The following is a 285,690-nucleotide window of genomic DNA, read 5'->3' on the forward strand; positions in this document are numbered from 1 at the left end:
TCAGTCAGCTTGGGGCTCTACAGCCAAGTCTTCCTGGCCACATGCACCCAACATGGCAAATCTACAAGGTAACTAGTTCATTGAATTCTGTCTAGGGCTCAGAGTCAAGTCTGCTCCAGGCACAGCAGATCAGCTATCAATATCTTGGTGGCATCAAGTTTCATAGCTTATGTACTACTTCTGAAACATTGCCCATCAAATCTCTTTCATCAACTGAATTTTTTCCTTGGTCATGATTGAAGAATTGCCCTTTTATCTTCTAAATCTACTCAGAATTTAGAAATACAACGTCCCCTCAGAATAGTATTTTTACCTACATGCAGTTTTGAACAGTACATGGTAACTCAAGCTGATATATCAATCCAGCTCAAAGTAACTTGTTGAGTATATTCTGTAAACATTATCTGAAAGAGCAGTGAGTTCAGCATGACTGAGAAGAAGTACATACTCAGTACAGATAAAGCTGAAACACAAATACCTATCAAAGCACTGTCTTAAAATAGTGACATTATATTTTTATTTTGAAGAACAGCTAGCTTTAATTAAACAAATGCCAGCTAAATATTTTCCAGTTTTCTCAGCAATTATTTACAGTACAACAGAAGCTAAAATGCCAGTACTGAATAACACCTACTCCTCCCTCCATTGCTACAGACTAAATCTTTCTCATGAAGATTTTTTTTTCCCAAAAGTAAGAAAATGTTTTGTTCCACAAAGCATTTTAAGTGCTCTGTAGCCTTGTGGTTTCTGATTTTCACACAGAATTTACACAGAGAACAACAGCTATAGCAACAGCTCTAAGTGTTAGACTCTTTTTCCTGCTGGAATTTTCTCAATGGGAATAATATTCAAGTTCTGAGGTCTCCCATATAACTATGTATCTTTAGCTACCCTATTTCAGTCTTATTTAGCTCATCATCTTTAACACTTGTGACCAGAACCATTCACCAATTTGTACCTGACACCTCAAGACACACAGATATGCTAACTCTTAGCAACACAGCTGCCCTTTCAAAGGCACTCCACACTGACAGCTCACACTCACTCACTGACTAAACTAAGGTGGTTAGGTATTTCCCACCTCCTTGGCTATTTTTCACTGCTAAGGTCCCAGGCTATATGACTGAAATTTGTTTCAAACCCCACCAAGTGAAAAATGTGTCACACCCAAAGCATCCTATATTTACAGCACCTTTATTTTTACACTCACCTCATTCCTACTGTTTTGCCATTGTTCTTTATGCTGTATTTAACAAGATCAGTCAAAAACCTGAACTTTGAACAACATCCTCAGACCTTCCCAGCTTCTGTTAAAAAAAAGCCCCTTTCCTCCAATCCTCTACGTATTTGCACTTTCTGTACTACCTACTTTTTAGTAATCTCATTTGGAAGCTAAACTTCCAAATGACATAAATCAGCAGTTCATTTACTAATTTTTACTACAGCTATGTCTATGCAGGTCCATTTTTTATCACTGATTGTTAGTGCTCATGCACAGTTTTTCTGAAAGCATGATATATTTAAATCTTATTTCCAGTTGGCCTGTCTTTACTATGATTCTTAAAAGTGAAACAATCTGGACAGTTGCAAGTGTTGTTATTTTCTCCTTCCTTTTTCTAAGTGTAGGAGATTTATAAACAGATGTTTCAGCTATGTACCACGGACTTACAGTATTTATTGACAATACCAGATCTTATATTTTACGTACCTATTTCCTCACTAATTTGATGGGAGTCTTCTTACTACCCTGAACTGAGAACATTCAGTTTTACTTTCAGATTTCCTTCTACCTTGTGAATTATTTTCTTCTTCAATCCATATTCTTATCTTACCTTTCTCAAAATCCAAATGTTATGACCAGTGTCCCCAATAAAAACTGAGGGAACAAAGTTCTTTTGAAACATTGTTTGTAACATACATGAGTTTTTTTCCTTCAACTTCAGCCCTGATTCCTCCTTTTTGTTCTCTTCAAGATTTCTAAGTCTTCATGTATGCTTTCATGTCTTTTATAGAGTCAAACTTAATCTCAGTCTTGGTAGGTAATTCTCATTTTATCTATTTCCTGAACTGATAACATTGTTTTCTTTATTATCAGTCCTTTTCCTTTTTTCCTATTCTTCACAGTCTCTGTGCTAATTCTTTATTTCTTTTGAAGTACTTAATCACCCAGTTCAGCATGTAGCCCATTTCTAAAAGGGCCATTTCTTCTTTCTGTGGAATACAGATTCAATATAGCATTGGCAGTAAGGAACTGCAGAAACTCTTTATGTATTGTCTGTTCCTACACCCCAAGTTTCTTAGACCAGTTGACTTGATTTTCTTACTTCTTCAACCATCACTTTTGAAGTCAGAAGCCTTAGTTACAGACCTGATTATCCTTCCATTTAAGATTGAGCAACTCATGATCACTCAGTCAATGGTCATTTCTATTCTCATCCATAACATCTTCATTACTTACCAAAATGAGTTTAAAATAGCATCCCTTCTTCATGAGTCAGTGAGTGTTTGATGAAGAAATTTGTCGGATATCACATCCAGGAATATCTGGGCCCCACCATTATTACTAGCAAATCTTCTCCAATCTGTATCAGGGAAGTTAAAGTCTCCCATAATGACATAATTCCTGGTAGTAATTTTCTCTAACAAGAGTAAAGAGATCTTTAATCCATAACCAAATCTCACTTTGGGGATAGGTCATGACTCTATGGTAGCAAAAAGCTTTATCCTTTTCCAAAGTTACTCAAATTGTACATGTCTGCATTATTCCTTTTGTACTATACAAGCGGAATACACAATAATACTCCTACCACTTTCATTTCTACAATCGCTAAATATGCACATTCTTCAAAAACCTGTCTTCAGCCTTGCAATTTACTCCTCCACAGAACTCCAGTTATGTTGCCTCATACTGATTCAGTGCTATTCTAACAGTTTAGATGTCTTAAGGGTATTTTTGGCACCCCACTGGCTAGATTTCTTTACCTTGTTTCAGATATGGCAGAGAGGACAGGATTGCTGTTTTGTTGTTTTTTGTTTTTTTTTGTTATTGTTTAAAAACATTTCTCTCCTTTCTCACCAACTACACTTTTTTTCAAGTAAGACTGTCACAACACTGTCACCTACATTAAAGGTGATCTTCTTTTACTGTTGTTTACCTTTCTTCTCCTTCTGTACTAGTTATTATTCTTTCTTGCCACCATGTCTTATTCATCTCCTTCTCTGATAGACTTTTTCCTCAATCCACATTTCTTTAACTAGCCAGTTCCTTTTCCTTCCACAATTCTGTCTAGGGGTACATCTTACTATTTTTTTTCCCACAACTATCTACAGTTACATGTGTAGAATCTTCTTAACATTACACCTGAACTTCAGTAACACGATTCAGGTGTAGATTAAGTCTGAATCACTTCTGTCACAAACTGCTGGAAGACAAGAAAACCCTATGTATATACACTTTGTTGATTTCTTGACATTTCTTGCACATTCCAGCATCTAGTTGTGACATTCCTCCTCTTTTCTACTGCTATGAAATTTGCCACCCATTGTTCTCATACTAGTTTAAAAAAAAAAATCCATTCTGAATTCCCAATGTCCTATAGAAGTTACCTGAAGCCTTCTTGAACATTTTATTTAGGCCAGCTATAAACTAGCAGCAGCAGCAATCATATCCTTACCCTCATACTCACTCTTCCTCAAAATAGATTACAGTAAGATCTCAGTAACACTTCCAACACGCCCGCTAGCGGAGTACACAAGCTATAGCCAATCTCCCAAGCAACACAAAGATACCCTGATGTACAGCGTCTACCTCACCAGGACAAGTATCATATAGTCTTGCACCTCTCCTATGAAGAAAAGCTGTGAGAGCTGTGACAGTTCAGCCTGAAGACAAGGCTCCAGGGAGACTTCACTGCAGCTTTTCAATACTTAAAGCAGGCTTATAAAATAGATGGAGAGCGACTTTTTTTTCTTGGGCAGGGGGAATGTTTTTAAACTAGAAGAGGGGAGATTCAGATTAGAGGTTAGGAGGAAATTCTTCACTCAGAGGGTGGTGAGGCACTCAAACAGGTGGTCCAGAGAGATTGTGGATGCTCCATCCCTGGAGGTGTTTAAGACCAGGCTGGACAAGGCCCTGGGCAATGTGGTCTAGTGGGTGGCATCCCTGCCCATGGCAGTGGGGTTGGAACTGGATAGTCTTTAAGGTCTCTTCCAACCCAAGTTATTCTGTGATTCTATTAACCATAACTACTGTAACATTCCTCCATGAAGTCCCACTAACCTTCCTGCCCCTGGCACAGTTCTGTTTCTTCAGAAGGGACTCTGCAGAGGGTCAATCCCCTTACAATTATGAGTCTGACAGTGTTAACAGTCAATATTTACACTGCAGTAGAACTGTGAATAGTAAAGAAAGAGATGAAGGCTTGGGGTGAATTAAATGAACTAGAATAGATTTGCCAGAAGTAACATAAAATAAAGCATACCCATCAAAGCTGTTATACACTGTTTATATGCTCATGGATTTGAGAACTTCCACAATTTGTAAAACATGCTGTGGTATCTATGTTTCCATCTTAAGAGATCAGAAGATGGATTTTGGTACCTCATCTCAAAGTTATAATTAAATATTTTAGAAAAATAAATAGGCGATTATTTCTTACCTGCCACAGCTCCAAATGCCAATGATCCACTCATCTGCAGAGCCTGCTGTGCAGCTGGGGGAATCTGCAAACCAGTACCTGAAAAGGGCACAAGAACACACACCTTGTAGCAAGCACTTTTTGCTCAGTCATGGATGCAGTAACTGAAGTATCAAAAATTACTATTTTCAAAAATTACTATTGCTTACAAATTGTTACATGAAGAATATTTGGTGGGATGCATTAATCTAAATTCTGCAAAACTATATTTTCATGCATTTCTTACTTATCCCTATACATACCCTCTGCAAGCCTTGCCATCAACTGAAGGCGACCAGTTGTTCCCAAGTCAATTCCAGTCCGTTCCAACTCATCACTGTCCAAAAATGAGCTAGCACTGGAAGCATCAGTGCGCTCAGTTACATGCCCAACTTTCATTGGCCTACCAGCCAGCTCAAATCCATTGAGTTGTTCCAAAGCTTTTTTGGCACACTCAGAGTCTGAGAACTGTAGATTGGAAAAATATAAATTTAGTAATATTACCTGCACTACTCAGCAGCACTTTTGTTACATTTGAGATCCAGTTACATAAACATGAAAAACATTACATTTAAAATAACAATAGCTACAAGCTACCATAGATGTGCTCCATATTTTCAGTTTTAACCAAACACAGATGAGGTTGGGTATATACACAACATTGTTGTTGAAGCTAGAATATCTAGATACTGCTGTCAACAGAAGTCATGGCTGCAGTTGTCTTTTAACACTTTCCAAGGACAGTCACTTCTTTCATAATTTTGTAACTGCTATGCATTTACTGACTACTCCTAGCAGATGTTCTGCATCAGGAATTAAAAATGTAAGTATGTTGTCAGCATTAAAAGCAGCAAGTATCAGTTATGAAGTCAGGCCTGATTTATTTGTCTCCAAGTGCCAAAGGTCCCAGGCAGAGACATTTCTTTCATCAGAAACTGTCAGGTCAGTTAACACACCTAAGTTCAGAAAATTAAGTATCAAGCGCAAAGGGGAAAGGAAAGATGTTTTCAACCTAAAGTTTTAGACTCCGGAATTTGATTTCCCTATAAAAACTTGAATTCAATCACTTTCACAATACTGTGAGAAATATTTCTTTTGCCAGTATTCTTGCCTGCAAAAATGGAATTGCTTTACAGGCACCGATCATCAAATCTGCTATTCCATTCTAAATATGTACACTGTTCAATCATAAAACCCATAAAGAACTGTCAAAAAGAAAGAAAGGCAGGCCACTGTTGCATGTCACACAACAAGAAATTTCTAAGATGAGACTTAAGTGAGATTTAACCAAGCTACACTTGCTACATGAAAAGGTTATATTCAAGTTCTCTATAAAGTTTGATAATTCTAGTCATACCGTAATAAATCCATATCCTTTTGAACGTCCAGTTTCACTATCCATCATCAGCTGAATGCTTTCGATCTAAAAGTAAGAATAAGACTATTCATTATCAAACATTTTGGAACAAAACCTGTAGACAGTCTGCCAAATATACATACATTAATGTGAAACCACTTTTTTTTTTTAAATCAGTTCCTCATTCATTCCTCTAATCAAACTTAGTATAGAGGCAGCTAGATATGTACTTTGACACACAAACAGGAACAGGCAAACATAAGGTTGGTATACAACTTGTTATTTAAAGGAACTCCAGCTGCAGGCAGAGGCTTGGTCTTATGCGGCATTCTAGCAGACAACGAGCACAGACAGCATCAAGGATATCAATTTGTTAGAATGGGTCCAGATGAGGTCCATGAAGATGATCAAGGGGCCAGAGCACCTCTCCTACAAAGGCTGAGAGCGCTGGGGCTGTCTAGCCTGGAGAAGGCTCCAGAGTGACCTCATTGTGGCTTCTCAATACTTAAAGGGGGCTTATAAAAACAATGACTGACTCTGTGCAATTGGATAATGACAAGACAAGGGGGAACTAAAAGAGGAGAGATTTAGATCAGAGGTTAGGAGGAAATTCTTCATTCAGAGGGTGGTGAGGCATGGAAACAGGTGGCCCGGAGAGGTTGTGGAGTTGTGGATGCCCCATCCCTGGAGGTGTTCGAGGCCAGGTTAGATGAGGTCCTGAGCAATGTGGTCTAGTGGGTGGCATCCCTATGGCAGGAGGGTTGGAACTAGATAATCTTTCAGGTCCCTTTCAAACCAAGCCGCTCTATGATTCTATGAAATACTAACTGAAACAATATAGTCATGGCACCTCATGTGCCAAGGAACTCCATTTGACAAAGAAATGCATGCCTGTTTTGAATAATTATTGCTATACGGTAACTCTTAAAAATTTACAGTTACTTGTGTGTTTTAAATTCAAAAAGTCATCCTAGAGCCATGAAAACAGTGCTGGAAAGAGACAGCAACACAGAAGTGAGAGGAAGAACCGAGCTTAAGACCAGAGTACATGGAATTAAGAGAAGGAAAAAGCCTTCACAGCTCTTTATTTGAACCTCCTAATCTACATTAATCCTACTGCCAGACCTTGAGAGAAAAAAACATGAGAACAGCCATGTGAATTACAATTTAATGAACTGCTGTAATTTTCTAGGCTTTCGTGCAACTGAATTAAAGAGATACACATACTCAATCTCAGCAAAGCATCTGAAAATTACTGTTATGATATTTATGAAGCACTGTTAATACCTTAAGAGTATGAAAAATATGAATGGGATTGACAAAAAATATTTAAGCAGTGTACTGCATATATTACCTTTACTTTATCTAATAATGATATACCCAGGATGCCTTAGTTAGCACAGTGCTGTACTAGTATTTGTTAGGTCTCCAATGGAAAGTTCAGATTCAATCTGCTCACTTTCATAAACTGGGACTCACTGATCGAGTGTAAAGAAAGGGAAGAGAGCAGGAAGGGACACACTGCAAAGGTTAACAATGTGAGTCAAAAATTAAGACAGAACCCTTCAGAAACTGATTGAACTACTACAAAATTACAGTGAACAAGACTTGATTCCAAGCAATTTTAGATACTTGTTGGATTCTCAGCTTTCCATCATATAAGGCCATCAGGTCAAAAATCACTAGACCACCTCACATATCGTGGTTCTCATTTGCTCTCAAATACTAACTCAGTATTGAAAGGCTTGTGGACATATAGGTACAGAATAGTTGAGAATGTGAAGCTAGCATTTTGCAGTTGCTAATTATTTCCAGAAGATATTTGAGTGCTCTACATCTAATGTAGGTTTTTCAGATAAACACCACCAGTGCCAAATCAAAACTTACCCTGCCAAATGGCTCAAAAATTCCTCGAAGCATATCTTCAGTTATGTTGAAGTGTAACGATCCTACGTAGAGCCTCATAGGACCAGCGCTGCCCTTCTGCAAATTATTTGCCATTGCTGCTGCTCTGTTTTTCTCTGCCTATAGGAAAAAAAAAAGAAAAATTATGTAAAATAATAATAATAATTTCAATTATCTGCATACTGCCTACCTGACTAATTTAAAATACAAAAGCCAAAACCATGACAAAGTATAGAGATACAAGTCTCAAGCCTTCAAACTGGACAACTTCGTGCAAAATTCTGGCTTGTGCCTAGTAAATTGTCACTTTGCTTTTTTATATACACACACATACTGTATACTATGATTTTGTAACACTATCACAATTTTGTTATTATTGTTTTCTTAGCATCATTAGTTTCAAAATGCATCTGTTATCAGTTTGAGTTGCTTTAATTTGTCTGTCAGCTACTGTAACCCAAAGTCCATTTATAAATAAATTATTTAACCATTCTTGTTATGGTTTTCCAAGTGTTCAGTGACAATCAAATTTTCAAATATTAACTTTACTAGCAACATAACAGAATAACCATTCAACATGATTAAAAAGTTAGGTTTATCAAGTCCTTACCTGTGATGCTTGTACTATAATTGGTACACCCAAGACTCTCTGTCCAGTTAGTCCTATTGCCAGAGGTACTGAACTAACATCAACAAATTCTACATAAGCAATTCCCTTTGAACGCCTGGAATTTCTATCAGAAATCATTCGCACATCACGAACCTAAAAGACAAGTACAGACACGATGTTATAGATAGAGTTACACCAGGAAAAGAGCCAATACAGTCCAACTCCCAGAGAGATATTAAAAAACAATTACTTGCAAAGACAACAGCTTTGTAATCATGCTGCAAATCTAGAATAGCATCTAACTATCCTAACAAACACATCCCAGAAAGCTAGCATTAAAAGCTATGATTCAAAGTTTAATGTAGTTGAATGCCACAGGAAAAGGGTTGATAGAACACCTGCAGCACTATAATGCTTTATACCAGAACCTTACAGCTGATGGAATAGATATTATTTTTCAAAATTAGAAGTTAAGCTAAAATTAATACTATACTGCAGCTGGCAGGCCCATCTGCAAAAGACCAGAAGTTCTGAAAACTTAAGTTGTTTGAAACAGAAATGCATCCCTGGTAAGTTACTTTCCTGTACTAGAATCTCCAGAAAGCCACTAGCTTACCATTCTGTAGAATATCAACCCTGAACTAGGATAACTTGAGGAAGTATTCAGAATCACTTTAACTTCTCTATAATTACCTTCCCTACTGTAGAGAAAAATTCTTCCAAATCTCTTGGTCGAATTCTCGCAGCTAGCTGCATGCAGAATACTGTTCGAGCATCCCTCTCTTCAGGGGTAAGATTATCAATAGGTTCTCTGAAAAGCAGAAAGGTACATTAAAAAATAACCTAAGATAACTCATTTAAACTTTTAGCCATGCAGGGGTATCAGTGTTTTGAAGTCTGGTGGTAAAAAACCACCTGCGATATTAAAAAAGGACAAGAATTGAAAACCTAACACTAATGTAACATTTCTTTAATGTGAATAAACGTTGTCTAAACATTAAGCATGACTGGAAAAGCATGACTGTAAGCATTAAGTGTGACTGGGAAACAGTATTTTAAGTTCAGAAGCCCCACCTAAGCAGAGACTGTCAATTTGCTACTCTCTTGAACAGGTAAGAGTACCACTAAGGAGTATGCAGTTAAGAAGATGAGATGAAAGGACAGGAAAACAAAGAAAACAGGATTAATTACCACAGACCAGCCATCTAAACCTTCAGACAAGCAGTATTTTCTCTTTTTACTGGCTTTGTAAACTGTAGCGTTATATACAGCCAGTCACTTCAGTCAGAGCATGAACACTGACATCTACACAAACAGAACCCCCAGTCCTCACCTTTTTATAGTTTTAGCTTGTTAACCCAGAAAAAAAGCATGAATAGTGAATAATTACTGTCAGCCCAGACACTAGAAGAGATCAGTGTTCTATTTTAATACTGAACACCAGCTGAAATCAGTCAGATGCATCACTTTTAAACTGTTGAAGATTCAATGCTAAAAAAAAAAAAAAGAAGACTTGCACTTAAGTACAGGATAGAATATGCCAGATCCTGGATTGAGTTTTCAGTAGTGTAATTCTTTATACTTATATGTATCTATGTTAAAAAAACACTGAGAATACACAAGAAAATTTTAAATTATCTAAGTAAGACTTTACTAGTAAAGTGAAAAAACGTGCAGGATTGTTTAAATTTAACTGTATTAATTTAGCAAATAATCTTACTAGCAGCTATCTAAATCAAAGCCCCTTACTTGAAAAGCTTAAGAATGAATAAGCACTTTCTGGATTTCAAAGTTACCTGGCTTCTCTACAAATAACATCAATAGTGATTAGAAAAAAAAAAGGCATTTTCACAGTACTTTTTAATTCTCTATTTAGTATTAGTAAGATTCAACAGAAAAGCTACTTAACATTAATTAGAATTAACTTGTAAGAGCTTGGAAATACATGAATATGACAAGCAAAGCAAGACATGTTTTGCAAATTGATATTATTTGCAATTGTACACTGATAATTGGAGGGGAGGTGGCAGTTTGTAACACAGGGAGGGAGAAAACAACCTATTTTTAATGCTCTCCTTTCATGGGCTTTCTGAATGAGTAATTCCATCATTACTTGTGACTGTATGTCAGAAAGCAAGTAGTCATGCATTATTTCACCATTACTTTTCCAGCTTCACTTGAGGATGGGTAAAAAAAAGTAAACATGCAAAAATAACTACCTAACAGGACTCTTGTCTTTTCTGAAAGGACTTTTGCTTCTGGATCTTCGTCTGCTGTAAAGAGATTAACCAAAAGATTACCAAAAAACTTCAAATATACTGGTCTTACTATAAAGAAAACATATTAATGATGCAGTAAAAAGTAGAGAAAACTCAGAACCTTAATTTGATGCTGTGAGGCAGACCAATCTTCCCTCTGATGGCACTGTTGAATTTTGGACCAGAACTACGGCAAAAGCAAAGACAGACATTACTTACCAGAGTAACTGAATTCAAGATTTCCTGCTTGTACTCACAATACGTTAACAGCATTCACCCACCCTTCCAGTTGAACTTGTAAACATTTTCATTAGCATTGCCCATAGCATGCATAAGCTATGCATAACACTCTAAACCACCACACGTACAATATGCTTCCTGCTCAGGTTCATATGCATCACAAAAAAAAACTCAGAATATGCAGGATTCCAAGAAAGAACTGAAGCCAGAGCCACACAGCATTTACGTATGCAGAGTACTCTGAACTACAGTTATTGTTGTGGTCTTATTTATACATTTGTCCACATGCATTCCAATGATGACAGCAAAGCAGTGCCTTTAGCGCCTGGAACTCAGCCTCAATTTTGAGCGAAGTAGTGCTGGCAGAACTACTCACTCAGGTATAACATCTTAAAACTGAAAGCTTCATGAGGTTTAAGATGCAAGTGGAAACCCAATTCTTGGAAATTCACTAGTCTTTGACTCAACTGCAACCACTACCAAGTGCTACATATATATAAATGAAGCTTCCTTTAAGTAAAGTTCTTAACGGACATCAAAGCACAGAACCATTTAAGCCAGTAAACCTTATGTAGTTATGCCACTACAATAGGAATTCAATCTCTTGGCTGATTTTAATTTTAGTTCATCAGGCCTCAGAGAGGCTATTACAACAGATGGTCATCTGACCATTCCCTCCACACTGAGGCAGTCCTCTCGCTAGTTATCACGACTGAGAGTAACAAACTGTGACGCAAGTAGTAAGATTCCTCCTACATGTATCGTGTTCTCCCTGAACTTGATCTCCTTGTAGATCCAAAGCAAAGACCACCACCTGTTAACATTCTTCTTGCATATCAACTGAGCAGCAGGGGCACTACTGCACAAACTGAATGCTGGGGGGTGGAGGGGGGTTCAGCCTTTTCATCTGCACAGAACTAATTCTTTCTTCTGAGGCTATAAGTTGATATGGAGACACCCTGAAAGATACAGTGGTCTAAAGACATTCATTAGTCTTTCACTTAATCCATGTAGCCAGGGGTTACAGTCAGTCTACAGCACTCCTCAGTCACTCTGTTCCTGCTCCAGCGTGGGGTCCCTCCCACAGGACGCCGTCCTTCCCGAACTAATCCTACGTGGGCTTCCCACAGGCAGCAGCTCCAGCCAGGTCACCTGCTCCTGCGTGGTCCCCTCTCCACAGGCTGCAGCTCCAGCATGGAACCTGCTCTTGTGGTGGTTCTCCACAGGCCGCAGCCTCCTCCAGGCCACATCCACTGGCTCCACTGTGGTCTCTTCCAAAGGTGCAGTGTGGAGATCTGCTCCACCATGGTACTCCATAGGATGCGGGGGGACGGCCTGCTTCACCATGGCCTTGCCAGAGGAGAACTTCTCCAGCACCTGGAGCAACTCCTGCCCTTCTTCTTCACTGACCCTGGTGTCTGTAGAGCTTTTTTCTCACTCCTCACTCTTCTCCCAGCTGCTGTTCCTCAGCAGTTGCTTTTTTTTTTTTTTTAATCTATCTTAAATATGCTCTCACAGAGGCACAAACAACATCGCTTATTGGCCCTGGCCAGTGGTGGGGCCCTTATCTAATGTGGGGCAGCTTCTGGATTCTTCTCACAGAAGCCACCCCTATGGCCCCCCACTACCAAAACTTTGCCAAGTAAACCTACTAAAATACTCAAATGAAATCCAACCACAATTTTGAAGAGTTACAATGTTTTATGACTATATCACACTTTAAGACAACAAATTCAACATCCTCAAGTTCTCCATGCCACACTGTTCTCCTTTTCCTTCACCATTATCTACACTAGACAGACATCCACCCTCCAGCATTGCAGAGATGCGTGACCACTGGCAGCGAGAAGATCTTGCAGTTTAAAGATCAGAGGATTAAGAGTGAGCAAAGAACACAACCAGGAAGTATTCTGAACTAGATGCAGCAGCCAACACCACCTGCAGTAACGCCAACTCAGAACTGTCTGAACAGCCCTACAAGGTGAGACTCCAGATATGAACTCTCCATCCAGCAGGTGATACTTTAACTTCATTAGGCAGTCTGCTTGTCACTTATCAAACGTGGATCTAATTACACTGCTAATAGAGAATCTTTCCTCACATGGAAGCATCATTTTTGGTAGATTCAAAGGTAGATGAAGATAGGAGGCTCGTGATGCCGGAGACTTCCCCTCCAGAACTAATGACTTCCCAAAGGTCAGCATCCACTGTACAGAACTTCAATGCAGAGCCTTTTTTTTTTGTTGTTCCAAAGGAGGTCCTTCTCTTTTGCATCTTCTGAACAAACCCTAGAATTTTAATGTCATCTCCACACATCTATCATATCAGAAGCATCATCCATGAGCTGCAGAGGAACTACAGCTAACTGCTGGCCACCCAACAATCACTGCCAATGCCTCTGAGATGCAGGCAGTTAGTTGCCCTATACCTCTCTTACACTAAGTTGATTTAAAAGCTGAATTCTACTTGGTTATTGAAGTAAAGAATGCAACGTTGCCAAACCAATAAGTAATCTAGTAGCCTCCCCCTAGGGGATACTAGAATATCTGGTCTTTTTGTTCACTATCTTTCAATAGCAGAGAAATTGCTCAGAACAGCTAGGGAGAAATACCATAAGAATGCAGAAATCCTCTCATAGTTGTATACCTTCCTTGTACAACACACCTGGATGCATCAAAATAGGCATGGGTTATTGTAGTAACATGCATACTTTCAGCTTCTACCTAAGGGAATATATTTTGGATGACAAGGATGCTGAAGCTCCTGAATTTCTCCAGGTGGAAAACTTGCACCCAGTGATGACAGGAAAAACAAAGAAAACCCTTCCACCACAAACAGAAGGCACTGACTCCCAGCTAACTCATCAGAAGAGCAGCATTCTCCTTCATACACCACCACATCAGAAATAAGAGGACTGGCAGGCCCCAACAGAAAGGAGGGCAAGAGATCTTGACTGGGGCTCCTCTGTTCATAAGGCAGCCTGGAGCCTCAACAGCGCCACACTCCAGGTTGCTCCTGTAATTCTGCAGGTGCCAAAAAGCTACAGAACACAAGCTAACTGGGCATTGCTGCTATCTTTGGAGCTGAAGCCCAGAGCTCCAGAAGTCCTCATACCAAAAAGACATACCAGGTTGAAACACAAGGCAGGGCTGATCAGTACACAGGACTGATGACAGCACAGGAAATGCCACGCACAGCCTGCAGATGCAGCATATTTGCAGTATGAAAACACCAACATGTAGGTGGCTTCATGCCAAATGAGACCCTGAGACCTCCAGCATTTTTGTCTGCATTCCCAGAGTTCTGACAGGAATACTGCATTTAGATAAAAAGGAAAACTAGTAAGAGGAATGAGGTATGTCACTGTCCTCCTCTTTTTTTCCCCCATATTTATTGAACCATCTTCAGCCTTAACCTCTCACTCCCTTCCTTGAGGCAATTAGCAACCAATATAGAAAGACCGTGAGACTTTAAGCTCTCACATAGTACACTAAGGAAATACACAAGCAATTTGACATAAGTAACCTACTAGGGACTTCTATAGCGGCCTCTGAATCTGCGGTCTCTACTTCTAGAACGGCTGCGTCTGCGTTCTTTGCTTCTGCTCCGCTTCCTTTCCCGGCTTCTGCTCTTTTTTCTTTCCCGGTCTCGGCTCCGCTTGCGTTCCTTGCTTCTGCTCCTCTTTCTGTCATGACTTCGACTTCGGCTCTTGCTCTTTTTTCTCCTGAGAAGGGAAGGGAAAAGCAACTCTTGTTACAAACACAGCTCAGTATCATCAGTTCCATTATTTATACACATTCTACAGCTCTTCTAACAGAACACTAGAGACATTAATATGAAAAAGTTGCTACTTCTTGCTATTTGTATCAATCTTTTAGTTAAATGGGTGGTTAAGAGCATCAGAAACCTTTTAAAATTCATCATGAGCAAGATAAAGTGCTCTGAAGCACTTTTGTTCAATTTATTTTTGTAATCAAAGCATGCTTACAGTTAGAGTAACAGGACTGAAAAATTATTTAGTGCATTAGAACTAGTGTGTACTAAATGCAGTAGTTCATGTGTCATCTCTCAAAGATTTTAAATATACCACGACAAAGCTAAGAATAACTCGCTATTTTTATAGCAAAGTACAACAAAACACCAAAAAAAAGTGAGGAAAAGGAAGGCTGTTTCTGCTGATAGTCTGTCACCAGTTTTAGCATGTTGCCTAAGAGTTTCGCTTCTACTTTAAGATTCCTACTTGCTACTCCACTCCTTGCTAAGCCACTTGCTTTTCTACATCTGTGGCTCTTACAGGTTTGGTGCATACCTTTAAGTCAACTGTATCTCATATTTGAGAATTAACGAGCCACTGTCTCATGTCTGCATACTACATTTGGATTATCCGTGGATTTTTTTTTTCCCTATCTCAGTCTCAGCCTGCAAAAATTTTCCATCTCCCAGTTTTTAAGATATTTACATATGCATACTACACTTCAAACAGATGATCAAGTAATTACTTTAGACCATCCAACTAAGCTTTGGGAATACTCAAATTTGCTGCAACCCTTTTGAAATTCAAAATGTTTTTTTTGCTACTTATTTTACCCCCTCCTTTTATACCTTCTGTTTACATACAAAATCTTTTTTTCTAAAGTGGTCAGTCATGCACCTAAAACCTTTGTATGTACCCCCCTCCTCCTTCTTCAAAATAGAGTTCTTTGCTATTACTTTCTACTGCCATCTATAAACTAAGATTCCTGGTTAGGTTCAGTTACTACAGTAAAGATCTCTCAGTTCCACATATAACTGAGCCTTATCATCATTAGCAGCTTTTGCTCTCTGATCTCTACCTAGAAAGCCCCGTTACAACTATCTTAGTAATTATCCCTCAAGAGAAACTTTGAGATTTGGTCATTTGGCTTTAAGAACTAGATGACCATAATGAAGTTAAATATTCAGGTGTTTCAACACTTGTTGACTCCTTTACAATAACCTAATAGTTTCTCTATTACTTTTGTACAGAGAAACTGCAGCATCAAAACCCAGTACTGGGAATCCTTTTCACACCACCCCAACCATTGGAATGATCTGCATCACTGGCACCTGACCACACTTCCTACTGTAATACAATATAGGACAGTGTTAGAGGTGTAGTCTCCCCTAGGATCCACAACTTACCACTATCTCCTTAAATCACAGAATGGCTTGGGTTGAAGGGACCTTAAAGTACATCTAGCTCCAACCCGCCTGCTATAGACAGGAACACCACCCACTAGATCAGGTTGCCCAGGGCCTCATCTAATCTGGCCTTGAACACCTCCAGGGATGGGGCATCCACAATTTCTCTGAGCAACCTGTTTCAGTGCCTCACCAACCTCTGAGCGAAGTTGTTCGATCACCTACTCTCATATCATCATAGTTCCCCAAAACACCATCTGGAGCTCAAGGTACTCCATCTGTAGCTCAATATATCGAGCAACAAGGTAACTAGTAATTACAGATAGACTTCAGCAAGAAGTTACCAGCCATTCACTATCCCACTGTGAGCTGAACCCTGTTTGCATACTAGGATCCCAACAGTCAAGATTCTCAAGAAGATCTGTGTTCCACCTTCCAAACATAATTAAATTGGATAGATAGTACATACACATAGTAAAATTGTAGAGAAACTAAAGAGATTAAGAACCTAACACAAATGTAGCATTATTTGATCACTATTGCTGTAAGATGAAATTAACGTTCATTTTTAGCTGTTGATGTTTGGCATTTACAAAGTGGTGTTATTTTTTCAAGATTTAAGTGAAAAACAGCATCATAAAAATCTCAACTCCGGGACAAAAAGCTCCACACTATCACAAAACTGCAATACAGTAAGTTAGTAATTACTCCAAAACTGAAACAAGGGTACACCACAGGATCAACATTTTTGAACATGCACATGGGTACTATCAGGAAAGCTGAAAGAGGTGAAACTACACACAAAACAGACTGCAAGACTAACGGTATCAAAACACCTGAACTTTCTTCTGTTTCAGAATGATGTAACCTTTTTTTTTTTTCTGAACTTAATTTACTCTGTCTCAATTAAAAATAAACTCAGAGTGCACAGGACCAAGCTGAAAATGGGACTGTGAGCAAAAAGAAAAATGCCATCACTTTAAAATCTGAGAGGCTACAAGCTGAAATACATTCTAGTATTCAACTCATCTTCCACAAACCCAGGTGAGAACCAGTTCCAAAATTGGGGAAACACTATTTTTCTTTTGATCTCACTTTATATTTTGGGGCTAGTCATTCAAACTAAAGCAGGCTTTTATATGTCAGCTATTTACGTATTCTGAAAAGATAAAAATTCCAAACAAAAATAGTGGTAGGAGCTGATTTTGACAGGGTTTCAGGGGGTCTCAGTATTCAACATGAGAATGGTGTTCACAGTGTAAGTCTGATGTTGGTATTCCAACCCTGGAATTAAGTCACTGAGCAGTTAAAAATGGCACACTTCAGCAATGCTTCCTAAGGAATGTGTGCTTATAATATGGTTCTTTAAAAAAGGTCTAGTGTGATTTTTTTTTTTTTTTAAAAAAAAAGGATTACAAATAAACACTTAAAACAGCTGTTACACAAATTAATAAATCAAGGACTAAAATACTCAATTGGGAACGTGAACAGTAGTGAGAATACAGGGGAGGGAACACGTCTGAAACAATGCAGCAAGTTTGCTGATTACACTGAACTGGGAGGAGTGGCTGACACGCCGGAAGGCTGTGCTGCCATCCAGCAGGACCTGGACAGGTTGGAGAGTTGGGTGGGAAGAAACTTCATGAAATATAAAGAGGGCAAGTACAGAGTCCTGCATCTGGGCAAGAACAACCCCAGACACCAGTATAAGCTGGGGACTGCCCTGCTGGAGAGCAGTGAAGGGGAGAGGGACCTGGGGGTCCTGGTAACAGCTGGATGACCATGAGCCAGCACCGTGCCCCTGTGGCCAAGAAGGCCGGAGGCATCCTGGGGTGTATCAGGGCTGTGGTTAGTAGGGCGAGAGAGGTTCTCTTTCTCCTCTACTCCGCCCTAGTGAGACCACATTCAGAATACTGCATCCAGTTCTGGGCCCCTCAGTTCAAGGACAGGGAACTGCTTGAGAGAGCCCAGCGCAGAGCCACAACGATGATTAAGGGAGTGAAACATCTCCCTTATGGGGAGAGGCTGAGGGAGCTGGGTCTCTTTAGCTTGGAAGAGACTGAGGGGTGACCTCATTAATGTTTATAAATATGTAAAGGGTGAGTGTCAGGAGGGTGGAGGCAGGCTCTTCTCGGTGACATCCAATGATACAGTGGGGCAATGGGTGCAAGCTGGAATATAGGAGGTTCCACTTAAATAAGAGACAAAACTTCTTCACACTGATGGTAACAGAGCACTGGGACAGGCTGCCTGCACATGTTCCTGTGTGACCTGATCTAGGTGTTCCTGCTCTGGCAGAGGGATTGGACTAGATGATCTTTCAAGATCCTCTCCAATCCTTAATATTCTGTGATTCTGCGACTAAACCTTTCAAGAAAGCAACTGCATCTTTAAATGGTTTGAACTGTTCTAAATTGCTTAAAATTTCATACCAAATAATTTTTAAAGTGCAAACTTTACTGCACTGCTAAAACAAACAAAAAAACAAGAGATGAAATCATGCTGAACCTACCAAGTCTGTATTTTTATCTGATGTTAAAACAATAAGTGTTTCCACAGATTTGATGACATCACTGACAAGGGTGTAACTATATTTGTGAAAGAAGAAAATTTCATAGTTTCTGCAACTGCAGTAAATGCAAGTATCAAGCTATCCAAATTTATTTCCTTGGACATTAATGACATGCATTCAAGTTTTTTTTTTTCTTTTGTTTTTTAAAGAAAAAATAGCCCCCTCCCTCAAAAACAAAATATGGGAGAATACTTACTTCTTGCTGCGTTCTTCGTGGCCATTGGCACTGCTCAATTTGTTCTCATCCTAAGCAGGGTTGATAGAAGAACATCGTGAGGACGAAGCGGAAACATTTCAAGTGGTCAAAGGGTAATGGGAATAGGAATAAGAAAATACAAAACAAAAATTTTAATACTAAATTACTTGTTTACAGTTTAATGTGGAAAGATTTAGATAATTTAGTTAGCCATGTTTAACCACTTTGCTGCTTAATTTTAAGTCATACGATTATAAAATGCAAAACTTACATCATTTAAAAGTGTATATTAAATTGTAGATACTTCCTTACATGGTTTAGAGGCTAAATTATCCTGTAGAATTCAGCATTCAAGTGGTTAAGTTATTTCTATAAAATGTAAGAGGAAGTTTAAGGTTTGCGTGCCCCTTGGATCAGCACCAAGGCTATTATCTCTGCCTAAGCCCCAGTGGCTATGCTAGCAGCCAGCCACTATCGATTTCCTGTGACCGATGCCATTCCCGAGATCTTCACTCATTTTCGTTGAAGGGTTGTAAGAGCTTGATGCCACCTCTGTCACACATCTCGCCCTGAAGCAAACAGGGATTCACACTGCTTTAGTAACGTCGACTCCCAAGAAAGTCATCAATAATCCACCAGTCCAGCCTAAACATTCCCTATTTCCATACCTGTTTACATGGAAAATATCCATGTTAAACCAGGACACAAGAATTTTAACATAACAATTTACAAATTACTCTTCAAGATTTTATGTAACTACTAAATATTACATAAACTATACCATTTAAAACTTACAAATGCTCATCCAAAATTCATGAGATGGTTGTAAGAAACACTGCAGAATAGGCTAACAATAGCTTCTATATAGTTTATATACTTGCTTTACAATTTAATCACAATGGTTACATCAGAAGAACAATTACTAAATGACTTAAACTTTATATACATTACTTGTGAAACCAGTGCTAAAGCATGCATGATGTTAACACTTTACCACCATTTGGTGAAAAACAAAAAAGACAGTATTCATTCACTGCTGGTTTGGGTAAGAGAAGTCACTACACTAATCAATAAAAAAATTTGCATCAAAATTGACATTTCCTAATTGAACAACTAGGACAGAAGAATACAAGAGCTTTTTTTTTTTTAAATGACACTGCAGACTGTGATACTGTCTTTTACTTGCTAAGAATGTTCTATTCAGGGATCCAAGAATTTAGGTAATTCGTCCACTCAGCAATTGATTTCCACCTGCTCTGTTAAAAGATTAACCATCACCAGTCTTCTGCATTAAAAGCAAGTCTCACTCTTCTTGCACTGAGCAGACCGTTCAAATATTTACTTGCCATGGGACTGGTGAAAAGGTTATTCTTGGAACCCTGCTGTTTTCCCAAACCACTGCATTCACCTTGTTGCTATACCAAACTGGACCTGGCAATTTTAGGAGAGGTTTTTGGTTTGTTTTTTTTTTTGTTTGTTTGTTTGGGTTTTTTGTTTTTGGGTTGGTTGTTTTTTGTTGTTGGTTGGTTTTTGTTTTGTTTTTAAACCTAGGGGACCACGGTACAGCGATACGTCACTCAATTACTACCTTATGATTGACAGTTCACACTGGAATCAAAGGTGAATTCATGGGAGTAGAGGTGAGATATCGTTAGGCAAGTCTACAAAGAGAGATAGATGGGCATTTATTCATCACGCTGAAGTGAAACTACTGCACAATATAATTACATTAACAGCATATATTTACTTGCAAGTTACATGTAATGCATCTCCAGTAAGATAAATCACGAGGGCTCCAGGGATGTTAGTTTACAGTTCAGCAGTAGTTTCATGTATAATGCTAAATTAAGGTAAGCAGGACCTCAATGGCACATTTTTCTCACCTTCTTGTAAGGAGCTTCAAGCATTGCTTCAATATCAATATCATCAGCCATTTTTCAGGACACCTGAAAGAAAAAGTAAAATCCAGCTAAGAGGGTAAACACCTTTGCGCTTTATATTGCAAAAGCCTCTGCTTAACAGGCCATCATTGCACCAGCACAAATTCACAGCATTGTCTCAAAAGACACTTCCAACAGCAACTAGAATGAAGCTCGCCCAGTGAGATGTTAAAGAATGTGACACAAAGCACCAACCAATTACAGCTGTGAACAACAAAAATGCTACCGAACACAATTAGCAAATAGAAACCCCTGAGGTATTCCACCTGTTCCTTCCAAAACAAAGAGCAGGGATAATTTACGATGCGGAAACATGAGTCTAGTCGCCATCTTAAGACATTCCAGTGCCTGACCAAAGGACTACCCAAGAGAGACAAATGAAGAACAAACGAAGAACAAACGTTCAGGCAAACCTGTTTGCCGTTTCCTTACACTTGCTACCATCAAACTTACTAGTCTGAAGACTTAGATTTCCTTTATTAAATCTGACCTCCTGCACAGTGCAGGCCACAGAAGAAACCTGTGATTCAAGCATTAACAAAAGCACACATGAGATCCATCCAATCTGGAATTTCATGTTTAAAAAAAAACATGCCTGTAATAGCTACTTTTCAACTTCAACTTCCTAATATCATTTTGTGTTTATTATACTCTGAATCCTATTGACATTTGATTTTCTTTCCCTGTGCAGGTACACTATTAAAAGCCTCCCGTAGATCTCTGTAGAAAAGTAGAGACTCAACATCCTCTCACCTCCTACTAGAACAGCTTCATTCTTTTCCTTTCTAAAACTAAATAAGGTCAGGCCTCCAGATCTGAGTCAGACAACCAAAGATTGAGGATTTTCTTCCATGTGTGCCATATTTTTTTTTTTCCAAACTGGGTTAATTTTCCTGCACCTTGGTTACACATACTGCTGGTAAGAACCGTGCTTGCAAGACACTTGCCCAGTATAATGAAATGGCTCCAGATTTCCAAGATACTTTTAACTGTTCTCCCATAACCTCAGAACTGAGGTTATAATACCAGAGCTGTGCTACATTTAAGGATGAAGTTACTCTTCCCCATTAGTACATCAAAGAATAAAACACAGTCCTTTAGCGATATCAGAGCACTGAAGTTCATACTCAATTGCTTAACTAATAAGGCACACTAACCTCATTTTCAAGTTATTACCTCTTGGGCTGTAGTGCAACCACTTATTAGTAGTATGGCTATCTTTGTTTCCATGTAACAGCTCTGTATCACTTTTTACCAGTATATTTACATGTAGCTTTTCAAATCCCGTAGATATACACATATGGATAAATTCACTACTACTCTGCCAATATTTGGTATGAACAAGTACATTAGTATGCTTTAGGAGCACCAAGAAGCACCAGGCCAAACCCTGGTTTCTACAACAAAACAATCCTCACCAGTGGCAACTCCCACCCGTAACTACTTTTCCATATGTGCTAGCATAACCAGCTGTACCTGGGATGTAATTCCTCATCCTAAAGGGGAATGACCACGGGGAGCGTGGGGGACAAAATAGGGAGAGCCAAATCACGAATAGCACAAAAACGTGAATCAGGAATGACTCTTATTGCGCTCACCCAAATAAGAGTGAGTGAACTATCATCTGGGTGAGTTCAAAACAAAAGTCCTCATTCACAAGGAATTCAGCCATGGAACTCACTGTCCCAGAGTGCTGTAGTTGAAAAAAAAAACAAAAAAAAAAAAAGAAAAGAAAAAAACACACAGCCTTCAAAACAAACCACCACCAAAAAAACATACACAGAAGTTTACAGAAAAGGCTTTTCATTAAACAAAGACCCTCCTTGTGACCTTGAGACACAACTAGCTGATGACTAAGTAATACTTCTCTCTATGATTGTCCTTTGTTTCTATTCTTTCTTGGCCACTTGCTGTTAGCCCCTATCACAGACAAGATACCAGATTAGGTAGACCTTTGCTCTCATCCCAAGCAATCTATATACTCTGTACTCAACACACTTTTGTTGGTAATAACACTAAACTTTCATCAAGGCATCAATTCTGTTTATGTGACAGACCTATCGACTCTGCAATTCTAGCTAAAAATCACGATGTGCACAGTTTTCCGTTAAAAGTCACAAATAAAGAGTCCATGCATTTGAAATGAGTAAAAAAATCGTAATTTGCAAATATCTTTCATTAAATACTGAAGAAGCTCAAAATCGTTCTTAAAAAGCCTTTCCTCTTCCTCCAGAACAACACACCTTTATATGCTTGACATCTCTGCAGAAAAGAAACCAGCAAACAAGGAATGAATTATACTTGAATCTTTCTGGGTTAACAGAAAGCGTAAACAGACATGAAATTTGCTCCTACTGATCTGTATTTCACATCGAGATTACATCCTATTTGAAGTTCTTGTTATGTACCGACACAGCTAAAAATGACAACTCTACTCCTGTTTTGCAAAGAGCGTTCTGGAAAAGATCGGGAGGTTACAAAGAACTTCAGCTGTACGGGTGACAGCACAGCTTTCGGCTCCAGACACACACCTCTACCCGACACGTTCCCACCCCGGAATTCTCTCCCTGCTTCCTACGAGACCAAACCCAAACGAAACCAAGTTCGGGTTCTCAGCTACATCCACCCCACTCCGATAGCTCCACCGTACGGGGGACCAGCCGGAGACCTTTGCTCCCCTGCCGCCCAGCCCAAGCCTCCTCCGGCGGTCCGTTCCTGTCCCCCGGCACCGCGCCCGCTCCCCACGCCTGAGGGGCCCCGGGCCCGCTCCGCTCCTCCCCGCCCCGCTCCGCCGAGGGCTCCAGCAACGGCACGGCCGGAGCCCCTGGCGGGCCGGGTCCGGTCACTCCGCACAGCGCCATCGTGGGGGGACTCGGGGAGGGACAAGGCGGCGGCGGGGCCAGCCGGATCCGCCCGCTACGTGGCCGTAGGAACAGCCAAACCCCGCACGACCAGGCCGCGGGGCTCGGGACGGGGGCAGGCCGGGCGCCGCCCGCTCCAGCTCCACACGAAGGCACGGGGCGGCCACGAGCAGGGGACGCGGCGGCAGCCCCCGGGGCCGCCCGGCCGGGGCGAGGCGCCCACAGCGGCGGGAGGGGCCCGGGCCTCCCGGCCGCCCGCGGGCCTGGGCCGCGCCGTTCCCCCAACCCCATCATCCCCGGGCCAGGCCGCGACTCCTCCAGCGCCATGGCCCGGCCCCGGCCCGGCAGTTACCTGCGGCGCGGGCAGATGCGGTCCTGGTTCGGGCGTCCGGGGCCCGGCGGCGGCGGCTCCCGGTTCCGGCGCTGGCTGCGTTGACGGTGGGGGATGGGCCCGAGCGATCGGGAGCCCTCTCCGGGCGGCCGAGGGGCAAGCGGGAGGCGCCGCTCAGCCAGCCGCGGGGCGGCAGGCGGCGAGGGGGCGGCGCGACCGTGGCGGGCAGTCCCCAGACCCGGGCTGGGCCCCGGCTCCGGCCGCGGCGGCTGCTCCCTGAAATGGCGCCCGCCGCGTCTCGCTGCTCGTAGGCTCCGCGAGCGGCACGGGGGCGCCCAGCGCCCGGCGCAGGGGCTCTCGCGAGACCCAGAGGCCGGGCCAGGCCCCGCGGCCGCCGCGCCTCGCGAGACAGCGCAGGCGGAAGACGTCACGCAGGCGCTCGCGAGGCCTGGGCAGAGGGGGGGATTCGCTCGCCCCTTCCCCTCCTCCTGGTTCTCGCGAGAGCTCCGCGCCCGCCCCGGGAGGTCGGGGGTGGCCCGCGGGCGCTCAGCGCCCCGCCGCCATTTTGCCTCTCACCCTCAGGCGCCTCAGGGCCCCTGTCCCCCGGGTGCTCCTCGGCTCTCCGAGCTCTAGAAGGGCTGGAGTTGCTGCTGCACGCAGCCCTAGCAGTTTGTATAGAGGCTTTGTTTATTCACCAGTACATATGCAGGCCTGGTGCTGCGTACTGTGGGCTTGCAGTTCCAGCTTCTTTTTGGGGCTGTGGTTCAGGAGCACCCGTGCCCTTAATCCTGTAGGGCACTCTTGGGAGGTCCGGTACTGAGCTCCCTGTGAGATGGTGTACTGGGTCTGGCTGGAATGTTAACTTTACCGGCAGCAGCCCATACATACAGTGGTAAAACGACCACAGAGGGCTCCTGTCACAGTCCTTCATCTTGTACATTAGTGGCAACTGCTGCTTCCCCTGGGTTTTCATCTGTCATATCACCTCTCTCCTTGCCAGCACCATTTGTAAATAAAGTTTTATTACTGTAGGAGTCTTGCCGCTGTGCCTGTGTAGTTTTTCCTCCCACATCATTTGTGTGTGTGTGTGAATTGTGCAGAAGCACAACGGCTTCTGCCAGTTACATGACAGTGCCTGCTGAGCTACCGGGTTTTAGAACAGATTTCAGTGTTTCTTCTGGTCCCTTTTGATTTCAGGTTATTGACAAGCTTTCTTATAGGGCTTTTAGCTAAAGTATCCAAAAAGGAAAGCTTAGTAAGATGGGGAGAAGAGAAGGGAACTGGACAAACTAAAATGGGCCGAGGAGAGGGGAAACAAACAGGGTGCTTGTAAGGCCAGCTTGGGCTGTGAGAGAACAATTTTAGCCAGTAAGGCACTGGTAGGTCTCATCATCCATCCACCAGAGAAGAAACTGACCAGTGATCAATGCACAGCTTTGGTGACCTCTCACTTTGGAGTCTGAATCAACAGAACGTGTGGCTGTTGTCAGCTGGCAGAGGCTTTCTTGGCATTGTTGCAGAAACTGTAGAAATTGTCTAAATTTCTACCCCCATCTTACATCAAACACCTTTACAATTGCTGTAAAAGAAAGCTAACACCTTTCTTAAGATCCTCAGGGTAAAAGTCCCAGTAACAAGTGAGAATGTTGCTAAGGGTGTTAGGCCAGGGGAAGAAGGTTTGTTGCCCTTTCAACAAGTGAAAATAATTGATCTGTGGTGACAAACACACAACATGTAAGCTGTGTTCAGCTCAGGAAGCCCCTGAGCTGTGGGTGTTGGAGCCTGGGAGCACAGGAGGATGTCTGTGCTTACATTGGTGACATTGTTTCTTCTTGACTCTGATGAAGTAAGCCATGGTTAGGGCTACTGCTAAAGAGCAGATGTTTCAAGCTTGTTGTTTGTTGTAGTAAACTAGGTCACCTTTGGGGCAGGAAGTTGAGGTGGTCTGCATTCTTCTCATAGCTGCCTCTTCTGGTGGAGCAACTTCTGGAAGCTCTGGGATGCCGGTGTCTGAGGGCCTTGTAGCTGCTACAGACCCACGTGCAACTTGAATCAGCAGTGACCTGGGCTGCTGTGGCAGCACTCGGCCCAAGCCCCTGCTGTTGCCGGGTACAGTTTGCAAGCACCTTCGAACTCAGTGGTTTAACTTGAAAAGTACTCGAGAAATAAAACCTGCTTGCCTCAGTAACAGTGTTTTGTTTCATCTTGAGCCCACAAAACAGTTCATTTGTATTTAAACTTAGTTTAATAATATGCACTAAGTTTGGGCCAATTTTTCAACATGGAAAAGATAAAATTGAATGGGTTTCCTACTGAAGTCAGCACGAGATAAGCAATAATGGTTGGATTTTTTTTTTTGTCCTATGAATATGAAACAAAAAAGTTTTAAATTCTGTCTCCTGAAAATCTAATTTTTCTATAGTGCACAGACCTACGAAAACCAATTAAGAGGTAAGAACTTAAACCCATAGATTCCAAATCAAAATGTGTTTTATCAAGGTGGTGGCCGAATTCTGCAGGGTGCTGGGCATGGTTACTGTGACCCTATGGTGGTTCACCTCCAGAGCTGACAGAAAGTCACAGGGAAGCTTTCAGCGAGATATTTCATAGCAGAAATGTTTCTGGTTAAGGGACAGGGCTTGACCCGTAGGAGAGGCTTGCTCTCATTCCAGTGCAGGGTGTTGCAGGACAGGCTGTGCTGGCATCACCATCCCAAGGGTTTCCTCATCTTTCACACTGCTACAGACAACGGGGTGCTACCGACACTGCCGTGAGAGCCTGCGGAGGGTTCAGAGTGGGAGTGGAAGTCGTTCGTTTTGTCCCGTGGCGTGGACGGTGAGCCCTACCTCGCAGATTTAAAAATAAATAAATAAATAATGAAATAAACGGAGACGGGATAAAAAGATTTGCGCCTTCCCACACCGGGAGTCGAACCCGGGCCGCCTGGGTGAAAACCAGGAATCCTAACCGCTAGACCATGTGGGACTGCATGCTTGCTGCTGCTGCCGCCGCGCCCCGTCCCTGCGCTGCACCGCCGCCCGCCCGCGGCGCCCCCTGGCGGCCGCTGGTGGAACTGCGGCCGGCCCGGCCCAGCCACTAGAGCCCCGCGCCCCAGTCCAAGGCAGAGGTGGAAGGTGGCAAAACCCAGAAACTGGGTGAGGAGCACAAAGGTGTGCCTGGTTCCGTGCAAATTAGAGCAACGCTCGGCTCTCTCGTCTCATCGGAACAGGATCGTGCAAGTCCCCCAGATGTGGTGTGGAGCAGATGTGGTGGGTTGACCCTGGGTGCTGGGTAAGCCCCCTTGCTCACTGCCACCCACACAGCAGGATGAGAGAGGGAATCAGAAGGGCAAAAGCCGGAAAAATTAATAGGCTGAGATAAAGACAGTTTAGTAAGCGAAGCAAAGCTAGACGTGTGAGTAAAGCAAAATAAGGAATTCATTCACTGCTTCCCATGGCAGGTGGATATTCAGCCATTGCCTGGGAAGCAGGTTCTCAGCACGCATAACAGGTACTCAAGAAGACAAACACTATAAGCACAAAGCCCTTCCTCCCAGCCTTTGCTGCTGATCATGACATGGTCAGGGTCTGTGTGGGTCAGCTGTCCTGACTGTGTCCCCTCCCAGCTGTATGCCCACCCCTGCCTGCTTGCTGAGGTGGCAGGCTAGGAAACAGAAATGGCCTTGGTGCTGTGCAAACACTGCTCAGCAGTAGCTAAAACATCAGGGTGTTATCAACACTGCTTTAGTTGCAGAGCCAAAACACAGCACGACATGGGCTGCTAGGAGAGAATTAACTCCATCCCTGCCAGACCCAGTGCAGCAGAGAAGACAAAACGAACACAGGCACGGCAGGAGGTCACAACAGCTCGTGTTACTTCTGGTGGCAGCTGTGTGGGCTTCCCTGTTGTGTCAGCACCACACACCCCCAGCCTTGCTGTCAAGCAGTCATCCTTATCACCAGGAAGGGCTTCGGTGCTACAGGTCAGATTAAAAAACAAGGTGGCTTTACTGCTGCAGCACTGCCTGCCTCATCCTTGCACAGCTGCAAGTCACAGTGGGCTTGGCTGTGTGTCAAGGATATTTTGCAGCTGGTGCAAGGCCCATAACCCTCAGAGCTCTTGTGGTATCACTAGTTATGCCCGTTCCTGGCTGCCCTGCTCATGAAGACCTTTGCAGGCATCCAGAACTATGGCCAGGCAAATTTACCAACATAAGCAAGAGATTAAATAAGGTTCTACAGAAGCAAAAAGGCAGGCAGAATCAGGAATACCAAAAGCTGGCCTATCCATCCTCTTTCTTCCAGTTTCTCTATTTCCTCTATGTGGCTTCTTCCTCAGCTAAGCACACGAGGAGGATATAGCACATGCCAACGATGAAGTTTGGCTTCTGTTCGTGTGTGTCCCAGACCCATGCAGTCAGTGCTATGGTTGTTTCAAGATTCCAGAAGCCCACTGTATGAAGGAGCAGCTTTTCTGCTGCATGTGGTAGTCACACTGCCCTCTAGCAGCCCAGAGGTGCCCGATGGATGTGGGGAACCAGGGTCAAAGAGCAAAGCACCATTTCTTGAGGGCTGGAGTGCCCTGAGGCTGGTCATGGCAGTTGCAAAGAGACTCTGCAACCTCTCGGCACAGACTGAGAGTTCATAACTTGTCTTGCTACAGCTTGGATGCCCACCTGCATTCACAGGTGGCCTGCAGGCACATACCAATGACATGTTCTTGCTGGTGCAAGCCCCAGAGACCTGGCAGCTGACACAGTGGCAGCCTGTCCACTGAGCAACCACACAGTGAGGAGCAGCAGGAGATACTCAGAAGGCCCCAGACAAACCAGGTAGGACTCCTGGGGTGAATTCCAGGTTGTCACCAGACAGCCAGGCAGGTGTCAGAGCCACCAGAACCCCACGTGGCTGGAGCACCCTGAGGAGCTGCTCAGCACCTCTGGAGACAGCATGGTCTTGAAGGCCATTTAGTACCAGGGATAAAAGGGACAACCCCGCCTGCCCTCAGCATGTAGGATGTGTTCTAGGATGTGGATTGCTTTGTGCAGCCTCATGGAGGGTAAATAGCCAGGTGGCAGTGCTTCTGCCGAACATGCCCCGTCTGCTCTAAGAGGCCCTGTGATGTATGCAGCTGGGATACAAGCTGCTTGATACTGCCTGGCCAAGGTGTAGGTGCTCTCCAGATGTCTGCTAAAGACAACACAGCTGTAGCACATGCTCAATGGTGTAGGCTCCTCATTCCTTGCTTTTGCTAGCTGCCCTCAACCCTTAGTCACAAAATCAGCATTTTCTTACACACACAAAACTTATCAAAATGGTAAATGGAAGGGATCACTGCTCTTACCACAGCACTTCTCAGGGACCTTCCTTGGGGAATGGAAGGGTCACCACTGCCAGCTTCTCCACCCCGAAGCCAGGTAGCAGTTTGTTCGTGTGTGACTCCAGCATGCGCTGCTCCAGGAGCAGATGAATGTGAAATAACACAGAATCACAGAATGGGTGGGGTTGGAAGGGACCTCTGAAGATCATCTAGTCCAATCCCCCTGCCGAGCAGGATCACCCAGAGCACATTACACAGGATGGCATCCACGTGGGTTTTGAGTATCTCCAGAGAAGGAGACTCCACAACGTCTCAGTGCAACCCATCCCAGTGCTCTCTCACCCTCCCAGTAAAGAAGTGCCCCCTCATACTCAGGCAGAACCTCCTGTGCTTCAGTTTGTGCCCATTGCCTCTCATCCTGTCACTGGGCACAACGGAAAAGAGACCAGCTCCATCCTCTCGACACCCTCTCCTCAGATATTTATATACACATTGGTGAGAGGTCTCCCCTCAGTCTTCTCTTTTCCAGGCTGAACAGGCCCAGTTCTCTCAGTCTATCCTCATAAGCCATGTGATGCAGTCTCCTAATCATCTTCTTGGCCCTCCTCTGAACTCACTCCAGTACTTCTATGTCCCTCTGGTACTGGGGAGCCCAGGACTGGGCACAATATTCCACGTGTGGCCTCATCAGGGCTGAGTAGAGGGGGAGGATCACCTCCCTTGACCTACTGGCAACACTCTTTTGAATGCACCTCAGAAATTGCACATCCATTAATCTGCAGACTCCTGTCGGTTAAGCACAGATGGAAGAATGAGACATCGCAGTACCTTCCAATGTTTAAATTTCTCAAACGTGGAACACTTTAATTCCTTTTGGTATGATTCAGCTACATGAAACCAAGCCCTGGTTCTGGTGGAGAAGCTGGGAGTGCCATGTGTCCAGGGGGTGCTGCACTGTTGTCTCCAGCAAATCTGTTTTTTTAGAACCTGTGACATATCCCATGAGATCCCACATCAAGTGACATTCCCCTGGGGACAACGTGCAGTTTATGCTGTAGTGAGTAAGCCTGTGCCCATGTCGATGTCCATGCCCAGCCCTGGGTCTCTCCACTGACTGACTGCCTGGTCTGACCTCAGCTCTGTCTTGTCACTGCGCCCAGTCACCACGGGGCTGTGTCTGAGCCCGGTCTCCATCACTGGGCTCAGCCCTCATCAGTCTCATCCCTGTGAGCTGCCAGACAGCTTGGGCTCTGGGCTGCCCTTTGGGACTGCTGCAGCCTGCTGGGGCTGAGCATGGCCTCCTACAGATGTGCTGTCACGGGGAATTACCCGGAGTGTGCGTCAGGTGTTCCTCTGAGCAGTATCTCAGAGGAAGCCCAGATGTTTCCTCTGACAACAGCAAAGGACAGCCATGGAGATATTTGGACAGAAACACATACGTTCAATTTGTCAGCACACAGCCTTTGTGCACAGCAGAGAAATGAAAATACAAAAACTTGTTTGTTGAATTGATCCACTCAGTAGATATCCAAGATATTTAGAAAACTATCAAGGAGCAGCTTCCAAAGTGGTTTGCCTAAAGCTGCTTACCTGGGAACTCAGAGGAGCTAAGTGTGCCTGACAAAGTCATTGCAGCAAATGCAAACAGGGAAGTTTGGCATTGCAGCACTGGCAACCACTGGTTTGGAAACAACTTCTTGTGGATACAAGGTAGAGCAGAGAACTTGCTGCCATTCCCGTCAGCTTCAGCAGAACCATGGTTAGTCCTCAAAGCCTTAAGTGTATGAGATAAGATAAAAGAAAAAGCAGTAAACCACTTCTCACACAGTATGGGAAATTTTGTTATCAATATGTATTAGTAAACAGGCAGTGAGCAAGCAGAAGTCAAGATATTATCTGAGGGCAAAACGGCTTAATTTTAATTAAAAACAAAACAAAACAAAAAACAGTATTATTTCACCAAAAGGTTATGGTAAGAAATAGCAACCTACAGGTACGTCAGTGAGGGACATCTGTAAACAACAAAATGCAGCAAATTTGTCTGTGTTTGTGAAGAACATGAATAATGGAATAAAACTGAGAAAATGTAGGCAGATTATAATGCAATTCCCCTGACAGGAACTCTGAAGCTTGAATGATGTTCCCAGGAGACAAGGCCAGCAAGAGCCCCTGCACTGGTGACCTTGTGAATCCCCTTTCTTCCTCATCTCTGGAGTTATGACTGTGGGACTTTCTGTGCAGGTTTCTCACAGAAATGGGGATTCAATTCAGACTGCATGATTAGCTGTAGGAATTACAGGTTCTGTTTGCGGCTAAAAAAATAGCTCAGTTCTTGGCACATACCTACATTACATTGTCTGGCATGAATATCAGCCACAGCAAACCCAGATGGCTCCACCAGCCTGTGTAACCTGGTGGGAGAGGGAACAGTGAGCTGAAGTGTGTTGGGACACCTGTGTCACCACTGCTCACATTGTTGCTTGGGTCCAAAGTTTCAGTCTTGTACCGTCAGTCTCACCCGCTCGTCTCTGGTCAGTGTCCTCTGCCCAGAGCAGCTTTCGCCCAGCCCAAGGCAGCCAGTGGAGGACTCATGCTGCTGACCTGTGCACACAGCATCATGTTTTACAGCTCATGACGTCTCCTGAGTGGGAGAGAGCACCACAGCCCAACTTGTGCATTTGGACTGCTGGGTGAACTCTCTTCCCATGTCTGCCTAGCTCTGGGCAAGGACTACCAAGGACAGCAGGGTCAATCCCATAGTTCACAAGGGGCATTCCCACCTCCACCTTCCTCCCCAGCTATTCTCTGCCTTCACTCACAGTTCTGTTGTGTGGCTTTCCTCCTTCTACTTGTCCCATTAGTGGCCTGATCATCCAGTTCAGGTTCCTAGCCTGGCAAACCACCACTCACCTCTGCTCACCACCAGTTTAATGACCTGATGTGGTTTACCCAGGCTCAGCTGAACACCAGAACCAAGCCACAGAATGGCAGGAGGAACAGGACTCAATGCACTGGGGGCCCTCAGCTCAGTTCAGCTATCTCACTCGACTTCATTACGAATCCCCTCCAGGGTCCTGTAATCATTGTCTCAGATGTCCTTCCCCTCTTCCCAGTCCCCTCTAAAAAGGCAGAGCTCTCCCATGCCATGGGGAGCTGTAACCCCTGCCAGAGCTCAGTCCACAGCTTTGCAGGCAACCAGGGAGCCACAGCAGCAGGAAAGATGGCAGAAACCTCTCCTCTGTGTTTTCAGTCACAATCTGTTTTAGAAAGCAGGAGAGGAAACAAAGAGCATTTGCTCCTCCATCTGTTTCCGTGTCCCATGCTGCTAAGGTTGGGTTACAGCCAGCTGCTGCCGTTGCCAATCAGTAACGTGATAGTGTGACTGCTTACTTTGCAAGGGAGCGAAAGATGGTAAGATGGAAAAATTTGGGACAGGATGATTTTTAAAAAGCCCCATTGCAGAACATCTGGCTTGTTATATAAATTTACTTCATGCCCACTATAAACAAACAAATAAACAAACAAACAAACTAACTAACTAACTAACTAACTAACTAACTAAACCACTGTTGATTGCTTCTTAAAAACGGATATTTTGTACAAATGGCCATATATTTCCAACTAGCTCTTTCCAGATGATGGTCCTGGGCTATTTGATATCTTCAGTCAGCTTCAAAACACAGACAAGGTTAATTAAGAACAGGGATGTTTTTTATTTGCCTCATACATGCTAAGACCATTTGCTGGAGAAGAATCTAACTGTGTGCAATCCAGAGAACCTCAGCCAGCAGCTCACACATGGAGGTCAGCAGGGTCACATTCAGTAAGGGATATGAGGTATTTTATAGATGTCTGTGCTCTGAAACAATGGAGAATTCACCACAATGGCTTGTCCAGCTTGAACCTCAAGCCTCTTGACATAGAATTGCAGAATTGCAAATGTGTTGATCAGAAGGGACCTTTGGAAGTCATTAGCCCAGAACCTTGAAGTGAGAGCATCACCAATGCTAGCTCAGGTCAGCCATGGCTCTGTGTAGCCAGGCCTTGAAAATCTCTGGGGATGGAGAGCCAATCACCTATGCGCGAATTACCTACAAGAGGGACATAGAAGTACTGGAGTGAGTTCAGAGGAGGGCCAAGAAGATGATTAGGGGACTGCATCCCATGGCATATGAGGACAGGCTGAGAGAACTGGGCCTGTTCAGCCTGGAAAAGAGAAGACTGAGGGGAGACCTCTCACCAATGTGTATATAAATATCTGAGGAGAGGGTGTCGAGAGGATGGAAATGGGCTCTTTTCCATTGTGCCCAGTGACAGGATGAGAGGCAATGGGCACAAACTGAAGCACAGGAGGTTCTGGCTGAGTATGAGGGGGCACTTCTTTACTGGGAGGGTGACAGAGCACTGGGACGGGTTGTACTGAGAGGTTGTGGAGTCTCCTTCTCTGGAGATACTCAAACCCCACCTGGATGCCATCCTGTGTAACATGCTCTGGGTGATCCTTCTTGGTAAGGGGGTTGGACTAGATGATCTTCAGAGGTCCCTTCCAACCTCAGCCATTCTGTGATTCTGTGTGGGTAAGCTGTACCCCCTGGTGAACCTAACATTTTATCATGTCTACTGGAACAACAAAGAGCTGCCCACTGTGAGAAATCTCTCCCACATGTAGGTACTTGTAGTAGCTTGGAAGTACTTTGAATAGTTTCTAGTAGTATTGGCTCCTTCTGTACAGAACTGCACAGAGCTGGGACTTGCTGCAGCTACCATGAAATGGAAGGGGAGTGAAGGGAATGGGAGGCAGAGCTGCCACTGCTGAGATGGCATAACCCACCCCCTGGGTTATGCACTTGAGCATCCAAGGCGCTGCAGCTTCCTGGAGCCTGGAAAGCTGTTGGGGCTGTGGCAGGAGCAGGCTGCTCTTTTTCCTGCTCCTGCTCCCCCTCCCAGCTGTGGGAGCTCATGGTGCAGGGGAGCAGTAGGAAAGGACGGGTGAGGTGACAACACGGCAGTGCTGTACCTGGTGGCGCAGTCCCACCCTGCAAGAGGAGCAGAGCAGGTCCTGTGGTGGTAACCCACACCAGTGATTGCTGATGAGTCCACAGTGATGAGGCAGGCCCAAGGTGACGACGGTGGGTCGGGACAGCAAGATGCCAGGGCTGGAACAGGCTTTGCTGCAGCCTGATTCCAGCAGGTGCTGAGGATGAGAACCCTCCTGAGCTGAGCAGGGAGACCTTTGTGAGACATCCCTCAGCTCAGCCTCCCACCAGCACTGGTGCCCTGGCAGGCTTATCTCAGGTTGGAGCCACACCAGGTCAGAGCTGGCCATAAGCCCAGGCACCCAAACTTTGGCATCATCTCCCAGTATCACCAGTCTCTCCTTCACACCTGACTGGAGCTCCTAGTCCCCCCATTGATGTACGTGGAGACGCTCACCGTGGGGCTGGTAGTGACCTGGACAGGTTCTGGGCTGAGCAGTCTTGTTTGTTAGAAGAGGCAGAGCCAGGGCAGTACCCATGGGCCCAAACCTCTGGGACAGCATTCTGGGTCAGCTTGCAGCTGTGGCACTTCTGCCTGGGTACTGCCCCATCTCCCCAGCCCTGCAAATGTGGGCAGGGCAGCAGCTGTCCAACAGCAAGCCGTCCTTTAGCATCACTGATTCTTCCAAACCCACAGGTGAGGAAGACCCCTCATGTGAGGTCCTCCCACTGCACTTTCCTGAAATGCAGTGTGTGCACATGTTCATCAGCTGAGCAGCTTCATGAAAAGAGGGCTGTGTGTATGACTCCAGACACAGTTTCTTCCACCCAGGAGGAGCATCTGAAGGAACAATTTGAGCGTGATCTCAGGCACCTGGCTCTCTTTGCAGTTCTTCAGTGCTAGTTGTGGGAAATATCCTTCAGCCATGAACAGACAGCAGGGGGATACTTTGGCCTGGAAACATTTGTCATACATCTCTTAATTCATCTTGCAGTGATCTAGTGTTCACAGCCTCACAATTCATGAAGGTTGTTTCTTCCAACGCCTTACAGACAATGTGGTTCCATTACTAGCGAGAGCCAGGGGTTTATGACCTTCTGTTCTTGGAGATGCTTTGATGTCTTTGCCATGCTCTCAAAGACTATTACAGACACTGCACATTTCCCTCCTGCTGCTGTCTTTGGTGTATTAATGGCAGGCACCATGGCTGGTTGCCTTGATCTCCCATCTATGTGTCACAGTGTTACTCACCCACTGAAGGAGGATCTCTGAATGCTATTGCACCAGGCAGAAGTATTCTTCTGCCCATGAAGCCTGCACAGTGAAAGCCTCTGAGAAAGTCACTGCAGAGGTCCTACAAATGAGGCATTTCCCCTTAGCTGCTCCTCCCCTCCATGATCTCTCTCCTCCTCCCTGAGTAACTGCACACATGCAGTTCACTTCCACCTGGCTCTCCCAAAGAGAATGACCTTGGTCTGACGGCTCTGCACACATGTGCAAGCCACAGCCTCACAAACCCAGCTATAGTGTCTGGTAGTTAATCTGTTTTCACTCAGCCATCATCTACCAGTGGTGGAGTTGTGTCCTTGGTGCCAGCAGGTACATGACCGTCTTCTGGTGGGAGGTTCTGCCTTCATATTTGTTTCCTTGATCTTTATTTGCATGATTTTGTGTAAAACACCTGCTAGCCCATGAGTTGGGCTGGTCTGAAGGTGTCATCTCAGTGTATCTCCTACAACCCTGAGTACCTCCAGGAATCTGCTGTGGCCTCGAGAGAGAAGACTTCTCCCATCACATGAACTGGGGGTGCTGTGCACGCTGGTGCCACCTTCCCCTGGGAGAGGCAACTGGAACATGCAGTGAAGGGAAGCTGTGCTCCCACAGCTCTGCTTGCAGCTAGTCTCAGAGAGGAGGTCTCAGAGCACAGCTCCACAGCAAGGAGGCAGCAAATGGCTAGGGGAGCGGGACCAAGTGACCATGGCAGGGCGTAGAGCACTGTGTGCAGAAGCACATCCCGAGAGTTTCAGCCACAATGCCCCAGCAGCTCAGTAATGGAGTTACTAGTGCTCTTCCTGAAGCCTGTTAGGGGGGTAGGTTGGAAATAGCCTGCACATTATCATTGCATAGTGAAATATATGTATGCAAAATAAAATGACAACATCACAGAAAAAAATGAATTCTTATCTGGTCCCTCCTGCAGCCAACCCCCTGTGCACTTCATTGGGTCACTTCTTTATGGGGTCCCTGAAACTGGGGCTCTTGTGACCTCCCATGTCCCCAGCTGCTATTTGCAGTCTGCCTAAGGGCTCTTGCCAGCACAGCAAAGTCAAACAGAGTGTTAACATTTTTACACACTGAGTCTAAATCTACAACAGCCCTTGAACAGAGGCCGTCAGGCTGCTGTAAGCATTTTCACAGATTTGCTGTGTTCCTCAGAGGACAGGTACAGCCTTTATTGGCAAAGGCGTATAGCATCTGCATCTCCGCAAGGAACGCTGCCAGTTTAACCACATTTTAGAGCTACACCAGCAAACTTCCATTTCCAGTGCAGACCTACTTTAACTCCTGTTTTTCTCCTCTGCCTGTTTATACCCTGATCCTCAAGTTTTACCGCCTGCAGCACTCAGCCTCTCCCCAGCCCCTGTCCTGTGCTGCCACCAGCCACCTCCTCACTGCACCCTGCTGGGGGCTTTGCTGCTGCGGGGCCCCGCTCTCCCGTCCCTGACATGTGTCCAGCCCATAAGCACCGTGGCCATGATCTCACTGTCTCTCTATTTGTTATTTACAAGTACAGGGGGACTTCGCATGAGTGTCTTTGGATTAAGTTACTCCAAAGTTATTCAGCAGTGCCAAAACGGCGTCTGTGAGAGAGCACTGCAAGGGCTGGATCCCTCTGTGTGGAGCCTCCGCCGGCCAACTTGCCTGGGGTCTGCCGTGATTAACAAGCTGCGCGGACACATTTCTGGCTGTATCAGAAATTTGCCATGCTGTGTGACAGAGCCCCAAACTCACGTTGCTAGTGACAAAATCCACCTGGTATCTGCCAAGTCTCACACCCACAGTGAGAGGGGCCTGAAGTTCCCTCGCGAACCCCCTGAGGAGGGTTTCTCCTCGTTTGTAAGAACAAGACCCTGTCCAAAATGCATTGGGAGCGCTGCAGCAGCCCCTGTGATGTGGGCTCTGCTGTGTCACCGTGCCAGGTGACATTGTCCGAATGGGTGGCTGACAGAAGGCTGAGCTGACTGAGCAGGGCTGTCCTTCAGTGCACGGCTCATTTCTTCGGACTACTCACGTCGAAGGCTTTTGGGGGTATCTTTTGGGCTCTGCCTCTTCCCAGTGCGGGGACATGCCTGGTGTTTCTGCACAGCCTCATCCAGACCGCACTGTGCTCAGGACACTGATAGACACAGAAAGTCCTCATCTTAACAGATGTAAGCATTTGAGCTGCTTTATCCTGACTTCAGACACCTTTTGCTGTTCCCGCCAATGTGTTTCTTTAAAGAAACACTTGGAAAAATGCAGGAGTTAAATCCTCACATGCATCCTGCCACCACAAAGGCCACCGAGGCAGCATGGCTGCACTCCTGACCTCCCCATCCTCACGCCGCCTGTGCTGGACGGTGCTCAGGGGAGCAGAATTTCCCTCTGGGGCCAACGCGTGCCTCAGCCCTGCACACTTCAGCCGTTTCCCACAGGGGATTCGTGTGTCCTGGTGGAAAAGGCGAATTGGGTTAACTGCGGAGCTTCGTTTTGAAGCACACCCGGGGGCGGCGGGTCCCGTAGCTCATTGGCAAACCCTCGGCCCGGGCGCCCAGGGGCCGAGCCGAGCCGGGCCGGGCCGCGGAGCGCCCTGAGCCGCCGCCAGGGGCTCCCCTCGGCCCGCGGGCCCCGCACCGCCCCGCCGCACCCCGGCCCGGCCCGGTTGGGTCCCGCAGCCCCCAGCAGAGGGACCCGGGGAGCGGCCGGGGGTCCGGGCGGGGCGGGGCGCGGGCTCGGGTTTCACGCCCTGCCCCGTGCGGGCAGAGCCGGGCGGTGCTGGCGCGGCCGCGGGGGCCATGGCGGAGAGGTGAGTGCGGCGGCGGCGGCTCCACCTGTTGAGGGACGGGGCCGCGAGGGACCCCGGCCGGGAGCCGGCAGCCGGGAGGAGCAGCGGGCGAGGCCGGGCGGCGCCGGGCACCGGGATCCCGCCGGGAGACGGGCGGGCCCCGGGATCGCGGCTCGGGCCCGGCCGCCGGCTCCGGGCGCGTTCCGTGGCTCTTGAGGACCGATCGCGGCTTGGCTCGGCGGAGAGCTCCCGGCCGGGGCAGCACCTGGAGGCCGGGCGCTGCCGAGCCGGCGGCCCCGCTCGGTGCCAGCCCCCGCCTGAAGTCCGGCTCCTTTGGGGAGGACGGTGTGGGGCTGGGCAGACGCGCTGCCTTCCCAGCAGCTGGTGCCGGTTGCTTTTTGCACCGATTTTTCGTCTTCCTAGCTGAAAAGCTCGGAGCGGTTTCACCTTCCTGGGAGCTCGGCTCTCCCCCGGGGCACCGGCGCTCGGCTGGCTCCTCGCGTTCCCTTTGTCTGGGGGGAGAGCTGTGCTGGCCTCCTGCCCGGTGGCCTGGTGACGGTGCGAGGTGTTTGGGAGGATTTGTGTTTCTCGGGAGTTTTGAAGCTTTTTCTGCCTCTTTCCTGCCCCCCTCAAGTGGAATGCGGCTGGAGTTAGTCCGCAAGAAAGAGCATCTGGGGAAGGAAGTGCGCGTCCCTGGGAGAGAGGGGAAGCAGGACGGCAGAATTTATCCAGAGCAAAGCGATAAGCGCGGCGCCAAGCCCTGTGCTCACCAGCAGCAGCGGCAACTCCTCACTGCTGCCGTGTCTGCGCGCTGGTGACAGCGAAGGGCAGCAAGGTTGCAGGCTGCTCGCTTTGGGGCATAAACCTGACAAAGCTGCGCAGATTTGGGAGCATCCTTGCACCAGCCGGCACAGAAGGGCACAGGGTTTCTCGTGCTGCATTTTCCTTTCCTGAGCAGCCTTTTCTCGCTGTCCTTTTGGTGCTTTTCGAGTTTGTTTTTTTTTTTTACCAGTTTGATGAGGTAGCTCTTTCCTATCGGTTGGATCAAGGCTACATGGAGCGATGCTGAGATCGCAGCGGATTATAGGAATGCAGATTTTGAAGCCAGGTTTTTGGTTGGATAGTTCACATGCCTTCAGTATTCACAACAGGTTTGCTTAGCTGAAACAGATGTCCCGGCCTTAGCTGGAAGCACATAAGCTGGAGGGAAATCCAAGTGTGCTGGCCTGGTGCATTTTTTAACCAAGAGAAATTTATGGCCCTCCTTGTGATGTAAAAGGCTGCTTTCAGCCCGACAGTCACTGGATCTGCAGCTGAAAACCTTGCATAAGACTTGCACATTTAATGTGCCAGCCACAGTGCAGAATCAGGTTCGCTTAATGCTGCCCTACTTCAGGGAAATGGGAAGTGAATGCATCCCATTCATCTCATTTACCTGATCACCAGGAAAATGTAACTCTGTGCTCTGGTGCAAAGGTGAAAAGGAGAGACTGAGATTCCTGTGGTGAACAGCTGAGTGGGTAAGAAAATCTTACAAATTTCAGTATACTTGTGTCTGAGCTTTAAGGCATCTTTTAATCTGTCCCGATGTTCCTCTGGGTTCACCTTTATAGGGCTATGGCAAACTGGTAAAGTTTTGTTCACTGGAGAGCAGTTTTTTTCCCCCTGTAGAGCCATGGAGAAGGAGCTAATAGCACCATCGAGGGACTGTGGGAAGGACTGTAAGATTTGAATCAGCTCTAATGGAATTGCTTCTGTAATTAAAGATAAGGAAGCATAAACTGCTCTAGGATTCTGTCTCTTTGACCCACGAGGCTTTTTTTTTTTTCTTTTTCCTCCCAGCAGAGCAGTTTAATAAATATTCATGTTCATGAACCATTCCTTTGAAGTCACAAAAGGATTCATCATATATGTATTTGATAGGTAAATGTGTTAGTAAGAATGCTGCTTGGGTGCTGTTTTATTTATGGATAAACAAACTTTTCAGTTTGGAGTTGTCATTTTATTACCATGTTTTTGGCTGTTTGGATTAAACAGCCTTGGGAAGCGAGTGGGGGGAGATGCTGCAGCCTGTGCCAGGGGTGCTGGGGATTACTGAAGCCTGTGAGGTGGGGAGAGGGGTTATGTTTGGGCGGTACTGGGTGCACTGGTTTAGTGGGAAGCCTGCTGGTCTGGCTGCCCTTTTAATCTGAGTAATGCAAAATAAAAAGGATTCCTGTGCTTTATGTTCTGATTACAACGGCACTGAAAATAAGACTTAAGTTTGTTGTTGAATCTTCATATCCTGAGTAATGAGTTTGTTGCAGATAATTAATTCAGACTCGGGTTTTAATAAGTCTTTGACTACTAGACTAGTTTCTGTGTGACCCGTTTCCCTCCCCTCCCCCGGAGCTTTAATTTATGAGTGAGTGAAAGCGTCCGCGGTTCATCAGCCTGCCCCGAAGCTGCTGGCTGACTCCCTGTGTCTGCGCTCAGTTGTGGCTTTGCGGTAATGGGCTCTTCTGGTTTTGATGGTGCATCTGAATCTCCTGCTGGTGCTCAGCACAGGTCCCTGTGCACATCCTCTGACTGGGTCCGTGCTCCCTGTTCTGCTTTATCCTGGTTTTAGCTGCCTTACATAAGGCTGTGGATAAATAAATGTCTTCTCTGTAGCGAGCTGTGACTGCAGGAGAAGCTCTGACTCCCTGATGCTTATCCCACTCTCATCTGCTGGATGAGCCTATTCCTGGCTGAGCATTATGGTGTTTCATTTAGCATGAAATGAGCCAGCTTTAAAGGTCTCTGTTTGCTTCTCAGAGGTCAGGCACCCGTGGAGATAAGTGCAGGTGTGGGAGGTTATCAGCGGTCTGACCTCTGCCCCACTGAATGCTGTTGGTGAGAGTGCTGATGCGATTTACCTGGGATGAGATGGTTTAGGGGAGGAAGGGCTGGCTGGCTCCAAGTGGAACCAGGAGCGTGGTTTTAGTTCTTTTTAGTTCTTTTTAGTTCTTTTTAGTTCTTTTTAGTTCTTTTAGTTCTGCTGGCAGCCTGAGGAGGTGGAAGAGGTGATAAGCTGTGCAGGACAAGGTGGTTGTCTTATCCACGGAGACTGCTGTATACTTTTAAAGCGGTTCTTAGCAGCAGCCTTGGAGCTAGCTCCAGAAGTGGGTCTGTGCCTGTAGCTCATGTGTGACTACGCAGATGAAGCCTGGTCTTTGGGAAGCATCTTCAGACACACCAGATTCTTCTGATGGAAACTAATCAGAAGTTCAAAGGAAAGAAGCTGCATTTCCTCCTTCTCTGTGGTCTCCTTTCCTAATGCCTCCGTTCCTGTTGTACTACCCAAATGGCTTCTTGGGTGGATGATGCAATTAGGAGGAGATGCTAGCAAGCTTTCATCAAATAAATACGTCAGAATTTGAAATGTTCCATTTAGGTTCCATCAATCCTTTCCAGGTAGAGCACAATTATTTGTGACTTGCTGTGACATGCATATGTGCGTGTTTCTTTAAAAAGCCCTCCAGGCAGTTTGCATAGTTAGTGAAGTACCTCTTGTTTGTAATAAAAATAAATTCCAGAGCAGACATTGGGATTTGGCTTTAGCTGGATACCTAGAGGGTTTCTGAGCTTTGCTGTCATGATTTACATATTGGATGTTAATTCCTCTCTTTGTCCAGGTGAGCAGAAAGGCAGTTCACTTGTAGGAAATGGCTTTAATGATCATGCATTCCTGTAGTTTTTAGTAGCTCAGGCATGAATGTCTGCTGAAGCAAGCTCTCTGTTTGATATATGTATATATTTTGCACACATTTCCTGGGAAGAGTAGTCTTCTGCTTTGTGCAACTTCTTAAAACAGTTAATACATTCCCGCCTCTCCAAAAGTTCACTTAAACAGCAGGCATGAGGTCCATCTGGCTCATACATCTGGAGCTAGACATTGTAGGTCAAGAGGAATTTTTTTTCCTTGGTGTTTTTCCTGCAGTTGGTCTTTCGCTCATGGGAAAATGGAAAAAAATATTGTTATTTGGGATATATTCTCTCATCCTAATTACTGTTTGAAGTGCTTGAGGTTACTGATATAAGGAATAAGAGAGTTTTATTTTTCCAGTTGAATATTGACCAGCAGATTCCAGTGTAGCTGGTAACAGTCTCCCAGGTACTCTCCCAAGCCTTTTTCATTGTGTCTTGTCAGCTGGCATTTTTTTTTTGCTTATGCAATAACACGGAACCAAAAGAGGTTTGGGAAGCTTTTAATGACGATGCTGAAGATCCAGCTCCCTTGTTGGTGACGAGGCATGGAGCTGGTCAGGACAGGGCAGTCCTGCACAGGGTGCTGGTCCAGCTGGCGTGGCCACAACGAGGAGTTGGGTTTGTCTGGTGTCTGGTCGGGAGAAGGGACTGGCATTGGATGATCGTAGACCTTGACATGCTCAGATTTGGAAAATGCCTGAAAAATCTTGAGGGTTGGCAGGGGAGAAATGCTGGAATAAATGAAGCATTGAGAATTGTAAGATTCTTTTTTCAGGTGTTTTCTTCTTGTTGGACTTAAGGTCTTGGATTAAATGTATGGAATTAAGCCTTATATGAAATCTTACTGTGGACTTAGTGCTGTGGAGCGCTGGAGAATTTCTAAAATAGTGGTCTAAATAAAATAACTCACTGGCATCTTTGTCAGGCACTGGAGGCAAATAGAAGGCTGATTCTACACAGAGGATCCCTGAGCCAAGCTCTTGCTGTACTTTGCCTTCCTTGAAGGAAAGTGCCCTGACGTGAGATGAATCAATGACCACAGCGAGCACCCGTGCTCCCCGTACGTGCTGTTCCAGCCTGGAGCCGAGCGGTCCTGGGCCCCTGTACACCAACCTTTTGCTTAGCCACAGGGTTTATGATCTACCAAGATCAAACAAACCAAGGGCGGAGCTGGGGGGAGCTCAAACCTGTGCTGGACTCCTTTTGTGTAACTTGGCAGATGTGGGACGCTGCCATAAGGCACTTTGTTTTGGCAGATGAGGCTGTTTCCTACCTGGGCAAACAAGGTTGCTGCTTTCTGGCTGGAAACCCACTTCAGGAGCAGAAAAGATTCAGTGTAGTGGGATTTTGTGTTGTCTTGGAGATTATGAGGTGTTGGTCTGGGGCCAATTGCTCTGTAGCAAGGGTAACTTCTTTTTCTGTAGGTCTTTTTTTTTCCTGTTTGGTTTTGTTTCCATGTGTGTGTTTGTTTGTTTTCCTACCCCACTGAAAAATGGCTTACTCTCCATCACCAGAGTTACAAGGAGAAGCCCAATGCTGTTTGCATTGGGGACAAGCTCAACAAATCCACATTTTTTTGTCAGGCATTACCAGGCATTGCATGTGGCTTTTCATGGGTAGCAGCAGCCAGGGCTCCCTTTAAGAGAAGGATGGGTTGTCGTGAAATACATTCAGTAACGAAATGAAGCCAAAGACATGTGTTTAAACAGCAATTCACCTTCCGGCTTTTAGTTTCCATACGTTTGGTTTGTCATAAAACTGTAAATGACGTATTTGATCCTCTTCAGGTCCAACAGCTGCTTTCTCCTGGTAGATACCATGGTTATTGGGTTGTCCTTTGATAGCTACAATAATCCATCTGTGCATCAGCCACGTTTGCTCCCTAGCTATAATAGATCTCATTCTTTGCTCCCAGCTACAATAACTAGGTTTGGGATTTATTTTTTAATAGGCTCTCCATTTCTGTAAGCTATGGTGACCAGAGAAGCTCCAAGTGTTCTGTGAATTCTTGGTGATGAATCAACAGTAAGAGAAGCAAAGGGATGCAAGGGTGCCGAGCCTGGAGTTAGCTGGGTTAGCTGGGTGCATGTCCAGCATGAGGAGTGCTCAATGCATGCCTAAGGGCAGGTGCTGAGTATGTCGTGATGTGGTGGCGTGTTCTCTTAGCGTTTTGTACTGCCCTAACACAACAGAGCATCTTGCTGTGACGTGACTAGTGGTGGTTTGGAGGAGAAGCGTGGAGGACGTGGCACTGAGGGTGGGCTGCAGCTCCATGCTTGGGTCACCGCAGAGCCCAGCCGAGCGCTGGAGTCCAAACCGCAGTGGGTTGTGATTTGGACTTGGAAACTCTTGCCACTGATATAAAGGCAAAATTTAATTTTCACAAAGTTGGTTTTCCTGAATTTGATAAAGCTGTAACTTAAAATAAGTCTAAAACTTGGGTTTGAAGTTCTGGAGACTGAAGCCTTCTACAAACCAGAAGTCTCTTTTGGGATGGCAATAAGAAAAAAGAAAAAAAAAAAAGTGATGTTTGGGGGCTGAAGCAATGTGCTGCAATGCTCGTTCATTCAGGCCCTGGGCCCCTTCACCAAAATGACTGAGATTGCTAAAGCAAAGGGAAAACAGCAATTTCCTTAGTTCGCAAGCTAAGTTAGCTCGGCGCAGGGTTTGGGGAGCACTGGTGTCCTTGTGCTGGGGACACATGGTGAGGAAGGAGCATGGGGGAGCAGTGAGGGAAGATGGGGTTAAAGTTGCTGTTGAAGCCAGAGCTGAGAGCTCTTCTCTGCATGTGTCGTGACATGATCATCCCGGTCCCTATCTTGAGGTCCATCAGGCCAACGCTGTGAGACCGAGGTGACTTTGGGTACCTTGCGGGAACCTTGGCCTCGGATGGCCAAACTCTGCTGGAATAGCACCGCTGTGGGGCAAAGCTACCTTTGGCAGGGTCTCTTCTTGGGGTTGCTGTCATTGCTGAAGGGAGCAGGGCCGGAGGAGTGCAGCAAAGGGGGAAATGTGGCTTTGGTCTCTCTGGCTCCCATATCTCCTACCTGGGCCCACCATGAGCAGCCTCTCGGGGTGCAGTGCAGTCTGTCAGCACTGCCTGCAATGGCTGAGCTTGTGAACTGGTGATGTTCTCCCTGCTGCGCTTGTGTGCTTGAACTTTATTTGGTCTTGGAGGGATGACATCACTAGCTTTTGTCTCTGTTTGGATAAGGAAAAGCTTCTTCTCAGCTGTGTGAGCTGTTTGTAGGGGGAGGAGAAGAATTTGCAATGGCAGGAGCTTTTGGTAACCCTGTGTGGCTGGTGCAGGGCAAGCTTGCTGCAGGGCCAGTGGGAGACTTTTTCTTTCTCTGAAACATAATGTGAAGACCAAAAACGGTTGAGAGCTCGTTGACTGTCAAGTAGCACAGTGCAAGAGCCTGGGGTTCAACTCAGAGCGTGAAAGTGGGTCATATTCAGCGTTGGAAGCACTCGTCCCTGCCTGCCCTGGAAGACTTTGGCAGTGTGCTGAGCTGCTGTGGTTCTGGGTTTCCTCTTGCTCTGGAGGTGCTCTGGGGGAAAGCACAGTTTCCTATCTGAGCGCATCTCCTGATACCACATACATCTTGTACTCTGGGTGCTGAAATAAAATACCCCCACAGCTAGTGGCACTGCGTCCTTCCCTTGCTCCGGTGCTGCTGGTGCCTGCTCAGGGCAGAACCTGGGTCCCAGAAATGGCAGCCAGCCCCTTGGTGGTGGCAGGGGAGGGCATGCATTTAATTCAGACCTCTGCTATTTGCAGCAGGAGACATTTCTTCGTGTCTGTGGGATGGGCAGCGCGTGGGTTTGCGAGCATTGTGGTGAGGCCTTTGCTGGGGCAGCCAGCACTGGGCTTCCCCCCCCACAGCTCTGCACCTGCTGAACTGTGACAGGAGGTGCCAAGAGGAGCAACGAGCAGCTGGGAAATGCAGACCCCCACTTATTTATTCTTAGGCAAAGAATAAATACATTGATCGGTGCAAAAATTGATGGGTGACTTTTAAATTCAAACCTGTTGCTGCCTAAAGCTGCTCTGCAGCCTGCTGGCAGCCGGGCTGGCCCCTTATCTCCCACAGGGCCCTGGCAGGAACACCGCGGGCCTCGGCCTTGGCTGCGGCTCTGTGTGTGCAGCGATGCCAGGAGTGAGGGAAGGGCTGGGCTGGGGCTGCTCCGTGCCATGGCCCAGCTTTAAGACTCACTTTGGGCATCTGGAAACTGGAGACGTGCAGGTGCTGTTGAAAACTCAGTACATCCGTGTCCAGGAGCAGTCAGCGTGACTCCAAGCCTGTGGATGTGATGGGCAGCATTAGTAAAATGAATGAGACTTGTGTCTGCCCTACCTCAGAGCTGGCATTTACCCCTGAGCCTGCTAAAAAGGGGCTTCCTGTTGTGTCAGCCTTTTAAGAGCCCTGATATTTGCTTGCCTTGTGTGGCTGTCCTGCTGATAAGGAGAAGCTGATAGCAGCGGAGGTGGTATGGAAGTTATTTGGTGATGGCATTGGCAGCTCAGAAGAAATGGATACTTCCACTGAGAAAAGGTCAAATACTTTTTTTTTTCTTTGACAGAAAGACAGAAAATAAAAGTAAAATAAAAGTAAATAAAATAAAAGTAAAATAAAAGTAAATTGGCAGGGAAGGAAGGCTGATGGAGTGAGAAGGATGTTGGTCAATCTAGAAGACAAAAAGGAAGGTGTATTTTCCAGCATATTACATGTAAAAACAAAATAAGGCAGGCCAAAATACGACTTTTGAAGAATAAACTTAGTGATTCACATTTGTTCAAATGCATCAGAAACCTTTTGGAGAGATCACAGCAGCAGTTCATGGGAGGCACAGAAGATTTTCTGCATCCATTGCAGAAATCTAAACCATTTTTTGGTGATCTAGACTCCTGTGGAGGAGCTTTGTAGTTTTGCAGCTTTGCAAACTAGAAACTCACTGTAAAAGAGCTGTCTGAGAAGTTGTCTCATCTTGAATGTCAATAGAAATAGCTCTAAAGCAAACAGAGGAACTGATAAGAAACTAAGGAATAGTTATCATTCACTCGAGTGCTGTGGGATCTTAAATATAAAATTGTTGGGATGCTTTTGTGCGTGTGCTGCTGCTTAAGTGCCCTTGGTATTGCAGATATTGATGCTGGCAGATTTGATGGCAGTTCTTGAAAGGAGTGGACCTTGGAGAAGTCTGGGAGGTGGGCATCAAGCGGCTCAACATCTGCCCAGGTGACTGCCAGAGGAGGGCTGCAGAGGATCCTGGGGACCCCCGAGCACTGTGCCTGGGTGATAAGGAACAAGTCACTGAAAGCAGGGCTGTGCCTGCGTGATGCCGAACCTGGAAGAGGTGCTTTTAGCTCAGAGAGCATCCCAGAGTTGCCCTGGGCACTTCTCTGCAATCATCAGCAGAGCCACTGAATGTTGGTCTCCATCCTCAGGGGAGATGATAACAAACCAGGGGCGTCTTTCTGACCCTCTGTAACGCCTCGGTGCCCCCGTATCTTGGGGGCTGCGTGCTGGAGAGGCTGCAGAGGAAGACGACTGAAATGACTGAAGGATGGAGTGCTGCCTTATGAAAAGAGGGGCTCCTGGGTTTGAATTGGAGAAGGTGAGGGCTCACAGATGGTCAAGGTATGCAAAATCTTGAAGGCAATGCTTACGTTGGATTTCTATCGACCAAGCCTTGCAGCACTGGAACCAGAGGTGCTTGATGAAACTTAGAGGAGAGATTGGTTTCTGAATTCGTTGTCCCAGGAAGCTGTGGAGAAAAAAGGCACCAGCAAGTTCAAAAAGGATTTGGGTGAGCAACCGGTCTGAGCCAGGTGCTGGAGAGATCAGCCAGTGAGGCACCCGTAGCATCCATAACACAAGTGTGGATTCTGGGGGGATAAAGAAGGAAATGGAGAGAGGGTGAGAAGGGGTTGATGTGCTCTGCTGCTATCCTGGTTGTAGGCAGGATGGATGGATAGCTGGTCTCACCCAGGGCACGTTTCTTACATTCTTGAATGGTTCCAGGAAACAACATCAAGTAGGAACGTAGATGTGATATGCCGGGGAAGAGGCAGCTTGGCTTTGTATACCAAAATTCCAGCCCTGTGAATTCATCAGCACTTGGAAGGCATTCATGAGCACACAGTGAGGGTGATCCAGTGGAACGGTCTGGTGAGACTTTCCAAAAAGGCTTCAGCGAGATCCTGCCCTCAGAATCTCCAAGAAATGTCCCTCATGGAACATGTGGATGAATTAATGCTTAAAAGAGGTTGCAGAGATCAGGAGTAGGACGTCAGCTTCGACAATGGAGGGAAGTCGCTCAGGGAGCCCGGCTGGGATCTCCACTGCTCCGTGTTTGTTCATTACCTACAACGGGACAGGAGTGATGGGCAGGGAGAGCATGCCGTGGATCCTGTGCACTGCGATGGGCTCTCAGCAAATGAGGCAAGGGATCTGCTGAGGTGTGAGATCCAGGTAACGCGTGGTGCTGTGGAAGCACTGGAGGAAGGAAATAGGGTGTTGTGAGGAACTGAGGGGGGAGCAGAGAACACAGCAATGAAGGCATGGCACGGCTGCAGCTTGCTGTCCTGTGAAAGTTAAGCATGTGCCAGGCTATCCTGTCTCTGAAAAGTCCTTGCCCCAAGCTGCCGGGAGCAGGAAACCCCCCCCATGCTTTTTCACCCTGAATTTTTCTGTCTGTGGCCTTTGTACTGGAGGCAAATGGGCTGCTGTGGTGGGCAGGAGGCAAAGAGATGTTGGATGTGCCCCAGTCCATGGGCTGCACAGCAGGAGGAGGACAGAGGGAGCCCTGCCGCCTTTGACACTTCCTGTGGCAGTTTGCTGAATTTGCCCCTTTTCTGCTGCTTTCCTTAATGCTGCTGAAAGTGAAAAGCACAGTTTTGGACTGAGCACAGACTAATAAATGTCTTTTTTTTCTTTTTTTTTTTTTTTGTGTGTGTGAGAAAACAAAAGGAGCTTGTTTTGGGCACCAAATGAAAAAGTAAATTGTTCTCACACCACCGTTCGGTTACCATGTATAGCAGTTACTGCAATGGCAACAGATATTTTCAAGATCCAGCCAAGATCTTCCAGGGCTGCAACATGACTTCTGATACTTGTGATGCTATTAATAACTATTTTCCCCCCTCATAGCCAGGAAGTTTCTTCTTCCTCATGTACCAAGTGTGAGGGATAAGCTCATTTTAAATCAATTGTGGGGAGAAGCGACACTGGGGATTTCCTGCGTTTTTTGTTGTTGTTGTGGAGATCCTGTATAGTGCTGCCAGCTTTGCAGCTACCTCCCGAGCTGAGCTGGACTGTGCCTATTGTGCTATTTAGAAAAAAGCCCAGTCGGATTTTTTTTTCTCTCTTTTTTTTTCAAACCAGGACAAATAGATGACTTGTATTTACTCTTCCAGCTAAGCACAGAAGCTTAAGTGTTTATTTCAGGCTAACTTAGTTCAGGGGAGAACCTGTGGCCAATTAAATGCGATCTGGGCCAGGCTCTGGTCTGCACTATTTCTTTCCCTATCTCCAGCCATGTAAGCAAGATAATCTGCACCATGGTTCATCATGTGGTTCAACAGTTCTTCTGAGTTTAACTTGGTTCAAAATCGCCACGTGCATACCCTCCTCTCCCCAGCTGCCCGAGTTACCTGCCGGCATCTCCTGGAGCTGGAAGTGTGGCAGAGCCACCAGGGGCCCTTGGCACCTGATTAAGGAGCTGCAGCAGAGGTGGGACTTGGCCCTCTGCTTGTTCTGGGGGCTTCTGTCCTGCTGGGGCAGCCGTGGTGAGTGTGAGCAGGGTTGTGAGCCTGCTGCTGGCTCCGGTTCTGCCTGCGCACACGTGAGCTTGCAGTGCAGCTGTCCCTTTTCAGCCCTGCAGAGGAATGAGATGTTCCACTGGCCCAGCCTCTTCACCCCGTGAGAGCAGCAGTTTGGCTGTGGCTGTGAAAGTTTCCTTGCCCCCTTTCTTCACAAACTGCAGAGCCAAGGGGAGCTCTCAGCACTCTGGTTTCCCCTATTTTGCGGAGCTCTCTGGTTCTGCAGTTTCTTCTGATGTCACTGCCTTTGATGTCCACCCTTCCCCAAACAGTGACATCCCCAGCTGCTGGATCGACAGCCTGCTGTTAAAACTGAGAGAAAAGTGCTTAGTATTAGGGAAAATGTGGAATCTTTTTATCTTACCAGCCCTCCTGGAGAAGATGAAGAAATGAGCATCGCTATGCAAAAGGTTGGTGAAATGCAAGAAGTAATTCAGTCTTGTCTGCAGGAAGCAACTGCTTTTTAATTTTGTTTCCTCCCCTGCTGTTGTACCTTTTTCCCAGGAGGGCCTGGTGGAGGTGCTGCAGGGCTCTGCGCTCCCCCATCGAGGCAGCACATGATGCGGAGCTCAGGCTGGGAGGTTGCAGCCCGCGCAGCCCAGATATTTTTTTCTGGACATCCACAAGAAACATCTGTGCACCTTTTGGGCTGGGGACTGACACGGGGCTGGTTTTCTGGCTTCTTGCTGACTCTCAGGAAGATTAATCCCACCTTTGTTTCTGCAGCAGGGTGAGAGCAAATGCAGGTTTTGAGCTCGAACACTAATCAAACTTTGTTCAGACACGTGAGATTGCAGAGATGTTCAGTTTTTAAAAAGGCTGTGAATGCATTTTGTGGCAAGATTGAGTTATGCAGTCTTTGTTTCTCATTAAATCAAGCCTGATCTTGTCAGTGACAAAGTACCAGCACTATACATAAGTAGCATTTTTGTTTATTTGAAGTTCAAAGATGTTAATATAGCCAATGCTAGTCTTACTAGCACAGATGTGTAGCGCACAGCTCATGGGATGTGACTCCTACCCAGTGCGTGACGTTTTGGAGATGATCAGGAAAAGAGACCACATTCAGGGCAACACTTCCACATGCCTTTCCTTTTGGAGGAAGTTTCATTTTTTTTTTTCATGGTTTATTACGTCAGAATTTTAAAACAATGGGAAAAAATCAAGCACAAGCTGGATTTTTTATCCCCAGCTACCAATTCACTCCTCAGTAGGTGAGCTTTTTCAGAGGTTGCTTTCATTCCCAGCATCTCTGCTCTGTCCTGACTGATGCACTTCCCTTGCAGCACTTTCTGTAGGCAAAACAAATGTATTGAAATCAATTTCTCATGGAAAGAGGTTTTCTGCTTATTGTTTTATGAAGGGTTTATGAACTCTGTGGCTGAGATTTTGGCTATTTATTTACCACTTCTCTTCCCTTGCCAGAGGAAATTAGTGTGCTTGGCCTGGGGAAAATGATGCTGACGCTGAAGCAGCTCCTCCACATGCAGCACTTCAGGGATGAGTTTCCTCATGGCTATGGGAGCAGAGGAGAGTTATTCATTTGCAGGCTCTGCATTTCCTGTTGCTTTTGACTTGCTGCCAAACTCCTCTGACGTCCCAGCACTGCAGTGGTTAACGTGAGTCACGCTTAACAAGCTGGGACAGCCAAGCCTTTCAAAAGCTCCTCTCCATTTGTTCCTGCTTAGTTTTTTCAGCAGAGTCGGCAGAGACAGCTGCAGCTGGAGAGATTTGCTGAAGAATGAAGTGGCCTAAAAAAGTGGCGATGAAACACTGTTATCTTTGTTTTATGCTTTTAGCCACCAGTGTCTTGTGGGCTCTGCCAGCTGAGAAGTAACCTGGTCCCTCGCATACGGCGTCAGTGTTTTGCATGAGTTTTCAAGGGGCTCTGTGTTTCAGCTAATAAAGGACTGGCAGCCCTTTAAATGAAGAGAGACAGAGGGCTATTATTTTACTAATGCTGTGCGTTTAGGAATGTTGCTACTTCAGATATGTAGCCTTGCAAACTGCCGCTTGAAAGCCATATGGAAAGATGGTCTGCAGTCCAGCTGCTTGTACGGAGTAAACAGCCAGGCACCCTTGTAACAGGGCCGCCTGTGCGTGGCCGTGGCTTGCAGGTGCCCCACCTTGTAATTAGACCTCTGCACCTTCTTTAGCAGAGCCGGAGCTGCAGTGGGTGTTTTATGGTCTGGCAGAATTATTTTAGGAAGCTGTCGCAAGGGGCCCTTTCAGCCTTCATCACTGCCCACTCTATTTAGGCGTCTGCTTGGCCCCGAGTTACGGGCTGAGGGTTTTCCATTTTCTGCTTTCATGGGTTTCTTTTTTTAACCCTCCCTGTCTTCCCCAGCCTCTGCTAACCTATGGCATCCAGCAACCTTGGTCAGTGTTTTCACTTTGCTGCTGAGTGTTCCCCTGTGTATCTCGCAGGCGCTGCTGGACCTAGCACAAATGAGCCACTGCCCTGTGGCTGTTTGCTTGGCTCAGCCACGGCTGCTGTATGCTCTCTCTTCCCTGTAGTGAAGATGGTGCAAAAACTCCTGTTTTCTCCTTCTATATGGAAAATTGCATCATGGAGCTGCTTTTGCCTGCACCCGTGGCCATGGCAGCTGCTGTGGGATACCTGTCTTCATGGCAGGGCTGGGAGGGATCCCTGGAATGGGCACCAGTGATACAGGGGACTGTAAAGAGTCAATCTCAGTCCTGAAGCAGCTGGACAGCAAGCTAGCTTCATCGGGACTTTTGTCAGTAATTCCTGGAGTGACAGAGAGGGCAGCAAGTGCTGCCATGTCCTTGAGATAGCAGAAATACCATGTGCGACGTTACTGGGTCTGGCACAGGGAGAGTGCTCAGCGCCGGCTGTTCCACCAGGGCTGTTGCCCTTCAGCCTGTTGGCAGTCGCAGCTCAGTGCCCCAGTCCCTGCCACGCGCAGTGGGGTTGGGAAACGTGAGGAAATGTAGCCCTGCTCGGGCTGATCTACCCCCATAAACACAGTGTGGTCAGCTTTTGAGTCATTGACCCTGGTCTGAAGTGGCTGCCCCGTGTCTGGGGGTTAAGGTGGAGTGCAGGAGGCGCCTCCTCCTGCGGGTCCCTGCTCCATCCCTGCCTCTCGCTGCGTGTCTGTCCCTTCGATAGATGGGGGCAGCTCAGTCCTCGCCTGGAGAGCTGATGGCTGCAGGGCTGTGTCTTGTGTGTGTGGCTGCTGCTGCCCTCGGTGAGCCCACATGCCAGCAGGATGGTCACATTTACACTCACCAAGACCAGCCTGTGGCAAATGTGCCTGTACTGAAACATCCTTCCTGAAGCTGGGGCTGAACAAAGAGGGCAGAAGCCAGAAGGTGTTTCCCTGTTTAAATCCCATTTGGGGGGGATGATGGAGCCTGGTGGCAGGTTTGCCTGGATGAGGATGCGGTCACCACCAAAGCACGGTAGCTGGTGCTGCTCCAAGGCCATCAGCAGGCCTGGCCATGTGTCCTGGGCTTGGTCCGTGTGTGATGCTGTGGGTGGGAGGACAGCACCAAGCTGCACCAGGTTGTGGCACCCACATCCACTGGGCAGGGACCAGCTGGCCCCCGGCATCCCCTGCAGCTTCCTTCCCTCCAGTAGCCGGGGTTTGGATGGAGCCACGGAGCCATGCGGCACGTTTTGGATGGAGAGAGAGGGGATGAAAAGTGCCAGTACATTTTTCTGAAACTCATTCTCAAATACTCAGCCCTTAAAAGGAAAAACGTCTCTGCTGCAGCCCTTGCTGGGCTTAGGAGGTGCCGCGGTGTCTGGGGCAGAGCAGAGCTTTTGGAGGCCATTTAGCAATGGGGGATTTTGTCTGTGATCTGAAGCACAAAATGAAAACTCCCATCATGGTGGTGGGAGAGATGCAGAGGATGCCCTGGTAACTCGAAGGCCAGACAGGTCAGTAGGGCATGTCCTGTAGCCCTAAAACCTAGTTCGCTGCTCTGTAGGGGTTTGGGCTCTGCAAGGGACTTTGTGCCCCCGGACCAGCTATCACAGCCACCCAGGATGGGTTTTCGGCTGGGCACATTGACCCCAGGCAGCCTGGAGACCCTGTAAGAGCAGAGGGCAGCAGCGCCTGTACATTTTTGACACTGGATGCTTTTTGACCCTCTGCCCAGGCTGCGGGAGCTGCTGTTGGTCCCTGGTCAGGATGGATTTGTTGTCTGGCCTTGTAGAGTGACTCGGTGTGGAGTCTGCTCTCCCCAGGGGATGGTTCACTTCTGTCCCCCTGTCTGCTTGTAGGGAGCCCAGGAGATCTTGGCTCCCGTGTGATGAGCTGCCCACTGCCCTCAGTAGATCGCGGCTCTGGCAGCAGCCAGGTGGGAGCCTGCAGGGCTGGTGTGAGGGCTGGAGGGAAATCTGGGAACACCCACATGGTCATGGGGGGAGCTGGGGCTGGGGCTGGTGTAAGAAGCAGCAGTGGCTGGGCAAGCAAGAGACTGACACGTTTCTCATCTGCATCTCCATCTTTGAAGACACCACCCAGCAGAAGGATTGGGGCTTTTTTTTCTTTTCTTTTTAATTACAATCTCCAAAGTAAAGAGCTGCTTTGTGTACTAGGACCTTTTCCAGGCCAAACAGGCTCTCTGCGACCTCTAACCCACCCACATCAGGGTGCTGTGCTCTTTTTTCCCCTCTGTAACGTGCCGTTGGTGTGAAAGTGGCTCTGGCATGCTGGATTCTGCTTTCAGAAGGATGTTCTGCTCATGCGTGAGCTGAGCATCCGTGCTCAGGCTTTGAGCAATTGCAGCCATTTGTGCACTATTTTTACAGTCTGGTGTGTCTCCTGCTAAGCAGAGGTTGGTTAGTTTGCAAGATGCTTATTTTTGGAAGCAGGAGAGTCTTTTAGGAACAGGCTGACGTTATATTTATTTTAGTCCTTCTATAATTTCTGTTAGAAGGATGCGTGTGTGTTCAGAATAGGTTCAGAGATTATATATGAGGGAGGTGAGGGACAGGGTTGTTTTGGGTATTTTTTTATTTTTTTTTTTTTGTCCCCTAAGACTTAAATTACAGCTTTTCTTGGCTTGGCTGTGAGTAAAGAATAAATTGACCGAGTCAGCTGGTGGAGCATTGCGGTGAGGTGCTGTCGTTGGAGACCTTGGAGGCTCTCTGCAGCTCCAGGGTGCAGATGAGTTTTACAGCCTTGTCCTGGCTTCAGCGTGTAGATCTGAGCGACTTGGATTCGCCCAGGGGTTGCACTTCCCTGCAGCGAGCGAGGTTTTTATAAGCAGAGTCTGCCCAGCAGCATGCTCGGGTGCTCCAGGTGGCTTCACCTGTTGCAGAAGGCGAGGGGATGGGTGCAGGGCTGCTGCTGCTGGGAGCACCGTGCTGAGGCCGGCTGCTCTTCAGCACATGGGGCACCCGCAGGCAGTTTCTGGGGACTCTCTGGGGGTTGCAGGCACCACTTTGCTCCTTCTCCTGGGTCCTCGTCGCATGCTGCACCAGCAGCAAACTGAGGTGATCTGAACTCCCTGGCTCCTGTGGACAAATGACTTCTGATGCTGCCACCAGAGCTGCGAGGCGCATCCAGCCCAGGCTGCAGTGAGCTGCCCTGGGTGCCCTGCGCCACATTCCTGCCCCCGTTGGCTCTGGCTGGCATCCCAGCATGGGCTGGTGGGGTCACGCTGTGCCACGGGCTTCTGATCTGCCTGCTCCTAGGGTTTTGCCACCATCTCCAGCTTCTCAGGGACTTGGGCAGCCCTGGCGTGGAGCTGCATTTCTTTGCACAAGGGCTGGGCTCGGCACCTGCACTGAGTTGCGGCGGAAGCAGGCAGAGGGAAGGCTTCAAGCAGAGGACTAAATGTTGCTTGGGTAATGGTGGCAAGAAAATCAATTGCCCTGCGGATTAGTGGCTGTTTTGTTTCTTGGGGCTTCTTGTGTATTCATTCAGACTATTTTTCCCCTCCTGTGTTTGCTCACTTCCATTTCCAGTCCCTTCCGTTTACTTGAAACACTTTTATTCTTTCCTAGACTCACACCAGTGTCTTAGTCGTTGTGAGAAGACCTAATGGGGAGACATTAGCAGGAAGCAGGATGCCCAGTGCTGCTGTCACGTGGCTTTTTGTTGCTCCTAGCTGCTCCTTTCACATGCTCGGAGCAACTTCTCATCCCTGCATGAATCAGTCCCAGGGGTACACCCCGAGCCTTGCCACGCCTGTTCCTGGAGCGGGGAGCTGTGTCCTGATAACTGCACGACAGACGGACAGGCACAAGCGGGATGCCCAGGGCTAACACCTGCTGCACTGCTTCTGTGGCTTGTGGGTGGGTCAAGCTCAGTTCCTTGCCCGGGGCAGAGGGCCTCTTCTCTGCACAGCTGGCGTGTCCAGCATCCCTGGGTGCTTCAGGACAGGCATGGAGCACGTTATGCACCTACAGTCCCATATGCACTGCAGCCATGCGGGCTGGGGTATAGGAGCCATACTGTGGTCTTTCAGGCTGAAATATCCTTTATTATTATTATTATTGTTATTTATTACCTATCTTATTTCTTGGCTTTGCCAGCCAGGGTCCCTGCGGCAGGCAGGATGGACCCACGTTTAGCTCTTAGTTTCCGAAAGAGCAAAGTTTGCAAATGTAAATCACACCTGTCCCAGAGGCTGGCAGGACAGAGACGCACCTTGGACTTTTACCTGTTCTGTTTATACAGTGCCTCAGAAAAAACAAAGTCTGCGAGGCGCTGGCTGAGCCTTCAGGTGAACGCAAACCTGTTTGCCCACGTGCAGCGCTATCGTTGCACACAAAAAGCTTCCTCCTGCTCTTTGCATGCCTGGCGTCTGCACGGCTGGCAGGGCACTTCCCTCAGCACCAGCACAGCGCCAGGGGACCCTATGGCAGCCCCATGGACCCCCAGCAGATCAGGGGTGTCTGGAGCTGTGGTCTGTCTGCAAGCTAGGAGGCTTGGAAGGTGTTTGTGTACCGACTTAGAGAAAGGAAGCTTTCAAAACCCCTCAGACAATAAAGGAGGATGTACACTGGGAAATGTGGTTTTGCTTTTGGAAGCAAGTGGGGATTTTGTCGCAGTTCCTCTCTGCTCAGGTTCGCTCACTGGTGAGGGGGCTGGTGCTCCAGTTTCGTTCAATGCCCTGGGGTACGGGCTACATCTAGGTTTGCAAGCTGGGTCTGCGGGAATCCTGCAGCCAAAGACATTCAGGCCCAACAGAAAGGAGATGGACTGAAACCACCACGGTACTCCTGGTGCTGTGACGGCGGTGGCACTGTGTGCAGTGGCAATGGGGAGCTGGGAGGGGGGCACGCGGGGTCCAAATCTGCCCCTTTGTCCAGGGCTCAGCACAGGGAGGACAGGGAAAAGGCGTTATTCAAACTGTTCCCAGGAAACTGCTTCTTTAACCCTGTTAAGGGGTGTTTGAATTCATTTTTTTATGTCCAAGTTACGGCCTTATCTCTCTCCAATCCTGTGTTTATCACGTCTTTCCAGAGTTCCTGATGTTATGTTCCAGACTTGTGTGTGGCAGCCCGGTGCTGGCCCTGCTCCAGGAATGTGCTCCTTGCTTTTCCTTCTCTTTCTTTACATGTGAATGTGATTGTAGCAAACTTTCTGTTATTTTCAATGTGTTCTGTGTGGATTTTTGCCTTGTTAAACTCCAGCTTGGTAATCCTCAGACTCAGATTTAAGGGGAGCAAAGAGGTCACCAACCCAAGGCGTCTACTTACATGCCTTTGCACGCAAAGATAAATGTGGGCTTGTTAAAACGGAAGACTATAGTTAGCAACACACACTCAGTCGTGGCTGAGTGCCATGAGAAGAATTCGTTATTTTCAATAGCTTGCACTTAACATAAAATAGCTGACCTCTCCTCTCTCCCAAGAAGCACCCGCGCTGGTGGAGCTGGTCGGTGTCTCAGATCTTTGCTACTCCGGTTGCTGGCAAAACAGATCAAAACCATCGTGCTCTCGAATGTTACAGTTTGATGGCTCAGCTTGAGGGGTGTTTTTTGTTCTGCCAAGTAAACACTGTGTAACGGCCTCCCTGCTCTCACCCCTCTGCCCGAGCGAGTGTTTCTGTGTGGCTGTGGTGTGTGGTGTCACGCCGTGCCTGATTTCCTCTCCCAGCCTCACACAGGCAGCATGCTGTGCCCAGCGCCGGCCACGGCTCTCCCCACCAGAAATGCTCAGAAGCGTGGGTCTGAGTCCCCTTTTAGTCCACCTCTAGTCGTGCCCATTTTCCAGTTGATCTCTGTCATCGTGTGAGGGTTTCTGGTGCTCTCAGAGGTCACCGTGCTGTCTGTACCCCCCCTGAGCTCCTCTGGCTGTCCATCAGAGCCACTTTTCCAGTTCTTATCTGGACTTCCTTGCTGCTGTATCCTGGGAAGTCTCCTCCCAGCACTGCTAGGCTCTTCTGCTGCCATCATTTTCCTCTTTTATGTCATTTTTGTGGATGACGCCCCTTTGCAGCTCACGGTGTCCTCGATAAGAGCAGTGACCTACTGCTTCGTTCCTTCTGTGCCTCTAGGCTGGTGTTACGGTGGTTTAGAAATAACCAGCCTCATGCTGTGCTTCCCACCCCTGAGCCATGGCATGAGGGGCTGGTACACCTTAAATCAAATGGGAACACATCTAGTTCTGACTAGAGGATGGAGTGAGGGGGAGCTGCCAGTTCTGCCAGGGTGGGTTTTGTAGGGCCAGCCGAGTGTTTACAGGATGTGAATGGCATCAGAGTTAATATCGCTAACATTTCACTTCGCTGCCTGCTTGTCCACCCTTACATGTCCCTGTTGTACCCAATGGCACCACTGCCGGCATGGATCAGGACCACACGGCCCAGCACCTCCATCACCACAATGCCAACGTGCTGCTCGCCTCGCTACCCCGCGGGGCAGCTCTGTAGGGTGCATCGGAGGGCTTGGTCTGACCCTGCCAGGCTCTCTCAGCCCCATGCCTGGGGCCAGGGGTGGTACCGGGGTGGGAGCAAGCAGGGAGCTGAGTGAATGGGTTTTAGGACCACCCCTGTGACACACTTACAATTTTTACCCCATGTTTATCACTTGGGCTCCTATGTTTGCACCAGTGCTTGGTTTGATTTACCAGTGCCTCAGTGAGTGATGCTCCCTGTCCCAGCTTAGTGAGGGGGCAAGGCTCCCGGACACCCCCCGCACCCCTATCCTGCACTAACCCAGCTCTTATTCCCCCGCAGCTCGGACTGGGTGGAGATCATCGAGCCCCGCTCCCAGGAGCGGATGTACGTCAACCTGGCCACCGGTGAATGCGGCTGGGAGCCCCCTCCCAACCTGAAGGTGCGCCAGTCGGACCAGAAGCAGTGGTGGGAGCTCTTCGATCACAACAACAACCGCTTCTACTACTACAATGCCATCACGCGGCAGACGGTGTGGCACCGGCCCCAGGGCTGCGACATCGTGCCCCTGGCACAGCTCCAGGCTATGAAGCGCTCTCAGCCCGACTGCCAGGGCCGGCAGCACCGGGGCAGCGGCGGCAGCGACAGCAGGAGCACCCCGGTCCCTGTAGCCCTGCTGCAGGAAATGGAGAGGGCCAAAGGGGACTGCGCCGCCGAGAAGAGGCTGGACACGGGCAGGTAGAGAGAGTTTTGGTTTATATTTACAGGCACCGACACACGGGGCTGGGAAAGCTGCACAAGGCCAGGTGGGTGTAGTGTTGGTAGGCCCGTGGTCACCACCACATGCTGTCCTCATCCTGCACCAGGAAAAGCTGTCACCTTTCACCACTACAGTACCACTTGAGCATCCTCATTTGTGTAGGATGCCATACACACACAGATGAAAATGTGATTGCCACAGACCCCTTTGCGCTCAGTGGGAGGAGAGGGGATGGGCAGGGCTGCTCGCTGCTTCGATGAAAGCTCTGCTGGACACCAGTGGTGGGCACATGGCATGGTTTGCCAGGGTGGCCAAGCTGACCTGCAAGAACATGGGTGAGCCTGGCTGCTCTGGCTCTTTCCTTCCCCACAGCTCAGCCAGGACAGAGGAGGGCTGTAGGGGACAGAGCACAGCCACTTGCTTGCATCTACCCTGCAAGGAAAGAACAATAACGGGATGCTATTTTGTTTGGCTGAGAGATTTTCTTGCACTCAAACCAGTCTAACAATTGAACTGCTTTCGTATTGAAACTTTGCCAACTTGAGCTGCATAAAAGCATCCCCTCCCTGGTCCGTGCCCCTTGCTGCCTTTGGCTGCCCTCCCTGCCTCCTCTGTGCCCTGTCTGGGCATCATCCTGCCACAGGGAACAGGGTGCAAATGGCCGGGGAGGCTGTGCAATGAGTGCTGCTGAGTCACGCTAAGGAGAAGTGATTCACCCCAGGGCTAGAGTAGTGCTAGGGCGAGTCTGGTGCTCCCACAACCCCTGAAAATTCTCGGTTCCTGGTTCCTTCCTGCAGCATTTGGAGAGGGTGAATACATGTACAGCAGGCTAGGTGTCTTTCACACCTTGCGTTTGGGATCAAGGTCACATCACTGTGTGCATGGTGCTGGTGGGGAGAGATGAAAAAACCTTGTAGGATGGCAATTCTGGAAAATGTCTGCTCTAGAGAGCTGTAAGCCGAGGTTTACACTGCCCCATGGAAGGTTTCTGTATGTTCACTTAAAATCTGGTGATGTACCAGAAGCAGCCTGGAGCTTTGCTGGTGCCTGTGACACCTCCAGTGCCTCCTGCCCTGTGAGCAGCCCGTCTGAGTTTCAGACCTGGCAAGAGGGTGATCCCAGAGTGGTCAGGAGAAGATAGTACAGTGAGGGACGCCTTGGGCTGAACCATGGTAGCTCCCAACACCCAGTTCCCTTCAGTCGCACCCTGTGGTCATGGACGAGTGGGCTTAGCATTCCCGAAGGGTCCCCTGACTTCCCTGCCTGATCCCAGGCTGTATCAGCAACCTTGGGACATCTTCAGCCTGTGACAAAATGCTGCAGGGCAGGCGCTGGGAAAGGCGTGTGTGTCACCTAAGCCGCTTCTGGGACCTAACACACTGCTCAGTCTTGTGTTGCTTTTCCAGATCTCCATACCAGTAAGCCAGTGGCATTTGCTTACAGAAGATGTTTTCCTGCAAGGATGTCAAGTGCTGTTTTTTTGCACATCCATCACACGTAGTCTCAGCCATTTGTGAGCAGTTGTTAGCACGTCTGGTTTTGGTGCAGAGAACACTTGCTCTACCCGAGTCTGACACTCTAGGAGAGATTTATTGCCTTTTTCTAGCTCATAAAATGGTGAGTGAGGAGCTGAGCCCAAAGCAAGGGTTCCCAGGTGGGATCTAAGACCCTTGCAAGGGTGTCTGGTCTAGTAACAGCGACAGCTTCTCAGCTCTTTTGTCTGCATTTTTCTCCAAAGACAAACTTAAGCATGTCCTTTTTTCCTCGGCAGGGTTACAGCTGTATAAACAGAAGGCAAATACGTTGAGTGCTGTCGGTAGCATTTGACATCTTTATAGGTACCTGCACTTGAGACTGTTTCATTTTTGTCTCTATCAGCAGCACGGACAATTTGTTTTTCTTCCCTTTATGCTTGTTGTCTCACAGTAGATGGAGAGGACAGAGGAGATCAGCATGATCCCCAGGAGTGGCCTCCTGCTAGCACATGCTACACGGAGCCGGGAGAAGGAATTTCGTCCTCTTTTTCAGCAATACTTTGCAGTTGATTTTTTTCTTATTCTTTTAGCAGCCTGTTGTGTCCCACACTTCCTCTCTTGTGCATCAGCACTGCTAGATTTGGGTGCTGCTCTTGACATCCTCAAGCACGCTGCACTCGTGCCCTCCTACGTGCTGATCGCGTCCTCCCCCTCACCGCCCCGCTGCTCGCTGCTGCTTTTTCTGCTCTCTCGATCACACAAGCTCGGAGCAGCCTCTCTGGAGACCGGCCCTTTGCTGCACAGGCAGCACTGGGAGGCTGACCTCCCTGTGGAAATGGCAGCTGCTTTCACTTGCTGCTGTTGGTGTGGGAAAATGTCTCCTCGCGTCTGGAAACGGGTGCTGCTGCTCCTGGGAAACTGAATTTGTTGGGAGATCCTGGAGAGTCAGTGTGAGCCCAGGAACCTCATTCTGGAGCAACGGGAGGGCGGTTGGGTTGGTGTCTCGGCTCCCAATCCGCCTTTGTTAGCTGTCTTTGTTATTTGAGCTCCGGAAACGCTGGATGTGTTCCTTGGGGAACATGAGACTGACGTGGGGCTGAGGACGGTGTCCTGGAAGTATCCTGTGAGCCCCCTGCCATCTGCTGGAGCTCAGGGGACCTCGGGTGAGAGGGCTGGGGCTGGGGACGGGGTGATGGGGCCCGCTGAGGACAGCCTTGCCCCCGTGCTGCTCTGCAGTGATCGTGCACTTCGCAGCTCGGGGCTGCAGGTGGGCTCTGCCTTTCCCAGCCTTGCTGTGCCAGCTCTCTTCTCCTCCCATGGTTCTCCCAGCGCCACTTTCTTTGGAAGGGGTTTCCAGGGTTCCCCCTTGCAATAATGCAGCATCTCAAAGTCCTCGGGGTGGAAAAGCACTGTTCTTAGGAATGTCCCGTTCCCCCAGGACAGGACAGGCCCAGGTCCCTGCTGCGTGGGCTGCAGATGGGGTTGTGCTGCTGTCCCCTCATAGCCCACCCTTGCCACAGCTCAGCGTTGTGGGCTGGGACAGAGAAGGCGATTTTGTAGGCAGTGGGGAAAGGCACGGCTTGGTCTTACCATGCCAGCAGGGTGTGCTGGAAGGAGTGTCAGAGGGGACGTGTGACACAGAGGTGAATGGAGCCTGTGAAGGTACCTCAGCCTCTTCTCGACTCTCCTCAACCTTGTCAGGGGCTTACAGCTCCTGAAAATAACGCCACAGTTAGGGTCCTGGTGTAATGCCAATATTAAGTTATTCGTAATTGGACAAGAAACACTAATACAGGCTTGTTTCCTTCCACATTCATGCCACTGGCTGTGGGGCAGGACCCACGTGCAGGCCTTCACACGTGCCCACAGAGCTCTTCTTGGGTCCTGCAGACCCAAATTTGGGTGGCTCGCCTCTGCAGCCCGTGGTGGGCTCCACTCCCATGTCCAGCGTGGACACCCCAGGCAGTAGTGGCCATGCCACTGAAATAAAACAGCCCTGAAATACAAGCACCAGGAAAACGACTGCTGGAAAGGGCAGAGCTGAGGTGTGGGGGCCTTTTCTGCAAGCTGCTGGGAGGGAAGAGGAAACAATGGGGAGTGCAGAAGCAGTAACTGGAGCCTGGTGAGAGCTGCTGGAGTTGGGTGCGGGCTGGGAAAGCCAGTGCTGGGCTGTAGTGTTTATACTGGAGCTACTTGAAAGCATTCCTCGAAAGAAGCCTCTCAGGGGACTCAGCTGGGTCTCTTCTGCTGGTGGCTTAAGAGCACAGCAGAGAGGCTGTGCTAGAACGTTTCACCACTGCTAGCTCCACTTTCTGTCAAGGTTTTTACTGCTCAGAAGGAGGCTGAGCCTTTCTCCATGCTGGGAAGTCAAGAAGTCCCAGTTCCCTCTGCTTGCTCTTTTCCCCATCCAGGGATGGGGTTGAAGAAAGTAGGATGCAGAACCAAGAGCTTGTTCATGATTGTGGAAATGGCCTTTTTAGAAAAGCCTCGTTCTTTCCACTCTTACTGCTGACATCCAGCTGGCAGAGAGGCTGGAGATAGCATGCTGTGCTTGAGATCAGGCCGGCACCCTCGGATACAGTAAGTGTTTAGGGACTGCACTTCTCCATCAGTGGTAGCAGGGTGATCCTGAAGGTCTCTTCCAACCTTTCTGATTCTGTGATTCCATGATTCTGTGATTCCATCACCTTACAAAGCTGCTGGGCATGGTGGCCATGGCCTGGCTGGAGCAGCACGGCTCTGCTGTTCCCTCAGGGACACCCTGTGGGTGCTGCTGGGGAGCAAGGGGAAATGCTCATGGATCTGATCTGGTTCTAACACCCAAATGGTGGCCGCAGCCGGCTGGGGAGCAGCAGCAGTGCAGTGGCTTTGCTCACCTCCTGCCTCTGAGGCTGGGCAGCGTCCCAGCCCTCCCTGCCCGGCCACACTGCTCAGCTGTAACACAAAAGGGCCTGGTAAGTCATCCCTTTTTAGCTGACGGGAGTGGAAGGGGCAGATTAATGCTGGGCTATGCCAGCTCTGGAGGTTTCGTAGGTGTCAACACCCAAAGAAATGACAAAGACAGAGAAAGCGGCTGTGCAGGGGGTTCTTCTCCAGGCCGTTGTGTCCAGGTGTAGCTCTCTGAGGCAACCCATCTCCTTTTGTTTTGAATGTGAGAAATAGCTTAACAGCAGACAAAGCAATCACAGAATTTTGTGAAGTTGAGTTTTATGTGCAAATTCCTCTCTGAAGGGAGGACCGGACAAGGGGTGGAATGGCTGCTCTCAGGCCCTGGGAAGGACACAGGGCAGCAGGGAGCTGTCATCTGGGTCAGGTCTCACGCAGGGAGCTCTTCCTCCCAAGGAAGCGCAGCACCTGCATTTTTCCCACTCAGATCCCTCATTGCTATTCCAAGGGCATACAGGGCCAAGTCAAGGGCTTCACTCTTCTTCACGCATCTTGCAGAAAAATGTGACAGAGCAGGGTCCTTCAGATGGCATTGCAGCCCTGCAGCACCCAAGGAGACCATCTATGGTGGTCAGGGCTCCTTGCCACCGTCCCGGGGAGAGCAAGAGGGACCCTGCAGAGGAGTGGTGCTGGTCCAGACATGAATGCTGCTTTGGGCTGGCAGAGAGCAGACAGCTGAGTCACATCGGTCACTACCAACCTACTGGTGAACATCTCAGCCGTACAGGTTTGCTCTGTGACTCTGATGTTGAGCTCCATGGCAGCCCTTCAGCCAAGCAACAGATCTGTTGTGCTTGTCCTTAGCATGGCTCCTTGCCAGGCTCACCTCCCTGCCAGCTGCTGGTACAGCCAAGCAGAGGGGTGGGTGTCAAAAAGGCTCATTTAAAAGCATACCAAATGTTGCTGCTCTGGTTCTTCAGGTTGGTTCAGGAGCTCTTCTAGGAACAGCCGGGTTTTCAGCAGTGCCCCTGCTTGGCCGTGTGCAGGATGAAAGTGCTCAGGCGGGGTCTGGTGCATGCAGCCCCCAGGCAGGGACCCATGAAAGCCACCCCAGAGAATGCTGACCCCCTCCTGCTGTTACCCTGCCTGGTCCCTGCATGTCTCTGAGAAACTGTGCTGAGTGAGGGCCGGGACCCAGCAGAGGAAGGTCTGTGGAGAGCAGGTGCAGAGCAGCAGAGGGTTGGGATGTCATGATAAACCCCACGGGGCTCGAGGAGGATGACACAGGCAGGCACTGGCATCTCCAGGTGGCCAAGAGGCAGCCCTGGACATGCAGGGCTGGGTGGGTCTCACCACCTTCACAGAGGCCACAGGGATGGGAGCCAGTGGCAAGGCTCAAATAGGGAAAAATGGCTTTGAAGGTGCCATAGGAGCACCTTCTGTTCCAGCCAGGGACACGCAGTGCACCCTTGCGTCTTACCTGGTGATGCCTGATAGTGGATGCATGGAGAGAGTGCAAGAAAACAGGCCAAATTCAAGGGGACTTTTCCTGGGGACAGTGGTGACTTTTAAGACCTGAAATCTCAGGCTGGTTCAACAGCCTTTTCTTTCCTTTTTTCTCAGAGCCCACAAATGAAGGCTGTAGGTGCTGCCTGTGGGGGGGTCATTATTATGCTGCAGAACGCGCCTGTGGGACTGGGAGGTTGCAGTGAGCATGCGGGGTTGTGGTGGATGCTGAGCACCGTCACCAGGCAGGGAATACCCCTAGCAGAAGAGGATTTCAAGGCCGTGAGAGCTGAGTGGAGCCAGGAAGTTTGGCCAAGGGAACCAGATTGGAGGGCATCTGTACCAGACTGAAAGCATGCTCTATACAGATGTACCACACCCCAGGAGCTGAGGACATACACCCCTTTGCACCTCCTGTATACCTCATAGGTTTTGCTGTAACATAGATTGAGAAAATCTCTGCTCTGCTGTTGTAATTTGACAGTCCAAAGACAGACACTTGGGATTATTTTTCAGCTCACTGCTTGAGTAGTTCGGAACAGCTTGCTGGTCTTCAGCTGGTCGTGCTGTCTGATGAGACTTGGGAAGAGGAGGTTGTCTCCTGTCGTGGTGCTCCTGATACCGGACAGCTTGTAGTAGGACAAGTATGAACTTGTTTCATATTGTTGTGCTGCTGTTCATAACTCAGAGGTCTCACGTGCATAGCAACAATCTGTTTCAGGAAGGGGGATCTCCAGGAAAAAAAAACAATGAGGAGCTGATATAACTGCGTAGGGAATCTCCAGGCGCTTTGAGACTAACAGTCCGGTATTTGGGCAGACATAGAGGATTAAGTTAACATAGACGTAGGGCTAAGTTAACATAATTCTTAAATAACTCTATATTTGTGTCTTTTTTTTCCTTTAGGGACACTCCTACCCACTGGCAGCCTGTGCCAGGAACGAAAGCAGCCATGTTGGTCAAAGTGAACAGTTTAAAGCAGGTACAGGGCTCTTCAAGCAGTTCCCTTCAGCTGCAGAGTGCTCCAGAGGCCAACAGCCAAAAATCTCTTCCAAAAGCAGCCATATATGCTCAGCCTCAGTCTATGTCCCAGAGTCCTGGAGCCGCCAAGCAAATGCCTGCAGGAGAAGCAAAGCAGTCTATGCAGATCAAAAAGACAGAGAATGGTGGGTTTTGCCTTGTGCTGATGAATGGTCCAACTTCTCCAACACCTCCAAGGAGCCAGGCAGGAACTCCCCAGCCTGCATCCCCCAAGTATGCCTCCCCTGCACCTATATACGATGAGCCATCTTTAGAGTCTCCCATTTACGATGAGCCACCAGTAGATATGGACACTGAAAGCATGAGTATGAGTGGGATGTCTCCACCACGGTCACCGAGCAATAGCTTAAAGAAGCAGCTGCAACCAACCAAACTATTACAGCATCCAAGTATACAACAGCAGCAGGGTGCAAAGAAGCATGCCAGAAATCCTTCTTCCACTGAATACAGTCCGGCTGGCAAAGAATACATAAAACACATGGTCAACATTGATCAGTCTTCCAAACTCTCCCACTCTGCTGCTGCAACTGCTGATGCTTCTACTAAGCTGCCTGGTCAGCTTGCTTCAAAGGACAGCTTCAAGCAGTCTTGGAGGATCTTGGAAGCCAATGTCCTCAAGAGCATAGAAGCCCACCACAGTCGACAGAGCAGCCTGCAAACTCAAGAGTACCAAACTGGTATAAGCCATCAGGACTCTGGTTACTCGACTGGCCCTTCTCCAAGTTTGAGAAAAAGGAAAGGAAGGAGGCATGGGACAGGTCAGGGAAGACCTGGCTCTGTGGGCAGCAGCAGTGAGCTCACGGCTTTGAATGATAAGCTGATTGCTGAGATGCGTGCTGTGGTGGGCAGGTCAGCAGCTTGCCGGGGAAGCAAAGCCAGCCTTGATGCTCAAAGTCTGGAGGGTGGCATCCCAGCAGAGAGCAGCAAAGTCAGATTCCAGTCAGACCACTTGAAAAAATGCATCAACCGGAGCTCAAGGGATGACGTCTCGGCTAGTAATAGGTCTCTGTACAGACCGGGAATGGAGAGCAGGGGCAGCTTTCCCAATGATGTGGCTGCTCCACAGGACACGGTGAGGCAGAAGAGGACTTTTGAGAAAATAGATTCTTTAGAAAAGAATGTGACCAGCCAGACAAGTTTGTCTTCATCAGGTGCTATGCGTCGTTCTTCCCAGGTACCTCCCAACCTGCATCGGGTTAATTCATATGTCTGTGCTGGACTGTGTGATGCTGAGCCTGGTCCTCTCATGGGTGGATTTAGCAGATGTGCTGTGCACAGAATGGTGTGCCTGCAGAACAGCAATGGCTTACAGAACTTCAGAGCTCCACAGGTGGAGACCCCAGTGGTGTGAGAGGAGCGTGTGGATGGGGGAGGGCGTTGTATGCCTGTCCAGCAAGCCCTCAGCACTGCTGTGTTATTTGTGTTATGGCAAGTTATTTGTCTTGTGCTTAAGCTCTGTCCAAACAGAGCAAAACACCCTTTCTCTGAGAGTGTAAAGACAGACGCCAGGACATAAGAGCTCAGAAGGATGCAGATGGGTCAGGTCAGGTGTCCAACATGCCCAGGGTGATCAGAAAAAAATGAGGGGAAACAAGCACAGCGAGGTGGCAGCTCTGCTTCTCCTGTCACGTCCTGCCAGCATGCCACAGCACAGAGCCAAGCCAGAGCTTGCATCTGAAACTGTGTGGGTTTAGTAATCCCTGATGAGCTTTTCTGCCATGGCTTGATGGCTTGGGCTGGCTGCCTTTTGGAGCCTCCTCACTTTGAGTCCCCACAGCACCTCATGGCAGAGAGTTCAGTGGTAGAATTATACCTGCTGTTAAAAGGCATTCATTTGGTCATTGTAAATCTGCTGTCTGGTTGGTCATTTTAGTGGTGCTTGTTTATCCTTTGGTAGCCCTCCCATGTCCTCTTTGAGCTGCAATGGTCAGAACCAGTGGTAAACAGGATACAGGCGTCAGGATCTGTATGGTAACATGGCAGCACCTTCTCTTGTTCGCTGTTGTTATTCTAATAGTACCTTATGTTCTGTTCTCCCTTCTGATCCCCACTGAGCATTGAATTGAAATATTCAGAAAGCTGTTGATGATGTCCCCAGCAGATTCTTGGTGAAAATACCTATTTTAGAGCCCCTAAGCGTGACTGCACAATGAACCCATTTTTTCCCTACCTTACTCTTACTGCTACCTTACTTTTCTCTACTAAATCCTGCACTTCTTCAGGATTTAGTTTGCCATCTTTTCTCCTGTTTGGATTTGGAGGAACTTCATGCTGTATGGTTTTAGTTCAGATTTAGCTTATGATAAGTAATATTATACCCCGTGCAGGCTTTGTCTTTTTCTCTTTGCTTACTTTTCCAGTTATTTCACCACTACTGCACAGCCCAGGTCTCTGCATCTCTTCTGTAGGATGCAGCTGATAACAGCCCTCCAGCATTGGAAGTGACTGGTTATTTTTAACCCTTTGTTCTCTCTTTTCTCCTATTTATCAGTCCCTGACCTTTCGTGAAGAAACTTAGCAAAGCTCCCTGACCATTCTGGATTGCTCCAGTAGATGAGTGAGGTGTAACTGCTCTCTAAGAGCCAGGCAGACACGTCCCTGCTGTATCAGATTTCAGTGTGCGTTCCCTTTATTATCATTTCTGATTGGTAGTGCCTGGGTTTCACCTGAAAACCTTTTTAAAACTGACGTCACCTTTCCTCCGTTTTCCATTTTTCAGGCACGGGGTAGTTTGAGCTTGCACATGACTCATGTTGCAGATAGTTCAGCGGTTTCATTTCATAGCCTCTAGACTTGCTGGAAGGCTGCTATCCCGTCTTCAGGATGTGTTACACCTCATCACAGTGACAGGGCAGAGCTGAGTCTTGATGATGCACAGGAGATGGGTTGGGCATAGACTCTAAATAACCTTGAAAATGAAGAATACTTCCTATGTGGGTAGGACAAAGAAGGAGAATAAAGTGGAAGATGTGAGGAGATGGATGATGCGGTAAAGATGAGTCCCTAAACAATCTGTATTCAGAAATGTTCTGAGATACAATTGCTGCCTACCGTGAAAATGGCAGTGCAGAGATTGAGTCACTAGCAATATCCTACACTGGACCTGTGTGGCAGGGATGAGAATTGGGAGAAGAGGAAATTAATTATCTCAGGAAGGTGGGCAGAAGTTTTAGGACAGGCTGAGCAGAGGTGAATGTGTGTTGTCAGCACAACTGTAATAGCTGAGTAGTTGAGTGAGCTGATTTTAGAGATAAACTCTACAGAGTGAAGAGGAGAGAAGCAAGAGCCTGCTTGAACCTCTGGAGAGCATGAGGAGGTGGATCCTCAGAAACGACACGCTGAAGGAGTAAATAGAGTGGTAGGAGGAAAAGCAGCCCTGGGCATGGAAGGTGGACTGAGGATGCAGATGGCAGGGAGAACTGCAGGCAGTGACTTTTAGACAGCACAGAGATGGTGTGGAGATGGAGGGGTAACTCAAGGGATAAAAAAGAAGCAGAATGAAGCAGAAAACCAAAAATGATTGTGCCACAGGCTGGCAGTAAGAGATGGAGTGTGATGTGTGCTGATACTGTCATCCACATGTAGGTACATGTTGGGTGTAAGATAGGGAAGGGTTGGATCACACAAGCCTCTGTCATGAGTTCAGCAGTTCCTCCTTACTAAAAAGGAGATTACTGACTTGCTCTGGATGTTTAAGAAGTAGCGTGTCTTTTGGGGTTGATTGTGGGCCAGGTCTGGAATCCAGAGTGGCATGCAAGTTAAAGGTAATCTGCAATGACAGGAAAACATACGTTCTGTTTCATTTTCGTTTTGCCATGAAAAAAAGCTTACAGGACTTTTGTTTTCCTTTAAAAACCAAAAATGTCAATGTTATCTTGTTTGGCTTTTTCCTTCTTGCTGAGATCTCCTTGGAGAACACAGAGCGAAATGTGGGCTGTTCAGCACTTAGTTGCCGTATGTGGGATTTTCAAGTCTAACAAAAAAGTCTGTTTCTTATAACAACTTGTTGGGTGCTGGAGTTCAGTACATGTCCCAGGCTGCCACTTCCATCCAAAATAGAGAATTTGAGACAAGCAAAATGAGTGTCTTTTCCTCACAAGTAGTTATTACCCATAATTTTCTTGGGATCAGTGATGCCAAAGCTCTAATTATCTAGTTATCCTTAGAGATGGCTGGGGAAGAAGAATGGACAAGTGCTGCATGTAAAAACTGCCCACGGAGTCTGGGAGGAAAGACGGCCTCTGTCTCTGCTGCTGGTGTCTGTACCCTTGTGATCAGAGGGCTTGTACCTGGAGCAGATAAGTTGGGTTGGTAGAGTGTATGTGTGGAGAGCTACTGTCTGTGCTCCTCTGAGGAAGAGAAAAACGAAAACAGTACTTTTGAACAATTCTAATTTGATTTGGAGAAGTAGGGATCCATTGCAGAGGTGTCCCTGAGTCCTGTGCAGTGGCACTTGCAGGAGCGCCAGGTCTGTGTCTGCAGCCTGGATCTTCTCTGAGGATGCTGCGGGGCTGGGCGTGTTCATCAGGAGGTCGTGCTGCTTCTGTAGGGTACAGTAAGAGCCAGCCCCAGTGGTGGGAGAAGCTGGCTCATGCAGGTATCCCAACTCTCTCACTTCACAAACTCAAACACACCTGAAATTGTGTGATTTGAGCTTGTAATTGAGCACGGTGTAGATGGCAGCCCCTGGGCACCCATCTAACTGTTGCTGTAGGTGTAGTTGTGTACACCTGGTCCTTGCCCAGTGTCCTGGGACACCCAGATCCGTGAATCCCCATCAAGCCTTCAGATCTCAGTGGTAGCCTCAGCAGTTGCTTTTACAGAGCTTGATGCAGCACTGGATGTGAGGGTGTTCGTCCCAGGGTTGTGACTACATCAGACTTGTTGCCTGCCCCCAGAATTACCATTCTTTCCTCCCAAAATACCTCCTTGGTTTGTAGGATTATCCTACCTGGGCATCAGTCTTGCCATCAAAGTAGCTGTGCTCGTGCTCTGCAGTGCATCTGTCAGCTTTTCCTACCCAGTTTGTGTGCCTGGCCAGTATTTGCATTAGGAAAGTCCTGGTGGACCTGACATGCACGTTCTGAATGCCTGGATGCAGAGGCTTTGCAGGCACAGGCTGCCAAAGCTCAGAAGCTCCTGACGGCAGTTAGAAACAATGATTTTGTTTTGTCTTTTCTTACTAGAATTGGGAAAAATATTAAAGGCAGGAAGCAGCTATGGGATTGTAGCAGCCACAAAGGGTGGAGGCAAGAAAGTAGGAGTGCCTGGCTGCCTAGTCTGCCACCTCCTGGTGTTCCCTACCCTCCTCCTGGGCTCCCCTGGCTCCAGGGAAACCAGGAGGTGAAGAGCAGGGAGACACTTGGAGCCTTGGTGTGGCCACATCGCTGCATGGCTCCTTTAGGAGTCAGCCCAGCTCCTGCCTGGGCTGTCTCCAGGTGCCCTGGAACAACTTGGATAATCAGCCCCGTTATCCCACATCCCAGAGATTCCCTTGAGGACAGTGTCAAGTGTGTGACTGTGCCAGCCAGGCTCTTGCAGAACTACAGTTGTCAGTAACATACTCTGCAAAAACCCTTGTTTTGTACAGATTCACTGTTTTGCAGTTGCTGGTAGCCTCATGTCTCACTGTTGTTAATTTTCTTGTCAGGATAAGGAGTCAGCTAAGCTGTTTTTTTTTTTTTTTTTTAACACATCTGTTCTCCTTTGCAGCCTGGGACAATAGAGGTGGACCCCAAGCAGGAGAACAGTGGCCAGCCCGGTGGCTGCACAGGATATCATTTCCCTTACAATACTCTACGGAAGCCCATCTCCCAGAGCAGCATGGCAGACTGGGCTTCTAAAAACCTGAACATGCACACTCAGGGCATCTTCCGCCGAAGGATTTCCATCTCCAACATGCTGTCATGGAACGGCAGCTCTATCAAAAAGCCAATGCTCATCACTAGCAACCGTGCCATCAAAAAAGAGGCATGTGAGATGTTCAAACTGGTGCAGAGCTACATGGGAGATCGCCAGACACGCATGGACCGCAATCACGTGGCATTGGTCACGGTCACCAAGTGCTGGAGCATGCAAGGTTTACGGGACGAGCTCTACATCCAACTGATCCGTCAGACAACAGATAATACATGCTACCGAAGCCTGGCATGGGGCTGGGAACTGATGGCCATCAGTCTGGCCTTTTTCTCCCCATCACCCAAATTCCAGTCTTACCTGGAAGGTTATATCTATCGCCACCTTGACAGCGATGAAAACAGTAAGTGCTTCATGCATAACATTCTGTCCCCAGCAGCACTCTGGTGGGTTTTGACATTTATTCAGAGGCTTATTTAAATAATAAACAACAAACAGGTAGTCACCAGCCAGTGCTGTGGTTTCCGTCCCTGAGAGCACCATGCACTGCATGAGTCCATCCTTCCTCAGCAGGATGAAACAGCCACCAGCTCATCTTCCCCCTACAATTCCCACTTGCGGCTGGCAAAAAAAATGCCAGCCCTAGACTGTGCTCATCTTAAAGAGCATCATGGCAATATCAGTGCTGAAAAGAGCCACTTCGGCCCCTGCCATGGACAGAGTTAACTTGGGTTTCTGGAGATGTGATTGATGTCTTTGAAGTTCTTTGAAGAAGGGGAAAAAAAAATAAATTATGTTAGTACAAACCTTTTTAGGGAGCCATTGTTAATGCTATAAATGGGCCTTAGCATGGCAAGTAGTCAGGGACCCTGAAGAATAATGGCTTGGTTATGAATAGATGCCTTTTAGAAATCTTGGGTACCAGCCCAGCATTACCTGGAAAGGCAGGTGTTCCTACCTAACCCATATATCTGGTTATTGCTCCAATTTTAAATTGTTATACTATCCTGTTTAAAGAAAAAAAAAAAAAAAAAGAGAGAGAGAAAAGCCAAGTTCCAACCTGGAGGGTATTTATTGGCTGATTTGTGACTATTTTAGCAGTGCTTGTTGTGGCTCGTCTAGTCTCAAGCAAGAAACCAGAATGCCTATGTCCCCCTGAGGCTTCAAACACAAGTTGAAGCCTCCCACAAATCCTCGGAGCAGGTGCAGAAATTGTCACAGAATCATTTAGGTTGGAAGAGACCCCCAAGATCACCTGGTCCAACCTCTGACTTAACACTAACAAGTGCTCCACTAAACCATATCATTGAGCTCCACATCTAAACGTCTTTTAAAGACCTCCAGGGATGGTGACTCCACCACTTCCCTGGGCAGCCCACTCCAGTGCCTAACAACCCTTTCAGTAAAGAAGTTCTTCCTAAAATCCAACCTAAAACTCCCCTGGTGCAACTTTAGCCCATTCCCCCTGGTCCTGTCACCAGGCACGTGGGAGAACAGGCCAACCCCCACCTCGCTACAGCCTCCTTTGAGGTACCTGTAGAGAGCAATACGGTCACCCCTGAGCCTCCTCTTCTCCAGGCTGAACAAGCCCAGCTCCCTCAGCCGCTCCTCGTAGGACTTGTTCTCCAGGCCCCTCACCAGCTTCGTCGCCCTTCTCTGGACTCACTCAAGCACCTCCATGTCCTTCCTGTAGTGAGGGGCCCAAAACTGAGCACAGCACTCGAGGTGCGGCCTCACCAGAGCCGAGTACAGGGGGACGATCACCTCCCTAGCCCTGCTGGTGACACTGCTTCTGATACAAGCCAGGATGCCGTTGGCCTTCTTGGCCACCTGAGCACACTGCTGGCTCATATTCAGCCAACTATCAACCAATACTCCCAGGCCCTTCTCTGCCAGGCAGCTTTCCAACCACTCATCTCCCAGCCTGTAGCTCTGCTTGGGGTTATTGCGCCCCAGGTGCAGGACCCGGCACTTGGCCTTGTTGAACTTCATACAGTTGACCTCAGCCCATGGGTCCAGCCTATCCAGATCCTGCTGCAGAGCCTTCCTACTCTCAAGCAGATCAATGCAGGCACCTAACTTTGTGTTGTCTGCAAACTTACTGAGGGTGCACTCGATCCCCTCATCCAGATCACTGATAAAGATATTGAAGAGAACATGCACATCTGGGTCCTGGGGGCAGCAGTGGTGCAATGCAAACCCTTGCCTTCTGGTCTCACTGGATGTGCAGTATTGGTTAGGGTTTTCATGAGGATTCTTCCCCAGATCCTTTTCCTCCAGCTACACTTGTCCCAGGATTGTAATGTCACCCTGCTGGCACCAGGATCCAGGCAGCAAGGAGGAGTAATCTGAACTATTTGAGTGGGTTATACCTTCTGCTGGTATTTGGGCAATAAGTTTATTTAGGCCTAAGTTTGCTGCCTGGAGCCCCTCCTTAACTATTCAGCTATTCAGAGAAGTTGAATGATGTCCTGGGCCCCTCACACATTGTGTTTGGAGCTGGCTGTGGTACAGGACCCCAAGCAGACCTCCCCTTGCTGGAGCTAGGCTGGCTGGTTTCATTCCTGTCTCTGTGCAGTGCTGGGCTTTGGTGTTTTAACATTCCATATTATTAATCCAGAAGCTCTTTCTGCCACAGTGAAGGGGAGGAGGACAGGGAACATTTGGTCCCCTTCAATGCTCACTTAATGGTGCTTTGAATTTTCAGTTGCCCAGCGCATCAAGGAGCTTGTGGATCTGAAAAACAAGAAGAACTCAAAATCCAGGAAAAAGAGGAAACAAAACACCGAAGAGGAAGGTAAAAGCGGGCACAGCATACAGGGAGCCAAGAGGGCATTAACCTCAGACAGGCTGGGCTGCTGAGCTCTGCTGAAAATCAGACCATTTCTTTAAGTGCATAGACTTAGATACAGGAAACTTCACTGCAGGTGCCCAGTGAGAGGGTTTTGGCCAGAGCGTGGGTTGGGAGCAGTGCGGGTGGCCGCTGGCAGTGCACAGGGCCCCGGTAGCAGTGTGGTGGTAGGTGGGAACCCTTTCACTGACAGGTGATTGAGAAAATGGGACCTTAAGTTGGATGCAGACCTGGGGCAGTAATTCAACCAGTCTGTGCAAGCTGCAGACTTCTGTATAGTACATGTCAGTGTTAAAGGCTGTGCGAGCCAGCACTGTGGAAAGAACCTGTCTTCAGCTGTAGCTATGGACTTTGTTAGCCACCACCCAACCTGAGGACCTTCAGGGCATCAATATCTGGCAAAGAGCTCTGCCTTTCTCTTTCAAGTACTGGTTTCTCCTTGTCCATGTTTCCTGGGCTTGCCAGGTCCATTGGTCTTGTGGTCTTGTGGTCCAGGGCCCGAATAACATCTCTACTGAATGGACAAAACTATTGCTCCTTTTTTTTTCTTTTTTCTTTTTTTTTTTTATAGTAGCATTACTCCAGTTTTTACTGCTGGCTGAAGGAGGACAGATAATACTTTTTCTGGCCTAAAATATTCGTGGACTAAAGTCTATTCAAGTTTTTATATTGTTTCTAGGAAACTTGAGTCAAGCCTATGAATTCCTATTAGGCATCAGTTTGTCTCATAACCTCGGTGTCTTTCCTTGTGGAGAGCTGGAGTCCAGCTTCCTGCGTCGTTGAGCCCTGGCTCACTGCAGCATGCAGATGCATGAAACGTGGAAATCGCAGTTGCACTCCAGTGGTGATTGCCCTGAGTCACTGCTGCTCAGTGGCACCTGCAGGTGTGGCAAGTGGCTGAGGAGGCTCCTTGGTCACAGCCCCTGCTGTGAGCTTCTGTCCTTCGCTCTCTCACTAGCCTGTCTCCTGTGGGATTAAGTGCAGAGACCTGAAATCACATGGGGGAATACACATGTTGTAGGAATATGTCTTTTTCCTCTCCTGTTCAGGCCCTGAAGAGCTCAGCCTACTCTGAGCCTTTGAAAAGTCATCTTGCTTGTATTAGAGGGATTTTGATATCTTTGTGGGACAACTCCCTGATCTGCTCTACGCAGGGTGTGCTCAGCCTGTGTGGGCTGAGCAGTTCTGCTGCGTGATTCCCTGTCTGTGTTGTGTGTGCTGGAGGTGGGTTTAGGAAGATAGAGATAGTTTTTACTTGTATATATACGTGTATATATGTGTGTGTATATATATACATGTGATACTGTGTTCAAAAGAACACCAGGAGAGCTTTTATGAAGTTTCCAGAAAGAAGCACTTGAAAGTCAGAAATGCTTTTGTGACTTAGCTGGGTATCTGATGACAGGCCACATGCTGCTCCCTTCACAGGACCCTGCGCACTTCATTGCACAGGAAAGACCCACTCTGGGAACAGAACGGAACGGGGCTTTGGAATAACTGAGCTTGCCTGTAGGGCTCCTGCCAGCTTGCTGGAAAGATTGCAAGGTGCAGCAAGGGGGGCACAGAGCAGCAGGGAGAGAGGGCTGGTGATGAGGGTTTTTTTCTGGAGTCTGACCCCGAGAGTCCAGGGGAGCTGCAGCTGCATCCAGTGCAATCCTGCTGGAATGTGCCAGGTGCTATCTGCTGCTGGCTGAAAGGGCCAGGTTTTTCCTCGGGGTACTTACAGTTGCTCCACCAGGCATGTCTGCTTTCCTTGTGTCGCGTGGGTGTGATGCAGTTCCCTGAAGTTGCAGGGTTGTTTCAAGGAGTTCATTAGTAGCTGTGAGATGCTTTCCTGCTACTGCATCTGTATGCATCTGTTTTACAGAGAAATCCAAACGGAAATGAAATATACTGTCTTCAAATAGACTTTAATAGTATATATGTAGGCATGTATGTCTTTCAGTGAAAAATGGAGTTAAAGCAGTGATTAACACCCAAAAAATATTTTTAAGTTTCCCACGCTTACTTCTGCAATCTTCATCTTGCAGTATAATTTTCTGTGAGTAAATGAAGTACGAAGGTGGTGCAAGATCCTTTCATGGATCAGTAACCCATTGAAAATCAGAAGAATAACAAGAAGAAATGAATGATCTGCTTTCACAAGAAGGATTGTCTGCTGATCCTTCAGGAATGTATGCTGGGCTTTGGTCTGAGTCTGTACAGGGAGGATAATAACGAGCTGACAGCTTGGTGTTGGTACAGAATTATGCAGGGCTGTAAAAACTAAAGGTGCAGAGGGACCTCACGAGGGTAACTAAGTGATCAAGCAGCAGAGGAAATTGGGTCAGCAAAGGAAAGTATTGTATATGGGGGAGATGTCCTTAACTGCACATGCAGGGGGAGGCTCTTTCAAGTGGGAAAAGACATTTTGCAGCCTGTATATGGATTTCTGAAAACTGTGCTGGGAAGCAGCCAGAAAACCGACAGAAAATGGGGAGCTTTTAGAAAAGGGGCAGAGAGCAAAACAATGTTCAGCCATGGTCGTGCCTGTGCCCACTCCACGTGCCCTGGCACTGGGGTCCCCAGGGGGAAGAAAACTTCTCATTGTTTGTCACAGGAGAAGGATTGGAAGCCACCCAGCTTTGTTGTTGGGCAGCAGGTTTAGGAGTACTCTGTCTGGAAGCACAAAATGAAGTTATACAAGTCTGCAAAGCAGGGTGTCATGCAAACAGGTTTAGGAAGAAATGGGACAAATTCAAAGAAGGGAGGTTTGTCAGTTAATGGTTAATGGTCCAGGTGCACCGCTGCCGCAGGGTATCTCCCACATGCTGTTAGCAGGAGATCTTAGCAGGGGAATACTCATTTTTCATGCATCCTGTGTCTGTTTCTCTTTCTTCTGGCAGTTGATGCAGGCTGCAGACTCACGTGGGCCTTTGGGCTGATGAAGTCTGGCAGTCCACATGTAGGGAATGGTGATGGAGCAGCATTACCAGGATGCAGAGGAACATGCTGGTGGTGTAAGGAAGGGGGAGGATGGGCTAAGGCACTGTTGTGGATGGAACTGCTTGTTTAGATCCAAACCAGGAGCACAGCACCAGCTCAAGGCCTGGGAGGCTCCTACCCTGCTGCTGGAGAGCAGGGCAGGCAGCTGGGGGCCTGGGAGCCTGTCTGCACCAAGGGCTTCAGGCCAGATTGAGGTCTGTGAGACGCAGTGGTAGAGCGCAGAAATATTGAGACAACAGCTTCTGCTGTGCTAAAATATGTGTCCTGTGGCTGGGTTCTGAATCCACATTGTTTGCTGCATTTTTAAGACATTTTTTGGCAGGAAGGCGTTCGAGTCTGTTCCAGAAGGTATGCTCCCGCATGTGCATTGCCTGGATTTCAACTTGTTATAAAAGGAGAGGCTCTTCAGGAAGCTCTTTGCATGTGTTTTTAGGCCAGCACATGGAAAAATATTTTCCTTTGCAAACTGTTTTTCACTGTGTGGGTTGTGAGGAGTCTTCTGTTCCTGAGCTCCTGGGGCTACTGTGGTACCACAGGAAATAACAGATCAGCTTGGATTTTACAGGCTCATCATGTGCTCAGAGAAGTGCAGTTACCTTGTGTTAGCCTGTCCTTGTCCGTACAGTCTAAAGCTACTTGTCCCCGCACCACGGGGCTCAGCTGGGGAGAGGAGGCAGTACCTGGCCGCCCTGCTGCGTACAGCCCGACTGCATCATGCGTTTTGTGCTGCGGGCAGGTCCCTAGCTGGGCGTTTTGAGAGCTGCCAGATGGTCAAGTTGGGCCAATGGCTGCAAAAAGCAGTGGCTAATGATGAATCCTCCTCATTTCCCTTGCCTTTCTTTCCTGTCCAGCTCACCACTAGCTTCTGGGCCTTTCTGACTCTCCTCCACACTCCGTAGCAGGGCTGACCTCGGGCGCCCCACAGGAGCGCGTGCTGCTCCTGCAAGGCACGGCTCCCTGATGGAGCTGCCATGTGTTCTGTGCCAGTGGCAGCAGCAAGCCCATCACCTCGTGCCTCAAGGCTCCATCTGCTTTTTTGGCCGTGCAGCTCCATGGGCAGTAGCAGGTCCAGCCCCTTGTGCAGGGGGCGAGTTTAGTTTTCAGTTTATTTGCGCAAAATTCCAGAGCCCGCCTTGGGTTAGAGGCCGCAGCTTGAGCATCACTGGGAGCAGGATGTCTCGCTGCACACAGCACAGGATGTAGGATTTACGCCTTTCCCAGGGTATTTTCTGGGAAAACAGGCTTCTCCCAGGCACGGCCTGGTGCTGCCCACGTGTCAGCAGCGCAGGCTCTCTGAAGTAACCAGTTCCTTTGCAAACCTTGTTAAAGTCTTAGGGTGATGGTGGGTTTTATGGTCTAATTACATTGTGAAAAAGTATTTCCTATAATTAGTTTTGAAGGCGTTGCCGCACATGTAATTGTTCAGTTATATAGACACAGTGCAGTCTTTTTCCCATTCACTCCTCTGTAATCTGGAGGACCCTTCACTTTGGGTCTGTAATTTTTAACAACAGAAGCAGTAACCCAATGTACCGAAACATCACAAAGCAGTTCACTGTGTTTGTTTTCTTTAATTCTTAGACATTCCCAGTATAAATCATGTCTGGAATTAGCAGGATTTTTGCATACAGAGAGTAGTTTGCTTTAGATATTCCCCAGAGAAATTCTTAAAATTGACTTTCCTTTTGCCTGTGGGATGCTGTTGTACCTCCTTTGGCATTTCTCCAGTGTAGCAGGGAGGCTGCACTCCAGACGTTAAAGTCGACCAGATTCATTGAGGCAGGGTGTGCTTGTTTCATCTAGGGGAGCCAAGGGCTGTGGTTTGTCTGCTGGCTGAGAAAAGCACAGCTTTTCTGGAGGAAAGCACAGCTCTCCCCTTCGTGACTTGTCATTTTGCTTGGGGAGAGCTTGTCTTCTCTCTACATTGAGAGGATTTGAGGAACTCCAGGATCCTGACCAGCTTACCTAAGCTACAGAGTGCTTGAAAGGCTGATCTGAAATAAGCACCATCTGACCAGAATGTAGATCTTAAAAGCCACAAGTATTTTGAACTCTGCTGCAAGCTTTGAGCCTGGCAAGGAATCAAATAGGGCAGATCTATTCACTGCTTTCAGCAAGCAATTTGGGCTTGATTTGAAAAAGAACAAAAGGCCAACGGTTTTGGAAAAACTCTCCCAGCAATCAGTGCTCTGTCAGTGCAAATATTTCCCTTGGTGTCATGGGGGGATTAGCTCTGTGAATCCTGGCTCCACTCACCCTCAAAGTTCACTGAACCAAGCACAACAAGAGCAGCCGTTCCTGCAGAGGGCTGCAGCTCTCGCAGCGAAACTCCTGAGCTTTGGTGTGCCAGGTTTGCCATGCATCACAGAGCACACGTGAGCTTTTTGTTAAAAGGTAGTGCTGGAGGAGGTTGCTGCCAGGAAAGCGCGAGGAAAGCCCTGCTTCCTGCAGGGCTTTGGGAAGATGGTCTCCATTTTTTTGTGCCTCCCCTTGGAGTCGTGAAGTTAGGCTCAGTGCTCTCCAGCCCTGGCACGTTGCTGCCTCTCTCACTATCCCAGCTCTTGAATCATAAACAATTTGTTCAAAGCACTTGAAATCTTTCCTGGCAAGAGACTGCCTCTGCATGCTCTTTGGTTGAGATCGAGCAGTATTTAAATACCCAGTCCTGTGTGTGTGAGTCCCACAACTCTGGCTCTGCAGCAGGGAACGAGGACTCATGCTCACATGCGTGCCCAGGCTGTGAACGCCGAGCACTGAGTCAGGACGGGGTCAGACTGTGTGTGTGCAGGGCTGTGATCCGCACAAGCAGGGGTGGGAGGTGCAGAGTGCCAGCCTTGAGTCAGAAGTCAAATCCCTCCAAGGCCAAGCAACAACTCGCACTGACACTGCCTTTCTCTGGGGCCACGATGCATCGGCATGCTCCACGGGAGGTTTCGGCAGCCTCTGCCCTGCCTGCAGAACAGGCTGTGCAAAATGGGGGCGGGCGTTTGTACCAGTGCAAAGTGCTGTGCTGGTGCTTTGCAAAGAGCTGTGGCATGGCGGGTGCACAGTGTTGTGGGCTGACGTCTTGTTTATCCTTCCTGCCAGGTCTGCCCATCAGCACATACGCCAAATACTGCTACCGCAAACTCCAGAAAGTAGCCGTCACCGGAGGCAAAAAGGTGAGTTGCTGCCCCAGTGCTGGGGGCTCAGGCTGTCTGCATGGCACTCGGCTTTCCAGGTCCCAGAGAAATCCGTCCTGTGGTGCTTGGAGGCCACTGCTGATTCAGTGATGGAAAATGGAGATACAGAGAGTGGAGGAGGTTTGGTCATGGCTCCTCTCCCCGTGGATGTGTGGGACGAGGCTGCTGCCTGTCTCCTGCTGTGCTCCTGCTGTGCTCCTGCTGGAGAGCAGTGCCTGCTGTGCTGCTGGCCACAGAACTGAGTGCTTGCTTTGGGGACATGGAGGACAAAGCTGATGGTTGCCTGTCTCCAAGGCAGTAGGAGCTGTCTGTGCAAGGGATGCCCATCTCTGGAGAGCTTGCCTGGGCTTGGTCTTGCAGCTGGCTTACTGTAGAGTTGCCCATTTCCAAAGTCATGCAGTGGAGATGCTTGGTACAGGCATCCCCCTCCTCCCTTTCCTCCACACGGAGCTGTGAACGCTGGCATGCAGCCCCAACCTGTCCATCCTAAGTCTCTGAGCCAGATCCGGTTGTCTTTTCTTTCTGCAAATCCCTCCAGGGCCTCCCTGCCATCTGGACTCCATGTACAATAAGCGAATAGCTGAAATACCTCGGGAGGGGAGGGGAGGGTGTCCCTGTTGGGGCAGAGCAGGAGACGTCCAGGCATGCATCACACGCCACCACAGCCCCTGCCTGCTGCTGCCCACCGAGGGGTCAGCAGAGCCCACGGGAAAAGCACTCATCCCATCCTGTGCTCTGTGCTGTCACTTGCCAGGCTATCTTAAAAGCCTCTTCCAAAGCATCTGTCAGAAGAAACATGTTCTGGATGCTCCCTCGGTGCCTGCTTCTCAGAGAGCTTTAGCAGCTCTGAGGGTGAAGCTTTCCCTGATCTAAAGCCAGGCCCTGGGCTTCAACATGCCTGGGATTCTCTTTTCCCAGGGCTGTTTTTCAGCTGTCCCGTGGCCAAGTGTTTGCCTGGCGCCAGGGCTGCTGTACACGTGCCCTGTGCCTTCCTCTGCCACACCAGCACAACTGAGCTGCCTCAGACCTGTGCTGCTGGAGTTGTTACCGCATACAAATCCCTGCAGAAACACCTCAAACTCTCCAAAGCTGCCTCCTGCCAGCAGGCAGTGGCTTCTGTGCTCCTTTGGAGATGAATGAGCTGAGCCCTCCTGATTTTGGCACGTGCAGAGCCAGAGCTGTGCTGCTGCAAGGGGCTCCCAGGGGGACATCGAGGTGGCACACACACGAGCAGCCCTCTCAGCCCACAGCTGCACTGAGCTCTCCTCTGTCCCCAGGGCCTCCGTAAACCAACAGTAGAAGAGATAACGCACGCCAGAAATGCCATCGTGACACCGTCACTCTTTGGCAGTTCTCTGGAGGAAATTATGCTGCGGCAGCAGGACATGTATCCAGGTCACAAGCTGCCGTGGGTGCAGACGCAGCTGTCGCAGCAGGTCCTGGCACTGGGAGGAGAACAGACAGAAGGGATTTTCAGGTGAGCTTCTGTGACTCTGTGTTGCTTTTGATCCACCCACGCTATCAGCCCTTAAAGCTAAGAAATCAAGATTGACCTCTGTGTGATTCCCCTTCCCTGAGAACAGCAGCCTGTCACAGATCACAAGAAAAAACAAACAACCTCTCCAGGTTCAGGAATCATCAGTCCATTTGTATGCATTAGCACAGAGGGGACAGTGTAGTTGTGATGAGCACTTGTGGCAGCACATACCCAGGCACAGCACTGAACTTCTATCATAGAATTATTAAAGTTGGGAAAGACCTTCATGGTCATCTGGTTCAACCATCCCCCTACCACTGCTGTCACCCACTAAACCGTGTCCCTAAGCACCGTGTCCAACCTTTAACACAACTTAAACAGTAGTTGCCAGTACAGGGAAGGGCCAAGCTTTTGGGTTCCTGGTGGAGCCTGCGGCTACAGCTGTGGTGTGTGAGTTTCTCACACCTCTTCTGGAGGAAGCCTGTGTGTCCTTGTTTCTGTGGTGGGGGGATGCTGCTGCCGAGAAGTGCAGGGATGGCCCAGTAGGTGGAAAGCTGAATTGAACTGGGAGTGACTGGCACCAAACAGGGACTAAAGCACAGCACTGTACTGCCGTGACTTGCAGTGTCCCTTGCAGAAGGCAGGCTGTAGAGGAGGGAGCTTTTCTACGAGTAGCTTGCAATGACCTCACTACAGTGCCCTGTTTGTAGCTTTGCTGCTTTTCTCCTGCTTTCGATGGGTAATTAACACTGGAGGAGAAGTTACAGATAATTATCACACGTGGGATCTCCCTGAACATATCATGCTGAAAGGCAGACTGGTGCCAATCAGAACTCTCTCCAGTGACTGAAAGCAATTATAAGGGATGACAGAATCTATCGGATAAAAGCAGTTCATCAAATGCAACACTTCAGCCTTGGTGATGTGCAAGACTCAGGGTATTTTGCTCCTGGGTGAACATGTGAGGATTCAAGGGAGACAGAGAATCTGTATGATGAACACAGGGGTTCAGGGGTTGGTTTGGTTGTGTGTTGTTTTTTTTTTTCATTGTTATTTGTTTTAAGACTTTAATTAGTTTTTCAGTTATTAAATGTAATTTAAGATAGCTAGCAGAACACTCAACTTTGCCCTGCATTAGTTTCTAATATCTTGGCTTATTTAGCCAGAGGTGCTTCTTTGGTCTGGCCTGAATGTGCTGCAGGGAGGCCCAGTTACAGGAAATAACTGCTTCTGAGGACAAAATGACAGTGGATGTCTGAGTTAGTGGGAAGGAGACATGTGTTTCTTCCACACCCATCTTAAAACTGTGTCTAAAAGCAGACAAGCTATTCTTTCTGACAAACTGCTTCTGTAGGTACTGCTGCTGTGTGCTCCCTTCTTCCCAGGGTCTCAGAAGCAGTTTTGGAGCCACCGTTTGCTGGCCTGCTGTGTGCCACACCGTGTGCTCTCTGAAGCATCCTTGCTGTGCTTCTGTTTGCAGGATACCTGGTGACATAGATGAAGTCAACGCATTGAAGTTGCAGGTGGATCAGTGGAGAATCCCAAGTGGCCTCAGTGACCCCAACATCCCAGGTAGGGGAATGCTGCATGTGTGCACGGTGCAGCCTTAGCCATGGTACAGTGCAGAGGGGAAGGTACAGGAGCAGCCCAGGATGCATGCTGCTGTCTGGGGACATGTACACAGTGCTGTACTCTGCGAGCTGTCTTCACCAACTGGCTTTTTATTCTATGCCTTTCTGCTGCTTTTCCAAATGCTGTCCATGGGAAAGCACTGGGGGTGGTGGAGGGTCCGTCAGAGTGAGGCTGTATGAGCCCAGCAGCCTGCAGGGCAGCTGGGAGTCATTCAGGAGCAGCACTCTTGTTCCCAGCAACTCTGACTTGATCTCTAAGGTGAAATGGGACAACTGCAGAATCCTTCCTCTGTCCTCCGGATCCTGAGGCATTCAGTCTCTCTGCCAAATTTGTATCTGAACATGACGGGGAGGTAACCAGAGCTGTTCTCATGCCTTCTGCTTTCTGCCCAGCCTCTCTCCTCAAGCTGTGGTATCGGGAGCTGGAGGAGCCTGTGATCCCCCAGCAGTTCTACAAAGAGTGTATCAGTAACTACGAGAACCCTGACGCTGCCGTGGCTGTGGTGCATCTTTTGCCAGAGCTCAACAGACTGGTGCTGTGTTACCTCATACACTTTCTGCAGGTAGGCAGCCCCAACCATCCTTGCCTCTGATGCCAGCCAGGAGCATAGAGCACAAGGGGGGTCATCTGTAGTGCGCCATCAGCTGGCATTTAGGATCTCCCATTTGTATTTAAGGTGGGATTAGTGGAGGGAGGTTTTCTGGCCTTGTCCCTTGTTGGAGCAATAAACTATATTCTTGATCTTGCGGAGTATGGGGCAGGTCCCACAGGGAAGGGTTGAGATCTGCAGGATGTTCCCTGTCTGCTGAGACTCCCACACCATCAGCCAAGTCAGAGCATGGTGGTCTTCCCCTGTGAATGTGTGGCTGTTGGGGCACTGTCCTTCAAGGAGGCCACATCTCTGCTGTCCTTGCTTCTCTTCTTAGGCCGTGTTTGGAGTTCTTGCCCTTTTCTACTGCTACAGCTCAACTTTTCCTTATTACCTGCAGATCTTTGCTCAGCCATCAAATGTGGGCAGAACGAAGATGGACGTGAACAACCTGGCCATGGTGATGGCCCCTAACTGTCTGCGCTGTCAGTCTGATGACCCTCGCATTATCTTTGAGAACACACGCAAGGAAATGTCCTTCCTTCGCATGCTGATAGTACACTTGGACACCAGCTTCATCAAAGGGCTGGTTTGAGGCACTGGCCCTGGGGTCCAGGACATTGCCCTGGGGAGTCATTGGGTGCCTGAAGTCTTCTCCTCTCTGCTTAGATTTCTTCTGTTGTCCTTGCTGCTTTCACACCCCAGGTTAGCCCCTGAACGTCTCCCAACATGTCCCTTCAAGGACAAGGACTAGACATTCTTGAAAGGCTTGGGCATTTCAGCAGCAGGACCTGGAAGTCCTTGGACATGCCAGGCCTCTGTGTGTCAGAGGTGGGAAGGTTTCCTCCTTGGAGCCACAGAACTGGCTGCATTTTGAAAGGGCTGTGACACCCATGAGACAGCTGCCTGAGGCAGTGAGATTCTCCATCTCCTTTCTGGAGGAAGAGTTGGCTTCAGGTAGGAGGACATCGCTCCTGTATTGTGGCACAAGCTGGTCCTGGGGGACATAACTGCCTCACAGGGATGGCACCCACTGCTATGGAGCCAGCCTGCTTTACCTCTGCAGACTGTTGGTTGGAGGCGTGAGGGTGTTTCTGGCACCCCATGGTGCTGCTGGTAGGTAGATGTGAAGATGCAGGGGGTTGGCTGAGGCAGAGGGATTCCTGGGACTGCCCTGATGAGTGGAAACGTATTGCAACCCAAGGAGAGATGTCTGAGCCTCTGCTGCTGGACGGCCAGACAGACAGACATCCTGTGCCTGGGAGCTCAGGCAGGCCAGCTCAGCACAGCATCCACCTCACCCTCTCCTTTAGGCGGTTTCAGAGCTGCACAGCAGTGTGGTCGGCCTGTGGGACCATCCCTGTGTGGAGCTAAACCAGCACCACCCACACCATGGGGCCTAGGGACAAGAGGAAGGCTGTGCACCTGGATGCCTACAGATGCAACAGTCTTGGCATCCTCCTAATGTGGGCCATATCCTCGAGGGGTAACCCCACCAGCTTCGTAGCTCCTTTCTGCCAGGTTGCATGTGCCACATGAGCTGACACCAGTTTTCCTGAAGAACAGCTGAGAAAGTGCCAGTGGTGCTCAGAGCGGCCTCCGCGGCTCCAGCAACCCCATTTCCTGGCACCAGGTCCTTCACAGACAGCTCTGCCCACCCTCTGGTCCAGCCCTGGTCCAAAGAAAACAGGGAAGACCACCAGTGGGAAGAAGTGCCCCTGTGCTGAGGTGTGCCCTTCCAGGCAGGGCAGCTGCATTGCCTCTTGCCTGGAGTCAGCTGTGGCACCCGCGCTCTTCCCACCAAATTCTCACTGGATCTGCAGAGGGTGTAGGAAAGGAAGGGAAGAGGCAGATCCAAACAGCTGAGGTGCAGTGGAGCATGCTAGGGTACTGTCAGGCTGGCAGCTCAGTGTCCTCTCTTTTGCTTTTAAACCCCAGCAGCTTTCCATGTGCCACCAAGAAGTGAGGTACAGCAAGGGGCAGCACGTAGATTTCCCTGCAGCCTCCAGATACCGTTGCATGTTCCTTAGCAAGCAGCAATCTCTAATTCTGTGGCATCCTGGCATTATTCTTTTCATCTGAAGTGTTTTCTGTGCTGGAGGCAGATCTGCAGCAAAAAGCTGCATGCTGGGATCATTCATGCAATGCTAAGTCTACTGGTAGCGTCCAAGGTTGCATTTGCATTTCTGCACCCCCTCCCTTTCAAGTGGGGACCTGGAGTCGCCCTCTTTGGATTGCAGGAGCCGAGTGGGGAGCCAAGGAGTGAGGTTTCAAGCTGATGTCTGAACCTGAACCAAAGACATGGACACAACGTGCCATGTGCAGAGGGTGCCCCGTGTCTGAATCTCTCTCTGTGAGTGGGGTTTCCAGGGTACAACTTTGCTCAGAGAGCTCCACAGTGCAAATCCATTTTGTGGCCAAATGAGCCAAGAGTCGTGGTCCCCCTTGTTACACCAGATGCTTCTGCGGTCCAGGAAACCTTGCTTCTTTGTCAGGATTAGCTGTGTCAAACATGCCAAAAAATGTGCAAGGATCTGCTTCACACACTCATCCTATCCAAGTGCTTCCAAGGAGTTCAGCTCTGTTTCGCCTTCCAAAGTGCTGAGCACCTCGTGCTTCAGATTTGGGGCCACATTCACAGAAACAGAGACAGGCAGGCGGTTACCAGCTTTGCCATGTTTTGCCAAAATTTGAACCATTGAACAGGTTCAGGGTGCCACATCCTGGCCCCACGAGGGCTGGAGCAGCCATGTGCTTGCCCCCTTCTTTGGGCTGCAGCTGCATGTGTCTGCAGCCAGCCACCAGACTGGTGATCCATGTTATTCCTTGCACTTAGCTGTAGCAGGCAATCAAACCATAGGCATTTGCTGCTATTACAAATGAATGCTTCTTGCCAGGGCTGTAAAATAGGCTAATAAATTACACTGGATATTACTTTCTTTGCCAACAGATTTGTAAATACAGATCAGTAAAGCAGCCTCTCTTCTGTTATAATAATAAATACAGTCTCCATAGTTGTCCCTGGTTCTTTTTGTGAATTTGATGTGTGATTGTGCCTGCCTGGAGCTGCAGGTTTCAGCCTGAATGTCAGTGTTCATGAATAATATTTGGGAACCAGCATGACATCAGCACTTGGGAAGCAAGCTGTGGGCTACTTCTGTTGTTTGTAATTCTCAGGGAGCTACTGTGGGGCACTCAGTGAAACTGGGAAGAGATCAGGGAGGAGCAGATAAAGGAGAATACTTTATACAGGAGCAGTTATCTTCTGCAGCCCTTCAGGGTCAGAAGGGATTTAGGCAAGTTTATGGGCTATATAGCTCCACAAATGGGTAGTCAGAGGATAAGACATGGATGTACTGCTAATGTCCCTAATCCAGCCACTGTGGGTGCCGCAGGCATGTGCTTCCTCTGCATAATCTGTTCTGTTGCTGGAGATGTGGTTAGACAGGCTGCAGGGCTGACCCAGCTGGGGCATTTTTATGTTCAGATTGGAGGAGTTTCTGGATCTTTCCTCCCCACCCCAAGAAGGAGCTAGCAGCCATCTGTATTGGTGCTCCAGACTCACACCAGTCACATCCCATGGTGGAGCTGCAGCACAAGTGCTACCTTTGCCACTTCAGTTGGGTGGTGACAAGTTACTGTCCTGAGTCTCACCAGGGCTGCCGACGCTCTGGAGCTGATCATATGCTGGTGGCACTTCCTTTCAAAGAGGGGGGCACCATTTCAAGACGCTGCCCAGTCCAGGAAGGTTTGAACCTACAGCTCCCAGGGGCTTCTCCTGCTGCAGCCTCCACCCAGAGCTTCCTCCTCCTCACCATCAAAGCCATTCTGCTTTGTCTGAAGTGTTTGGTGTTTGCTGATATGGTAAAGGGAGCCTGAGTCCCTTCCTTGGTGGATTGCCTTCATCACTGCTGTCTGAAGGAGGAATATGGAGATGTGAAAACACGAGGTTGAATATGAAGTCTTTCTGCGAAAATGCAAGCAGAGAGAGCCCAAAGGTCTGGTTGCTGGTGTTGAGGGGCCCCAGGGAGGAGGGCAGGAGGGCTCAGGTGTTCACAGGCACATCGGAGTTTCAAATTGAGGTTTCTTGGTATCCTAGTGCCTGCTTCACCTGCTGTTATTGGAGAGGAGGTGTCTCCTTGGGCCACCAGCCCTTGGGTGCAGCCAGCAGCTGCCATGTGCTGTTTGGCTTCTCACAGAGCGCAGGTGTGAGCTGGAGCCCAGTGCTGGGCCAAACTGCTGGTCAGAAAGAGAAACACAAGGGGCTGGGACCTCAGCTGCCAGCCTTGGGAACTGGCAGGATTCAGGGCCCAAGCCCATGAAGCCATTTAGAAGCACAAGACAAAGGTTGTTCCCACAAGATGCTGCTTCCCCAGAGAAGAACTAATGGCCTATGTCTACTCATCTCCACTCACAGCCCCATTTCCTCCATCCTTGTGCCAGCTCTGGTGCTTCATTCAGATCACAAGCAACAGTGGTGACCACATGGGCTGCAGGGGAAATGTGGAGAGCAGGGGAACAGAGGAGGAGTGGGGCCCCTCTCTTTTGAGGCCACTGAGCTATTAAACTGTTCCAGCATGTGGTACAACCTCCCCTGAAATGACCCAGCCTTGGTTCCTGCTGGGGAAGACAAAGGTGTTGCAACTGTAAACAGTACCCAGATACCGGGCTTGGGTGTCCCTGCAGTGTGCTACCTCCTCACTCTCAGGCAGACCCCATGGCTCCAGGAGCCCAAAGAGGATGAGGAGATGGAAGGGGCTACAGCCTCCCCCTGCTCCCAGTTGAATCAGCATGGGGGTGCCTAGGTGCCCTGACGTGCCTGCACGTCTCTGCCACACTGATCCACGAATGGGGCTGTGCTGGCCCTGTGCAGGCTGAGGGCAGACATCCTACCTGGAGATCCACAGCCAGCTCCCAGCCTCTCTGGTTGCTCTGGCTGACAGAGAAGGGATGACAAAATGGCCCAAGCTATAAACTGCCCAGGCGTGGAGTGCTGCTGTGCGGCAGAGGCACTGACTTGGGGAGTGAGCCTCTGCCCCTACATGTGCCTCAGGGCCTTGCCCAGAGGTCAGCCAGACATGGGGGGGGGCCTCCAGAAATGTTCTGACATGAGCCACTACGAGCAGGGCTGGACACAAAGCTCATCCTCAGACTGATCTTTGGTGTTGAGGGCACGGCCTGCGGCTGTAAACTCCCCTGAGCCGTGCTGTGCTGGCCCTCGTCTAATCCCCACCCGGCTCTGCAAAGCCCATGCTTGGGGCAGCCTCAGCACACCACCTCTGCTGGCGGCTGAGCCACGCCATGCTCGGGCAGGCTGGGAGCCTGCGGCCTCCCTGCGCTGTGGCGCTGCTTTAGTGCGGGCTGCAGTGACCCCGCGTGGGCTGCACGGCACGCAGCTGCAGGCTCCCCTGCCTCTCGCTGGCTGGGCCCTTGTGCAGGAGAAGATAAACTTCCACGGGCGCAGAGACACCCTTTGCATCTGCCACACTGGCCCCTTGGGTGGCTGGTCAGGGAGGAGGGGGGAGTCTTCTGCAGGGGATTTCTCTGACCAAATGCAGAGGCTGGCCTCACGGGTGGCATCGCTTTGCAGCTTGTTCAGTTTCTTTTTTTAGTCAATGCAAGAGGCGCTTTCTGATCATGGATCCTCTTGTGCTGAAGTGGAGGCAGGAGGCTGGCTGGATGCATTGCCCTTGCCACATGCCTGATTTTCTCTGTTGAGGTATGGGGAAACTGGTCAGCAAGCCTGGCTCGCCGACAGGCAAGGGAAGTGCCAGAGCCTGGAGCACGCTCCTCAGCAGTTCAGCTGCTTGTGCTCAAAGCCAGCTTGGTGAGAGCACAGTTGTAGAGCTGACCTTGAAGAGAAAGAGGTGGCAAAGGAAAACACCTCACTGGGAACTTCCTCCTTCTTCTTTGGGAATGTCACCTAATCACAAAGCATCACCCTTGGTCTCTGCCTGAGCCAGGTCAGCTACTCCTGTGCCTGGCCGTGGACTTCCCTGACCCCAAAACATGGACTGACTTACTTTCTCCCTTGACCTTCTTGCCTCATCGCTATGGGATTTCGTGCTGGACTCTTATCACTGTCACTGGATCTGTTCTGCTCCCTTTTCACCACTGGACTGCACAGTGTTGGGTGGGGCACTGCCCTCATGTTCTGTTGCCACCCCTGCTCTAGCTCGCCTGTCCTGGCACAGCACCCCACTCCTGCTCTGCTCCCTGACAGTGACTCACAAGGTTCATGGCAGCCCTCATGCTGAATGTGGTAGGTACTCTGCAGGTGAGAAGAGCATCACTTTCCAGAGTGGACAGACAAACCCTCCTGGACTGCAAAGCCCACTTTGCCCACAGTTGCATTCATTGGTTTCTCTGATGTGTGAGACAGTGGATCCCAACTGATCCAGCTGAACTCCTGAGGGGGGCTGGCACCTGTCCCAGACAGGTGAGTACCGTGGTCACGCTCCTCTTCTGCTTACACTAGGCTGGGACAAGCTGGAGGCAGGCACAGCATTGCTGTTTGCTGTGGGTGTCAATGCAGGGGGAGGCTGTGTTCTCCAGGAAAGGCCGTTGTTCTGCAGACTGTGGAGACAGGCTGGATATCTAACATCTGAGGTTTTACAATAAATGTCAACCAAGAACACTGACATCAGACACTGAATCTGAAGTCTTGGACTACCCACAAGGAAAAAGACATCACAAATTGGTATATACATGTACACTTCCATAGATTGCCAGAAGTAGTTTGCTCTTGTGGGAAAGAAGCAGGCATGAGGGAGATAAAGGGAGAATAAGACATTATTTCTCCCAACTCATAAACAATGGGATTTAGAAAGACCCATTTCTGTGGAGAAGGAAATGGTTTCTGACACCTGCTTTCTCATGACAGATGTTCTAAGGCTCAGTGCTTTTTAAGTGGTCAAAACTTTAATAAAATATAGTGCTCTCAAAACAAAATGAAACAAAACCATAAACACTACAATTACATTTTAGTGAAAGTATAAAAACAAAAAAAGGAAATTATTTTCCTCAAAACTTTGGAGTGGTTTTGTTTAGCTGCTTTTTATTTTAATTCATTCTGCAATCTTTTTTTCTTGTCTCTAGAAACCTGCAATGTTAAAACCACATGTGAGATTCCCAGGTTAAAAATAGTCCAAGCTGATAACTACATTTTCTGCCACATTTTTTTTTTCTCCTGTTATGGCATTTTTAGCAAGTCATCCTGCTTCCACAAATTCACAGTACACTGCTCACAAGCTGCAAGAAACATTAACATACAAGAACATCAGAGAAACATTAACACAGAAGGTGCTTTGCACCAGCCTTTGTGCTTGTTGGGTCCAGTGCTGTTCATGGCACTGGGGTGAGGCTGATGTCATTGGATTTGTGCAGCGCCAGCAGTTTCTGTGGGTATTTGGCAGGACGAAGATGAGAGAAAAGTGCTTAGACCCGGAGCTATGGGTTGCCCACTCACCTTGTTGCATGCAGCTGTACACGCTGCTGACACACGTGGGGTATACCGAGTACCCTGCAAACTGGGGAAAAAAAAAAAAAAAAGCAACTCCTTAGTGACTAAAAATTGTTTCAGCTTTTCTCAATGAAATGATCATTTGAAATTGAAGTGATTATAAATTAAACTGGCACTACCTGCAGCACGAGCCCCGCAGGCACCTTGGCCCCAACAGCTCCCCTTTCGTCCCTCAAACCTGGTGGGTGACCATCATTCACCTGTCTGCGGCCTCCGGGCAGAAAATGCTGGATTGTCTCAGGCAAACCCCCTGAACCAGGAGGGTTTATCACCTACAGCGACAAATCCTGCAATATTTGAAGTTAAGAACTTCAATCTGCAGAGATTTTTGCTGTTCTGCACCAGCATGCTCTTGGCTTTAAGTTACCATAAAACTGAGAAGCGTTTTGATTTTCAGGAGGCTGAACGGCTCCATCCAGGGGCCGGCAGCACGGGGCCCGGAGCAGGGGGAGCTGCCTGGGGGCCGCAGAGGAGACAGACACAGCCCCTCCGGGCAGCGGGCACGCGGTGTTTGGTGTTTTTTGGGTTTATTTCACCCTTTTTCAGAGCCCTGGTGGACACAGAAACCTCTTGCCGCGCCCCAGCCTGGGGGCAGCGCCTGTCGGGAGGCCGCTCACCGGCAGGGCCGGGGCCGTCCTCCCACCCCTCACCCACAGCGCCCCGGCCGCGAGGCGCCGCCGCCGCCGTTCCTTGGGGACCGGGACCGGGACCGGGACCCGCGGGGCCGCGCAGTGAGCGCGCTGCGCGCCCCCGCGGCCCGGCAGCGAGCGGGAGGGGCCCGGCCCGAGCCCGCCCCCTCCGGCGGCGGGTGGCGGCGCCGCAGCGAGGCGGCCATTTTGTGGCGCTGCGCGGTCGGTGGCGCTGGGCTCGGCGCGCAGCGGGGCCCGGGGGCGGTTTGGCTCCGCTCTCCGCCTTTGTCCCGTGCAGAGCCCTCGGTAAGAGCGCGGCGGCGCCCGGGCGGGCCGGGCCCGCGCCTCCCGCCCGCCCCGCGTTGCGCTGCGCTGCGGGCCCGCGGCGTGGCGAGGCGAGGCGAGGCGAGGGGAGGGAGGCCGGGCGCGGCGCGGCTGGCACGCGGCCCCGCGCACAAAGGGCCGGGCCGGGCCGGGCCGGGGGCGCCGAGCGGGCGCCGCTGCCGCCTGGCCGGGGCCGGGGGGCCCGGGCCGCGCCCCCGCCGCCCCCGCCCCCGCTCCCTGTCCTCTCCTCTCCCCTCGCCTCCGCCCGCGGCCCAGGTGAGTAGGAGCGCGCCGAGCGCCGGCGCCGCGGGGCCCGGCCGTTGGGGGCGGCCGAGTGACCTTGCGGCGGCGCCGGGGCCGCGGGGCCCGGGAGAGAGGCGCCGAACGGGCCCGGGGGAGCGGCGGGGCCGGGGCCCGGCGGGGGCTGCGGCGGGAGGTGCGCGGCCGGGGAGGGGCCGGCGGCGGAGCCCGGCCCCGGCGGCCTCAGGAAGCGGCGCGGGGCCGCTCCCGGCGGGGGCTCTGCGGGGCGGGGGGCGGCTCCGCGCCCGGCCCCGGGGACGGAGCCTCGCGTGGGGCCAGCGCCCGGAGGCGGTCCCGGCGGCCGAGGGCCTCGGAGCGCTTCTGCTCCCTGCTGTTGCTTGTCTCCCTGAGGCGTCTTTAGGGAAGCGAGATCCAGATCGCTCCCTGCGCGCAGCTGGGAGCCGCTTCGCATCGTGTGCGTGTGATACCCAGAGCTGGGAGGCACCGTGTTTGTTCCCGACACACCTGGGTTCCCGATGGCTTGCTGCCTCCAGCACGGGCTGTCGGTCCGCTTGGCTCGGAGCGCACGTGCAGGCTGTAGCTGTAGCAGCACTCGGTTGATCAAGGAGGTTCTCAGTGCAGTTTTGGGGAACAGTTACATCTCTGCTGCTTTTTCAGTATCCTGCTCGTATCTCAAACGTTTTTGTGACTCCATGCTATTGCTTCTGGCATAAACACTTGGACATAGACAAGGAGGGATGTTTGAGTGTCCAGGAGTCCAAACGGGATGAAATAAACTGATTTTTACAGCGTACAGAATTCAGTGTTGTATAGTGTAGTCAAATGAAATGTAACTTTTAAAAACAGTGCTGATAACTTGAAGTAACCTTATGTAGGTCTCTGTACAGGAGCTTGTAGCTGAGCATCTGTACAAGAGAAATGCTTTTGGCGTGGACTTGTTTAACTTCCTACTACGAGCGAGGACCAGTTTCCAAAAAAAGCTCAATGAGAAGACTTGTAGCAAAGATCATTTGTAGTACAATTCTTTATTTTCTTTTGGTGTGACTTCTAGTAGTTGAGGAATTGAAGGTGGTTTAGGTAAATACTGATTGTTTGACCTAAGCCAGTTTATGGGAGAGTTCAGTTTACATTCTACTGATAACTTTGTTGGTGTGTCCTGAATGGAAATAATATTTTACTTGAGCAGTCTGAGAGTAAAATCTGCTTTCCTGTAATCCAGAGTACCTAATTAAGGTCAAGTTGGGAATGAGACTAGAATAGTAGCTGCTCATAACAGTGCTGCCTTGATTGAAATGTAAGAAGCATATAATTAATTCTTACCTTTAATTGGATAAGTTCTCTGAAGCTCTTTTTCTTGCTCTTATGGTTCCTGGTTAACCTAAGCCATGATATTGGCCTAAATTCTCCCCCTTGGCCAGGGAAGGAGGGTGCAATCCCTAATTTAATTGTAGGGGATATTAAATTCTCTGTCACTGCATCTTTTATTTATATCCGTGTTGCTGGCCGCTCAGTATTGTCTGTGGCTGTAATTTGTCAAACCTTGACAGAAGCTGCCACTGTTGCTGCACTGCTGCCACTTGTCTTCCCTTGCTGCCCATATGGCGCTGTCCTGTGCAGATGTGAGCTGGGCTAAAGAATATACATGGGGGGAGGATTTACTGTTGAGCCCCGTAAGTGCTTGCCTCAGTATTTAAACTGCATTCTTGATGGTCGCCTAATTGTGTAGATGTAGAAGGTTTTGTTGTTGTTTTTTCTTTTTAAGAATAATTGCAGATACCTTGCACGTAGTGGCACATCACATTGAGAAGTCTTGTGAAGTGTTCGTAACACGTCTGTTCTTTTTATTTTTAATTATTTATTCCTTATCATCTTCAAAGTTTTCTCCCTTGCTTGCTTACAGGTTTTTGTTGAATTCTTGTGCCTCCTGTAGGAAAAGACTGTTTTCAGGTAAGAAATAGTAACTTACACCTTTCAGTTTGTCTTTACTGTCAAAATGCCAGTAGCTATATGACGTCTGTTGTTCAAAAACCTGTTGGGTCTGGTGCATTTTAAGGCATTGTTCTTATGAAAGTGTTTTTTTTTTGTGTGTGTGCAAGCACCATGTTTAAGTGGTATTGTAAGTGCAGGTGCATAGCATGTCCAGTGCTTATTGATGTGTGTCACAGAAAATAACGCCGGTTAGAATGCAGTATTTACAGCTTTTTGAGACTGCTTGCTAATTTCTTGACGTGCCTTTGTGTGGTTTCACTGGGTTTGAGAACTTTCGGCAAGCCTTGTCTGGATTTAGCCAGCTGCAATCTGCCTAGTCTTTTCGTGAACTATGTTTCAGGTAGGTTTCTGAAATAGGTTGGAAAGAAATGTACCTGTGTCAGTCTGTATCTCTACGTACCATGTTTTTTTTTGGGGGTGGGAAGCTACTGGTTAGTGGGTTGGGTTTTGTTCTGTTATATTTTGTTTTGTTGTTTGTTTTTTTTTTTTTAGTATGAAGTTGGCATGGAAGAGCCTTTCTGGTCTTGTTGTTGAGATTAATATACTAGTTTAAAATCAGGCTTATTCTTTTGCTATTTATACTCAGAACTTCTCTACCAGAGAAATGGAGAATATCCTCTGGTTCTGCATAATGTTTTAGTGAAGGCACTACCTTGAATGTCTTGTGTTCCAGCTTTAAAATTGGATGTTTTTAGGACACGAATGGCAGTGCCATTGATAGGGCTTGAGTTAGGGTTTCCTTTAGTTTTAAATCTGAAACCTAAAAAGCTTCAGTAATGTAGCAGAGCTCACAAAAAGCACCAGACTTGAGTTGCTGCTTGACTCTACTGAAAGTTGCTCATGGCTTCTGCATGACACAATCCCCTGTATTTATATAGGTCCTCTGCCTAGGTTACGGCTCCATCTTCTCAGTATTGCTGTTACTGGTATTGTGAAAACATGCACTGACTTTTTTTTTCCCTGATGCCCTTTCATCTCTGAGCTGGGGGATGAGTCTGCAAGCAGCTTTTAAGAGCACCTCTTTCCTTTTGTCTTGTAATGAAGCTGTGAAGTTGCATCTTCCTTACAGTGTGACGCATACACAGATACGTGTCCATAATGTATTATTGTGAATGAAAATGTAGTTTGCTTCATCAAATCTCAAGCCAGTGTAATTTGCAGGTTCACTTTCATTGGCTGTGGTGAATATATCCTGTTCTTTAACAGGGAGGGTAGGTTTGGTCCTGCCCAGTGAAGAAGCAGACTGCTTGAAAATACTGAAACCGGGACTGCCATGTCTAAGTGTCAGAACACTGAGTACTGGCTTGTTGTAAAAGTGGCATAAAGGATTTTCAGTGGTTGGTGGTGCAGGTGGTGTAGATTCAATGGAAAATGTTTTTTTTTTTTTTATGAATTCTTTTTAGGTTGACTTCTTCAAAGAAGCAGAAGTCCAGGTCTAGTTGCTGCTGCAGGTACTGTTATGTTACCAGATCATTTCTGTGTTTTTCTTTTTATTCCATCTACTTCCAGTTGTTGCCTCTTACTCTGATAGCTGCAATACATGTTGATGCTCATTGATAAGAAAAATCTTAGGTTCAACAATAACCTGTAAATATATAGGATATCACTGGAACACCCAGAGTGACCTCAAAGCCAGGGGCTGGACATCAGGTCACAAATAAGGAGTTGGTCAATTTACTACCTGAAGTTGTAAGTACCACCTTAAGTATTTTCTCTCTCAAATGTGGATTCTTCTTGAATACCAAGATAGTGCTTTTAGAAGTGATGTAGATGGTAATACTTCAATGCCACCTTAGCACTTAAAAGTTGGCAACTGTTTCCCTCAGAGTATGAAATAGTATTGGACTCAGTACTCTGGAGGTCATGTAAGCAAGCAGAAAATACATAGGCAAATTGAAGTCATGTCCTTTAGCCCTGCTGTTATTTTTTTTAAAGGTATATTCTTTTTAAGAAGAAATCTGCTGTCTTTGCACAATAACGAGTTTGCCACATGAGTTTTTGAGCCCAAGTGTTGTTCCTTTCCTCATCTGCATCTCAAGGAAGCTCGGCAAGCAGTTGGCACCTTTTCCAGGGATCTGAAGGATGCACAGGGAACTTTGTGTGTTGTGGTTGTTTTTCTATTGCTTTTGAGGGAGTATAGAATGGGAATAAGAGATGGTCTACTTCTTTTATATACCTTTCTTGATTGGCAAAGGCTCTGTAAGCCCACAGTTAGCCATTAGGCAGGGCAAAAATATTTTCTTGGAGATGGTTATATACTCAGTGCATTCAGCATCATGAAGTGGTGTTATGCAACCTCAGGTAGATAAACAGGAGAAATTGTGTTGAGGTGCCCAATCTGCAGACTAAATTAGAACAATTTAGGTTGCTGTAGCTTGTTTCTACCAAACTCTTGCTCTTTGGAGAAGCTTTGCAAATACTGACTTGGAGAAGATTTGTAGATGAAGAAAATGTTCTTGGAGAATCTCTTTGTTTACTTTGCACATGACCAAAATGCACATCCGTATGCCATGTGATGGATGTGATTTATTCGACAGAGGATGTCTGTTAAAGGAAGAGGACTGCATTTGGTCATCTTAGCTTGAGTTTGTTTACTTAGCTATACATGCGTGGCATGCTCATTGCAGCATGGATTGATGTGATGAACTTTGTGGTGATTTAGAGAAGTTTTTCATAAGAAATGATTCAGCTTGCTTGAGCAGTCTGCAGGTCTTTTAGTTTTTAAACATTTGAACTCGGGAGAGTTCTTGCTGTTTGATAGGTTAACTTACACCTTAAAATATCCTTCACACTGAACTTAATCTTTCTTAACTAAGATCTAAAAGCAGAGAGATTTTAAGAATCTTAAGTTGCTAGATTTATTCAATGACAGAATTGTTTCACATCAGTCTTTTTTCTTTCCTTGATTTTTTTAGGCTGCTTTTTTGAAGTAGTAGTCAAAATTTCTTCTAAATAATTGTTTTTGTGTGTGTATACACACACACACACAGACACACACACACACATATCTGTATATATATGTGTGTGTGTGTATACACATATATATATACACACACACCTGAAATATTAAGAAAACACAAGTCTTATGCTATATCTGAAAAGCCATGCTTATTATAGTATGTTCTTTGAACTAGTTGAAGGCTTTTATTGCGGATAGGATTTTGATTGTTTTTCAAATTACCCGTACTAAAAGATCACTTCTTAAGAAATTCTAAGAAACAAAGTTTTGCAGCAGAAATCCACCAGTATGAGTATAAATTGTATTACATCAGACATAATGACTTTTATGAATCCCAGTTTGCTCTAATTATTTGGTAAAAGAATTTTGATGTGCTTCCAAATTGAGAGTGCTCAGGCATGTTGACCCTTTGACTCAGATCTGGCAGTCTTGGCTTTGTTTGTTGCCTGCTTCTCATATTTGGACATCTCAGAATTGAAGCTTTTTTTATGCTTCCTTACTCAGAGTTAAAGAAAGTTTAGGCAATAAGAATATAATTGGTACAGTGACATTTCTGGGCTTCTCTCAATAGCAGTTGTCATTGAACTCATGGGAAGAAAAGAGGGATTTGGGGTAGGGTAGTTGTACTCAAGTCTCTGAATGCTTCAGATACACTTGTTTTAAAATCTTACCTGCCAAATAGTGATTAGCTGGAAAAGTGGCACTTAAAATTTTTTGTAAATGAGATAAAAGGAAGAAAACCACCAGTAGGAACTTGTTTTGTATTTATCAGTCTTTTGGAAGAGATGGTGAGCACAGATTGTGATCCTCTCTGCTGGACATTTAGCCTGGTGTTTTGTGTAGGGCTGTACATTCTCAATGTGCGTGATAAAACTGAAGGTATCCTGTAATTTTCTTTAAGTGCAGTTCTGACTACATGGTAGGTTTCAATTGTTAATAATTTATTCAAACATATGCAACTTGAATGTTAAGTTAGTTGCACATACAAAATTTTATATACTGTCTACTCGCTTACTTTATGGAGTTATTCTGAAATACCTGGTGCAGAAAGAAGCAATAACAGTGAAGTTACTGGTGGCTTCTAGTTCTTGAAGGATAAATGATGGAGAAATTTGATCAGGATACTCGGGGGGGAGAGGGGAGTGGAATGTCTGTAAGGACCTTATAGCTCATCTATAATTTGGATCACAGCAACCTGGTGACCCTCTGTATTGTAGTATTTTCAGATTAAGTTGATATTCCAGAGGTAATACTGTATGATTCTCTGTAGAGGAAATATTTTTTTGAACTCTGAAGTACTGTTTGTCTCAGAATTCATGAGTATTTTTTTTCACTTTCTATAGTTACACAGCAGTGTTTGGAATGTTCGTGGCCAAATAAGCAACGTGTTTCTTCTTGGTGAGTATAATAATGGATTTCCAATTTTCTTAAATGTAGCTTCTCTTTCTTTAATCTTTTACAGTTTTGTTTTAAATTCATGTTTTTCTTAATTCTTGCAAAGGCACTGTTGATCATATTCCTATAAATCTAACTATGGTACTCTTAAAACAGGCATTGCAGACTTTCAGATGAAGGAAAAAACAGCAGTTTGGTTAAAGTAGTTCTTCTTAAATGCAGTTTGTTTTATTTAGGAAAAATTTGCTTTATTTCATGTGGCTTAAGCCCTTTTCCAAAATCTTTTTGCTTGTTTGGTGTGCGTGTGTTTCTTTTATCATTAGTGTGTTACAAGGAGGAAAAAAAAAAAGAAGAAACCAGAATAGTTAAGTGGGAGATAAAAATGACTGAAAACACTCTTTTCAGTATTGAATACTTATTTCTTTAATTGCACTTGGTAATCTAAATAGGCTTCATTACAGAAAAAAATGTTTTCCTCTTTTTTTTTTTTTGAGGTGCCTGTGTTCATAATACCTGCTTTCATGTTGGTCTCATCACCAATTTGAATCGGCAGCGTAGTTGTATGTGATACTGTTGATAGGATGAAAATGGCATTCTTGCTGTCTTAGGGAGAACATAAGGATCTTGACCCAGGAAGGGTAGTTTGTTTGCTAACATCCCTTCACTTTTGTCGCTGAGTACTTTGAGTAAATCTTGGCTTCTCTGTGTAGAAGAGGGTAAATGTAGGTTTTCTACTGGAGTCAGTTTGTTAGTTTACATTTGTAAACTAGAAGTATGTCTGAAATAAAATACTAAGTTTTATGCTTTGAGTGAATGTTTGCAGTGTTAAGGAGTTAGCTATACAGTATTACTCTTACAGAAGTTGCATGTGTCAGTTCAGGATCCTGTTGTGTTGCAGTTTATTTTCTGTGTTGTTGATTGAGTCTGGCAAACTTCTAAAGCAAGAAGTAAATATTGGTTAAGATCTAGCTGAAAATACTGCAAGGTGTACCGCAGTACAGCTACTTGTAGTTCGGTGTCTTGTTTGGAGTGTCTTTGGGATAGAAGAACTGAGATGTTAGTGTTCTTGGAAGTTTGTTGCAGTGTGTAATAGTCTTCATGTTTAGTTCAGATTTTTTCCTGGTTTTGCTCCTATTGCATTAAAAGAACAGAAGAAACTAAAAAAGAACTTGATTGAATATCTGCAGCATTGCGTTTGAAAAAAACAGTGATAAGCATCTCTCCTGTAACTTATGGTTTTGTCCTGAAACTTTCTCATCTTGTTGTGAACTGGTGTGTACAAACAAAATATGAAGCAGAACCAGAGGATTCCTTAGATTAATACCTGGTACAGGAACAGTTTTTTAAGTGTAGGATAAAATACAGTGAGGCATACTTTACAGTAGCACTGGAGCTCTAGGCAAAACTTGTTAGGCATGGCACAGGCAAAGAAAAAAAGTCTGTTGTAATCAGCCTACCCAGTCAGTGCCAAAATAGTTCTCAAAAATGGTGGTTAAACGTTAGTGAGATTCTTATGCTTAGTCTCCATAAGATGCCATTGGTATTGTATAATATAAATGGTGTCTGTAAGTACTGTCTTGCAGTCTGATATGGCCATTACCTTTTCTCATCTGCAGGTTTGTGGTTTCAGCACAGCATGGCTGTGGTCATCCACTTGCAAGGTCTTCGATTGTGGTGGGGACCATGGACTTCTCTGGATTGACCATCCCTGATGGGGGCATGCATATTGTAGGGGGTGAACTGGGTGAGGCTTCCCTTGTTTTACCACTGATGCAAGGGCTGGTGTGATGTATGCAGATGGTATAAATAAGAGGTCAAAAGTAATTCTTGCTGAGCAGTAAAAACCTTATATGCAAAATGTGGTTGGACTTGGTCCTTGGCAGTTTCAGAATGTGCATTTAGATGTGCTAGCAGTGTTGTTATGCTGTCTAGCACTGGAGTGAATGGCAGAGTCAGCTTATGCTTTGTGGAATCCACTCTTATCCTGTCTTAGCATAGAAACTGCTTACACTGCTATATGTAAAGGAAGCAAAATACATTTGGGTTTTCTGTTGCTTGTATAGGACCTATATTTCAAGTCTTGGGGCTAGGTTTAGAAGTCCAGCTTTGAGTTATGCTTGTACTGCATCTCCAGAGAACACAGGACAACCTCTTGTTGGTTCCTTTCACTCCCCAGTTTCTCAAGTGCTTTTTGTTAAACTGATACCTTTTCTACCTACCCTGCCTCCTCTTTTCTGTAGTCCTATGGAACCACAGGTATTGTAGAATGCCTGTTGGAATTGGACAGCAAGCTTACCACTCCAAATAAAACTTAATACTGTTTTTTACTGAGTGTTTAAGTATTACTGTTTTAATGCAATCTGGCAAAGCTAACCACGCTCCTTTATGAAGCCAGAGAAGTATGGTTATTCATCAAGTTCCTCGTTTTTTGTGAATTGGGCTGTGCTAGGAGGGTAGAAGGAGATCCCTGGTTTGGCACTGTTAAAGTACAAAGACAATAAGGCTGAACTGTGGGAGCGAATTTGCCTTCTAAGCTGCTGATGAAATACTGAAGTAATACTCAGTTTAGAAGTGGAAGTGGTTTAAAGGCAGGGTTGTGTTTTGGTGTGATTGTAGGGAATGTTTCGGTCATAGTCACGAGTGATTTGGAAGACATTGTTTGCAAAGGTAGCTAAGGTTTTGGAAAAGACTGCAGTGATTCTGCAGTTTTCAGAGAGAAAATAAGAGGCTGGTATTAGTGACTCTGCCATAACTGCTCAGTTACATTTTACATGACAATATGAAACAATTTCTAGAGGAACCTTCTTCTGTCAAAACTAACTGATGCTCCAGATTTGGGGCTAAGCACTCATGGGAGCTTAAAACTGAAGAGAGTAGGAAATGCTACAGCTGAGAGTATGCAGGACCTGTTTAGTGGAGCAGAAGACTTGTTCTGAAAGACAAAAAAAAAAAAATCATGATTCCCAAAGGGATCTATTAATTTAAGTGTATTCTTCTCTGCGTTGTTCTTACATATAAATGTACCTTCCTAATTGGTACCTGTAAGTATTTGAATAGTCTTTTAAATCTAAATTGCTTCGCCCTGACTCGTACGGGGAAGGTAAGGATCTCTCTTCTAAACATCAGAAGTGTGTGCTTCTACTCACACAGATTTGGAAATGCGTTCTGTTGAAACTAGCAACTTGTCCAAGTTCTAGAGTAGCGGTTTCTGAAATGCTCCTGATTTTCATAGTGGAATAAGAAGGTTTAGAGAGAAGCCTTTCAGCTTTGGGGGTAGATGTAGTAACCACCGCTTGCTTTTCTTGTGGTCTCGAACACTTGAGGAAGATGGATTCCTGGAGTTACCAAAGTGAAAGGCCTGCCCATGTCTTGTTTTAGTTGCCAAGTCAGTATAAATTAATTTTCTGCTAGAGACTGTCTGGAGTTGTTTTTAATAATCTGTTCTGGTATAGTTTAAAGTTTTTTAGGTAGTTATTGCAGAATTGGACAGAGAATCTAAGATATGAACCATGAAGCGGAGGAAAAACACTGAGCAGTGTTGTCTCTCTGAGCAGTGTGGTACTCCAGAAGGTCAAGGTCATGCTGGTGCAACGTGGAGGGGTTTGGGTTTGCCTGATGGCCCTGTTCACAAAGAGTTATGTGATGGCTCCCAGTGAAAGTTTTATCATCTGCTTTCAGTCTTTCTGTAGGGCTGTACATTTAAGCGTAGGACTGTTGAGCTCCTCTGCTAACTTAGCTGTGTTTTGTAATGTTCTGCCGAGTGTCTATCTGCTGGAGGAAGCAGTTCCTGAAACGAGCTGCAAGTGAAGAAGACAGCCTGGTTTGCAGGGCATGTGAGCATAGGGACTGCTGGATTGAGATAACAGGATCAGAGGGATGCGAGAACTCGAAGGACCCCAAATTTCACAATGTGGAAGGAGAGAAGAAGAAAGAACGTGGGGAAGGGGTGGTGATGTGGGTGGTATTTTCCCTAAATTTTCTGCTCTTGTTTAACTTCCTGATCAGTTGCCTTGTAACAGGCTTGGCTGAGGGGTAGGAAGTGTGTGCTCTAACAAATGGTGGTGTTCAGCTGACCAGCTGTGAGGAGGAAAGTTCAGTTTTAGAGGACCTGCAGCCCCTCTAAGTAAAATTAAATGACTTCTGCTGTTTTTTTTTCAGATTTCCCTCTTGTTGTGATGCTCTTTAATTCTTTTTATTTTGATATTTAACTGAAACCTTCCTTGACAAAGTTGCTGACGTTTATGTGTAGAAGCCCTATTGTACCAGATACTGCTACTGAAGTCGCGAGGCTGGTATGCTCCTCTTGCAGGAGAACTGGAATGAGTGCCTTGCAGCTTTTCCTGAGGGGGGGTCCCCTGTAGAGCTTCATCAGTGTACTTGTGGCATTAGGAGTACTTGGTCTTTGCGTGTCCCTATCAGTGAGATGGAAAGCAAGTTTACTTGGACAAGAGTCAACTTGCAGCCCCAAGTTCTCCTGTGTTACAAGCATTAAGCAACACGTGTGTCTACTTTGTGTTGGGAGGCATCGAATTCTGTTGCTAATGCCAGAAAGTGATATTTCATTGATGTAGATCTGTGGAGGAAGTACAGGATGTTTGTTTTGAGGTGTAGGTGGATAAGCTGTTTAAAAAAAAAAAAAAAATTTCAGTTACTTCTTAGATTTTCAGAATAGCATTAGTTGTTGGTGGGATTTTTTTTATATTCTTAGTATTTTTTCTTCAGAATGTAACCCCCCAGTTTTCTTTAATTTCCTTTCCCCTTCCCTTTTCTAATTAAAAGCTATGGAGCTGGAAGGTAACACCCACACCCCCAAATGTAAGACAGCACTGGTTCTGGTTCCTGGACTGATTCAGAGCCATGCTGAGCTAGTCAGCTGTTTATTAGATACTCAAGAGAAGTAACTTGCAGTGATTCTCAGTTCCTAGGTGGCTGAAATACCTTGCAGGTAGTGTCAATGAATCACTGTGTAGTGAATTGAGCGTGCTGCCAATAGCAGTTTTTTTTTTTCCCTATACCATTGCATGTTGTTTTAATAGTAGAGAAGGTAGGTATAAAGCTGTGCTTCAGAGGAAGAGAACAGGTAATCTTTTGGTAGAGCAGTTTCTTTGTAATGTGCTTGTGTTGCTTGAGGTTGTGGGGGTGCCTATATGGCCCTCCTGTGACAAATGGCCTGGTATAGAAAGTATGTCAGTGGAATAGCTTTTCTCTGCAATGGAAGCTTTATGACTTTCTTAAAGATTTTTGGTTTCCAAACCACATTTGAACTTTGAGTAGTTCTTCATAAAATAATGTTAATCTTTTTAGAGGTGCAGCTCAGCAGATGCCATTGCTGTTAATCTATTCTGTGAAAGAAAGTGCTACTGCTTACTTCAGTTGCCTGTGCATGTCTACTCATTCTTGTAGCATGACAGTTGTTGTTTTTTTTTTTTTTTTAATTTAGTTTGCATCCATTTTATGCACCTTTATTTGAATCCTCAAGATACAGGAGGAGATTCTTCCCTCTGAGGGTGGTTTAGGTTTGCCTGATGGCCCTGTCCAGGTTGCCCAGAGGAGCTGTGGCTGCCCCATCCCTGGCAGTGCCCAAGGCCAGGCTGGATGGGGCCGGGGGTGGGCTGGGGGCAGGGGCCCCTGCCCATGGCAAGGGTTGGGGCTGGGTGGGCTTTAGGGCTCCTTCCAACCCAAACCAGTCTGTGATATTCTGTAATGGCTTCTTACTGTAAGCTACAAAGCATACTCCAATTTTTGGATCTTGTGAGCTTAAAGACTACAGGAATGGATCATAATTTGTATCTAATTGTGGGAAGTGACTGACAAAAATTCGGGAGAAGTAGCTCCTGATCAGGCTTTATTCAAAATGTACCTTTGGCAAGATTTCTTAAAATGTTTATCTGTTGGAAACATGTGTTAAGAGACTTTTTATTTTCTGGTTAAAATGGTGAAGAGGGAAGAAAACACAAATATGGTTACAGTTTAGGCAGTTTCTAAAGTTGGTTAAAGTATCTGTGTGATTCTTTAAACTCCTGCATTTGTAGTGATGAGGTAAGGTAGCATTTGAGAGTGTTTTACTAACAGTAGATTTTGAAAGATTGTTACTACGTATGTTTTTGCCCACTTCCTATTTACTGGATTCCTTGTTTTCCTTAAAACCAGGAAGGGGAGGGGGGAAATAATATGAAACTTTTCTCTCAGTCTTGAATAAACATTGGGTTGCAGAGTTCTTAATTGACTGACAGACAAAGCTTGAGCTTCAATCTTTCCTTGTCTGGTAGCTATCCTTTTGAACACATTTCTTGAATGATTCTGCACACTATCGCTTGGGAACTCCTGTTTAAGAGGTAATTGTCCCCACTGGTTCCTGTGAACAAGAAATACCAGGGTCCCTTAACATCTAGCTTTTGGGGGTTATGGTGCATAAGTTTATTTTGTATGTGTCTTGATTAGTGATTGATATTTAATTGCATTTTTCAGGGGAATAAAATCAGCAGTGTTGATTTTACAAAATGACAAAACATCCTCCGAATAGAAGAGGGATCAACTTTGAGGTGGGAGCCCAGTTGGAAGCCCGTGACAGATTAAAAAACTGGTATATTTTTAAAAACATTCATATTATATTAACTCTAAGTCTTTAATATATTAAACATTTTATATTGATACCGTATTTAGAGTCCTGGTCGTTTGTTTTTAGGAAAGTAGTTAATTTCTAGCAGTTTATATACCAGTGCTTAAAATGGGCAATACATGCTGATCTGTTGTGCTGGCCTTTTAAAACGTGTACTAGTGCTGTATGTCTGGGAAATAGGACTACACAGACCTAGCAGGGCTTCAGACTGGTACTCTGCAATTCACGTTTTGACTCTGTGCTATACACAGAGTAGTCATTGTGAAGAGATAAATCCTTTGAAGAATAGAGTACCCCAGGTAGATCCTCAGTGCTTTCTTTCCCGTTGCTGTTAAGAAGTTGTAGGATTTAAAGTCTGAAATTGTTATAGCCCGAGGGTGGTCAGCCACCAAATTAATGAACTGGATGGGGAAATGCTATTAAGTTTGGAATGCTATAGAGCTTGTCTTGCAGACTCGAGTTGTGAGGAAGATTTAGCAACTGCAGCAGGAGGGGAAAAAAGCCCTAAAAGTTAACTTGGGGTAACTGAGCCAATTTAGGCTAAGTTTGAGTCAACTTCAAACCTTCTGTTTAGGTGATGTTAAATGTAGCTCTTTATGGAAAGAATATGAAACACAAATATTAAGTTATATTTTATGTTGCCTTTGCTGTGTGACTGAGAGTTGCATAGGTAAGGCTTCAGCCTGAATCTGCATGTATCTTTTGTATTCTTGAGCTTTGTTTATGCGAGAAGTAATTGTCAAGCCTACAAAAAAGGTTTCTTAGCCTGTCTGTAGTGTAGGCTTACTAGAGGTACAGTGTAATATAGATCACATTTGAGTAAGACTGAAAATTCTGGTTAGCAACTACCTATCTGATGTGTTTGGAGAACAACAGTGGCTCAGAGTATGAGTATGTAGCGCTTACATGGGAAAGGTTGGCAGGCTGGGATGGAATTCAACACCCAATACTTTCCACGTATCCCTTGACTTAAATTGGAATTTTGTATATACTAAGTGTCCAAAACCAAACACTTACTTTTTAAAAGCTCTTAATTTTAATTGACCTGCATGTTCTGCATGTTCTGCAACTTAGTTTTGATTTTTTTTTCTTTGCTTGCTGAGTTTTGGAAACCTGGGTCAGGAAGTCCATGTTTCCTTGACTGGTAATCTCCATATATTTCTGTATTAAGGGGTTATGAACCAAAACCTTTAAAAACTGAGGGCTTATTTTCTCTTAGCAGCATTAGCAGCGACAGACTGGGGATACCTGTCCAATCTCTTTCATAGAAGGTATGGAATGTAGAGGACAGCAGACTATTTTCCTGTGATACTTTCACCTGCTCCTGCATGAACAGGACCACTCTCTGATATGGCTACAATGTACTCCTTTTACGTGGATCTAAAATTTTCTGTTTCCAGATGCTATCTCTTCTCCTTCCAGATCTTCAGAGGTCCAAGCTTTTTGTTTTGTTGCTATCTTGGTACTTAAACATAGGCAGAGGTCTCCTCTTTGAACAGAGGGCTGCCTTTGATTTCTGTGCTCAATACCAAACACACTAGTCAATTAGTGGGCCGGTATCGCTTCTCAAATTGCAGTAGTGCTTTGGGAAGTGTTTCATATCAGAGCCTCATTTACCTGCCTTTCATGGCAGCAACTCTTACCCTGGAATGCTAGTTCAGGACTTCCACGGTGTTTGGATATGATGCCAGCCTCCCAGCCCTATTGAATAGAAAAAGTTTGCACATGCCAGCAGAGGAGTCAGTGTAACAGCTGCTCCTTGCCAGACTGCAAAGTGAATGTTGTGTCACTTAGATCGCATCTCAAAGGTTGCTTTGGTGTATCTTAATGATCACAGTGTATTGAATGTGTGCTTAAATTCCTGATGGTGGTTGTCTGGGTAACCTTCTAGGCTTGAACTCCAGAGAGTAGAGTGAGTACTTTGGTGCTTGCCTTATTTTAAAGGCTTGGCTGAGCTGTTATAATGGTTATAATGAAACTTTTGATTCTAGTTGAGGTTCTTGAGTATTGAGATCAAGATTACTTTTACTAGGGTAATTTTACTGCCCTGTTATGGTAAAGATTGTTTAATTGTACATGCTGTCAGAATTTTGTTCCACTACTGAAAGGATGGAAGCTCATAGCTGTTGTCCCTGTAGACATGTCTGTTCTTCTTTGTGTTGTCTTGACTACAGTAAGCTCCTCCTTTCCTAGCTCCAAGAAAAAAGGGGTGTTACAGCACTTGCAATTAAGTATATAGGAATGGGATACAAATTATTCCAAGGGAAGGGATACAAATTATTCCAAGGAAAGGGATACAAATTATTCCAGTGCTGAGAGAAGGGAAGTATTTCTAGTCAGCACTGTGATTTTAAATTTCCAAATACTCCTACAAAGAAAATGGGAGGGCTTTACACTTGTCCGTACAAGAAACTTATTTTCATATTGTTTGCTGTGCTCTGACAGCTGTAGTCTGAAGTTGCCAGTCACTGCTAATCCCTGTCTGATAAAGAGTTAAGCGGTTTTGAGATTTTGAGTGTTGCTTGGGTGTTCTTATCAAAACTTATTCCCATAGTTTGTGATTCTTGGTGGTTTTCCCTTGCTTTCTGTTTAGCTAGCTCATTAGGCATAAGACCTTGAAAGATACAAGCTCATGGTTCCTTTTGAATTGATCTGGAAGGCCATCTGTTTCAGTCTCCTGATAAATCATAGGAAGTCGTCTGATTGCAGCTTGTTTTTCACAGGTTGTTGGGTAAATACTCAAATCAGTCTCTGCTGGTGATTTCTTGCCCCAAATCAGTTAGTTGCTCTGAAAGCCCATGGAGCCATGCTTCCTTTGTGGTTTGGGAGAGGACAGCCCATACCTGGATGCCTGGCAGTCTGATCTTTTCATGCCTTGTAGTCCAGACTTCAGCTGTTGGCTTTTCACTTTGCGTATCCTTCCATAGTGTGTTTTCCTGATTAAACAAGTTCCTTAAGTTACATCTGTCCCATGGTAAGTTCACAGGCTTTTTGGATATCCCTACAATGTTCATAAAAGGCATGTGCTGTATTGTTTCTACCACTTCTGTGCATATCTGTGTGGACTTCAGGAGGCACAACACTTTGAAGGCTAGGGGATAAATGCTGGAGGAAGAAAGCTTGCAGTGTCCATGTGTAGTGCTCAGAGCTGTTGAGAACCTGTGAACTTTTTTACTTCACTTTAAAGTTTCCAGGCACAAGGCATTGCCATGGTGCTTCGTAGCTGAAAGGAAGGTTGTGTTGGGGAGCGCCGTTGAAGTTTCTAGCTAGATGTAGCAGAGCTTCTAATAGATCCTGTGTTCCAGTTGAGCACTGAATGTTGTTCACTGATGGGGGTTGCCTGAAAAAGGGAGGATGTTCAGCCTTCCCTGTATGTTATCCAGGAACTGCAGTTCCTGGATAACATACAAAGAAGTCCCAAAGAAGGGCTCTCAGCCAGGCTAAAAATTGAGGCTTGCTGTCAAGTATGTTTTTGCTGCTATTGTTGCTAGATCAGTGTCTCCCCCCCTATCAGGGGGTCTTTAGAAGGTGAGATGGAATAGGTGCGTATGGTACTGGTGTGCAGTTCCCAGATGGCAGTTCTTGTGGTGAAGGATCCTGTTCTTCCCTTCCCTGTATGAAGAAGGGAATAGTCTTGGACTGTATAGTTCATTGAGTCCTGTCATGTGGGCACGTCTCCCCTGCAGGAGAAAATTAGTGGATTGCGTGGGTTTATCAGAGATGGATGTCTTTGTAGAACAGATCATTAGTTTAAGTCTGTTCTTGATCATTCTTTATCAGTATCCCTCTTTATCTTTGAGGATCTGGATGAGCTTCAGGCAAGAACTTCCTTCTGCTGGTCTCTCATTGAGAGGACCTGGAAATTCCTGTCTTCATTTTTGCTGTACTGTGCAGGGAACTGGATAATGCTTTTTGTAGTTACCTCTACTGAGTGTTTTGTAGTTGCTGAGATATGTAAGAGAAAGCTACCTTTAACAGAACTTTCTTATATGTGGAAGGATTTGAATCTTTCTTCCTTATCAACCTGGGCAGTTCTGGGTTTATCTGGACCGATGGGCTGAGGCCAACTGTATCAAGTTCAACAAGGCCAAGTGCCGAGTCCTGCACCTGGGGCACAACCCCAAGCAGAGCTACAGACTGGGAGAGGAGTGTTTGGAAAGCTGCCTGGCAGAGAAGGACCTGGGAGTATTGGTGGATAGTCAGCTGAATATGAGCCAGCAGTGTGCTCAGGTGGCCAAGAAGGCCAACGGCATCCTGGCTTGTATAAGAAGTAGTGTGGCCAGCAGGGCTAGGGAAGTGATCGTCCCCCTGTACTCAGCTCTGGTGAGGCCGCACCTCGAGTACTGTGTTCAGTTTTGGGCCCCTCGCTACAAGAAGGACATCGAGGTGCTTGAGTGAGTCCAAAGAAGGGCGGCGAAGCTGGTGAGGGGCCTGGAGAACAAGTCCTACGAGGGGCGGCTGAGGGAGCTGGGCTTGTTCAGCCTGGAGAAAAGGAGGCTCAGGGGCGACCTTATCGCTCTCTACAGGTACCTTAAAGGAGGCTATAGTGAGGTGGGGGTTGGCCTGTTCTCCCACGTGCCTGGTGACAGGACGAGGGGGAATGGGCTAACATTGCACCAGGGGAGTTTTAGGTTGGATATTAGGAAGAACTTTACCGAAAGGGTTGTTAGGCACTGGAATGGGCTGCACAGGGAGGTGGTGGAGTCACCATCCCTGGAGGTCTTTAAAAGACGTTTAGATGTGGAGCTCAATGATATGGTTTAGTGGAGGACTTGTTAGTGTTAGGTCAGAGGTTGGACCAGGTGATCTTGGGGGTCTCTTCCAACCTAGATGATTCTGTGATTCTTTAAATGCGATATCTCTTGGCCATCACCAGAAAAGGCAAGTTACTTCGTAGGAAGGAAGGGGTAAAGGTATCCCTACCCTAAGTATCTCCTGTCCTATTTTCTTTCTCCTCCATAGCCTTTGCTGCATGTGTTCTGATAATATACAGGAACAGACTAATGGCAAAGCTTGAGGTGAGGTATGTGGTTTTAGGCAGGGCCTTAGGTTGTGGCTGCAGTGCAAGTCTCTGGTGTGGGATATTTGTAGCTCTCTTTGAAGAAGTTATGAACATCTCATATCTGCTGAAGGATTTCAGTTGTAGGTAACCATTCTTTTGGTCCGTATGTGATTGTAAAATAATACTCTGTATTGTATTTTAAGTCTCAATTCATTCTTTTTTTAGTTTTATTTTTAGTGTTAAGCTTAATCCTTTTGAAATGCCACTTTTTTATGCTCCTACCCCTTATTCTGTCTTCTTAAGCGTGATCTATAAGTGTGATTTATTAGGTAAAGAATACTTCTGGGTTTGAGTTTTTTTTGGTTTTGTTTTCCTTTAGGCCTTTGTTCCAGAATTTAGTGGGGTCTTGTTTTCAGTTATCTGGAATAAAAACATTGACGAGTAAAGGTTTTTTCCTGGTGCTATTACTGCAGAGGGAAAATTTCAATATTTGGGATGCTATTTTCAGTTGGGATAGTGAAATGTGCTGTGGTTCTGAAATACGTACTTAAGTTGCAAATTACCAATGCAATTAAAGAAATGCATAGACTGAGGTCTTCCTGATTAGAAATCACTGTGCGCCCTCTCGCTGATTCCTGTGCTTTCAGTATACCAAGAGCCTTGTTTGAAATTCCTAGGACTTTGAAAATGGAATTTAACTTTAAGAACCCAGAACTTAAATTGGGTGTAGTGTCTACATTAGACTTATGCAGTTAAACTGAAGAGGCAATTTATGACACATGTTGATGGGTATCTCTGGGAGAAGTTACTGTATTGACCTTCAGATATTGTTAAGAGGGAGCTGAATCTATCAATTTTGTGTACATGTAAAATTTCTAGGTATGGGGAAGGCTTTCTTGACTTACTGATAACTAGCTATGTTTTCCACCCCAGACTAGAAACTCCTCAGTTGTCTTCTCTTTCTGTAACCAGTGTTTGCTTTTATGTTGTTCAGTTTTGGGATTCATTCTGTACTGAGCTCCAAGTCATCTGTAGCATTTTTACTGCTTATATAAGCAATAAGTGAAATAATACTGAGAACTTAGAAACTAAAGGTTGTTAGGTACAGTAACATGGATCCCCACCACACCTGGTCAAGCAGTCTTCATCTGTTTTGCTTTTGATCATGCAGAAAGCAATCTGCACGTGACGTTTATGCTGTAGTTAGAGTAAGCATATGGGACATCTTTGTTCTTAACTGAAATATTTTAATCTCTGTTCTGTCCAGGTATCCAGCTCATATTGAAGAAATTGATTATGAAGAAGGAAAAGTGCTTATCCATTTCAAACGCTGGAACCATAGATATGATGAATGGTTTTGTTGGGACAGTCCTTATTTGCGTCCCTTAGAGAAAATACAGTTAAGGAAAGAAGGATTACATGAGGAAGAAGGGTGTGCAGTAAGTAGAAAATAAAGGATATTTGAGAATGTGAAACCGATGTGCTGTTGTTTCATTGCCTGCTGTATAAGCTTTAGGGCTTATTTTAAATACAGGAAAGCTAATTGCTCTGATGTTTTAATAAAGGTGTATATTTCTGTATTTCTAAGATGAAAACACTTTTAAATACTGTCTTGTAGGGTTTTCATATAAATGATCAGGTGTTGGCATGCTGGTCTGACTGTCGCTTCTATCCAGCCAAAGTTACTTCAGTTAACAAAGATGGTAAGGACTCACTTATGTTTTTGTCATGCTTTTTAGTAGTACATTTATAGTTATGTGCCTTTTTGGTTAAGAGGAGAGAGTACAGAAACAGAAAGCAACTGGGACTTTTTTTTTAATTACATATCTTAATCTGTCATCAACTCTTACTGTAGCCTTTTGTCCTTCTTATGAACGAAGAACCTTCTGGGTTATCTAGTCAGTAATTGCTTTGAGTGTATATTTGGAGAAAGTTGTTTCTGCCTAAATTTATAATCTAAGGGGTGTGTGTAATTACAGTAAAACTGATGTCATAGCTGCAGAAACTCTTTACAAAGAGACTTACAAGCATAGTCATGCTTCTTTTTGAGTATCAATTAGTATAGACTTGTTTTTGTGCTGTGCTTTCTTTCCATTGACTGTACCTTGTAAGATCAAGGAGAAAAAGTGTCCAGCTTCATTATTGGAGCTGTTAGTAGATATTCTGTTAAATAACTTCTGATCTTTAATACTGTCTGCTTTGTTTTCAAATTTTAGGTACATACACTGTGAAATTTTATGATGGTGTAGTTCAGACTGTCAAAAACATTCATGTCAAAGCTTTTTCCAAAGATCAGGTAAGTAGTGTGTTCATTCTAATATTCTAAAACAGTTGATGCAAGTAACTAGGTTTGAACTATAAAGTACGAAATGAATGAAACTTCTCTATTGCTAAAATACACCGCATTTGAAATGAAATCCATTAAACTGGAAAGGGTATGTAGATTTTCACGGCATGTTCTACAAACTCTCGGGCTCATGTTCTCATGAATACGCTTCTTGAACTAAAGAAGTCGGTCTCTAGACAAAAATTTGTCTAAAAATCCTTAGCAGATTAAGAATTTACATATTAAAACTAGTGGCGGGATACTGGAACACAGTTTGAGATGACTTTTGTGATTATATATACTTTCCCAAGGGATGGGAACTTTGAAGTGAAGGGAGATTATTTATTCCCAGAGTAACTACTAGATTATCTTGGGACCTTTAAGGAAGTTGTCGAGTAGTTTTTCATTCACAGCTTTCAAAAGATGTTTTTCCTAACCACATTCTTCTTCTGAGGCTTGGCTGTTCTACTATCCCGTCACCTGCTCTGTTCTGTGGGTTCAACCTTCAGCTAGCAATGGAAAGTATTAGTGGGCTATTTTAAAGATCTTGTCCTGCTCATGGTGAGAAGAAAGAAGTTGTTCCTATTCAGTTTTCATGTGGATACTTTGTAGGAAAGGGTGACAAATTCTGCTCCTGTTTAACTAAGTTAAAACTTCTAAGTGTGTACCTCAGAATAACCTGTATCAAAAAAATGGTTTTGTGATCCTGCCACACGTTTCTGTGGTGTAGTTGTAGCCTGTGTTTTTAGTCATGTCCTTTCCTTTTTTTTTTTTGGGGCTCTCAAGTTTGAACAAAGAAATTGCATCTCTCCCTCAACACATACCCTAAATGCAGATTCCAATAATGAACTACTAATAAGCAGAATTTAAGTCTGTCACTACTCTGAAGAGACATGCTGCTGCTTTGGTGACATGAGGGTCTGTCTGTTCTCCCAGGCAACAAGCAATAGAATGAAAGGAAATGGCCTTAAGTTGCACCGGGGGAGGTTTAGGTGTTGGATATTAGGAAAAACATCTTCACTGAAAGGGTTGTGAAGCATTGGAACAGGCTGCCCAGGGATGTCATTGAGTCACCATCCCTGATGGTATTTAAAAGACGTGTAGATGTGGTGCCTAGGGACGTGGTCTAGTGGTAGACTTGGCGATGCTAGATAAATGATTTTAGAGGTGTTTTCCAACCTACATAATTCTGTGATTCTGTTCCTTGGTCTGTTGATTTGTATATCTGCCAGACTGGGAAAAAATATTTCAGACTTGCCACAAAGTGCTCTTTAGGCTTTCAAATGCTAATAATTACGCCTGATTCAGGGTTGACTCATACTCACAAGGGAACTACCTTCATGGCCATGAGAAATATTTCTGCCATATTTAACCTTAAATACATGAAGATGAATGATCTGAAGAGAGATTCTTCATAAAAAGGACAAAATATTTTGTCTCTTATCTCCTGTAGGTGGTTTCTTGTGTTTCTATATGGCTGTAGATAGGTTTTGCAAGGAATAAGTTTGCTTCTTTTAACCACTGTCTGGGAAGCTTTCTTTTAACTTGAGAGATAAGTTATACCAGAACATTTTGTTCTGTCCTTTAGCGTAACAAAGCATAGAAAGATTTACTTCTGATCGTGTAAACAGAGCTCTAATAAAGTCCTTAAACAGTTGATCTGCTGGAGAGCTCAGGACTCAGTTGTGAATGTGAGTTCCCTGAGGTGTGGATTCAGATGCAGCACTAATGCAGCAGCATGCTGCCAGTGGAATGGAGTGGTCTCGATCTACAGAGGGAAAGGCTGTAGCCATGAAGATGCAAGGAGCTCATGTCTTAGCTGTTCTTAAACAAACAAAAAAAGCCCACCTGGTTTCTGAAGGAAGTTGCATGAACTGGCCTTCTTTTCTATAATAACTACCTTTGTTTCTTTAATTCCCTCTGAAGAAGGAATAACATGTTCCATGAACAGCGATAGTGAAATACTTATAACTTGCACAGAGCGATAGTATTCATGCAAGGACAGACAGCTTTTAAGAATTCAGTAAAACTGAGCTAATTCAAGAGACAACCATAAACACAGTAAGTTTAAGAACAGTTTAAGATAGTTTGTGTTGTGGTACCTCTTTTTATTCATATCAGATGGTTCTGTGAGTAACACAACTAATGAAACCTAATGTCTGAGGGTTATTTTTTGAGTGAGGTATTTTTTTTTTGTTTGCTTCGGAGCTTTTGTTTTTAAACTGATATGTGAGGTTTCCATTGAAGCTTCTCCTACATTTGTGGTATTCAAGGAATATGCAAGAAATTAAAGCAGTGGTTAAAGCAGTGCTCAGGCACTAGTGCTTTTTCTTCATGAGATGATGACAGAATTTCTTCTTTTTGTCTAGCTGTTGTTCTGATATGCACAGCAATTTGTTTTCATGTTATAAAAAAAATAATAAAATAAAATAACCAAACTGTTTATCACCTCCGCTGAGTATGATTGAAATCATGTCATAGATGGTGGAACAGATGTTTATGTTCACCATTTTATTGTATCAGAATTGTTTCTTAGGACTGTGATCTGGAAATGGCAATCTTAAAAGGCACCAGTTCATGTAATCCACGTACCGATAGGAAGATAGGGGTGGGAAGAGGCAAGCTGTATTATCGTACAAGGAATTACTGAAACTTAAGTGTATTCTCAGAATTTTGTGTAATTCAAAATAGCTGTTCCACTTTCTTTTTCCCAAGTGGTATTCAACCTTTTGTTTGAATCAGCCTTCAGTTTTTTCTAGTCTTCTCTTCCTGACCTCGTGCCTTGCTGTGCTATGGCTGGAAAGGAGTCTGGTTTCTTGCTAATGCTTCAAGATACTAGGTAACATGAAGAGGGAAGTTAAACTAAAAGCAGTGTTGACATGTGATCAGATGTAAATTACTGATCAAGGCTCAAAATTAGAAAGCTTCTGTTGATCAGAGCAGAAGTGTTCGGGGATGGCCTGTAGCAGGAGCATTGGAAGGAGGTAACCAGCATCCACCCACCATTTGGTGTTGGGATGAAACCCAATTGCATCATGCAAAGGGTGTTCAGTAACAGTGAACTGTTGATACAGGGGTGTTCTTTCTGAGTTTGTGCTGCTATATCACAGTTATGGAACAATGAAAAGTGCAAATGAATGAATTGAATGTTATCAGTAGCTTATACTGGACGGGGACTAATAAAGCTTTTGAAGTTTAAAGTCCTTAGTGTTTTTTGATTGTTTCATTTTTAAATACAAGCATGTAGAACTTAACATCATGCAGATGTTGAAGTTGGTGATGTCAGTTGCTTTTTAGATGACTCTACCTAACGCATTTCATAGCAGTGATGATGGCAACCTAAATACTGTTTTATTTTGAGACACTTTTGTTAAAATATGATGACAGGTCTTGTATCCAGGTGATTGAAATGTTTGTCCTTGTCTGTGCTCTTGACTCCCACTCCTCCCTTGGTGTCCTAGGTAAAGTTTAAGTAGCACTGCACAAGCTGGCATACAACTATGGAGTTGATTACTGGCCCTAACCTGCATATGAGAACCAAGACAGAGAGAGCCTCAGATTAATTCCTTTGACAGTTCAACAGCATAAGTTATACTGTCCTGTTAAAGCAGTGTGTCCATGCTCTGTTGGTTTTTGAACAGTTCAACTACCTTTTAAGTTTTTAATCTGTGGGTTACAACAGAACATATGCCTTTATTATTTGAAAAGCTGGAAAAAGTGCAAGTCTGCTAAATACAAAGGTGGGGGGAGGACTTTCAGGCTGCAGCAAGTTAATTTTTATATTTCACTCTTTATTATAGAATATTGTGGGTAATGCTAAGCCTAAAGAAAGAGGTAATGAAATTCCATCATCTCCTGAAAAGCGGGAGAAATTTAAAGAACAGAGGAAAGCAACAGGTAATGCAAAGAAAGACAAGAATGAAAAGACATTAAAGACTGAGAAGAGGGTTAAGCAATCTGATAAAGAAGGAAAACTGATAGTCATCTCAGAAAAAGGCAAGGTCTCAGAGAAGAATATATCTAAGAATGGAAAAGAAGATAAAGAGAATATATCAGAGAATGATATGGAATATTCAGTAGATACACAAATTGAGAAGAAGCCTGAGAATGACAATGTAAAGAGTACCCAGGAAAATGTGAAAGAAACTAAACGAAAACGTGGAAGACCACCAATAACACCTCCAACAGGTATGTAGTTGAACGTAAATGTATATGCCATGTATCAGAAACCCTTGTAAACTCACTTACAAAGAAAACAATCTAATTCTGTCCACAACCTAAGTATCTAGAAGTCTTCAATTTTCTAAAAATTCAGCTTTGGTTTAGGGCAGCTGAGAGCATACTTGTTACTCACATTTGGAGTTCTAACGGTTTGGTTGGCGATTATGAATATTACTTGCCTAAATCTGTGTTAATAAAATATGCCTGTAGTAGGATAAATGCTTGTATGTAGACTGAAAGCCACGGGATACTATTTATGTAGGTCTAGTATTTTAAATTGCAAGACTTGTGAATTTATGTTTTAAAGTTTCCCAGCTTTCCATCTAGTCAACTTCTGTTCTCTGTCTAAATATGTAGAACCAAGCTCTCAGACACTGCAGCCAATAACTTTGGAGTTGAGACGTCGGAAAATACCTAAAGGAGGTGAAGTTCCTTCAAAGCGTCCTAGGGTTGAAAGAAACTTGTGTGAGTGTTTTTTTGTTTTGAACTCTTGCAGTATTTGTACGTATAAGCTGAAGTGGAGAAAGAAAGTCTGTGGTATTAATCTTTAACTGTGATATCTGAAATAGAAAAACAGGTGCTGCATTTCCTCTTAAATTGGCTGTTCACGTATAACATCGTTATGCTGAAATTAGCTCCTAAGTCTTGAAAGTTTGGTTTGGATAGAGAAACCACAAGCTGTCATTCTTGACGGATTTCACAGATGTAAGGGAGGTAATAGTTATATTGGCTCTAATACTTAAAAGGTTACAGAAACCCTTCTCTAGGTGGAGAAACTATTCTCATGGAATCAGAGAACTAGAGAATAGCTCAAGTTGGAAGGGACCCCCAAGGATCATTGAGTCCTCCTCCTGGTACCACACAGGACCACTAAAAATTAGACCGCATGGCTGAGGGCGTTGTCGAAACACTTCTTGAACTCTGGCAGGCCCACTGGAGCCTGTTCCAGTGCCTGACCAGCCTTTTGGTGGAGAACCTTTCCCTAACCCCCAGCCCAACCCTCCCCTGTCCCAGCTCCAAGCCGTTCCCTTGGGTCCTGTCGCTGTCCCCAGAGAGCAGAGCTCAGCGCCTGCCCCTCTGCTCCCCTCGTGAGGGAGCTGCAGGCTGCTATAAGGCTTCCCCTTGGCCTCCTTTTTCTGGGCTGATCAAACCAAGGGACCTCAGCCGTTCCTCCTATGTCTTGCCCTCCAGACCCTTCACCATCTTTGTAGCCTTTGGACACTTCGTTTGGATGTTTTTAGTTACTAGATGGAGAATTTAACACATTGCTTCGCAAAGCGACTTTAATCTTAGATAAAAATTCAGATCATTGCAGTCTGATAGCTTCTACTTTTAATATTGTATAATGACATTTAAGGAACTTGAATGTGTTGTTGAGAAAGAATATTACTATAGAAGATGTAATTGTCTGAACAAGGAGATGAAGATCTGAGGAAGTCACTCTTTCCCTTCCTTAAGACCAGAAGGCATTAAAACTTGAGTGCATGCACGCTACCACTTTAGGATCACAGTTGTTTGTGTCTGAATTGTCACATCTAACTTCTGGTATTACTTACATTTGTGGGATGGTTGCTTTTTAAAGCAATGTTTTATCAGTAAGATAGTGATTGTTATCTTAAATTTGTTAATAAAAGAAAATATTAAGAGATGTACAAAACAGGCTTTTCTCTGGATTCTATACTTTTTTTTCTATAACTGTTGACATAATCATAGCTTTTGTGGAGAGGCCTAATCACTAGGGCTATTTGGCTTTTGCTGTTAAACTGAATCATTAAAAACAATTAAAAACCCTCACTGGGAGGAAAATGATCTTTCAAGTTGGCTACTGAGCTATTCAGTAGTCCTATGCCTTCATAGTACCATCAGATTTCTCTGTTCTAGCTCAGGAAAAATTGAAGAACTCTTCAGATAACCATGAAAAAGACCAGATCAGGAGGCGGTCTTCAAGACTCTCATCTAGTGTTAGCCATGAGATTTTAAATACAGATCAGGTCACAACTTCAACAGAAATTCAGCCTTTGAAAGATGCAATATCTAACCCAAAGGAGCCTGAGAAGGGTAAGCAGCTTCCTGGTATACTCTGGATTTGGTATAGAAGTCTTCTAGTTGCAAGCACTGTATTTACACTTGCATAACCTGTAATCTGCATTTAAAACCCAATTTGAGTAGCAGTGCAGAGTAAACTCAAGGAAAGCATATTTTAATCTCTACTGCCTTCGTTGTTTTTTGTTTCTGATTCCCTGTCCATCAGTAACTCTAGCACTTACCTTGCGTGTAGGGTGCTTTTCCAGCAGAGAGATAACTGGCTGGATCCTTGGCTGCCTTGAGAGGGAGAGCTCCACAGGTTGACAAAAGACTTACAGGAAAAGTTCTGAAGAGATGCAGGTTTTGCTTGCAAAAGTGAAGTAATTACAAAGTTTTAACATTCTTTTGATCGGAGAAGTAATTAAATTGCTAAACTTAAAATTTAATCCTCTTGAACACTAAAAACACCAACCAAGATGCTTTTATTTTTGGACTGGTTAGAAGTAACGCTTTATTTTTCTATCTTGTCCTTTACTGCCTTTCCCTTTCAGGGAAAGTTCTGACAATGGTATGAGTAGACCTATCCCACCTCTCTGTAATGAGCTAGTAGTCTGTTTTTAAGCAGCTTTTGAATTCAGAGGGTAGATGCAAGTGGTTGTGTTGTAAAAGCTTAATTTTGTGTTAATAAAACAGCAGTATGATCATGGGTGGTTGTTTCTCTACTGTAATATGACGAACACACATTGTTTCAGAATATGCTTTTGTGTGCATTTTACTCAGTTTCCTCTCTTTTTTTCCCCTCCCTTATAGTCCAGTTAGATGTTCCCGTTGAATCTGACCAAAGTTTCAGTGAACAAGCATCCCCTGGAAACACATCGCATAGCACGGTACTCAGTACGGATGCCAGTTTGCAAGAAGAAAAAGCGGAAGACACTGAGTCTTCCTCTGCTGCTGTCGGAACTCAAGAACCTTCTGCTACAGGTTCAAATTCTGATTTTTTTGTTATAATATTAATGCTTTTCTTAAGTCAACTAAGGGCAGGTCCTTCATGCTCTTGAGTGTGACTAACAAATAATACATTTGTGTAATGCTAACTATGGGGGGAAAATTTGTAATTTTACTCCTTATGCACTCAATTTTAATCTCTTGTGAAAGCTTTGGAGGTTGACAGGTTTGGAGGTTTCCAAAAAGCAGAAACCATACTTTTTAAGTGATGGGATGTAATATTTCTAACATGTGAATGGTGACATTAGTTGGGTTGTTATTTATGTGCTGCAGTGTGTCAGAGTGCTGACGTGGGGGAACCTCAGTTGTGCAATTCTATGCACTCGTGTTTTGGCCTCTGTTACACTTAAACCCTAGAATATTCAAAATTTTTAGTGCAAATGTGTGAAGTAGTTCAAACACTTCAGTCTTTCTCAATGTGCAAATCCTGTTATTTTACCTTAGAAGTGTAGTTATCTTTCTTTTTCAAATTGAAAGTTCCTATATAGGCAGTAAACTACGTCCAAATATAATGCTGTCCTATGATTATTTCCTGGAGCTTAAATATTCTTATCCCCAGCTAATTGGGAAAACTTCAACTACAAATTCACTAGTTTACACTCTATCAAGAAAGCTTTAAATTAAATGGACCAGAGCATTTAGAGGAATTCAGAGTTGCTTAGCATTGCTAGAATAACCTCTGTGCTAGCTTTCATCCTGTTTGTTCTTCCAAACTTCCTCTCCTGCTTGCACATCCTCTTTTACCCACCCTGTACAAATGTGTACAGCTGAAACTGTACTAATGAAATTCCCTCTGTTTGCCACTGATAACAATAGCATGTGCATGGGAAGTACATGGGTTGTCTACTAATATTTAAGTCTTAAAGTTCTTTTGATCTTTGTTCTCTTAAACAGTCTGATGATACATACACCTGTTTTCTATGGTATATCCAGCATCTTTTCAGTTGGTATGTGTTGGGCATGATCATTTTGCTTCGTGCCATAATGTGTAATCACAGAGCTATGGGGTTAGTGGTCAAATATTACTTCAAAAAAAAAAAAATTGCCTCTTGGAAGGGCTTCTGTTTTTTAACTTCAGTACTCATATAGCTTTTCAAGGAGTTTCCCAGTATCTTAGCTTCAAATGTCTACAAAGTCAACGTAGTATTAAAATTTGTACTAGTGTACATGAACTGGGCTGTTGCTGTAGCTGTATGCTTGTTTTCAGGGATTGCTTTTTAAGGAAAAAAAAAAAGGTTTTGGGATCTGTAATTCATCAGTATGTCAGGTTACAGCAAACAAAATACATCTAGTAAGTGTGAAAGAACAAATAGACCAAGACTTCGTACTAAAATATTCTGTGTGTATTCAGTGCTGATCGGGGAATCTCTTCCTGTGGAACAAACTTTAAGGAATTGATTGACAGACTTAAGGACTCCAGGAAAAAACTGCTGGTGTTTTAGTTTGACTTTCATACATGTTCAGCTTGAAATCACAGGTGCAGTTTATGTTCATCTTAATATATATTTCTGCTTGAACTTGCATACTATATGTTGAGGTGAGATGCTGTATTTTGTTGGGGAGAAAGTGGGGAAAATAACTATTTGTACATTTGAAACGTAGTGATACTTTTCGGTTTTAGCTTTTGGGGAGCTTAACTCTGGCCCCAGATAAATGGGGTAAGACTTCAGGATAATGCTGATGTGCAACTGAACCATTGATAATTCAAGAAACTGTGGTCCCTTTGGTTATCTTTTGCAGTTACTACTTTAGTTTTCCCTTTGGTTTTGTATTGTGTATATTACTGAGCACTTTGTCTTAAATGGATGAGAATATCAGCTGAATGCATAATGCTTCAGTGTAATTCACACTGATGTGATTCATGAGATGTGGGCATCTCCTGAGCTAACTTACTTGGATACAAGGAATAAAGCTGGGGTAACAACTTCTAGTTTGCTTCAGTACCCAGAGCCTCCAGTATTGCACTCTTGACGTTCACATTTCTGTAAGTACTTGAACTAACTTGAATCCAGCTCACTCAAGAATGTGCTTGCATTGAATTGTTGCCTGAAGTTCAGGAGTGGTGATGGTGTCTGAAAATCCACGTTTCTGAACATGGGTTTTGTTTCATTTAATTAAAGCCACCTCACTAAACATTAGAAGCTCCAGATGTGTGTGGGTAGACATCCAGATATGGCAATCAAGAGTTGTTATTGGAGAAACTTCTTAGGGATGTGGAGCGAGAATTGCATAGGGTGCATTTGAGTAAAAACTGTGAGTTGTCATAAAAGAAAAATTCATAGGTTTCTATATTTAACTAACATTAAAAATGTTACTAGAGTGAGTGGTTTGTTAATCAGTAATTTTAAAATCCGTAGATCCTATCAGGGCAAATCTGTTGTTACAGATTAGAATTGTGTTATCGTGTACATATTACAGGCTTACTTTTGGCATTGTGTTTATATACTCCACTGTAGATGACAAGCATGATAGGGAACAGTAGTGCTCCAAACACTAATAATTGAACGTCAAGCAGTTTATGTTCTCATACTTGCGGGTGTATTCAAGAGTTTTGGGGTTTGGAAAGAAGTGTTCTGTCAGAACAACTGATACAGGTGGAAAAAACGGGCATTTCTTACATGCAGGGTTCTCCTAAAAAAAAAAAAAAAAAAAAACACATATAGGAGTTAAGGTGAAAGATAACTTTTACTTAGAATAGTGCAAGCTTGTAACCCAGTACTAACTTTGTCTGCGGGCTTCAATTCTAATCATTTGATGGGAACTCATCCTCTTTTTGTAGGAAAATACTACAAAATATAAAATTAATAACCCTCCTTTTCTTCAGTGTGTGGTGTTAGTTTTGTTTTGGCATGGGTGAATGATGGACCCCAGCAGTACTGGTTTTAACATGCACGATGTATGAGAAGAACAAGGTTGATAACATTTCAATATCAGCAGTTTTTAAGGGCAAAAGTGATTTAAGAGTGCCCAATTACTGGTCAGTAGATGATTCAAGACTTAGAGTAGTTGCAGTCACAGCAGATGCAATTGGCAATGTTTACATGCTTGTTATCTTTTAAAAGGTAATGTGTTCTAGAAGGCAATACAGCATTTTGTCAAAGCTTAATTTCCTTTTTTTTTTTTGAATTTTCATCAAAATTCTCATTAAGTTAATTATATGAAAAAAAAAAACCACCATTCTGCTGTTTTTTGACTCCCCTAGTGTCTAGGGATTACAACTGGTGATTTAGGTTTTAGCTAAAGCAAGTCATGCTTCAAATAATGGGGTGAGCCTGCTGGCAAATTCTTATAGCCAGTTAATGCTCCATTTCATGTATCTGAAAGCAGCCTTAAAAGCACTCTATGGCAGTTGGTGTAGCTTTACTCTCAAAAATTGATTTGACTTTAAAGGGGAGCTCCCTTTGCTTTCCACAGATCTGCTATCGTGTTTGTGTTTTCCAGAACTTGAGACGACTTCACATGCGTAGACATGCATCCAAGGATTCAATTTATCTTGTACTTACCATGTGGTTTTCTAATTTTGTCACATTTAGCATTGTGTTTCAGTTAATGGAGAAGCAGCAAATATTTCTATCCACGTAGAGAGGACAGCTGCATATCCTGCAGCTCACCTAGGTAGGCTGGTATTCCTTCAGGGTTGTGTAAAAGCTGTCATTGTAAACATAAAGATGGAGTATAAATGGAAGTCCACCAACCTTGCTAACTGGAACTTTCTTACAGCTAGACACAGTGATCTGGAAACAATGTTAAAGGCTTCACTTGCACTTTGAGAGGTTTAAGTGCACCTACCTGCTAGCCCCTCTGAATGCATATTGAGGTTTGCACGTTGAGTAGTACACTGGGCACTTGCCAAGCTTTTTGTGCATTGTAGACATCCCTATTTTTATTGTTACGAATTCAGTGCTGACACAAGAAGAAAGTGGTAAGATGAAATAGTCTTAAGTAGTTCTTCCAATGTCAAATAACGTTTCAGGCTCAAAAACCAGAACTTTCTGCTTTCTGTAGCTGAATGGTTGCTGGATGTGCTGAAGGTGCTTAATGCTGTTCTTACCTAAAGTAAGGTGAGAAGAGCAATCAGGCAAGGTACTTTGTTTCACAGTTGAGGTCTTGGAAGACAGGTTTTGGGAAAACTAAGGAAGAAGCATAGTTCGAGTGCTAAAATGGTGAGCAGGAACACTTGAGCTGAAGGAGAACAACAGAAAGTATCAGAAGAAATAAAAAGTGCTAAAGAGGAAGTCAGACCAGTGGTGTAAAAAGGTCCAAGGCGTGGTGTAAGGAGTGTCAGCTGGGCTAGAGGTAAGGCTGTGATTAAAACCTGAGCTGTTGTGGGACTAGATGTATTCCTAAAGGAACTCCCAAGTGGTTCGTGTAATTGAGGCTGACTGCACTGAACTGACCGACAACAGTAGGCCTAATAAGCCAACTTCATGTTTTTATGATAGTTGGAAAAGTCAGAGGCAAGTTTTTTCATCACAACACAGAATCGCTGGTGCAGTTAACTACAGAATACATAAAATTTACATCTGCAGTTCAAGAAGGGTAACAGTAACAAACTGAAGAATCATGAAAGTACCAGATGGAAGAGACTTAAGTTTAACAGCAAGCAAAGGAATAATTTGTTTTTCTCTTAATATTTCTTTGGAGAGTGGGAGACAGAGACTAGAAGTCTCATCACTTTAAAAAGCAATTTGTGAAGATCTAATGACTATACACTGCAGTAAAGGCAAGCTTCTAACTGAGAGGGGAAAAAGCTCTTAAGTATTCTGTGCACTGCTGGCATTTTGGGATGCTTTACCACTGCCTTGTAGAAGATTCTCAAAGTCTGGCAGACCTTAAATCTGGATTCTGGGCTGCTGCCACACATTCCTCTCCCATCAAGAGTCAATTCAAAGAAGGAATTTGCGGAGAGGTAGTGGAGAGAAATCTCTTGTGGACTTAAGCTTCTACATGGTGACATTTTACTGTAAACTTACCGTTAAATTTGTCTTAAAGCTTGTGTCCTTTGGATAATAGAGTGCACTGAGAAGTGAGGTAGGCTGCTGAGCTGAATGCTGAAAAGATGTTTTTGTCTGTGCAGTGAAAGTTAAAGGAGACACTGTTGTTTGTTTGACCTTGAGTTTGTGTGATTAATAGTGTAGTGTTTAACTGAGTACCAGGTAAAGGTTTTTAACTTTGTTTAAAAGCACAGAAGAAACAGCGGGTGGGAGGTTTATCATTAAGATTTCTTTGTAGACAGAAGAAACATGGTATGTTCACCTTACTAACCAACCTCCTCTGGAAAGGCAAGTGCCTGAAAACTTGATGCTAATGATGCAAAACTGGCCTTCTTTCAATAGAAACCAATTTTAGTGCTACGTTTAGTGAGCAAAAATTGTGTAAGAATGAAGTGTGATGAAGAAGCCTCAGCTGATGCTTAGCTGGGAGTATAGCCTCCTTAAGGACTCCCCTGAGTGGCAGAGCTGAGCCTTGGTTTTGTACAGTTTCTGGCAGCAGGGAATTCTATAGTCTTGCAAAGAAGAAAGATGCCCCCAAATGTGGTGGCAATGCTACTAATATAAGCTTTGTTCTGAACTTTGTGTGATTGTCCGTGGTTTTCATTTCTCAGAGTAGATTCCTTTTGCACATTGCAGTAAGTTTTATTTTTCTTCTTTCCTTCCCCCTACCCCATGTCTTTGTTACCTCCTTGTTGCTAAACTTCAGCTGACACGATCCTGTGCTCCTCTTCTAACTTTTAGCTGATCATTTAGAAGCTGTTCCCTGTGTCTGCTCAAGAATTTGTCCATCCCAATGGAAGGAAAGTGCTCCAAGCTTGGGTACAGAGCTCCTGACAGGGCCTCATCGTGACAGCTGTGTGATGGTATAACAGCTTCCCTTGTCATCTTCATAATACTTGTTAAATAAATCTTTGGGCCCATTTGCCCCTTCCTGCTGTAGTTAAAGTTTCCCCATCTTAATGCTAATTAAGTTGAAGCAAGTTATCTTTCGTTGTCCTGAATGCTGGTTTTTAGCCTTACAGTCAAGAGAACCTGTCTGCACTTGCTTTCACTAAATTCACCAGCCATTTCATTAATCAGTCCCAAAATAATTTTCATTCCCTAAGAATGCAGCTTCTAATGGTGCACAGTCTATTTAGATTTTGGTATTGGCAAGCTTCGTCATTCTGCTAGTGTGATCCAGTTGTTCAGGTTTGTTGCAACCTTACTACCCTCATTGCTTGAAGCAGTTTCCCTGTCAGGATGTTCTTAATACAACTACACCAAAATGTCTTTCCCGTTCTCCTTGTGAAACACCTAAAAGCTGTATCTTCGTTTCTACCATTTTCTTCTTTCTTTTAATCAATCTCATGTGCATATATGAGTCTGTTAATCTTTCTACCTATACCAGTCTCCATAGTACTGTTCCCTGTTTTTCCTCCATGAATAACTTCAAGTTATTTTTTTCCCATGACGTATTTAAATTGAGTACACTTCAGATAGCTTTCTAGGGTGCTTCTTACATATCCTTCAAATATGCAACTCAGTGGAATTCACCATTTTTGTTGCTACATGCTAAACATTTCTGAATGATCTGTGCTGTCTTGCATCAAATTGTGTTGATGCTATCTATAACTCTCCCATTCAATCCGTTCCTGTGTACGTGTGCTTGTAAAAAACTAACTGCTCTTGTTCATGTTTGTAATGTTTCTGGGTCCTTTGTGCTCTCTTTCCAACTATTTTCAATGTAATGCTGTGGTACACAACGTGTTAATGAAAACTTTTAGGTTGTATCACTGTTGCTGGGTCTAGGTGTTGTCTTTAAATGCTTCTTCCTTCTTAACTCCCTGAGTTTGAGAATACTCATAAATAGGGAAATAATGTTTTAGTGCTGGCAAAACAAATGGAAAATTTATATTTGGAAACTGTTTTGTAAAAACGATACCTCCTTTCATACGATTACTTTGTCCTCTGGTTGGTGGTTATTTGATGCTGGATGTATGCTAGTGATGGATAATTGCCCTGATCTCTTGTATCTGTTTCCTATTTGCTGCCTCTCCTGTTTTATCAGATGCAGAGACTAGTGACAGTAGTCTGATTTACTGTTAGTTCACAACATTTGTGTTTCATAGCAAAAACATTAAGTTTCTAAAGTCCTGGGAGAAGGAGCAAGAACTTAACAGGTTAAATTGAGGTATACCCAGGTTGCACAGTAATGCTTTCTTAAGTAAATGCTTAAAACTTTCTTGAGTTGGAAGACTTGCCTTTTTTTTTTTTTTTGAGAAACCAATTAACTGTAGCTTCTAGGAGATGTTCAGAAAAATGTTCTGACATACTGTTTATTGTTCCTTTGTTGCTGAAAGTAATCAGACTTCAGTGGTCAGGAAAGGCATCCAGAAAGATAGGAAAGTAGTTGAGCTGAATTGTTTTCCTTGGAAAGTGATTGCACCAAAGATGTGAACAGTTACAAACAAGTAAATAATATACTTGATAGAACAAAGTGTATGTTTTAGTTGGAATACTGAAGATTATAATTGTCTTATATCTAGAGTAGCACTATATACAGTGATACTAGCTGTTGGGCAAAGGACTCATAGAAGCAAAATATCTAGACAGTAAGTCATTCATAAAAACACGAACATTGTGACATGATTTTAGGAGCACAGTAGGGCAGAGTTTTCCCTTAAAAGCTATTGATCTTAACAGCAGATACAACATTAAAGTTGTTTGTTTTTTTTTAACATTTCTTAGCTAACACGTTTTGAATGCATGCCCGTTTTTTTTAATTTTGGAAGCCTTTTGGTAAATATAGCAAGTGCATGGGGGAATTTATCTGTTTTGTTCTTACAGTAACAAAACCTTTTAGGAGAGCAGATTTTCTTGCACCAAAAAAAAATGCAACTGTTGATCAAGATCACAAGTTTAAATGCAAGTTTGTGGACTGTTCAAAATCCTTCCGCAAAGCGAAGTTATTGCATTATCATATGAAATACTTTCATGGAGTGGAGAAAGCCACAGAATCACAGCAGAACCCGATAAAAAGACATATTCAAACCAGAGCTTCTTTGGCTTCTGAAAAAGCTAATCAAGAAAGGTCAAAAAGAGGACGGACCTCAACTGGTTCATGGTGTAAGTATCTCGCTGATCTCTTCCTTTTCTTTTCCTTTTTTACTTATTTATTTTTACTTTTAACAGCAGCAACAGGGAGGGGAAGCAGAAAAGAACAGAAACTGATTTTCTTTCAGGCCAAAGGAGCCTCCTTACAGCTCCCTCTTGTGTATTTCTTTGTGGAAAAGTATAATGATACCTGTAAACATCATGTTTTAATGAAGATAAACTGAACAAATTCCCTCATCTAGAAATATGGATCATGTACTATAATGAAGTGACTGTATAGCTTCTCTTATTTCTTTGTAAAAGCTTATTCAAGTGTTAAGCCTCTGTTTCTTCTTCAGAACTACAATCCATGGAGTTCCTCATCTTTTTCTTCCTTCCATTTTTGACAAATGCCTAACTAGTGTTACTGTAAGACTTCTTTTGTCCTTTACTGTACTAAGGCAACAGCCTGGACAATTCCATCTCTCTCTCTATTTCTTACTTGGTCTTCACATTTCACAAGCGGACTTCAAGAATATAGTATACTAGTGTAGGAATCTAATCCCTGTCTCTGCTGGACCTATGGGGGAAAAAAAAAGCCAGTCTTTAACAAGTGCAGTTGCTAGAGCTGTGCTTGAAAGATCCACATGCAATTGACAGTGGAAAGGGAAAAACCTTGGGGGGGAGGGGGTGGAAATCAGAATTCTTCATTTATAACTGATAACTGCTTTGCAGTTCTTAGAGTTACGTTAACTTCTGCTTCACAGTTTCATTCTCTGAAGCACTTTGATCCTGGTGTCTCGAATGCTTCAGTGACAATGTGGGTGTACCTGGGAACTGCAGTGGTGGCATCGACGATGTGTCCAGACTTTGTTCTTGTGGGCTGCTTTCTCTTTGTACTGCAGGCCCATAAGGATTATCTGTCTTGTGTTCTGACTGAGACAGTTTTATAAAATCCATCTTTCTCTTTGCTGAATTCCCTGGTACTTATCAATCATCTTTGCACTTGATCTTTCATTAGTATTCTGTATAGTTAAGAATTTCAAAATCTTGCAAGCTAGTAACTGAGTTACCAGTGTATGATAGCAGACTATAAAGTGCTTTATTTTGCTTCATGTCTGCTTTTCATAATGTGTCTGGCAAATATTTTTCACTGGAGATGCTGCTTCCTGTTCCTAACAAGATAGTGTAACTTAACTTACTGCTACTAAATGTGAACTTCTATGCCCCAGATGCTTCTGTAACTTGAAATAACACAAAGGCATAAGATTTAATTAATTAGAGGCACCTTTTCTTTAAGTGTTTTTATACTTGTTTATAGAATTGTTTTTATATGTGTTTATTATATTCTGCAGCTTATACGAAACTGAATTACTGCCTAGAGAAAGGGACCTGGGACAAGTGGTTTACAAAGTGTGGCCACTAACGCTGCAGAGCCATCAGAGTAGGCTTCTTGCATAGAACCATAGAATGGCTCGGGTTGGAAGGGACCTTAGAGACCATCTAACTCCAACCCCCGTACCATGGGCAGGGATGCTACCCATTAGATCAGGTTTGCCCAGGCCCCATCCAGCCTGGCCGTGAGCACTTCCAGGGAAATGCATTTCAGGTGTTTTTTCATAGCAGACTGCTATTCTACTTTTTGAGGAGCTGTAAAATTATTTCAGTTTGAAAAATTGTTTTCCTGTGATTAGTTTGAGGGAACTGAGTAGTGACTTGACCCTCTCGTTATTCCCTTTCCCCAGGTATATACTGTTGGTTTGATGCCGCCATCTTGGCTGCACTGGTGGGTAATTTTTTGTGGTACTAAAATCTAATAATACTTCCTTATATTAAATCTCCACCCCTTTCTTTCTTCATTTGGGAGTGGGTATGTGTGGTTCATGGCATATTCCTGCAAGTAGCCCCTCGGCTGTGCTGACAGCTGTTGACTGTGAATCAGCACTGTGGTGGAAGTTGGGCAGGGGAGTTTTCACAGTCACCATCAGAGACTTCTGTTGTGGAGCTACTGGTTTTCTTCAATAAGGAGAGTAATTTTACATCACTTATGTCATAACGTGTCCGATTATTAAGTGGTGTGTTTTTTTAGCCCAAATTTTTAATTCTTAATATTCTTCCTTTGCTGGTACCAAAAATTCTGAAGTGGGGTTAATGGGATTTATGTTTTGTATTCTGTTCTCTTGTCTTTTTGCAAGCCTCTTTTCTGTTCTTAAATGCCTGAACAGGAAGACAGGCTGCTAAGCAAGACCTTTTTAAAAAGATGTTTCAGGATGTATTGCTTAGTGAGAGTGCAGACTTTCAAATGCATAATTAGGTATGGTACACAGTGAGTTTACTTTATCATCTTTACGATTCTTTTGTGAGCATTACAACAAATTCTCCTATTCAAAGTGTACATATTTAAAAAAATACTTGAATGTCCTATTAAAAATGTCCTTTTCGTAGTACTTTGCTTTATTAGATTAAGAAAAGGTGGCAACTTCTAGCAGACAAGACTTTAGAAATTAGTTTTGTTATTCCAGAAGCTTGCTTTAGATACTCTTGCTTCAGAAGCTTTATGTTTTAATCCTTGATCCTTCCGAAGTTTCATTTTGGAGTTCTAGGAATGTTTACTGTTTTTGCTACATACTATATAAAAATAAACAAAAGGTTGGAAGTGAATGGAAAAATACTTTTCCTGGTTCTGGAGTTCTAGGAAATGATGCAATATTCAGAACAGTTGGAAAAACTTGTTGTAGTGCTTGAAATTAGAATTCTGACACGTTGAAAAGAAGATGGATGTAAGCGGTCTTCATTGACTGTGCTTTCGGATGCATGAAGAGCAAATATAAGTATTTTGCACAAAAGTAGAGACTGAAATTTCAGTATTTGAACTGTTGTAAATCATGCCATTTGCCATTGGCTTCAAAATTTAAGTGAGCTAGTAAGTTTAATGTTAATGTGATTCATGCAGTCTTCTCCCTGAGAAGGAACTTGCCTTGGCAGTGACAAATTTGACAGATACCTCTCTAAATTCTGTAGTCAGTTTTCATAGAATCATAGAATATGCTGAGTTGGAAGGGGGACCCACACCGAGTTCAACTCCTTTCCTATGAAGGAGAGGAACGACCTACTAGAGGGGAATGACCTACCATTGCCTAGTTGGTATTTCAGTTTTTCCTTGACTTGTCTGAACAAAATAAAGCAGACTTGAATGGCTACTGGCACATTCGGGCAATACCTCTTTTTATCAGGAGATATTACCATTGTCATGAAAGAACTTTTTTCCTAGCCCAGAGCTATAATGCTTAACTCTGTGAGGATTGCTGCTATTTGGCCTTTCAGGAAAGAACTGTCTTCTGTAGAACAAGGTTGTTGATTTCATGTTTCCCTGGGCTATAGGAGTTGTGGGCATTTGTACCCTAAACTCCTAGGTTGCAATCTAGAGCCATATAACAGCCCTTCTGTTTAAAAGGAGAAAAAACTTTGGAGTTACTTGGTGATTGCTGTAGTGAAAGAAAAAAATAGAACCACATTCCATATTCAGACACCTTAACATAAAGTAGGTTTTGCTTTCTCTTTGTGGTCACAGCTATTTCTCTGCACAATCGCTTATACTTCGCTATGATAAAATACGTCCTTTTCTACCATGAGTCATGCTCTACAAACATTTTATATAAATTTCTTCATATGAAGATGTCAGCTTGTTTCAGGTATCTCTGGCCATCCTATTGTATGTAAAATACCTGCACAAGGTTTTAGTGTCTGTTGTGTCCTGACTCAGGCCTCTCCAAGGTATTTGGACATCCAACAAAATTCAGTTTATGCCCTTGTGCCAGGGAGTGAGCTGAACAACTTTTCTTGAAGTCTTAAAGTCAACTTGTGGCAAAGTTCAGTGCTTGAACTGCTGATACACTTCACCTCAGACCTTGGAGAGGCTTCATACTTCATACGTCCTGAAGATCTGCAGGTAAATTCTAACCTTGTCAGATGTAAACACGTAGCACAGTTTGAGTGTATATGCAAGAAAATCCCACCAAAACCTTCACTGAGGTGGCTGGTGTACTCATAATACTCTTAATAACCACTTAGTACTGGCCTGAGCATAACTGTTGTACTGGCAGAAACTTCATCAGCTGATAGATACCCTTACCCTTACACTCCTAAGACAGCTCTGTTGAGGTGTCTTGCTTTGAAGTTAGAACTGCTTTTGAGAGCTCAAAAACTCCTTTCCGCACTGAACTGCGTTTTTTGGTATGCGTGTATCTAGTCTGGCATGTTGCTACCAGTGCTGGCCCTGCTGTTTGTCTTGCAGTGAGGCACAAAAGAAAGCAGAGAACCAGCAATTAGTATTTTAAGGACCATAAAAAACTTGAGCCCAGCTGAGTCTGTGAAAGATAGTTGTAGGGGAAAAAAAGAAGCATGAATTTTGTCAGTGAGTTTAAATTTTTGTACATGGTCCAGTTGTTTAAAAAAAAAACTCACCTACTCAGTTAATGTGTCATGTTAATTGCATGAGTGTCTTAACATCAGGAATACATATGAAGAAAGAAGGGTCTTGTCTTCACTCGTGATAACGATGAGGTCCTAACTATGCATGCAGAAGGAACAGGATGGCAAACTTGCTTTGCTTAAACTTAAAAGATTAAATTTACCTAAGTCATCCGGTTGTGGTGACAACTGTATAGCTGTTAATGTGGACCACTGTCACAGAGCAGAGTGGTTTTCAAGGTGATCCTTTGGTGGTGGGATACCCTTTGCTAGTAGGAAGAATGTACATGGGTGCCCTACAGACATAGGGTTTGTCACTGTGGGAGATGGTGAGGAGCTTTGTTAACCTTGATTTCTGCAGAATCACCAGTCAGCTTTGTGGCTCATCTCAAGATACAGCATAGAGTTTGTGGAGGATGGCTGTGTCAAATTCTTTAGCTGTAAGTCAAGATAAGTGGTCTTTGTTATTGGAAACATGAGTGGATGTTCTCAGCAAATGATTTCACAGCTGTGTATCGTGAATATTGTACAACAGACAACACTTGAGGAATTCAGTCTTTTTGCTTCCTGTGGATGTTGAATGTTCTTCATAAACCAACATCTGACATCTTCTGTTACACGTGAAGGCTGTTGTATTGCTTGTTAACTGACGTGTAACATGTTCAGATCTAAGTCCTTTTTAAGGCTTTACCTGTTCAGTCTTCGTGGCTTCTGCATGGCTGAGAAGATTTTATTTCTTAGAAACTAAAACAAATACAGACCTAAGATACTTCACTGCTTCCAGATCAGTTCCTCACATAGAGGAGGGTACTTCTCACAGGCTTCGGAAAGCCAAGTCTGCAGGATAAAGGCCTGAAAGAACCTGCTGGAAGAAGGCTGTGAGCAGTTACAAGCAAGCCTGTGTGTTGTTTGTTTTTGTTTTTCTTTTAATGAATTTATCTCCTGTTCCTGTTACTGTTATTTAGGTTCATCTGAACTAGAAATTCACCTGCTGGTGTTCCCTTCCAGTGTCGTGGTTCAAGAAATGTTAAGCTATTCAGTACCCTTGCTCTGTGTCAGGGAGCTGTTGTGCTCTATTTGTAGAGAATCATATAATTCTAATAACTACGAATATTTGGAATCATGGAGGGATTAAAGGGTACCACTGCCATCCAGCAGGACCTCAACAAGCTGGAGAGAGTTGGGCAGGGAGAAACTTCATGAAATATAATGAGGGCAAGCGTAGAGTCCTGTCAAGAACAACCCCAGACATCAGTATAAGCTGGGGACTGCACTGCTGGAGAGCAGTGAAGGGGAGAGGGGCCTGGGGCTTCTGGTGGACAGCTGGATGACCATGAGCCAGCACTGTGCCCCTGTGGCCAAGAAGGCCGGTGGCATCCTGGGGTGTATCAGGGCTGTGGTTAGTAGGGCGAGAGAGGTTCTCCTCCCCCTCTACTCTGCCCTGGTGAGACCACATCTGGAATACTGCATCCCGTTCTGGGCCCCTCAGTTCAAGGACAGGGAACTGCTTGAGAGAGCCCAGCGCAGAGCCACGAGGATGATTAAGGGAGTGAAACATCTCCTTTATGGGGAGAGGCTGAGGGAGCTGGGTCTCTTTAGCTTGGAGGAGACTGAGGGGTGACCTCATTAATGTTTATAAATATGCAAAGGATGAGTGTCAGGAAGGAGGCAGGCTCTTCTTGGTGACATCCAATGATAAGGTATGGCAATGGGTGCAAGCTGGAACATAGGAAGTTCCATTTAAATGAGACAAAACTTTTTCCCATTGAGGGTAGCAGAGCAGTGGGACAGGCTGCCTGCACATGTTCCTCTGTGACCTGATCTAGGCGTTCCTGCTCCAGCAGGGGACTGGACTAGATGATCTGTCAAGGTCCCTTCCAATCCCTAACATTCTGTGAATATTTACTTTGATTTTGATCAAGTTGAGCATTATCAGGAATGTGTGGAAGTTGTAGCTTAGATGATACATACCTGTGTCCTGTCTAAGGATGAAGTGCAGGTGTCTTCATCAGAGCTACACAGGCAGCTTTAGGAAATGCACGGTCACTGGAGCACCTACTAGGGTCTTTATGGGCATTGTGTCGCGTTAAAGGGGTGTAGCTGATTAACCGTTACGGGCCCGGTTGGATTCAGAGTACTGAACCAGTCGGACATTCACCAAAACTGGGGGTCCGTTCGGACATTCACCAAAAACGTATTAACCACCTGGGGGTCCGCTCAGACATTCACCAACAATGCATTAACCGTCTGGGGGTCTGGTTAGATTCAGAACACTGAACTATCACGGATAACCACCCTCACCCTAGTTGCATTAATGAGAGCTATCACAATGCAATCAAGTATGGTTTATTACAGCAACAGATAATCAGGTTCTTTTGGATTGCCGGTGATAGTGACTATCTGCAAAAGCAAGCTAGTATGCATGAAATACACAGGTGTTACAGGTGTTCTAGGTGTGGGTTCTAGGTGTGGGTTCTAGGTGTGGGTTCTAGGTGTGGGTTCTAGGTGTGGGTTCTAGGTGTGGGTTCTAGGTGTGGGTTCTAGGTGTGGGTTCTAGGTGTGGGTTCTAGGTGTGGGTTCTAGGTGTGGGTTCTAGGTGTGGGTTCTAGGTGTGGGTTCTAGGTGTGGGTTCTAGGTGTGGGTTCTAGGTGTGGGTTCTAGGTGTTACAGGTGTGCAGCCTAGAAATAAACGTGTTAAAAGGATCAAAGACTCTATAGAGATTTATAAGCAAATATTCAGATCTCACCCAAAGGCGTCCCAATGGGGGGGGAAGAGAGGCTCAGCCCGTCGACTGATCCCAGGAGTCAGGAGGTCCTAAGGATGTTGTATGTCCTCGGGATGGTATCTCCCCTGACGATGGTATCTTCCCTAACATCCCCTCTCTCTTGGGCCAATTTATATTATTTTCTGTCTTCTAGGTGGAGCTTGAGTGGCTCTAGTCAAGCACATCTTAGTTATGATTGGTGTAAAGTTTTCCCATTTCCGTTTAAAGTAATAGGCTCTGAGAAATTCAGGGCGCATGCTCAGTGAGGGGTGGTCGCACCTTGGAAGCGGGTAGCTTTTGGGATGGAGGTGTGTTTTGGTATTATAATGATATTATAATGAGCAAAAAGTACACTAGGGTACAGCATTTGTCAAAACATGACAGGTCTTTGGCTTAGGGTGGCAAAAAGTGCAGCTTTGTGCACAAGAACAATCGAGGCCCCACCTGATTACAGAGCCTAGCCGTGGTGTCTCCACTCCACTCTATGCTCCGTGGTGTTCCTTAGGGCTAGCACACCAAGTTTCCCCAGCGCGATAGCATCTAAGGTTGGGAGCCTAGGGAATGCTCAGATAATGCAGTTATGCCCTACCCTGAAAGCCTCTTCAATGCTGTACCTTTTCCTTAAAAGTGTGAATGTTAGTTTTATTTTCCTAGTTACTTCAGGCATTTACACCACAGCATTGTTCTGCTTTTACTGCAGGCTTACGGTATAGATATGGGTTGGTTCTTGGTAGTTTCAGCTGACTGATTACAGGGATGAGTGCTCGATGGAGAAGTTAGCAGCAACAGAACTACAAGGTGTGTGTGCAAATATAGTGTTTTTGCTTTTCTCTGTTGGCTTTTCTTGAAATTGCATATGAGGAATTCCTGTGATGGGGAAGAGACAGGAGAGTAGGAAGCCTTTTAGGAGAGACTCAGAGAGGGAGGAGCATAAAAGCAGATGGCACACTGCTGTCAGTGCTAAAACAAAGCCTGAGGTTGCTGAATGTGTGGGTTTTAATAGCATGTTCGTAAATGCAAGTTCTTAGTTGTGGTTGTTACGGTAAGTAATTGCTCTTCATTCTTTTGGTGGCCAATTTAAAAATTGGCCTGCTTCACGGAAGTATACTTTTAAATGTTGTTTTGGGGTGACTTAATATACTGCAATCAGAAAGTTTACAAGTTTGGGTCTTCATAGCACAAGTTTAATCTTTACGTTCCCAAAAGTTTAGGATGACTTTCCATATTTTTAATCTCATCTTGTCAATTTCGGTCACAGCTCCTGATGTGGATTTCAGAGTACTCAGCAGTCTTAGACCCTCTACGCTTTTCTATTGATAGAACAAAAAGTATTTCAAAATTAACATGTTGATAACTATTTTTGAAGAAAAATACATCTGACATATGATAGGGTACCTTTAGACTACTCCAAAAGAGTGTTCATGGTAGCTGAAAAATATTACAGGAATGCATTAACCTATGTGTGTTAAAAGATGCAATAGTCTTGGCAAAAATCTTCTTAAATTTTTACTCTTACAAAGCTAGAAAACACAATGCTCTTTTGTTCCCTCAAGAGTCTGTGTATGCAGATCTCAGCCCACAGGAAGCCTTTTTGTGGGATCAAGGTGGCTGCAGAATTTTTCAGATGTTAATTTATGAAATTGAGTTTGGCTCCTGGGAGAAAGGAAAATAAGGAGGCCTAAATGAAGGTCCTAGTCTGAATTTTCTTTTCCTAGTCTGATTTTTTTTTTTTTTAAGTTCCCTGAGATGCTGTTGTATAAATATTTTTGGAACTTAAAGCAGGCAGAATGGTAGATAGTCAGGAATGCTTCCCTGGCTTGTTTATGTGTGTTTATGTTTATGTGTGTGACTGCCACAAACCTTTTGCCTTTCAGAAAGTTTGCTAGGATTGTGTTGTTCCCAAACAGATAAGGTACCATAATCTTATTTTTCAGCTACTGTGTACCATGGGAAAAAGTTTTTTGTTTGAACTGATGACTTACTCAATTCACTGTTTGCAAAGGTTCGCAGAAGTGATTTCTGTTAGTGAGAAGTCCTGCAAAAATAGACTTGTATTTGAACAACAACAAACTTCTTCCTGTTGAAAATGGGAAGCTGTACATATTATCATGGTATATTATCAAGGAGTATCTTCAAGGAAAATTCTTCATGGAAGAAACGTTCAACATCCTATAGTGTTGTAGCTCTTCTGAGTTCAGTAAGCACCCAAGGAAAGGCAACAGGGAGTTGCCTTACTGGGCAGAAGTCACCATGACAGTCTTGTGGAGGAAACTTGGACTCTTTGTCTCTTTTCTCTCTTCTATTGTAGCTGATGTAAAGCACTATGGTAAATGACTGAAGGTTAACTAGTTGGTTACTAAAATTGTTACGAACACCACCTGCTCTTTTTTTCCTGAAGTTTTAATTAACTTCAGTGTGGGAGGAGGATCAGGGAGAAAGCCATCAGACAGCCTCAGGTTTTGCTGGGTATTCACTGGTTCCTTCAGCCTCAAGAGATCTGCTTGATTCTGAAAGGGACATAATGAGGTGTCTTAATCTGCCTCATAGCTCCAACTTGAAATGTTGGTCAGGCCAGAGTACTTGATTCCACTTCTCTTAAGTATGCTGAACTTGGACTCTTCTGTCTTCAGTCATTTTCAACTCCTGCTCACGGTTATTTAGAGAGGCTTCCAAGTGAAAAACCTACTGACATGCAAGTCTTCAGACCAGACAGAAGTTGCCTTTAGTATCCAATTTGAGATTCTTATGATGATAGAATTATACATTCTTGATGACAATCAGCATTCTGTCAGCTTGGCTACTGGTTCTGTTTGACGAAGATACTTGATGTCATACTTCAAAGTGGCAAGAAGAATATTGCAAGAAGACTTGATTTAGTAGTAAATGGAATCACAGATGAAATTGTCTATCTCATGATTGTATGGATTTTAGGTAGTGATACTGAATTCTTGCATCTCTCTCCTGGCTGAAATGCTGTTATTTCAGTGGTATGTACTTTAAAACTCCCCTTCCTTAGATATGCAGAGCTCCTATATGCTTGTTACAAAGCACACTTCTGAGAATAGGCTGTGGTTCCTCTATTTAAATCAACAGGACCTCTCTTATTTTCTCTTTTAAAGAAACATTTATCTGACGATATCGCTGCTGAGCTGAACTGTTTCTCTCTCCATATTTCCTCCATGCAGCAGTATTTCTGGAAGAATAAAGATTTGGGGATTGTAACAACAACAAAAAGCATTGTAGGTCTTAGACTTTAAATGAGCTTCTGCTTAAAAACTCTTCTGTGGTCAAGTTGCTGGGACTGCAAGCTTAGTCGTTTATTTCATCAGAGATGCTCCCTAGGGAGTTTATTTCATCAGAGAGGCTCCCTATGGACAACCAGAACTGCTGCTGGTGAAGTAGAGTTCAGTTTTGAACATATTTAAAGTTTGGACCTCGTCTTTATTCTCTTTGTAGATGCTCCTCTACGCATAGCCCTAAGGAGTACCTCATATAGAGATGAAAAAATAGAGAAGAGAAGAACATCAACCGCTGTAAATGCATTAAATAGTCACCGATACTCTGTTAGAGAACAAACCAAGGAGAACCACATAGCGAGATCACTCCGGAAGCCTCCAGAAAAAAAAAGAGTTGAAAATGGTACGCTTCTTTTAGTTTAAAATGAACTCTTGCAAAAGGTTTAAGCATTGGTAGGAACTGATAATATTGGTAGAAAGCACTCTATATACCTAGTTTTTAAAAGTTATTTTTTTAATGAGTGTACAACTCAAGCTGTATTTTTCACTGTTCCTTTGTAGTGGTTTCAAATGAAGAATCAATATAATGAAATTGGTGAATTTTTTCTATACTCAGAATTTAAATGTTCCCAGTCATGGTGTGTAACATTTTTTAGATGGAAAAAGTAGTAGAATATTTTAAAAAGAGAAGAATGTTTTTATTCAATTTGTTTGATACATGTCTGTCTTCTGTTGTTGGAACAAGCCTGGGTTGTCCAAAGCATTATTTTAAGTAATCGTGAACTTGTCAAGATGCATAAACTTGAGGCTTTACTTTTTCTGGTAGCCAGCGATCTGTGCTACTGGAAATCTCTGGGTGGCATGGCATTGTTTAACTCTTTTCAGTGGTATAGTATAAACCCTGTTTATACTAGGTTCTTCTATAATATAGGTTCCTACGTCACTATTCTCTTTCAGATATGTGGTGACAATTTGAGCCACAATGGTGAGGAACATTAAAATCTGTGCTAAGTGAATTTTACTTGTAATACTTTTATTCTGGAGAATTTCAGTGTTTTCACTGGTCTGACTCAGTAGGGTATTTCTTATTTGAGAGAATGGCCTAAAGACATTAGCACGAACTTCTAAGTGTTGGTGGGGTTTGACTAAGTATTCATCCTCTTTAGTCTCTTTTTGCCATTCAGGGAAATAAAGAATTTAATTTTTTTATGCTTTCGGAAAAAAAAAAAAAAAAACTTTTTAAAAATGTGGTTGTGATATTTTTTAGGATTATATAAGGCAGTTTTTTTCTCTTAGATTATGCAAGTCTGTGAGGATGCTCCTAACCTAGGTTAGGTTGGGTGCCTGCTGTATCTGGTTGTCTTCCAGTGAGAATTCTTTTAAACTTCCAAATACTTACAAGAAACAGTTTTGGATAAAAACATCCAGCAGTACAGGGTTTTTGGAAGGCCTGTGTATTTAACTGTATGAAGTAGTTAAATACACAGAAAAGTGCAAATACTTGCCTTTAAAAAGAAAAATGAAAAAATATATACCCTCTACCTCAGAGGGAAAAAGCATGGGAGCAAGGAAGATTTTGTCCTACTTACAACTGATGTGTTGAGTAATGGAAGAAATGCCCTCTCGCGTACCCTAAAACAGGTTAGATGATCTGCCTATCTTCACTTTCCAACTGAAAAGATGCAAGTTTTTCCTGCCTATATTGACCTCAGTTATTGTCCCTCTGACCTTTTCCTGGAAGAGTGAAATGACAGAACTTAATAGTATCCCTGCATGTGAGCTGGGAGAAGGAAATGGTACCCGGAGGGTCCTGAGCACTGGAAGACTGGGAGAGATCTAAGACAAAGGAAAATAAGATGCAGCTAGAAGCTTTATGCTGAGATATGCAGATGAACCTCTTTTTCCTTTCACCACTTCCTCCCCCCCATGGTAACAGAGTGGGAATGAAGTTTGTCTCTTTTACTGCCAGTCATTTTCAGTCATGTTCCTTCTGCAGGACATGTAGTTTGTATAGCAGGCTGCCGTCAATGTCAGCAGCTAATGTGGCTGCTGGCAATGCACATTTTTAGCAACCATCATTAATAACATGCCAAAGGAGGAGAAAAGCTGCAAGGGAGCAGGAGATACGCAAGGACTGAAAGGCAGGGGAGATGTAAGAGCTGAAGGCTTTTTAAAAGACATGCTATAATGATTTGTCCCCTGCACATTTATCACAGCTGGTAATCACCTAAATGTGACTGAGATGTCCAGTTTCTCAAAGTGGGCAGCTTGTACCTCAAAAACATAGTCTCACATTGTGGGTTAGGGAGGTTACTGAGTAGTATGTTGTAGGAGGTTAACATAACGTACTGGTATGGCTTTGCTTCCTGAGTGGCTACAGACTAGTTGGGGTTCTTACACGTTTTGTGTAGGAGAGTGTTTCTGACAGTAGAGTGTCTTTAGATGTTTGTTCTGGTATTGGTAATCAGTAATTGAAATAGTCTTGTCTTAAATGGGATGCTGAGTGGCTTAATCAGCTGAGCACTCTTGAGAGCAAAGCCCTTTTGAGATGCAAGGCATGCTTCCATAGTACACTTATGGTTGCACCTAGTAGTCTCTGCAGAGTCTGGAGAGTTTATTTTAAAGAACTCTGCAAGTATCTGGAATTTTTGCTGCAGAGAACTAAATCTGAAAGACAGGAGTTGTGATCAAGTGGCAGGAGATTGAAAGCAAGGGTTTGTACACGTTTCCTGGCAATGGGGTTACTTAAAGCAAATGCTTCGGAGGCATGGTTTGAGGATGGACTTGACTGAAAAATATCACCCAATTATTCAAAAATATTTTTTTTCCATAAAAATAGGATGGGAAGGAAACAGAGAAAAACAGGTATAGACATGTGAACCAGTTGTTACTCCATTTTTCTATGAAAGCAAAACGTTTGAGGAACTGGATTAGAGTTGGGGGGGGGAGGGTTCTTACGTCAGACACAACACTACTGAAATGTTCAGCAGTAATTTCAGCTAGAAATTTATAACAAATGCTCACATGTTTTGTTTTTTAATAATCTCTGAAGGCTGAAACTCCAACTACCTATGTAGAAAATGGGGCATTGGTGCCTAGTTGCTTTCTCTTACATGCTATTGTAACTTATTTATGGGACAATCACACTAGGACATAAAACAGACCATTCCAATTCTGTGGGCTGGGAATTCTTAGAGGTAATATTTCTGGCTGTTTTTTTTTCTAGTGAACTGTCCACGCTTGCCTGAAGAAACAATGGAGGCATTTAAGAAAACTAGTAGGTAGAATAGTTGTGTATATCTTTAAAATTAAATTGGTATGTTGTCTAATTTCAGCTGTTAAAGAATATGAGAAGAACAAAGAAAGAAAATCCAAAGACTGTGGAAGGTCCAAGGCAAAGAAAAAGAAAAAAAAGAAAAAGAGAGCTAAGCCTGGTAAAGCTTTTTTTTTTTTTTTCTTTAGAGGAAAATGGTTTTGTTTCCTTGTTGTGCCTGTTACCTAGTTCCATGCTCTTGAGAGGAAACATTGCAGATATGTTTCCTTCACTTACCTAGTGGTTGTGATTTTATTGTTACTAAGAATAAAGCATGATTGGCAAGACAATTTATGTGCATCATTAATGCTGAATAATAACTGATAATAGTGGTTATAATGGCACAGAATAAAACAAACTCCAAAATGCATGTGTTGGTCTTCAAGTCTGGCTTTCCATTAGTAAGATAGACTTCTATGCAAGTTTCACCCAGTTAAAGAGTGTGCAGGTCCCCTCAATTTGTTACCAAGTGCCCTGAGTACCAGATGTTCTCTGTGTATGAGAGGTCTAGCTCTCCTGTTCGAGTGATGGGGCTTGAAAATGCTGATGGGTCCTCTTTCTGCTGTTAACTTTGAGTTCTTATATCTTCACTTATTTTCAGAAGCTCTGATAATGAGCTGACACGTCCAAGTTTTTCTTTTGAAAAGGATAAATCTTGTGGAGACACAGTAAAATCTGTACTTAATGTCTGTACTCAGGCTTTGTCCATCTCATGTCTCATAAATTGCTGTTCCCATTGCATTTAATAGGAAGATTGTAATAACGTGTCTTCCAAAGCCTCCGAGGATGAAATCAACAGAGAATACTTTCTTCTTCACACTTTGAATGTTATATATAAGCCCAAGATGGTTACTAGTGGTTGGATTTGCAACTTCCAAATGCAGCAGCTGATATCATAAAACTTCAAAGTGTACAGATCAAGCTTGACAACTTCCTATGCCATTGATTGATGTCTAGGATCATTAAAGCAGTGTATTCGTGCATAATTTGTCAAACAAGAGCTCCTTATGGAGGAGTTTTTCAGACTGGAAAGCATAACTTTTGTTAACTTCTGTGAAGGCAAGCTGTCATGAGAGAGTAGAGGGAAAGAATGAACCACAAGTAGACTGACTCAGAATTGAATTGAAACAAATTACTTCAGTGACTTTCTGATGACATGGTGCCCACAAATATGTAGATATTCTACAAATCCTAATTTGTAAACTTGCACAATAATTTGACAAAAAATCATACCAACAAATTGTTTGTTCCTTTGTCCTTGGGTTTTTGAAACATAAATGAAAGCATGTTGGCTTCTGAAGCATCCAAAACGAGTACCAGCCAAGTTGGGATAGCTGTGGTGGCTGGATGTATTTCTAGTTTCTGTACTTCAGCTTACATGATCTGGAGATTCAGCATTTTAGTGTAGAGATACTCGAATGCATACAAAAAATGTGATGTGTCGTGTTCCTAAAATTTTTGGAGCATTTCAATAGCAAACTGATAACAACAATAGTTAGGTATCTAAAATCTGTCCTTCTCAGATCTCATCACTACTCTAACATCTTCAAAGTTCAGAAGTCAAGAAACAGGCAGGCAGCACTCCAGATTGAGGAGCTTTAGTTTATCTTCCAGTGCTAAAATTGGAGTGTTATCAAATGATAGGCACCAGAACAGTGAGGAGTGACGTTCCAACACTGTCCCCCCCTCCCCCCCATAAAACATCCAGCTACCTATCATCCAGAATAAAACTTTCTCAAGACGCTGGCAAATTGTTCTCCTGAACATACTAGATTAATTGGATCTCAGAAAACCATAGGCAGGCAGTGCTTTGAACTTGGACAAATTGTTTCTACTACAAAGTGGAGGAGAGAAAGGCTTAATGCCTTACTTCTTCAGAAAAGAAGCATCAAAAGAGGTGAGAAATAATTCTCAAGGTGAAGTCAGGAGAACACACTTTAACTATTGCTGCACCAGCATATGTCCTGGACAGTTTAATTTTTTTTGTTAAATCATCAGCTGTTTCGGTTCCCTGAATTCTGGGGGACAGACTATAACAGGCAGATTGTTCTCATTCAGGCTTGCAATCCTTAGCACTATTGTCAGGTCTTTAAAATGCCTGAGGCAATTAGCAATAATCAGTTCTCTGAGCTGCAGTGGTTGAGGTCAGTGATTCTTGGGCCCAAATATTTTTTTTGGCCCTATATTTTTTAATCAGTTTTGATGTTGTCCTTATTTTTTAGTCTAGGAACTCTAAAGGCTTCCTTCAGATGACCGGTGTGAAGGGTACTGCTTACAGCTCCAGACAGACTGAGTTGATGTATATGCCAGAGCATGATGAATGCATGTGTCACAAACAGTTCTAGGTGTTTCCTCTATATGTTTCTAACCATGGTTTTTCTTTTCAACCCAAGAGTCCCATTTTGTACATAAAATAAGAGAATAAAAGAAGAGGCTCTGTTTCCTTGTAGCCGGTGACATCAGGGAATGTGTTTAGCCGATGTGAATAATGGGATATGAGGGAGAGATCTCCAGCTAATAGTGCTTGAGTAGAAGTGTCTACCTGTAATGCAGAAGCATTTGTAGATGATCATCCTGAAGAACATCTATGTATAAATAACTAGTGTTTCCAGCCTTTCTCACTTCATCAGTGAAGATGACTGAGTTGCACAGGGTTTTTCTGGCTCAGAGGGTACCTTTATTACCTCTAGGAAGTTTGCAATTCTTTCAGCAACATAATGAAGTCCTGGAGTCCTAGAATATTAAAGTGGACACTGTCTCAGTGAATCATAAGTGCCTGTTGTTATGATGCTGTTTTTTCTTCTGTCTTGTTTCCTTAACCACAAACTTCTAACCATAGTACTTCTTAAAATTTTACAGACTACTCTGGCAGTGAAGAAAACACAGATGTTTCACAGGAACTTTCTCCTGAAAAATCAGTTGTCACAAAATGTATTTCTTCAAATAAATCATCTGCCCACACAAGCACAGAGCTGCACTGCTCTGAGTCTGGACAGCACAGAGGAAAATCAAAAACAAATGGTAAAAGGAGACTTCTTTACAGCTTACTAGTTCTGTCTTTCATTACTAATAAATGTGTGAGCTGCTCTATTACAGCATGTGTATGAAGACTAGTACTCGTAATGCAGGTTTGGCTATTCTTGCACAGGGCCTCGTCTTTCCTTTCCACTGCCTGAAGAAGCTGAACCCAATTCATTTGTCAGAGCTAGATGCTGGTGGTGCTTTTTGCTGTTTGCTTTGGCTCTGCCAGTGACTGGGAAAAGGGAAATATCACTCCCATTTTAAAAAAGGGTAGAAGGGAAGACCTGGGGAACTACAGACCAGTGAGCCTTATCTCTGTGCCTGGGACCATCATGCACAAATCCTCCTGGAAGCACTGTCAATGCACATGCAGGACAAGGAGTCGCTCTGAGACAACCAGGGCAGGTTCACCAAGGGCAAACTTTGTCTGATCACAGAATCACAGAATTGTCTAGGTTGGAAGAGACCTCAAGATCATCGAGTCCAACCTCTGACCTAACACTAACAAGTCCTCCACTAAACCATACCACTAAGTTCAACATCTAAACGTCTTTTAAAGACTTCCAGGGATGGTGACTCCACCACTTCCCTGGGCAGCCCATTCCAATACCTAGCACCCCTTTTGGTAAAAAAGTTCTTCCTAATATCCACCCTAAATCTCCCCTGGTGTAACTTTAGCCCATTCCCCCCTCGTCCTGTCACCAGGCACGTGGGAGAACAGACCAACCGCCACCTCGCTACAGCTTCCTTTAAGGTACTTACAAAGAGCAATAAGGTCGCCCTTGAGCCTCCTCTTCTCCAGGCTGCCCAAACCCAGCTTCCCTCAGCCATTCCTTGTAAGACTTGTTTTCCAGACCCCTCACCTGCTTCGTTGCCCTTCTCTGGACTCGCTCGAGCTCCTTGATGTCCTTGTAGCGAGCAGCCCAGCCCTCTAGGATGGAGTGACTGAGTCAGTTGGCAAGGGAAGACTGACCGATGTCCTCTACCTGGCCTTGTGTAAGGCCTTTGGCACGGTCCCACATGGCATCCTGATCTCCATATTGGAGTGATGTGGATTTGGTGCGTGGACCATTCCGTGGATAAGGAATGGGCCTGAAGGCCATACCCAGAGTGGTGCTCAACGGCTCCGTGCCCAGGTGGAGGCTGGTGACGAGCGGTGTCCCTCAGGGGTCTGTCCCTAGGACCGGTGCTGTTTCATATCTTGATCAACCACATAGACAGGGGGATCGAGTGCATGCTCAGCAAGCTTGCAGATGCTGCCAAGCTGAGTGGTGTGGTTGATACCAAAGGAGGAAGAGCTGGCATTCAAAGGGACCTGGGCAGGCTGCAGAAGGGGACCCACGGGAACCGCATGAGGTTCAACAAGGCCAAGTGCAGCTGGGTCAGGGCAGTCCCAGACACGAGTACAGCTGGGAGAAGAACTCACTGAGAGCAGCCCTGCAGGGAGGGACTTGGGGGTTGTGATGGTCAAAAAGCTCGACATGAGTCCTGCATCTTGGTCTGGAGACCCCAGCACAGGAAGGATGAGGGGTCTGTTAGAGAGGGTCCTGAGGATGGCTGCAGAGTTGGTCAGCACCTCTCCTATGCAGAAAGGCTGAGAGAGCTGGGCATGGGCAGCCTGAAGAGAAGGCTCCAGGGAGACCTCATTGCAGCTTATAAATACTTAAAAGTGGGCTTATTTAAAAACAAACAAAAACAAACGCTTAAAGATGGGAGATTTAGATTAGCAGTTAGGAAGAAATTCTTCAAACTCAGAGGGTGGTGATGCACTGTAACAGGTTGCCCAGAGAAGCGATTTTCCTGATAGTTTTGTTCAAGCCACAGAGATTCTGTATAAACACTTTAAGTAGTGTTGGAGTATCCTTAGAGTGCACTTCACCTGAATTGAGAAATCTAATCTCAACTGGAGTCTAAAGAAGAAAAGTCTGAAAGATTTAATTTTGTGTTGAACTTTTATTCTGTGATGAAGACATTTCTTTGTGAGATCTACTGGTTCATAAGACAGAGCCATGTTCTGTTTTAGCTCTACGTTTACACTACCAAAATAGTTCTATACAGATTGCAGGAACTAGTCTAAATCCTGTCGGAATTCATATATCTGGTTTTGTTTGTTATACCTACTTGTCTGAAAAGACTGTGCTTTTGGTTTGAGGTGCTGTCTGTTGAGAGTGAAATTTTAATGACAGAAGCTGCAAACTTAGAATATTTCTAAGAAGCTATTAATGACAACATTTAAAACTTCGTTGTAGCACTCAAACAGTCGCTATTGTGGTGTTTCTTGAATTAATGAACTGAGACTTCTAGTAATGTGTGTGTACATAATGAGGGTTGAGAGTTTTCTGACCTTTCTGACTTGCTGTTTTATCTGGCTGCTTTTTATACAGAGGAAGACACTATGAGCGAGTCATCTATGGATAGCTTTCTTTGGAGCGATGATGACTGCAGTCAGGATGTTGATGTAACCACAAATCCTGATGAAGAAGCTGAAGAAGGTGATTTTGAGATTGTTCGGTGTATTTGTGAAGTAAAAGACGAAAATGACTTCATGATTCAGGTATGGATGGAGTGTGGATGCACTACGTAGTGAAAACAGTGGAAGGTGTCAGTCCAACAGTGGAAAAACTATTGTAGAAATATGCACTGATACATTCTATACATGAAATAAACCTCTGCCTTCTGGAATTGCAACATTTTTCAAGATAACATGTCAGGGTGAGCAGCTGTTAGTTTGTAGAAAATCTTCAGGTTTTTTTTTGAAGGAAAATGGATGAGGAAGGAAAAATCTCCATGAGTCTTTAACGGTTGGTTGTTTTGTCACTGTAGATTTGCATTTAAAAAAACAACAAAACAACAACAACAAAACAAAAAAAAATACCTACAACACATTCTAGGTTTAGAGAGGATACTTTTAAAGTCAGCGGGGCTTTAACTGGCTTTTTTTCTTCCCTCTAGTTTTGAACATGTTCAGAACATTGCTATCCAATCATAATATACTTCTGTTTCTCTGCCACGGGCAAGAAGCTTCACTTAAACTCTCAACCCTTTATATAGTATAGACAAAAAAAAAATAATTGTTTGAGCTTTTTTTGGAAGTCAAACTGCATTTGTGCATTCTGCAGCATCTTCTGTAGTTCATAATCTTCATAAAGCCATGTGGCCATTCACAATATTATGTACCCTTTGTAAACTGAGTTTGCAGAAAACTCTTTCTAGCTGGAGCAGAGTCTATCTGTCCCACTTAAAAGTGGTGATAAATGTCTGAAACTGTGCTGGCTGTTTACTTTTAGTTCTTGAGACATCTGTAAGTTACTGGGAAACCAATCCTTACATAGCTGCTGTCAGCCATTCTACCCAGTTCCTATTCATTTCAAACAGCGAAGAGGTCAAGTTTATATCAAATAAAAACTTCAGCATTTTTTGCTTTAGTTCATTTTGGTACTGCTTCTTACATAAGCTGTATGGTCCCCTTCAGTAAATCCTCTTCAATCTTAGATGCAGAGAAAAAACATGCAGGGGGCTCAGGTGTGTGATGCTCTTGAACCTGGCTTTTCATAGTTAACATTCTGAAGAAATGTGTTGTGTTGGTTTTTTTTTAGGAAGTTTCCAACTTTTCTAGGTAACTTTTCTAATTGTGGGACTTTTCTGTGGGACTAGAAGGAAAGGCAGAATTTGGTGTGTGCCTGCCTCTCAGCCTCTGCTAGTTTTTGGTGGCCCTTGCTGCTTGAATGGGTTAAGGGGAGAGGGAGTGTACTGTTGAGGTTTGAAGAATTCGTAGCTTCTGCAGAAGGGCAGAAACACCTATTTTGCTCTGGACATCAGCAACCTCTTCTCTAGTTTAATACAGCTAATGCAGCTGGATTTGATTTTTGTCTTGACAGTCAAGCTTAACAATTAACTTGATTGAATGCTTTTCTTTGGCCTTCCCTAGTGGCTTACAGATAAGTTACTTGAAAAAGTGCAACACATTTCTCTTAGGGCTTAGCTCATTCTGATGCACATTGTGTTAATGTTGGATTCTCACAACACAGGATGAAATATGCTGTGTGTGTTAGTAGGGATGGGGGTGGTCATGGGCAGTGGTCCAAATGTGAAGAATAACATCTGGGTGTTTAGGAAGAAAAGGAGTCTGATAGCTATTGGGAATAAAGGGAAGCTGGCTGCTTTCTAAGAGGATGTCTCTTTAAAAAAAAAAAGTGAAGGTGTAGTCTTAATATAATTTACTGGTAAAATTAGGCTTGATGCTAGCAGAACGCAGAGAACTGTCAGCTAGCTATGAGCGTAGTCTATGCATAGGTTTGTGTAAGGTTTTGTGGGCTGCTGCTTAGATCAGTCTTCTAGGCTGAACTAGTTTAGGTTTCTTTGAGCACACTGCAAAGATTTTAGAAATAAGTTTAAAAAAAAAAAAAACAAAAAAACACCAAAACGCATTAGCTGTGTTATAAGGAAACTGTATAAGCCAGTGGGCTATTCTCTCAGTAAAAGAGATGCAGATGGGCACTGTGGTGAGTACCTGCATATGTTATGGGGATTGAAGCAGTAGGAATTGGAGAGCAAGGAATTGATGAGGTTTTTGGAGGAAGTAGGGTTAGACAGGTCTCTAAAGCTACCAAATGTTGTGCTCTCCACACCCTTCTGTCAGCCTGTAGCTTTTGGGAAAAGAGTTTGGAATTTTATTGTTGTAGAAATGCCTGTGTTAGCTCTTTAAATACAGGGCATTAACTAATCCAAAGAGAAGTTCTATACAGTTGTGGAATTACAATGAGGAGAACCTATTTTTAGCTTTTCAGAGGTGTAATGCTAAGACTGATGCTTTTCCTTTGACTTCTGGTGTAGTTATAGCTTTGACACTTAAATTCAGATTTGGAAGTGTCTGCCCTAGAAGAACTTGCATTTAAACTTGTGTTCTATTCCTGAGCATGCAAAGTTTTGGTCAGTATATGGTTTTATTTAGAAGAATATTGTCATTGCATTTGTTTTTAGTGGGGTGTTTGTTCTGTCTTTGCTTATTACTCTTTAGAGGTCTCACTGAAATATGATAACATTTGTTGCTTGAGCATGTGCCTTTGTGCCTATCTACTTTGACTTTGTATCATAATTTGGAGCTAGAGAAGTTTAATCCGTGCCTGTGACTGGAGGTTCAGTCCTCCTATGACAACTTGTGTTGTCCCCTTAAAAAAAAAAAAAAAAAAAAAAGGGACAATTGCAACTCATTTTCTCTTTGAACCAGGCACATTTCCATGAATGTGCCAAATTTAGAAATAATGAAGAAAAAAACGTTAAACGCAATCAGCACCTTTTATTTTTCCCCCCAAAATGTGAAATGTTCAAATTTGACTGGACACGGTTAAACTGACTTTTTTCCATTTCTTTCAAGGCTAGTAATAAAGTTCCCTATAAATTCAGCTTAAGATACTTTACAAAAAACTCTTCTGATACCTCAAACTTGTTTTAAAATTGTCTCAGGCAATTTGTGCACAAAGACTATTCATTACACAGGGGCACGGAAATATATTTTGCATTTAAAGTATCTGCTTCATTTAATAGACATCTAAAATGGAAAATGTAAAAACTACTGGTCCCTCTGATTTCATGTGAGTCTCCGTAACTTTGCAAGAAGGTACTACTTTCAGTGCTTTCCCTTCAGTTCCTTCAGAAGTCACAGTACGGCATTTTTAGAATATTCATCAGGCCCAGAAAAGTCCAAAGTATTGCTCCTTTCTTTTTGTGGTGTGTGCGTGTGTAAGATAGAGAACTGTGTGACTCTATTTTAGTGGCTTTGTGGGTGATGGAGGTAAATGGAATCAGGGTATTTTTGCCCTAGTAGATGAAAAGCTGCTTTAAATACATGTCTATTGGGCTTGGGTATTTCTTTCAAACTGAAAATTGAATTAAAATATTGCCCACCTGTGCACATTTTTTCTCTTCAGAATCTCAAATTTAGCTTGCTTTGAATCTCTTTCCTACCTTCCTATTGTCTGGGTAAGGGCTGGCTTCTACTTAACATGTATCCAGAGCAATAGGCTACAGCCTGGCTCCTCTTTCATTTCGTAAGGCCAGACATCATTAGTCCTATTTTTCAGAAGTCTGTTCTCTATCCATTTCCTGTGCTTCTATTTTCTCCACAATTAAACCACTAAATTAAAGCAAATGGCATACTGAAAAACTGGTGGTGCCTTTCTGTCTTTCCAAGCTGGAGGAAAAGCAGCAGATAAGGAGAAAAGCATTAATAAAAGTATTAGCCGACACAGTTGAGATGTTTATCAGGTTGGTATCATTCATTGTAGGTCAGTGAAGGGCATCTAACATTGCTTGCAGTTACCATTTCTTCGTATCAGCTCATTTGAAAACCTTTGCCAGTATTGTCATGGTCTCTGCGTTAAGCTTTTGCCTTTTGCTCCAAGAAATATTGATGATCTACTGTCCCAATGCTTATGAAGAAAATAACTCTAAATGGACACCACACAGTTTCAAATCAAAATGGACTTAATATTCTTATGTGAGGTTTTGTCCCATGTTTTAATGTTTTTTTTTTAGGCTGTAGTTTTGGTTTTGCCTGCTTGTGGAAGAGGGGATAAAATAGGCTGAAACAGAACATGCAGATATATTTTTTACTGCTCTGAAACTGTATGGTTTATTGCATTTTTAAATAGCATAATTGCACTAAAAAGTAGTGCCAAAGTATATTTGGTCTTTGCCAGTGTGATTTTGACATTTATGCTTACCAACGCGAGCAAAGTTTTTAATTATTTTTTTTTTTAAGCTAGTACAGCTGCACCTGAATTTTTCTTTTTTATAAGCAGAGCTACCTTTGTGGAAATGGATAAAATGCTAGAGATACAGTGAAGCATAGTATTAGCTAGTCCTACATTATCATAAATATCCCTAGGATTTTGTAATTGAATATGTTGATTTATTATTTAAAGGGTGGAAAATTTAATTCAGAAAACTTGGTATATTTTGATAAAGGTTGATTGTTTTTGTCCTAGATACTGTGTGCATGCATCTTTTTAGAAGATTTTCATCTCTGAAGGGAACATTTTGACACCTTTCAGAATCTCTGGGATCTCTGTTTTGACAGCATAATTGTTGTCATTCTTCATAAATCCATGTGAAAAATGTGGGAAGGTTTAAAATACTGTAGTCTTGATTCTTTAATGTATTTGTAGCTGAAAGGGAGGGGATGTTAATATACCTTGTTCTTTTAAAATGTGTAGATAATGCATCTCTTCTTAATTGAGGTAAAATTATTGAGCTCCTGTAGGCTTCATTTCTGTTGATGTGCACTTCTTGACTTCAAACAGTGTGAAGAGTGTCTGTGCTGGCAGCATGGAGTCTGTATGGGTTTACTGGAAGATAATGTACCTGAGAAATATACCTGCTATATTTGCCAAGATCCTCCAGGTACAGACATTTAAGGTTACTGAACCTTCTTATATATGTAGTAACTATTAGTTTATAAATATAACCAGAGTTTAAACTTTTTTTTTTTCTCCACTAGCTGTGTCTGTCTTTATTGGTAATTGAGTTCATGTATAGATGCAGAAAGTTGAATTTATCTGAATGAACACAAGTCAATGTTGTGCAATTACAGCTGGACATTAATGGAAAATGAACGTCTAACTGTGACCATCCGTGTCACCTACTTGTCAGTACTAGGGATTTAAGTTTGGTTGTACAGTCTGGCTACAGAAAGTTAATTCATAACTGCTCAGGAAACTTGAGTAAAGACTCCTTATGAATAAAGTGTGAAAACATCTTATGGGACTTAACTGCAGCTTTCTTCCAGTGAGGCCAGACTTACGCACTGGTTAAAATAAAAAATCAAGAGCCAGTCTGGTTCTCAACAGCTGTGAGAACCACGGCTTGTTTTGAAAAAGCATGTGTATAAATACAAACATGTTATCTTGGTTAACACAGAGTTGATTTAAGCAGTACTTCCTCTGCTCCAAACTATGAAGCTGTATATTTTTAAAAATGTCTCAGTCCATCTTATGCAGCAGATGAAACTACGCTTAAGGCATGGATTGTTTTTGACTTCCTACTCTGAATTATGAAGCCTTGCCGAGTATGGAAGTGGATGAGGTTTGGGCATGTGTCCTTGTTTATATGTTATGAGATACCTGGGATACCTGTCTGCCTCATCACAATCCAGATATGCACATAAACCCAAAGAGTCTTGTGATCACTGCTTTTTTGACTATTGAAAATCACCAGCTCTTTGGTAGCTTGCCTAATTGATTTGTGACCAAGCGTAGTGTGTATACTATCATCATTTGCAAGGAAGATACACTGTGCTTACATGCAGTTATCTAAGTAGTCTATTTATAATCTGTTTGCCTTCTTTTAATGGTGTTTTGCACCCAGGATTTTAACCATTTATTTTCAAGATGCTTTGACTTGATTTGTGTAAACTTAAGTTATAAACTCAACTGAAGTGCATGTGCAAACTGAAGTTGTGCCATCATGCTTGAACTGTTTGTATTTAGTAGAAAATGTTACTAGAATGCTTTTCAGTAAAAACTGATTACAGCTACCATTTCACTTGCTTAATTAGTTTAATCACTTTTACTTTATCCTGAGACTTTTATTTTTTTGCTAGGATTTAATTTTTACTTGTCTTGGAAAAGGAAGTCGTATCAATTTTTTTTGACTGCAAAGCTACTAAGTGGCTTCTGAATTTCAATGAACCTTCCATGAATTTATGTATCTGCAAATAATATGCTTTCAAAATTGGTTGTAGCCATTCAGCAGACTCCTTATTTAGGAATTTTCCCTAGTTCTGGGACTTCTTACAGCACCATTGATGTTGTTGAAAGTAAAAGCAAGCTTAGTGTAATTATGTCAAAAAACTATACAACTGTCATCTTCAACAGTTTATTGAGTCAGGTGTGATTTTCAAGCGATTTGTGTTCAAATGCCATTTGCTCTTGCTTAAGCAAAATTTTTTATAATGTTTATTATGTGGCAGATGTTCTCAAGCAATGGAAAGCATACTTTGTTAGAGTCTGTTGTCCTCTCTTAAGCTTATTCACCTAGAGAGAGAGAGCACTTTGTGTCTCTGAGTACACCATTAAGTAAATGATGCCATAGGCTTTAGTTGGATAATGTCAGTGCTGTTCAGATAACTAAGGTTTTAAAATGTTGGGTTTTAATCTTGTTGACTGAACTGCATTTGCAGGTGGGAGCTTTTCTAATACACAAATAAATGTGATGAGGTTAATACAGATATGTCAGGAACATTTCCAAGGTGGTTTTGGCCATACATAGAAGGCTTCTCTCTTCAGTGTATCTGCCGGAAAGGTTGAGCTATTATAGCCTAAAGAATATGTTCTTTCCTGAGGTTTTTTGTTTGAAAATGAGGTCTCTTGGAGGTATTGCCTCAAAACATCAGGCATTGTCCTATACAGCCTAGTGGTTACTTGCTCACACTCTTCTACATTGTCTTCAAGACAGGTTTAACATTGAATATAAGTTTAAAAGTATCCTTTATGTTGATGGATACTCATATTGGGCATGATATGCAGACCTTTTTGTCATTATTTTTAATTACCCCCAAAAAGAGATACAGACACCTATGAGTGATTTCTCAGTTGGGCATCTGAGGAGTTGTTTTGATTCACTGCTGAAATTTTCAGCAGATGTTAACCTGCTTGTATTGGAGACATTTTTTTTTTTCCTGAATATCATTCTGAGTCTGTGATCCCATATTACCTCTGGCTTTGTAGGTTTGCAGACTGGGCTGTATATACGTGTACATGGCCAGTGAATGGTGTTTCTCAGAGTGCTGAAGTGTCTGAGAACATCTGTTGTAACAATACAATTCACAGAGTGTGTGGGGGGCATTTGATAGTTTTTTTGTTTGGATTTTTTTCAATTTAGCAAGCATCTGAAGTTTCACCCTCTTCTGCTAAAACCCTTTTTTCTTAAGTTACTTTTACTGATGCATTTATCACATTTAATATAATTTCATTTGTTATTGTTGATATCTCAATGTCTTAAGCTAGAATTAGCATTATTAATAGCTCAATATACACAAGAGCTCCATCAACACAATGATTCCTTGTAAGATCTACATTTGACTGTATTAATACGTGCATTAAACTATTAAAATGAGACCAGTAGAGAAAGGAATTTCACTGTATCTTGCTTCATTTTTCTGTCTGCAGAGTTGTATTCAGACTAGCTTTAATTATAATCGTGGTTACTAAGAAGTGTGATACCCTGCTAAAAACACTTTGTCTCTCAGTTGCATATTCTGTTGTGGATGTCCTTTAGCATTTGGAGTCTGAACGCTCCAGGCTCTTACACTTGGGCAGAGGTTTTCTTAACTAAGGTTTTCTTAATTAAGGTGTCACTTCCCAGTTACAGGTTCTTCATGGCTTTGGAATTTTGTCTGCTGTCATGGATCTTTGTCGGTGTTACTCATATGAGCTAATAAGATGTTTCACAACTGTAAAAAATCAGAATTGCTATGTAATGTTAACATGCCATGATTAATGCTTCTTTTTAACATACTTGTTACTGTTGCTTTAGGTCAGAGGTCCAGCTTAAAGTACTGGTATGAGAAGGAGTGGTTAAGTAATGGTCACATGCATGGCTTAGCATTTTTGGAAGAAAATTATTCCCACCAAAATGCCAAGAAGATAGTAGCCACTCACCAGCTTCTCGGTGATGTACAGAGAGTGATAGAAGTACTGCATGGACTGCAGCTGAAGATGAGCATATTAAAGTAAGCAATATCATTCGGCATGTTCTCAACATGAATTTGATGTCAAATGGTAGAAAAATAACCAGAAATTCAGACTTATTTTTGTGCTTCTTTGTGGATATATAACAACATAGTTTGAATTGCCAGTGTTATCTTGGAAAAGGATATCTTGGCTTCTAAGGCTTCTTGGCTTCTAACCTTTAGGTATAGAGTCTCTATGAAGCTGGAGTAGAAAGCTCTGGTGAGTGAACGCTTGGTTTCTACTCTTCTAAAAGTTCCTTCAAGATTGCTCATCAAAGGCATAACAGACGCCGTCCTAGGTGGAGGTAGAGGAGATGCTGGTATAAAGCAGCTTGGACTAATGTGAGCCCTTGGCAGTTGCACTAATTGTTTCTTTAAGAGAGACAGAAGAAAGCTTAGCTAGCATAGAGCAGATTAGGAAGAGGTTACTGTGTAAGGAAAATTGGCATGTTTTCCTGACTGGTTTAGCTAACAGCTTCAGAAGCCGGATCTGCCTGATGGACTAATTTCATCTGCCTTCATGTGCCAGGAAGCACAGAGTGGGTTTAGGGGGGCGAGGACCCTTCTCCTTTGCATGTAGTTGAGTGCAGGTGCTTTAGCATCAGGATTTGCTTCTGCTGCTTTCTTGCAGCCTGTAGCAGATGAGCTGCCTATCCTTTGAAGATGAGCAGATCGCTTCTGCTTTGCTCTCCTCATTACTGCTGTTTTAATGCCTGACAAATATGAAAAAACAGTATCAGCGTTCATGATAAATTTTAATTTTTGTTACATCCATGTAAGAATCTATCTATAATTGTCCCTGATGCTGGAATAAATAACTTTTGAGAGATACTCTGTGTAATTCAATTTGAAAACAAGAATTTTTTTTAAAGAAGGCAAGTGGTGTACCAGGCAGTAGTTTGCTTAGCATCTTGGAATTTAAAGAAAATAATAAATAAAAAAGTACTAACCCCACCCCACCAAGTCCACAGTTGTTGTTAAGAGGGTTATGCAAGTTCAGTGGATTGAATTTTAAAGCTTCTTTTGGGGAACTGCAGGCAAAAGTCTGATACTGAGTGGTTTGAGGAGTCTCTTTGCTTTACTGGTGTTAGAATTGTTGAAATACACATTGATATCTTAGGTCAGTGTTGGTGCATTTGACTTACTGTTTAATATATAAATATAAATATCCCAATGAAAATGGATAACAAATAGCAAATATTGAAGAAAAATGCTGCTTTCAAGGGCAATGTTGGTGAAAAATTGTATCCATCTATTTGAAACTAATTCTTCAGTTGATTTCTTAATATCATCACTTGGCTTATATACAGTGTTACAGAAGTGAAAATCGTGAACATAAGAGCAGTATAGGAAGATACACAGTTGAGGCCAATGAAATTATATTATTTCATAAGTGTTTTTAACTGATAATGACTAAAGCATGTAGTACTTGAAATGTTATCACTTGATTTCTTTACATGTTTCTTTACATGGTAAGGTAGTGTACTTAGTAATTTTAAAGTTTAAATTTGGTTGGTGTTTCACCTTTTTATGTTTGAACAGAAATAAAGAACATCCTGACCTAAAGCTTTGGTGTCATCCGTGGAAACACATTACGGTGGATGAAAAAATCCATACGAAACACATCATTCACATTGAGGAAAACTGTTACAAAGAGGAGACGGCAAGTTATAGAACTTGGAATGGGACAGTTGAGAAACCCTCAGCCATTCCTTCTGTAGAGGAATCTTATATTACAAGTGAACACTGTTACCAGAAACCTCGGGCCTACTACCCTGCAATAGAGCAGAGGTTGGTTGTAGAAACAAGAGGTTCAGCCATGGATGATGGAGTAAATAGAATAAGAGAAAATGGGGACGATGTCCTGTCAGAGAGATTTGGTTGGAATCTGGACCGAGAAATATGCAGGATGGAAAATGAATCCAAACACAATTATTCCAAGGTATTTATGTTAAAATAACCCTTGCTGCATAGAGAATGTGTTTGCCTAGCGAAGTGCAAAGCTGATTAGTCCTTTTATTAGCATTTAGTTTATTCATTTGTGTTTATTTTTTTCATGTCATACTGTTAAACTTAGGTGGTCGGAGCAAGTTAAAATAATAGCTGTGTTCGTTTCTATCATTTCATTTTTTAAAAAATAAAGCAAATTGAAGATGATTTCTGGGCTCTAAATCGTCTGTACAGTATGTGGAATGTGCATTGTGGTCTTCTAATAATTTGTTGCTCCTTACTTTTCTATGGTTTAGGCACAAAAGATAAACCCTAACAACAGAACAAGGAGAGAACAGGGCAAGCACATAAGATACTCTCAAATACACTGGTATTCCACCTTTTCATAGAATCATAGAATATCCTGAGTTGGAAGGGACCCACAAAGACAGAGTCCAACTCCTGGTTCTATACAGGACCACTCAATAGCCAGACCATGTGTCTTGAGAGTGTAGTTCAAACACTTGAACTCTGGCAGGCTCGGTACCATGACCACTAGCCTGGGAATCCTGTTCCAGTGCTTGACCACCCTCTCGATGAAGAACCTTTTCCTAATCTCCAGCCCAAACCTCCCCTGACACAGCTTTTAATTATTTCCAACTTGTTCTCACACTTCTTTTAATAGTTGCATTGATTAAATTGTTTCCAGGTTCTTCAGGCAATGTATGTTTGAAAAAAGGAAAAGGAACCTGAACTGATAGTTAAGGACAATAACCATGGAATAGTTCTTTGTTTTATTTTTTCTTATTGGAGCATTCCAATTTTCTCCCTTTAATAATAGGTTCTCATTTTCAGCTCTACCAGATCTAGTAAACTTTTAGGAAGTCCTCTGCTGTACCTCAATACAAAAAAAAATGCTTGTTTTGTGGTGTGAAATCATATGAAATACAGTCTGACAGATGTTAGAAAGCTTCAGGGGAATAGTGACTTTTTTAAGAAATCATAGAATCATTAAGGTTGGAAAAGACTTCCAAGATGAACTGGTCCAACCATCACCGTACCATCACTCTCACCCCCTAAACCATGTCCCTAAGCACCAGGTCCAACCTTTCCTTAAACACCCAGGGACAATGACTGCACCACCTCCCTGGGCAACCCGTCCCAATGCCTGACTGTTTTCTGAGAGTCTCCTAATTTCCAACCTAAACCTTCCCCGGCACAACCTGAGGCCATTCCCTCTTGTCATATCACTAGTCGTCTGTGAGAAGAGGCTGACCTTCAGCTCCCCACACCTTCCTTTCTGGTAGTTGTAGAGAGCAATGAGGTCTGCCCTGAGCCTCCATCAGACCGAACCCCCCCAGCTCCCTCAGCCGCTCCTCACAGGACTTGTGTCCCAGGCCCCTCACCAGCTTTGTAGCCCTGCTCTGGACAACTTCCAGGGCATCAATGTCCTTCCTGTCCTGAGGGGCCCAAAACTGAACACAGCACTCAAGGTGCAGCCTCTCCAGAGCACAGTGCAGGGGGGGACCATCACCTCCCTGCTCCTGCTGGCTACGCTATTCCTGAGACAAGCCAGGATGCTGTTGGCCTTCTTGGCCACCTGGGCACGCTGCCGGCTCAGGTTGAGGCAAGCATCAATCAGCACCCCCAGATCCTTTTCCTTTGCAAATAACTTCTCGCTGCAGCACAGTTTGTTCTTTTGTTCATTACTGTCATGTAAGAAAGTTCAGTTTTCCCCTGGATCCACAAACCTAGTGCAATATGTTCCAAATGGAAGTTGTCGGGGAGCTAGCTATAGGTATATACAGGTCAATGTTACACTTCTAAAATGAGGTGCTTGTGAAATTGCAAAGACTAGGTCTTAGCAAAACAACCATGAAAACATGTTGCTTTGGATATTCTTCTTCTCTAATCCTCTGTTCTATTAGACTTTTGATGCCTTTTTTTAAGGCATCTGTGTTTCATGTTTATTTAGATGATCTTGCCCAAACTGCCTTAACATTTCTGTATGACCTCTCCTCTCAGTCCTCCATTAACCTAAGATTTGTTGAGCCATTACCTCGGATAACCATAAGGACCCAGATAGTCCTTCTCACTAATTTCATTTCACTGTAATAAATTACTGATGTATGTATTTCTGCTAGGTAAAAGACTCTGTATCTAAGAAAGTCTCTCCAGAGGAAGCTATTGAAATGAAATTACTGGAAAAGGACAAAGAAGGAGTTGTGAATTCACAGCTGCAGTGGCAGCTTAATCTTTTAGCTCATGTGGAATCTCTGCAAGATGAAGTCATACACAGAATGGATTTCATTGAGAAGGAACTAGATGGTAGGTGGCATTTTTCTGTTTTAAAAGCTAACTGTATTTTTTCCTATTCAAATAATACTGCCAGTTAAAAAACATGCTGGCTGTAATTTTGCTTCTGCAGACCTACAAAGTGATCAGCATTGCATTGTCAGAAGTACTGCATTTAATATTGGAAAATAGACGTGTTCCTGGTGCTCAAGGATTTTAAAACAAAATTGAAGTTCTAGATAACATTGTGAAAAATTTTAAAAAGAAAAAAACAGTTCTTGTTAGATCTCTAAATATTGATAACAGATGATATAGTAGAATACCTTCCATATCTTCTTGCTTTTGTGTTTTTTTTCTTGTTCCCTAGCACTTCTGTGTGTCTGAACTTCACTGCTCTTCAGGGGCTTGCTGGCTGTTGTAGCCTATTCCAGGTGGCCTCATGAGTACACAGGACTGTTTTATTTTTCTGTATCACTTCAAAATTCTTTACATAGAATCACAACATCATAGGATATCTTTGGTTGGAAGGGACCTTAAAGATCATCTAAATCCTACTGCCCTGACATGGACAGGGATGCCACCCACTAGACCAGGTTGGCCAAGGCCCCATCCAGCCTGGCCTTGAACACCTCCAGGGATGGGGCATCCACAGCTTCTCTGGGCAACCTCTTACAGTGCCTCACCACCCTCTGAATGAAGAATTTCCTCCTAACCACTAATCTAAATCTTCCCTCTTTTAGTTTAAGATCATTCCCCCTTGTCCTATCATTACCTGCCTGAGCAAAATGTTGCTTTTTTCCTTTTCTTTTTTTCTTTCTTAATAAGCCCACTTTTAAGTATTTAAAAGCTGCAATGAAGTCTCCCTGGAGCCTTCTCTTCAGGCTGCGCATGCCCAGCTCTCTCAGCCTTTCTGCATAGGAGAGGTGCTGACCAACTTTGCAGCCATCCTCAGGACCCTCTCTAACAGACCCCTCATCCTTCCTGTGCTGGGGTCTCCAGACCAAGATGCAGGACTCATGTCGAGCTTTTTGACCATCACAACCCCCAAGTCCCTCCCTGCAGGGCTGCTCTCAGTGAGTTCTTCTCCCAGCTGTACTCGTGTCTGGGACTGCCCTGACCCAGGTGCACTTGGCCTTGTTGAACCTCATGCGGTTCCCGTGGGCCCCCTTCTGCAGCCTGCCCAGGTCCCTTTGGATGCCAGCTCTTCCTCCTTTGGTATCAACCACACCTCTCAGCTTGGTGTTATCTGCAAGCTTGCTGAGCATGCACTCGATCCCCCTGTCTATGTGGTTGATCAAGATATGAAACAGCACCGGTCCTAGGGACAGACCCCTGAGGGACACCGCTCGTCACCAGCCTCCACCTGGGCACAGAGCCGTTGAGCACCACTCTGGGTATGGCCTTCAGGCCCATTCCTTATCCACGGAATGCTCCACGCACCAAATCCACATCACTCCAAGCTGGAGATCAGGATGCCATGTGGGACCGTGTCAAAGGCCTTACACAAGTCCAGGTAGAGGACATCGGTCGGTCTTCCCTTGTCAACTGACTCAGTCACTCCATCCTAGAAGGCCACCAGATTGGTCAGACATGATTTACCCTTGGTGAAGCTGTTCTGGCTGTCTTGGAATGCCTCCTTGTCCTGTGTGTGCCTTGACATTACTTCCAGGAGGATTTGTTCCATGATCTTCCCAGGCACAGAGATGAGGCTCACCAGTCTGTAGGTCTCTGGGTACCTTAAATGTCACTTGATTTGTTTTCCTAGTTATGGAAAGCTATGCACTTTTTGTATTATCTTAACCAAAAACATTTTAGCTGTTGATTGTGTGGCCAATAAAACAGCAACTTATCTTGCAAAGCTGTTGGGAATCTAACTTTTAACACTATGAGGGTCCTCCTCTTGTAGTTCAGTAAGGTACTGAGAGGTTAAACAACTGAAGAAATCTTTCAGGTAATAAAGATCAGACCTACAGTTACAATGCCTGTTTCATAAATGAAGAAGCTCAAGTTCAGTCAGGCTTTTTGTATCTTCTTCTGGGCTGGAGGGCTGCTCAGAGTGTTACTGCTCTGCTCAGAAATTTTATTACTTAAAGACTCGATGTGTTGATGATTGGCTAATGCCTAGCAGTTCTGCAGGCACCACCCTTGCATTAAACTAGAGTGTGATCATGTTAGTGGCAACATCCACTACTTGTTCTCTTAAAAGATGACTTCTGTCTTTCACCTGGCCAAGGAAATGAGCAGAGGTTTGTCTCCTGTGCTACTGCCCCATCCTCCTCACGCGCCTTAGTTCAATGCGACAGCCCTTTGTCTGGCTGTATTATATCGTTGCCTGAGGTCTCAGTCAGTAGTATGTCTAGTTCACATTTCACACTGAGCAGCTTAGAAGAGGGATTTGTTCTGAATTTGTTTTCTTTGTGTAGTAGTCTGCTGTTTATGCTTTTAGGTTTCCTCTCCATTTTCTTTTATCTAGTTACTATTGCCTGCCCAGTTGTCTGTGTGGATGGCAAACTTCTTACATTACTGTTCTGTTGTTTTAGGATCTGATCTTAAGTTACTCTGATAGTATAATCTTTCTGTACCACAGCATCCTTGCTCTGGAATTGACAGGTCAGAGGAAAATTAGCACTAGATTTCACAGTGTCTGGTCATGAGTTTTCCCTTACTGCACTGCTTTTTCCTGGGAACATCTGTTTGTTCTTTTTTAACTTCCTTTAAATGTGAATTATTTTTATCACACTGTATCAAAAGCTATTTGCAATGATTGATTATTTAAAGAACTTGTGGCTTAAGATCTATTTGCTGAGAACTGAAATGGTGACAGTTTTGTTTCTCTTTGCAGTTTTGGAGAGTTGGCTGGATTATACAGGAGAGCTGGAGCCACCAGAACCACTAGCTCGACTCCCACAACTCAAACATTGTATAAAGCAGCTTATAACGGACCTAGGCAAAGTGCAACAGATTGCACTTTGCTGCTCATCATGAGACTAGAAAGTATTGGAGACTGTTATTGAGTGAAGTTGGAGCATCTGATGTGAACAGCTCTATGTATTTAAATGAATTAGCATGCTGGTTGCATGTGATGCAGATTGACTTCAGGGATTTGTGAAGAACTGCTGTTCAAAGAACAGCAAAAAAGGTTAATTTTATCTCATAATTTTGGGTTTATTAGGCAATTATAACAATATGGAAGAGGTTAATACTGTTGTCTTCAAAGGTTGTGTGTTTGTTGATAAATTATACTTAAATTTTCACTCCTTACAACTTGTTCATTGAAACGGTAGACTTTTTTCATAATTAAATTGACTAAAATTTGTGCCACTGAAGAACAGAGTTCTAAGAGCCAAAAATGTTTAGTTGACAGAGGTTGTAAATAACTTTGCATAGTTTAAGTGACTTGTGTCATGTTTTATTCCTTCTGGTTTATGCATAATAGCACACAGTATTTAATCATTAGGAAATGTTATAACAGTTTTCAGACGTAGTAAGTATGAATGTCCTGCTCTTAACTATAAATTGTTACGTGGAAGTTTGCAAGTAACAGTGGCCTAACTCTCCCCTTCTATTATGTTAAATAATGTAGCAGAAGGTCACAGGTGGATTGCACTTACTTTCGGAATAAATGATTGTTTTCCATATTTATCCTGTCACTCTCACGTGACTTGGTACTGGGGAAACCCCTTAACGTTGTGTTTGTGCATTCTTGAACTCTTCACTATGGCCATACCGTGCCTCCTGAGCTAGTGCTAGCAGGACACCCACACCCTTGTGGCAGTATAAGATACTGCCGTGAAAAGACTGGGAGTGCTTGGAGTTCCAGACTTGAGCAAGGTCTGTAATGGACATTATGTAGTTTTCTACCCATTTGTTAATAATTGCCATTCCGGTTATATTTTGAAATGTAGATTTTTTTCAATACTCTGAACGTGTTCATTGTAAAGACTTACTATGAATGTGTGGTTTTGGGAATCAGTTTATTTTATATTTGTGTAAATAAAGCCTCAAGATCTATGCATGAGGTACTGTCCTCACAGACAGTGAGTGGGTTATTATATTAACAGTATGTTCACAAAGTCCCTTTTTCTACCTTATGTTTTAATTTTCTGGTTTGTATTATTTTGTCAGAGCAAGGTGAAAATGCTGCTTAAGTTCAAGTTATATTATACAGTACTTTTTGAAACATTGATGTGTTGTAAGTATTTGAAATGTTAAGAGCCTTTCAACTGCAGATCATAGCTCCATAAATAATGGCTGCGACTTCAGTTTTCTTTCCCTAACGTTGCCGAGTTAAGTTCACTGTTGAAAATGCTAAGCTGTTTTTGCATTGAGAGGGTGTCCTGAAAAATCTGGATGTATCTTGATTTTTGTGTGTGATGGTAACACTGAAGGGTAAAATCAAAGAACAGTTGTCATTGGAAGGCCCGTAACTATACAATTTATTAATCTTGAATATGAGCCTGTAACGTTTGTATACTGCAAAGAATAATGACTTACTATGTAAATTCCTACAATAATATTGGAAATTTTAAGTTAACAGTATCTACACAGTGAATATTTTAATCAGTTACTACAGACAAAAATAATTAGGCTTCTCTAGTAGTAACTAAAGCTTTTGTGCCAGGAGTCATTTCAGGGAATAATTTGTCTCACAGTTTTGTAGTTGGTATATAGTGAATACAACTTATGTACAGCAGAAAAATAAATTTATTTTTCTGTAACACAGTTGGAATAAAGCTTATGTGATATTTAAGTAGCACTTCGATCTCTGAAGATGATACCAATGTTATACTCTCTCTCTCCTGTTAATGACACCTCAATTTATAAATGCTGTGTGTAGCTCTAGACCAGGCAACGTTAACCAACCAACCAGAACAGCATCAAAGGAGGACTACAAACAACTGTGAAGGTTTGTGGTTTTTTCAGGTTAGAATGACCAGAAGGGTGTTCCCTGGTTGAAATTCAAAGCACGTGTTTCCACCAGGAGTCTGAGAAGAATATAGCTGCTACTGAGCCAGCTGTGCTTGCAGTTTGAGGGTGTGAAGACAAGTCAGTTCCTGAGCAGACACTTCTCCAGAGTGGAACTTCTTTCCGAGCAATTGCTTTTTGTGTGCTCATTTTAAGTTTTTACTTCTGCTGTGTTTTTTTTTTTCCTTTTTTTTTTTTTTTTTTTCTCAGGGCAATACTTATGGTTTGGAAGAAAAGACAGTTCTGATGGTTGAGTGAAATGACATACTGGAGACTTGTTTTCCTTAGTAGAGCTAGAGAATAAGTTCTTGCAGGTAAAGACTGAAAATATTTATTTAAAATAGACTAGCATTTTTCATGTTCAGGAAAGTTTCTTTAATGTACTTTTCCTGGATTCATTTTTGTCCTTTTTTTTTTTTTTTTTTGTAAGTTTCCACATTGTTATTTCTTAGTCTGGACCAACTGTTTGGTCTGGCAAGTCACTTTTTTATGTTTCTTTAAATCACTGGTAAGTGAATGCAACGTGGAGCCTTGATGAAATGAGCAAACATTGCACTGTGGATACATAAGTATATTTGTCTTTGTTAATGCACTATTAGAACTGAGGGCGCTGTATATAAAATTTTGCTTTGGAGCAATATTTGCAAAACTTGAAAACTGTACCTTGGTGTTTGGAATAAATAAATAGGTTTTTGTTGGTTAAGTCTTAGTAAAGTCTTTGTTTCAATTAATGATTATTCACTAAAATATTTTTGGACTCTTGTGTACACTTCACATTGAAACATAGGTACAGTAGTTAGAGTAGAATGGAGATCTTAACTGTTCTCAAAGCATCAGTGATTGTTTTCCAGATCTGTCTCATAGATATTCCTAATAGGTAAACTCTGTGTTATACTGTTTTAGAAGGGGAGCTTATATTTTATTCACAAATCCAAAAAAAAATAATTATTTGAACACTTAAAATATATATATTTCAATGATGGAGCCCACCAGAGATGCTGCAGAGTATTTTGCAGTGTCAGTGAGAGGCACCTGGCTCATCTCTTCAGTGATTTCTTTCACAAAAGGCCCAAGTATAATTTCAGTACTATTTTGAGGTGGAGATGTTGCCCCTTAGGCAGTGGGTTTGCAGGTGTTTCAGGTAGAGTTGGGAGGGTTGAGCTAGAAGGGAGTGGTTATGTAGCACCTGTGACTAATCCTAAAAGCTACCAGTCAAACTGAAGGCCAGCAGCAGCAACAAGCTTAGTGGAAAAGCTGAGTCTTTGCTATACAAGGGAGTGATGATAAAGCATAAACACGAGGAAAGTTTGTTCCTTTGTCCTAACGAGCCGGTCTGCATAACTTCATTCTTGAAACAAGCTTCCAGTAGAGCTCCAAGATTGTAAAGCCAGCAGGTACTGCTCTGCTGGAGCCTGGCTTGTGAAGCCCAGAGAAACAGGCCACTGATGGCAGAGCCAGGCTTGTGTTTCATGGTTGAATGAAATCTGCTCACATTTAGAAAACCTGGCTCTGATGTTTCAGTGATCAGCAGTGTGAAATAATGTGCTGAAATGTGTGCAGTGGCTGGCTGTGTTTGGGAATGTGTGCCCTCTGCTGTGAGCTGCTTTCTATTTTACTTTGGTGTTAGGGTTCTCCTGGGGGTAGACTGTCATGTCAGGAGACAGTTGCCACATCATCAGCCTACACATGGGTAGATTCACCTTGAGGCTTTGTCAGTCTAAGAAATTTTATACACAAACATTTGAATATTCTCACTGTTACTTGTCCACGTTATCAGCTATTGTAATTACAATGATACACCATTGATTGTCATCCAGACCTTGGAATCTCATTCACGCTTGATTTGATGCTGGAGCAGCATTGCTGCTGCAGTGCTGGTGTTTCAACAGCTCCTCACTCTTGTGAAGACAATGCATGGAGCTCTGCACTCTTCTCCCCACAATAAAGTACTGTTCAAATAAGTAATCAAAACCTCAGAAAACAATACATTTTTTCCTCATTAGACCATACATAAACACAGCAAAACTGCAAACCTAAGAGGAATTCTTCCAGATAATGAATGCTTGGGCAATAGTAGCAGAGCTTCTAAAAACTAGATTAAAAATAATAATAATAATAAATAAGGGGGGGGGGGTAGAGTTTTTGCATCGGTAATGGCTGAACAATGCCTGTGAGTATTAAAAATATGCCATGCTTAAGGACAGTGTGGGTGCCTGTTTCCCATGCTTATGGACCTGGGGTAGAGGCAGGGTTGTACATGTACGTACTGCTGAAGGCTTCCGAGCAGTTGGTTGATAGGTGGATTGAGTCTGTGTGCTGCTGCAAGGGTCATTGAAAGAGAACCTGCTCACAAAGTGCTGCTTTTCTATGCCTTAGAGTGGCAAGAGTATTGGCTCTTGAGCGCCACACTGAATCTAGGCTGCAGCTGTAGCTGTGTCCTCTGAAGAGGGGACCAAAAGGAGATGCTTTGATTGTTGTGCAGCTCATTCAAATACCTTCAGAAGTCCCTTTCATCTCAGCAAAGGCTTGGTGGCCATGGTTCTGCAGAAAAAGGAGGGAGCAGGACAGGATGGATTGATGGGCAGAGGCCAATGGGACGAGGTTCAACTTGCTAAGTGCCAATTCCTGCACGCTGGCCACAACAACCCCATGCAATGCTACAGGCTTGGGGCAGAGTGGCTCAAAAACTGTGCGGAGTAAAAGGATCTGGGTGTGTTGGTCGATGCTCACCTCACCATGAGCCGGCAGCGTGCCCAGGTGGCCAGAAGGCCAACAGCATCCTGGCTTGTCTCAGGAATAGTGCAGCCAGCAGGAGCAGGGAGGTGATTGTGTTCCCCCATACTCTGCTCTGGTGAGTCTGCACCTCGAGTGCTCTGTTCAGTTTTGGGCCCCTCAGTCCAAGAAGGACATTGAGGCCCTGGAGAATGTCCAGAGAAGGGCTACGAAGCTGGTGAAGGGCCTGGAGCACAAGTCCTACGAGGAGTGGCTGAGGGAACTGGGGGTGTTCTGGAGGATGCTGAGTGCAGACCTTCCTGCTCTTTGTAAGTACCAGAAAGGAAGGTGTGGGGAGCTGGGAGTCGGCCTCTTCTCACAAATGACTTGTAACAGGATGATAGGGAATGGCCTCAAGTTGCACCAGGGAAGTTTAAGTTGGAAATGAGGAGACATTTCCTCTCAGAAAGAGCAGTCAGGCATTGGGACAGGTTGCCCAGGGAGGTGGTGGAGTCACTGTCCCTGGGGGTGTTTAAGGAAAAGTTGGACGTGGTGCTTAGGGACATGGCTTAGGGGGTGAGAGTGATGGTAAGGTGATGGTTGGACCAGCTGATCGTGGAGGTCTTTTCCAACCTTAATGATTCTATGAAATTGTTTTGTGGAGGATTGGGAGGAGCAGAGCATGGGCTCAGTGAGATGCTGCAGTTTGCATGTCGCTAAGTACTCATAATTTCAACTTTCAGAAGAGGTCAGTGCTGTCCACCATATGGCTAATCTGGCCAAAATGGCCACATCTCTGCAGGCTCAGCATGCCCCTGATGCAGGGGAGAGCATCGTCTGCCCAGCCACTCCCTGAGCAGTTGGAGCACCTTGGGCACTGAGGACAGCCTGCAGCAGCAGGCCCCTTCCCCCTGGCCTGCCTTGGCAGCCTGAGGCAGCTGGCAGGGCTCTGCTGCCCGTGCACCCTTGGGGCTGTCCCTTGCAGTGCTGTGCTGCAGGGAGTGAGGCTGGGATCCCACCGTGAAGCAGAAGCCTTGGCCACAACACTGCTCAGCGCTGGGGTTTGTGCCTATGCTTCCCAGCAGGAGAGAAGTCTTTGCAGAACCAGGAGCTGCTAGGGCTGGGAGCAGAACTGCCATGGGGCTGGAAGGAAGCAAGGCTCTGAGGCAGATGGGCTTGGGAAGGACTTATATTGGCTTTGGAGCCAGGCGTTTTTACAAAATCACTAGAATGCAAATAGCAGAGAGGCAGCTGCTTAACTGCAGCTTCCTCCGGCGCCAGCAGCAGCCTTGGCTGCCCGTGGGTCAAACTGGAGGCTGAAGAAGAAACCCCACTGGGGGCCAAGAGGAGGGCAGCCCCTGCCCTCAGGTGGCACCTGGGCCCAGGCTGAGCAAGCGTGTAAAGTTACAGGCTGCTTAAGAGAAGGAAAGGTAAAAATTTGCAATGGATGTGCAAGAGCAAATTAGATGTGAAAAATGGAGTGATTATTGAGTGTGTAAAAGTTCAGAAACATGTCAATAGTTGGGGTCTTGCCGCAGCAACCTCTGAGAGCTCAAAGAAGGAAGGAAAGAAGGTTACTAGGCAGCGAAATCGCTTCTACATAAATTCTCACCACAGAGGAAGCTTCAGGCGCTTTCCCCAAACCTTTCTTTGCTGATAAGGGGCTGCTGAAAATGAGGGCTCAGTTGTCTTTCTGTTTTGATGCATTTATACTGCTTTTAATGAGGTCACAGCCTGCTTCATCTGGCTGAAAGAGTTGTAGCTAAGATCAGCGTTTGACAACAGTGTTTGCATTCTGACTCTTCTCTCACCTAGTCCTTTTGTTGGATCAATTTCTCCCCCTACCCCACCCAGAACATCAATTAAAATAAACATTTTTAAACCTTTAGGCCTGATTAATGTACCCTGAGGAACCATCCGTGCCAGGGGCAACAGCACAGGCAAAGCCCCCACAGATGCAGTGGATGGAAACTGGCACTGCTTGCTTCAGCTGTCAGCTCATGATTTAGTCACCACCCCTCACCTGTTAATGAGGTGCTCTTTCATTAAGATATTAGAAAGTTATTGCTGTGTGGCCAGCAGGATCCTGGTTAATGGCCAGTTTAAAGGTTTAAAAAGCAGCTTCTTGTGATGAAAGAGGGGTGGTCTCCTCCTGGCTGCTTCTGCTCTGGGGCAGGGTCTGTTCCTCATCAGGCTGAAGGGAGTGACTAAAAGGGGGGGCTCCCAGGCCCTGTGCTGCACAGACGACACCATCACCCAAAAACCAATAATCTGTACGTGAAATGAGGGGCCTGATTGGGTTGGTTTGTGCCTCTGCCTGAGTTGCATTGCTGTCGGTGAGCACAGCTGCGGCCAGGCCAGACGCAGGCCCTCTCTGTGGAGCAGTCGGGGAAGCGTCCCATGGGAGCAGAAGGCAGAGGCCTGGGGTGATGCCTGAGGGCTCAGCAGATCACAGCGAGGAAACCCAGGGCTGGGATGGAGGTCTTGCCGTGTCCTGAAGTGCCTGGGCATCAGTGCTGAAGGGGCCTCACTCCCCAGGAGCGCAGCCCCTGGGCACTCAGCTGTGGTGAATGACAGCAGCTGAGGCAGGTGAAGGCTGTGACCAGGCCCGGGTGCCCATCCTGGGGCTGCAGCTGAGCGGGGTCCTGCCCTCAGCTGTTCTTCACCCCTTTCCCTGCAGAGCCCATCTCTGGTACCTCCCCATCTGTCAGGAGGAGGTAGGAGCTGATAGCTTCCCGAAGGCCCAGGCTGATGGGGGAATCCTCCTCTTCCTCTGGTGGTGGCACAGCCTCCGACAACAGGACAGAACTGCAAGGGGCAGATGGGGCCATCAGCAGGCAGTGCCAGCCCCACAGGGGGAACCCACAACCTTGGTAGCCAACCCTACCTGTCGATCTTGTTCCAGTTGAGTGATGGCTTCTTCACCACGGTGGGCTGGGCCAGGGCTGGAGCTGCCCTCGCACCCTCCATGGAGCAGGGCTGCCTGAGGGCACAGCACAGCCCCTCCCCACACTCTGGGCAGGGGCCAGGGGCATCAGTGCAGCGCCCCCATTCCTGCACATCAGCCCCATGGGCAGGTGCCACTGCCCACCTGCTTCCCCGCAGGGCCCTGGTAGGTGACATCTGGCCCCGGGACTGGCAGTCCTTACCTGTGTAGTGGTCCACGAGATCGTGCAGGTTGGAGAAGGTGAGCCGCGGAGAGATGTAGAGCCAGCCGTTCTCCAGGCGGTGGATGCGGTAGTGTGTGACCGAGTCCCAGGAGGTGAGCTCAGTGCGCCGCACCGACAGGGAGTAGCAGCCTGCAAGGGTGCAGGGCTGGGGTGCCACAGGGCAGGACCCCGCTCAGCCCCGGGCTGGAGCAGCCTCAATTTTTGCCACCCAACTGGGGTGGCCGGGAACTCCTCATGGGCCCATGCAGCTACCGTGGGGTGCCAGCCCCACACCACAAGCACCCCACCCTGGGGACAGGAGAGTTCCAGGGTGTGGCCCAAGCAGTGTCCCCCGAAAGCTGCCATGGCACCAGGATGGGGGTGGTGCTGCAAGGAGGGAGCATAAAGCTGCTGGGAGAAGGGCTGAGCTGAGCGCTGCCCTGAGACTGGGCCCTGTGCCAGGGCTATGCGCTCAGTGGAGTTCCCTCTGGAGGGGGGGGGAATTGGGCCCCTGTTTCATCTTTGCACATTTTTGCTTAACCAAATGCTGCAGGAAGCCTGTTTGTTGATTTGTAAGGGGCCCTGTGGTGGAGGAAGAGGCTCGGCACGAAGCAGAGAGCAGCAGCACCAGGAAACCACCACACAGGGCCTGCCACCAGGTGCAATGGAGGAACAGCCCCACAGCATAGGGCCCTGCTTGTGCCCTCAGCACCCCAGAGCAGAGAGGCCATGAAATACTTGAAGTGCACCTGAGGAGAGGTGGGGGGAGAGGGGGCTGGGACAGGGCGGGGGAGGCGATATCAGGACTTGACAGCACTGTGCACGGGCTCTGGGCGAGTCTCAGGCGATCGGCTTTGTCCTGCATGCGATGGAGCTGTCACCATGGCCACCCTGCCCCAGCCCAGCAGCACTGCCTGTCCCTCCTGTCTGGTCAAAGACCCCCTTTGCCTGGGGCTGTGGGTCCTGAACACCCCTCCCTCCCCCTTCAGCACACGCTGTGGGGCCGTGCACTCACCTCTCCTGGTCTGGCTCTGCCGGATCAGGAAGGACCCGCTGTGGTTGCCAGGTCGGAGCAGCAACTCCTCTGCCTTCTCCCGGCTGATGCCCTCGTACAGCCACCTGGATGGGCAGTGGGTGTTGGCAGAGCTGTGCCGAGGTGGCTGCCTGAGCAGGGTGGCAGCACCTCACGCCCTGGGGATGGGGACAGGTGGGGTGCTCCCACAGCAAAGCCTGTGGGCTGCAGGGCGCAGCACCTGGCCTCAATCTTGTGCAGCGTGAGGCGTGGGGATGCAGGGCTGGGGACACCCTGCACGCCTTGCCACATCACCAAGCTCTGCCCCACGGCTGAGTGTCAGCAATGGAACTTCAGGCCCCGGCACAGTGGCTGGGGTTTGGCCTCAGGGACAATCCCTCCTCCTCTGAAGTGGGAAAGCAGCAACAAAGCACCCCTGCTTTGGCCCTGCCCCCCACCCCCACCCCGTAACACTGGGGTGGAGATGGCAGAGCCATCCCTTGGGTGCCCCAATGCCTATGGGACACTGCAGCCCCCCCTCCGGGGGGGGACACTCCGCCATACCATGGCAGCACAGGCTGCATGGTGGCTGGCATTTCCCAGCCACGGCTGCAGTGACAGAAAATGAACCTGGACACCAGCGGGGCTGGGTGGTTGAGAGGCCTGGTGGTGCCCCATGGGCCCCCAGCCCTTCCATGGGGCTGTGTCTGCCAGGCGCCAGCCTGGGATAGCACCTACCTGTGCCACACCTTGGCCACGCAGCTGCTGGGGATGAGGCACTCCTTGCCAGACACCTTGGACGCCACCAACCACCACTCCCCGTCCCTGCAGGGAAGGGGACAAGATGTCCTGCGGCTGCTGGGTGCACGAAAGGGGCTCCCCGTGGCCACGGGGGATGGGTGCCAGCACTGCTGGCCAGCGGTGCCCTCTCACTGTGAGGAACTTACTCAGAGAGGACGTGGAGCTGCTCTCCCATCCTCAGGACAGTGGGCGCATCTGAGCCAGAGGGGAAGTCGCACAGGGCCAGTGCCAGGAAGCTGTTTGGGGCTGTAGGGAACATCACAGGGCTCAGTGCTCGGGAGGACTGTGCCCACCAGGGTGTGCGGGGGGCTGCTGAGCACTCACCTGCCTGCGTGGGCAGCGGGGACGGTGTGGGGACAGCAGCTGCCATTGGGATGCTGAACGGCTTCTCCCGGCTGGGCAGGCTCCCCATCCTTCGCTGCACCTGTGGGGGTCAGCGCCTGCCCCCGGCCACCACCCGTGGCCACGACTGGCTGCAAGGGAAGGAGAGGGTTGGGCTGGCCCTGGCAACGTCCGTGGGCAAAGGGACTGGGCCACCTGCAGCCATGTGCCCCATGGCACAGCCGTGTCGGGATCTGGGCCTCAGGGGTATGGCCACACACCCTGGGGCAGGGCAGCACCACCGGGTGCATCGGCACCATGGGGCTCTGGGCTGGGGCTGAGCTCCCAGGGGAACCCTTCGAGGAAACCGCCTGCCCACGGGATAGCATCTGGGGACCCACAGCTGCAGCCAGGTGGGCTGGGGGCCATCCTGGGGACAAGGCATACATGCTGTGTGGGGACCAGAAAGCCCCCATCCCCAGGCTGCCACAGAACCATGTGGGGCTGTGCTCACCCGCTCAGCACAGCCAGCCTTCCCTGCCCCAGACTCCCACGGGATGTGGGGTGCCTATCGCAGAGCCCGAAGGTGCCAGTCCTCATACAGTGCCTGCGGGCTACGAGTGTCCCCTCTATCTGCAGCACTGCATTTCAGCTCTGTGCCCCAGTGAGGCACAGTCAAAGCTGTGCACGACCCAGATCCATGGACGGAGCCTCCTGGCTCCGCTGCTGCCTTCACCTACCTGCTGCTTGCTGCTGTCACCATCGCACCAGGCTCATCAGGGCTGGGCAGTCATCGGCTGGGCTCTGCTGTGCTGGGTGGTGCCTCCAGCGTGGTCCCCAAGGCACTGAGGCTCCACAGAGGGGATCCTCCTGCAGGGCTCCCTCATTCAGGGAAGGTCCTGTTCGCTGCCTCCTTGTCCTTCTGCTCTAGGTTTGGGTATTTTCCTGTGCTGGAGCCAGAGGCTAGGCTGCTCTTGGCCGTGCTGCCTGCTCGGGGTGCATGGTGATGGGGCTGAGCACTGCCTGGGCACCAGCAGCTGCTGGTGTTTCCTGTGACGCATGCGCACCATGGCGGGGGGGTTCTGGTTTTCACTCAGCCAGCAGTCTGCTCAGCACTGCCTGCAGGGACGCCTCGGTACGGGGTGAGAAAAGCCTCAGGTGCAGTTTCGGGCAGCTGCCTGGAGCCACCGTAGCCATTGCCCTGGGTGCCACCGGGCTCTCCTTCACCACCAGGCGTGTGGGGACAGCCACTGGGAGCTGCAGCTCTGGGTGACTCAGCCATCCCCTACCTGGTGGCCAGCCGACATGGCACCAGCTGCACCCCATGAAGCAGCAGAGGTTTGGGGCCAGAGGACCCCAGGGCTGCAGCTTGGCCACGTGTGGTGCTCCAGAAGCTGTGGCACCGATGTGGTTCTTTGTCCACCCAAATGGCTCTGGCTTTGCTGGGCCAGCTCTTATGTTGCTGGAGCAGAGAAGTCGGCAGCAATTTGCCAAAAAGTAAGTCTGGACCTTGAGACAAGGCACTCGGAGCTGGAGGGTGGTCACAAACTCAAATGCCTGGGGAAGACACGATGAGACCTCGTCCAGCTGCAATCTCTGGGTGCAGACATGCAGCACGGACATGGATGGAGCCAAACTCACAGCCTGGCTCCCACACGGTGACCAGGAGATGATCCAGCACTTTCACAGCTGCCCTGAACACAACCACCATCCTTGAAAAGCAACTGGCCTTCAGCGCAAGCACCTGCTTGGGGTCACATCCTGCCAGAGCACCCCGATTGCAACCAACCCCATTGTATGGGGGATTTGGGGCTGAATTTGCATCTCAAATTGCATCTTTTTTGGGTCAAGGAGAGGGCAGGGATATTTGCAATGAAAAGATGGGCTGTTTGATGAGCGACAATGTTTGATCCCCGGACTCTGCCACAGGAGTGTGGCTCAGTTTTCTAAGGCCTGCGATTTCACGGGAGGGCGGGACACCGGCGCTAGGCAGCAGGAGCTGCAGTCGCTGGGTGGAGCAGAGGTCTCCTGGCACACTGCTTCCCTGCATGCACACAGATGGGTGGATCATCCCAAGGGACAGTGAGGGCAGCCCAGCCCCGTGGTGCCCTTCACCCTGCCTCGCTTCCCCGTGTAGCACCAGCAGGCACCACAAGGCCTGTGAGCACAGCAAGGCTGAGGGACCCCTCATCCAGGTGCTGCGGCCACACTGATGGCCCCCCCCACACCTCCACACCTCTTTGGCCAGGTCCAGATGAGGGGAGAAGCCCCATTTTCCCCAAGGAGAGGCTTCAGGGGTTTCTTGTGCAGCTTTGCTGAGCTCACCCTAGGCTGGGAAGCGCCGTGCTGCCACTCACGGCCCCGCTGTGCCTCCCTGGCCCCGTACCCCCCCTCCCCCCCAGCCCCAGTGCCCTGGTTGTGCCGCTGTGGCTGAACATCCTGCTGCTATTTGTGTTTCTGGTCAGTCGTAAACCACCGTGTTGGTGTGAAGTGCACACGGAAAAGAACAGCGTATTACTAAAGCAGACACCCGTAATGGCCTCACACTGCTCTCGCGGTTTGGGACGCCCCTGCTCTGGGTTTGGTCAGTGCTGGCTGCAGCGAACAAACAGCTTGCAGAAATATGTGGGGCTGAGCAAAGGTTCGTCTGCTCCTGGAAAAAGCACCACTGGCGTGCCCACCAACCTGCCCAAATGTGGCTCAGCTCCTCAAGCCCTGCTCTGCACCGCCTGGCATCTTCCTGAATTAGTGGTAGTGAAGAAAATGGGGCCCCCAGACTCAAACAGTGTGGGCAAGGGGCCTTTGTCTTACTGCTGTGGCAGCATTTGGCTATGCTAACCCCTGTGACCGAGTGGGTGGAAGGAAGCAAGAGGAACCCATGGGTTTGTGCAGACTCGTGATGTGCCAGGACCCAGCCCCTCTCCAGCCACGTCTCTGCAGGGGCAGCAGCGATGGGATGGCTTCAGTGTCTCGGCTCCAGCAGCAGGGAAAGGGTCAGCAGAAGGCAAGCCACCCCAGCTGCCTCTGCAGGCTAAAATCAAGTAATAGATGTGGTGGTGGGAAGGAGACACTGAGGTCCCCAGCCCGACTTCCTCCTCCACCAGCAGTGACACCACACCGGCTGTGGCTCTGTTTTGAAAGCCTCCAGGCCCAGATGGCCATTCCCAGCTGTGGTCCTGGGGCTGCAGCACCCTCCAGGCTTACAAGCAAGGAAAATTCCTGGTCAGATCCGAGCCCCTCCAAACCCCACTTTTTGGCTGCTACTCCCTGCAGCATCACCTGGCCCTGTGGAGGAGGATTCAAGGCCGCTGCCTTTCAGCAGTGAGCATGGCCCAGCTGTGAGCACGGCTGCCCACAGCTCCCGCTGGGGCCACAGGGCTGCGCTTGCAGGAGTGAAGCCGCAAGGACGGTGGTTTTGTGAGTAATGCGCAGCAGCCTCCAGCACAGGGTGTTGCACCCAGCAGCAGCCCCTCAGAAACCTCAGCCCAAGGCAGTAAGAAATATTTCCATTGCCCACCCCTGAGAAACCTGCAGCTGCGCTGAGCTCAGTGAGAATGACCCCGTGCAGCTGAAGAAAACAACGCAAGCTTTTAATACCACAGCTTGGGAGCTCGAGCCGTGAGTGCCACGGGGTGTGGAACTGTGCAGATACGTCCCTCCACATGGGCCAAGCACCGGTGTAATTTGGGATCCTGGCCCAAGGGAAGCACGTCCTCAGCTCAAGCTTTGCTCCTGGTTTTGGTTGGCCTTGCTTTTGTCACCTGAAGAAACATCCTGTCTTTTGTTTAACTGGGAATAGTTGTTCCCACTTCGTGTTTTGCTTTGATGCTTCTATTTTTATCAAAAAAGCACTTGCTTCTGTGAAAATAATTTACCTTCTCCATATGAGAATCCTCACTACAAATCTTAAATCTTGCCTCGCTTATGCCTTTGAACCCCTGTCCCGGTTTTAGTTAGGACAGAGTTAATTTTCCTCCTAGTAGCTGGTAGGGTGCTCTGTTTTAGATTAGGATGAGAAGAGTGCTGATAACACCCCGATGTTTTAATTGTTGCAGAGCAGTGCTTACACCAAGCCAAGGACATTTCAGCTTCTCGCTCTGTCCTGCCAGCGGGCAGGCTGGGGGTGCAGCAGGAGCTGGGAGGGGACAGACCCAGGACAGCTGACCCAAAGTGGCCAAAGGGGTATTCCGTACCGTATGGGGTCATGCTGGACAATATATAGGGGTGGCCAGCCGGGGTGGGGGGGCTGGGCTGCTTGGGGTTAGGCTGGGCATCAGTCAGCGGGTGGTGAGCAATTGCATTGTGCATCACTTGTTTCATACACATTATTAGTAGTACTATTATCATCATTATTGTCATTATTATTTTCCTGTCTTAATAAACTGTCTTTATCTCAACCCACGGGCTTCACTTTCCCATTTCTCTCCCCCATCCCAGAGAGGGGAGGGTGAGCGAACGGCTGTGTGCTGTTTAGCTGCCGGCCGGGTTAAACCACAACATCCACCATGGCAACAAACTTCTTTCTTAATCAGCCCTCTTTCAAATTGATAAAATCTCATCTGTTTGCCCTCCCTGGTCCTTCCTTGGTCCACAGGAGCCTGTAGCTGTGAGGGCTCCTGCTGAAATGCACATCATAAACACACTCAGTGAGCACACATCAACCCCTGCTGTGGTGTTATTTCCTCTAAGTCATTTCGTTGTCATTTTAATATTGTGTTTGCCTTTCTTTTGGTCTGTCTCTGTATTTTCATAAGGGAACTTGGGGAAGAATCACTTGTCTGCCCAGCTACTTCTCGGTGTAGTCAGCTGGAATAAAACCCTGCTGCATGCACAACTCTTCTGAACACGTTGCTTTGCATTCAGCACTTGCATTTAGCAGCGAGGAATTTCATGTGGTATCGGAGGGACTGACCTCTTTCATATTCTCCTGTCTTCAGTAGACTTGAACTTATTTTACTGCAGTTGGCCATTTTTTCCTGTTTCAATTGGTTGCAAACCTTTCAATCAGTTTGCAGTTCTGGAAAACACTTTGTCTCACTTCCTGCAGTGCCAGTTCCCCAAAGGCCTGCAGAAAGTCCAAAGCACGAAGCTGCATGAGCCCACCCTGTGGACATGACAGCAGGACCAGGACTAAGCTGTGACCAGCATGTAAGCACTCTTGAAGCCCAGATAGCTTTCTGAGAGTGCGTGATGACAGACTTCTGAGACTTAAGAGCAAAATCTGGATCTGAAAAGCAGAAGACAAACAGTTACGTTAAACTATCAGTTGCTCAGCATTGCTCCATCTGCACCTGCCTGGACATGTGTGCAGGCTGAAGAGTAAACAGATCTTACAGTGCTTACACTTTCCTTCCTTGTCACGGGTATTACAGGTTAACTTTGTGTTATACCAGTAAATCACACAGGTGCATTGTGCTGTTCACCAGGGAAGACAGCTCCTAGGACTTGCTGCCTTTGTTCAGAGGCAATTCTTGGCGGCGTCCGCTTTGTAGCAAGCCTTTTGTTTAGTCTCACTCTGTCAAAGCTGGAAGCTTCTTTCTGCATTTTGGCAGAGGCCAGCTACCTGATGCCTCTAGACAGCCTCTTGCAGGGGATGCTGTGCCACCCGGCTCCTGCCCAGCCCCTAGGAAACCTCTTGGAAGAGGGGGCCAACGCTGCCCCTTCCGTGGGGCCTCTGACAGGAGGAAACACTGCAACTGACAAAACCGGCTGCAGTGCTAGGTCAGGCCAAGAGAAACAACACAAGCACACAGGGTAACAATGAAACTCAGTTATAGCTTTATTTAATAACTGGTACAAAGTCCCCCTCAGGCAGAGCCTCCCAGTCCCATTCCCTACCTGAAATGGAGCAGAACATGAGTGTGACCCTCGGAGGAGCTGGCTCCCATTGAGTCAGGACTGCTCAGCTGTTAAGAAAGGACGTGTTGCTCGTCTCTCAAGACCTGTAGTAGCCTGGCCACTCATCCCTTTTCTCCCATTAACAGCTAGACCCTGGCACGCAGCAGGCATTTGCCTCCTGCCCTCTGTGACCCAGCCAGATGCAAAAAGGCAGAAAAATTGTGAATTCCACAAAGAGAATAAACAGTACCTGCACACAGTCATTCACTGCTCAACTGCTGGCCTGAGTCACACAAATGTGCGGCTGACAGCAGTCATTTACTAGTGTTTCTTGAGCCTCACTTAAGATCCTTACTTAAAATGCAGACACGCTGCCTGGGGATGACAGCAGCAGGAAGCAGAGCTGGCAGTGCAGGAGATTTTGGGATCTCCATATGGCGAGGGGCACTGATGCCCATTTCACAGCCTGTTTGATGTTAAAGATTCACCTGTGCCAGGGTAGAACAGTGACTACGTGCTAACTGCATTTGGCCCCTCCGCAGGAGAGGCAGGTGGGTCAGCAGAGGCAGTCTGGCAGCCGCAGCTGCTGTAGTTTAATCCCTTGTACTCTGTTGAATAGTGCACCTCGGTTAGTGTACATTGACTTGTTAACTGCTTTGCCCTTTCAGGAGGCTCAAGTAAGAAATCACTCCGCTCCTTAACACACATACAGAGATGAGACCAAGACAGTATTTCTGACCATTCGTTCATCTTCCCCACAGCTCCTTGGCATGCCAAGAGTCCTGGGAACACAAAGACCTCCCGGTGGGTTCTGCACTCCAGGCACAACTCTGCCAAGAGTACCACCCGCCTCCAGTGCCTGGAACTTCACATCATCATGGTCTTGCTTTCCCATGTCCCACAGATGCCATTCCAACTGCACCGCAAGGGTCCTTTAGCAGAAGCACAACTAGAAAGCAATTCTAAACCTCACAAAGCCACAAAAAATATATTTAAATGAACAGGGAAGACAATGGCTGTCATCTGGATTGATATACAGCACACACAGGAGATGGTATCAGCATGTACAGTAACCTGACTTACTAGGACTGCGGAATGTTAATGAGTTTTAAAGAGGCTCTGATGCCCAGGGCATACAGAAAGGACCAAAGTAATGCCAACTACAGACTACCAAGGAGGTAGCAGCTCAGATGGGCATGCACAAGTTAGAGAGAACAGTTAATGCCATGTTGGATGAAATGCTAGATTCTGAGTGGGTTCAGTGGGGGCGAGTGGAGTTGTCTGAATCAAGAAGGGCTCCTGCTTAACAGGATACTTCCATGGTTTGAGGTGCATCCTGGAGATCAATTCCTTCTGGGGTTCCAGCACTGCCTTCACCGTGGTTGCTAGTATGAGACCGGCTGCGGATGCTCTCCCCAGAGCCCACACTAGAAGAGGAGTGAGTACGTGAGCGGATCAGCCTGGTCATACTAGCTGCTGGCACTGCAAGAGAGAACAAGAGTACAGCTTAGAAAAGGAGGAAGTTCTTAGGCTCAGAGCAAGTATCACGGCACTCAAATATGTGTTGCTGAGTAAGCACAGAGTGAGCTATCCCCTCGGAAAGAAAACTCACTCTTCACTGCCAAAATTAAGTCTTTGCATGTCTAAAGCAAGATGTTTAAGGCCCAATTTCAAAAGGTCCAAGGTGAGCGAGCAAATGCCAGAAATGTAACTGATCATTTGCAAGTGCAGTCATGGTCAGTGTCTGTGCAAACCAAGGCAGCTGTTGTACAAGTGACCTTTTGAAAGTCAGTCTCATCACTCTAGAAAACCACAGAGCTGAAATCATGCAACAATCAACAAAATACAAATGAAAGGTGAAAAACCATAGCATACACATTGTACAATGGATCAGCCTAGCCCATAGCAGCAGGACATGCTGAGACAGAGCAATGCACCCGAGGAATCATTCAACTCAGTACACAGACTTGGGCCGAGGCAGATGCACAGTTGAAGGTACCTGACTCAGTGCTTAGGTGGCTGAGCTGCACATAAGGGACTGGAAACAACATGAGACAAGGAAAGGGATGAATACAGGTAAGAGCCAATTAGTTGCAGAGTGTGAGTAGCTGCACTGCTCCTGGGATCCCAAGCTACTTTCCCTTCCACTCCCATCTCACACACTGTGCTGTAAGCTCCTAGTATTTGTGAAAACAGCTGATAACGAGCATCTTGGGGAGATGCCAACTCAAAAACCTACCAGGGGCAAGTCTCTCCTATGATGTTAGCTGGAAACTGCAGCATAACTTCCTCAACCTCCCTGCTGTATGCACCGTAACTGCTCAACAGAGATGTCATTTTCCTTAAGTGAGGAAACTGAGGTATACTCTGCAACTCTGGATACTGAACAGAAATTTTGTCTTTCCTCGAGTTGACAGCATCAGATTCCAGCTACAAGGCATTACTTTCCACTTGCAGTTTCAGCATGGGCAGGTCCAGCTGTTTCAATGTGCAGAAGGAACAAGAATAGCTATTGGGGAACTGGCTTCTGCACTTCTAGAAGTGATAAGCTGCTTTGTTTCTCTGCTGTTCTCCTCCGAGATAAGGCTCTGCTGGACCAAGCTCAGCACTCCCAACAGTCTGGCCAACCGAAGTTGGTAGAATGGTTCTGTTACTAGCTACTGATTCTATAAATAGAAGTTTACCCCTCATCCTTCCCCTGTGCTACACATCCTGTTGCAAGACATTTGACCACCAAAGCCCTGCTGAAGTCCTTGCTCTGATGACAGTACTTGCTGATTTTTCCAGCACCAGGCATGCAAGAGACTTGAACATGGAAATGCTCTTAGATTGTGAGATTAAAGGGGCCTTTCTCACATAGCAACCTCCTCTGAAGCGTCAGGGTCTTCTGGCTAGCCTTGGAGAACACCATCATCCCACTACGTTCATGTCAGACACACAGAGCTCTGGGGAAAAGGACAGCTTCCTCTGAGTACTGACATCCATGAGTTGGTAAAGAAGCTCTGGCGACATGGAGACCATTGGGAATGCCACAGCTGCTAAAGTGGCCGTGCTTAGTGGTTACTCAGCCATGGGAACAACCCCCTCCTATAGTTCCAGCTTTTGAAGGTTCACCATCCACAGAAGGGACCTCCTAGCCCTGGACCCTGGCAAGCAAGGCAGAGCTGTGCCAAGGTGTCTGCAATGGAGACAGAGTTGATCTGGTGCACCAAGAATCTCTTCTCCTGAAGTCCTCAGTCCCTAGAACATCAAGGGCAAGGGAAGTCTCAGCCTGACACACTCAGGACACAATTTTCTTCTGCCACGAAGCACAAGGAGGAAGCCACAGGGCAGAGCTCTCATGTACCCACCACAACCACGAGGCTGTACTGCTTGCTAACTCCTTCCCCTTTGCAGAAAGTAGCACAGAAGATTTCAGAAGATTTACTGACCTTGGGAGCACACTTTCCTTAACTGGGACAAACATGAATTTACAACATTTTATCAACACCAGCAACCACAAAGGGGTCACCGCACTAGCTGTAGTGCAGATTAAACACACATCAGGGAACAACATTGGTTTACTAACGTGTTAGCACCCTAGTTGATTTTCCAGCATGGATGGATGTCCTGGCAACCACACTAACTCATGGGTGGGGACACAGATGCCAATGGGCTCAGATGGACCAGAAAGGCTGAGTTCCCCTCAGAACAAACCCACCCCAAAACAGAAAACTGTGTTTGCCACTTACTGTAGCCCATTCCCTGCACAAAGTACTTGAAGGCTTCAGTCAGCTTGCCAGGCTGTGGAAACAGAAAGTGCAGCATTAGTGTGAGCAGGGCAAGGGGCTCAAACCAAATCCCAGGGAAGAGCTGTGACACAGTTCTCACCTGAACCACCTGGGGAAGTCCTCCACAGTCAGCCATCTGCAACAGAAAACAAAAGGGAGGTTGGGTTGTCCTTCCCACCTCAGGCCAGCCCCAGGACTGGCACAGCATTGCCCACCCCACCAGGCTGAGGGCACAGGCTGCACTGTGACACAAGGCACACTTCTATCATTTTGTTTCCAAAACCAAAGCAAGGCCTGGTGATATGTCTTCTGGGAGCTTGTTGCTGAAGAAACCCAGCATCCTGAAGCACTACCAAGCAATCTCAGGCCATATTCTAGAAGCCCAGAAGCAAACCTGCATCTGCCCAGCTCCCCCTGCCACTCTCCCCACACCTGGTGGTCTACACTTCTAAACAGTATCTTTCTGACACGCTGAGGAGCCATAAGTGAGGATGGGGTGGACTTGTAGAAAGCTATAAAAAGTGATGTTGCTGACAGTGAGCAGGGTGAAGGCAGGGCACCTCTGCTAATTCTCATTAGATCTTCCCTGCCACTTGCTGGGTGAAGGTATCAGAGAACTGGACATAAATCAGGGAATCAGGGATCCCCTGACAAGCTCTTTTCCTCTTAGTCTTTCTCCACACAGGAGAGAACACAGCCCTGAGCAACTGTCCAGAAACCTCTTGAAGCTAAATGTATAGACGGCAAACACCTAAGTGGAGCTGGCCTCAGCAAAACAAATATGTCTTTGTGCAGGCTGGAATGATTCTGGCATGGTACTCACCTTCAGAAGGGTAGTTTTGGTTGGGTCAAGACGTGAATTGCATTCAACCTAAAATAAAAGGAGGTAAGAGGTACGTGATATCACACAGAAATCTTGAACAGTCAGATGAAAAATGTGGGGCAGCTGCTCCACTGAAGGCAATGGCTTTCTTCAGCAATGAGAGCTTCTCCAGAGCCAGGAAGGACTGAGCAAGAAAACGGACAGCACGTAGGAAGAGAACAATGAATGGAAGATGCCATGAGGTGTTCCCATCCAAGGGACAGAACATCACTGCCTGAGAGATGGGGATATGAATTTATGGGATAGCATCCCCAAAACCTGATCCACCATGAAACCCTGGAGCATCCCCTGAGCTCTGACAGCAAGACTATGAGGGAAGCAGACTTCTGTGCTATGCAACATGGAGAGAAATCACAATCCCCCAGTCAGGCAAGGAGGAAATGGCCACTTCTCTGTAGTCCTGCTGCAAACAGAGAATAGGTGGGGACCTATAGGAAAAGCAGCCCCAGAAGAGGAGATTTTCATGAGCTGGGAACCTGAGCAACTAGATAGGCAAGTTGAGATCCAGAAGACTATAGATCCTCACTCAACTGTGGCTGGGAGGCAATGAGAACCCTTAGGAACATTATCCCAGTACAGTAAAAATTCAGAGAAAGTCTCAGACTTCCGTATGTTCCAGACTGAACAGAGTGGTGAAAAGCCAACAGGACCAGAAAAAGCCCTGCAGTTCTCCATGCACAGCTCCTAGGTCCAAGCTACTGCTTTAGGAGACTGATGCACTATTCCAGGTTTCTTAAGGAAACTTGTTTTGTTCACAACCCCCCAGCCTTCACACAGTCACCTTCTGAAAGGCATCACAACCACTCTGCATTGCACCATGCCACATGTGTAACTGTGCTGGGAGGGAAGTGGTTATTAGTGCCTGCAATGACAACAACAGGAAGGAGATGCTACCAAGTGTTACTTTCCCTGTGATGCAGTGCTCTTGCAGAACTCTGTGCTAATCTCCACAACAGAGCTGGAGTCACACTGCTTATTTTTAAACCTCAGTTACCCTCAGTACAACAGGAAGAGAACAGTAATTCATAAATTGAAAACTAAACTCCAGGGGGTAGCCTGACAGACCTCAGGGAAAGACCCAAGTTCTTGAAAGAGGTCCTCTATATTGCTTGCTAACCAAGGCGCATGAGCACAAAGACTCAGTCAGATCCTGCCACCTTCAACTCAGAGCTACCCTGCAGGGCCACTAGGCGTCCCAAGCCTTGGATCTCCCACCAGTGGCTGACAGTTCTCAATATCTGGGGACTATAAAAGAGCTTTGGACAAAGAGATACTTTTTGTGGCTAGTTGTGACAAGGTGAAAACACTGCTGGGTAAGGCAGGTTTTCTAAATGTTCTCTGGGGCTCATGTCATGCAAGGAATATGTTTGTGTATACGTACCACTGCTTCCACAGCAGGTGAGTTGTCACCAACCACTAGCAAGGCAGGGCACCTGGTAAAAAAAAACGAGAAATGTTACTTCCCATTGCTTCTAAGGAATTTCTGAGAAGGTCAGTGCACCAACAGCCTTATGAAACGTTAACAATGCTAAGCAAAATCCCTCTGTGCTCCCACACCATGACATTTTGTTTGCATCAAAACCTCCTCTGTGGCTTGCATATGCACCCATACCATCCCCTCCATGTACACCAACTATCGCTACTGTTGCAGATGTGTTGAAAGATGGGTGTAGGGCTGAGAGAAACACCATTCCAGGCAACAGAAGGGAGCATGCTCTCTGGAACCAATGTCTTAAAGTCAGGAATTTCAGAATAACTACATCCAACAGAGCTTAATGCCTCTGAGGGTGGCTACTGGCCAGCACTGTATTTTGGTTTGTATTTTGGAAAGATACACAAAAGATTCTGGGAATATATTGAAAAACATGATATTAAAACCTCTGTTGAGAAATCTGTGCTTTCATATCCATTTTTATATGTACTGTAATTCTAGAAGAACAGTTAAGATTCAATGTGTAAAACATACCCAGAAGGCCACTGATCAAGTGGCTGTGAATTTATATTATTCATTTACAAGACACCCCACTTTGGTCTGGTGACTAGATGGCAAAAGTTACGCTAGAGAGGCCATGAATGACAGAGCTCAGTCAGCGGAGTACCTCTAAGGTTTGTGAGACTGAGGGCCTGTGAGCAAGCCTAAAAGCAAAGAGACCCAAACTTCCATAGGAATTATTTAAGGGTCTGCAGATCCCTATGAGTCACTTCAGTGGGCAGTGTTCTGTGGCTTACAGCTGTCTGCACGACATAGAGCAGCATGATTGGCTTTGCCTGGAGACCAAGCAAGGAAATCTACCACTTTAGGTTAGCCAAGATCTAGAGGGTTTGTCTGTAGATGCTAAAACATCTCCTGGGACTGGCAGCAGCAGAAGTCCACACAGTTTCCAAGGAGACAACAGCAGAGCCTGTGCAGCAGTGTCTAGGCCAGCCCAGGTATTCTGCCTCAGCACTGCAATTCACAGTCTTCACGTGGTGATGATTTGCCCCTTTTGCTTCCTTGCTTAGAACTTGAAAATTTACTTATACTTGCTCTGCACTGCTCTCCAATGTCTGTCCCTTCTCAGCCGTACTCTGCACAGACTATTCGCTCTCTGACTGATGAGTCACTGCCAAGGCGGGAGCTGTCATACCCTCCCCATCCCTCTATGAGAATTGTGCAGATAACTTTTCTGGACAGAGTAGGGGAAGATAGGCAGCAGCAACAAACAAAATCCTAACTAATTTTTCATGAAAAACAATCAAACTAACAGCTCAAAAAGTACAGTGGCTTCTGGGTGGAAATTCTTACTCCTCTGACCCTATCTTCTGGGGAATGTCAACATGTTCTTACTGAAAGGGCTTCCAGAAACCTCTGCTCTACTCTGGCTGACAGCACTGCACCAAAGCCTGGGACTGTCTGAACAGTCTTCCCAGCACTTGGTCTAGATCTTCCTAAGAAGCAGCGACAGCTTTTCTGCTGAAGGGACTGCATATTAACTAACTAACACAGGTTGATTAACAGCAACTTACTTGAGTGTTTTTGCTGTATTTTCATTGATGCCAAGAACTGGTCTCTCAATTTCCAGGTCTCTGCGACTGGAAGACAAAGCAGAACAATTTTCCATCAGATCATCAGAGGAAACTGGTTATAGTTGGAACATTCAAAATTCAACCACGTGTGCTGGCTCCAGCAACCAGACAACAGGTAACCACCTCCCGTGTCATGCCATGGACACGAGCCCCAGTAGTCATTGCCAGAAAATGGGATCCATGGCAAGCTTGATGTAGATCTTCAGAGATTATATATATGGTAGCAAATCTACTGAGCAGGATGGGTATGGGAACGATTCTGAATCTAGAAGGCACAAAAGCATCCTGTACCTGTTGTATGACGTGAGGAACAGCTGAAGGTTATCTTGGTTAATATCCTGTGCAATATGAAGCCTGTATGTTTGGATCAAATCTAGATTTGCCTGCAGTTCCTCCTGTGCAAAAGTAAAAGAATTGGAAGACAAATTTTCTTCACATGTAATAATGTCTAAGAAATTACATTCTTAAAAATACTGAAGCACTGAACTGCCTCCACACTCATCGCTCACTGCTGAACAATACCCTACAGGGACAATGACTCCAGACTGCATTAATACCTATGCTATATTAAGTGTTCCCATGAAATGACTGAAGGTGCAGTATTTTGGTAATGTGATCATAATTTTAAGAATGGTAGCGCACATGCTGCTGCTGGAGTATAACGGTATCTTGAGATGCTGTAAGTTGGCTCTTGAGCCTCAGCACTGCTTATATGGGTACAAATCACTCTGTTTTAGGAATGTTTTCCACTTATGTTTCATGTTAAAGAAGCAAAGCTTTATATGTAAGTGCCAAGACTGGGACCAAAGGAAAATCTCATCCCAACACAGTTCTATGAAGAAATTGCATTCCAAAAGGGGAGAGAGAGAGAAAAAGGAATGCAAGGAAGCACTATACATAATGAAGGGGTGTGAAGAGCATGTGCTCTAAGCAGGAGGAAGCTAGATGACTCCTTTCAGTAATGATATGTGATGTTACGAGGGGGCTTCAGGTCAGGTATTGATTTGCTGCGAGTCATATGCTGTGTGCACGAGGCACAACCTCTTTCAGTTTCCTGGTAAGCTTGCTGATTGGGAGTCAGCAAATCCCAAACAGAAGGCACTGTTGTAGCCAAAAGTTTCAGGAGGGGCTATTTTGCCTCTGCTGAAGCTAAAGGGGAAGAGGAGAATGCAGCAATTTAACATCTAGACATGTACAATAACCCCCTATCAATTTACGGCTGATCTGTCCTCCACCCACAGATCAAATGCCTCTTCGCTGGTTACAAGAGAACTGTCTGCCACATGCTTCTGCAGACATTTGTTTGGGCAGCAAAAAGGACGGAGTTCTGCAGCACTAATGGTGTGGGACACTACTCTCTTACCACGTCTGGAGTCTGGAGACAGTCAGTGCATGCATGAGGATGTGTTTGCTCCCTCTAGCATGCAAAGTCCTGGAGCAAGCTTGCCACATAGAGAAGATTGTACAGTCTATGGCAACCCTTGATGGAGCAGGGCTATTTCAGAGCAGTTATATACAGAAGTTAGAGCTCCATGTATGGTTGCAGGGGCAACATTAACACCTACTGGTTACTTACATGGCCAAAATGATGTGCCAAGACAATATCCACTATGTTGGTTGTCCAGCCTGAAAACTGAAGAGTGACAATGAATGAGAAGGAGAGAGAGGAATTGGAAAATGCTGTTTCTTTACAAATTTCAAAGCAGCTCCTCAGAATAAAGAAAATAACAACAACAACAAAATTTCAAGGAATATAAGCAACAAAACGCCTGACGTATAGGATGGGTGTGCAAGGCTTCAAAGAAGCACATAGAACAGACAACTCTCCAGAATTGCGAAGCCTTGATAACAGTAAGTGGCCAGAATATCAGAATAATTAGAAGATTCATTCAGCATCAGCCAAATGAAGCCTGCAAGCACAAGTACTAAACCAGAGGAGAGGTAAGTGCGTGCTTAGCAGCCATTCATCTCCATGCAGTTTATCGGGATTTCTCATTCACACATGATCACACCCATTCCTGTTCCTAAATTGGAGGTCATGCCACACCCAGACTGAGGACACAGTAGTGACAGAAATGAGATTGTGCAGTTTTGGACATAAAATGACAAATTCCTGTACTCTGTCCTTTTCTTTCTTATTCCACACACTGTTTATTAAGCACTGTGGAGAGAATATATATAAAGGAAGGAAAATCTCACCTTGGATGCTGCCCAGTCAATCCAACCCTTTGCACATGGATCAACATTAATAAGCACGAGTCCCTCCACGAGGTCTGGGTGGCTGAGCTGTGGAGAGAGAGCATAAGCACACTCAGAAGGATCATTTAAGCCACAAAAGCACACATTGGTAGGTGTAGCAGCTGGAAAGCTACTTGTAAAAGCAAGGAAAGATAAAATGAAGATTAAATGGGGCAGACAGTGACCTTTTCAGAGCCTAGCCCAAAGCAGGCCTTTTGTACCAGAAGGATTCATTTGTTGGCACTGATGGCTCAGCTGCTCATATGGCACCTGCAGCCTGAGCAGGCCTCAGCAGTGTTTTCTAGTGCCCACGTGCCTGGTGCAGCCATGGGGTTGCAGGTCCTGCTCTGGCTCCCGTGTGTGACGGGGCTGTGAGCAGTGACCCTCCCTGCTCCAACGTGGCATCTTCAGCAGAGATGTGGCAAAACAGCACGTTGTGGCAGGTGGCACCGGAGTCTGTGCTGAGGTCCCCGAAGCATCTGCAGCCTGAATAAGGGTCTATGAAGCTCCTGGTGCAGTGGAGGGCACCCCTTTGTCCTGCTCAAGCTGCCAGCAGCCCCGTCCCCACTCCAGCCTGGCATCCCAGCACCATGCAGTTTACCTTGGGGCATGTGTGCAGAGCAGGGTAACAAAATACTCTGAGAATTGCTTGTGAACACAAAAGCAGCAATCTAACAGAAGTGGATAGCTTCAAGCTTTAGGCTCACTCAAAGGCTGAAATTTTACTGAAGCCTGTGCTCTCTGCTTCACTGCACAGATTAGCATCAGTTAAGCAGAAGGAAACGACTCTGTCCTCAGCAGGAAGCTGTCTGCAATCCAGGTAGCATGGCAAGGGCTTTGACACTTCACTGAGCTCAGGCCAGAGGTTTATTTGAGTGATTTCTTTATCAAAGCTCATAATTACACAAGATACAAAAAGTAAGCAACAGATTGAACACCGGTGATTAAAACTGATGTAGGCCCTCCTTCCCCTGGCACAATCCTGACTGCTGGGAAGAGGAAACAGAACTTTTTGTAGGAAGGGGAGCTGCATGTGGCTTTAAGAAGCAGTAAGTAGCCTAACATGTCAGCAACTCTCTGTACTCAACAACTTCAAGGAAACTTTACTGCGAATGTTAAGGGTTCAGCATCTGTTTTTAAAGCTATCCCTGAATGACTCAGGTGAATTCCTGGGCCATGTCTACTGATTTCACATGCTTATAAAAATTCCACCAGGGAGATATGTAGAAGTAAGTAACAACACAAAGCTAGTGCTCTCTTCTTTAAAGGCGGAGTGCAAAATCCCCTGCCACTGAAAAAGTGCATTCCTCATCCGCACTAGTCCATAATAGATCTTCACAGCACATCACTGGATCAATTGTTTGGTGTCACAAACTCTGGAAGCAGCATACAGTAATGCAGACAGAGCTTTGTGAAGACACTGGTGCCTTCAGTGTTTCAATTACAAACATCCAATCATTCCAAGGCTGTGCATTTCTAGCAGACAGGTTGGTCTCTGCTGACCCAAAGATATCACATTACAATCTTTCCATGGCTGGCATAGCTTCGGTGTAGGTTTGGCTGCTCCAGTTTAACCATCTGGTCAAGAAGTAGCTCTCACATGGCTCCTTGCATGCCTATTGGAATTACTGCTGCTTTGCCCATGCCCCACAAATGGTTTGTTTGATTAGTAGAAGACCACAGCTCATGTAAGTCACAAGGAATGAAGAGATACTTACTGCACACCTGCTGAGGACATACGCACCAGCTCCCAGTCCAATCCCAATGAAGCTTTTCAGGCTGAAATATAGGCATTTCACAATCAGCAAGGCTAACTTAAGCTGAAGCATCCCTAAAGGCAAAGCCTTTCCCCTCCCTGCATCCAGCTGTTCACTTATGGTTAATTTTCAAAATGATACAACAATGATGCAGCAGTCATAAATTGTCTCATGCGGCAGACAGCGTTCCCAGCTTAAGAACCAGACAGGGTTACACGGGTTAGGAGACACTCGGGACTCTTGGGACAACTCAGTGAATGTATCAGATTACTGCAAGCGGAGATAGAGAGGGGTGCTGGAATGGCTGAATCCAGCTGACTCACCCTGACTTTCAGAGACTTACTTCAGGTGTGTCAGAACAGCAGGCAGCATTTCAGCCAGTTCATCCATACTGGGATACTGGTACCTGAAAACCAACACAGCTCGTCTGAGGTTGTCCCCGAGTTCTACCCAATGTAGGAGAGACAAGGAGCATCTGACAGGAACGTACATAGACGATTATCATAGAATCATAGAATATTCCCGAGTTGGAAGGGGACCCAAAAGGAGCATTGAGTCCAACTCCTGGCACCATACAGGTTTACCCAAAAATTCAGACCATATGACCAAGAGCATAGTCCAGACACTTAAACTCCCAACAGGCTTGGTGCCATGACTACATCCCTGGGGAGCCTGTTCCAGTGTGCGACCACCCTCTCGGTGAAGAGCTTTTTCCTGATATCCAGCCTGAACCTCCCCTGTTGCAGCTTGACTCCATTCCCTCAGGTCCTATCACTGGTCACTGAAGAGAAGAGATCAGTGCCTGCCCCTCCACTCCCCCTCGTGAGGAATCTGCAGACCATGATGAGGTCTCCCCTCAGCCTCCTCTTTTCCAGGCTGAACAGGCCCAGCGACCTCAGCTGCTACCTCGTACGTCGTCCCCTCTAGGCCCTTCACCATCTTAGTTGCTCTTCTCTGGACACTCCCCAACAGTTTCACATCCTTTTTGTACTGTGGTGCCCAGCACTGCACACAGTACTTGAGGTGAGGCCGCACCAGTGCGGAGTAGAGCGGGACAATCACTTCCCTTGACCAACTAGCAATGCTGTGCTTGATGCACCCCAGGATATGGTTGGCCCTCTGCAATGATTATTCTGCAGTGATCCTGTAAGTCCAGCCAACAGCATGGATCCCATCCCTCTGAGCAAGACTAACACAGAGCTATGTTTGGGGCAGTCAGGCTTCTGTAGAAGACAGGCAAAGCAAGGAACACCAGCTAGACTGTGATGTGCTGGGCTCACACTCAAGTCAGAGAGCTGGTACCACTAGCAAGGGCCTCAGTGACATGAGAGTTCCCTGCACATTCCTCAGGAAGCCTCCTCATCTTCCTCTGCTCCTGATATTCCACCACACTCCGCCTAGCAGTCCCAGTCAGGTTAAACTGGGTAGCTACCTCAGACCAGACTGCAACAACATCTGGAACTACAAATGCCTCTGCAGAGCTCTTACCCAGACGGAAATGGGGGGGCTCCTTCCTGTTGGCCTGGCGCATCCACGTGGCACACAGCAAAATGCTGAGTGATCTCTTGCATATCTTCGAAGTTAAAGAATGCATTGAAACAGGATTTGTCTGTGAGAGACAAAAAGAAATGAGACGTTACCTGACGTTTTACTATGATCCGTCCTCCACACATCATGGCATACACCTTTGTGAACCCAACCCCGTGCCGAGTCTGTGGGACAGTGGATGCTGGGTGACCGTGCTGCTGTGCCCCACTGACTGCAACGCAGCAGTGAGGTCTAGCAAATTAACTGCCATGGCTGGAGGGCAGGCAAGCAGGCAAACATTACCCCAGCACGCGTGCCCAGGAAAACAGGGCCCTGCTCAGGTATTCACGGCACATACTGAGAAGCACCTATGTGAACATAACAGCATGTGTGGGGTGGGAAGATATGGTAAGAGCAGATGACCCCACTACAAACATTAGTGTACGTCTGCAGCTTTGAACAAGGGACTTGCTCACCTGCCCAGCATTCAGGAAAACTGAGGCCTGGTGGCAATTCAGGGAGAACAGCTCTACTAAATGGTGCAACAAGTCACCTAGAGTCCTGTAGCTTGGTAGGTGGATTCATTTCAACCCTGGCCCCATCTTTTGGGGGCTGTTGGAGGGCAGGGGCATGCTCCATGCTCTCTCTTAAGCAGACCTTTATCTTTTTACCCTGAAATGACCTATCCCATCTCAGCTCAAGGCCAGTCCCACTGCTCTCCATACTCAATTGCTGATAACATAAACAAGCACTTTTTCAGGGTCCTTGGAATACAAGGGCTTACGGTTGAGGCCAATGTCATGGTATGTGAGGATGACAGGTCTGTTCCCCTTGGGTGTGCCCCGCATGGTGACATGAACCACTCCGAAAGCTGTCTCAATGTCATGTTCCTGCAGAGAGAGAAGAAGGAGCCTCAACATTATGTGTGCTGGCTGTGCTATGGGTAACTCCAGCTAAGGGCCAGCAATAAATGCTTCATCCACATTCTATCATTGCCATCCTGTCCACTGCTGGCATCCCTTCAGCCCACAAGTCTCTGTTCAACGTGCCTGCAGCCCACGGCCCTGGGATCATCATGCCAAGGGGCAGGCTGAGGGGGCACAGCAATGCCAGAGAGTCTGGTAGCAGCCCCAGACCCTGGAGACCGCACACCAGAACATTTTGGAAACTGCAAGGCACCACAGAACAAGGAGACCCAAGCTCTGCAGACCCAACTGCTGGCTGCCTGGGGTGCTGCCACCCAAGGGAGTGAGAGCTCACACAGTGCCTTGCACAGGAGAGAAAGAGGACCATAAAGCCTCTGCTCTGATACGTGTCCAGGGCAGAAACAGAAGCCACAGACTCAGGATAGTGAACAAAGAAGTGCCCATAAAGTTGTCTGAGCATAACTAGAATAGTTGTAAACACATCTAGACAAACACTGATCTGATATAACCGCAGACTTTGGAAAAGATGTGGAGATAGCAGTAAGGCTGGTTACCCAACATCATCTACAAGTCCATTCTCTAATCTATAGAAATCAAAAGAGAGCAATGCCCTAACTTACAAACACTGACAAAAACACACATTATTTTCTTGATATTAAAAAAAAAAATTTGTTTAGGGAATAGCCTCATGGTTCAGCCTTAAGACAGGACATTACAAACCCTAAAATATTTTGTATTACACAAAGTTTACAAAAGCTTCTGATTTTTTTAACAGTAAATTCCAATAACCTGGATGTGATTAGACTGAATATAGGACAGATGAGAGTACCTGGTTCACAGCACATCAGAAATTCATCTCGCCCTTCCTTTCCCCAGAAGTATTTCTTTTTGGGAAGCCCCAAAGTCTCTCCCCTTCTCTCAGAAGTATGGCAACAAAAGCAAGCTGCCAGAGTCACATCATCTGAGGTAGCCCAAAGCCTTCTGCCTGATTGGCTTTGAAAGGCAGAAATACATGCTGGAATCATTTCTGTGGTGCAGACCACCTCTGGCTGCCCTCATCCTCAGAAAGTGGTAGGGTTCTAACTGCATGCAGATATTGCATCGCACATGCAGAGAAGCCAGAGTACTTAGAAAGCAGCAGTGACCTGCCTGCACTAGATGTGGGCAAGAAAAAATGGTAAGCGAGGTTCTAGAGTTTCTACAGCCCGAGGATGACAGCACTCCATCCAGCTCCCCTTGCTCTCAGGACAGGGCTGCAGACCAAGACATCCTGCATAAGGAGATGAAAAGTCCGTGTGTGCACAGCAGGCCCTGGACTGTGCAGCTGGCAGCAGCACTGCCTGTCCTCGCAGCACGTGTGCTCAAGCAAAGCCAGGTTGTAGCCTGGTCTCTGCCTCTCAAGCCTCTGTGAAACCACCAGGCTCTCTGCTGCTTGCATGTGTTCTCAGCTGCTGCTCCGCTACAACTGGGAAACGGCCTGTTTTGTACTCCAGTGGTACCAGCACAGCCACAGGAGTGGCCCTCATAGCATTTTGGAAATTAGCAGGTATGAATAAGTCTTCTAACAAAACTGGCAGCTTTTGGAGGAGGCTGAGGCTGGTGATTCGTAGTGCAGGCAGCTGAAGCAGCCGAGTGCAGCAAGCTCAAGGAATTGCCCAGCAAGTGCCAAAGCAGCAGGAGCTTGCAGTCCCTGGCTGCAGCTCCCTCCTCATCTGAGCTAACCATGTGGCTGACTGCCATGAAAAGCAGGACTCTGCCATAAGCAGCTTTAACTCACTGACCTGGAAGGAAACTATCCAAACTATCCAGCTGATTTTTTTTTTTTTATAATTAATTTCATTTATTTATTTATTTATTTTAATCTGACTTTGTTAGATTTCTGCCAGGTCAACGAGTTAAGAAGCTCACAGAGAGGCAGGACAAATGCTGGTGCTGGCTCAAAGCCAGATGGGAGGGCACAGGCTGGCAGAAGTACTAACCCTGCCCTGAGCATGAGGCCCGTTATCCTGACTCATGTCTCATGTGGCTGCACCTCCAGAGGACTGGGGAGGGTTTTTACAAACAGCAGCAAAAGGTTAACTATCAAACAGAAGCACAAAACCCTAACTGAGCCAACAGTGAGAAAATCACAGAAATAACAAAATGGCTGATTATATTAAAAAAATAAAATTTAAATTGGTTCACTGGCTTTTCTGGAATTAAGTCATTATAAGGCCACATGCGCATCCACTACGTCGAAGACTGGAGAAGATACTCAAAAAAAAAACATTCACCTCTCTTCAGTCCTTTAGTACAAGCACCTCAATGTGCTTCATTCTGCAACAGCCTGTACTTTTGTGTTCCCCAAAGTTGACCTTGGGTCTTTCTTTAGCTCTCTGGTAGGGAAAGAAAAGAGTTTCCTCGAGCTAAGAATCAATCCTTGCTCTCCCACTTACTTTACCTTTGTGAACTGCATAAACTGAGATTTTGGCAAGTGAGACAGTTTATCAGAAAGAGGTTTTTCATGTCACTACTGGGCACCAGTCCAGTACTCACCTCACCGATTCTTCAGTCACATTCATAGAATCACAGAACCACAGAATATCCTGAGCTGGAGGGGACCCACAAGGATCATCAAGTCCAGCTCCTGGCTCCACACAGGACCACCCAAAAATCATGCCCTATGTCTGAGAGCCTTGTCAAAAAGCTTCTTGAACTCGGGCATTCTCAGTGTCACGACCACTGCCCTGGGGAGCCTGTCCCAGTGCCTGACCAGTGCAGAACCTTTCCCTAACCCCCAACTGTCTGTTAAGGCCAGCTCTGACACGCTGCACCAGTGTAGACTGAATGGAGATTCGAGGACTGGTACCTTGCAGCTGTCAACCTCCCGCAATGGTCTGTCTGAACAGTCATCTGCAGTGCAGGGAAGGAGTGATGGGAGAAGGCAGGTGGCAAAGATGTGGCCAGGAGACTGCCTGATTTAACAAATGTGCTATTTACAAAATAAGGAAGGTGAAGGCAAGAGATGATGATGATCTATGGTTGCATTTTGAAATACTCAATAAAATTTAATTTTCACTTAAGGACTGGAAACTTTATCAGAGGCTTCTCTGAAGAGATTTTATCTTCTGCCCTCATTCATACAGTAGGTTACAAAATAAACAGCAGCTGCAGGCTACATGCTGTAAATGGGAACTCAGCAGCAGAGGCAGCCCTGCTCCCCACAGCCTGCTCTTGCTGGCCATGGGCACCAAGCCGTGATGCAAGCGTGCTGATAGCAGAGTGCTGCTGGTGAGATGGAACAGATTCTGTGTGGGCAGCTACTATTGATCAACCCAAACCAGGGCTGGGAACAGTGGCTTCAAAAACTAGCAGTGCCCTTGGGGCATGAATGAGATGAGCCATGAGGGAGGAGGATCAGGAGGGATGAAGCTAGGCAGGGCAGCTGGGGCTGGTCACACCAAAGGTCCAACTACCCCTGCGAGTCTGACTGAGAGTGGGTACTTTGGAAAAAAGACTAGAGCAATCATGTAGTGACACTTCCTCAAAAACTTGCGTCTTGTAACTTAATTTTCCCAACCTCCAACAACTTGTAGGTCAAAAGAGACTTTCTGAACTGGCTTTTGCAGTCAGTCACCCTATCACCAGAAAAGCCAAAGCTGAACAAGATGTGGGGTGAGGAATACCTGCTTTCCCGCACCTTTTGTCTGCTGGCTTCACCTGAGACTCCCCAGTCCTTGGTTTGGAGGACAGGGAACAGCCGATTCCATTCCCACAACAGCACCACCTATCAGCTTGTCATGCTTCATGGTTGCAATTTCCCTTCATCAGTCCCTTCTCTGGGCTGATACACTCTGCCCTGTTTGCCTGGTCTTGGTGCAGCAGCTTTTGTCTGACTGTGCTGTTGTTCTCCCCCCGTTGTGTTCTGTCCTGAGCTGGAGGCCTGGCAGTATGTCCAACATGGGCATGCGGTGGATTTACACAGTTGCACAATGAGGTTGCTTTGTTCTCTGTTCCTGATAAACAAGAATTGATTTGTTTTGTTGAAAGCCCCAAGCTGACATTTTCACTCATCTCTTGTAACGTTAAGGTCATACACCTCGGGGTAATCATCAGTCCTGAGCCCACTCTGATGTTCTGCTGCAGGATGTGCAGCAGAACAATGTGCTCCAATGTGTACTCAATGTGCACCATATTTGCATTTATCCAAAGGCAGATAAAGGTTGCCATTGCACACTCATCACTTTTTCTAGATCACTTAAGAACATGTTTAAGCAGCACAGGTCCCAACATAGGCCTCTAAGGTACTCCTCTAGTGACCTCAAGTGACAATGAAAATAATTGATTTTGGTTTGTTCACCACTATTTTACCCATGAGAGGACCTCAGTCCTTATCCCATGGCTACCAAGGGCCCTTAATAGTCTTTTGGTAAAGGGTCTTGACTTTTGCAAATCCAAGTAGGCTGCTTCAACTAAATTGCTTGTATTTATGTGGTTACCAACTCCTTCAAAGGATTCCAACAGCTCTGAAGAGCACAATTTCCCCTTAAAAACACCATGCTGACCCTTTCCCAATATTTTATCCTTGGGATCCATTCCCTATACTCTTTGCTAGTTTTATCAGTCTGCCTGGTAGAGCTGGTTGGTGAATTGACAGATCTTCTTTGGTACCTGCTCTAAAAATTGTATTGCAGGTGAAGCACTGGTGAAGGAACCACAGCAGCTTCAACAGAGTGTAACCTCTTGCTTAACAACTGCACTACTTCATTCTTAAACTCATTCACAACTCCTGTGTTGGTACGTCCAGTCTTAGTACCTTGCTGTATTTGTTTTATAGTCTCTGCAATAGGCACTGTGGTTTAGGGTGGGCTCTCTCCTTACTTTTCCTTACAAAGAGCACCGTAACCTCTGGGAGTTGCTCTGTGGCAAGCTCATGCACACAAAAACCTAAATTTTTTTATTCTACTATGGCTATATCTTCTCCAAATCCTCTTTTCAGAGCCCGAGCAGCCAGTATCACTATCCAAACTCTCTCACGTGCTTCCACATTTGATTGTGTCTGCTTTGTTCTGTTCATGCTTAATCTGCTACAGTTTATAACCTTTTTCATTTTCACAAGCTTTTTGAAAAATGCTTTTTTTGTTTTCAATAGCCTCTATGTTGTTCTCTTTAGTTGTGCTGGCTTCCCTGCACCACTTCTCGTATCTGCCACAACACGTGGTGGGCATTTGCTCTCTGCCTCCATTTTTAGGTCCATTAAAAGTCTCAGAGCTGCTGCAGTGTTTCAGTTCTTAGCTGCCTCGCTTAACTTATTTTCAATAAGCTTTTCCATTTCTATACAGTGCTTGTTTTGAACTTTTGAGCATGAACACAGTTAAGTTTTCCTATGTTTTTTTTTTTTTCCACTATGGACAGATGTTGACCTTAAGCACATTACGGTTCCCGTCACACGACAGCTCTTTGAAGACAAATGCTTTGAACACGTTTCTCCACTCTGCTCATAATCAGGTCAATGTGGGGCTCCACACTGTTGCTCCACAGAAGTCTGCGTCTAAAAATGGAGTCTTGGTGTCATGTCCTACTGTCACATCTGCTTGTTTGACACAGAGAAGCCTGGGAAGAAGCTTCAGCTCTTCAACTACAGACAAAACATACATTTCCTAGTTAAGGCTGGTATTTCAGCCTAAGGGAAATCTATGGTGCTCGCTGACATAAGTTAGAGCCAAATCAGATCAACAAGCTTCCTGTAACACCCATCTGCATCCTCTGACACCTGCATCTACCCTCACCTTCTCATGTACTCTATCCAGGTATTAGTGTCCCTTGGTAAGTGTCCAACAACAGGGTCCACAACTCTCTTCTGTGATCTCAGACAAGAATACAGTAACTATTGGCAGAAACAAATAAAAACTGAGATTTTTTGGTGTAATTTCTCATTACAAACTGGCTGACTTGATGAAGTATTGTTGAAAGGAGAGCTTCCCTCATCATTCTGCTCTTCCCCATGTCCAGTGCAGCTGATGGTCACACAGACATCTGTAAGCAGGGTGTGGGGCAGGCTTCGTTTCCCCACTACAACGGGAAACCAAAACAAGGCACCCTGCAGCTATATGACCTCTCATTCAGATGGAAGACCAGCACCGCAAGGGCAGGTGTGGCGGCAGACTTCCCTTAGCTATGCCATTAAGGAATACTTTCAGGTAGGGGCTGGGCAGAAGAACACAGCAGCCAGAGAAAGGCCAGCAATGCTACCAACTATCTCCAAAAGTCCTGTGACTTTTGCTATGTATTTTTTGGCTCCAGCTCCTGAGGATCACTTCAGAAAATGAGATGTGTGTTCCTGAAAGGCTCAGGCACCAGAAGGAGGTTAAGATACAACCCAACAGCAGTTTTAAAACATTTGAGATTAAACAGATACAGGAATTGCTGGGATGTACTCCTTGCTGGGGATTTGCAGAAGGTCAGACTAGACTGTTATGTTATCCTATTTGGTCTTAACATCTTTGAATGATCCTTAAACTGAGGAAGAAAATGCATATCTAAATATGACTGCCAAAATATAAATTTACTGTGAGACTGAGGACGATAAGAAGTGGACACATACTCAATGTGACAAAAGGTTCAAATGGGGGAACATTCTCTGACTGCCACCTGCTGCTTTTGGCTAGAAAGGGAAACAATGACAGTGCCAGTGACAGATGCCACAGAAGATTTTGAATATTAAGAAATAACATTTCTGACTGAGGGAAGGAGGCACTCAAGAGCAGCTCCAGAGATGTCCATGGCTTTCCTTGAGCTCTAGACCCCAGGCAGCGAACAAAGGGACCTGAGTGCTGGACTGCAGCAGCCCGAATTCCAGCCACACTCCCTCAGCTACAGGTCTGAGCAGGATCCAGAGCTTAAGCTTTAGAAGTTATTAAAGTCTGAAATAAACCATTTGTCTCACAGTGGGAATGATTAATGATGAGAATTCGTATTACCAGTGCTTTTCACAACTAATTTATTAAGTTTCCTTTTTAGCATTACCTCACACTAGGAGGCTGCTCAAAGTTCATTATTAATTCCCTTGAAAAAAAATAGAAGTGATTTAAACTGGAGACTGACAACAAAGAATACATCTGTGAAATCTCTTCAGTATATGTATTTTTTAATTCAGGTCTGGCAGAACACAGAGCAGCAGGGTATCTGCTACTTACATTCTGCCCTCTGTACAAGCAGAGGCTAGAAACACCCCCTCAGACCTTTCAGTTTAAGGACACTCAGGTCCTCACTTACCTAAGGCAGAGAAACCTGCCACTGCTACTTCACTGTGGGGTGGAGGACGGGCAGATTACTCAGATGGGGTTTCCCTGTTTTAATGAAACAGTAGCTACAGATTACTTACTTGAGTCATCTTTGCTAAGGCTTGCAGAAAAGAACTGCAGCATGTTCCTGGGGTAACACATCACGGCTATTGACTATGAAGAGATTAAAGTAGGTATTTTGTTGTCTTGCTCTTTGCAACAGCTGCCCTCAAATTTCTACACATTACTAAAACAACAACACAAACTATGCCTAAAAGCTAAGGAAAAAAATGTAAGATGGTGAAGCATTGCCATCTGGTAATTCTTATCATTACAGTACCACAGACCTTAACGCAGTTGGTATGTAAGTACTTACCACCTCCTCTCTGTGCAAGATTATTTTGGAAATAGTAGGGCTGAAGGAGACGGCTGCGTGGGAAGCAAGCCTAAATCAGATTCAAAGCAACATCTTGAACTAAATTATTCATTTCCATACAGAGCAGAAATTTATTAATAGAAAACACAATATCATCTATGCATGCAGGCTACGGTTTCTAGTACTTTGTGTAACTGGATTAAATCTTAAATTAGAGAAATGCTGGGTGAGAACCAAGAGCAGCAGCAGAACAGGGTGTGTAATCTGGTTACATAAACATGAAAGCATCAGGGGACAAAGGTGGTGCTGGGCTATCCCCAATCTACTATTTTATATACAAACAAGCTTTTGTGAACTGCTGTTGCAAGGCACATGATGCTGAAGGACAGACCTACGTGTCTGTAACCCTTTCTAATGCCCTGTCTGCCCAGAGAGAAATGGAAAGTCATCTCCAAAACAGGTCCTGCCAGATAACAGCTCTGCAGTCAAATAAAGTGATATCCAGTGACCTATAACAGGAGTACAGCTGACGAGTTGGGTCTGTGTTCCCAAATCAGAGAATGCAAGCTCTTAAAACCACACAATATTGAGCCTGATAAAAACTAAACAACTAATGACAATATCTACAAGTCAGGAAAGAAGCAAAGGCAGGATTGTGCTTTTCCATCTCCTGCCCTGCCCCTGTGCTACATGAAGCAGTTGAAGCCACAACTTTCTTGTCCTCCAATAATGTATCCAGTGTCATGAGCAAGGCACCCAACAGTGCTTCTTTTTCCTTGCTCCAAGGGCAAATACCCCCTTCCCCAGATAATGCAGGAAATTGGAACTGCCAGTACTGCCAGATCAGTAATAGCTCTAAGTGAATTAGATAACCTGGAGGCCAGCTCTAGTAAGCCCAAGCCTTGTTCCCAGAACTTCACACCATGGTTTTGTGTCAGTGGAGCAGCAGCTTGCAGCCTTCCCCAGGGGCTGCAAAGAGAAGAGGTTGATGCCTCCATCCCCTGAGCAGTGAGCTCCAGGTGCCATATCCAGTAGACACATGGCCCTTGTAAACATTAAACCTACACAAAGAAGACCAACATATCCTAATACAAAAGGCAAGTCAAAAACAATTTTGTGCGACCACTAGACCACAGACCATCTTAAACCCCTAAAGGCAACCTGGATGATGAACCAGGGGCTGCACTTCCAGCCACCTACAGGTGAGATGTGCCAAACCACATTGCCATGCCTTGCTCAAAACAAGGAACATCTTAACATCTTCTGAAGAAAAGAATGCAGGGACGTGCTCTGCATCTCCAAACCTTCAATGTCCCCACCCACTAACTAGAACTGTGTCTAACAGTGTTCAGTTGTAAATAGCATTGCAATTAGCTGCTCTGAAACACCATTAAAGGGTGTTTCATAAGGGATGTTAACAGATCAATCACTGTGAGTGGAAAACACCATTCATTAGTCTTAAGGCAGGAAAGAGGCAAATCCCTTTCTCAACCTAAGGTGCATACATTAGCTTTGCTGTAAGAATTCATTGACAGAACAAAAATAAAACCCACAGAAACTTCAAATACCTTGTCTGCATAACCAGCCTCTTTAGTACACTGTTGTCACAAGTGTACAGAAAGCAAAAATAATGTTTAAGTAAATCCCATGGAAGGATCACAATCATACATTACAAAATTAAAATTATGCTTAAGTCAAAATCTAGCTAGCAAAACCTCTCCAGAATTCAAATACTGCAGCATTACATAAAAAGGGAATTTTTAAATGGAAAGCCAGTGATGGAAGGAATCAGAGAAAAGCTTCCCAGGAAATAAGATTTATTTTATTTTGGATATATCTATTTTATTTTCATCATTTTTAGCTTTATATTTTTTGTTGTAGACATGTCAACAGAAGTCAATTATAGTATTTTGTTGATGGGGCTAACAAAAAAAAACAGGGGAAGCTTCTAATTTAGTAGGCATAAAAAAAACTTTCTTGCTAGATCAAAACATCTTCTGTATTGTAATTAATTTCAAACTAGCACTTTGAACAAGAGAACAAAAGAACTCGTTGTACAGATCTGGAACACAATGGTCTTCAATATCATACAGAAGAAATTTCAATGCTGGTGAGAACAACTCCCGTGGGATTTGTACAGAGAAAGCAAACCCTTCCTCAAAGTGCTGAAGTTGCGTATTATTTCATTGCAACATACAGGACATGCTTTAAAACATCTTGTATTCAAGGCTGCTGTGCAGCAATCACAAGCTGGCTTTAACGATTTCATTAGAAAATGAAACCAGTTTCCACTTAACATCCATGACATCAGCAAATACCCATGATGTGGTATTTCCAATAACCTCTCAAATGCAGAAGACCATCTCTTACAGCACAGCAAGCAAAAATAAAGCAAAGAGACTGGACAACGATAGGAAAACTTCTAATAAACAAGATTGAAAAGATTAAAACGTGTACTTATGGAAACACTTCACCAAAATTAAATCAGCAGTAACGTGTTTATTGAAAAATTGTACTTTCCAATACAGAAAAGTGGCAAAAAAATCCTCAGTGGGCTCTGTTGTTAACAAGGAAGTTTTGATTTCTTTCCTCTGTGGGTTTATGCATGCCTTGTCTCTTCTGTTTCAGCTGAACTTTGCATGTCCTGGATTTACTTATCCCCACTTCTTTCATAACTTCTGAGCTTTCTACAAATATTCTGCCAAATCCCAACCACCTCTCCACACTCCAGGTCCTCTGAGGTGGTTCTGTGTGGTGTGTGCTGGAGAGCAAAGCACTTCTCTCCCTTCCCACAGGTGGGAGGCAGCAGAGGGGAGGCACTAGCTAGGGATCATACTGAATGGTAGCTCGTGTCAGAATGAAACATGACAAAGACTTAATTGGATAGTTTACAAATACACCTATATATGCCTTCACTGCTTTTTAAGCAGAACATCTTGTAAAGGGGGAGAGTCTTAGGCTAACTCTGAACACCTCAAAGCAGCTGAAGAAGGTCTGCAGATAATAAAAGCACAAGCACAGCTCTATTAACTGTGTAGGTCACCACACCATCTGTCTACCAGCAAACCAGACCATTTAATCCACCATCTGCCTGCTAACATTAGAAGAAGTCAAGCCTAGATTTCATTAGGATTCAAATAGCTTTTAAGCAAAATGTAGGTCGCAGATTTAGGTTAATACATTTTATTTCTGAGAATAGCCTAGATTCATATTGATAAAGATCCCTAAGCCACCATGCTAGCTTTCCTCTTTATCTTCATTGCAATTGGTTATCAGATTACTTTGGGGTTATTTTAATTGATGCCCAGGCAATCTGTTATTTGTCAGGGTTAACTGTGCTTGCTTGCAGATAAACAATACAAGAAAATCAGGGCACATGCATCTGAAAGCTATTATGATGCAGCCAGGCTAAAAGCTTCTTTGTTATCACATAAACCCAGAGTAACTAACTTCAGAAGCAGGAGTATGTTTGCTGTGTTAACTTTACTCAGATCTGGTCCTGGGAAGCAATTTTAAGTCTCAAACACGAATAAGTAAAACTGGACCAGTTCCACGGGGGCCTGAATGTGTCAGCCAGCCATGCTTTACTAGATCAAAAAGCAAGCAGTAATTTTTGCACAGACAAAAGCTTGACTTCCAAATTCTTCTTCCAAGTCTGTTAGCAAATGAGGCATAAAATCCAAGGAGCCATCCCTCCATCTATGTGCTCCAACAGATTTCAGAGCTCACTCAGCCCTTGGTGGCATTTTAAAGGTTGGCCAGGCAGGCCAGGCCAGGCCTTCTCTGAATCCACACCATATAGGCAAAGTGGAGGAAGGTGAGGCTGGGACAACATCTGCAGTTGCAAGAGAGGCTATGCAACTTATCGGTGAAAAAAATAATAAAAAAATAATAAAAAACAAAAACCTACAAACTAAATGAATTACCAAGTGGGCTCCTGGAAGGAACATCTCATCTCCTGCCCAACTGTTGCCATGGCCACCAGCTCAATGCTGATCTAAATTGAAGCAGGGAGAAGCAACATGCATGCCTTTCCCCGGCTCGGTGCTCCCAAGCCCCTTTCCACGGCTGCAGGCTGCTCTGGCAGCTCCTCCGACGGCACCGGGCACATGCAAGTCGATGGCTGCTGCTTGTTCCTCCAGAGCTCCCACTGCACACATCTAATGTGACTTCAGATTTGGAGCACTCTTTAAACAAGGGTGCAGCGAGGCTCTGTTTGTGCAGAGAAAGCACAGAGGAAGAAGAAAGGAGCAGAAACGATGCACGGCTCCATTGTGGAGACTCCTTCCTAACCCCCCATTACCTCTCAAGGCAGCTGCAAACCCAGAGCTTTGTCATCGATTTTGCAGTAAAGGCTGATGTGCTCAGATTCTTCAGATTCTTAGGCACTGTATTCATATTCTTTCAGAGCAGACAGGCTTCAGTACAGAAGAGCCTGTGAACCACTCACCCAAAGCCATTGCACCTATTCTACCCTTTGCCCCACCCCACTTGGGAGCACTCTGAACCTCTGCAGAGATGGAAAAGATGCAGAAAGACGGAGACAAGATGGTGTAGGGAGGTGTCTTTCAAACCCATTATCTACCTTTCTTAAACCAGAAAAATGACTCTAACACTGCTGCCACTTCTGAGATGGCAAACTTAAGTGACAACAAGGTAAGATTGGTAATTTTTATATTTATAGACTTTAAGATAACATTAAAAGTCACAAGGAATCGTGCTAGAGCAGTACAGTGACATGTGCATGCCTAGATGGGGTGTACTTTCAGTGTCCTACATCAAGAGATGGGAAAAATACAAACTGCCTTCTTAGGACCATATTTTTTATTTTCCTGTTCTGCACAGGCTTGTAGAAGGTCTTCTGGAATTGTCTACATTGACAGACTTCTTAAAAGATCCCATGTAGTGTTGACAGATCTACCCCCTAGCTGCACCACTGGGGTAACACAGCTGTGAGCACCTCTCCTGTGCTATGCAAACATTACAGGCACAGCAGCCTCCTGCAGCTGAAGAGAAGGGAAAAGATACGGGCTGCAGATCAGCATGCTGAGTGGGAAGTCAGCAAGGTAATCTGGCGTGGTAAATGGAGACTGTGCTTTATAAAACCCACCACATAACCTTGGTACTGTGCTCTGCCTAACAAAGAATGTGTCCTCTGTCTTAGAGGCTTGTGGTGCAACTGCTCCTCTGAAAGGATTATTCCTATAGCAACCAGCGTGCTCATCTCCACACTACTCTGAGATGGAAAATCTCCCAGAAAATGACCACAGCTTTGCCATGATCCAGGCCCAGTAGAGCACAGGTGCTGTATTTGGGGCAGCAGTAACACCTGGTGATTTCCATTTCCTCACAACACATACACAGAGCATGCAGCCTCCTTTTTTTCTTAGTCAGTGAACCAGATGGGATGTGACAGAGCTGCAGCTATTCAGCAGATCACATCTCACCAACAAACTGCCTTTCAGGAGACCAGCCAACGTGCGGCCTGCTGTGGAGCCCTGGCAGAGAGCAGTCTGCACCTCGCAGCACACAACGACATGCTCTGGTGAAAGGGTAAAGGGCACTTTCTGTCAAATGGACATATTCAAGCACCTATTGATTAAACCTTCAAAGAAGTTAAAGAGAACATGCAGTTTTTCATTTCTGTCAGCATTACTGATAGGCCACAAGGAGGCGACCCGCAGATCCTTGGCTCCTTCACACAGCTTACCTGACAATCGAAGTCCTGGAAGTTGCGAGCTGCATTCTGTTAACAAAAAAACAAACAGAAAATAGACTTCAGCATAGTATCCCAAAACACGAACCAATGCTACCATGAAGGGTCCCCTCAGAAACCTCTCCTTCAGCATGGTCTGGCCAGACTAAAAACAAATGTGAGACTCCCACAAGAGAACTCCATGCAAGTTTTGCCCATCACTATTCAGTGAGTCCTCTGGGGACTGCCCCAAGGTGAGCATCTGGGGACTCAGATGAGGGTTGAGAGCACTGGAGCAGGAACAGATGCAACCCAAGAGGAACCCTGACCAAAGTCAGGCTGCTTATGAAGTTGGTTTTTGCCTGGTCCTGGTGCCCTTTAATAATTTGAATTTAAAACTCTTTAGAGGACTGCCACTAGAATCACAGGTAATGAGTGCAAGAACACAAGCTTTGTGGTCAGCTAATCCACAGCAGCTGTTGTTTGCATTGTTTCATCTCATGGCAAATGCAGTGTTGCTGCTGAAACCGGAACGCATGGGAACTGGAGTAAACAACCCAAAGCAGACTTTTCTCAGATGGTGTCACCACCCATACACGTGAGTGTACATTTGGTGTACTGCAAGATTTAAATTCTGCAGTAAGTTGTCTGTTCGTGTGCCTGCAAAGCTTCATGAGACCCAGGCTTTGATCACTGGGGAGGCTACACTTCGGAGTGCTGCACAAGGCTGGGCAAATTATTCAAGTCAGCATACTATCTTACACGTTATAGGCATAGCACCTTAGTGCTAAAATTACAACTAGGACCATATATGAGCAACACGAGTACCCTAAATACTGGCTGAGTACCCTAACTCCCCTCCACATGTAAATAAATGGCCCTGTTTTCCTCTCCCCGGCTTTGTCATAGTTCAGAAGAACACAGGTTACTAACTACATTCTTCAGTTTGTGATGTTCAAATTTTGGATATCTGCAAATCTGATCTAAGAATCCCCAGGTGTTAAGTACTGAACTGTGTTAGATATTTTGAACATAATGTGGCACAGAGCATCAGATCCTCAGGATGGAGGAAAAGGAAATATAAATCAGCCCTCTCATTTCAGTTTGAAATTCTAAATTAGCTGAGATTTCTGACAACCTTGTCTAATGATCTGAATATATGCTAAGAAAAGTGTAATTCTTGGGGGTGCAACAAATCAAAGAATGAAAGCCTGTAACTGTATTGCTCGTTGTCCAAGTACACCAAGATGCAAAAGTAGCAGTATTGCTGACGTGTTGTGCCTCCTGGATAGTTGATTTTAACTCATCTAAATCTGAATTTAAATCATTGATCTATTATTTTTCTCAACTTTCTTGAGTCTAAGATGAAGACACATTTTCCATTTCTCTGAAGACGTCATGTCTGTACCTCAAAGGCAAAGCACTAGCTGGAATTGTGAAAGGATATTCCTTAGGCTGAATTGGAACCTCCTGAATTAAATTGTTGCATTTCAGTGACTCTTCACTGTGGCTATATTAATAGGAGTCAAAGTTGCCAGAATACTAAGCAATGAGAAGTAGTAGAAAAGTTTTGAATGAAAATTAACATAATGCAGCACTCTTGGTTTTGTTTTGCAAACCATATTTGCTGAATAGTTGTTACTACTGTAACTGTTAGCCTGAAGACACTGGAACTACAGGTTAAGATGTAAAAACCATACGCTATCCCATTTTGGCAGCAAATTTACACAACCACCATTCAGGATCTCTAAACATCCAGCAAGAGCAGGAACTGATAAGAACATGAATAATAAGTAAGTTTTCTATCAGATTACAGACAGTATTCTCTTCTTCTCTCTTTCAGCTAACTACAAACATTTTAAGTTGATTTTATTTCCCAGTATAAAGACACTGTACTTTAGTGAGCCTGAAAAAGGCAAACATATATAATTTAATGAATCTTACTGCCCTGCACTTTCTATTAGACTTAACTTGCACGCAAACGTCACAGCGTATTCTTTAAAAGTCAGGCTCGTAGATTTTTGCTGACTTAGATCTGAGACAAAACAAAGCCAGGGCTCAGTGGTCCCCAGTGGCATTTCCTGGCTCACACAAAGTGACCAGGCTATGATCCATTTCCATATCCCAGTCATTTCCACTGCTTGAGCATTAAGATGCCAGAGCTCCTTTTCTCTGTACAGCAGTCTGAAGAGTTCATGAGCACTCACCCATTAGCAACTTAAGAGTTTTACTGTGCTATTTCTGGCCATTAATCCCTGCTGGTTCATGAAATCCTCTCTCTAAATTGGGTTGGTCAGTAAAAATATTAGTGAACCGCCAGCTCAATACTTCTTGGATGTTGATACGCTGCACAGAACAGCACATTAGGGCACCACACCCATATGCTCCACAAACGATGTCTAAGAAGCACATCCATATTACCTGAAGTCTGACTTTGTTAGTCTTTTTGTTATGAAACACTTCAATGCTTCCTACTTAGGTTGTTTCACCTAACCAAGAGAAACCTACCTTCTTGAACTCAGACACACACACACAATCCTAGGAGAGTCCTAGGAGAACATAAGCAATAGGTAGGGCATTACATTTGAGAAGCTTGTCTCCTATAAATATTTTTCTTTCATTATGGAAACAGAAACTGTTTTCAAGGTCTTTCTGGATTTTCATCTGCTGGTCTACACTTTCGTTGTTCTTCCAAGGATCACCCTCCCTGGAAAGATTTTAAAACGTTACGTTCAAGCTATGGTGGAACATAGTAGTCAGCACTAGATTATAAGAATAGGCAGCTGGATTGTAGATTTCAGCTATATTTTTAGATTTCTGAGTTATTAAACAGGTATGCTAGCACACTGAAGAAATTGGCAAAAACTAAGCAGCACAGACTAAAATGTAGCAGAATTTCAGACATTTCACTAGTCTTGGGTGGAAGTCTGCAGTCAGAATCATAGAATATCCCAAGTTGGAAGGGACCCATAAGGATCAAGTCCAACTCCTGGCACCACACAGGTCTACCCAAAATTTTAGACCATGTGACTAAGTGCACAGTCCAATTGCTTCTTAAATTCAGAGAGGCTTGGTTCAGTGACTACTTCACTGGGGAGCCTGTTCCAGTGTGCGACCACCCTCTTGGTGAAGAACCTCTTCCTGATGTCCAGCCTAAACCTCCCCTGCCTCAGCTTAACACTGTTCCCGTGGTGTTAAGTTTACACAGTGCAGTCTCCTGTGTGTACACAATGAGTGGCCAAAGTAGGGTTCTCATTCAGAAGCTACCATATCCTTTGGCAGAACAAACCAGTTCTTGAAATCAGACATTAAACAGCAAAACACTGCTTCACATACCATGAGACTCTTTGACTTGGCTGTTAGATATGGACAGTGACCAAAAACCACTGGTCAGAATCACAATGTTCAGACACAAGATACTCAGCCTTCTTGGGATGGTCCGCAATGACTTAGGAACTCAAAGCAATGGCAGAACAAAGGTAGGCTTGTGCTTTCCTAAAGCCCAGATAGCCCCCCTCCAGTCCACAGAAGATAGAGTGAAAGGATTAAACAACTGCTGCAAAGCAGTGATTTTCCAAAGTCTCAGTACCACATGAATCAGAACTGCTCTGACTAGACTCCACAGATAGTAATAAAAAAGGCTCACCATCAATAAATCCAGTAAGTCCTCATTTGCATTTAGGGCTCAAAACAAAGATGTATAATTTGGAAAGAAAAAAGACTTTAAATAAAAAAGTTAATTAAAAAAAAAGTGATATCAGCCAAGGTTTCTCTAACAAGCTTGAGCTTTGATATCAGAGATTCTACAGCTCAGTTATATCAGGAATGGTGTCACCTTTCCATTTTCTGACCTGCCTTTGTAAAACCCCAGTACAGGAATGATGCAGTTTGCCTGAGACTCCAACTTCCTTGAACTGTGGTCTTTCTTTCCCTAAGACTTTGGAAGGGTATGTGATGGTGGATCACTAGAGCTGGGGAAGCAATTCGTGTTTTTCCGTACTTAAGGTACTTCAAGCTGTAAACAGACAATCGGGGATCCTTGCCAGACACAAAGTCAGCTGGAACACTGAGAGCAAAGGAGCAGCTAGTATTACCTTATCATTCAGAAGTGGTTTGATCTCTGTCAACTGAACATCCTGTAGTTCATCCATGGTGGCGTAAGCAGTGTCACTTAACACTCACAGCAGCAAAGGAGCAATTCTGAAACAAAAGCATATGTTTAGAAACAGAATTATGAAAGATGTTAGCCAAAAGAAAGCTTTAAGGTCTTTTCATTAGACTTGCATATGCCCAAACTGAAACCTGAAAGCAGCTGGTTCTCAGTTCAACATAAAGTACCTGTAACAGGAGAACGCAAACAGCCATGTTCGCACTCAGTGTCTCATTTTGCTATGCCTCACCTCATACATTGTCTTGCCCACTGAAAACTGTCCCTGAAAGCTCATGCCTTTCTATTCAGAAAGGCTGGGTCCATTTCCATGCATTGCTGGTACTCCAGCCATAGTCTGCCTGGAAATGACTGGATCAGCAGAATGATAAAATTGCTCATGAGTACTGACACTGCCAGAGCATTTTATGAAGGACTGATGGTGCAGATCACGTCACTGATTAGGAAAGCTGTACATATTACTGAAGACGAAATAAAAAAAAAAAGTCATGGGCACAAGCAGGGACAGGAATAGGCACATGGTGGGCTTCCTGGATGTTAGCCGAGTGCTAACATCCAGAAAAAGTCTTAGGTGCCACCACAAATCAAATTCTCTTTGCAAGATAACATACTGCTGCTAACCATGAAAGAAAAAGGTGGAAAACGAGTACTGCAACTGTGCTCTAAAGCCACTGTAACTCCACACAGACACTGCCCAGAAAGGAGCGCTTCTCCTCACACCAAGAGATATGCAGGGCTGTGAATTCTTTTCATCCCTTTTTGTGCCAGAACTAATATTGGTGTGGCTGAAGCCAGTCTCGCAGAACACAGATCATTATGCCTTTTCCCTCTGAAAATCACCCATAGCAACACCTGTCTCTTTTAGCTCTTTTGGCTCAGCTGTCTTGTTCTCTCTCTTTTTTTTCTACAAAACATATCAGTTCTGAGACTACCAAGAAACCACCTGATTTGCGGGTAACGTTTCCTTTATCCCACACTGAATTTTCAATTGGAAGAACAGTACAAATAGCTATATGGATGGACTGTAGCTCCCAGAGGAAGTTTAGTTACTGTAATTCTTGTGAGGAGTTATGGAGATCAAAAATATTTTATTATAACAACATCCATGCACTCTGGAATTGATGAAGAGCTCAATATATACCTAGTTCTCCCCAAAATTCAGGGCAAGAATCCCATTACTTTACAGACACCAAAGGAGTTTCACACAACCATCACAAAGCCCCAGGACGCTCCCTGCATAAATCTGCCCTGGGATCATTTGTTGCTGCTACAAGCATGCTACCTGAAGAGCTTATGGTCTAGAGAGACACTTTGTAAATCACATGCACTACTTTGTTATGCATTTGTTACAATAAAAAGCTAAGATGTTCAAAGCAAAAATTATTAAATGCTTTTATCTCATCAACCTCAGTTTCATACTTGGTCTTTAGATGTGACTGCAGTGCACCCAGTAAACAGCATCACACTGAAACTAATCTGATGCTTATCTTCCTGGTCCACTATTGCTCCATGTATTTTTTGTGAAAGTAGGGTCTCCTGGGGCTAAAACAGGGGATTACTGTGCTCCTGCTGTGTTGTACCAACACTGCACATTGCTCCTTTGTAAAAACAAGCTGGGCAGTAGCAAGAAGGGATGTTGTTTTGGATGCTGGGCTCAGAATTGGGTGAAATTTCCTTGAGAGACAAGGGACAACCTTCCTTAGCATCAACCAGGCTCAAATAATTGCAAAAACTCCTGCAGGGGAGCATTCTGGAGGAGTCAGAGAGACTCTGCAATGAGTCCACAGCACAGTCAGCCTGGCAGACTATGGCCCAGAGCAGGCTGTTCCCCCAGGCAGCAGGAGCGAAGGCAGGACCAGAGGGGACTGAATGCTGAGGTGACCCATAAGGGCACTAAAATTACCAACTAAGACTGAAATCCTACCGAAAGATTAAATTTGCACAGCCACAAATGGCAAGATGGTTGATTTTGTGTCTAATCCTTTTTATTCTAATCTGTTCACCCAGCAAATTGGAGCTTTCTTCTGCTTTCCTAGAAAATCAAAGCTTTTCAAAGGCTTTTGAAGGAAAAGCTGCTGGGGGGTCTCTGTCACTGCTTGCAAGCAGTTTTGTTTGTTTGTTTCTTTCCTTTAGATGACTGAACTTTCTGGAAAACAGCTGTCGCAGCCTCAGGACTTCCATCTGAATCTGTTCAGAGGATATTCTGCAGGCAGAGGCACAGATGTTCTCCTCCCAGCGTCTTAGCGAGCTGAATGTGATTGACCTCAACCACATCTGGGTAACTGGGTTTTAGAGCATGAGATCTAAGCGGCTCTATGGGATTATACACTACAACTTCACCAGGACACCATGCTATCCTAACAGCAACACAGCTTTTAGTTTGAAACATGGCAAAGTGGCACACTTGTCCAAAAAAAAAAAAAAAAAAGGTCACAAACATTTCTCAAAAGAGAACGGTTTGTAAGCAGAGCAACCTGGCAATGCACTTCTCCAATGCAGAGGCAAAGGGAAGGGGAGGTATAGGAGATCTGGGCTATCCTCTGCTCCAGCCACATTAAAGTTGCCTCATAAACGACCTGAGGACACGTCTGCCCAGGAAATAAGCAATTCTCTCCCTTCACTCCTCCTGTTATTTAAAGAAACAAACCTGTCATTTCATAAGCAGCATAAATATTCACAAAATACAGATGAGCTCTGCAGAAGACAGTCTACAAGCACAGTAAAAGGTTTGCCCAGAGTGATCCACATATAAATCACACATTTTTCTATAAATGTCCCAGTACCACCTACTTTGCAAGTATTCCTCTTGGTTCCATTTTTATACAGTTATAAATACACTCAAATATCCCCAATTTAAACCATCCAAAGGCTTCCGACTGGAACAGATTCCATGCTCTTTGAAAACCAGTAATACAAGAACTGAGGAAAGACTTTTGGTGAATAATTAACACACAGACTAGAAATCCAGGTAGGACACAGCAGGCTGCAAAAAAATAAGGCAGGTGGGACACAGAAAGAAACCATTTATCTATAAATAAGATCAGAACTACGTGCTCACATGCTTACTCCAAGATAAGAGTGCTCTAAATTTACATCGCTTCAATATATAGAAAAGGAAGTTGTGATAAAGCAAAGAGCATGACTACTATCAATGTGCACCCACACTGCTAACGGCACAACGGCTCTGCCTACGGGCGTGCAGGCTCCTGTTTCCATTCAGCCAAGTTCTCGGGGTGCTGCTCCCCACAGGGTTACAAGCTGGGAGTCTGCAAGGGATGGACTCAGCTGCTGGGCACCGCCTTGAAGGATCTCTCCACGTGCTCTAGGAAATCCATGCAACAAAATTTTGTATGCAGAGGGTGAAAATTCACATTCGTTCATCTTAACATGACTACAGCTTCTGATTTATTAACTCGATAACCTGTTACACTCCTGCTTTGTATGCTAACCGTGCTGAGGGAAAATTGTACAAGACAGCTATCAAGCTCTGATACAAAACATGGCATTAAATACACCTAAACATACGCTCCCTTGTTTGCATCTAGCAGAGGCTGGCTGGAAAATCTCCTCTCCAGGGACTGACTACACTTACAGTCATGATGAACTGGATCAGGTTTCCAAGAACGGCGCTCTGACACAGCCACCCACTCCTTACAAGACAGAAGGCAGAAGCACTGCTCCTGAGGGCGCAGAGGAAGACTAGAGCAAACCCCCAACTTGCAGCCAGCGCCTGAACTAAAGTAAACCACTCATGTTCCTCATGTTCACAGCTCAGCTATTTATTTAGCTGTGTGTGTTGCACAGCTTTTTACTACATTTTGTTCCTTTCTCTAGTGAGGTGACTCCTGCCCATGCCTCTCTCTGTCGTGTATGCGCTGGAAGACAAGCTGTATGGCAAGGCTTCTCAGCTTGGGCAGGCAGACCTGTCTTGGCATATTGATCCTAAGTAATGGAGGTTTCACTGAGGGCCTCCGAGGCCCTTGAGTGGTCCTGTTATGTTTCTCGTCAGTCCTTTATAAGCCTCACAACAGCAGTGTGCTTCCTAACCACCTGCACAGGCCGCTCTGTTCTCTGTACTGAAATGCTGGCTGACATGGTAAACTCAGCAAAACAGGCAAGGGGGCCAAATTCACTTTCAAAATATTTTCCTAGGTTACTCATTTTCTCTGTTTCAGCTCATGTATTTTTGGGAACGCACCACACGGTGCTCCACCTCCAAGCCAAACTATGAGCCTGTGGAGAGAAATCACGTTGTGCTTCAGCAGCACCGTGCCAGCTCCTGCACACGAGAACAGCAGCGTCTCACTGCAGCGTGTTGTGACATCCTTTACACCTGGGCCACACCCAGCACACAAATGCCAGCTGCGAAAAACAGTTCCTAAGGAGTTTAAATCAGACCTACATTTAACAATGGTTTGGCAAGGAGAAGGTTTGTGACTAGCTTTCCATTAATTTTGGAAAAAGCATCCAATTTCTAACTACAAGGAGTGTCACACTGCCACGCGCGTATCTAAGCTCAGCTAGCAAACATCATCCTTAGTCACCACTGGAATTTGTAGGCATTGAATAGGGCTGATTAAACAAAAATGCAAGAAAAAGTCCTCAAACTGCTTTGGGTTACCTGGACCAGTGCCAATAAAGCTGCTGAAACTACACTGATGTCCCCTACACAGTACAGTCCCAAAAGCTGTAAAGTGCAGACACACAGGGAATGAACTGCAATGCCAGATTACTGCTGTGAAAATGATGCAGATTACTGACTCCAGATGAGCCTTTTCTGCTCATGGTATATCTCTCAAAAGCTTTGCGGCACTTCCCTTTATAAGCTGTTCCTCTCATCGGAGATGAAATAAGCAGAAGCTATCGCTACCCACAAATACATCTTGTGCAAGTAAGATCTCATGTTGCAGTGATCTTGAGACAGCAGGAAACTGCAAATCTCAACTGTATGATTTTTTCACATCCCTTTTTTCCTTCAGTGGAACCACTCTATAACACAATCCCCACGTTATCCAGCAGTTTACAGAACTCAAACTAAAGCACAGAGACATTTTCACCTGTTCTGTGGTTAAGGACATGTTTGTCCTCCAGCTTTTTGTCTTACTTCATTCAAACTGGAATCAGTGGAAGTTGGCCATCAGAAAATCATACATTAAATAATTGTGCTTACTGAATATAAGAACACAGATGCACATGGAAGTCAGATTTAATTCTCAGGTTGCAGTTTCATTATTCCAACATGCTCTGACTGCAGTCCTTTTGCAAAAGTGGCATTCATAGGATTGACGCAAATTTTCAGAGCACGTACACTTCATATAAAGAATAAATTGCTAAATCTAGATTTTTATTCTATGCTTTTCTCCCTCCTACCTCGTATGAATTAAATGCTTCTTTCCCTTTCCCCACATAGCACTGCTACTTGGAGCTCCCCTGAACAAGCTCTTCAGCTCGGCTTACTGCCCAGCCTGCACCACCTGACGGACAATCTCTTCTCCACCATCCGTGGCATTCCTTCAACACTGTCAACTACTGCGGTCATGCTAACCCCTCCATCATTGCCAGTCTCTGAATTATTTTTCAAGCAGAAGACACTCTTCAGTGTTTCAGAATGAATTTTAAAGTCCAGCTCCTTCTCAGGCAGCCGGCCAACACAGGAAAGACAACTCAAATTAACACGGTTAAAGCCAGTAATGGATATGGGGCAACTCAGAATCAATTCAGGATGCGATTTCATTATTCTTTTTTCATTATTCATTTAATGCATTTGAGAGCTGCTGCCAAAAGGGATACTCCTGTCCTCCCTCCCTACACCAGGCAGGAATTCCTTCCTCTTCCCCTGCACCAGGCCGATGGCCAGGCAGCAATGTGGCAAGTCAGAGCTGCCTGCTCTCTAGGCAACATTGCTTCGTGGTAGTTTGCACTTGGAGCAGTGAACTGACTGAGGAAAATGCTTCTCCAGCTCATTGCGTACTACCTTTTTCCTAAATCTGTCCAGCATAAAGACCTTGTTTGAGATCAGACTGTAAGAAACTGCGTTTATTGGCAGGGCTAGTTGTTGGTTCAATCACAGAGCCGATAAGGTTGATGATGCTGCCAGCTGATACACAGGGAAGGGAAAGAGCATGACCGCTGTTCCAGAGGGGCCTGCACTTAGCTTCCAGACGTTACATCTAATCAAGATAAAGTGCATATAGAATATAAGACAGAACTCCGTTTGCTAATCTGAGTTGCCTTGCTGCAGGGAACTCAACTTTCACTTTATGGCCTCTGAACAGGCTGCACCACTCAAGGTACATGGCAAGAGCAAAGGGAATGGAGCAACAGCTATGATCCATCCCCCTGGAAAAGTGTTCATAAAGCTCAAGTCCTGTCATCAAACAGCAGCCTTAATCGCCATTTTGGTCTGATTTAACCTGAGTTATGAAAATGCATTTTTAATGATGGAAGAGAAACTTGAAAAGAAAAAGATTATTAACATGCCGAGAGGAACTAAAGAAAGCCTCAAAGGTGTGCAGACTACAAAGGCGTGTATGCAATGTAAGTCTGCTTTGACAGTTGCACAGAAAATCTTTCACAGTGATGTGTAATGAGCTCTGCAGACAGCACCACAGCCTGCAGTCTAAGTTGAGGAGCATGTACAATGTACAGAGTAGTCAAATATACAAGTAAAGTAGTTCAATTGCTACAGCCTTTGCGGTTCTCCCTTAACACAAGTAACCAGGCCTATGCAGTAACATCTAGTACATATCAGCATGGGCATTCACGTTATAAATTCCTAACATGGACGGAAACCCTTTGATAAAACAGGTAATATTGTCTTGTTTTGGAGAGGGCTGAAAGAGAGATGGGATGCAGCCATGCAAGAACATCCTTCTTCTAGGCATAGTGAACATCTCTCCTTAGGAGTTTTGGAGGCAGCGTGTAAATGCCTGCAGGAATACAATGGAGATGTAGGATGGAAAACACCGAGCACTTTTGGGGAAAATCCTGCCAGCTCTGTGAGCTCATGGCTATCAACCCCCACAAGGTATGTTGGCCAGGCACTGAGATGCTGCCTCCGCAGATCTCACTGGGACCTAACATAAAAACATCTGACAAGTAAAACTCAGAGTTCCATTTAAAACCACATTTTTTTATTCTTGCTGCATTTGTAAAACTTTGTAGGTTTTTTTCCAACAGTACACTTGCTTTCTGTAACTACATGTGCAATGGGGCCAGCTCAACGGTGGGAATGAGAACCCTCAATTCAGAAGAACTACTGACACAACCTAAACATTCAAGGCTTTGGGGGTAATTAATATAGTGTATATGTATAATAAAGTAAGCTAGGGTGATTTCTATTAAGCTGAATTCAGTCTTGTATACTTGGGATCCAAGAAAGACATTCACAAGCAATAGTACTTGAGGCCTTCATACCACACAGTTTACTAGCTTATAGTGCGTTACTTAAAAATATTCCTTGAAGACTTTTTTTTTTAATACTGCATTATACAATACACCCTCAAAACCACCAAGAATCGTGGCTTTTAGACTGGAAATCCACAATACCATGGATACTCCAAATAGAACATCCCATTACTATAAACAAAGCCCCAGTGAGGTTAAAATGCATAAAGACTTTTTCAGAAGTAGCTGAAGATGTCAAGACAAGTGATTTAGTTTCAGTATGCTGGTTCTGAAAGAAGCTGGGTCACTAGATGGGTTTCATGTATAACCCCTCCATTTTCAGAAAGACTCATTTTACCACAGATTCATTCCCTACAGACCAGCATGAGATGAGAAGGATGTAATGCACCTTGCAGCCGGTGAAAGATAAAGCTGACAAAATTAAATATTGCAGAGTCATTTGGGCTGGAAGGGATGGCTGGGGGTGATCCAGCACAGCCTCCTACTTCAGGCAGGAGTAATTTCAAAGCTGGATTAGATTGCTCAGGGTTTTACAGATTTGTAAAAGTGTAAGGATGCAACTGGTGCCTCTTGTCCCATCGCTGCAAACCTGAGAAGAGCCTCGTTCATCTTCTCTTCTACCTTTTTATGTAGCAGAATGAAGGTATGCAATCAATGAGATTTTTGACCTGAAAACACCATAGGCCAGAATAAAAACAAAAATGCAAAATAGTGCCTGTTACAGCCAGCCATCCGCAGTATTTAACATTTCCCTTTCTAAAACTGTTCAATAAGTAACCAAGTCAGGTAATTCCAGCTAAATGCCTAGGCGTAACAGAAATTCATCTCCTGGTAGATTTTTCAGGCAGATGTTAGTATGTCAAAATAACAGGTTCAGTATTAAATTGAACTTCCCCCCTTTCTGAACAATATTGAACAGTTTCCAGAGTAACAACACAAAGAGCTGTACTGGGGCTGTGTAGTGCAAGATCTGGTCTCTGATACAGCTCAAGAGCAAATGCCTAGGAAAGAGCAAAAGAATAGCACCAAGTGATATTTCTGCTTTGCTTGTACATCAAAGTGTATTTCAGACAAGCCTTAGTCTCTTTCAGATCCCCTTGAAGCTCCTTCCCCAATGCACTAAAGTTCTGCTGTTCTTTCTGAACATAGAGGATATTATCAGGCTTTGTGCTGCTGAAAAACAGGTAAGGAAGGCTTCCCCATGAAACCTCTGTGGTGCCTTTCTCCCTGCAAGTCACAAAAATCACGCGCCTCTTTACCTCTTAAATACCAAAATACTCTTTTATCCCAACACCACAAAATCCACATTCAGTTTTCAGTGCAACATAACGCATGTGGGCAACTAACCTCCTCCGACCCACAGCCTTGATCAGCCACCACTTTCCAGAGGTCTGCATGTTGGCCAGAGAAGGATTTTCCTAGTGCAAAAAGCCCTCGGCAGAGCAGCATGCATTACAGCACAAACCCTGCCCTACAAAAGCCATTTCACAATGCCTCCTCTAAAGGCAGGCTGATCAATATTCATTTGGAGAGAAATTATCAGGTTCCTACCATGTTTTAATATTACTTTAGTGTAACATTACATGTGCTTTTCTCCCATGTTAACTTTTAGGCAGAAGTTACATTGAAAACACTGCTGATAGGTATCTCAGAAATAAAAGCAGAGCCCTAGTTACTGCTGGATGTCTTTTAATCCACTGTTACTAACCACCACCCCTGACAGGCTTCGTGCCTTATGCTTTTGGAAAGTGGCAGAAATATTTACTACATCCAGGGATGCAAAGTCACAGCAATGAGTTCTAAAGAAACACTGAAAAGGGATTTAAAATGTTCTAAAGAAAGGTACTGCCATACTGTAAGATGTAATTAGTCAGGTGTATTGTGTTATAACAGATGCCAAACCCAATCGGGTATATCATATTAGTTTCAGCAAACACCAGGGAACTGAAGTGTGGATTATTGTCTGAGCCTCCTTCCCAGTAATTTAAGCCAAGGAGTTTTCGCTGACTGCTGGAGCGGTCTCAGAGCATACACAGAGCATAACACAGTTATCAGATAAGCTTCTGTAATGCACTTACTCTGGATCATGTGCAATACTTAAAAAGTGAAGTGATAACCCACCTTCTTACACAACATCCCCTCACCAACCCAAGAGCCTGATTCAGCCTTAGAGCGTTGGCCTCTCCCAGGGAACGAGGGCCCTGAGGCCACAGATTCACACCACAGCTCAGCAAATGTGGCAACCCTAGCACAGCGTGGGTTAGCTAGGAACCACTACCAGACCTTATCACCCCCACCCCTACTCCAGGAACCACCACCAGACCTCGTTCCCCCCACTTCTTTCAACCTCTGAATATCTTGCAGTAAAATTTGCAGATTGAGGTAATATCTTTTATTCAACTAACTGCGGGAGGAGGGTCACAGCTTTTGAGACTGTAAGCCCTTCTCCAAGTCAATGTTAAACAAGTCCCAAAGCACAACTCATCTGTCTGAATTTATGTTTACACCGATCTCCCTCTTTACAATTAAGTAAAATAAGGTACTCTGAATCAGTATACAATGGCAAGAAATTAATTTTGTCAGCGAATGCATGAACACAAAACCACACAGGTAACAAACCACAAACAAACAGCACTTGAACACTAGAAGCGTGTCCTGGTTGAAATGGCTGATGTCTTACAGACAACTCACAGCAAAAGCAGAACGAAGGACAGACACATCGGTCTTCCCACTCAGGAAGAGTTTCCATGAAGCCAAAACCTTCTCCCTCAGTGACTCCTTTTCTAAATCCCACAGACCAAACCCAAAATAACACTGGTGTCATTGGATGGTGCTTTACTCTTGTCCTGCTTCTGCAGCAGGTGAAGCTGGAACTACCTGCTGCAGCTGTAAGCGTATGACACCATCCTTACTGACTTTGGCAGTAAGCCTTAGCTCTTGATACTGTAGATATTTAATATTCCAGTAACAACCCCAAAACACTGGCCACCAGGCAAGGCTATATATTGTAATCTGTAAGGGCTGTATTTGACTTTACTGGGTATTTGCACCAAAACAGCTCATTAAGAAGTTCATTGTTTTTGCCCGGCAAATAAAAGATCCAAGGGGCTGTTTCAGCCAGGCTTTATAGCTGTGCTCCAACATTAAAGAGGATTTCTCTTACAAAAAGAGCTCTAGAGCTCAGCTTTAAAAGCACTGTAAACAGCGATCTGATGAAGCATTAACTGCTGAATAAATGAGCCGAAATCCAGGGAACTGCGCCAAGAGATTAAAATCTCAATGCCAATGAGAAATGAGGAGGTCCTGCCCCCACTTCATGAGAATCTGACTTTGTTTTGAGCCTGTTACCACTATTTTCATGTGATGGTCTTGGTCTTTTAATTGGAAGAGACAGTGAATAATTGGTTCACATTCACTCCTGCCTACTAAGACTTTATATGTTTCCATTACAATCCCTTCAAAGAGATCTTTTTAAGACTGAAGAGTTTGTATCTATTTATCATCTATTTATTAGTATAAAAAAAGACAGGGATCTCCTGGAAAGAGTCCAGCAGAGGGCCACAAAGATGATACAGGGCCTGGGCATCTCCCCTACTAGGAAAGACTGAGAGACCTGGGTCTGTTCAGCCTTGAGAATAGAAGACCGAGAGGGGATCTCATCAATGTGTATAAATATCTGAAGTGTGGGAGACAGAGGGATATGGCCAACCTCTTTTCAGTGGTCTGTGGGGACAGGACAAGGGGCAATGGCCACAGAATGGATCACAGGAAGCTCTGCACCAACATGTGAAAGAACTTCTTCACGGTGAGGGTGACCTGGAAAGTCAGAGCTCATCACCGTATACACGAAAGGGGGGGGGGAGCTGTTCTTCAGGTTCTTCACTACATTGATTTTAAAATCCTGTTTTATTACTCAGTCCCATAGGATTTGTCCATTTCTCTTCACAGGTAGCTCATGTTTGTTGTCATAAATAATTTACTTTTTAATCAACAGACACTGTCATTTCTGTTACCTCTCTCCCATCTCCCATTCGAGAGGCAGGAGACCTTTTCTCCATTAACACCAGCGACAGGACCCGCGGGAACGGAGTTAAGCTGAGGCAGGGGAAGTTTAGGCTGGACATCAGGAAGGGGTTCTTCACATAGAGAGTGGTTGCACACTGGAACAGGCTCCCCAGGGAAGTGGTCACTGCACCGAGCCTGACTGAATTTAAGAAGAGATTGGACTGTGCACTTAGTCACATGGTCTGAACTTTTGGGTAGACCTGTGCGGTGTCAAGAGTTGGACTTGATGATCCTTAAGGGTCCCTTCCAACTCAGGATATTCTATGATTCTATGATTGATTTATTTTCCCAAATTTCACTTCTCTGTGCCTTTGGCCTCTTCATTGCCTGTGGTAATGAGTAACACTGTGAAAACACTGTTTAAAGTAAATCTTCCTTCTGTCCAATTTATAGATAAAGTTTTATTGCATATCCCAACGGTCTCAGAATGCTGGTTGTTCTTTACTCACCTTCTATCCCATTCATGCTTTCATAAAACTTCGTTAATTTCCTTTGTCCTCCCAGTGGCTCCCTTCCAAGGTGCGAAGTCCTAAACTACTTGATGTCTCCTCATTTTCTTATTCCATGCCTTTGTTCCTTCTTTATTTCTCTTACACTTCTACACTGAAAGAACTTGCCAGAATAATTATGCTGATAATGAAGTCCAGTGTAGATCATGTCCAAAATTTTAGTGCCCTATAGGAACATTTTTCATGCTTCTACAGAAATATATCAGTTTCTCTAAGGAAACATGCCTCAGTACTTTCACACACCTTTACAAATCAAATGTGCAGACAACCTTCTCTGTAATGCCTTGCTTTCCTCTGCTTTCCAATTTCCTTAGCACAGACAGCTGAAAAAAAAATTCCTCTGAAAACTGTTGACTTTGCTAGGGTAAATTTTTGGAAAAATCCCCTGAATTGGGATTTTTTTTGAGAATTGTTGGAACAATTTTTAATGAAACATTTTTATTGAAAGAAGCTCATATTCTTCTCCCTCAAGCTGAGCTTTTTTTTTTTTTTTTTTTAATTAGTCCTTTCATATGCATTTTCTGAATTTCTCTATGAGCTATACTAGGCTTGAGCTCACTGCCTGTTGGTAGTAAGAACCAACTCAGCATGATACAAAAACACAGAAGAAAACTGCAACTATACACTTTTAAAACCAAATTGAGCATTACAGGCACACAAATATTACTGCAGCAGCAGCTGCTCTGAGAAACATCTGCAAGTCAGTGCAAGTATTTGGGGACTCTTACAGAACAAGTTAAAACAAAGATTCCTATAGTCCAGTCTGGGAAGCATGTCTCCAGTACTGGTTTTTCTCTTGCAGCAACTATTCAAACCTTACAGATCCAAATACACGTTAATACTTTCCCAATATCTCTTTCCTGCATCAGCAGCCCTGGAACGCAAGCAGGAACAGAAGCAAAACCCAGCAGCTGCAAACCAAGAGGAAAGTGTCCATCCACAACAGCAGATAAGTGCTAGGCTTGTTTAAGAGTTTCAGGTAAAAGATAGGCACAGAGATCAGTTGCAGTACTGCAGCTGTCCTCCTGCCCAGAACAGGGTAAAGAATTAATGTCATCCCTCTCCCAAGCCATGCTGGCACTGAAAGGTGCCATTTCTCTTGGTTCTTGGGTTTGCACTGAATAACTTTAGCTTAAAGAAACGACCAGCACTTTCCATCGTAATCTGATACACTGGCAGCCCTACTCCTGTTAAATATTCACCTGTTATACGTGCTTTGTTTTTCCTTTAAGTGAAGCTTTAATCAAGGGAGAAATGCGGAAAGACCTTTTATTACCGAGTCCCCAGTAACAGAACTCATTGTTCTTCCTCTTGGCACAGAGAGAGGAAGCACAGCGCTGCCTAACCAGACCCTTACCCGTGTAATGATGGCAATCACTAAATCCTGCTTGTGAAAAGGTACAGGCTGTCCTTCTGGAGATACGAGAGCTCAACCCCTACAAACCATGAGTAGAGAAGCATGCCTGTGGATAGGAGTGAACCATCTACTCACAGCACAGAAATCCCCGCCACCTTTGACTGTTTGGCCAATTTGCAAGCAGCAGATAGATCCCCATCCTCTGACTGCTGTGCCTCGGGAGTTCAGCCACACACCAGAGCTCCCGACCCAACCTCCACTTGTACGTTTCTCTTGCCCATCTGCTTACTTCCACAGATGCTGGAACCACGCTGAAGGACACAGGCACTGCAAAACGACTCCCTTGGTTTACTGAAAGGCAAGTGTCAGTCTTGAAAGCCGTGGCCCCAGTCTAGGAAAAGTGATTTGGAATCACCACTGCTGGGAAGACCTTGGGGTTCTTCTAAAAATGCAGCACAAAGTTTGAGCACTGGAACGGGCTGCCCTGAAGAGAAGTTGTGGAGTCTCCTTCTTTGGAGATGCTCAAAACCTGCCTGGCTGCGATCCTGTGCAACATGCTGTGGGTGACCCTGCTACAGCAGGGGGGCTGGAGCAGATGGTCTCCGGAGGGCCCTTCCAACCTCCCCCATTCCGTGATTTTGTGTACGATAAGACAAAAATACTTCAGATTTCACTAAAGGCAGTGTTTCAAGATTGTAACTTCAGTTCAGAAAGTCCTTCCTCATTGGTAACTTCGGCAATATTAAGACTATATTCCCTTAAAATCATTTTTAGGCCAACGAGATGACTGATGATGGTTTCTACATAAGCAGTTCATTTTAACGTGGAGATAACGACAAAAATAGCACCGCAAGTGCCATGTTTACAATCAATCCACAGACTAGAGTGACGTTTGAAGGCTAGAGATCTGAGAAAATGTTAATGTAGCACATCAAAGAAATCAAACTAAGAAAAGCAAGACACCCGCACTACCACATTTCTGTTCAGATAATTAATGCTCCAGTCCTGAATTATCTTTATGGTGCATATTGTTTCAAGCCATTTTAATCTTTTCCCACCATCTTCCCCCAGCACCTACCTACCTTCTACCACCTACCTTCTACCACCTACCAAATAATCAGAGAAGAAGAGAAAGTGAAAATATTTACATGCTTTGGAGACCTGCGTAAAGGCTAAGTAACACTTTTGCCTGAACAGTCCTCATTTTATGAAAATGAAGGACTGACAGCAGTTATCCTACCTTTATGTGAAGTCATAAATTCATATCCATTTTTACTATGAATTTCTTCAAAGGGTGTAATACCACACAATGAAGCATATTCAATTCTTATTTTTTCTTTTCCTTGTTTTAAGATAGCTTAAACTTCTCTAGCTGATTTCATGTTTTCATTTATAAGAAAATGCTGCCTTTATTAAAGAAGTACAAAGCAGTTTAACTTAATAGAAAAAACAGTTATCTTGTGAAAGGACAAAGGAAATCCTATGCTATCCTATCACTGACAAAAAAAGCTAATGCTCAGTGAATTCCTCCTCCATCCATCTGAGAAATCCCATGCAAAGCAATTTTAAAAGCTGGCATTTTGAAGCTTTCTTGGGCTTGTTTTGAAACCTGAATAAAACATCTTTTTAAATGAGGGAAGAAAAAAAAGCGGTAGGGTTTTTTCAGACCGCAACAGCTCCACAGGACAGACAAGGGCAGTGCTGCTGCTGGCAGCAGGGCTGAAGAGGCGGCTGCAGCTCAGCCCCAGGCAAGGCGAGCAGACAGCAACCTGCAGTCCCTGCCCCTTCCCGAGGCACCTTCCTCTCTGCTTTTGTAAGTCAGGGACAGACACCCAGACCTGGATTCTTGGCTATCCACAGGATTCGACTGTCCTCCAGGAATTCTGCTCCCCACGGTGTATCACTGTTAATAAAAAAGCAGGATTACAGACTTCTAAGAAGCCTTTAGGGGTCACTGCACTGCCAAGAAAAGCTGCTATTAGCCAGGAAATATCATTTTCTAACACCGACTAACACTGCCAAAAATGGAAGGTGTTCACATGGAACAGGCAAAAGACACCCCTCCTGCATAACCAACTGGTGAGCTTTGCAAATTATTTTGAAGACACTTTTTATACTGGTGAGAGTGGCGGCATAATTACAGTGGCCCAGAATTACACTTGAAAACACTTAGTTTGGACAATTACTACCAGGCATAACAATAAAAGCAATTTCTCACAGCACAAACCAAATTGCTGTCAGAAGGGCCTGGTGGCCTGACTGTACCATTACGCTAGGGAGGCTTCTGTAGCACGCACGTGGCCAGACCACAATGGCACTGAGGCGGTTGCTTCCCAGATTTTGAAAGGCTGCTTTGATACATGGGTACGGGAACTGTTCAGAAATCAGTAATCCTCAGCAACAGTGACTGTCAGTCAGGATACCTAGAGCTTGGGAATCACAGCTGACATTCCTATGTATTTGCAAAGATTTTGTGAAGACAGCACAAGAATGCACATCACACAGAACACAGTGATTCCTATTTGAGATGCATGAACAGGAAACAAAAACAAAAATAAAAAGACAGCAAAGAACACTTTTTTTAAAGAGTGTTCTGCATCTGCAAGTATCACACCCAGAAGTTAAACATAAGTAACCCTTCTGAATGCATAAACCAGGAGAAGTACCAGTGGTTAATGTATTCCACGATTTGCAATTCTGCTGAAAAGATCAGAGGCCGCTTTGGTGAGCAAGAGACAACAACAAAAGTGCCATCATGACTGGAAGCAGGACTTAGACTTTGTGTTGTTTGTGGCATTTTAGGAAAAGTTTTCCTCAACTTTGTGATCCCCTGGAATCCCAGTTACTTTGCACCAGCACCTGCTTTGCGTGGTCAGCCCCACGGCCAAGTCCGGGAACAGAACAGCCACAAACCCCCAGACCATTTAACACCAGTCACAAGTGCACAAATTAAGTGTCCAAAAAGTGACAAGTACTCGAGTTCTGCTCAGTGGGTGCAGCGTTTCTGCTCTGTGTGGTCAAAAGACTTTTCTTAAACCTTCACTCATGACAAGATGAAAGTTTCCCTGAGCTGAAAGTTCCCAGGCTGAGGTGGGCTCAAGTCGCTGCAGCACACTCACCACACCTCCCTCCCCTCAGAGGTGGAAGCCTAACAGCTTTATTTTCTTCTTTAAATATTGCACTAATAACAAATAAAAACACAACTTTGCTGTCCAAAAAAACAACACGCTTTAACTTCTTGTAAGAAGAGGTAATGTGAACTTCTTCACTAACTCATTTGCACAGACAAAGCTACTGTGTCCCCTGTGCTTTCGTATCCACTCTGCTTGAACACTCCAGGCCATTTTTGCCACTCAGACTTTTGCATTAAAATCTTTATGACGATGGGCCAGCAACTGAAAAGCTGCAGTCCCAGATTACGCTGACTCCTCAGTCAACCATCAGTTACATGGCCTAGTAATGCAAAAGCACGGTACGCAGGTGTACCAGACACTAGGAGATGACAAACATTGCGCTGTAACAAGGCAGCATTCACAGCCTGAGGCGGGCACACGTGAGGTCCCATAAAGCAGCCACCCTTTTGTTTCTCCCTACACCACAAGAGCAGCTATAAGCATTTACTTCATGTAGGCATTGCAGCATATAACTCGCTTCAGAATACTTCACCTTCCTTTAAAGCACTTGAAAGGTGCTTACTGGCAGGCAGAAGCCCATGGGCCTGGTGATCCCACAGCTCAGCAGCAAACACCAAGGCACTTCCCCGGCCTCCCCAGGTCTCACAGCCAGTGGTACCTGCAGCAGCTGGGTCTGACATTTAGTCCTAAAAAGGACCAAAAAAGCTTTGGAACGAGGCAAAGGAGCTCTTTGATTGACACTTTTAAAATAGCATTTCCAATTACTTATTTCTCTTAGAAATGTCAGGAAATTATCATTTTGTTCCATGGCTGACATAATCCACATGGAGGTTTTCACTGAGTGCCATCCCTGGGGCTGCAGGAAAGCCTCAATGGCTTCATAAAATGAGAAACAAGATCCCCAGCTTTCCTGAGCACCCAAAGAACCGTACATGGCAGCCTTACCCTAAATGAAGGAACAAAGACTCCATAACAAGGACTTTTGCTTTGACAAAACTCAGTCAGAGCAAGCTACATCAGCAAAATAGCAGCGCTGGTGGCACACAAGGGTTGACAAAGGCCCCCGCAGCAGCAGATGAGCACACACCCGCAGGAGCTCCCAGCACCCAGCCCGGCACACAAACCAGGCAGCACCTGACTGGGCTGAGCAGAAAAGCAAGCTTTGACCCTGCCGCTCCTGAACCCCACGTTCCTTCGTGGAAAACAAGACACAAATCCACACACGAGCCTTCCTTTTTGTGGAAGGAAATGCACCACGCCAAGTCATCTAACTATGTATTTACACAAGTCCATTTTTTTTTCTTTTTACCTAGGCAAAGGTAGAAGCACATACACAAGCTGAGAAAAACAGCCTTCACCAGCTCAACGATACATTTCAAGTCTATCATAGGCAAAAGAAACCTTTAAAAACAGAAACACCTGATTTTAGTTCTCCACACAGAAAGACAACCCCCAGAAACCGTCAGCAGGGCACTGTTATTACATAGTTCATGACAAGGCAAGTGGTGAACCTGGATATGAATTTTCCAGAAGACACCTCAAAATCCTACTTAGTGATCAGAAATTTCATTATAGAACTGTACTGTTTGTATTTAGGAAACTTAAAATCCAGAATAATTCTAGACCTTACAAAACACAAGAGCATCTGTGGCAAAATTTGTTAATATCCATTTACATACTTTTGAAATATTTACCATGCAATTGTTTAAAATAGAACAAAGTCCATATCCAGGATAAAGAATAACACTAGATCCCTATTGACTTACATAAATGCACAAAAACCCCTCGTTCACTGTCTTTAAGAAATTCCAGGTATCAACCCCCGGTCAGTTTGTTTTTCTGCTTCAACACAGTGGAAAAGTCTAAGAAGCAGTCACAAAATCTATCTAATTAGTACCTAGGTGTGATTCATACACCAAGTCAAACTAATCTAACTACAGCATCAAATTCATGCCAATTTTGAAATAAATAGGGCAAATCTGTGCACTGACACATATACTGCCTTCAGTCCAGACTACAGCTGAGCCTGTAGGGTCACAATTTTAATCAGCAGCAGCAAGCTCAGAAACGTGCATTCATCTAACTGAATTGCTTCTAATTAAATCCACATATTTGTATGCTATCAGGACGTCAACACTAAATCAGTATTAATTTATAATTTGTTGAGTTCATTTCAAGCTAGATCTGCTCCCAGGCTCAGATCTTCACACGGCAGCTGGAGGGAGCCGGCAGGGCTGCAAGGACAACTGCTCCAGTGTCTGCTTACAGCAGCGATGGGACCACAACACATGGTCACACCCAGAGAGCTCAGCAGTTACAGGAAAACTGGGAAAGCCCATGCCTGGACTAATAGCTAGCTGGAAAACAGATGACAGCACAGGGATAAATGGTTGATTTTCACGCAGGAGGGAGACATCCAGGAGCCTTATGCAGTGCTCTGCATTGCACTCTGTATTCATGAACGGTCTGGAAAAGGGGGCAAAAGCCTGCTGAGGATACAGGCTATTCTGACAGGAGAGATGAGGGCTGACTGAAGAACTGCAGAAAAACCCTATGAGACTGAGTAAACGGGAAATAAAATATCAGATGAAATTCAGTGCAAATAAAGTAGCACACAGGAAAAAAAAAATCCTAATTTGACATGTAAAGCGATGTGCTCCAAACTGATATTAATACTCAGAAAGTCTTGCTGGAATCATGACTAACTGATAAAACCATCAGCTCACACCCCTTCAACAGTTAGAAAAGAATAAAGCTAACATTAGGAAATGATTAGGAAAGAAATGGATGTAAACTACCACATAAAGCTGTAGTATGCCTGCACCATAAATCTTGGATACAGCCTGTTCCCTCATTTCAAGGGGACACAGTGGAAATGGAAAACATTTCTAAAAGGGAAACAGGGTTTGAAAAGATAAACAACGAGGAATAATTGATTAGGCTAGGGCTCTTCTGCCTGGAAACAGACATTGCTGCAGTGACATATGACAGAAGTCTATAAAATCACCAGCCGCACGGAGAAGGTAAACAGAGATCAGTTGTTCACTGCTTCAAACAATACAAAATTTCATATAAAATATGAACTGAAGGTAGCAGCTGTCAGGTTCGAAATAAAAAAGCTGATGTAATTAGCTCCTACAGCATTATTCTGTGCTCTGGAAAGCCTCCCCTGGGATGCTATAAGTTTAAATGTACTACAGATATAGGCAGGTTCACAGAAGAAAAATACATTAAATGTTATGTAAATAAATGAGAACATCTACCTATTGACATCCTAGACCTGACGAGAGATAAGAGGGCTCCAATAAAGGCATATATAATGTGCCCTGACCTTATGCTCTTTTCTAGGTATCCCTTTTAGTGACTGTCAAGAATGAATAGCAGAATGGGTGTTTCCACCTGATTCTGAATCTGTTCGTATACCATAAAAATCAATTCCACCTCTGGTACTCCTCAGCCCTCCACTGAACTCATTCAACTTGCTTACCTGGCAAAAGTTGGTCTTCCGAAGAGCAGGGGCTCAACGGGTTCAGGACAACATCCAGTAAGTGCTGGAGATGCTACAAGGCAGGGCAAGAATTTGACAAGCCCTTTTCCTTGCCAACTGGCCAATAGATCACTTAAAGATCTAATATGCAGCTTCACCACCAAAGTACAGATGAAAATGAGGAGGCAGATTGCTTATATCCTCTGCTCAAACACCCAGAGAAAAGCTACAATTAAGCTCTTTTGAAAGAAAAAAAAAGAGGCTAATTTCTTATTTTTTTTAATCCAACTGGTAATTATGAATAGAATCAACAGTCTGGTTTACACACAATTGAATAGTAAAGGTTTCTTTAAAATGAAACATTGCAACTATAACCTGCACCACATGAAAAGTAAGGAACATGCCTTCAGTGAACTATAACCTGTTGTAAATACAGAAATGCATCCAAGTCTGCTAAGGAGCATAGCCAAATGAAAACAAAGTTATATCTTTGCATGCTTCCTGCAGCGTCAATTCGATCATTATGTTAAACAGTGCCACATTAGTCACAGAAGCCAAGGGGATATCAACAGACAGAATAAGATGAGTGATCAATAAAAATATATTACTAAAAATCCAGGAAGACCATTTGCAATTCAGAATTCACAAGAAGAAAACTGAAGGCTAAGTGAAATTATTAAAATCTCTCATCATCTCTGATTTGCACAATAGAGGCTCTCACCCAGCCATTCCCATGTCAGGACCACGTAACCACCGCCTTGCTTAAGAATTCACCTGATCTGGCCAGAATACTGAGACTTCCCAGGGGAACACAACGTAGAATTTCATCATTCCTCCCAAACTACATTCATATTAAAAGTGAGACCACTAAAATGCATTAAGACATACACCAGAAAATTTTTCTTCAACATTATACTGAGAAACAGTAGCAAAAATACTCCTCCGTTCTCCTCTATCATGGATTAAATCAGGCTGCAATAATTACAGACACAAGTAGCCTTAATCAGCACTGTGCAACTGTCCAACACGAGGCTTAAGAGTTGTAAGCAGTGGAAGCATATTTACTTATATCCAAGATACATCTGGTAGATGATAAGAATAAAATAAACCCCAATAACAGGAGGTTACGGTGTCAAGCACTGACTACAGCTACAGGTATAGAATTCACTGAGTGTATGTATGGCTTTCCCTTTTTCAGGAAATGAGAGTAGTAGCAATCCTGGTGAGCTACTATTTCTGAGAGTGACATTTAAATAATTCAAAACAAAAATCTGTATTCCATTACACATGAAAACCAAATACAAAATTTTAAGAGCTGATTTTTCTTTTTTTTTTTTTTTTTTAAGTGTACTTAGACAATATTATGACAACAGTCTTTTAAGCTTCATCACAGTGCCATACCTATGTATTATACCTTTACTATAATGATTACTTCGGGCATGCAACAGAGTAATGTTTAAGACTGAAAACTGTCTTAGTAGCATCTTCCACATAATTTCATAGTATATCTTCAAGAGAACAAAACATGTTGTACATAACAAAGCCTCTGAAATCTAACATTTTTCAATGGAAAACATAAGTGTAATAATAAATTTAAAGATCCTGTTATGCATGACCAATGTGAAACACAAGCTGCAAACGGAAGCACTGAAGGATTTCTGAAGGTGATCTGAGATCAGGTAAACACAAATTAAGAATGTTTGTTAACTTAAATTATTTTTTTTTTACCTAACATATAAAACGGGTAGCCAGGAATAAAATTAAAATTTCCAACAATGCTGCTTCCAGCAGCTGTTTAATTATCACTTAATCCAGCTTCTACTTCTGCAAAGGCAAGCACCTCAGTGAAAGCCAGCTATAGCCCACACTAAGTTTCTGGCCTCAGCACAGCCAGTTTTAGTACTTCTTTGAAACAAACTAAGTTCCAAAATCCCAAACAAATAAAATTGGAATAGTCATTCTCACTCCTGAGCCCTCTTCACAATCCCAGTCCCATGACTAATAATCCAAACGAACCCTAAAGGTTACCTCGTTTCTTCAGCAGTCTGCCTCTAGTTCAGTCCCATTTGAGTGTGGGACACACATCTGGTAAGTTCTGCTTCCTAGTCCAGTTCACTTATCTGACAGGAAAGTTCCAAGCTGTTACTAAACTCAGCTTAGATTTTACATAACCTATTAGCTTTTTGCCATGGATCTCTATGTCAGGGCTAAGCATAGTTTGACTGGTGTTTGGAAGACTGTTGCCCTCTTGTTCCTATAGAAAAGGACAGGCAAAGCCAAAGTGACGAGCTCCATCATCCTATCTGAACACAGGAGAGTCATGAACGTGCCTGGCAAAGGAAGAGAAGTTGATTCTCCTCCACTTGCACACCCATCATCTCGGCACTCAAGCACAAAACCTCTTCTGGGTTTCCCAGATTTAACTCACTGAACTCAACAGACCTTTCCTACTCCCTGGAGCAAACTGACCAAGTTGTCCCACTTCTGCTACAAACTGGGACCACGCTCTGCATGCTGCGACGGCCCCATGCCACGGCTGGATCCCGTACTGCTTCCAGGCTCCCCAAACCTGAGAGGAACAAACCAAGAACTGGCTCAGACACCGGGCTCTGACTCCACAACGTCCCCCGGTGCTGCTGTGGGGTCAGACGGCAAACCCCACTCCTCCAGGTCGCCCATGACACTGCTTCTTCTGTAACCCGGGCACCTTCTGCATGGGACTCGCAGCTCTGATTTCCATGCCGATGGAAGCACCTGGCTTCACTGCAACGTTTGGGATTGCTCCCCACGACTGACATTACATCAAATAAACGGACATCGACCTGAAGCCATGACGCACTTCAGCTAACGATTATTTCTTTCACAGCCCATTCCTTCCCTATTCATACAATGACAAGACCCTATCGAATTGAAGAAAAAAACGTTTTTGTTGCCCAAAAGAAACAAAGACCCCAGAATTTCAAGACACGAGCACCCTCACAGAAAAACACCGAGCGCGGTAAGGGGCAGCCCGGGGCACCCCCAGCGCCTCGCTCCAACGCCCAGCGCCATCCCCACGAGAAGCCAGGGCGCCTTTCGCAGCCGGTTGTGTTCCTCCCCGGCGAAGCCCGGATTATTTCCCTCACAGCCCCGGCACAGGGAAGCAGCACTCAGCCCCCCCCCCTTCCTCCTCCTCCTCCTCCTCCTCCTCCTCCTCCTCCTCCTCCTCCCGCGGGCACAGCCGCCGCTCGCCCTCCGCCCGCCCGCTGCCCGCCACCTCCTGCCACCCATCGCCTCGGTGCCGCGGAGCTCGACAACCACAGAAGCCGCCCACAACGCGGGGCTCGGCGCCGCTCCGCTGCGGGCGAAGCCCCGGCCCGCGGGCGGCCCCGGCGCTCACCTGCACGGCGGCACCACAGCAGCTCCGGCCGCCGCGGCATGGAGGGGGGGGGGGGGGCGCTTTGCGGCTGCGCGCCGCGCCGCGGGGCTGCACACGCGCACGGCTCATGGCGGGGCTCGGGACTACAAAGATGGCGGCAGCGCCATCTCGCGAGCCGCCCGTGTGGCGCCGCCTCCCGCCCGCGGCTGAGGGGCTGTGGGCAGCGGCGGTTGGTGGACTGCGTTTGTACAGACAGCGATAAAAGGCGCCGCTTGGGTCCTCAGGCTGGACGTTTGATGGGGAGACGGTGTGGCAAGCACCGTCTTTCAAGTTGACTTGAATATTAAACCCTTTTTCCTGTTGGCTGCATTGGAGGAGTGCGCCTATGTAAAACAGTCGTTGTGGCCCTTCATCCGAGACTGTTTCCCGCCTCACTGAAACGCATTTTGCTGCACAGTGTTTGTAACAAAGGGACTTGGACACTTCTGTAGATGTTGAGCCACGCTCATCAGCCTGTCTCTTTGTGCAGCGCTTTCTCAGCACCCTCTGGTCTATGAGTCCAGGCTCAGTTCTTCCTTGTGGCCTCTTCATCTCTATTCCTTTCACTCTTGCACAGTGATATTTTGAAAACTTAGAACACAAGAAAACTTCCTTTACCAGCTCAGTCTGCTGCCAAGTCACCACTGAAGATCTCATCATCTGAAATCCCAGCTAGACACACACCTGGGCACAGCAGTGAAAACAAGCTGCAGTATGTCTCGCTTGGTACAAGGTAGGTTGTTCTAGGGGAGCACAGTGCCACCTTCCCAGTGTAAACCAACACATGCAACATGTAAATGTGAATGTTCAAGGGAGCCCACTCTGAGGTCACAGTTATTCAGCCCTGTACCTACTGACAAATCCTGGTGCTGTATTCCTTTCACAGATGCTATGAGCGTAACTAAACCAGAGCACGTTTTGCACAAAACTTGTTATTTGCAACTGCAAAGAGTGCTTTCACTATTGCTGCTTTCCTGGCTCTTTGGGAATGTCTTAAAGTAAAAATACTTGGATCCCAGGATAGCAAGGCATCCCCAGCTCCTCTCACCTTAACCTTAGTATGGGCCTGCACCAAACGTTTGAAAACTAGGTATTGCCCGAACCTAATCCATGTTCTGGTTTCTGGTGCCACCCAGTGGTCCTACATCCTGCTTCTAGCTCCGTTCTTAATTACGTGGAGGCTGTTACTGAATAGCCCTTGGGGGAGGGGAGGCAGGGAGGAGGGACTGTATGCAGGTAAGTAATTCCTGTGTATATTCGCAGTAGAAGAAGAAACAGCTGTGAGCGATCCTGGCACTGGGATACTGGCATTGTACCCAGCATTACAGTGTCCAGTACCCCTTTCTTGTTATCTTTTAGCCTCAGCCCATTCTTATATCACTGCCCTGAACTGCCTGCAAAATCCTGCCACCTCACAGCACTACCTGTTGTTACTTTATCACCTTCTCACACTTATCAGTTATTTCTAGCAATTTCTCATGTCACATGTCACAGTCATTAATTTTTCCCACCCTGCATTTTGGGTAATTAACATCCCTGTAAGCATGCAGACAAGTCTAGTCCTTTGGCCCCATTTGTTACATGATGCTTCCCAGGTCATGGGTGTAGGCAGCAGAATGGAATATGTTTGTTATCTCTCCAGCTTCCGTTGATGGAATGAGCCTACTTTTGGTCTGGATCCTGGCCTGGCCTGCAGATCTGAGCAATCTACTGCAGGTCACTGCATTGAAGGCCAAGTCAAGTCTGCTTTCTGCAAAGGAGATTCAGTTCAGCACCACAGTGTTAGGCAGTGTTACGTACTCACAAGTCTGGAGACAAGTGCTATTCCATTTTGCCAGCTGTGATTAGTATGATGCTCCCAGCACAGCTATTTGTTTACGGTGCACCTGTGCCTGGTTTTGCCAGGGCTAAATACTGGAATTGAGGCACCTGTGGTGATCATCTCTCCCGTACATTTCCCAGTTTGGCCCAGACATCTGCTCTTTCTTTCAGGGAATTGCCAAAAAGATAGTGGGATTCAAAACATGTATATATCTCAGGTAGGCTGGCTGCTCCCTGAAGGATGGAGGAGCCAGGAGCTGAGCAAGGTCAAGGCAGGGAATGATACCAATATTTCATACCCACGGTGAGTAGCTTGTCTCTGGGACAGACACCTTCTGTGTGTGCTGTAGCTTGTTTTCTGGACCCATTTCCCTTTGTTCCTGACAGGACTCCCTGGAGAACCCCTCAGCCTGGTTCACTGTTTTCCCCTGTGGCTCATGGGGGCTCTCAGGGGACTTGTTAGCAGTACCTGGCTCTGCCCGTTGTGCTCAGAGCCTGTGGGACTGCTGCAGTGGTGAAGTGCTGCCTGCACTGAAGTAACCCTTAGCTCTGTCTGCAGCTGACTTGCTGCTCCCTGCAGCTCCTCACGGCCTGATTGCAGTAGAGTTGTCTGGGAAATAGAATAAATAATCCTTCATGTTGCTAATAATTCATCAGTCTTTCTCAGCAGTTGATTCCCCATTAATTGTGTTTCCCTACCTATTTTCTTCTCAAGCACCTGTTTCAGGTTTGGTCTAATAACGAATATGACTTCTGCTCACCAACCTTATCTCAGCAGAGCAATGAACTTATTCACACTCTTTTTATATATAGGCACTTTTTTTTTCCATATAAAAACAAGTAGAGTTACATACCTAGTGGCTGTGCACTTCTTGCACAGGCCTGATCTGTGCACTTTTACTGCATTTCTCAGAGAAGGGACTGTTCATATTTTCTCCCAGAGAAGACATTAATAAAAAGGACTCCTTTTGGAAATGGCTTACGGAACTTTATACTGTTCTGTTGGGGATTGAATGCAGTAATAACCATGTTGCAGGTGTGAGTGCTGGGAAGTGGGGGGCCATCTGGCCATGAAAGCAGTTGGAGTTGTGGTTTCTCGATGCCACTGCAATCATTCAGTCCGGTGTCAGCAAAGAGGTGCCCTGTGCTGCTGGCACAGCGTGGCTCTGGGCTGAGGCACTGAGGGAGATGGGGCTCTCAGTTGAAACCTGGATGGGCCAGATGACTTTAAATCATGAGAATGTGGGTGGTTGTTTATTTCTGAACAAGCATGGTGTAACTACAAACATTCTCAAGTCAGCCTAAATTCTTCAAAAGTCTTTGGCAGAATGTTTTTTTGTTGCCAAAACATATAGTACAGGTCAAAATACTAAAACTGTCCTGAGATGGTATCGTATTTTAATTCAATTAATTAATTTTAAAACATTTTAGAAGAATTAATTGTCCCCTACTAAGTGATAATGCTGCCTTAAACCAATGTAATCCTCATCTACCAGTTGTGCAATGTGCACATCCAGTGTAACCAAATGCTTGGAGTGTTTGTTTGAATTCAGAGAAACTTGTATTTAGAAAATAACAACAGCTAATATCTAGTCAGTCTCTGTCAGCCTCTCCTATGCCTAATCCAAGTCAGATTTTCCTATACGCTGATTTTTTTCATCACAGTTAGAGCATCTTCTCTGCATATTTGCATCATTTCTCTCAAAGGAGAGGGTGTCTGCCAGAGATACTGGCTTTAACAAAACAGATTCCCCTTCAAGGAATCTAATTCCACTAGAAGGCTACTGTGAGTGGTCTGATTCTGCAGGTAGTTCAAAATCTAACATTTTTCCTTCAGATAGGTTTTGTGACAGCATGGAAAGAAGCACGTAGCATATGTAGCTGCAGTGCAAGGTTATAGGAACCTATTCCATTATTTTTCCATTTGACTCATTTGAATCATGACTCATTTGAATCATGGAAGGCCATCCTGGATGGTGGATGGCTTGTTTTCACCAGGTGCCAGGAAGGGACAGCACGGATCTGGCAACAGCCTGTGAAGAGCTTGGGGCTAATCCTTAGCAGGCATTTTTGTCTTCTGTTGCAGTAGCCGGGGGAACAGCGGGGTACAAACATAACTACGCCATCCCTACATACACACGCCTCAGCAGGTTCATTCAAACCCACGGGGCCAATGTGTTTTCCCAGGCCTTTGTGCAGAGAGTGCTGGTGACTGGATCCAAAGGGCAGAGCTCCCATGGCAGCAGCAGCTGGAGCCTGCTTGCGTGCAGGAGCTGCCTGCAGGCCTGCCTCACCCTCATGGAGCTCTCCTGCTGGCTGCATTTTTCAAGCATCCTGCCAAGCTATGGAAGTCGTGATTGCTCATCTTCAGCCACAGATGGGAAATGTGGAAAGGCTGCACTGTGAGGCCAGAGATAGCTGGAGGATGGCAAGCCCCCAGGCTAGCAGTAATGCAAGAGGACCTGATGTGAGGAGGTGTGTTTCCAAAGCAGCGGACTGCTCAGGTCTGGTAAGCTCACTGTGTGGTGCGCTGGCTTTAAAGGGAGCCCTGGGCTTGAGCCTGCTGCTCCAAGAACTTGTGCAAAAAGCTGCTCTTTTACTGCATGGCAGAGAAAGAAGAAAGTGTTAAAGACAGTGCGCTGAGAGCAGGATTATGAAGTTGCTCTCTACAAAGCTTGTTTCTTTATGTCAAAGCCAAGAGTTCACTTATGTCTTTCTGGGGCTTTCATAAAAGTGAAAGAGTTGAAAGGAGCACTCTTATTTCATTGGCATGTTGAAAAACACTTTCCACATCATCACTGCACATCCATTGAGTTGACTAGTGAGACGTGTACGTGGGTGAATACTGCTTTACGGTAGAAAAAAAGGGCAAAATACAATGTTGGCTGCTCTGGTTTTTCAAGGCAGAAAGCTAACCTGGGTGGGCTAGACAGTTTATGGTTGAGGGATACAGAGTACTAGTGAAAGGATTATATACCTGCTCAGCAGCTCCACTGAACATGGAAAATACTTCCACTCGTTTTCGGCACAACCACGTCTCTGCCCAAGCCGTGCTCTGTCCCAGGCACAGCAGCTGGGATTGCCAGCAATACTAGCAAACAGGGATGGCACCGTGTCTTCCAGCCTAGAAAACAGACAACACCATTTTCCACTATTTCCTCTAGAAACCCATGCTTTTTCTTCTGTAAACGTGTATTTGTTTGGCATTTATTTTCTGTGTTCACTACCTAGTAGGGCTAATGGAAACTAGAGCAATTAATGCTACGTGTGTGTGGTGTAAATGCCTGAAGTAACTAGGAAAATAAAACTAACATTCACACTTTTAAGGAAAAGGTACAGCATTGAAGAGGCTTTCAGGGTAGGGCATAACTACATTATCTGAGCATTCCCTAGGCTCCCAACCTTAGATGCTATCGCGCTGGGGAAACTTGGTGTGCTAGCTCTAAGGAACACCACTGAGCATAGAGTGGAGTGGAGACACCACGGCTAGGCTCTGTAATCAGGTGGGGCCTCGATTGTTCTTGTGCACAAAGCTGCACTTTTTGCCACCCTAAGCCAAAGACCTGTCATGTTTTGACAAATGCTGTACCCTAGTGTACTTTTTGCTCATTATAATATCATTATAATACCAAAACACACCTCCATCCCAAAAGCTACCCGCCTCCAAGGTGCGACCACCCCTCACTGAGCATGCGCTCTGAATTTCTCGGAGCCTATTACTTTAAACGGAAACGGGAAAACTTTACACCAATCATAACTAAGATATGCTTGACTAGAGCCACTCAAGCTCCACCTAAAAGATAGAAAATAATATAAATTGGCCCAAGAGAGAGGGGATGTTAGGGAAGATACCATCGTCAGGGGAGATACCATCCCAAGGACATACAACATCCTTAGGACCTCCTGACTCCTGGGATCAGTCGACGGGCTGAGCCTCTCTTCCCCCCCCATTGGGACGCCTTTGGGTGAGATCTGAATATTTGCTTATAAATCTCTATAGAGTCTTTGATCCTTTTAACGCGTTTATTTCTAGGCTGCGCACCTGTAACACCTAGAACACCTAGAACACACACCTAGAACACACCTAGAACACACACCTAGAACACACCTAGAACACACACCTAGAACACACACCTAGAACACACACCTAGAACACACCTAGAACACACACCTAGAACACACACCTAGAATACACACCTAGAACACACCTAGAATACACACCTAGAACACACACCTAGAACACACACCTAGAACACACCTAGAACACACACCTAGAACACACACCTAGAACACACACCTAGAACACACACCTAGAACACACCTAGAACACACCTAGAACACACCTAGAACGCACCTAGAACACACACCTAGAACACACCTAGAACACACCTAGAACACACACCTAGAATACACACCTAGAACACACACCTAGAACACCTGTAACACCTGTAACACCTGTGTATTTCATGCATACTAGCTTGCTTTTGCAGATAGTCACTATCACCGGCAATCCAAAAGAACCTGATTATCTGTTGCTGTAATAAACCATACTTGATTGCATTGTGATAGCTCTCATTAATGCAACTAGGGTGAGGGTGGTTATCTGTGATAGTTCAGTGTTCTGAATCTAACCAGACCCCCAGACGGTTAATGCATTGTTGGTGAATGTCTGAACGGACCCCCAGGTGGTTAATACGTTTTTGGTGAATGTCTGAGCGGACCCCCAGGTGGTTATTACGTTTTTGGTGAATGTCCGAACGGACCCCCAGTTTTGGTGAATGTCCGACTGGTTCAGTACTCTGAATCCAACCGGGCCCGTAACGGTTAATCAGCTACACCCCTTTAACGCGACAGTGTGCCTGAAAATATGTCTACGTATCAGCACATAGTAAGGGGATACTACATATAAGTAACAGGAAATGTGAGAGTTTAACTGATGAACACTGTTCTTAAATATTTTTTCCTGTAGAACTCTAAGCGGGACAACAACACTAGGGTTATAATAAAGGACAAAATAAAATCTTCACAAGACACTGGGAGTATTGTTTCAAGGTAAAAGAGCAGGCTGAGGGAGTAGCTAAAATATCTAAATTTATATATATGTATATATGCATATAAGCAAATTGGTATGATTATAAATGTGCATATTATATAAATGATATGATATTGTACATGATATGATATTTACAATATGTTATATGTTACAATGTTACATTATGATATGTTATATGTTATAACACATTATAGGTACATACGTTATCTGTACAATATATAGAACTGATGTGGGTATCGAATGAACTGAATGTATACTCCTGGAAGCAGTTTAGATCGGAGCTTTGAGCTGGAACTATGCTCAATATGTGCAATAATTAGGCAATTAAAACACAAATGATAGAAGAAAGCCAATAAGAAAATGCAAGGTGCAGCATAATTAGGAGCCGATAAAATGCACATAAAATGGAGCAGTGGTCCATTTCTGGGCTCCTGACGCTCAGAAGCAGCAGCAGGCCATTCAGTCACTCACACGCAGCACTGCACCGTCCTTTCTGCCTACCAGAAGCCCACTGGACAAATCTGGAGTCTAATCAGCCTGGGCAGAAGCAGCCTGCTGCTCACAGGGCTCAGAGCTGGGTTAGAAGTGGGTGGCTGTGGTCAGGGGCTGCACGCTGGGTGCACAGGGTGGGATGCTGCTCCCAGGTACCAGGAGCGGGTGGTGGGAGAGGCAGGGCCTGGGAGCAGCAGCTGGATGCAGGTGTGAAGATCAATTTCTCCATGAGGCCTGGGGCCAGGATAACCCCTGTATCTGTCTGGGTGCTATCCAAATGCACATAGGTTGATGCTGAGAGAAAACATGAAAGGCTTTCAAACAGGCAGCTGAAGCTTTTGCATTGCTGTTTACTACAGAACAGTTTAGGGCTATTCCCACACTGCGACTTCTCTGTATGGGGAATGAGTCAGCCACAAAATCTGCTTTGAACTGAAATCAGTAGAAGAAATCTTAAGACAAATTGCTCATAAGAAGGAATTGCTAGCACCAGATCATATTCACTCCTGAACTGCAGCCTAAGCAAGAAATTAGTCACCTATCTGCTTATGTAACCATAAAGCAAAACTTCCTTGATAGAAGAGGACTAGGACATGGCAAATTTGTATGTAACACTGTTCTTTAGCGTGGCTCTGAAGGGATTTGGAGAACTACAGCCTGTTGAGTTTCATGTCTCTAACATGCCAATACATGGAAACTATGAAAAATAATGTAATTTATCAAAATATGGGAAAATATGTAAAATCATGAAGATTTGCTGCTGTGACTTAACCCCTGCAAGCAGCTCAGCACCATCCAGCTGCTTGCTCAGTCCCCACACAGCGGGAAGGGGAGAGAACCAGAGAGGTACAAATGTGAGACCTTGTGGGCTGAGATAAAGACATCTTGCTAGGTAAAGCAGAGTAACAACTGGTTAAGTACTAACAGCAAATGAAAAACATGATCCAGGCAACATGTCTGGCTGTTTAGGTCAACACCCATACAGATAATTCCATTAAGCCAAATGCGCTCAATGAAATTCAATTGTCCTACTCATCTGTGCTGTCTACTTTGCTGATATTACAAAAACTAATGGCAAAACTGTTGGCCTACCTCTGATCATAAGATCCTGAGCTATGCTAACTACAAAATTTTGTGAAATAATAAAGATTTAATTATAACTACAGCTTAGTGCTGTCCTCATTCTGCCCAGGATCCCTAAAAATCCTGTCTGTCCCTGTAGGGTTGGGTGACAGCTGCCTGGAAGTTGGCCTGGGAACCAGGGGCATCCTCGAGGGTTGCAGGCAGGACAGTCAGTGCTGGTGAAAGGGACCATAGGCAAAACCCATGCCCCTGCACTTCTGGAATATAAATGATCAAAGAGGAACAGGCAAAGATGTGATTTGAGCATTTCTGAGCACTCCTTTGTACCTACCCCTTTGCTCATTTATACTCACCTTGTAGGTAAAGCACTGGTTTGCCATCAGTCTGGTCCCTGTGCCAGGAAGATCTCACTCTGAGTAATCTTCCTCCGTGGTTTTCCCACTTGCAGTGCCCTGAGGCTCCTTTGCTTCCCTCCAGACCTTGCCGCAGTGGTAAGATAACGTCACCACAACTCTCCTCCGTGCAGCCCCAGCTGGGAGGTTCGTGGTGCCTTCAAAGCAAATGGGGCACCTGCTAATATCAATTTATTCAGGCCAAGGGGCTTGCAAAGTTGTGTGAGCACATGCCTCGCTGTGCTGTTCATCCTGCACCTGCACTGACCCTTCGATGGGCAATGGCCATGTGGTCAGCATCACAACAGGCACCCAGGATGGAGATATTCCCGAGTGCTCCAACACCAGTCCCACTGTGCCTGCGCTGTTTTTGGCTGTGATAAAGTTAATTTTCTTCACAGTAGCTCCTATGGTGCTGTGGTCTGGATTTGTGATGAAAGCAGCGTTGATAATGCATAGATGTAGCTGTTGCTGAACAGTGCTTACACTGAGACAAGGTCTTTGCTGTTTCTCACGCTGTCCTGCCAGTGAGCATGCTGGGGGTGCACGGTGTTCTTCTTGCTGGGAGGGGACACAGCCAGGACAGCTGGCTCCAGCTGACCCATATTCCAGGTCATGCGATGCCGTGTTCAGCAAGAAAACCGGTGGGGAAGTTTTACAGGGCTGCCAGGGCTTGGGGACTGGCTGGGCATTGGCCAGCTGGTGGTGTGCAATTGCATTTTGCATCATGTGTTTGTTTTCTTTCTTTTTGTTTGTTTTGCTTTGTTTGATTTCCTCTTTTTACTTATCGTACTGTCCATATCTCAACCCACGAGTTTTCTAACTTTTGCCTTTCTAATTCTCTTCCCCCTTCCCATGGAAGCAGGTGAGCGGCTGTGTGGGCCTCACCTGCCCACCAGGTTAACACACAGCGGGGTTAACTCAGGCTTTCGCTTGGAGACTGAACCTGAATCCTGCAGCTGTGCAGATGGAGACTTGCTGTCAGGGAAAGAAAAGAAAGCAATGGGAACTTTTTTTTGCAAAACTGCTTTTTGCCCCGAACACCACAGAACCACGCTGCTGAGCAGGACTGCACCCCTCGGGGCGATCCGGAGCTTCCCAGCGACAGCCCCGAGCGAATCCTCGCTGTGACCGCCCCCGCTCGCTGGCAGCCCCCAGCACGGAGCTGCCGCGCGGCCGCCGCCGCGGCCCCTTTAAGAACGAGAGGGCGGTGGAGGCGCCGCCGCGCCGGACTGCGCAGGCGCGCGGCTCTCCCCCGCGACTTATTTGGCGCTGCCCGCGCGCTCGGGCGGGGCGCTGTGGAGCCGCGGGGTTGCGCGCATGCGCGGTGCGTGTCGGGGCCGGGCTGCTCGCTGTGCGCTTTGTGGCGCTGCCGGAAGCGGCCGCGGGGAGCGGAGCGCAGCGCAGCGGTGTCCGCCCGCCCGCCCTGGGTCGCCTCGGCCGCCGCGGGCCCCATGGAGCCCTGGGCCTGAGGGCGCAGCGGCCGTCCCCGCGCAGGCCCGACATGCCCGCCGGGCCCCTCGGCGCAGGTGAGGCGGCTCCGGGCCCTCCCGCGGCGGCGCTGCCCGCGCCCGGCCGCTCTCCTTTCCTCCCCCCCCCCCCCTTCCCCGGCCCTGCGCTGGGGCCTGTGGTGGCTGTGCTGGTGGTGGCTGTGCTGGTTGTGGTGGTGGCGGCGGCCCCGGGGGCAGCGCCGAGCTCCCGGGGGCCGCGGGGCTCCCGAAGGGGCTGGGGCTGGGCCTGGTCCCGGCCTTTGCCCCGGCGGCCGGCCCAGGGCGGTGTTGAGGCCCCGGGAACGGCCCCACCGGGCCGGGGGGGGTGGAGGGGGGAAAAGTTTCGTGTCCCGGGGTTTACCCGGACCTCCCGCAAGCGCTGCGGGGCCCCTCGGTTGTCTCCCGTCTCCTCCGGTGCTCGGGGCCGCGGGCAGCAGGTCAGGCTGCTGCTCAGGAGGCGAGCAGTAGCTGAGGCCCCGCAGCAGGCTCGCAGCCCAGGCTGAGGGGAGCATCGGCTTTGGGAAGCCCCTTCCTCCTTGTGCCTTGGTGGTTGGTAGAGTTGCACAAGGAGCTGCACCGGGGATGAAGCCCAAATGTAAAATAAAGCGCTGAATGGGAACTGTGCTGGGGCTGGGCCAAGGAAATGCCCTGTTCTACGGAATAGTTCCCTAAGCAGTTTTTGGCACCACTGAGGGCTGCGAGAACTCCTTAAATTCTCAGGTAGCCTACCTGAAACATTGCTTTCTCACCGCAGCTCTTACAGATGGAGCGATAGCACAAAGTAAACCAGTAGCAATGTCTGAGTAATGAACCCTGACAGCAGATTAAAGTAGCCAAAAGTCACCCAACTGACTGATGGTTTTGCTTTGTTAACCTGCAGCTGTGGCAGTACCCAGGTACTTCCTGGGTAGTAATCTTCTGCACAGCAGGTGCCTGGGCTTCCTGCTTTGGCAGGGCTGTGTCCAGTGGTGTTCTCAGGACCTGCAGTGGTGAAGAAGGATCAGACCCTAATGAGCAGGGAGTGCAGGGGGAGAGGAGTCTCTAGCTCTGGGGTTTAAAGAGTGCCTTATGTCTGAAACCCTGTCTTGCCTGGCTTAGCTTCGTGTACTGACTTCTGCTGCAGCTAGGTGAGAAAGATGGGCAAATTCATCTTCCCTGGGCTGGGGAGCATCACAGCTCCACTCTTCTGCTCAGCAGCACTATAATGGCTCACCTGGCCTGGGGGCAGAGGACACGAGTTCCTGTTCTTCCTCTGCTTGATCGCTTCATGCTTTGAATGTAGATTTTTCGTTTAACAGTAATCCTGACACATCTCAGTTTATTCTTTAACAAATTGCCAACTTCACACACACACAAAAAGGCTTTCAGCAGAGGAGGGCCGGTGGGATGTGAGTTTCACAGGTGGGCCGTCTGTTGGTTTTGCCTGCTGGCTGCTCTGTGCAGTGTCTGTGTGCAGTGTGTGCTGGGCGTGCAGCATACCTACTGGGTGGGCTCCAAAGGCGAGCTACGCAGAGGAGCATGCACTTCTGCACTCCTGGGGGACTTGCTGTGAGAGTGGTGCTGAGTTCTCATCTTGCCAAAACCTGGATTGCTCTCTGTACCCTCCAGCAGAAAATCAGAGTGCAGAGGGGCATCAGTGTCAAGGCGGGGTGAGGGGGAGACCCTGTTTTTGCATGAAATACTTGTGAAGTGTATTTAATATCCTAGAACTTTATGGAGTAGTCCCTTTGTATTGCTGTTTGTTTGTGTTAGGCTCTGCACTCTTCAGTGAGGTCTTGCTTGGGTATCTCTGCTGATGGATTTTGCTTCTACTCTATTAACAGTATTCCTTCCATTGAATTTTCAGCTCAGGCTCTTCCTTTTTGGTTCTGATGAAACCAGGAAGCTTCCATTTTGGGGGGATAGTTTGCCCTTATGCTCCAAGCCCTTTTGTGTTTGTTGCAGGCAAACATCTTTTACATCTGAAGTTGCTGAGCGTGAAGGGCTAAATGTTCAAGCTTGCCCCCAACCCTCCCTGCACCCACTCCGAGGAGCTGCTTCCTAAACAAATGTTGGTTCTTTACCCTTGCCCTGCACACACTCTGAAAACTCCACTGCTGCTCAGAGCTCTAGTGTGTTCCTTCAAAGTAATTGCAGAATGGGGGGGGCTGTTATTTAGATGGGTAATCTTCACCAGTGTTACTGATCCAGGAGTTTAAATATTTTGGCTGCAGATATTCATCTGAAGGCTTTAGGGACTAGAAATAAAGCTGAAATATCTTTTTTAAAATTTTCAGTTTTATGAGCTCATTAGTAACTCTTTCACGTTTGCCTACTTCTAGAGTTTTTATGAGTTGATCTTTGGTCTTAAATGCGGAAGCATCCTATTTTGGTGGTTTATATGATGATAGCTATGAAAATTCCTGAGTTGAAATGGCTCTGGAGGTAATATTCAAATTATTTACCATTCTAAGGAATATTGGAAGTTATGTTTAGTTTCATAGTAGATGGTACATATTTTAACTCTGTAGTTGTTCCACTACTGTTGATGTTAGAAATTTCTTTTCAAATCTGTCTGTCTGTAAAGATCTGAGGTTATTTTATTTACTGCAGCCTCCAGGAACATAAATGAGTTCTGTTCCCAAACTTGGGTGTAAAGATTCTTGGTGAATTTCCTAGTTGTATTTATTTTTCTTCCTCTCCTTAATTAGGTAGTCTGCAACCCTGAAAGTCTTTAGTGATTTTGTACCTCTGTTGGTATGGAATTTAAAGTCTCCTAGATTCCATGAGCCACTCAGAGTACTATTCTTGAAACTGAAATGCAATACATTGCAAAAACAGGAATTAAAATCAAGGCACTCTGGTTGTGTGGAGTGAAAACTGTATTTTTTTCAAAGTTGTATAGATGTTTAATCTGTTGTAAATACATCCTCTTTGGAGGGAGTGGTCCTCTTTCTGTGAAGCATTAGGTACCTTCTGTATTGAGCAATTTCAGCAAGTTACAGGGCTGCCAGAGTGTTCTGTTCTCACAGGTTCAACATCAAAACAGATGTAATGGTGAAGTGATTTGCTGGCATTTTTCAACTTCTGTCCAGTTTCAAGAAGCTGAACTGCAGATGCCTGTAGCTGTACCACGGTCCTAACAGATGATGACAGTTTCCAATTCCAATGGCAGTCAGTAGGATCTAAAATGAAAAGCAACTTTTAGTCCTTGCAGATAAATGTAGGAGGCAAGTCAATAACGTTAGGGAATCCTGCCTCAAAAGGATTTTACATCTGAGATAGTTCCTTGGTTCATTATTCCTTGTATATTGATAAGTATAGCAGAAAATTATGGCAAGACCAAAGGAAGTCATGAGTTTTGATAGAATTCACTCCTGAGCATTAAATTTGTGTTGGCAGTCCAGCAGGAGGCTGGGTTTATGTGGCACCAGAGGTTTTGGTTACCCCTGTGCTGCTGTCAAACATCTTACATATGACATGGCATATCCCAAATCTGTTACAGATGCTCCATCTCAGAATTTGGGAAGGTTAGCCAAAACAGCTGTACATCTTTTGCTTTGGCATGGCTGGGAGATACATGCGAAGGGATGTGGTCACCTTACCTTCTGTCAGTACAATGAGGATTATGCAAAATGCTTCAGAATTTGTGACTCCCTGTTCTATGATTTACTTTTGTCTTCTGTAAAGGGGCTGCCTACAATTCCCTTGTGCTGTGCAACGCTTCCATGCTTCTGGGAGCCCTGTGCTAGTTTAAGGGCAGGCAGGGCGGGCGTGCTGGCACTTATCAGCAGGCTGATAAGTTCCTGCCAGGCAGGAGCTGCTAGCTCCTTCAGCTGACACATGCTGGTGGAAACCATGTGCTACTAGCAGCTGAAATCAGTTTAAATCAACACTCTGGATCTCAAATGGTGTTACCTGTTTCTATAATGGACTCCTGTTTCACATGGGGAGTGCATTTGCACTTGCCTTTGGAGCAGCAAAACTGGGAGAATGGAGGGGAAGGGGGGGCCTGTGGTGCTGGTGGAGACCCACTGCAGACTGGAGGGGAAGAGGAGAGTGTATGGGGTGGGTGCAGTCCTACTTCTACCCCTCGTTCTTCCCCTCCCAGCTCAAGCTGCAGACTAAGGCAGTGTTCAGGTAGGACTGGAGGGAAGATGAAGCCCATTGGGTATAGGATCTGAAGAAAGGGAAAAGATAGCAGCAGGGAAACCTACCTAAAGAAGTTAACCAGGGAGCGAAGCCTTTACTAAGGATGATGATTGTAACTGGGATTGTGGATCCTGTTCCCTCTTTGGTGGTTTTGTTGTTGTTTTGACTTCTCAGTGTCCCAAGACCTAGTGTCTTGAAAGTGTTTTCATCTAAGCCGAAGCATCATGATGGTGGTGGGACAGGCATTCCCCTGCCATTGCTCACAGAGGAAAAAATGCCCAAAGGATACTGAGGGTATGCTTCCTGCAGGCTGTACCTGCTCTGAGTAAGCTGCTGTCAGATGAGCATGTGTGACTGCTGCCTCAAACCAGGAAGGACACAGTTTGGAAAACCAAGACCTTGTTGCCTTGCCTTGCCTCTTCCCCAGAAGGGAGTTATCGGGCTTTTTGTGCAGGTTTTTAGGTGTAAGTCAGGATTTGGGGAGTGAGTTCAATTGGCAGACGTGTTTAAAGGGTGGCTTGTTTCTAGGAAGGTGCATTTCCAGGCCTGCCTTCTTGTTTGGTTTTGGGCCAAGAAATGTGTAATGGAGGCATTCAAAACATTCCCTGTGTAACTAACTAGTTGCTGAAGCGTGCCAGCTAAGGATAGCTGGCAAGCAGTCCTCGGAGCGCTGCTTGTGACAGCTTGAGCTGATCTGAGCTGTGCCATGCTTCTGCCTTTCCTCCTGTGCCAGCCCTGCTTTCCTTGTTTCCTATCGTTCAGGTGGTCAGCAGCATCAAGTAACTGATGCCAGCGCTGGTGTGCGAGGGGGGGAGGAGGGAGATGGTGCTGTCCCAGTTCTGATGGCTTAGGCACCTGCTGGAACAGCACCTCTAAGTTACTTGGAGTAGGTATGAAAACCTGCTCTTGCCACCTCTCCTGGCTGTGTGTTCTCCTGGCTCCTTTGTGTGGTACAGATCTTTGTCTAACTGGAGTGAGATCAGATCTTGATCTAGCTTAAAAACTGTCCCAGCAGACAGGAAACTTGTGCTGCCTTAGCTTTCCTACTGTGCTGAGGAGCCGATCTCAGAGCTGCCTGCTGAGGCTGGACCACAGCCTGTGGCTAGCTGCTGGGCTCATCACACGCTGTGCTGCCTGGAGCTGCTTGCCGAAAAACAAATTGGTGGGGTGTGTGTGCTGGTGCTGCAGCATGGCCCACTGCTCTTAAGGCAGAAAGGCTTTTTTTTTTTTTTTTTCTTTTTATGCTGAACAACTTGAAGTGCATTGACTTTACAGGGGTTAGAAATGTAGTAGTAATCTATATTGCAAGTACGACAGATTTGGTAGCAATGTGTGAAGTTAAAGTGAAACTGTAAGTGAGACCGAATTTAAAGTGATGATCCACGAAGGCTCAGTCAGGCCTTACATTGCTTCAGGGTAAATGCCCATTTCATTATCAGTTACTCAAAACTGATGGCTGAAAACTTTGATTATCGTATGCTCTAGGATTGAATGTAAAACAAAAAAAAAAAAAAGCTGAATTCTGTATTCCCAGATGGGTAAGATTTTCTTGTCAGTTTCCTGGTATTTCTAACTACTGTCCAACTGAAGAAGGGCATAAGGTATGAATGGGAACCATTGCTTATATGAATTAAATACGTACATATAGAATGATTCTCTATTTAGCCAAGGAAGTCCTGTAAGCAAGAATACTTTTTCTGCAGGGTTGCCACTAGCTGAAGATGTAAGGTGAAGCTGCTGCTTCTCAAGGTTTTAGTGTCTTGAATGGGCAACTAGTTCCTAACTGAAACTTTGGGGGGGGGGGGAATGGTTTAAAAAAAAATCTCAGGTACCTTAAAAACATTAAGGTTATATAACAGCTGTTATAATCTCTTATGGGTCTTCAAATTCATTAACCTCGAATTTACAATAGCAAACAACTTCGGTTTTGGTAACTGTTTTCATAGCTATATCTACTGATTGTCTTTCTTGCCTCCTCCCCCCAGGTATTATTTGGTTTGTAGCATAGAGGCACTATGTACTCGGAGTGGAGATCTCTGCATCTCGTCATTCAAAATGATCAGGGTAATACCAGTGTACTTCACAGCTATCCTGAAAATGTGGGGAGAGAAGTGGCAAATGCAGTGGTGCGTCCTCTTGGGCAAGCTTTAATTACATCATCAGTTGGAAGTGAAAGTTTATTAAAAACAGACAAAGAAGTAAGTGCATTTCCTTGAATATTGTAATTTTTCTCATGCTAGAGTGGTCATTTAAATAAAAGAGGCTATAGAAAATAATTTTCTTTAGTAGTCCAAGTTTTTTTTTTTTGAAATGTACTGTATTTTTAGTTTAGTTATCTACATAATGTTTGCGTTAGCAGTCGGTTCATAGCAACAGTGCACTTCGTGACCTAGTAGTGAGTGATGTGTGGTGTTGGTGTTTATCTGAGCTGCTATACCAGGAAGTTCAGGCTAAAGAAGCAGGGTGTTGGATTTGAATTTAGTGCTTAATGCATTAAAGCCTTTGTGGAGTTACCTTTGTTATTGTTGAAGCAACTGTGTGACTTTTTTTTGAAGTCTGGGTGGTATAGCATCTGTATTTATTTACTAGAATTTGAAAGTCTTCTGTTAACATTACCTGATAGTTGTCCAGCTCGTTGTATGTTTTGAAGACTTCTCTATACAGTTTAGACTGAAAACTTTCTTTGTAAAGTCATGATACCATATGAAAACAGTAAGTCATTAGTTCCTGTCTACATCAGATAGAAATGCCTGTACTGCATAACTACAGTTACGTTGTTGCATTAGAACCAATGTGCACTGATCATTGTTTACTTGCCCAAACTTTTAACAACTTTCTTTTGTTTTTGCATAGGTAAAATGGACTATGGAGGTAGTTTGTTATGGACTGACCCTCCCTCTGGATGGCGATACTGTGAAGTACTGTGTCGACGTATATACAGATTGGATCATGGCTCTTGTATTACCTAAGGACTCCATTCCTTTACCAGTTATTAAGGAACCAAACCTTTATGTTCAAAGCATTCTCAAACATCTCCAAAATCTCTTTGTACCGAGGTGAGTGTCAGGCTTGTAGTGTTTGGGGTGGGAGAAAGGCACAGGAACTTGGACCCATAGTAAGCAGGTAACCTCTGTCAGAAAAGCCTGATGAGCTGTGCAGACTCCTGGTTAATGTAAGATTGCTGTTGTTGCGAAGTTACAAGGCAGATGTCACTCCATTCATGTCTTACAGTTGCTGCTGTGTTTAGGTAGTTACAGATTGTTCATAGACACAAATGTTTGCTGTTCTAAGAACTTCATGAACAATCTCTATTATGTGAATGGAGGGGAGAAAAAGATTAAATAGCATCACTGTGTGACCATCTGTTAGTATCATGTAAAACTGATGATGAAGAGCACATCATGGTAATCCCATGCCATCAGAAGTGTGGTCACCTTGTAGTTAGTAACTTCTCAATGCCTACAACTTGCTGCCTGTTGAATGAGCAAAACTATGTTGACCATCTTTCACTGGTAACTTACAAAGAACCCGGCAGAAGAATGCTTGCTACCTGACAACGTGATGTTACACTAAACATGCTTTGATGTTGATGTACTTGCTTCTAGCTCTTAGACAAAAAGTTATACTGCCTTGGGTGCCCTCAACGTCATATTTGGTGTATAGTTTATTTCAAATGTACCTGGTGATGTTGAACATGTTGGATAAAGGAGATGTTTTAATAATGCCCTGTGAAACAGTACTTAAATGCTTGCTGTCAGAAATTACTTCTAGTTTAGTACTGGTGTTTGTAAGTACCAAAGTATGTCCTTTACAGAAGTACTTATGCCATATCACTGCAAGTGGCCTTCAAAATGTTCCTTTGTGCTTGTATTACTTTATCTGAAGGTTGTGTTAATAAAGGGCTTTGAATAGTAATTCATGCAACTTGAGATGAGAAGGTCACTGTAACTTGTTGATTGTTTCAAATTCTACAACCTAACTGAAGTTTTCATTGCTTTTAACGTACACTGGAAAATGATATTTTAATTCCTGTTAACGGATGATCAGGGAACCCACAGGGAATAAATTTGAAGAAACAATGCTTCAGATTAGATTTCAGCAGAAAGCTGTCTCTAGTTATTGACAGTTTCTTGGTCATTGTGTTGGAGATGCCAAGGAAATGCAGATGAACCCAGTCACTACCTTCTTTGTCTGTTGGCCATTAGCCTAGGCCTGGCTGATGCCTTAACTAGGCTCAGATGGGTTATGGGTTTTGTCATGGGACTCCAATCATGAGAATAAAGTTGGAATTCAATATACAGAAGCCTTCCCTGAGAAGAAAACAAGAACCTGTGACCAAGAAGAACAGAAATAGCGATACCTGCTGCTGTCTTTACACCTTCAGTTTCAAGCCTCAGCACTGAATGTATTTCTGCCTGAGTCTCATATTTTACAGCTAACATTAGTTTCAGATGTCTAAGTATCTTTATGGACCTAACTATTGCAGACAATTCCATCTTTTTGTTACACTGCTGATTCCTTTATCTGAGGTCTTAACTTTTCTGTATGGTACAAGTGTCAAGTCATTGTTTTTCAGTAAATGAGTGTGAAGACTCAGAAAAGTGGTATACAGATTAAATTTACTTTTCTTTATATTTTTTTGAGCTGCAAGGAAAATTCTTAGTCTCTGCTGCATGTGAATAATTTTAAAAGCCCTTTTATGGTGTGTGTGTCAGTTCTTTGGACTCAGTCTCATGAAATTCCTTACATGCCTGATAATGTACCAATGAGGTACTAATGCATGATGAGGCTAAAAATTTTTGTTTCTTAAGAAGTCATTTGATGCAGGCACAAGGTATGCTTTCATTTTAAGCACTGGGTCATCATAATGAAAAATAATGAATACTTTACAATACAGTAGTGGTATCAAGAGGTCACTTGGCTACTTACCAGTATAAAGCCGCAGTACAATGAAGTCTAAACACGGAGGTAGAAATTCCAGATAGTCTCCAGTGAAAGCAGAACTCTTTTAAAAGTTGCATCTATGTGTCTAGAATGTCAAAAACACTGGCCACTGATAAATGTGAAAATTGTTAAAGAATGTCTGTCCTGCTAGCTCTTATACAGCTCTCTAACAGAAAGAGAATGAAGTATGCTCTCTGGGAATCCTTATTCCCTCAGCACAGTGGAGAATGCACTCTTGCTGTGCTCCCTTGCCCTGCTTTGCACCAGAGGCCTTGTTACCAGGCAGTTTTGTCTCTTGTGTGCTGTTGGCACTACTACCATTCCACCCTTCTGCTCCAACCTCACTGGTGGAGGCTGAAGCAGGCTGTTGAATGAAAGTTACCCTACAGATGCAGGATGACTGTAAACCTGTGTGCCTACATACGCATCACAAAGTATAACCGCTCTCCTGTTCTTCTAAGGGCCCCAATGTGTAAGTGAAACACTTTTTTTTTTTTTTTTTTTTTTGGTGACTGATGTTGGCAACACTTCATGTTCAAGTTCCTACTCCATTTTAAGAAAAAACTCTTCAGGTTTCTCTTCCAAGGAGCTATAGTCAGAATTAATTCCAGCAACAGGCAAGCATGTTATAATGAAGATTAAATACAGCATTGAGTTGTGTGCACCTTGCTTGAGAGAAAAGATAAGCCTGCTGTCCTTTGTGAGTACAGGGAAAAGGAGAATGCTTCCTGGATTTACCTAATTAATTCAGGGGGCTGGTACTGATGGGTGCCTGTAGAATGCTTACTCAGGAGCTCTTGTAGCAACCTGCATTGAACTATCTCCTAGAAGTAGCCTGATCTTATGGGGAAATACCAAGCCTTAATTAAAAGCCTATTTCCTATAGAGGTTTGTGATTAAAATAGCTTCCTTCCTTAACCTGGTATCCTGGAAACAATGAGAATGCTTAGCTGCCTTAAAAGTGGTGCAAGCAGAGTTGTGGTAGGGGTTTGAGACTCTGCAGAAGCACAGTTAAGGTGTAGTAAGTGACCCTTAAGGTGGGTCAACTCAAATACCATTTCAGGAATATATATCCAGCAAATACAGAACAGATGTGTAAGCAATTCTAGTTTGAAACCTCGAGTAAATCAACTGTTCCTGTGTACAGTCCTTGAAATAGTGTGATGCTAAAAAATTATGAATGATGAAAGGTGAGCAAGTTGTTTCCTTGTTGTCTATCTATCAGACTGAGTAGACAAAGGGTGGTTGCATCCTTCCCTCCAACACTGATCTTCTGTCCACACCTGCAGAAACGAGGGCTTCTTTTCATGATGTAGTTGAGTATTCCCCAAGAAACCCCAAGGCTGCCGATGTCTGACGAACACTATGATACTCAGGAAGCCTTGCTTAAGCAGTAGTGGTGGTTATTACTGTCAGATAAAACGCTGATACTGCCAACTTTTGTTTGAAGAATGGAAAGAAAATAGGAAAACTGTTTTCCCCCACTCTGGAATGTAGACATGGCACTGGTGTTTTCTGTCCAGTTAAGATATCTGGAAACTCTTGAGAGGCCATGGGGCATGTGACTTCCTGGTAACTGCTAACTTACACATGAAATCATGGGAGTGATTCTTGTTGGGTATGAGTGTGGGAACCAAAAGGACAGCTCCTGTGGAAATCTTCAGATGTGAGCCTGCAAAATGCTGCCAACCAACTTGCCATTCAATTGTTTTTGTGGAAAAGAGGAATTGATAAATGGATGGGGACGTAGAGTTGCCTCTCAGATTAGTTCAGAAGTATCCCATTAGTCACATGGAGTTCCTATACGTCAGTCCCTTTACATAAGCTTGCTTGATTCTTAGGGAATCAAGCCTTGAGACAGACTTTGAAATTTCAAGAGCAGCAAAATAAGGATATTCTTTGAGCTCTGTTATTGCTTGGGAGAAAAGTAGTGCTATAACCAAGGCAGGACTTGCTTGTCCCAAGCTTTGTGAAATAATCTGGTAGGATAAGCACTGCAGTAGAACAATCCTATGAAGCCCTGAACTGCAACTAGTAGTCTGAAATTTTGCTTTAGATATCTTGTTTCTTTGTAATCTTGTTTCCAGTACTGTAATATGTTATTCTATAAAGATAAGAGTTGATTGTATTTTTAAAAAGCATCTGTCCATGAATGATCTCAATGTGAGCTACTAATTTCTAAGAATCAGATTTTTATCTAGTGGATGAGCGTGTTCATGAAAGCCTTACCATGTAACGTGACTTGTGGTTTATACCCCATTAAAAGTGTTTGGCTGGACTCTAGTAATGCTACTTAGTAGTCTGGATGGTAGTATCTTTATGATTTTTTTTTTCAGTGAGTGGTAGGAGGGCTTCAGTTTACAGCTTGACATTTCAAGTATACAACTTGAAAAATGGCTTGCATATATTGCACACTTTAATTTGTAATCTGTAATCTCTTTCACTCCTTAAACTTTTAGGCTTGCTCAGCTTTGTTTACCGGTGTCCTGAGACATTTTCAGGAGCACTTCACGTTACTATTCTTTACCCATTCTGCCTTGTATAAACTAACTGGTTGGAAGAGTCTGCTACTTGTGCAATGCTTCACGTCACTCAGCAGTAACAAGGTGTAACTGGTTGTTACAGCAGGAAAAAATGACACTGACAACTTCTATCCTTATCCCATCTTCCTTTGGTCTATTTTGCTTATTTAATAACTCTCTTTATCATTTTTTTCTTAAATATAAGGAATTGGAGGCAAGAGTTGGTTCTAAGTTTTGAAGCAAGAGGTATACTAGGAAGAAGTTAACTCTGTTAATGTTTTCTTCTAATTCCAACACTCGCCTGTTCGTAATGGAACAGTTAGTGATATCCCAACAACATTGATGTTGCTTGTTCTAAGATAGATTCAGCTGGTATAATGGGTTATACTTTGTCTGGTTAAAATGTTTGTTTTTTGTTGGTGAATTCCATGCCATGTAGAAGAATGCATTATAGTACATGTTGTTCTCATTAAGGCAGCATTAGGATGCTCAGAGACAGTTGCAATGCAGAGTTACATGTTCTTGGCTCAAGTTCAATAATGTTGATGTTCTGCTTGTAATTCCTCAAAGTTCAGGTTATTGTACGCATTGCTGTGCGGTGCCCTTCACTTCCTGCGTAGGAACTCAAATAGCACTTTCTTCTTTTGCAGGCCAGACCCAGGATCTAGTCAGATTAGATTGTGCTTGCAGGTTTTGAAAGCTGTCCAGAAACTGGCTCGTGAATCAACAATTATGGCAAGAGAAACCTGGGAGGTTTTGTTGTTATTTCTTCTTCAGATTAATGACACTCTTCTAGCAGCTCCAACTGTGCAAGGTTTGTGTTAAATTTTCATTTGGTTCAATTACTGAACAAAGCTTTGGCTCTGCTGGATGCTGACCTGCCAGGGGAATGGGGGGAGACCTGTTAAAAGCTCTTAGAGTGCAATAGCTCTCATAATTCTGCTACGCTATCCTGAAAGAAAGCCTTGTCAGGAAAGATTGAATGCTTTCTCAGTCAGTTCTCTGAAATGTATTGTTGCAGAACAGCAGACTCTGTACACACGCAGAGTGAAGAGATTCAGATAGCATCGTTCCCTATTTGTGTCACTGAAACCTGTATGTGCCTTCCAGTTTGGCCTGCCTACTGGAAAAATCATTATCAGTTTATACCCATTTTAAAATAAATAAATGATATCAAATATTCTTTGTGATGGAAGACAGCCTAAGATCAGTAGCTGAATTCCCAGTGTATCTTAGTGACACACTCATGGCTGGGTTCTGTGCATTAATTTTGGTCTTTCAAAAAAAGAAAAAAAAAAAAAGGAAGAAAGTTAATTGATTGCAGGAAGTCATCAGAAATCACTCAAATGAAAAATTATATGAAAATTAATCTTTATGCAGTTATTGCTTAAACTGAAATCTAAATTTGTGAGATGTAATCATGACATTTGTGAGAGTGCTTTAAGGTTGAAATATTCTTTGGAGAGATGTCTGAAGTTATTCAGATTGAGTGCTCACTAAAGGTATGCTTTGTTTCTGCTGATAGGTGGCATTGCTGAAAGTCTGGCTGAAAAATTAATTGGCGTGCTGTTCGAGGTGTGGTTACTGGCTTGTACACGATGCTTCCCAACACCACCTTACTGGAAAACTGCCAAAGAGATGGTGGCCAACTGGCGACATCACCCTGCAGTAGTTGAGCAGTGGAGCAAGGTCATCTGTGCCCTTACTTCCAGGTAGGAGAAATCCCACGGAAATATACACCTGCTGGGATAATTGCAGCTTGATTTTTCTCTGGAGTTGCTTATTTGTGGAATGCACAGTGATCCCAGAATGAATGAGCAAACCGAAATGCGTAATAAGAGATTTTGCGAGTATTCTCGACTCTTACTGTTCATAGAATCATTTGGGTTGGAAGGGACCTTAAAGATCATCTCACTCCAACCCCTCTGCTCTCTCTCCCAGTTAATTTACCACATGTAAACCAGAAAATGTTACCTCTCAAATAGTCTTAAATTACCGCTTGCTAATTCCCCATGAGATTTTATGTACCTGTATATAGTACGTTTTCCCATTTCAATTTCCATCAGTAAACAGCTGGTATCATAGATGATCTATGATCTGTTCCTGACACAGTAGACTAAGACTTTTAAAGTGGGATAAGATCCTAAGTTTGAAAGCCCCTGTTGTAAATATATGTGTATACACACAGCTGTACACACATGTTCAGGCATGTATGTCTTCATTCTGCAAGTGAAGATCTAAATTGGTTCTTATTGGTTCTTGTTACTGTATGATCTGAGCATTTCTCTGATAATCAACACTTTTCTTTGTGTATGTATATCAGTCTTCATCACTGACTTCTTCATCATGTCTTGTGAGGAATGAGTCATTAATATTACAATTGTGTAGTAGTATCATCTGTACGTGTAGTGACAGCCATCACCAAGCTTACTAGGTGCTTGTTACTGCTGAGCAGTGTCTGTGTGTTGCTGTGTTTGAGGTGGCTCCTTGAGCTCTGCATCTCCTGCTCTCCAGAGCTGAGGTGATGCTCCCCTGGCCATGGTGACGTGATGAGCCAGGGGCAGGCTGCAGTCTCCTTCCCCCATAGTGGGTCTCAAGGAGAGCAGTACCAAGCCACACTGGGCATTGGAACAGGAGGACTGGGGGGCTGTAGGAGAGGATAGGCTGTGGCAGGAGGCCCTAAATAGAGGAGAGAGCCTCAGAACCCTTAATCATGGGGTCTTTGTGGTGTGAAGTCTTGGTGGGACAAATCTCATTCTCTTGGAGGAGAAAACTTGATTGATTGAGGAGCAGGGGCATTGGTCACCTTTTCTCAGCTCTCCTTAGACTTCAATAATCATTTGTATGAAAGTTTGAAAATGTATTAAAACTGCTGCATTGTGAAACATTCAGTGGTATGCCTTTCTGCAAGGGTTTATTTAGCTTGGTGAAAACTTGCTCTTTAATTGCTTTTTTAAAAAAGCAAGTGTGGATGGATTTTTCCAGGTTATGCAGCTACTTGTTAAACCTGTGGGAAATAAAGCTGCAATACAAGTTCTGTGTATTTCCCACGTTTTTTCTTCAGCTATTTTTAGTTCATTAGATGTAGCATTGCATAACAGAAAATATTTTATGATTCACTGATCTCAAAAGCACAGCTCTGTCTCCAAACATGCGTTGGTGTTCTGTTCCATGTACCTCATGCTCACATTTTATCTTCCACTGTTGACTAACAGTCTTAGTTCTGTTGATGCATAATCTGCAGGGATTCTGTAATGTTGTAGTCTGCTGTTCTGCTGCATAGTAATGTTGGTTTACATCTAATTCACAGAAAACTGCACTCTGATGCTAACTTTACATTTAGTTGTATTTTAAGCTGTGCTTTTAGTACTCCAGCTTCAACCAGTTAAAGTGCTGTTTTAGTAAACAGTTATCTGAATTGGGCTTTCAGCAATAAACTTGTAAGAGTCTCAACTTAAAACTGCATGGAAAGCTATATTTGGAATTCTGTACACACATGCAGTGTTAGTCTGTATCCATGGATATGACTTCATAGCAGAATAAAAGTTTCCTTCTGCACGCAGAAGTGCAGGGCACGACTTTGCAAGGCGTAAGCCCAGGCTAACACCAGACTTCATGAGGTTGTTTGGAACTAGGTAATTCCTCAGCAATACCCTACAGGGTGATCCCTCTGGGGCACGAAGTGTAAATGGGTGCTGAGGCATCCAGCGTGGCATACTGGAGAGCAGTTACTGCCTGCTAGTAGGTACACTTATTTCTGTTTTGGTCCCAAAGAAGGCCACTTGTCCTAAAGCTCATTGGCTTGTCCAGATGACTAGTCCCTGTGATAGACTGGGGCTCCCTGTGCACTTTGGCTGTCTTTTGCATTAGTTGGTTGCCAGTTACTGTAGTTCTCAATCCTGAGAAAGAGAAAACAGGAACTCAGCTTACCCGTGGCTGGCTGTTAAACTAAGAGTTAGACTTCTGTTCTCCCCTGTCACCTAGCTGTAATGTTTTTACTTTTGTAAATTATACGGCTTGTCTGAAGCTCTGCAAGTGGGCAGTGCTGAATTGGGGCGTTTTGTGTCCATTAACAAGCACTCTTAGTTGAGAAATATGAAAAATGGTACTACAAGAGAGTTTGGCTTAGGGAAACCAAAAACTAGTCAGGGAACATCAGGAGGTTGAGAAGGCACCACTCAGCTCTCCTCCATCCTATTAGGGAATGCCAAGATTATGTTGATCAGGGAAATGAGCCTGGAAGTTTGCAAAGTTGGGGATAAAGCAGGAGTCAAATCAGACAGAAGTGGCTCAGAGAAGCTTACCATAAAGATTTTAGTTTGCTTATCTAAGCCAGTGTCTTCATGATATTGCATTGCGTTTAAGTCCTCTATGGGTTTCCCCTCCACTGTTCTGCAATTCTCAGATTCTGCAAAAGAAAACTCCAATCTTTTTTCTTTTTTTTTTTTCCCCTCTTTGAAGAGGTTGCTATTTTGTGGATTGCCATCCTGTGCTTGTTGCAGGATTGCATTGAGTGTTGTTAGTGGGCTGGTGTAAATCTTGAGTCATCGGTGCTTTGTAATTTAGACTTATAACCTGATGTGACTTGTTGACGTCATTGGACACTTCAGCTAAAGAACCTTGGGGATAAGGGCTTAAGGTCCTTGATTATTATTTCTTTTGTCCTTTTTATGTAACGTTTTGTCACTTACGTATGTGCCTATGTTAGTTGGCAACTCCCCTGGCTAAATGCATGGGAGAGCTGCTGTGGGGTGTTATGCTTTAACAGCTCTTTAATTTGCTTGAACCTTCAGGCATGCTCCAAGGCAGGTACAGGTACCCTTCCCAGCTTCAAGGAGGCTAAATGATCATATAAACTAGATTTCTCTAGGAAGATTTAAGATGTTGCATTGCTGCTCATGGCCTCCTGCTGATTTCTTTGAGGCTCCAATGCACAGTTAAATTTTGAGGAACATTAACTAAATGACAGATTTATCTGATTTGCTCTCTAGATTGCTGCGTTTTACATATGGACCTTCATTTCCTCCATTTAAGATTCCTGATGAAGATGCTGGTCTGATCCCTCCTGAAATGGATAATGAGTGCGTTGCACAAACCTGGTTTCGCTTTTTACATATGCTGAGGTATTATAATTAATCATCCATTGTTCACATTCTTACGTTATTTTTATAACATCTTGAAATAAAAAAAATCTCTGGAGATTGCTAAGTTTTATGTACTTAAGTAGAATAAAGTGAGAGACTTGTACCAGTGCCCTGTAGCAGTCCAGTGCAAGGTCATGAGTGGGTTGTTCCACTTCAAACAAACCAGTTTGCATTCTGAGTCAATGAGTTCAATAAAAAATGTTTTCAAGATCCTCCAAAATGCCAAATAGCTAAAAACAAGACTTCAATAGAACTCTGTTTCTCTGAGATAGCAAACAGGAAAAGCAGAACAATAACTCTGAGATGTATACTGCTTCCATTTGCTTTCCAGGGTGTTAAATTTAACCTACAAAAGATTATTTTTAAAATGGATGTATCTCTTTGTTTTTATGAAGAAAGTTACATGGTTAGTTTTAACATGTATAGTACTCTTCCTTAAATTTGCAACAGAACCAAGTGGCATGCTTTATTCAAAGGATTCTTGGGAAAGGTATAATGTTAATGTCCTGAATTGATAGAATATTAAACTTTAATTAGTAAATAATGTTTTACATAAAAACCTAAATGTCAGACTGTTTAAAGCTTGCCTCTTTTTTAACTAATCAAAAATCCATTCTTTTTCTTAATTTATGATAGGTAATGTTGCAAGTACTGTAAATCTGGTCTTGCTGTTACAGGATTTGTGTTTGTCAGAGAAAAAACTCAAATTTTTACATCCCATTCATTTCCTAGTTATTTTTTGCTGGCAATATGTAATTCATTGCTTACTGTTTATGAATGATTTTAACAGTGTAAGAACCTCTTACAAACATAGTTCAAAAGACATCATATACAATTAATGTTATGGAACTGTAGCATTACTCTCTAGTGTATGCTTCAGTTCACTGAGTATTAATAAAATTATAAAGTCTATTTGGGTAATATTTGAAGCTTTCTAATTTTTTCTTTTATAGATACATGTTTAAAATAATTAAAAAATATATATATTTTTAATGCTTAAAGACTACTACCACTACTACCAACTCAGTAAGGAAAAATTGACTATATAAAAAGCTACAAAAAATCTCCAATAGAAAAATGCTGGGACAAGATGCTGACATTTGGAGTCTTTTATCTGATGCTTTTGTGTTCCTGTTAAGTAATTGCCTTCAACTATTGCATCGTTAAGCATTCTTAATATCTGTTCTTAAACTGACTAAAATATATTTTTCTCTCTTTTGTGTCTGCATAGTAATCCTGTGGATTTGAGTAACCCAGCCATTATTAGTTCTACCCCCAAATTTCAGGAGCAGTTTCTGAATGTGAGTGGGATGACTCAAGAACTGAATCAATACCCCTGCCTTAAACATCTGCCTCAAATATTCTTTCGTGCCATGCGTGGGATCAGCTGTTTAGTGGATGCATTCTTAGGTAACACGTTTGACTTACCTGTGGATAACTACAAATAGTAACCTAATCCTTTTTTGTTCTTTTCAAATCTGTATTCCTCAGAAAACAAATGTAGCAATTTATCATTAGCAAATATATCCTGGAATTGATAGGGAAGGGACCCACAGCCACTTTTAAATGACCATCTGTGTACACAGTAATTACATTTGAATGCATAAATTTGCAGGTAACCTTAATTTTAAACAAATGCAAAGAAAAATTAACTTGAGTTCAACATACATCTTTCTCAAATAGGGCTTCTTTCTCTCATTGTCTAACCAATAGTACAAGTGTTATGCTTTTAGCATGTTGTGAACACTGGTGACTTTGTTTTTAAACTTCGTGGCAACAGCTGTGTGCAGTGCCCCTTTTCTTGTAAGGTGTTGATTTTTGACTGGCATCTTTAGTTATTTATACTATGACTGCTACTTCCACTTAATTTAGGATTAGTGGGTGACTACTACTGCTGAGAAGAAAAATCTATTTCTTTGAACAACTCGGTTACCAGCAGACAGACTTCACTGAAAGGCAAGGCAGAAGTAAACACTGGCTGGTAATTTTTAAGTAATGCTATACAGTACTTGAAATCTAAGGCATTATTCTAAGTACTCTTCAGGCTTATTGAAAATTCTTCAGAAATAATGTGCTATTGTAAACTCTGAAGAGCTGCCTGTCTCCTACTGCTTTTTTGCTTAAATGTCTGCAAACAAATGCTGTCATCTGCCAGAAGTGTGAGCTGATAGGAGACTGCAGAAGACTTGAACAGATTAATAAAAACTTCAGAAAAAAGAAAATGGCTGTGAAATTAGACTGTCATTGGTAGTGTATTCCCCACTGCAAAAAAGCTTTTGTTACTATAGTTCTCACACTTGTAGGAATCATAGAATGTCCCAGGTTTGAAGGGATGCATAAGGATTATTGAACCCAGCACCTGAGTCCCCAAAGAACCACCCAAAACCAGACCATTTGTCTGAGACCATTGTCCAAACACTTCTTAGACTCCAGCAGGCTCAAAGTCATGACCACTGCCCTGGTGTCCAACCACTTCTTGGTGGAGAACCGTTTCCTGATATCCAGCCTGAACTGCCCATCTTGCAGCCTCAAGCAGTTTCCTTGGGTCCTAGCATTGTTTAAAAGGTTACTGAATAATAAAGAGCAATTCCACAAATTGTGACTGTTCTAGAAAGTTTTTGAAGTTACTGCTTAGACTGTCATCATGAATCTTGAAACCTATTGTGTCCACTGTGATTGCTTTTCAGTAATACTAGATGTGAGATTTTAAATATTCATTAGTCTATCAGATACTACCCGAATTTTTGAAAGGAAGATTATATGTAGGCAAAATGTGGCTTCACCTCAGGAAAACAATCTCCTTGTATTACGCTGTCAAACTGTCTTCCTCTCTGTGATGTTAGGACTTGACTGTCTCCACTGAAACAATAAAATAAATATGGCCAACTGTGCATTGATAGGGAGAGAATCCTTCCTGTGCAGTGCATTTTTTTTTTTTTAAAAAAAAAAAGGCTTTTAATTATAGCATGCATTGAAGAAAACATACTATAACTGGGGTTTTTGTGAAACCTGGGTTGGTAATTAATTTTGAGTGTACAAAACAGTTTGTAATGAAAGGCTTGTGAGAAGAGCAGAGGGAAGTGCTGTGGGACTGTCAGCTTTGCACAGTACCTTTGCTGGGTGTTTCCTATAGGGAATGTCTATTGGCCCTTAAGAATAGTTTGGGTTTCTTATCTGAGATCTTTACCAGTGGCATTGCAGTTGGTCTTTAGTGGCCTGCATCTGGGTGTCCAAGACTCCATTTGCACCTGGGCAGTGGCAATGAGCCCTCAGGAGTGCACATGCTCAGCCCCTGTCTGGGGGAGGAAGGGGATCTGGGACTGAGGTTTGCTGTGTTGCTGAGCACTTCCATGGGCTCCTGCCAGTCCTGACTGTGCTGCAGGCACACCAGGACCTTTTCTCTGTATGTGAACTTCTGGTAGGATGGTGAATTGGAGACTTCAGGCTTCTGACAATCTGTTGTAGGAAGACGAAATGCATGGTGTGCTTGAAAGTCCAGCACTCAGGCACATCAGAGCTTTTGGAGAAATCAAATTCAAGCTCTGCATGGATGGACACACACACAGGGTGTTGTCAGGCACATGAAGGAGGCCACGCTGCTCTAACAACAAAGGCTAATGAGATCTCATTACCTTCTATACCAAGTGCCAAAGCACATTGTTTTTATCTTGCTCTCTCTGACATAGTTAGGTAATGCATGCAGTTGGCAGAATATTGCACCATCTATTAAAAAATAAATTATACCAAAGTAATAGTTTCGTAGGGCATACATGACCATTTGCTTGGGGTGCAACAGTGATGAGAAGTCAGTTTTTTAATGTATATGTTAAGCATTGAGGTGCTTAATGTAGTCAAATCTCTGTCAAATCTTCAGACATGCTGCAGTTTTGCACTTAATTCTTCAAGTGGGGTTAGAGGGCAGTGATATTCAAATGGGAAGAAGTGGTGTTTGTTGCTGCAGATTTTGCAGAGGAAATTTCTAAGCTAGCTGCTTCTGATTCTGTGGCTAGGAGGAGAAGCTCTTATATACCACAAATACTTTCTTGAATCTACGTTTTATGAGGTGACTGATCTAACATCCTGCTACTGTAAGATTATAGCTTGCTCAGTTTTCTTACCCATCTCTTGCACTGGCTTTAGTATTTGTTCAGGGAGCTGATTGATCTCACTGTTAACCATTTACTTATCTAATACAAGCAGGGTTTTCTTTTGTTTGTGCATTTATTTTTGCTAACAGTAAAAGGGGAAAGGTGTTTTTCATACTATAGCTGTCTTTGGGAGTGGGGAGAGGGAGAAAAACTAGTCTATTTACAGAAGGTCCAAAGGCTGAGTAACTGTGCTGCTGTGTATGAGCTTATGGAATTCTTGCTGAAAGCTTGCTTTATTTCTTGATCTACAGGCATTTCACGACCGCGGTCAGACAGTGCGCCACCCACGCCAGTAAATAGGCTGAGCATGCCCCAGAGCACTGCTATCAACACAACTCCGCCCCATAACCGAAGGCATCGGGCAGTGACTGTGAATAAAGCAACGATGAAAACCAGCACTGTAAGATTTCATGTTTCGTACTTAAGTTCTTATCCCATCTGATAGCTTCCTCGGTTAGAGGAAGTCATTTATTTGTTTCTAGGAGCTGATTTGTTCTTCTGTTCAAATAGGTAACTACTGCACATGCTTCAAAAGTGCAGCACCAACCCTCTTCTACTTCCCCACTCTCCAGCCCAAACCAGACAAGTACTGAGCCACGGCCACTACCAGCTCCTCGCAGGCCAAAGGTTAACAGCATCTTGAACCTCTTTGGATCGTGGTTATTTGATGCAGCATTTGTTCACTGTAAACTTCATAATGGAATAAACAGAGATAGCAGCATGACTGGTAAATATTACTGAAAAGTATATGTACATTTTTTTCCTTGTTTTATTAACATTTCCTACCTGCAAGATTAACATATGCATAATCAGAAAATAAAATCTAAAGTGCTGTATTGTGGTTAACCCCTCCCAGCTGAACTGACACCTGTTATTACCCCAGCAGGTGTTTGGGGGCTTTAAAATTGAATAAATCACTTTTCACTGTTAAACACTCACTTGCTCTAACAAGCATGTCAGTCCCAATTATGCTAGTGGGAAAAATGTTATAAAGTGAAAGAAAATAATGTATTAAGAGTCCATTTCCTAATCTGATATCTACCACAGTAGCTTGCAGAGCAATGGCAGCTTTTTTGGTGACTCTTTAATGTTTGAAAAATTGTCAAAACTCACTCAAAATATTGCATAAAGTGATACTACTTGGTTTTGGAGAATGTTATGAAAACAGATAATCCTTAAGATAGATAGCAAGTAAAGTTGCTTCCTTTCAGTGATAGTTGTTACATGTTTTCATATGCAGCTTGATGCTTTGCTTGTCTTCACTCCTCAGTTGCTAGGTTGGTCTCCTATGCTTTGCTCAGCTCTAAAGGTTAGATGTTTTGAGATATGATAGAAGAATAAGTGCTCTGCTCAGAGAGGCTTTCAAACACTCTCCTTCCTTTAGAGATAAGTATTCAAAAAAGAGTAAACTTTCTCAGTCCTTGCATTTTTCCTGTTGTGTAGTATTTTGCGTGTCTGCTAAACTTTCCCAAAAGATCTGTCCATCAGAAGCTCACTGGCCAAAGTAAGAAAAATATGTAGAGGTACGTTGTAGGAAGTTGTATATAGTAGGATTTGATATCAGCAGTTGGACTGATAAACTTCCTTGTTCATTGCATCACAAATCCCATTCTTCCTCTGCATGGAGATGATGAATTTAGGATTAGCTATCTCTTAAAGGTATTTTTAAGTATGCAATACATGTTTTTTGGAAGGGTTCAGTCATGAATTTCTGTGGCAGGAGGTTCAGGTCCCTCTGAAAAAGCCCTGTGATATATTATTAGAGAAACAGTTGAGATTCAGAAAGAATACAGCATAATTTGAGGGTGTATGCAGTTGCATATGTGGCTAATACATTTCTGTACTTACTGCTTTTCAGACTGATCTGATCATTTTTTTTTACATAACCTATATCTTGAGCAACTTCAATCAGGTGTTTAACCTGCCAAGGATATCAGCTGAGATACTGCTTATGCAACAGTGTCAGCTGTAAACAGAGATGCTGTGGCTCTAACAAAAGTACACAGTTGTCCAAAATCAAAATTGACTTCCTTCAATGAGTTTCAGGACTGCCTTTTCACATATGCAGTATTTTAAGTCCTCTGACAGCAGTCAGAAGATTGTTGTATGGCTATCCTTATAGAGGGCTTTACTATCTTCCTAAACCAAGAAATGTAAACGTACATGGAGATTTGTAGCAAATTTTTATCCCCAGTGCTTTTCTACTGGGAAAGGAATGAAAGGAAAAAAATGTTCCCTCTCTGAGCTCTTCAAACCAACCAATAATGGGATCAGGCTTTGTACATCACACATTCTGCCATTTATAAGGAGCAGTAGGTTTGGGAGAATTACACTGATGGAGACCCAGAAAACCATCTGTCTTCTGTCCTGCTTTTCTAGCAGTTTGGAAGACAGAATTGACTGACAGAATTCATTTGAGCATTTGTATTGCCCTTTCAACATGCCGTGAGTATTGTTACCACTATGTGAAGTATTGTTTGTAGCAATGTTGTGACAGGCCATCAAAAGGAGAGTGATGCTCCCTGGAACTCTGTAGAGAGGCACCAAAGTCTGATTGCCTGATTTAATCTTTTGGAAGTCTGAAAGTCAGCTGCTCAGCCTCTGTCTTAAGCAAGAAAATGTGGCAAGACTTCTTCTAAAGGTCTAGGCTCCTGCAGTTTCTGTTGACTTGAAGTATCAACATCCTTGAAGTCAGGTCTAAGTTGAAATTGGAGTTTGTTTTCTAGGAGTCTAATCTATGAAGCCTGATGCCGCCACATGTAGTCTTCTCGTTGAACTGTGTAAGGCAGAAGGTGCTGTGCTGGACTGATAAAGTGGGCCAAGAGGACTGTGTACTCTGGTCCCTTTCCATCACAGAAGGGGTACCATCAGATCTTGGTTTTGTGCCCATTCACCTGCTCGTTCTACCTAATACAGGTGTGGCATGAGGAAAGGGCTCATGCCCTTTCCTTTCCAACTAGCCCACAGGCTAGTTGTCACAATCCCTACACGTAGGGGAAAGGGCTAAAAGAAATCTTGGTGCATGACTTGGTACATGCATTATGTATTATATTTATAAATGCTTTAACTAATATTTTGTAATTGGGAAGTGTCTGCTCTAGCTTTGCTGTGTAATAGTGTCTTCCCCTGGCCCATATACACACCATATTTCTTTAAGGTCTGGGACTGCAGTTGTGTCAGATTTCAACAGTTATAAACCCCTCTAACATTCAGTTTGTTTCAATGCCACACAGTTAAGAATTTCTTCTTTAATAGCTTTCTGCTATGATTTGTTTTCTTGCTGACTGGAGGATTGAGGGCTGCCTTGCTGTGTCAGAGGAAGAGATGAAATACCTTGGTGGAAAAGACTCTTTAGGACCAAGAAGATCCCTCTGCCCTGGCACACCTTTCTGGAACACTGCGTTTTCTAGTGTGTTTTTCAGTCCTGAGAAGTGACATGAATTTTCAATGAAAACCTATATAACGGGTCTAAAGAGATCTTCCTGAGCTATATGGTAGTGCTTAACAAGAAACTCTGTAGGATGAGATGCAGTGTCAATTTCTACTTCAGAATTTAGTCTAGTCTTTTAAGCAATCCCTGCTGATTCACATGGACATACATGTAGCACATTTTCCTTCTCCCATCTTACAAGAAGTCTTTCTCGTGTGCTTTAAGAAATAAAGAATAGTTGATCAAAGCCCATGTGAATGAGTAGACATCTGCTTTGTGCTTTTCTCTTTGTCATGGTGCCTCTTGTCTCTGATTTCTTGAACTCTTTCACCTCCAGAAGAGCAAGAAAAATGTGTCTGACGTGGGAAAAATGTGCAACTCTTTATAGGTTCTGAGCTGAAATATACCTGGATGGATGGGAGAGAAACCCATCTTGTTCTAGGTGACCCTGCTCTGAGCCCACCTAGGTGATCTTCAGATGTCCCAACCTCAACTGTTATGCAGTTCTGTGAATATAACTACCACCCTACTCTTTCCAATTTTCTTTTATTGATGTGGGGGAAAAAAACAACAACAACAAAAAACACTTGTACTAATCCTGAATCCTGGAAGGATTGTCAGAGGTATTTCACATTTGTGGTTGCAGTGATTTAGTCTTTGTCTCTGGGAAAAGAGAGATTGCAGAATTTTCTCTTCCATGAGTTTAGCTGTACTGTGTAATCTGTGCATGATTGAGTGCCAGTGGAGTTTCGTTATCTGGAAAGCAGTCTTCCTGTTTGCTCTGAGCGTTGTCCTTCCAGATAGTCTTGTGTAGTTGTTCGGATTCTGAAGCAAAACAGGGATCTTGCCATCATCAATGCTAATACTCTTGTGCCTCGAGCATCCTGTGTCAGTTCTTAGTTTCTGCACTGAAATCTTTAATGGTGAAGCTTCATGGCTTTATGTCAGGCAGCTAATAAACATTATTCTGTATTGTGGGAGGAGAGGAAAACAGTTCTAAAATGTGCGTTTTCCTTTGAAAGGACTTGGATCTTGCTTGTATGCAGAATTTGAATGTAGAATTAGATGGCTGTGTGATATTTATTTAAGTACAAGCGTGGCCTGAACAGCTCCCCATGATTAAATGAATAAATTCCTTAAGAAATGCAGCAGGAAGGTTTTATGAAGACATCCCTGAATGTCACAGCTCTGGGGTATGTATACATGTGTTGAGTTTAAGGTCATTGACAGGATGTGTGTCAGGACAAGCTAGATCATGCAATGGAAGCTGCTGATAATTGCTGTCTTCAGCAAATGGTGAGAATTGGGAGAAACTCATTAATCTCGTGTCCGTATTTCAGCAAGTGAATCTTCCGTTCAGATGGGCTTGTTCTTAATCCTTGTACCTAAAGAAGTAATGGGTTTGCTAGCCATGTGTTGTAAAGCACCTGGGGGAGTTTTGCTGTGGGTGGTTGCTGATATCGCCTGGGTGCTGTTGGGCGTTGAAGGAATCTTGGAGTACAGTTTAAGCCTCATCTCTTTTGTCCCTACTGTTGTTAATATATTGCCTTAAACACTGCTTAGGGGAGGTCTAGGAGCCAACTGTGATAATCCCTGATTAGGGAAGTGCTGAGTGTTTCTGAGAGGCTTGGTGCAGGTCTTGATCTGACCCAGATTGTTCAAAGCAGTAGCTTCTCCAGGATAGGTAGGTGTCTGTTGTGGTTCCTGGCTTCTGGAGTTTTTCCTCTCTCCCATCTGTTTCTGGAGATTGCTTCTGAGATGTTGATCTCTTTAGTGGTGTTCTGTCTTTTAATTCTGCTTTGGGAGGCTGTCTGTTGAGCTGGTGGTCAGGGGAGGCATGCTCGTGCTGTTAAGGGTTGTTAGCAGCTTGGCTTATGATGGACAGAGCAGTAATGCTATCAGGAACATGTATTTTGGAAGCTTATGGTTAAGGAGTCTCTGTAGGTAAGTAATCTTCCCTTTACGAAATATACCCCAAGTAATATAATCTAGGGAAATGTACTTGAGCTGGGAAGGGTTAATACATCCTTTTAAACAACTGATGTACATTGATATGAACAGATCTAAATCTTATTAGTATTTTGTAACTTTTTGTTCATTGTTTTGCATGGTACTTTCAAAACCATAGTTTTGGACCTGAATGCCAATTTCCTATGTGTTTAACAAGCTTGCTATTTCATAAAGCTTTTAATCTATTTTTTAAAAAAGCTAAGAGCTTCTTAACTTATATTACAATTTCACCATCTTAAAAGTATTTTATAACTACTGCTGTCCTTTGATTTGTTTCCATTTTATTTCTATTATCTTGCAGCATCTTTTATCCAAATTCTTCTTTCTTATAAATCTTGTAAGTAGGAACCAGTAGCTTTTCCTTAATTGCGGTCATGCTTTTCTTTTTCCATAATCCCATGTTTTATTTGTAAATTCATTCTCATTGTCTCTTGTAGCTTTTGCACTTTTACTTGAAAAAGACAAGTAACTTTTTGTGTGTGTTTTTGAATGGGGAGGATTGTTGGCAAAAGCAAATTAATCTGCCTGAATCAGTCCCATCTTTTATGTATTTTAGTCTGTGATCATGTCATGAGTTTCAGGACTTTGCACTAACCATGTGTTTTTTATTTTTTTATTTTTGTTTTTGACTTAAAGCTTATTTTACAGACCTAGTGTTTGATTTGTATGCATTGTGCATGTAGTGTTTTTTTCCAACTACAGTATATTGCTGGATAGCTTATTTAGGACAAAAAATGGCTCATGGGAAGATGCATAAAGATTTGTGCTTATTTACTACTTATGCAGTGAAAATTTGTAAGGTAATAGCAAGTTAAACCATGAATTTAAAGACAAAAATTATAAGCAGACGCTTGTCATTAGAGTTTCTTTTCAAAAACAACAATGGGAAATAAACAAAAATATGATCCATAAATTTAAATTATAAAGTATTCCAAATGTCAAAGTGTCAAAGTCTTTGTTTGCAAGACTGACTGTGAACCTAATAGTCCCCAGTGTCCTAGGCTTGAGATAGAGTAAGCTTTGTGGTACTGGTAGAGTTATGTTAGCTTGATTTATTAGGAGTACACATTATTTGTTCTGTTTAGTTTGGTAGCTTATAAAAATTTCTGAACATCAATGTAGTCTTATCTAAGAATTAGAAGCAATGTGCTCTTTCTGCCATTAGTAATCCAACAGTGAATTTTGACTTTTTTCCTTTTCTTGGGCCATGAGGATGTTATCTGTTTTTTTGGTTGCCATTCCAGAAGAAATGATGAAGTCAGCAAAATGAGTAGGCTCTTGCATCATATGCATGTGATACTGATGTTTGAAAGGAGTACTGGAAATCTTTCTAAAAAAAAAAAAAACTCATGAATTTAATTGGCTTGGGCTGGCAGAGCCATCCTGCAGGAAGAGCATAAAGCAAGCAGAACCAAATGCTGGTTAGGTAACAGTGGTCCCTCAAGACTTGTGCAGTGCACACTGTGGGATAGTCTGTGAGTGCATAGGAGAGGACCTTTGTGGTAGCTCCCTTCTGGAAGTTATCAAACCCCAGGACTCTTGAGAACAGAAGGACCATATCAGGAGAGTGGATCTCAGCAAACTTCTCTTTCCGACATGGGTCCTTTAGAATTCTTGTGTGTGTTTTTTTTTAATGTGTTTTGTGTTTATGCAACAGAATGGAATCAAAGCAGCTTGATGTTCAGAGCAAAGCAGGAGATTATTTAGCCAGTTGGAAATTAAGTACTTGTGTGGAAGTGGTAGTAATGGCACCGTCAAAAAGTTTTTTCATATTTTAACAGGGCAAGGAAAGGTGATGCTTCATTTTCTGGAGCTGAGAACTAGATGAAGAAGATCCTTGTCCTTTGGAGATGATAGGGAGTTAATGCTGGGTGCAAGGACACTCTTCCCAACAGAAAGTTGGGATTGGCTTTTGGTCAGCACTTCCCATCGTTAAAAGGAAAAAAAAAATGTTATACCCTCAAATAGCTTATAAAAAGAGGCACTGACTTAAATATAGTAAACTAACAGCTTCATGATAACTGCTAAATTTGACTTGATCTTTGTGTCCAGGATCCCATGAGCCTATTATGAATGTTGACAAATACAGTGAAACACTGTTTTTTCTTTTCCCAGCTATAGCAACTCAAGCTAGCGTGGAGTTTCGCCGGAAAGGATCACAAATGTCCACAGATACAGTGGCTTCCAACCCTATGTTCGATGCCAGTGAATTCCCAGACAACTATGAAGCGGGAAGGGCAGAGGCATGCGGGACACTGTGTAGGATATTTTGTAGCAAGAAGACTGGGGAGGAAATATTACCAGCTTACTTATCCCGGTACTGACCTATCTTCCAGTTGCTTTATTGGTGTTCTTTTATGGCGCAAAGTAATTTGCAGTGAATAGCATTCAGTTATGGTCTGAATCCTGTGTTGCCAACTCTAAAAGCATGGTTAGTCTGCAGATGGTGTAGGCAGAGATCCCTCTCTTAAGGGAGCGTTGGCTCCCTTTTGTTTCCTTGCAGTGCTGTTTTTCACTGGGGCTTTCTTCAAGGTCTAGTCGAAGGGAAGTCCTTCAGACTGCCTCCCAGCTGGAGGGAACCTTGTCTTTTTGGGACTTCCTTACCTCGTGCATTCTTGAGGGTTTTTTAAACTCGCCATTGAACACTGCTATGATGGACAAAAGCGTGCAGACATGAAACTTTGTATGCTTTATTAGACCATAAAGGGTCTTGTGTTGTCAAACAACACTGATTTTCTTAAAAATATTTTTACATATAAAAATACACTAATATTCCAGTGTTTAAAACAGTTGTGTTCTGAAATAACCTCAATTTTCAATTTTATTTTTAATAAAATAAGGCAATCCTACCTATCATAGTGCTTCTTTTTCCATTTTTTGTTAAAAAGTGCTGAAACAAATGCTAGAGGCAGAGAATCAACTTTATAAATCATAACTCTTAAGCTGTTCAATTATGTTTATCATAGATGGTGTCAAAACTTCCTTGCAGACTGAGCCATGTATATATTAGACTGAGTTTGTGTATATATTAGATGGTATCTTTCAGTCAGATTCCTCTGTTTTGTGATTTATTTTTTTCTCAGAAAAAATAAAGGGGATGTAAATGCTCTTTTACCAAGAAACTGTAGAGGAATGGCTGGCTAGATGAGTTGGTTCTGCCCCTGTGATTTTTCATTTCAAATAGTTGGTTGATATATTCAGTCTTGCTTTCCAAATGCTGTAATTGCTGATCAGTGTTGTTCTTCCCCCTAAGGATTTTGCAGTAATCTTCTGTTAGGAAGTTACAGTCAAGATCTCATTTAGATCCTAACACGGGGAAGCGAGTAGTTGGGGGAGCACTTTCAAGCCCTGGTAGCAATCATCAGCGCTTTATCTGCAGCAGCTCCCATCCCCTGTGTTGCAACAAGTCAGATGTTTCAATAAAGCTGTCCTCTGCTGTTTTTTCATATAAAATATGTGATTTGTGTGGCTATTTTTTAAGCTAGCACAGTATATTTGCCTGTGCTAACATAACGTATGGGAATGTTTATATAAACTTCTCTTAACTCTGATTTTGACACTTAATCTATGTGGATAAGATCAAGTAGTTGCTGCACATTCTTGTTCATGTAGGATGCTGATATTTTTTTATGCGCAAGTAATTCAATCTCATCTTTCTTTGTCAGATTTTACATGCTTTTAATTCAGGGTTTGCAGATAGCAGATTTCGTTTGCCACCCTGTTCTTGCCAGTGTTATTCTCAACTCTCCTCCTCTGTTCTGCTGTGACCTGAAAGGGATTGATGTCGTGGTTCCATATTTCATTTCGGCTCTTGAAACTATTTTACCTGACAGGTAAATTGCTGTTTCCCTATAGATATTACAAGAAGTATGAAGAGGTGTTTATTTTCTGGGGGTTCTGTCATTCCTGAAGGGTTTTCAGTGAAGGAATTGTGTAGTGTGGGCCCCATATTGTGTATATATTTGATAGTGAGAACTGCAGCATTTCATAAACTCCTAATCTTTCATTTCATTTAATGCAATTTCAGCTATAACGGTGCTTTTTAAAATTGAAATATTTGAGTTATCTAAATATTCATTATTGGATAGCAGCATCTACAAGAACAGGGAAAAGGAGTGATTTAGCTGAAATAACTTTTAAGCCGACTTGTTTTTATGTAAAATTTTACAGTATATTCATTACTGGCTGTTACTTTAAGTGAGTTCATTTGGAGAGTACACATCATTAAATGGAAAAAAATGATAATTTAGATAGGATGGTGAAGTTGGCATAGATTTTTAAACCAGAAGATATAACTTTGTCAGAGCAGTACAGATTTCTGCATGTTTTAGTAAATAACTTAATGCACTTAATGCAACTGTGTGTATCTTCTTCACCACACATTTTATGTATTTATACCAAATTCCATTTTGAAGTTATGCATAAACTATTATTTGTCTTCTGGGCTTAAATCTGAGCCACTGCTTCTTTTAGATGGGTCTTACAGTGGCTACTGAAAAAGCTGATCTATTTTCAAGCAGACTGTATTTTATACAATATGCACTGGAACATATTCTACGTATCCCTGATAGTGCTGGATTGGTTTGAGTTGTAGTAAGCAAATAAAGGCTTGTGAATGAGACTTCCAGCTTTGAAAATGCAGTATATGAATAATACTTTCATCTGTTTACTGCTTCTGTGTTCAGTAGAAAATACGAAACAAATAAAAGTTCTTGCATGAATAAATTGTTTCATTGCCACTGTTACAAAATAAGAAACCTGAACCAAGAAAGAAACAGCTACATCACGTGCTGCAAATTGTTTAAGACCAATAGATGTCAGTGTATTTAATTTTCACTTAGAATTTGGCTTCAAATTCTTGGGAAAAGTTGATTAATTGTATTATGCTTTGATTTGCAGAGAACTCTCAAAGTTTAAAATCTATGTAAACCCTACAGAGCTAAGAAGAGCTTCGATTAACATCTTGCTGTCTTTGTTGCCTCTCCCTCATCATTTTGGAACCATAAAATCTGAGGTAATAAACTTAGTTTTCTTTTGCATTTTGAGCTTTGTTTTCCTGGTAGTTTTAGAGTGGCATTTGGATGAGTTGTGTTATTCTGTGGTATTTAGTATTCTGATTAGCACCGAAACTCTTAGAGCATTTTTTCTAACAGTAAAACTATATTACATGTTGACAGTAGTAATGTGTGCTGTGGATGTTGACTTTTCAAACCATGCTGGTTTGTTTAGCATAAGTATGGAATTGATCTCTACTCAAATAAGTGTATTTTTCCTTCAGGTAGTCCTGGAAGGGAAGTATAGCAATGATGATAGCTCAACGTATGATAAGCCAGTAACCTTTCTCTCCTTGAAGCTGAGGCTTGTGAATATACTTATAGGAGCTTTGCAAACTGAAACAGATCCCAACAACACTCAAATGATACTAGGTAAATTCAATGTCTTTTATTTATTAATTCAGTTATGGAAATGTCTTTCTTAATCTCTCCTGGAATAATTAAATATTAGTAATTATTTATGAGTTGCTTTGCAAGAAGAAGAAGTGAAATTCCTTGCAGGTCATCTTCTGTATAATCTCCCTCATACCACAAAAACATCTTTACAAAAGTCACATCTTTGTTAAAAATGTGTGTCTTTCTCCTCATAAATGCAGAATGGTACTTGAAAAGTAAAGATAGAATTAAAGCGTGTTCTGGTAGGTAAAGTCACTAGGAAAATAAATAACTAGGAAAATAAATTGAAAAAAATGTTGGTTTAATATTGGTAAGAATTCTTGACTAGTGGATTACAGGGAACATTTTACTTCTTTGCACAATTAAGCCCAGAAATAAATTGAAACTCCAGTGTTGGCAGAATACAAATGATGTTTGTCTAATACTATATAAATCCTCACATAACAGCTTCAGAATTAGTCTGGAGATGCATCATGTTTTGGCAACAAACTGTTCTTTGAGGTAATAGATGTATTAACATGTGAATACTTAGTAACTAGAAGCTGAAATCGTGAATATAGAACAATCTTTCAAGTTGGATGTATTTTCAGACAAGTAAAAATTCAGTTGCCTTATTTTTCCCTGATTCATTTCCCTATTGTTATGTAGAAGTAACTTTTTCTCCACGTTATGGTGTCCTTGTCCCTCAAAACATTTACCATACCATTTTCTTTTTGACTGTTTGAAGAGCAAGTGGATTTGCCCTGGGTAGGCACCTGTCTTTCTCTGGAATGCAGAGAGCCTGTCTGACTAACAGGAGAGGGATGGGAAAGGACAAAAGCACTGCAGTGAATGGAAACAAATCCAGTCTGCAAAGTCTTTCAGAAAGCTTCAGGGTTGAAAAGCTTTTCAGGGGTTGAAACTATTCCTTTACTAGCAGAAGGAGAATAGAGGAGAATAATTTGGAGGAATGTTTTGTAGCCAGTGCTGGTGAAGGGCTGAGGAAATGTATGGTTTCATAGTGGTCCTCTAAGGAAGACTCATCAGCACACTAGTGGTTGTCTCGGCTCAGGGACTGCAGGGTGATGTTCTGTTATATCGTACCCATGTGTTCCTATACCCCTCTGGTGCCTGCATCCAGCTGGGCAGATCCTCTGCCAAGGATGGTTTCACCATTACCTGGCTGAGACACCTTAATGCACTGTTTACCCTGTTCTCCTGTTGTTAAACTCTGGTTTCCGTATGTGAAGTTATGTCCTACTGGCTTTGGTTGGAGAGGATTCGTGAATCTCCAGATTAGCAAGAGGTTCGTACATGTGCCACCACCTTCTAAACAAAGATGGTGTTTATTTCCAGCTGCTCCTTAAATACTTGTCAATGACTCATTTCTCTTCATATAGCAACTGAGTTTTCCTAAACATTCATTGTTAGGTTGGGGAAAAAAATTAATGTAGTTACAGGCTGTTTGCACTACTTGACATAAGACATCCATAGTGCATCAGCAATTTTAACTGTCTAACACTTGTGTGTAGTTATCTCTCCCAGGATGGATTTTTCTGTCTACCTGCTGGCTAATTTGAATGCAGTGTGGTTGGTTACACCTGTACTGAGAGCTTCAGCTTCTTCAGTACGTTATTTTGGGCATCAGTGGGAAAACAAACAAAAAAGCACAGAAACAGGATCCTGGGGATCACTTCTATGCAGAGAGTTTGGGTATATTCTGCCTCAGACTTCCTGATGTAGGAAGTTGGTTTTATGTTTTAGCCAAATCAGAATGAAAGTGATATTTAATATGATAATCTGTGGTTTTGAAGAGCATTGATGTGAATATTGGTCTAGATTTGGGGCAGAAACATCTCTATAAAAATAGCTCTGCTACAGTGGAGTGGGGATTCTCGATCAGTGTGAGAATGATCACAGCCCCTTTAGTTGATGTATTAAGGATTGTTGAATGGACCAGACCTTATCTGCCTTACTTTCCAATAGGTTGCTGTCTGTACTGTCAGTCCAATAAAACTTGAAACTATTATTCTGGTTTGCCAGTTACCAGCTGCCTTTTGGCTCCTAATGGCCAAATTGAGGAAGGGAGGCTCTTTGTGCTGGGCACACAGATTAGCTCGGGCCAGTACTGTATAACCCTTGAGATGGCTTTGGACTACACAGTGCACTTTAGCTGTCTCAGTTATTTGAACACTACTGTTATTTTACTAACAGAATCAATAAATCTCTTTAACTTGAGTTTTTAAACGATCACAGTCTGATGGGAGACAGGGAAAGGTTACAACCCTTCTGTGAAACAAAAATCCTTCTGAACTGAGGAACTTAAGACACCTATGTTGAAAGCATTTTTAAAATAGCTGAAAACATTCTTTGTCTCAGCTCTTGTCTGTATCAAATTGCTAAGCACGAAGCAAATACTTGTGCTTTATAGAACTCTTACAAAAATTCTCTATAAAACAGGATTGTGTTCTAGACCTTCAGTGCTTCTCTAAATTTTAGCCATGACTGTTCTATTATGGTCTTTAGTAGTTACCTTCTTTCATCTAATCTTCAGGTGCAATGTTAAATATTGTTCAAGATTCAGCTCTGTTAGAAGCCATTGGCTGTCAGATGGAAACGGTAAGATTTTCGTTTGTTTATGAAGATACTGCTTCAGAAAGAATGTGGTTCATTTGATGTGCTGTTTTAAGACGTTCAGTTAGCTCCCTGAGGTCTGATCATATTTCTCCCCTGTATTTGGAGTATCCTGCTATATAGAGAATTCTACTCAAAAAATGTTATCGCTTAAAACTGACTTTCAATTTGCAGAATGGTGGTGAAAATAACCTCTTCAAAAGCCACAGTCGTACTAACAGTGGCATTAGCACTGCAAGTGGAGGCAGTACAGAGCCTACAACGCCAGACAGCGAACGACCAGCACAAGCACTTTTAAGGGATTATGGTAAGGATAACCCTTTTGAAAAAAATGTGTCATTATATCCCAAGTCGTTTTTTTCCCTTTTGTAGTTCTGGCTAATGCATTAATATGCATGGATGTTTTGAACCCAAGGTGGGTAGCTCCTTTGTTTGTTACTGATTTGATCTCCTATGTGCCCATACGTGGCGCTCATGTTCATCTGTGCTGGTTGGTTTTTATGTGTTAGTTGGTTTTCAATACTACTAAGGGACTCTGCAATTAACATGTTCAAAGTAATAACATAAATTATGGAAAAAGTGTTTGCAAACTGTTTTACTATGTCATATGTTTTCAAGATGTTTAGTTTTCATGAATAGTAATGGAACACGTCGGGTATAAATTAATTGCTTTATTCATTTTGGTAGCATTCCAAATGCTTACCTGAGCTTTGTAGCACCTTTGTTTTAAAAGACCATTTGGGGAACCCCTGTTTTTATAGAGCAAGTAAGCAGAATGCTTGCAATGTGTAATTATAACAAACGTTTTTCAATTAATATTAGTTTGTTATGTCTTGTACTGTGCATTTTTAATCTCTAATAAAATAAATGTTCTTCTAAACCTTTCTGTGGTAAGCTAGCTGAATGTGGAGATTCTGGAATTGTATTTGCTCCTTTGGTCTTTAGCAATGTAATTGATGCTAGCCAAGTGAATGGGAGAACAGACTATCTTGTAGGCTAGGTAAAAAAAACTGTTCTAACCAGATGAATGTTTTCCTCTAGTTTTCAAAATAAGAAGAGGGAGATTAATGGGAAAGATTTTAGTATATTCACATGGAAATGTTAGATACAGTGATTCACATAAGCATGTTAGCGCTTTCTCAAAAGGGTTTTTCTAAAATGATTGAAGTGCTAGTTTTTACCACATCACTTGAAATCTCTCAATGTAAAATATCCATTTATAAGGTTAAAAAAAATAATCTTGTAGTTGAATTATTGGCTCTTTAAACCATGATATAACTTAAAGTATGTTTGTAATATTTTGACCCTGAACTTGCTGGCATTATTGATTTATTTTACTGTTTAAAAAAAAATCCTGTGCACAGGAGGTAAGGTTGTAATAAATTTATGAAACAAATTTCTACATTTCTGCTGTATGTTTGAAGGAAAAGTCGAAAACTGATGGTCTATATTTACTGGAGAACTGTAGCTAACATTTTAATCCCCTACTAGGGTGACAGAACATCGTTTCTGAAATTAATTTGACTAGTTCAGTCTTAATGAACAATTGAGCCTAAAAACATTTTGTAATTTTAATTTTGAGCTAGAGGATCAGGAAAATTAAAAGTCTAGAACCAAATGTATCTTTTTTCCAGGATGGCTTCTTTCGTTATTTACACTTAAATACCTGATGCAACTTCTGATAAAATTAAGTACAGAGAGAACAGCTAACTTCTGACTTAGGTATCTGAAGCTACACGTTCTCTATTACTTTATTACTAGTGCCGACATGTGTAAGTACTGATGTCTAATGTGCATGATTAATGCTGAAGTTCTTCAGAGTCTGCAAGACATCAGAGCAATTTAAGTACAATAGCAAACAATATCAAAACCTGAAGCTAGCCATTCTGTTGCTGAAATGTGATGGAGTGCTGTGATTGTCCAAAATGTCTACAAAAGAAACAAAAACAAAATGAGACGAGATGCTAATCTGAATGCATTTCTATAATACGCTGGTGTTGTATAGAGGAAGTTAGCCTGGGCAAGAGAGACCAAATTTCTAGTTTGTGGGTTGTGTATAATTGTGTGTGTATTGTGGCTGCTTTGGCTTGTGCCCGTGCTTTGCTTTATTGTTACTAATGCTTAGTTATTTTCCCTCCCTATGCTGTGTGGTATTGGGGTTATATCCTAGCTCTTAATACAGATACAGCTGCAGGACTACTGATACGCAGCATTCACCTGGTAACCCAAAGACTCAACTCGCAATGGAGGCAGGACATGAGCATCTCACTGGCTGCGCTGGAACTTCTCTCTGGATTGGCAAAGGTGAGAGATGAAGTTTTGGTTGCTCCAGCCTCTTCTCGGAAGGGTGATTACTGTCCTGTTCAGATGAAAGTCATGCCACCGGGCAGAAGTCTGCACCTGAGTCCGTCAGCAAGTGATTACGTGGACTTAAACAGTCCTCCTCTTGTAGGATTGCTTCATCTTACCCTAATGCACGAGCTCACTGGTTCAAGTAAAGTGAACCCAGTAAATGCCTCTTGGCTGAAAGCAAAGCTCAGGGTGGCTGGTTCAGATGCATGTTGCTCTACCATGTGGTTCTGGCTGATTTTGTTGAGCTAGCTGGATGATTCCTAATCATTCTCATGGATCTACATATCAATCTTTTTACTTTTTGCTTTGTTTTGGTTGTGGTTTTATTTCTTTCTTCTTACGTTGCTGGGGAAGCATCTGACATACTAGGTTGAACAGCTGAGAAAATGTGTCACTAAGTTTCCAGTGGGCAGTGTATGGGCTTGGGCCATTAGTTTTCAATGCTACTGTGAACCATTTATCATAGCTTGCTTGGCTGGATGTTCAGTCTGTCCATTCACTGTATAATCAGTCTTAGAAACAAGAGTTTCTATTGTAGTTAGTCCAGGATGGAAATATATCAGGGCATTAAATAATTTGACTGCCATCTTTGTAAATGATTTGTTTTCTAAACTTTTGTTGGAAATTGAACTTAGAAAATGATAATGTATTTCTGATGTGAAAATGTCACCTTCTCAGAAGCTTTATCTACACACAGTTCCTCAGTTGGAACTGGCTGTGCTGTTTTTCTTCACCGCTTCCCAGCTGAACTACTCGTTTGATTTTGGCACCCTCAGCTGCAGTCTGTGTTAGTAAACTCTGAGGAGACTCACCTAGCCAATAATGGGACTAACTAGCAAATTAGTAAATAGTCAATAATTAGAACTATTAGGTTGAGGGATCTTTTTTGGATAAAAGTAAAATGCCCTTTTCTGCCTGAGGGCTCTTGTTCGTGATGTTTAAGCAATACTTTAGTGTATTTACAGCAGCCACAATGAACTGGTGTGACAGTTCAGCATTCCCTGACATGTTCCCCTGGGGCCTCAACAGATCTCTCTGAATATGCATGTCATAGGCCTTTTTTAAAGGCTGGAGTCAGCACTGAGCCATGCTGGGCTGCATACTTCTTTTACTAGTGCAATGGCATGAGCTAAAGGATACCTTTGAAAGTATTCTGCAGTAAGTTCAAATATGGTTATGGGGTGTTACAGAGCACAGGATGGAATAAGGAGTTCCTGTGTCTTGTGTGATTAAGCCAGGCTACCTTTATGTTGTCCCCCCCCCCTCCCATTTGCAATGAGATAGGAATGTGAAAGCAGATATTTACAAATGCTTACCCAGGTTAATATTAAACATTGTAATCTGTGCATAATTCTCATGCAACTAAAATAATTCTGGGATATCTGGGATAGACTTCTTTCTCTTAGTAATGAATCAGGTGGAAAGAGACCACCTCTTACTGCATAGCTTCAGAGTGGAGAACTGATTCTGCTTGTGCCTTTGGAAGCTACGATTCCCAATGGTTAAGGTTAAGGGCTGCCCTACCCTTTATCTTTTCAGTACCACCGTATTACCTTATTTGTAAATTGGAAAATCTTGTTTCCTACAGGAGTACTGGTTCACCAACATGCTTTTCATATACTAATCTTAAAGGTACTTTTTGCCATATGTCTTATGCTCCTGCAGGAAATAATGCCTACAGCTCCAAAGTATCGTCCATCCCCTGGTTGAGTACAGATGTCTGGCTTCCTTGTTGTCACCAGCAAAACCACCCAGCTTCCTAATTTGATATTGAGACTGTCTCTTAAATAATAAATAAGGCTTTACATGGCATCGTCAAATGCTACAGAGTAGGAAAATCCAGGCTTAACTGGCTGTTCCTGTGTCAATGCACAGGTTGGGAAGAAAAGAGATACACTTATTGCTTAGTTTTATAATGCTGATCCCTGTGCCTCAGTTTGCAAAGCTCTTCGCTAACCCTTCTGGTCCAGAGTTTTGTTCTCTGAAGCCTTGCTGAGCTGGGAGAGAAGCTGAAGATTTTTTCTGCATTTTTTTCAGGGTAATCTGCTTGTCTGAGTGTAGTTTTTCTTTCACTTTTTCACTGATGAGTATTACTGTGCTGACAAAATATGCCTAGTGGAAAGTCATACGAACAGAAAGAAGCCCTGTGGAAGGGAGACTTGGGAGTGAGTGGGTTTTCAGAAATGAGTGGGTTGCTATAGCTGAAAAGAGGTACCTGCCGAAAGTAAGTTTCAAATACTAATTGTTTCAGCTTGCAGTTAATTTCTTATCAAACCGTGTTGGTGCCATTCTTGCTCTTGAAGACAAAACCATGAAATGTGGTGGCACCTTAATGCAGCATTTATTTTAGTTTCAGTATCATAGAATCACAGATGGTTTAGGTTGAAAGGGACCCCAAAGGTCACCCAGTTCCAACTCCCCTGCCATGGGCAGGGACAGCTCCCAGGCTGCCCAAAGCCCCATCCAGCCTGGCCTTGAACGCTTCCAGGGATGGGGCATCCACAGCTTCTCTGGGCAGCCTGTGCCAGTGCCCCAACTCCCTCAGCCTGTCTTCGTAGGAGAGGTGCTCCGGCCCCTTAATCATCTTTGTGGCCCTCCTCTGGACTCACACTGATACTTCTGTGTCCTTCTTGTACTAGGGGCCCCAGAGCTGAACGCAGGCTCCAGGTGAGGTCTCAGAGCAGAGGGGGAGAATCCCCTCCCCTTGCCCTGCTGGCCACGCTGCTTCTGCTGCAGCTCATGTTGAGCTTCCCACCAACCAATGCCCCCAGGTCCCGCTCCTCAGAGCTGCTCTCACTCCATTCTCTGCCCAGCCTGTATTGGTGCTTGGCATTGCCCTGACCTAGGTGCAGGACCTTGCACTTGGCCTTGTTGAACCTCATGAGGTTTACACAAGCCCACCTCCCAGGCCTGTCCAGCTCCCTCTGGGTGGCATCCCTTCCCTCCAGCGTGTCAACTGCACCACACAGCTTGGTTTCATTAGCACACGTGCTGAGGGTGCACTTGATTTCACTGTCCTTGTCACCAAAAAAGATGTTAAATAGTGCCAGTCCCAGTACTGACCCCTGAGGAACAGGGGTTGTATTTTGAAATGCTTTTAAAAACTATTTTTTCTCTAAAGGATTTTGTGGAGTAATCCTCACCTGACAGTACTCTCCTGCTTGCTTTTATACAGGTGAAAGTGACTGTTGACTCCTCTGATCAAAAGAGAGCTATTAGTTCAGTATGCAGCTATATAGTCTACCAGTGCAGCCGGCCAGCCCCACTCCATTCCCGTGACCTTCACTCCGTGATAGTTGCAGCTTTCCAGTGCCTCTGTGTCTGGCTTACTGAGCATCCTGACATGCTGGACGAGAAGGTAAGAATCTCTAGTGTACATATTGTGAGCACACCCAGTTGTTACACGTTTCAACCCCAACCTATCTATTCTTTGTACTTTAAAACAACGTGCTTTTGTAGTCTTCAAAAATACACCAAGAATTTCAAAACCAGCCTACTTGAAAAATAGATTTCAATTTTGATTTCTGCTCTTTATTTACTGAGACTATTTTTAGTTTTACACATAGCTTTCATATTTATAAGAAAGCATCTTGACCTTTCTTCTTGCTTTGTGAAATTGAAGAAAA

The 285,690-nt window shown here is 44.6% G+C and overlaps 6 protein-coding genes and 1 non-coding gene across 27 annotated transcripts in view; 3 read left to right on the forward strand and 4 right to left on the reverse strand.

Moving 5' to 3' along the window:
* The window catches only part of RBM39 (RNA binding motif protein 39), a 30,726-nt gene extending 6,265 nt beyond the window's left edge, over nt 1-24,461 (reverse strand). Inside the window, exons 1-13 of one of the 8 annotated variants that reach the window (XR_011102017.1) lie at nt 24,128-24,461; nt 20,858-20,920; nt 18,975-19,024; nt 14,576-14,770; nt 10,928-10,993; nt 10,768-10,821; nt 9,242-9,359; nt 8,549-8,701; nt 7,921-8,058; nt 6,034-6,099; nt 4,940-5,144; nt 4,659-4,736; nt 2,459-2,639 (exon numbers count right to left, since the gene is read on the reverse strand). Coding sequence is in view for 6 of the 8 variants with exons in the window: in XM_068700790.1 (XP_068556891.1) it covers nt 4,659-4,736; nt 4,940-5,144; nt 6,034-6,099; nt 7,921-8,058; nt 8,549-8,701; nt 9,242-9,359; nt 10,768-10,821; nt 10,928-10,993; nt 14,576-14,770; nt 18,975-19,024; nt 20,858-20,908 (1,174 nt within the window). In the remaining 2 variants the exon portion in view is untranslated. Of the gene's footprint in view, nt 1-2,458; nt 2,640-4,658; nt 4,737-4,939; nt 5,145-6,033; nt 6,100-7,920; nt 8,059-8,548; nt 8,702-9,241; nt 9,360-10,767; nt 10,822-10,927; nt 10,994-14,575; nt 14,771-18,970; nt 19,025-20,562; nt 20,636-20,857; nt 20,926-24,127 lie in introns of those variants that run through there. The other 7 variants (XR_011102018.1, XM_068700795.1, XM_068700791.1 and 4 more) reach the window with 7 other exon arrangements.
* A 2,558-nt stretch (nt 24,462-27,019) lies between these two features.
* Nucleotides 27,020-27,091, reverse strand: TRNAE-UUC (transfer RNA glutamic acid (anticodon UUC)). The gene has a single exon. It is a non-coding gene; the product is annotated as a tRNA-Glu (tRNA).
* An 11,232-nt stretch (nt 27,092-38,323) lies between these two features.
* LOC137865539 (rho GTPase-activating protein 39-like) lies at nt 38,324-88,077 on the forward strand. 4 transcript variants are annotated; one of them, XM_068700674.1, is made up of 10 exons: nt 38,324-38,468; nt 59,166-59,561; nt 66,357-67,665; nt 72,204-72,750; nt 75,055-75,144; nt 81,271-81,344; nt 82,643-82,842; nt 84,323-84,414; nt 84,867-85,030; nt 85,458-88,077. In XM_068700674.1, exons 1-10 carry the CDS (start codon nt 38,458-38,460, stop codon nt 85,656-85,658), a joined length of 3,084 nt encoding a protein of 1,027 aa, XP_068556775.1. In that variant the 5' UTR covers nt 38,324-38,457; the 3' UTR covers nt 85,659-88,077. The 4 variants fall into 4 exon arrangements, with proteins under 4 accessions (XP_068556775.1, XP_068556776.1, XP_068556777.1 ...); XM_068700675.1 differs by lacking the exon at nt 38,324-38,468 and adding an exon at nt 38,493-39,967; XM_068700676.1 differs by lacking the exon at nt 38,324-38,468 and adding an exon at nt 49,164-50,411.
* Nucleotides 88,078-93,367: 5,290 nt separating this feature from the next.
* Nucleotides 93,368-166,835, forward strand: PHF20 (PHD finger protein 20). Of its 8 annotated transcripts, none has more exons than XM_068700679.1 (23): nt 93,369-93,520; nt 95,700-95,746; nt 97,192-97,239; nt 97,388-97,477; nt 100,091-100,145; nt 106,611-106,725; nt 113,031-113,202; nt 113,382-113,466; nt 113,980-114,059; nt 117,890-118,277; nt 118,668-118,775; nt 120,192-120,368; nt 121,146-121,316; nt 129,164-129,442; nt 140,101-140,283; nt 143,216-143,314; nt 146,053-146,214; nt 148,599-148,768; nt 153,516-153,615; nt 156,748-156,943; nt 158,486-158,885; nt 161,017-161,200; nt 164,010-166,835. In XM_068700679.1, the coding sequence occupies exons 6-23, from the start codon at nt 106,643-106,645 to the stop codon at nt 164,150-164,152; spliced, it is 3,180 nt and encodes a 1,059-aa protein (XP_068556780.1). In that variant the 5' UTR covers nt 93,369-93,520; nt 95,700-95,746; nt 97,192-97,239; nt 97,388-97,477; nt 100,091-100,145; nt 106,611-106,642; the 3' UTR covers nt 164,153-166,835. The 8 variants fall into 8 exon arrangements, with proteins under 8 accessions (XP_068556784.1, XP_068556782.1, XP_068556780.1 ...); XM_068700678.1 differs by lacking the exon at nt 97,388-97,477 and adding an exon at nt 101,759-101,886; XM_068700677.1 differs by lacking the exon at nt 97,388-97,477.
* SLA2 (Src like adaptor 2) lies at nt 166,531-175,191 on the reverse strand. The gene is made up of 8 exons (XM_068700686.1): nt 174,868-175,191; nt 174,131-174,279; nt 173,953-174,052; nt 173,744-173,830; nt 173,009-173,112; nt 171,994-172,143; nt 171,732-171,858; nt 166,531-171,652 (listed from the first exon to the last, which is right to left on the reverse strand). The coding sequence occupies exons 2-8, from the start codon at nt 174,216-174,218 to the stop codon at nt 171,496-171,498; spliced, it is 813 nt and encodes a 270-aa protein (XP_068556787.1). The 5' UTR covers nt 174,219-174,279; nt 174,868-175,191; the 3' UTR covers nt 166,531-171,495.
* A 4,691-nt stretch (nt 175,192-179,882) lies between these two features.
* NDRG3 (NDRG family member 3) lies at nt 179,883-235,084 on the reverse strand. 4 transcript variants are annotated; one of them, XM_068700232.1, is made up of 17 exons: nt 234,972-235,079; nt 211,560-211,665; nt 207,481-207,516; nt 193,991-194,096; nt 193,168-193,288; nt 192,023-192,085; nt 191,641-191,701; nt 189,884-189,970; nt 189,261-189,317; nt 187,976-188,079; nt 187,625-187,690; nt 186,000-186,051; nt 184,559-184,606; nt 183,836-183,871; nt 183,697-183,748; nt 181,965-182,003; nt 179,883-181,447 (listed from the first exon to the last, which is right to left on the reverse strand). In XM_068700232.1, exons 2-17 carry the CDS (start codon nt 211,614-211,616, stop codon nt 181,269-181,271), a joined length of 1,164 nt encoding a protein of 387 aa, XP_068556333.1. In that variant the 5' UTR covers nt 211,617-211,665; nt 234,972-235,079; the 3' UTR covers nt 179,883-181,268. The 4 variants fall into 4 exon arrangements, with proteins under 4 accessions (XP_068556333.1, XP_068556334.1, XP_068556331.1 ...); XM_068700233.1 differs by lacking the exon at nt 181,965-182,003 and having other exon boundaries at nt 234,972-235,084; XM_068700230.1 differs by having other exon boundaries at nt 183,697-183,871; nt 234,972-235,082.
* A 10,024-nt stretch (nt 235,085-245,108) lies between these two features.
* Nucleotides 245,109-285,690, forward strand: part of RALGAPB (Ral GTPase activating protein non-catalytic subunit beta) — a 65,458-nt gene continuing 24,876 nt past the window's right edge. The window contains 17 exon segments of the mRNA XM_068700417.1: nt 245,109-245,359; nt 251,437-251,649; nt 252,305-252,507; nt 257,568-257,731; nt 258,443-258,629; nt 261,909-262,040; nt 263,293-263,471; nt 266,461-266,609; nt 266,720-266,936; nt 273,765-273,966; nt 275,315-275,482; nt 276,549-276,663; nt 276,928-277,075; nt 279,633-279,697; nt 279,887-280,019; nt 281,895-282,016; nt 285,240-285,422. Of these exon segments, the coding sequence (XP_068556518.1) occupies nt 251,467-251,649; nt 252,305-252,507; nt 257,568-257,731; nt 258,443-258,629; nt 261,909-262,040; nt 263,293-263,471; nt 266,461-266,609; nt 266,720-266,936; nt 273,765-273,966; nt 275,315-275,482; nt 276,549-276,663; nt 276,928-277,075; nt 279,633-279,697; nt 279,887-280,019; nt 281,895-282,016; nt 285,240-285,422 (2,550 nt within the window). The 5' untranslated portion in view covers nt 245,109-245,359; nt 251,437-251,466.

The sequence above is a fragment of the Anas acuta genome, chromosome 16 (assembly GCF_963932015.1).
Source record: "Anas acuta chromosome 16, bAnaAcu1.1, whole genome shotgun sequence".
NCBI lineage: Eukaryota > Metazoa > Chordata > Aves > Anseriformes > Anatidae > Anas > Anas acuta.

What these genes read in the sequence shown, in the direction of transcription:
- LOC137865539 (XM_068700673.1), top strand. Translation starts at nt 58,679, where the DNA reads ATGGCATCAGAGTTAATATCGCTAACATTTCACTTCGCTGCCTGCTTG. An exon ending in ACAAAACACCGAAGAGGAAG is followed by an intron (nt 75,145 to 81,270) that starts GTAAAAGCGGGC and finishes CCTTCCTGCCAG; the next exon opens with GTCTGCCCATCAGCACATAC. An exon ending in CAGTGACCCCAACATCCCAG is followed by an intron (nt 84,415 to 84,866) that starts GTAGGGGAATGC and finishes CTTTCTGCCCAG; the next exon opens with CCTCTCTCCTCAAGCTGTGG.
- PHF20 (XM_068700679.1), top strand. Translation starts at nt 106,643, where the DNA reads ATGACAAAACATCCTCCGAATAGAAGAGGGATCAACTTTGAGGTGGGA. An exon ending in AAAAAAAAGAGTTGAAAATG is followed by an intron (nt 140,284 to 143,215) that starts GTACGCTTCTTT and finishes GTCTAATTTCAG; the next exon opens with CTGTTAAAGAATATGAGAAG. An exon ending in CATTGAGAAGGAACTAGATG is followed by an intron (nt 161,201 to 164,009) that starts GTAGGTGGCATT and finishes TTCTCTTTGCAG; the next exon opens with TTTTGGAGAGTTGGCTGGAT.
- SLA2 (XM_068700686.1), bottom strand. Translation starts at nt 174,218, where the DNA reads ATGGGGAGCCTGCCCAGCCGGGAGAAGCCGTTCAGCATCCCAATGGCA. An exon ending in CAGCTCCACGTCCTCTCTGA is followed by an intron (nt 173,831 to 173,952) that starts GTAAGTTCCTCA and finishes CCTTCCCTGCAG; the next exon opens with GGACGGGGAGTGGTGGTTGG. An exon ending in GTGGCCAAGGTGTGGCACAG is followed by an intron (nt 173,113 to 173,743) that starts GTAGGTGCTATC and finishes CTGCCCATCCAG; the next exon opens with GTGGCTGTACGAGGGCATCA.
- NDRG3 (XM_068700230.1), bottom strand. Translation starts at nt 211,616, where the DNA reads ATGGATGAACTACAGGATGTTCAGTTGACAGAGATCAAACCACTTCTG. An exon ending in ATGTCCTCAGCAGGTGTGCA is followed by an intron (nt 189,971 to 191,640) that starts GTAAGTATCTCT and finishes CTCTCTCCACAG; the next exon opens with CTCAGCCACCCAGACCTCGT. An exon ending in TGTGCAGGGAATGGGCTACA is followed by an intron (nt 182,004 to 183,696) that starts GTAAGTGGCAAA and finishes TGTTGTTTCCAG; the next exon opens with TCCCTTATGTGCAGCTCAGC.